Source organism: Panthera leo, chromosome C1 (genome assembly GCF_018350215.1).
Source record: "Panthera leo isolate Ple1 chromosome C1, P.leo_Ple1_pat1.1, whole genome shotgun sequence".
Taxonomy (NCBI): Eukaryota; Metazoa; Chordata; class Mammalia; order Carnivora; family Felidae; genus Panthera; species Panthera leo.
Window position 1 is genome coordinate 143,956,561 of NC_056686.1, and position 229,582 is coordinate 144,186,142.

The 229,582-nt window shown below is 36.1% G+C and overlaps 1 protein-coding gene across 2 annotated transcripts; it reads left to right on the forward strand.

The window, feature by feature from the left end:
• The first annotated feature begins 26,051 nt into the window (after positions 1–26,051).
• Positions 26,052–176,923, forward strand: KCNJ3 (potassium inwardly rectifying channel subfamily J member 3). 2 transcript variants are annotated; one of them, XM_042948814.1, is made up of 3 exons: positions 26,052–26,844; positions 37,281–37,497; positions 175,946–176,923. In XM_042948814.1, exons 1-3 carry the CDS (start codon positions 26,143–26,145, stop codon positions 176,530–176,532), a joined length of 1,506 nt encoding a protein of 501 aa, XP_042804748.1. In that variant the 5' UTR covers positions 26,052–26,142; the 3' UTR covers positions 176,533–176,923. The 2 variants fall into 2 exon arrangements, with proteins under 2 accessions (XP_042804748.1, XP_042804749.1); XM_042948815.1 differs by lacking the exon at positions 37,281–37,497 and having other exon boundaries at positions 175,946–176,016.
• The last annotated feature ends 52,659 nt before the right edge of the window (positions 176,924–229,582 follow it).

Here is a 229,582-nt window from a genome sequence, read left to right on the forward strand (position 1 = left end):
ACAAGTGTTGGCAAGGATTTAGAGAAAAAGGGAACCTCATGCACTGTTGGTGGAAATGCAAACTGTTGTAGCCATTGTGGAAGACAGTATAAAGATTCCTCAAAAAGTTAAGAATATACCTATCCTAGGATTGTACTACTGGATATTTACCCAAAGAATACAAAAACACTAATTCAAAGGGATATATTCACCTCTATGCTTATTAAAGCATTATGTACAATCCCAAACTATGGAAGCAGCCCAAGTGTCCATTGATTGATGAATGGATAAAGAAGATGCGATGTATACACACACACACATACACACACACACACACACATATATATATATATATATATATATATATATATTTAAAACTGTTGAATCACTATATTGTATACCTGAAACTAATATAATACTATGTTAACAATACTGGACTTAAAATGAAAAAAAACATAATGTATCTTCTTTTATTCCAATATCTTAGTAAACATTATTTTTATATTTGAGCCAATTATTTACATAAATATTTTCTTATTGTAGGTCATTGGGTTTGACCAGTTTGGTTATGTTGTAAGCAATGCCTCAATATCTTTGTGGATGAACCTTATTTCTGCATACAGAATTATTCCTTAGAATGCTATCTGAGTAATTGAATATCCAATCCAAAGTGTGTGAACATTTTTAAGTTACTTGAAATCTATTCACAAGGTTGATACTAACATATACTCCCATTAGAAATGTGTGTTCATTTCCCTTTAGATCTATGATATACTTATTTAAATCAATAAATTGAAAAAAATCCATCATTGCTCCCATTTTTTCATATTTTAACCCCTCCTCTCATTGTTTTGTGAATTTTTATAATATTTCAATTTACTATTATGACTATGGAAAATTTTATTTATCAAATATATACTTTCCTTTGAATTCGTATATGCATTATTCTTTCCTCGCCTCCTTTGCTGTTTATTCACATCTTACTAGAAAAGAATTAACCATTTTCTTATATACCAATTTTTTAGGATAATTATTGTGAATTAGCAAAAATGACAATTGGAACAATAATAAGTTTTTCCTTGGTAAATAGGAAGGAAGGGTAATGAACATCAGAAAACTAAAGGCACAGAGGAAGAGAATGGGATGCTACCTGGGATGGATGTTTTGCTGCATAGATTGGTGTCCTTGATTCAAAGTCTCTTCCTCCTTTACTCAGGATTAGAAATGATATTAAATTTAGAGATCATAGGATTGTGGGGAACAAGCCTCTTGTTAAATATACTAACAAGGAGCTAATGCATAAAAAATATGAATGTCAAGTGACTAATAATCAATGAGAGGAATAATTATATTCACTGCTGTAGGGAATGTTATGTGAGAAGTCACATTATTATTTAAAAAACGCTGAGTGACCATGAAGCTAGAAAGTGGGGAGTGAGTTGCAATATTCCTATGTCCAAGGTTATTGAGCCATGAATAGAATGAAATCTTCCCTACACTTGGACATATCTGTTATACAGAAACTGCGATCCTTTTTATAGAGTGCTGTTGGTACTTCAGCAATTGCTAATGGGGCTTATTTTTCCTCTATGTCACAGCAGAGAAACACCAAGAGACAAACAGCTCACATTGATCCTATGTACAAAAAGAAAAAAATGTTCACGGTATTATACAATTTATTTGATTATCAATATAAAATTTATATGATATGATATAACATGACATAATAAATTCCTCTTTTTTTGAATTATAGGAAGTCAAGAATCTATAGGTAAGACCATTTATTCCCTTGTCTATTTACAGAGTAAGGACAGCTCCTTTTTTAAAACCGTTTCATTACCAAAACCAATTGTTGATTTGCAAAGACTTTGAAATTTCTCAGATTCTGATGAATTTCAGAATTTAGTTGCTAACTCAATCGTAGTCTGCAACTGAAGCCACCCAAACTGCCTCTTCTATCACTGAACTTCCTCTTTCCATCTCTCTGGCTGCTGTGGCTAGAGTAGATTTTTCTTTCCATTGTGTCCTAAGTCCTAATTCTTGGTTGTTGCTGATGATGAGCCTGTCAATTGGTCCCACACATCTCTGCAGCTGAAAGCAGAGTGCCAAGGAAAGCCATTTATCCTGGCAGTTAAGTGTCAGCAAGCGCTTTTAGGAACAGCCTTACTACAGTTGTTCTAACTACAGGGCATGGCTAATGAAGAATCTCCAAGAATTTTCTTAGAGAAAGCAAGTTCCTAGTTATGGGGCTTGAATGAGCACAACACAATCTTTGAGCATGGTACTCTGTTTATTAATTTTTTTAATTACTTCTGTGCAAGGAATCCAGTAATATTGACAGCATTTTATCTGGTGGATTGGTTTTTGTACAACCCCTGGATCATAGATCAAAGAATCTGCTGTAGCAAAATTTGGAAGGAAAGGCTCATTACATATTTATATTTACCATCATATTTCAAAAAATGACAAAGTGTCATTTTCACTTTGGTAACTTTGTTGACTATTGACTTATTTTGCCTTTGGTTCTAACATACGTCAGAAAAGTAAAATATTATCTATTCATCAGTTGATGGACATTTAGGCTCTTTCCATAAACTGATGAATGGATAAAGAAATTGTGGTTTATATACACGATGGAATACTACTTGGCAGTGAGAAAGAATGAAATATGGCCTTTTGGAGTAACGTGGATGGAACTGGAGAGTGTTATGCTAAGTGAAATAAGTCATACAGATAAAGACAGATACCATATGTTTTCACTCTTATGTGGATCCTGAGAAACTTAACAGAAGACCATGGGGGAGGGGAAGGAAAAAAAAGGTTATAGAGGGAGGGAGCCAAACCATAAGAGACTCTTAAGAACTGAGAATAAACTGAGCGTTGATGGGGGGTGAAAGGGAGGAGAAGGTGGGTGATGGGCATTGAGGAGAGCACCTGTTGGGATGAGCACTGGGTGTTGTATGGAAACCAATTTGACAATAAATTTCATATTAAAAAAAAAGAAAAGTAAAATACTATTACTTATGTAATATAGCAAAAGAAACACCTATAAATGACATAAGACTCTTACTTTTGAATATTTCAAAATATTGACAAGTGATGGCATGCCAGTATGATTACAATTGCAAAACAAGTCTAATTCACTGCATTTGATTTGTTATTTTCATTCACTGCTAACACCATTTCTGGTTATCCTTCTACTAACCAAAATTTGTATACATTTCTATACTTGTTTGCACAAAACGATTCCATTTACTTCTGATTTCAGTACAGAGGCTTAGTCTATGGAACTTTAGAGGGTAAACATACCAATAATTGGTATACTTTGGCTTTCTCATAGGCTGCTCTCCTAGGATCAAGTGAACCTTAATTCATAATATAGAATTTCCTTTTACATCTATCTTCTTGTCATGTATTCTTGGAAAATATACGGCTCAACTGAATTAAAATGTAGCAGGCAATATAGATTGGTGTGTCTGTGTGTGTATGTGAATATGTGTGTTTATGCGAAGAGGGAAGTCAATGTGGGTATGTGTATATCAACTTGTGATAATCTGTGGTGAAATTTTGTTTTGTATTAATTGGCAGCATTTATGTTTTAACATAATTGACAGTTCCAAATCAGCCTAATTACCTGTTTGTTGAGTACTGCATTAATTAAGAGGCCTTACATTGCAAATAACAGAAAGCCCACTGTGGTTGACTAAACAAATACAGGAAACTTTTGGTTGAGTGCATGTACCGGTGAAAGAGGAAAAGCAGGGCTCAGACATGACTTTATCTATCATGAGGGATCCAGCTCTATATCTCTCAACCTTGTTCGTCTTCACATAGTGGTTTTTCCTGTATGGCTTTATTAAAAATGACTGCAGTAGGTGTAGGCCTCATATCTACCTAAGGAAAGGGAATCCATTTGCAACACTTCACCAATTGTGAGGTTTACCGTTATTGGGCCAGCTTAGCATGAATGTTTAGCTCTGAACTCCTTAACTCTGGTGAAGTGATTGGGATGTACTGAGTCATGGTCACATTCCCACACCTGAAGCTAGGAGGGGAGCCTAGCTCCTGGAATTGTCCTGGAAACACTGGGATCTCTAAGTGAAAACCAGGGATGGTTGAAAAGGGTAGGATGAAAGTAAAATGCATACTAAAGATATAATCAATGAATACAGTTATTTTTTTTTTTTAATCTGAATTGTCTGCTGCTCCAAAAAAAGTATGGTCTGGTACACAAACTCTCATTTCGCATTCTATAAAGACTGACATTATTCTAAAAGACATTTTAGCTATTCATTGTGGTGTCAGAGAGTGGGTGTCAAAGAAGGGTTCAGCAGGGAAGCAGAATGAAGAGAACACTGGACAATTTCCCAGCTCTCCTGAGTCAGGTCTTCACAGTATGGCTTCATTAATCTCTTTGAAGTAATTTCTCTGAACATCAGACACACATTCAAATGTTAGCACAAAAATACATTTCAAAGCTAAATATGAATGCTCTTCATGCCATGTATCATTTTGGATTAACCAAATCTCTTTGATAAGGTGTAACTATTCCTCCAGGTTTTAGCCAATAATAGCTTTAGGTAGGCCCAGGAGACATATTCAAAATATTTAACAACTCTGTGACAGAGTTTCTGCCAATCACAGTGCCCACAGCCAAGGAGATGGGTTGGCAGTTAATGTCCCTAACCTATGAGTCCTATTAAATGACAGGTTAGGTCTTTCCACAGGGAACCCTTGAGTAGTTATAGTGAACTCTTAAGATTTAAAAAGGATTTCTTATTTAAAAAATGCAACTTGAGTGGTAAAAATGGATGTCAAATGGCTTGATACATTTGTGAGCATGAGGTCACTTGGATCTTTTTCATTATTGCTCTGAATTTTTTTCTATTACAATGAATAAGTCTAGGTTGCTTTAAAAAAAAATAGATGGCTATCAACTTAAGTTTTTGACCTAGAAGAACAGGTAAATAAACCTCCAAATTACAAATTATTTCTTCAATAGTCATAACCAATTTTTTGTTTCATCTTGTTTTTCAACAGTTACTTCTGTGTCAATACTCTGTCAATATCTTTTATCTCTTTTAAGAATGTGTTTGCCAAAAGAAAGCCACCCTGTTTTTGACTGCCATCCACCATTGCTTGCATTCACAGTTCTGTCAACTTTAAGATTAGTGATTCCAGGGTCTATACCTGAGATCTTCCAAGCCATAAGAGAACTATCATTTTGTTGGGAAACTCAGTTTTTCCCAGAGAAGCACTGTTGATAATTTCTGAAAGACTTTTGATGACTACTGTTCTCTAGTCATCCATAACTTTCTGATGTCACAGTCACTGTTTTCATGAAAGTAAAACCTATTGTCAGGAAAACCCATGCCCTTGATAGGTCAGGTAACATTTGCACATATTTTTCTAACATTAAGAATAAATAATATTGACATATGTAGATATATTAATATCTTAACAAAAACCAGGGAAACATTTGTTGAAATGATTAGAGTTAGATTATTATTGATTTTCACTGCCACTAGGAACTGCTTATTCATTGTGACCTCCCTTCCATTCTTAAAAATAAAGAAGAAAAAAATGCTTTGAAGGATTATTTACAAACTATATTGATCTTTTCCCCCGCTTTTTCTTAGATCAGGCAGTGCAGTATCTTGAGCGAAGTTAAAAGAAACACATCTTGACCATACTTTAACTTAAAAAAAAAAAAAAAACCTGTACCAACTGAAACATTTCCTACTTTCTTCCCAATTCAGTCCCTTTCTCATCTCTATAATAATTGATACTCCCTGAAACGAGAGTGTTACTAGAGAAGAGAGAACACTGAGTTTGCCAGTGTGATAATCACTCTCAAATGTATATCTATCTGTATTTTAGACATACGTAGTCAACTTGAATTTCCAACTCAAATGCCCAAGATAGAATTCAAAACTTGCATTGTTTCATATTTAGTAAACGTCAGAATCTTGTTGCCATCATCTATTGCTTGTAGAAATCTAGAAGTCAGCTCTGATACCCTCACTTTTTCTAAAGCCCACACCCAGACAATCAATTGATATTTTTCTGTCAGTTTCATCTTTTAATATACCTTGAATACGTCAACTTTTCATTCTTCACTGATACTTCCCTCGCTCAAGTCTCTTAATCTTCTGTATCCACATGTGTCCCTCCTCACCAAATTCACACTCTCCCAGCTGCCAAAATGATCATATAAAAAAACCTCAAACCTGATAAGGACACTCTTTTATTTAAGAATTTTTAGTGGCTTCCCATGGCTCCTAGTAAACAAACCAATAGTCCTGATACGGTACCTAAGGTCCTGGATCAACGGTTTTCAATCCTGGCTTCAAATTATAAATACCTATGATCCTTTTCTTCGGTACCTCAAGGGAAGTTGATTTAACTTTCTCAGTTTTATTTCTGATGCTCCAGAACTAGAGTCTGTTTGATTTAACCAGACGTACATGCTGGAGTGGACAGGTAGAGGAATAAATAGAATGGGAATTCCCAGAAGATTATAGAGTGCTAACAAACCAATCAGTAGGGATTCCATATTCTAGCTTGAGAATGTTGGGACTAGAGTCACTGTACAATTACTGTCATGGTTTCCCCTACATATCAGTCAGAGTTCTCCTGAGAAATAGAACCAAGAAGATTGATTCATTTGCTCTAAGGAATTGGCTCCTTAGAGCCAATCCTCATTTTGATGGAGGAGGCTGACATGTTAAAGACTCAGGAGAGTTGTAGTTGCAGTCCAAAGGCAGCCTTCTGGCAAACCAGGAAGAACTCATGTTGCAGATGATGTATTCAGTCTGTTGGAGAATTTCCTCTTGCTTGGGTGGGACGTGGGGCAAGGGTGAGTTCAGCCTTTTGTTGTAACTCAAGTTTTCCACTAATTAGATAAGGTCCACCCACAGTATAGTAGGCAATCTGCTTTACTCAAAGTTCACTGATTAAATGTAAATCTCATCCAAAAACACCCTCATAGAAACATCCAGAAATATCTGGGCACCATGGCCCCGCCAAATTATAACATAAAGGTAACCATTATACTGTTTATTTACTTTCCCTTTTATAATCTTTTAATAGACTGCTACAATTAAAGTCAGGGTATGTAAGGTGTCATCTGTTAATTTATGAACCATTTGAATAAGAATTACAAGGAAAACTTGTTAAAGGACGAATTCCTGGGTCCCATACAGACTAATGGACTCAGAACTTGCCTTTTAATAGATGCAGGAAATCATTTTCTGACTAGTAAAATTTGAGAATGATTTAATTCCATGTCTTCTGAAATAATTGAATCATACAGTAGTTATTGTTTCCTTGAATTGTTTGCTTTACTACATACACAGTAATGATCAGTGTGCATGTTTTCCATTATTAGCACTGCCTTCAAGGAGTTCTCAAGGGCTTGAACCAAGAGTTTCACGAAGGATATGAATACAATCCTGGAAGAAAATTACATGATCCTTTTATTATTGTTGTGGTTGCATGGAATAGGACATTATCTATGATATTTGCTTGGAATGGCATTAGAAAATTAGCCTTGTCCTAAGATGCTTTCACCTGATTTCTAAATCAGAATTTCTAAATTTAGTTGTAAGAAAATTGTATCTTAAGTCATGTTATATATTCTCCTGAAGAATAAAAACATACATGAACAGAATCTGTCATTATTATCTTTTTACAGTGAATTAGTAAATATGTATATAGAAGTATTTCCAAGATCATTTCCTTAGGGCTGTACTCATTTTAAAATTTGGTTCACAAGTCAAAAAGCTCAGTGAATGTTTTATACTGCATTGATTTTTTAAGAGTCATGATAAGCATAAAGGACTATTAATGCTTCCAAGAAGTTCTCTAGTTTACAGAAATTGTTCCATTTGTTTTTGTAAAATGTCCCCACTGGCTTATATAAAAAACCATGTTTTTAGGGGCACCTGGGTGGCTCAGTTGGTTGGGCGTCCGACTTTACCTCAGGTCATGATCTCGCGGTTTGTGAGTTTGAGCTCCGCGTCGGGCTCTGTGTTGACAGCTTGGAGCCTGGAGCCTGCTTCAGATTCTGTGTCTCCTTCTCTCTCTGTCCTTCTTCCACTTGTGCTCTGTCTCTCTCTGTCTATCAAAAATAAATAAATGTAAAAAAAATTTTAAAAACATGTTTTTATATGACATTATTTAACATTTTTCTGGAGCATATTTTGGAAGATGCTAATTTAGCAATTTCTGTCTTTAATTATTCATTCAATAACAACCATTTTTGAGATCCTTCTCTGTTCTAGGCAGTGTATTAGGCTTTGGGACATACAAAAATGAAGAATATAGAGCTTCTGATATAAGGAAAGGCATGGTTTGGAATTTTCAGACACGTAAGTGGATAAATTGAAAAACTATGACCTAGATATTTAATAGAGACCCAAACTGAGTGTTACAAGGGGTCAAGGGATCTATTTTGTCTTCTTGGTAAACTTGAGGTAAAAAAACAAACAAACAAAAAAAAAAAAAACAGAAAAAAAACAAAAAAAAAACTATGGTTTTGAATAAGCACAATCCTTCTGTGAAAAGTGGGAACAAGAAGAGGTTTTAAAGCAAGATAGAGACATGATCAATTAAAAATACTTTCAGAAAGATCATTTGGTAGGACTATGGTGGAGGGGTTGTAGTACGAAGAGCCTGGTGAGAGAAAGAACAGATGGGAAGCTATGACAATATTTCAGCTGAGTGATCCTGAGTTTCTGAACTAAGGCAGTTGCACTGGAATTGAAGAATACAGGCCAGATTTGAGAGACATTCAGAGAATAACTGACAGGAGAAGCTGACATTTGAATATGGGGCCGGAAGGGAGATGGAAAGGTGACAAAGATTGCCTTAAGATTTGTACCTTAGGACATGGCATGGGTGGTAATTCTAATAACATCTCAGGACAGAGAGGAAGGAAAGGGGGTATTGATTTCAGACTTGAACCCACGAAGTTTGTTATGCCTGGAAGGGAGCAACATGCACATCCATTCTGGATGAAACTCAAAAAAGATCAGGGTTGACAAATGTACTTGCAAGTTATCAACCTACAGATAACTGAAGTTAGGACTGTGGGTGAGAACATTCAGAAAGCACATCGAATAAAGAGGAAACAGAAAGAAGACAGGAATCTGGCTAAGAGTGATGTGTATAATATGAACTAATGAGAGAGAGCCTTTGGTGAAGACCAAGAGAATGCAATTAGAAAACATTCAAGGAGAACAAGACGGAAGGAAGGAGTTTCAAGAAATGCATCCATGTATCCCTCAGTGCTGCACAGAGTTTTAATTTCCCTTATCATTTTCTTCTCCTTTGCAGTCTCCTCCACTGCTGGTGTGCTTAGAAGCTCTTCTCTAGATGTGCTAAATATGCACTGACATTGTTTTCTATTTGATAGTTTTATTTTCTATATTTGATTATTCAATCTAATGGAATTCATTTTACGATTAAATGTGGCATTTAGATTTAAGTTGATGCCCCTCCTCCACCCAGAAGATAATTTATCCATCTCATATGTTCACCACTTCAAAATGGTTCCATCTCAACTCCTCTGTGTCATCTGATTCACTTGCTCCAGGCCTGTGACTGTTGCCAGGACTAACTGGTGAATCTACTTCACCACACAGACCTCCTGGTCCCTGCCCTAACAGGCTTCCTTACAGATACAAAGGAGTGAAAGGCAACAGTTCCTGTTCAATGAGGAAATAGGTGTAAATACTGTGGTGTGTGTGTGTGTGTGTGTGTGTGTGTGTGTGTGTGTGTGTGTGTTGTAACTAGAACAAATGTCCTTGGGGCACATCCTTGACTAACCAATGACAGATGGGAGAGGGGAAATCTAAAGATCATTTTTTTTTTGCCTTTGACCTCAGATGATGTGTCATAAGAAGCAATAGTCTACACTGTCTCTTAGAAAATGGTCTCTTCAGTTGGAGTAGTCAGTCAATCAATACAATTCTTGCACTTTCTATTGGCTTTCTCCTTTTCTTACTTCATTCTCCTTTTCTTTATTCTTTCTGTCTGGGATTAGTCTCCCTTATAAAAGGGTATCCTATTAGCCTTTGCCTCAGGATCTACTTTCCATGGATCCAAAGCTAAGACATTACTCAACAATAACAACATTTATTAAGAGCCCATTCTTGCTTCTTGGGTTTGGAATTCTTTCACAATATAATAGGGTATTAAGAGGGACTCTGGGTATATCACACGTCCAGTTGATGTCTCTTTAGCTTACTTATTACGGTCACATACCACATTTTAATATGAGATTTGTCGATTCTCTCCACATTATTCTTTATTTTCAAACTGTTCTTATTTATTTCCATCAATGCATAATGTTATACATATACAATGTGATCATTGTGTAATGCAATCCATGTGTAATGTGATCAATGTTGTTGCATTGTTTCATCCATCACAGGCCTCAGAAGTTACGAACAACACAATAGTTGGCAAGTCCTTACCTTTCTAAAATAAAGTGCCAGAGCTCTTTGAGACATGCTCAAATATTATGAAAGAGGTTTATAGCTAATTCTATTCCACTAGCCATTTCCAGTTGGTTGTGAGAAAACAAAAAATTATTTGGGGTTTAAAAGGCTGTAATGAGAATTGCTTTGTAAAGAGTTGACAGATTACTATGTGTCCTCTTCACAATTGCCCACGAGGGAAAGAGGAAGATAAAACCAGATGGAAGGAATTTCAAGAGAATATTTTGGGAAGCTTGCCATGGATTCCCTGGGGTGAGGAACACTGGAACAAGAACACTGGAACTTTCACACCTAGAAAGTATAATGATGAGCTATGCCTGGGTGTACCAGCCAAGGCAGCCAGATAAGAGAGCTTTCACTGTGAGCAAGCTGTGCTTGGTGGGGCAAAGTGTCCGTGGAGATTGGAGCTGACTGAGCCATTTTGTAGAAACTCCCAAGGGTGCTTTTGCTAGAAAAGCAAAGAAGACAGGAGATGTACTCCCAAAGGTGGGAAGGTGAGGGAGGAGTTACGGGCAGCCAGCATGGTTGGGCCATCTACAATTGGAGGACACTAACAGGGAAATTCTGAGGGCTCTCAAAAAGAATATTCAAACCCTCTTGAAAAGAGACAATCTTCTGGGGCACCTGGGTGGCTCAGTTAGTTAAGCCTCTGACTTCAGCTCAGGTCATGATCTCATAGTTCAAGAGTTTGATCCCCACATTGGGCTCTGTGCTGACTGCTCAGAGGCTGGAGCCTGCTTCAGATTCTGTGTCTCCCTCTCTTTCTGCCCCACCCCTGCTTGTGCTCTGTCTCTCTCTCTCTCTCTCTCTCTCTTTCAAAAATAAATTAACATTAATTTTTTTTTTAAAAGAGAGAAAATCTTCAACCAAAGAGACTAATGCCCCTGAGGTTCAAGTCCTTTTACTTCTCTGTCACTTCATGAATATGAGATAGTGAGGTTTGGGCTATGGTGGATGGCAGCAGTGGGGACACATTGGATCTGAAGAGGGGAAAGATGTGGCTCAAGGAGAGGCACTGCCTTAACCAGAACCTGATAGTTGTATCTGGAACACAACTAAGAGACTGTTTTCTCTATCCAAAGCTCTAGATCTGGTGATGAGAATTTTCTTATCATATATATGGCTCTCTCTCCAGAAAGACAAATCTAGTCTCATGAGCACTGGGTCAGGGCAGACTCCCTGTCACTTCATGAACACAGAACACATGGCTACTATTGCTTTATCTGTCATCCACATGGGGCTACAGCCTTTACCAAATTAAGTCTATGGCTTCCTACTGTACTTAAAGAAAGCAACTCTCAGTGATTCTAAGATGGATTACTCTCCTAAGCAATGTTATCCTCAGTGATTCTATAGTAACTTCCTGTTTTAATTTGTCTTGTAATGTAGCACCAGCTTCTCACACTAAAGAAGAAACAGGGAGGGGACCCACACAGCCAATCTTTTGTAAGCCATCTAGGCTGGAAGGGTACCTACAACATGTGAGTTCCAGGGGGCCATAGATATCTACTTAGCACAATGTGAAATGATTGGAATATTCTAGAAAGGGCAAGGAATTTGACCAGCGATTTTCTTAAAACTTGAAAGAGTAAAGTGTATACAATCCCATTCTTGTGGTTATCCTCTTTTTCATTATCACTTGATCCTAGCATTTTCTTCTTCTTTTTTTAAATGTTTATTTATTTTTGAGAGGGAGAGAGAGACAGAGTGTGAGTGGGGCAGGGGGCAGAGAGGTGAGGAAGACACAGAATCCAAAGCAGGGTCCAGACTCTGAGCTGTCAGCACAGGGCCCAACGCAGGGCTCGAACTCGAGAACTGTGAGATTGTGACCTGGGCCGAAGTCAGACGCTTAACCAACTGAGCCACCCAAGTGTCCCCTCCTAGCATTTTCTTTTTCAATTAATGCAACTTCTACCATCCATCACAATTTTAGGGAAATCTTCTGATGGTCACTCATTACTGTTAATGTGACATCCCCACCTGTATTCTGAAACTGGGGTCAAATCCACTCCCTCCCAGTTAGGCCAGGCATTCTTTGGGTAACGTGATGCTTGGAAACCAAGCTTCTTCAAAACAACTCTCTCCTATAGTGTTAATATTTTTTCACAAGGGTGCCAAAATATGTTGCTTATACTTTATAGTTTTCCCCACATAATTCTTAATGAAACAGATTATTCTTTCTTTATTAAGAATTCCATTGACTATTTTTCACACCTGTACATTTGTAATATTCATGCATCATATTAGACTGCTTGTACCTGGATGAGAGACATTCTTTTTTTTTTTTAATGTTCATTTATTTATTTTGAGAAGGGGGAGAGAGAGAGAAAGAGTGCAGGGGAGGGGCAGAGAAAGAGGTAGAGAGAGAGCCCAAGCAGGCTCTGTGCTGACAGTGCAGACATGGAGTTCAACCTAACCAACCCTGAGATCAAGTCCTGAGCTGAAATCGAGAGTTGGATGCTTAACCGACTGAGTCACCAGGTGTCCTGAGAGACATTCTGTGTGACACGTAAACTATGGTAGAATTGATCATCCCTCTGTGACTAAGGCTTTGTTACCAGTTCTTCTCTTCAAAGGAATGAGTGTCTTTCATGAGGCTTTCAAGTCCCTCAAAGAATTCATATTCATCAGGTTGGCCTTATCATTCATCCAAATGTCAGAGAATCTCAGAAGTGGACACAGTTTGGGATGAAGTTGGCATCTCTCCCTTACTGCACCTCCCTTCTATTTCATCTATTAATTCCAGAGAGTCATGGAGGATAGACTATGCCCCTCAGAGCCGTTCAGTTTCTCAGCTTTCCTGGGGACCACCATGAGAAAGGAAGATCTAAGCTGGTAGGGTTCTGTGCCCCGACCCAGCTTCAACAGGGGGTAGGTCTGCTTTTATCTGTTTTATTTTTCCTCCTTCATAATTTTTCTTAAGATGTTTTAAGAATCTTATTTGCCCCTACCTTTAATCACAGTACTAGAAGGTGCTTAGGGTCATGAGTTACTTAGCCCTGGTAACTATCACCATAACTCTGGTATTAATGCGGCCAATCATATTTTCTTGCAAATAGATGGTGAATAATATGCAATTTTGGAAAACACACTTTCAATGCAAATTTTTCTTTCACACTCCCATAATGGTTGCACAAAATTAATTTATTACATAAAAGTCCTCTTGTTTTGAAAATGAAATCCTCTTGCTTTAGAATGTGTGCATTAAGATGTTTCTCAGAAAATAATATATATAAATTAGATATACAAAATTATACACATATAAATTATATATAAATTATACATATATAAGTGATAAATAAATATATATATATATATCATTGCTGCAATTTTTGCTTTTATTGGAACATCCCCTGAAGTTACCGCTTTTCATACTGTTTGAAAGGCACGCAAAATTGAAGTATCAGTGACACTTTCTTTAGTACAGCTATTTTGCCTTTAAATAGCACCAATTTAAATGTGCATTATTATGTTAGGTGGGTTTATTTTCTAAAGCCACCATTTGAAACACTATACTAGTGGTTCTAGATAGTTATTTACACAGTTACTTTAATGGCCTGGCCCACCCTTATCTCTGAATTTCAAACTGCTATTTTTTCAGTTGTATCATTTTGTAACCCACACAAAACACAAGCAATGTTTACTGGTGAAAAAGCTGATTGGACCATCTCTTTCTCTTTTTTTAAATGTTTATTCATTTATTCTGAGAGAGAGAGAGAGAGAGAGAGAGAGCAGGGGAGGGTCAGAGAGAGAGGGAAAGAGAGATTCCCAGGCAGGGTCCACACTGTCAGTGCAGAGCCAGAAGCAGGGCTTAATCCCCAGAGCTGTGACATCATGACCTGAGCTGAAGGCAAAGGTTGGATGTTTAACATACTGAGCTTCCCAGGCTGGACCATCTCTTTGACTTAGGAAAGTATTTTAAAATAAACCCCCAAAACAAAATCAAGAATAAGGCAAGGATCACCTTGAGCCCCACTGCCCCTCACAGAACTAGTCCAACTGAGTTGAACCTGATGGCCTTATCCAGTGCAAAGGCCTCCAAGAGATTTCTCCATTTTTAGGGGCTATTTCTTCCTGCCTATCTTGTCTCTCAGATCTCACACCTGTGAGAACCACTGTGGCTTTGCCTTGAATCAAGGTGAGTGTGGATTTCAGGCACTTCATTGGCCTGGAACACTTTATTATTCAAAAATAATCATCAGACTGATGAACTTTGCAAATGACTATCATGGGGATGGTTCACCTCCCGGAGTGTCAGACCTCCCATCCCAGCACTAATGCCACTTTGACTCTTCTCTTTCTTCCTCTTGTCTTTCTTCCTCCTTCCTAGTACTAACAAGGATTCTTGAGTTCTTATATTGAAATAGTCCCAACCACTCACAGAATCAGCTCAAACACTTTCACTTCATAAGAAGTGTTTTAGTGAATGTATCTTTCACTATTTTATTACAGAAAAAAATAAGAAAGGTTTTGTTTTGCTTTGTTCCTAGTAGTAGTTTTGTTGTTGCTGAGAATGGGTAGGGGCTATCTTTTTTGTCGGACTGCCAAGAAGACAATTTTTTTTTTCTTATATAACGGCAAGCACTTGGCGGGGGGGGGGGGGGGGGGTGTGGGATGGGTTGGAATGGTAAGTAGATTTCTTCTCTATTGATAGGCAAAGGTATCCTGAGAAACAGAAGGTACTAATTAAACCATGAATAGACCAGAACCAATGTTGGGTCACTTCAGACATAGCCAACATTAAGAGAGGAGCAAGACAATGGAGAGATGTAGGGAATAAAAGCAAGCATACTCAATTCGGTTGAGTTGAGTTAAAGAAACAGCGTATGTAACTTACGAACCTACAATGTAAAAAAAAGGTGGAAACATGAGAAATCCTTTAAATTATTTCTTTCATTTCATTACATGTCTGTAGTTATAAAAGCATTTGTGGGCTAATAGCAAATTAGAAGTTCTCCATGTAGATTTGTTCTTCATTTAAACATAATTTTTGAATTTATTTGTTTTTCACTGAACTTGAAAATATCTTGTGTGGGATATTAGGCTCTGTGATTTTTGTAGGTTCTCTCATCGAATTCTCACATCAAACTACATCAAACGGTAGAAGCTATTTCTATCTCATTTTAGCAGTGAAAAAAGCCAAGCCCAGGGAGGTTAGTAAATTACTTAAGATCACAAATCTAGAAACTTCGAAGCAAGGATTCATAAGCCAACAATTCTGTGCTGGCATCAGAGGTCTTAGCTAAGATCCTAAAAGTCATGGTGATCCAGATGACTTTGAATTGTGCTGTAAGCCTGGTATGTGTCAGTATGATTAACAGAGTGGTATGTTAGTAGAATGTTATCCCTAATAAAGTGGTATCTTTTAATTATTCTCTAATATTTAAAATGTGTGATAACAGATTTGTAATAACCTTATAATTTTACTGATTTATTTATGAAATATTTTCACAATATATGTTTTGGTCCCAATGACTGATGCCATGCCTTACTGAATACTCAACGTTGAAACTGGAGACAATATGGGATTCAGGAACAATCAAGGGCTTGAATATTTTACTCACCTTGTGTTTGTACTGCAAAGACTTTATCATTGTGTTATTTGGGTTTTCTCAGTTATCCAAACTCCATTAGTAATTGCAGCCTCCTCTAAAGATGTGGACTCCAAATTCAATTCCAGAAGAAGGAACATTTTGAAACCATGAGCAAATAAAGAAGAAAAAATAAATGACACTTCTCTTTCAGTATGACTATCTACTTGATAGCAAAGATTCAGAAAGACATGCTAATTACTAAATAATTTGCAGTTAGTTGTTAGTCAATATTTGTCTTTCAGGAGAAGTATAGTAGTATTTACTGTGTGGCTACTGATAACATACCTAATTTAATGGCACAGTTTCAATGAATTGTGATGTCTACATTGTCCTTCATCTACATTACTTTTTGCAATTGGTATGCAACCTTTCTCAGCCATAGAGGCAGCCTTGTCATTCATTGGTGTTGTGAAGAAGCATAAATAATCACTACGTGACATTCTGACACAAGGGTTTATTTAGTGATGTTTGCATTCTGACATTGACAGAATATGTGAGGACATTTCAACAACAGCAACTCCAGCCTCACAGAATGCAAAAAAAGAATATGCACGTTACTGAGAACTGGGACTGGGCTCTGACCGCCCCCCCCCCCTTTTACATCTTTCTTCTTTCTCTCCCCTTTTCTAATTGTTACATCTTTAGTCTTTGATTTTATTAAAAAGAACTCACTGAAAGAACTTTCCACAGGTATAGAAAATCATTACATGATTTGGTCATTTCACAGCATGTTTTTTTTTTTTTCTTTTTTAATCTCGATGCAAAATGAAACTTGATGCGAAACAAAAACAATACTGATATGTAAATGTTGAACAGCAAGCATCTTCTTTATGTTATGTGCAGAAGAGTGCTAACACCCATCCACTCTCTCGAACAGAGAAATTCGCTAATTTAAAAAAAAAAATGTCAATCATCTCAGTTCTGTTTGGAGAATAGGCTTTCCAATTAATAAAGTGAGGCAAGGAAAAAGAGTGGCTGTAGAGAATCATTACATTTAATTGTTACCCCAATTTCTAGAGCCGTGGTATTATTATCTGTGGGTTCATAATAAATAGGTCAAAGCTCCCTATAAATGAATTAGATATAATTTTTACTTTCTAAAGTTTTACATTCAGATCAGTTTCAAACAATTGCTACTTACTCAACTGAAAATTTGAATTGCTTTAAGCACCTACTTTGTAAGCTGCAGGAGGGAACCACATGACCAGGAAGTGGAGAGTTTAATGCCCTCCTACTCCACCCCTAAACTAATCCCCAGGGCCTCCTCCATTATCTCATGGGCAACAGGAAGCTTATCTGTGGGCTACTGGGTAATCACTAACGTGGGTGAGTTTACATTGTCATTTTACTGGGTGAACTCCAAGCAGTTATTTTTCCCGGAAGGTAAAGCTAAATAAAAAATTGTGAGAGTTTTCCCGGAGTAAACACTGGGAGGAAATCTAGAAATAAACATGTATAAAAATGATATCCTAGTTTCTAGTGCTTATCGTTTTTATTTCAGTAATTTCTTCACCCCACCCTCACCACATAATCGTATAATGGAAAGCAAATGGCCAGGTCTGCCCATCCTAGCTTGGCCATCTGCCAGTGTGGCCAGTTTTGCCAGTGCTCTTCCATTGGTTTATCGGTCATCTTTGTGAGAATTTTAATTTTTGTGCTCTTTCATCTTTTTCTTTCTTCTTCCCTTTCTTTCTTCCTCCCTCCCTTTCTTTTTACCTTTTTAAATTCAGGACAGAATGATATCTAGTAGTGAAGAGAGATGGTAGGAAGACAGACTTCCTACAACTCGTATCTGCATCCACAGGAAGCAATAGAAACATTATCCATAAAAAAAACTTAAAAAATTTCTGAGGCCCCATATTCTTCCATTTAGAAATCAGAGGCCCCATATTCTTCCATTCATGTTCATTATTTATGATTGTAATTGGAAGGATTGGATTAAACTGCAGTCAAGCCACCTTGTGTCCTGCTTTGCCCATGTGCTTTTCCAATGAGGGGAAGAGCCTCCCATACCTTGGATTTATATTCAGTGATGTGAGAGTCCAGGGGAGCATGGGTCATTAATCCCTAGTGTCTCTCTGTTGCCAAAGGATGAAGGCTCTCAGGAGTGGGGAGGGAAGGGAAGAGGATGTCCGTGTGTGACCTTTCCCAGGGAAGCTCCTCTACTAATAAGCAGGAGTTCACACAGATCAAGGTTTCTCAATCCTGTCATAATCACTAAGGGACCTTTTAAAAAAATACTGATGCCTGGGTTTTATACCCACAGAATCTGATATAATGATCTGGGTGGAGTCCCAAGGCAAATCTAATGCATAGCTAGAAACTATAAACAGGGCAATCTGATTTCAGAAAATTCTATTCATCCTTCTTCCTTCCTTTCTAGCCTGGGTTACATATTGTGAAATGTTTGAGTTCTCTTCACCATCCCTTTGTCATCATGGTTTTTGTGCCCTTTCCTTTATTTTCCTATCCTATCCTGTGGCCCAACTGCTCCATTACTCCTGACTCTCCCTCTCCTTCATGCAGTCTTAATACTGCCTCAGTACTGGAGGATTCTAAAAGGTATATATGTTTTTCTTTCAGGAGAACTATAGTAGTATTTACTGTTTTGGCTACTGATAACATATCTAATTGAATGGCACAATGTAAATGAAGTCTATTGTCTACAATTTCCTTCATCTGTGTTATCTCTCTCAACTGGAATGCAACGTTTCTGAGCCATAGAGGCAGCCTTGTCATTCATTGGTGTTGTCAAGAAGTATATATATGTATGTATATCCCTACCCTCTAGCAGACTATAATCAAAGTTAAGATCAACATGGCCATTAGCTATTATCTCTCCCACCCAAAATAAGAGACTTGTGAATCTGGTTCTACCAGATTCACGTAATTCAGACAAAACTGAAGGTTTATGCATACCTTCTCCATCAGTTGGTTAGACTATATCAGTATTTCTGGATATTTGTTTAACAAAACATTTAGAAAGACACTGATAAATTCCACCTTTCTACTCTGACTGGCAGCCACAGAGGTGTGCTGCTTGATCTCCCTTCAAGAAGAACTTGCCTTTCCGCTGGAAGCAGTGCCTGTAGCTGCTAGCCTCCAGCTACAGCACCTTTCCCAATCTGGTGTAGCACTCAGCAGGAATCCTCTCCTTTTGGGAGTAGCCTCCAGCCAATGCCAGCTCAGTGGGTCCATTAGGATAGGGCCAACCCTGCTCAATATGGTACTATTTCAACAGTGACTTTCTGGAGCTCCCCATTGGGTTGGCTAAGACTTTATCAAATTTGCATCATAGAGTATCTGTGTACCCAATTCTGTCTCCTCCCACCTTTCCTATCATTGGTATTAGATCAGCATCACAGTCTATGGGTTCTTTCGGCTTCATCTTGTTCCTTCTCTTTTGTCTTAAGTGCGTGTTACTTCCTAAGAAAACTTTTGCCCTCCTAGCTTTGTGTAAGTATCTGCTTCCAAGATAAACTGTATTGACACAATCTGTCAATCTTTGTTAACATTTAAAAATAAAATTAAAAAATTTGTATTTTTATTTTCCCGTCTTGGAAAACAATTCCAATCTTTTCTGTATACAGCAACTCAGGAAGTTAGGGTGAAAAATCTACTCTTCCAACCCCAAAATGCTACTGGTTGCATTTTTTTTTTCTTCCAGTATTTTAATCCATGTTTGTAAGGTTCTATGAAATGAGTGCAAATTATTTCTTCTCTTATTCCAATTACATTGAAATCTTTCCTCTTAGAAGTCTTGTCATTAACAAAAATCTGCAGATTTCTAAAATAAAGTCACTTGGACACAGGTAATTTAATGCTCAACAAAATGTAAGCGACTCCAGTTTAGTAGGTTTGGAAAATTCACATTAGTTGAAGCAGTATTTCCTTAAAAGAATTGTTTCTCTGAATGTTAAAGCAATCCCCTTCCTTCAGGCACTTACCATGCTGTATTCTTCATATTGTTGTTGTTGCTGTTAATATATTTTGTTGGAATCATATTGTCCTAATTTCTGGTCTGTACATCCCTTGGCATAGTGCAAGGCACACAGTTTGTGCATGTTCAATATTAAACTAAGCAACGTTCTTGTACATATTTTGATATCTGGGACTTCATTGATGTTCTTAGGGAAGAAATCCTTAGAAATAGCACCTCGACTGACATGGATAAGGACAGGAAATTGTTATTTTTCCTTAGTGCTCTGCCAACAAACACTTGGGTCTGAGAAAACAATTATTATTATTATTATTTTTAGTGAACGTTGAGTTCTGGAAGGATCGTTTAAAAGTCCTTATTCTTTCATAAACCAGAGTACTCCCATGTACAGCGCTGGAGTAAAAAGAGGATTTAAATCAGGAAAACCTTGTTAAACAAATGGCTTCCAAGTGACAATGGCGTTTTGCCTTTCTCTGAATCCTCAGGCAGAGGCCAGGGTTTGGAGCCAAGATTAAGGGCTAGATGAGTCATGCGCCATGGTATGGCAGTGCCTCTTTCCCAAGTCTGCGCAATCAAATCTCCAACTGATTTCTTCTTTTCATTTTTTTCTCCTCTTTTTGGCAAGAGAGAAAATAACTTCAGTATTCTTTTTTTAGGAGGGTTAAAAAAAAAAAAGTAACACCATTCTATTGCCAAAAATTGCATATAGAATTTCAAAGGGTGACCTCTTCCCAGATATAGCAGAACTTATGGTGGCAATGGAATGTGTCACCTTTTGAAGCATAAACACTTCAGATCCCCAGGCCTGCCCATGTCTTCATTGTACTTTGGAGAACGAGAGGATAGGAGTAAAGGAATATGAAATATAATGTCATTTTCACCTGAGTATAATTAATGTCTCTGGCCATGAGACTATCCCATGGTGGGAGTCACAGTGGCAATAAATGAATGGTGAGAAGACAGACGCCAGGTATACGGAGATGTTCAAAGCCTCCCTTTTTTCACAGTTGGCCGATTAAGTAATTTTTAGAATTTGGACTTCTCAGGGGCAGGTTTTTTTTTTTTTTTTCTTTTACATTAAATATACTCTTCCCTACACTGTTCAGTTACATAATAGGGTGAGTTGCATGTGCAAAGTCATGCCTTTTTAGTATTAAGACACAAAATCATATCCTTCATTTTTGAAGTTCTAGTTATTCATGATATTACCAATTTTGGACACAGAAAATAAGATATTGCCAGAGGTACTTTCTGGGAAGATTAAGTATCTAGCTTGTTTTTAATCCAGTTTGTTGTTAAATATAGCTTTGGCTCCTCTTCCCCCTTCCCCGCCCCCCCAAGAACTATATGGTAGTCTGTTTGTAATCTATCACTCTATCTTTAAATGTGAGACTCCAAATGATCGTGTATTCCATAGTCATATTTTCCAGATTTTTCTGGCTTTGTGGCCTTGGCTAAAATTGTGAGCCTCTCCTTCCTTTGACCCGTTCTGTTTACAGCATTTCTACTTCAGTTCATCAGACAGCACCTGATTAGGTGGCCTTCTGTCATCTATTCCCCACACATCCCGCCTGGCCTCAGCACAGTGGGGCTGGCTGCCCTCCAGAACGTCATCATGGAAGCAGCTGTCCTGACAGGGGAAGAAGAGTTTGGTTCATCTTTAAACATTTTCAAGGAGTTGGCCTCAATGTCACAAACAGGTTAAAGGCTCAGTCACATTTAAAGTGTGACATGATGGTCTCCTGAAAAATATGTAACTTATCAGGCAGTACTTACTGTTTCTCTAAGAGAGTAAGGACCTTGAAAATGGCAGAAATGGGCACGTTTTGGAATCCCTACTCTACCGTCGTTCTAGCTACATAAATACAAACTATGAAGTTCCAAGCACATTGACTGACACATTAAAGTGGGCTAAGCAAATTTTAGTTCTCTCTAAAATTTTATTAATTATTTACCATGAGCAAGGAAAAACTGGAGACCTGGAGTACTGGGTGTATCAAAATATTAAGAGGTGGACACTCTGTTTTTGCCATTTTATAGAGGAAATTTTGGTGAATTTGGAACTCAAATTCCAAATTTGAGACGAGATAGATTACTGTTACTGGCAGAATAAAATACAGCTTCATGGAGGAAGTGGCACTTGAAGTAAAAGCTGAAGAAATCCATCCATTCCCTACACACTAGTGATGCTGATTTGGACTCTACAGGGATAGAAAAATGGATACTTATGTGACAAGAATGTAGTTGAGCAAATGAAGTTAACATAGAGTATGTTTGGGGAACTGCTAAGAGTCGAGGTTGGCTGGAGCAGAGCCCACACCAAAGGGAAGGTAGGAGATAATTTTGAAAAGACAGAGTAGGCCATATTTTGGAGGACCTTTGATCTCAATCTATAGGAGAAGCATGACATAGTGGAAGAAGACCCTGGCTGTGAAGCAGGAATCCTACACTCCTTTCTAGGCATCTGGTAGGGGATAGCAAAGTACCCAGATTCTGGAGTGGAATCAACGATTCCACTCATGAACTCTGTGACATTGAGCAACTTATTTTCTCTTTATAGCTTCAATTTGCTTCTTTGTTAAAGGAGAGGATTAGACTAGACCATGTCTCTTGAAGTATAAAGTTATTTGTTTATAAATTTGGTTGTTGGAAAATGGCAAAGGTTTTTCATAGAGAAGTGTTTTTTGAAAAGTGAGAATGCATAAAAGTTTGGAAATGAAATAGTCAGAGAACTCTTTGGTTTCCATTCCACTGCTACGCTTATGGTTCTAAGGACATAGATCTGGTAACACTCTCTAGGACAGTTTGAAGGAGTAAAAGACTGAAGGCAAGAAAATCATTTGATTTGGGGCTTAAAATGAAATGGGGATTTGAAGAAAGTAGTGTTTCGTAAAGAGAGGGGAGATCATGAGAGTTATTGCAGCAGTAAAATCAAAGGGATTTGGCAGCTCATTGAATATCAGTTCCAAAGCTAACAAGCACAGAACCTATTACTTTTTAAAAATGGACACATTCTTTTAATTAAGTCATATAATTGATTTAGCGATGACTTTTAGTTCTGTATTACTCAGAGTTTCAATGTATGTGGAGTTTGTAGTGATGCAGATTGGTACATGTTGTTGATCCAACAAATATTTTGGTGGTCGTAGTATGCGACCGGTGGTGTCCTGGGTGTCGGGGACATAACAGTGAACAAGACAGGCAGAATTCTTGCTCCTATAGAGTTTACATGCCAGGACCGCGATGGAGCAGGGAGAGAAACAGACAACCGAAGAAGACAGTGGCTGGGAGAATACAAACAAGTAAAATGAAGATGAACCAAGCTGGTGTGATGGGGGTACCTGAGAGGTAGCCAAGATCTCCCTGAGGAGGATACATTCAGGCTGAAAGCTGAATGACTGAAGGATCCAGAAACATGGAACAGCAGGGCAAGAACACTCCAGGAGGAGGGAACAGACAGGGCAAAGGTGCAAGCATGGGGATTGTACCCTTGTGGGTTTCAGGAGTTGAAGGTGTCAGCCTGGCAAGGGCATAGAGTCTTAGGGAGAGAGTAGTCAGAAGTGAGAAAAGAATATATGTGTTAGTAACAGCATGGGGCCAACCCCCAAAACTCATTCCTAAACTCTTGGCCTTGTTGCAACTTTATAACCCAGTATCTAAGATCCTTCACAGCAAGCATAGTTTATTTTTTTCATACCAACATTGGGAAAATGTTAACACCCCCAGTTTTTCCAGAGCAGAAGATTGAGTCTCAGTGATGTTTAGCTACTTGCTCAAGGTCACACAGTTTGTAAATGGCAAGGCCAGGATTCAAATCAGGTCTTATGATTGCAGACCCACAGCAGTTTCCACGTCCCACAGTGTCACTGTCCCTTCTTATGTAATCCTAAAGAATAACAGAGTTACTGACCTCTTATCAGGGAGCCTGCAGGAGAACACTCTGTAACTCGGGATAGATGACAAATGACAGTGAAAGACCAAAGGACAATGAGAGTCCTCTACTTATGGCTGACGAGGTGCAAGGCTTACCAGCACTAGGGTTTAGGGCTAGAGGTAGAAGGGAATACCTATTGGCAGAGAACTGGTCGAATGGTTATGTACTAATTTTCATTTGCATGGGAGTCTTACAGCATCCCTTTGCTTTTATAAACCATGATTTGATGATTTTCCAACAAAATCAATTTTATGTATCTGGGCTGAATAGAATATGTCATAAGATGTAATGACATTTTAAAACAAACATGAAATGTGGTGAATAACATGGGCTCTATATTAACTATTTCTTCACTTTGCCTCTCCGTTAACTGCCAGGCCTGGCGCTTTACAATCCGGCTTTCTTCCCTCCATTACAGCCACACGTTAACTGTAGACATACTAAGCAAGCATTTCTAATAGAGCCATTTTCAGGGAGGACTGTGAGTCGTCCTACTAGTGTCTCCCTACCTTTCTGTTCCCGTCCTAAGGCCCCCTCTGCTACTTGCAACTCTGAGTTCTGAACATGCTTGTCGTGAAGCCAGTTGGGTTCTCTGTTTATGGTGCGTCTCCAAATCCACGCATCGGTTTAAATGAGCGTCCTAGTTACAGCGACTATTGTTACTTCTTCGAGAGTGCAGCATTTGCCGCTGGCTGGGGGCTTTTGGACTTGATGCGGGGTGGGGGTGGGGGCGAGGAAGGAGAGTTGGCTGGCGTTTGGGAGCGGATTTGGTTGCTCCTCATTGGAGGGGTTCGCTTTTTCCTGAGCTGTCAGACACTGCGGGCTCAACTGAGGCGCGGAGGTGCAATTCAGGCTGGTGGAACAGCGGGGGAAGGCAGGGACAGGCGGGGCTAGCGCGGCTCTGCAGCTGATCACACGCACCGGCGCATACACCGCTCTCCCGCCGCCCCTGCTCGCGCCTTGCATTTTCCACCCGGAGCCACCGAGGCGCGGACAGGGAGAGGGGGACCGAGGAGGGGAGAGGCAAAGGAAGGCACCGTGAAGCAGAAGAAAAGCCGAAGCGGCGCTCGTATTTAACCTGAAAGTCTGACCAGCAGCTCGAGGCTCGAACCCCTTACGGCAGCACCGCCGTCGCCTGCTAAGAGAGCACAGCGCCAAGGAACCCTCAAGTCCCGCGCCCAAGTCAGTCCGTGCGGGCGCTCCAGGATCCTGCTGGTGGGGGCAGCGTGGTGCCCTCAGGGAGGTGCGGAGCTTGGGGGACCTGCATCGGTGCCCACCGTGGTACACCAGGAAAAGTGGGGGCGAGGAAAACAGCCGTGAGCGCCGAGCGCGAGGCCAGGCTGCCGCTGCCGCCCGCTGCGCCGCCTCCTGCCCCCTCCCGGTGGGTGAGTGCTCGGGTTTCGCGCACCGCCGCGTCTCGGCTGTGCGCGGGGGCGGCCTGGGGGCCTTTGAGAGTCCGTCGGAGGGCCCTGGGGGCGCCCGCGGAAACTCTGCGGCCCGCGGACGCCAGGCGGGAGCGTCTCTGGAGTCCGGAGCGGGGGACTCAGAGCCCGGAGGGCGTGGGTGGGGGGTGTTGCACCAGTGCCCGGCAGACATGCCTCTGGGCGGGATTTTGGCCAAAAGATAGGAGGCGGGAGTGCCGGGCGGGGGGGAGCCAGGAGCTGTTCCGGGGGGCGGGCGATCGGGTAGCGGCGGGGAGGGGGGGAGGGTCTGGTCCGAGCAGGTAGCGCAGTTTCGGCAGCCTGGCGAGTTGGCAGGTGGGGTGGGACTCGCCGGTCAACTCATTAATTTTAAAAGTCAGTTTGGGAGTGCTGCCGCAGAGGAGGGCTGTGGCAAGGCAAGAGGTGGCCCGGGATGCCGATGGTGGGGGAAAAAAAGAGAAGCCTCGAAAACCTTGGAGGCAAAATTGCGCTTGGGTTCCTGGTCCCTGCATCCCTCCTGCCTTGAGTGCGCGAGAACACTTTTTTTGTTTTAAGACTCAGCTTGGAGAGAAAGCCTCTGTCCCAGGGGAGGAGAGGAGTCCGCAGGGGGCAGAGAGCGCAGCTCCCGGCCGGGTGCGCCCCCCACCCCTGGCGCGCTCGCTTTTGTCCCCCATTCTCCCCCGCCCCCACCTCCTCATTGGTGCTGGTTTGCAGCGCTCGGCCCCTGCGCCTTCGCTTCGCGTTTGAATCTGGCTCGCCCCTCCGTATTATGTCTGCACTCCGAAGGAAATTTGGGGACGATTACCAGGTAGTGACCACCTCGTCCAGCGGGTCGGGCTTGCAGCCCCAGGGGCCGGGCCAGGGCCCGCAGCAGCAGCTTGTGCCCAAGAAGAAGCGGCAGCGGTTCGTGGACAAGAACGGCCGGTGCAATGTGCAGCACGGCAACCTGGGCAGCGAGACGAGCCGCTACCTCTCGGACCTCTTCACCACCCTGGTGGACCTCAAGTGGCGCTGGAACCTCTTCATCTTCATCCTCACCTACACCGTGGCCTGGCTCTTCATGGCGTCCATGTGGTGGGTGATCGCCTACACTCGGGGCGACCTGAACAAAGCCCACGTCGGCAACTACACGCCCTGCGTGGCCAATGTCTACAACTTCCCCTCCGCCTTCCTCTTCTTCATCGAGACCGAGGCTACCATCGGCTATGGCTACCGCTACATCACCGACAAGTGCCCCGAGGGCATCATCCTCTTCCTCTTCCAGTCCATTCTGGGCTCCATCGTGGACGCCTTCCTCATCGGCTGCATGTTCATCAAGATGTCCCAGCCCAAGAAGCGCGCGGAGACCCTGATGTTTAGCGAGCACGCGGTGATCTCCATGAGGGACGGAAAACTCACGCTCATGTTCCGGGTGGGCAACCTGCGCAACAGCCACATGGTCTCCGCGCAGATCCGCTGTAAGCTGCTCAAAGTAAGTGTTACCCGCCCCTTCTCACCAGGCTCCCGCCAACCCTCAAAGGCGGAGATTGGCTCACCTGAGAACTATGCCCAGACTTTTAGTCTAACCTATCACACAGGTAAACCTCCTAGAGGGCGCGGGGTGGGGGAAAGGCAAGAGGTGGAGGGTTGGGCAATGAGAGCACAGCTGACTTCTGTTCCTTTGCCATTCACTCTCGTGCTCTTACTTATATTAATAATTCGGATGTGTCTTTATCACTTTCTGGATTAGTAGCACTTACGCAGTGGTGTTGGCTCCTGGAGCCTTGAGCTAGAGTGCCTTGTTCTCCCTACCCTTACCGCTGCGCTCTTTAAAGAGTTTTTGATTTGTTGTCAATAACACTACTCCACCAATCTTGAGGTACTAAAACCGAGCAGCTTTTATTTTGAAGAAATCGGTTTTGAACTTGCCTTAACTTTCACTTAAGGCTTTTCTTTACTTTTTCTTCTTTTTCCTCCTAAGAGTATTAGCAGGTGGATTATTTCTTTAGGCTAACATTAACTCTGTGGTCATCTTTTTAACAAGTGCAGTGACCTCAGAAGTAGTTAATAATGTGGAAGAAACAACACTTGGTCCTTTTATATTTTTATTTTTACTAAATATTTTCCTGGAGTAGTAGTATTCTGTGAAAACTTGAGTGCTTTTCCTGTAGAGCGTCTCCTTAATTTTATTCTTAATTGCCCGTTTCTGTGAAACCTTTGTCAATTACAGATTTCACTTGAAGCTTTTCAGCATCCATTAAAGAAGATTGCTTCTTACCATCAGTAGTGTAAATGCTAGAACAGATTGCACATGGAGTGTTTATTAAGGCAAAGTCCATCTAGTCCTTAGAGGGCACCAGTACAAACGAGAAGCCCACCCTAATCACTCACCCAGTTAGAGCCTGGGAATGAGGAATAAAAAGCTCAGTTCTCTCTCCATGTGTCATTTAATTCAACAATTTTTTTTTTTCCAATTCAACTTTTTGAGGTATTTGCCTTAGGTAGTTTTCAAATGTTCATAAATTGAAAAAGATGACTTCAAATAAAATCTTTAAAAAGTTGTCTAAGATTGCATAGAGAACCATAGCCAGATTCAGAACTTAGCATTAATAAAATGAAATCTGGTAAATCTTTAAGTTGAAATTTTGCCTTTGAAATTTCAATTCCACCCTGCAAGTGTATTGTTTTAAACAGCCTCAACTTACATTGTAGTTAAAAGTGCTTTTAAAAAGTTTGGCTCTTGTGTCATTTTCATTATTTATTTATAAGATCTTAACCCTAATTACTTTTCATCATGTTGCTCAGTAAAGTGTTAGAGTTAACATAGCTCAGTTGTCCAGTCAGTCCACATCATTACATGTATTTACTATGCCATGGACAGTAACAAATACTAACTTCTGCACAGATTAGTGGCAAACTTTCAACTTTGTTTTGATGTGTCTATTCATTAAGATAACTGAATCAATCATTTGAAATCATGTTCTTTGCATTAGCTCCAGTGAACTGCATACTTTTGTATAACTTAGCATGTTGTATTAAAGTGAGTTGTGTGGATTAGGCTCAGCAGTTGTGTTGCAGACGTGTTTATTGCAGTGATGTTATTTGCATGTGCCTGTTTGTATGAATAGATCAAGATGTATAATCTCTCTCTTTAGGTAAGCTACCTGGAAGACAGGAAAACCTCGTTCATATAGTGCAAACTTCTCTGTCAAGGAATTCATGTTTAGGTGACACTTTGAGAGTGTTACTGAAGAATAGTTTGCCATGTTGATTGGATATTAGAAATATAAAATTAGGCTTTAAAGGTCACTTATTGCTGTTCTCTAGTTTTTCAAATATATAAAATCATTTATTAAAACAAGTGTCTTTGGAGGCAACATATTTTAGATGTTTCTAGGCTTTATGAAATTTTAACAAAGCGAGAATAATTAGAATTAATCTACGTATCAGTTTTTTGTTGTTGTTTGTGTGTGTGTGTGTGTGTTTTGTTTTGTTTTGTTTTGTTTTTACAAAGGTACAATGAATCTGAAGTATCCAGTCTAATAGTGGTTCAGGACACTGGTAATTTTTACGCAAAGGTCATGTACCACATATACCTTAAGGAGTGTCCTGATTAAAAATAATAATAATAAAAAATGTATGGCATTGGCAAATTTGGATCAGGGTGCTATATTAACACAAGGTGATAAAACAACATCTGTTTAAATTAATATACCTAATATTCTTATAAAATTCTTATGATTTGCTAGAAGAGATCAGTGTTAGAAGTAAAAATAATTGACATGTGGTGTCAGTTTATACTTCAACAAAATTTTGGTGAAATGTCCTGCTTTCTGTGATGTGGGTTGGTCAGCTCTTTAGCCAGCCAATTAGTGTAGTTTGTTTGAGTTGATTTTTCCTGTAGCCATGGTAATTAAAATGAATTCTCATATTTCTTGTCAGTTCCTTAGACTTCATTAAAAAGGAGTCCTGTTTTATTAGGGAACTAATAACATTCAACAAAATTAGAGGGGAGATTTGCCCTTAATAAGTTACTCTCATTTTCTCTTAGGGACTGAGATGAAGTGACCTAAGACAGCCAACTATATTTTGAAAGAGGAGCTGTACCATAATCTTCAAGTAATAACTAAAATGCTTTGATATCAGTCTTATGCAGTCTTCTTGTTAAATATTATTACACATATTTAGCTTCCTCTTTTAACCCCTGTGTGACATTTTAAATATAAGATGTATTTTTTTGATACAGAGAAATTTGGAATCTTAAGGCAACAAAAAACATAATCATCAATGATAATTCTAGTCTGTGTTCTTTCTATTATCTAATTTAATTTATATTTTTCTATTGTTTCCTTATTTTTGAATAAAAACTTATTTTTCAGTATTAGTATTATTTAATGACTGTAAAGTAATTTCTGTTTTTGGGAAGACAGTAAGAACATGGATATGTCTTTCTTATCCTTGCTACTATGAATTTTACATGCATACTTTTTAATTTTCTAAGTTTTGATTAAAGTTCTTTTTTTTTTTTTTATAAAACTTCTCTGTCTTATATTAAAGCAAATTTTTTTTAAGTAATCTCTAACCCCAACATGGGGCTTGAGGTCAGGACCCTCAGATCAAGAGTCACATGCTCTATCTATTGAGCCAACCACACACCGCTATGGGAAAGCAAAATTTTATTTCAACTCTGTTCCTGTCTTTCCACCTTGCAAATACTGCAATTTATTTCGGTATTCAAATATGCATCTTCCAACTTCATGCCTGCAGTGGTTGGTTTTTTTCTCAGAAAAAAAAAGGACATATTAAATAAAAATTAAAGGATATAATTGAAAGTTATTCTTTAAAATGTATAATTTTTTAAATAAATGTAGCTACAGAAAGTTCTTTTAAAATGGATATTTTCTCTTTTCCTCTTCTTCTCTCCATATTAATGTTTTATTTGAATTTTCTTTTTTTTTTGAATTTTCAATTTATTTTAGGTACCTTTCTTTAAAAAAAAGAAAACTACACTATAGGAACTAATACATAGCCTGCTCATGTTAAATTAATGTATCTTCCAGTTGAAAGTTTTAATAAAAATTCCTAAACTTGAGGCTGATGGCTCTAACTCTGGACCCTGTAATTTAGTGTTGGATTTAAAGGATACAGAAATCTCACTCTTTTCTATAAATCTAACACTAATAGTTGACTGCCCTTGACGTACACCTTGTTAGGGAAGATTTAAATAATATTTCTTGATACATTATTCAATAATTCACTAACTTATTATTCAGAAGCCATCATGTGTTTATTATAGGCACCCAGTCAAACTATATTTACATAAAGTAAATTTAAAAGCAATTATTATTGGATACATATTTTGAAATGTAGAAATAAGAATACATTTTTCTCACAGAAGGGTAATTGTATTTCTTCATATTGTTATTCATTGCATATAGTTATCTTTCTTTTTTTAATTTTTTAACATTTATTTATCTTTGAGAGACAGAGAGAGACAGAGTGTGAGTGGGGGCGGGGGGGGGGGGGAAGCAGAGAGAGAGGGAGACACAGAATCTGAATCAGGCTCTAGGCTCTGAGCTGTCAGCCCAGAGCCTGATGCTGGGCTCAAACTCACAGACCGCGAGATCATGACCTGAGCCGAAGTCAGACACTTAACCAACTGAGCCACCCAGGCGCCCCTATAATTATCTCTCTTTCCTAGGAGAGCAGCTATGCAACCCTTAACTTTCACTAATTGAAAGGTACTGGTGTGCAATCACCTTCTGATGTATCATATATATTCTTTTTGTATTACCTTTATAAATAAAATTTTCTTTCTATGGATACTCAGTTTGGATGCTGTCTAGTTTCCCCCTATGAACGTGAGCAAGTTCAGATGCAATAAAAACAAAATTGTTGTTTTTAAACCAATAAGTTCTTCATCCTCTTCACATGTCCTAACCTTTTGTTAATCTTTTAACCACAATGATTTCTGGACCACATGATTGCTGATTTTTTTTCATATATTTATTATTATTTGTCTTCATTTCATACCTTGCACTGAAATGCAGTTATGTGTTTGCCTCTATGTGACTTTATTTTGTATGACTGACTTTTTCCATCAATTGGACTTGGCCAATTTTGTTTTGATCTTGAGATAATTAGTCACCTCCTTTTAAAAAATTAAATCCACAAATGAATATCTAATAAACACTGTTCTTCTGAATATTATACAAACTATCAGTAAAAATATTCAAAAAGCCTAAGACTGAGTTCCCCAGAATTCTAGGGGCTAGATCCTATAATCGTTGATTTTTTTTTTTTTTTTTAGGTGGATTCATTATGCCTTTAAAAAGAAAGCACAGTTCCTACTTGGCCTAGCTTTGCTTTCTTCAACACAAGTACAATAATTCTCCAATAGGTACAGGACTTGTTTTGTTTTTTTTGTTTTTTTTTTAAGCAGAATTCTCATTCTTTTAAAAAGTAGTAGTGATATGTTGTTTTGTTTGCTTTGTTTTGTTTTATTTTTAATATGGTTCCTGAAAAGTACAGAGTGGCTTGTACTCAGGGGAACAGTGTGAACAGAAATAAGGGACATAAAGACCCACAAATAAACAGCAGTAGGTAAGAACAAATGATAAAGAGAAGTAGGAAAAAGCATTTGGTTGATTTGAGGGTGTTTGGTGAGTAGGAGGGGAAATGTGCATGTAGGGTTACAAATTCTGTCCACAGTTATAAATTCCATAAAAGGCCCTCAAGGACTTATAAACCTGTTCCTTCCATTTGAATGGTATAAAAACCTCACACAATTTATTACAAGACAAATTCCATTCCATTCTATCAGGTACTTTCTTGTCATAAAAATAAACATATTTATGGATGATTATCTCAGCATTAAAAATTTTTATTTAAGGCTTGATGTTGGTCATATTTTTTCTACCCGAGTATTGATAGGAGTTCAAGCTTATGGAGCCAGAAGAAATGTGCAATGTAGTTATAGACAGTCCAGAAAAAATTCTAGGTCAGGTCCACACTCTCCTGTACCGGACTTGAATTTTGATCTGAGTCCCAAAACCATTGCCAGAACTGCTTCGAGTCACAGGACATTTTTGTTGCTTATTCTTGTACCTGCTTTTGGCTTATTTCCTAATTTTAGCTTGCAGATAGCACTCCGACCTCATTTTACGTTCTTTGTGTCTTCAGCATATATTCTACACACACACACAACACACACACACACAACACACACACACACACACACACACACACACACACTGCATGTTTTAAAGAGGAGAAATGAAATTACAGATAAAATGGCAGGAGGCTGGAGGCCAGAAGGGCTTGCTCTCTCCGTCTTAGCCTCTTTTTGTCTCTTTTCCTTTCCTAACCACTGGCCTTTTCCAGTGGGGACTTGTCGAAGGTAGTCGGGCACTGGACAAGCCTTGGAATATGATAGAGGAACATCTCATGAATCAGATGGTAGTGATTAAATGTTCTTTTCAAAATTCCCCTAGCCTCCCTCCGAGCTAGGAAAGAGTACAGTGGTTATAATTAGAACACTGTTATGGGTTGGAGAGATGGGAGAAAGGCTGCAAAGAGATTGATTGTATTGGTGCAGTGTGTTCCTGTTGAATGAATGTGGACAACTGGTCGCAAATCTCTCAGAGGAGGATGGCCAAATGTAGGTCTGCCAGGGCAGTTCTAAATGTGCATCTCAGAGCTCTGTGTATGTGTGTGTGTGTGTGTGTGTGTGTGTGTGCGCACGTGTGCATGCAGTGTGTCTTTGGACATGTACTCAACAGTCTTCATCTGTAATATGAAAACTATTTGTCTATAAAGTCCATGACATTGATAGTCCCTTTCAGGCATCTGTGACTTTTGAATCTCTTCCACTTTTAGTCAGAATTTGTAATTGATTATCTTGTAGGTCTCTTTTAGACTTTATGGGAGTTCAGAGTCATTTTATATATAATTAAAATGTATATCATAAAAATACTACTTTTAAATAGCAAAATTTTTATACTGAAGGATAACTTAGAAATTATTGCTACATGTTCTACTTACAATTTTTGTACAGTAAACTTAAACTTTAAGCCTTAGATTTCTTTAATTTTTTTCTTAACTCAGAATTTGTTATAATGCAGTCAACCAGAAAGGCTTTAAAATGGCAGAAAGGTGCCTATTTTCTTCCCAAAATTCCATGCAAATGAGAATAAAAGTTTTATGGAAGTCATTCTCAGGTCCTTGTGTTTTTAAACTGAGTTCTAAATTTTTGAGAATTTCAAATTTTCCATGAACTGTTTTTTTTTTTTTTTTTTTGGACCTCTTTCTCACTTTCTTATTGAATCATTTTATGATTCTAAATGATTATTTCATCAGAAAAAGTTAACCGTAGTTATCAGATTTTTAGAAATTTTAACAATTTACTAATATCAATCTTAGTCTCTAGCAATTATTTTTAATTATTATTGATCCTGACTGTATTTATTTATACATTTTTATCTAGGAAATGATCATGGTTCTGCATTCCCTTTAGGATTAGGAGGTTTGTAGAGCTAAAGGAAATAATGTGGACCATAAGCAAACTGCTCTATTAATGAAGGATTTCTTCTCAAAATTCTTAAGGTGACATAGTAAAGAAAGGTTAGCTTGATTTTTATCTACAATTTTTTTGCCTGTTACAAAAATTCCTGGGTGAAATATGGTAATTGATAGCTAAATAAGAAAACTTGAAACTGATGGAATATCAATGCTACTGATTTATCATATACTCAAGAGAGAGAGCACATTTTAATTTTATGAAGGCACATACCTAACTCTTTTCTGTATTTCCTTTTTCACTTACATGTGTATATCACAGTTCCTTGAACAAAAGTTCTCTCACTCCACTTATACAAGTTGAGAGACTTAGAACTAACATAGGGTTTTTCCCCTCTTTGTTCCAGAAAAATCTCTGGAATTGCACCAGAATTAGAAAAGCCTAGATTAGAATTCCTTGTAAGCCTATAGTAAAATGTGTGTGCTTCTGAAAATGTATTTGGTAAGTGTATGTAGGTTTCTGGAACATTGTAAGTATTTGGCTGAGCACTGATAAGATAACCTTGCTCTAGCCAGGAGCTCAGACTTCAATTGCAGTACTGTAAGCACCTGCCATACTCAAACCACACCCTTCACTCCTCTAAATAGAACATCTTTCTATTTACTTCACAGTGATTGATAGGCTTCCCAGTCTATCACAGGGTTAGAGAAGTGAACAAAAATCAGGGAGGTGAGCATATTCATAGTTGAAATATTTGTTGGCCTACCATGAAGGAAGAAGACCCAAAGGATAAAATTGTGGATACCTATGGTGTCTCAGAGCAATTTAAAGAAAGGTTAAATTATATGGCATTCACTGGAAAATAATTTTCAATGAGTATGCAGGGAATTTTATCTGAAAAATATGTAAGCATGGAAAACATCTTTCAAAGTAAGGAAAGTGTTACTTTCCACATAGTGTCACATAATAGGTACAGTTGTCAACTTTGTTTCTTCTATGACTTGGATAGCATATAAAGCATTTGGGGAGGGGGAACATAGGTATAATTATACATAGGTATAATTTTGAACAAATTTTTAAAATCAGAACATGTATGGAGTCTGAATGGAACAGACTCCTACGTATTTCACTCTAAATTACCTCTATGTGAATTAACTGATTTGCTAAAAATGGAATATTTCTTATTCTAGGTTGGCATTCTCCTGAAAGCTTGTTTTTAGGCCACATCCCTTTATGGTTTGTTGAATGATCAGAGAATATAAAAGTTAATAGATTACAGCCTTTTAGAATGGGGCACAGGTATAAAAAGGAAGGGATTAATTTTATATAATATATTAATTTTAGTTTTGATTCATATACATAAAAATTAGAAAAAACATCTTTTGGGGGAGAATTATTTTAAAATAAATGGAGAATTGAGTTCTTAACGAAGTATTTTTGGGAACGTTTTCATTTAGTACAGAAAAAGCAGAGCTTAGAATAGTTAGTGAAACGACCTAAATTCTGTTCACTAATTATAAACACCAGAATACCACCTTGTGTTTATATAGCACCTGTTTCTTACTAGGTGAGAGAACAATGACTTAGGGTTTTTGTATTTATTCGTTTTTGTTTTGTTTTTGGCTTTTATTTTGTAATATTAATGAATACTTGTTATGCATTTCTATAGTTGGAACAGTGCTAGTCTCATTCATGTTTTACTAATTTGAGAATGAATTTAGAAGCATAGGTAACTCTACTGGCTTAGAAATGTCTCGTTTTCTCCAACATTGGTTGTTAGAACTACTCTTTTTATTTTTGGACTATACGGTTTTTCCCTAGATTTTTTTCTTGTCAGAATCATTATTATTATTGTGGTGATTATGATTATTATTTCTCCTCCTCCTCCCATTCCCTTTTCTTCTCTTCTTCCTCCTCCCTCTCCTTCCCCAATACCTTCCCCTTCTTCCCTCCTCCTCCTCCCCTTACTCCTCTTCCTCCTCCTCCTCCTCCTCTTCTTCTTCTCCTCCTCAACTGCTCACAAGTCATAGCTCAGTATTTCATTGAATTTTGTCTACACAAACAAAATTCCTGAGTATCACTAAATACAAAGTAGCCTGCCTAATTGACTGATTTTGCCGTCGAGACTCGGCAGCAATCACTGCCCTAACAGTCTACCGCTCGCTTGGTTCCATTTTGCCACAGAGGACATCTTACTAAACCATATTTCTCAGTGTTTTCAGACTCATTTATTCCACATAAAAAGCCATTGTATTTCTTGGAACCCTGAAAGTAAGGATTTTGTCTTTAAATTGCCACTTCATTGGACAGACCAGTGTTACAGATTGTTTTGTTTGTTAAATTAGTTTGGCAGAGTCTGTTAAATATATTGGATTCTTCCAAGCCCCATTTCCCTCACATTTTTCTGTATGCAACTATTTAACCCTTTTTACTGGCATCATCATTTAAATTAAACAAATGTTTTATTATACATGATCCTTCTAAGGAACAGATATGGAAAATAAAGTGAGAATGAATAGAACAGAAAGAAGTTTACTTGCATGGTTTGCTAATTGTTAATAGTCAGTTTCAATTAATCTTTCAGACTGTTATCATGTAAGCAATTTAAGTTTTATGATGATTTCTACTTATACTGAATGCCACCAACTTATGAAAGTTTTGGTAAATTGTAAGTTTACCCAGTATAGATTTCTAATTGCATTTTGATTAAAAAACTTCAATTTGGCACAATTTTTACAGTGTGTTTTAAAATTCATAAAATAGAGAGCTAAAGACTTTAATACAGTATACTATTAGGAGTTTGAAAGCCATCAGCTAACAGCATGTGCCTTTTCTTTATATTATGTGAGCTGTCGGATACATAATATGATAACATTTTCACTTTAATATAAAAGTTTATATCGATTTGTTACCTTACAAAAGTCCTAGAAAAACAAAATTGTTGTTTTGCTTTGTAACGATGCAATAAATCTCTTCTTAAATTATGATCAACCTTTTCCAGCTTCAACAAACTTCCAAAGAATTGCTTACTTATTTGCTTTGTGAGGAAAACAAATCTGGCATGCAGTGAGTTATCCTGGAGTGATTTATGTCAGGCAGTAGCCATGTACACTCAGTTCCACAGTTTGTGCTAACAGCCATTGTTGGACCAGGCATTTCTCCAAAGCTCATGAGTTAGGGAATGGTAATTATAGTAAGTCGTATATTATAAATAATGCATGTATGTTCCCCATGAGCTATGTGGGATTTCGGCCCATTTGCTAGAACATAGCTGCATAATGATTTGTTTGGATTTTGTTGCAGATGATTGATAGTGCAGAATGTTGGCAATGATGTAAATTACTGTTGGGCTGCCTTGAAAATTTCAGTACAAGTGGTGATTTCTTCTCTTTTTCTGTGTGCTTGTCTAGTCTCGGCAGACACCTGAGGGTGAGTTCCTTCCCCTTGACCAACTTGAACTGGATGTAGGTTTTAGTACAGGGGCAGATCAACTTTTTCTTGTTTCCCCCCTCACAATTTGCCACGTGATCGATGCCAAAAGCCCCTTTTATGACCTATCCCAGCGAAGCATGCAAAGTGAACAGTTCGAGATTGTCGTCATCCTAGAAGGCATTGTGGAAACAACTGGTGAGTAAAAACATGGATATGTCACCAAATTTCTTTGTTCCATAATAACATTATATTACATGCACAATATCTGTCATGAATTGGTCGAAATGTCTCAGTTCACGATAATGAAAGTAATGACTTGTCTCTTATGTCTTCGTACTATTAAGTTGATACCACTTTGAAAGTGAAGATTACTGTTATGATGATTGCATATGTAATGATAAGTCAGGAATACTGCAAAAAAAAAAAAAAAGAAAGAAAGAAAGAAACTGAGATGACTCCTAGAAATGATTATGATATTCTAGTTTAATTGCAAACTTGGATTTCCTATAATCATAATTTTTCTTTAAAGATTTAAGGTTAAGATAAATTCGGGGTAATTAGTGAGCTGCCGAAATGCAGCATGCATATTCTTGCCTTGGGGATGGTGATTCGGGTGTCATTGGTAGAGCTTTGATATGCTACTATGTGCAACCTCAGTGGAAAATTCCCTGTGTGTGTCTGTGCTAAAACAGCATTTTAATTTCAAAGTGGGTCAGTAGATTTCCTCAGCTGAACCTTGACCAAAAAAATTTTTAAAAGAGGTTTTTCTTCTTTTTCTGCTTTGGTATAGCTATGTCCTGTATGTCATTCCTTAAGATGCACTTTAATATTGGTATGTCCCAAATAGTCACAGTTTGCTGCATTGTGAGGAGAGACAGGTTGCAAAGGAAATAAACAAGAAATCAGAGCGCATTATTTGGGGTCTGAGTATTGCCCAGTGATTTGGATCCTACTACATGCCTGAAACCAATATAATATCTAGATGAGCACGCATGCATGTGCACGCACACACACACACACACACACACACACACACACACTCACACTCACACTCACACACGTAATAAGTGCAGGTATACATGTATGTGTGTGTATCTTGAATTTTGCCCTTTCTACAAGTAATGAAAAAGCAAGAAATATTTTAGCTTTGAGTTTTTTCTACCAATGTCATTCTCCACCTTAAGGTGCTAATTATTATATATAAACTATAGGAATTTTGAAAGTAACATTGGCAGTAATATAGACATGTTCAAGCTTTATACTAAGATTGGAAGTGTTACATAAAGAAAAAATTCCCATCCTGGCATAAAGTTTTGTCCAAGGAGCAAGGGAAGGCAGGCTCTTATAATCGTTGAACATTTGTCACAGACTACTGTTTAAATTTTGGGCAAGATACTTAATCTCTATAAGCTTCTTTTCTTTCTCTATAAAGTAAGAATGATGTAATAACCATCCCAAAGCTACATGTTGTATTACTATTATTTTATTATTATTAGTGTTTCAGTTTAAAAATTAAAATTTTTAAGGACAGTGAGTAAAGATTTAACTTATCAATCTATGTCTGGAATTTGATGTCTGTGGACTGTTTTGTGGTTTAAATCCTCCAATTATGTTTTTAACTTATAATTGAAATGATGTCGTGGTATATTTTATTGAATAAATCTTTATATTTAGTTTTTACTTCAATAAATCTTTATATTTCAATTTCAATTTTTATAAGGTTTCATCTATTGAAATAATATATTGTTAGAACTTAAAACAGCAGATGTGATTTTTATTGATTTATGTCTTATAGCATATGGTTCTATCTTTGACACATCTGTTTACTAGTTACTTATTGTTATTCTAATCACTGACATGAGTGAAGTTTCTGTTTCGCTTGACAGTCTTTGAAATTTTTCATTAGGCCAGTCAATTGATAGATTGATCGATGGATCGATCCATCCATCCATCCATTTTTTCCTGTTTATCCCTAGTTGGTTTGTGTTCCTGAAGAATGAGAAAATTTTTCTAAAGAATCATGGTACAATTAAAAAAATAGGAAATTTAACAATGTTAGAATGCTGTCATTTAGCTCAGGGTCTATGTTCAAATTTCATCTGTTCTAGTAATTTCCTGCATAGCTATCTGGGCACCTCCCTTCAACATCAGTTTAAGGATTTTGCCCTTCATTTGTTTACTTGTCTTCTTAGTCTCAAGATGGAATACTTCTTCAACCGTACTATTGTGTTCTTGTCCTTGATGTACCGGAAGACTATAGTCCAGGTATTCTGTAGAACATCTCTCCATTTGGGTTCGTTAGAGGTTTCCTTGTTCATTAATCTTTTCAGTTTTGGCTTCTACATGGGCATGTTAAGAGAATAATAACATGTTTTGAAAATACTGTTTTGAATATATACCTGTGTATTAACTGATTTTTCTTCATCAGATTTCAGAAGAATTTGTTAATAAATAATGCCCTACATAAGGTCTTTAGGAGTTTTGTACATTAAATTATTCATTAAGAGTTCAGATTTTAACATTTCCTCCCCTGATTTTTGTTTGTTTATTTGTTTTGTTTTGCTTTTTTTTTTTTTTTTTTTTTGGTAACACTGAACTGGCAGAGAATACTTTCCATAGAGTGTGTGAAAACTTGACTAGAGACTGAATTTCTTATTTTGAGATTGCCTTTTATGGAGAAGAGATTAAGATCTGCTTCCTCTTAGCCTCTTAATTAAGTATGTTTCTAGATCTTATATAGCAAGACAAACAGTAAAAACATTACTCATAATTTGTAGAGTTATTTTGTGGAAAATTTGTCTGACATTTTGTTTATGTATATGCCCTAACTAATTAAATCCCACACTGTTCAAATTCTGTAAAATCTGCCTATATTTCCAGACCTCCCTGAGGTTAGTAAAAATAAGATAAACATTTTTGTGTCATTTTGATCATTTATATCTTCACTGAGATGTATTTAGATTCATCTTCAAGGGTGTTTCTTCCTTTGTCCTTCCATTCACGGTCAAACTTACTTTCTCATATATTTTATTGCTTAGAATAAGATAGATACGATATTTTGGGATGTTTTGAGAGAGAAGCAATATAATTTTTATCTCTCATGTTTTTTGGTACACAGTCTGATGAGTAAACCATATACTCAGTGTTACTTTCCATCATATTTAGCATTAAAATATAAGTGCCTATCATTCATTCATTCATCAAACAAATAATTAAATGTATATTGTGTGCTTGCTAGTATTTGAAATGCTGGTCATATGGTGGTGGCTAAGACAGGCAGAATCCCTTTCCTCACGGGGGTCATATTAAATGGGGGAGGTGGATGGCAAAACAAGAAAAATAAGATGTTATGAGGTAAAATGTGTCAGGAATAAAACAGGTGATGGAATACAAAACCAGGTGATGGGATAAAGGGTGCATCTCGGGGCACTGAAGGTTGACAGAAGAGTTCTCTCTGAGGTGACACTTAAACAGAGGCCTGACTGTCAAGAAGGCCCTCCTAGGCCTGTCTGGGGGAACAGCATAGCAATAAAGGGTCCTAAGTTGGGAATCAGCTTGAATTATTCCTAAAGGGAGGCAGAGGTAGTTGGAGCAGAGTGAACAGTGTGGGAGTAGAGTGAGAGGTCAGAAATGTGGAGGGGCCACCTCTGCCCTACAAACAACTGTATTGTACCAATGGGAAGTGTTGGGATTTGATTAAAAAGCAAGGCGTGTGCTTACCTGGTAGAGGAATGATTTAGGAACCTCAAACTTTGTGTAATAAACAAAATACATTTTTTTCTAGTAGGTTCTCTTGTAGTTTATTTAAAAGTGAGTGACCCTGGGGCACCTAAGTGGCTCAGTCAGTTGAGCGTCTGGATCTAGATTTTGCCTCAGGTCGTGATCTCATGGTTCCTGAGTTCGAGCCCCACATAGGGCTCTGCACTGACGCTGTGTAGAGCCTGTTTGGGATCCTCTGTCTCTCTCTCTCTGCCCCTGCTCTGATCACGCTCTCTCTCTCAAGATGAGTAAATAAGATTTAAAAAATGAAAAACAAAAATGAGTGACCCTAATGTCTTAGAAATGCGTAAAACTTTAGACAGTTACCACTTTTTTTGTATTAGTGGTAATGTCCAGCCCACCTTCCCCAGCATGCGCCCGCGCGTGCGCGCACACACACACGCACACACGCACACACATGCACACACAGTCACAAAGTTGCTCACTTTGTAGCAGTCCTCTGATAAGAGTCTTCTGGTCTCATTTAGGTTTTGCTTCTTCCCATTCCTGTAGTCTCCACAGGAGTGATGGTGGTGGTGGTGAGAAATGAGAATCTTTCTAATTTCCTTGAAAGTTTTAGCTTTTGGCTCAGAACTCACAATAATTACTTTCCCCACTTCCTTGGAAGTGCCCCTCAGTGATAAGACTCAAGCATTTTTGCCGTCCTTGCTACAAATGAGTTAGATTTTCACTCCCAATGAGGAGCATGAGATTTGCCTCTTCATTAATAACCTTTGCTTCTTTGCTAGTCCAGCAAATTCCTAAAACCTGTGTTACCTCTCCCTCTTGCTCCCTCTGCTGCTTTTCCCAGGAGAGAGAACGCTGCTAGAGGCAAACAGCATTGCAGATTTGGCTCATTAGAACTGGATGCTTTCAAACTTCAATCTGCTCTCTGCTGCTATTTGGCAGTCTTTTTAATTGTCTTTTCTGTACTCCCAGGCTCTCTCCCTGTGGGAGCTATTTTAGACCTTTTCTCTCTTACCATGCCCCCAGTCCCAGCTGTCGTATCCTTTCCTTGGCATATCATCTCCACCTATTCTATCAAAAAGAATGTGATGCTTCAATTTTTATACATTTTTTTTTTTACTCTCCTTATCCTTTTCTCACAATTATCTTCTCTTTCCGGGTGTCTGTGGGGAAAAGTGTCCCTATTCTTGTCTAAAACCATCTCCTTTACAGCTAGTTCTACACCCTACCACCCCGTGACTCAAGTTCCTATACTTAATATACCTAATATCTAATATCCCTTTGACTGTATTTGCTCTCAGACATTTCGAGATCTTTGAAAAAAATACAAAACTCATTATTTGTCCCTTTATACTCCTGGTTTGTCCCCGGATTCAATGGCATCACATTCTCCCTCTCTTTATTTTTCTGCTTCTTCTAATTTATACTTTCCAGTTGTTCCTTATATCCTGCATCACTGCTTCCTCCTTTTTCCTATAAATGTAAATCTCTGCCATTACCTTCTTTCTTTGGGAATCTACATATTCACCTTTTCTTTTCTTTTCTTTTCTTTTCTTTTCTTTTCTTTTCTTTCTTTTTTTTTTTTAACTTGAATTCACAAAATAATCACAAGTCCACTATTCCTTTTATCCTTAGCTATGAAACCTCACTAACTATGGTCCTATAGTTATCCTTAACTTCCAGGGCATTTTCCTTACTTGGATGCCACGGTTTTGTTTTATTTTTTTTTTTTTAATATTTGTTTATGTATTTATTTAGAGAGAGAGAGAGAGAGAGAGAGAGAGAGCAAGCTACAGAGAGAGTGAGTGAGCATGAGCAGTTTGGGGGTGGGGGGGGAGGTGTAGAGAAAGAGGGAGAGAAAAATCCCCAAATCCCAAGCAGGCTCTGAGCCCAGTGCAGGGCTTGAACTCATGAACCATGAAATCGTGACCTGAAATGAATTCAAGAGTTGGAGGCTTAACAGATTGAGCCACCCAGGTGCCCCTGGATGGCACTGTTTTAATTCAGAGTCAGCTTGTCCGAATACCAAGTCCTCATCTTATGTTAAAATTAAACATCCTCATTGGGAAAGTTTCTCACTATTAGTGTGTGCAGTTTTATCGCAGACTCTCTACCTCTTTCCCTTTTTATATGTAATTGTTCACTCCACAAGTTCCTATTGAACAACTGTTAGAGGCTAAACACTATTTTGATCCTAGAGGACACATTAGTTAACAACAACAAAAGTTCCTGCCCTTGAGGGAACATGTATATTCTTATGTAGGAAACAGAAAACAAAATGAAGTGCTTCATCTAGGATGTTGAAAGTGATCCATGCTATGGAAAAAAATAAGGCAAAAGGGATTGGGAGCATAGGGAAATCAGGGTGGTATAATGAGAAGATGACATTTGAGCCTACTGTGTCTTAAGTAGAGCTAGTACCTGGCAGAAGGGCATTCCAGGGAGAGGTATCAGAAAAGGCTCCAAAGGCGTAGGGTGCTTGGCTGCTCCTCTCTCCTACTGATGTCTCTCAATTCAGTTCTTCTTTAAGCCCATATAATAATACTTCTAAATTACAGCAGTTGTCTCAGGAGTGGACTTAAGATCTCTCTCTACATGCAGATTACCCACTATTGCCCCGTATATTTGCTTACAACACTACTTTCATGATATACCTGTGCTCAGAAATCTCCAATGACTACCATATTAAAATGCATGTATGTCTTCATGGAAAATGAGGCTGCTCTTTGTACTGTAATGTCCATATACTGATGCTCACTTTTGACACCTGTGTCTGTAGTAATACCATTTTCACTACCATATTTATTTAGTCTTCCCTGTATGTGTGTTTTGTTAGTCTATAGTTTTCTTTAATATTTCGCTTCAAAGAGCTGTTTTTACTATGAAAGGGCTATTAAATACATGCTCATTACAGAACAATTAAAAAACATAGATATGCAAAATAAAATCTTTACTCCTAATTTCAACCACTATACTGTTCTTGTTACCATATTGGTCATTAACCTTTCACATGTCTGCATTCAGACATATTGTTATTATGCTACATGTGATGTTTTATAACTTAATGTATTAACGCCTTTCAAATCAAATTATAATTCTACACCATTAGTTTTAATGGCTTTATTGGGGGCATCTGGGTGGCTCAGTCGGTTAGGCATCTGACTTTGGCTTAGCTCATGATCTCACAGCTCGTGAGTTCAAGCCCCGCGTCGGGCTGTGTGCTGACAGCTCAGAGCCTGGAGCCTGCTTCTCATTCTGTGTCTCCCTCTCTCTCTGCCCCTCCCCTGCCTGTGCTCTGTTTCTGTCTCTCAAAAATGAATAAATGTAAAAAAAATTAATTAATGGCTTTATTGTATACCAATCTTTGCTATCTTCTAGTCTGGGACATTTAGGCATCTCCTTTTAATAACATAAATATTTTATAGTCCATAGTTTTAATTAATTTACCACCAACGTTACATAAATTCCTAGAGATGGAATTCTTGGGTAAAGAGGCATATAAATCTGTTGGTTTTTAATGTGTGTCAAGATTGCTATCCAGAAGATTGTTAACAACTTACAGTTGTGTATGAAGATGCCCATTTCCTCATACCCTTGCCAAAAATGTATATTATAATTTTTCTGTCAATTTGACATTATTTTGTTCTGATTACTAGTGAGTTAGAAATTATTGTTATCTATGCACTACTAGTTTTATTTCATGAATTCTCAGTTAATATTGCTCATTTGCCTGCATTTCCTTTTATGCCCAAGTTACTTGCAAAATTAGCACGTTATTATGAGAAAGCATGTCCTGAATAGTCTGTACACTATTGCAAATGTATTTGCTTTATGTATATATACACGTATAATTATTCACATTTGTCACTCATGTACTTTATTACATCTCCAGATAAACTGTAAATTTCTAAGATTGATTGAGGACTTTGTTTTATGGCTGTTTATTTTGTACTTTGTAGATCCCAGTAAACATTTCTGATCTGTTTGTTATTTTTAACTGATTTTAATAGAGTTTCTCTCTTTTTGTAAGCTTGCTTTCTGAGTTACAAACTGTTTCTCATAGGAAATCAGTCAATATATGCCTGTTGATTATCCATGTTAAGTGTAAGACAGTATAGAAATGATTACAGAAGAAGCCCACATCCTCAGGGAGAAAGAAATTGAGTGACATTGAGTATTAACAGTATATGCTCAAAAAAGATATGTGTCAGGCTATAGTAGGAGCCTAGAATAGTGATCCCCGATGGATTTGTTCTTCAGGAGGTCTGAGAAGACACCCCCACTCCCACCCCACCAGACGACATAGCATGAGCTGAGACAGGAAGGGAAGCAAATGGTCATCAGAAGGGTAAAGAGAGCTCAGCACCCTGGCCAGAGGGATAGCAACTAAGGCTTCATTTTGTCAGAGGAATCAAATAATTTGGTGTGGTCGGAGTATAGAGTATGTGTAGTGAAACTGTCTGGAGATGAACCTATCACTGAGTCATAACTTGGATCTAATTCTGCAGGCAATAAATCCCTTGAAAGATATGAAGCAGTAGAATGCCATGGTCATATTTACATGATTGAAAGGTCCCTCTGGTTGCAGGGGGAGGATGGATTGAATGGGGCTGAGACCGGAGACAGACCAGTTATTAGGCTGTTACAGTAGTCCAGACCAGAGGTAATTAGGTCCTGCTTGAAATTGTTTGGCTCAGACAACTATGTGACTGTTGACAATAATGAAAAAGGCCTCTGGTTTCAAAGCTGTTAGTTGGGATTAAACAGGAATGGGGAAAAGGTCCCTAGGATCCTTCCCACTGAAGTTTTGCAGGCTACTGAGAAACTGAAGAACCCAAAGAAACAAAAAGATAAATGGAGGAAGGTAAATAAAACCACTAACTCTTCTCCTTAGTAGTGAAAACAGCTCGACATTTTCTAATGAATAAATCACAGAGCAGACGTTCAACTTTAAATAATTGAGATGTGCCTATAATGTTCCCCTATGAATGATCTACGCCCTTTAGCTTTATTAATTGTAATTAATCATTACTCCTCAGTGATCTGTCAGAAAACAGTGATCAGCAACTCCCCTAGCTGGAATTGTAAATGAGCTAGTGCTCTTCTGACCGTTGGAAATTTTATTTATCCATTCTCATTTCAGGCTCTAAATCATTAGCACTGAGCCCCTCATACCTATTTTAGCCAGGACCTCAATCAAGAGGTGACTTGTTTAACTCTTTGGTTTTCCTGTTCCTGCCCAGATTACTGTTACCTTTGAAAGTAATTGTTGGTGTTTCAGAAGGCTTTCTACCTTATCAGCTAAAAGTCCATAACATATGGATGTCTATATATTGGAAATCTCAATGTACACTCCCCCTAGTAATTTCTATGATTATATATTTGTTAAGTATTTATTGCTTCTTAATTGTGATTTTTGTTTTATTCTTTTTGAGACCCCTCTTGAATAATCCGTTGAGTGAAAAATAAAGCTCAAATTTTAGGGTGCCATGGTACCTTTTTTTTTTTTAATCCAAGGCCTTAATTTTCATGAGCAATTCTTAAATAAAATCCTACTTTAGCATTTTCTTTTGATAGGCTATTGTAGGCATTTTTTATGTCCCTTACGAATTTAAAGCCTAAATACTGAAGTATGAAATATGGTGACCAACCTATTGGTTGACCTATGACTGAAAGCTTTCTGAGGCATGGGGCTTTCAGTGCTAAAACTGAGTCGAGCAAAATGGAATATTTGGTCATGATAGTGGACTAGATCTTTTCAAACTCATGATTGGAGTTATTCCACCATTTTCCTTACTCCACCTTTTTCAGCATTGGAGTCCCCCAAATACTTATAAAGACTTTTCATATATGTCATTTTCTCTTATTTCCATTGTTATATTTTACAGGATATTTAATTAATATAATCCTAGCATGTTAGGATGGACTTTTTTCTGTTGCTGTTTAGGAGGTTGGTCTGGGTAAATTACTGGAAGAGAGGTAGTTTGGGGAGGGTGACACTATATTTGTCACAATCTTGCATATGGCTGATATGAATAAAATAAGTCAGCAAACTTTATAATCTAGCTAATTGTCAAATATAGGCATAGGAGAATTGTTACTGGTTTAAGCAGTTTTGGATAAGATGTGGCATAGTCCAGTGAGAGGGAACTTCACAGTTTAGACATTAACTCATTCTCAGAAATTTTCAGTGTGAGTTTTGGGACCAACTGTGTTGAAACCCCATGGTATACTTATTAAAATACAGACTTCTGGGCTTTTACCTAGATTTACAGTCTTACAGTGTCTGATGTTTGTGGCTCGGGAAATTTACATTTTTAATAAGCATCTAAGGTGATTCTTATTAAGAGCATTATATTTGAGACTGCCTCAATCCAGCAACTAGGAAAGCCACTTATATTTATTGAATTAACTACTCAGCTGCAATATCTTGACCTAATGTACCACATTGGCATGTTATAAAAATGAAAGAGTCCGTGGCTCTTTATATTTCTAAAGTCTTCAGAGATGAATGCCTTGTGTCAGTGCAGACTGTGCTGATCAATGTAGCCAAATGCAAATTAATATGGGTAGAAAAACAGTGAAAATCAGGAGTATGAATTAAAATGCTTTGCTATTCATCATCATAACCGAGAACAAGATGTGATAGCTATTGTGGAACATTGTGTGAAGATGTACTATAAATGCCAAGCAAGGATGTTAGTGCCACTCACTGATGGAGAGAATTCTGATCATTGAAACTGCAACACATGCATTAGACCAGAACACTGTGGTTATTTAGGTTTTCATAGGACAGAATGTCATTATGCTTCCTATAAAGTTCAAAAGAACAATTGCACAATTTTATACTAACACTGGCTATTAGTCTTTAATTTTTTCTTAATGTTTATTTATTTTTGAGAGAGAGAGAGAGAGAGCATGAGCAGGGGAGGGCTAGAGAGAGGGAGACATAGAATCTGCAGCAGGTTCCAGGCTCTGAGCTGTCAGCACAGAGCCCGACGCAGGGCTTGAACTCACAAGCCTTGAGATCATGACCTGAGCTGAAGTCTGACGCCCAACCCACTGAGCCACCCAGGCGCCCCTATACTGGCTTCAAATACTAAACTATTTGAAGAGTTTTCTGGGATAAATTCTTTGGAGATTGTAGAGATTAAGTATAAATATAAATATGCTTTTTAATAAAAACATGATAATGAGTAAGAGTTGAGGTCCGGATAGACTAAGTTTATTTTGACAAATAAGGACAGTAGGCCCAGTTTGACATTATTTCATTTTGATTAGTTATTACTTTGTTATTTGCATGCCCTGGGCTCTGTCTGAAAAAGAGCTAAGATCATTGGCCCATTCTGCTCAGGAGAGCTTAGAACTGAAATTCAAGTGCAAAGTCATTGCTGCTATTATTATTGTTATTGAAAATGAATGTTGAATGAGGTAAAAAAATATGAAGTTATTATATAAGCAGTGGTATTTTAATATCTATTAATGATGATAATAGAGTGCCATTACAAAATTGAGAAGGTCCTGTCATGGAGCAAAGGAGGAAGGAGGAAAATAATTTTTTTGTTGTCCAAGGGTGACTTACCCTTGGAATATAACCTAAATGTGTTGATTATGTATGGGGTGTATTTGTTGAACCTCCTGTGCCAAAAATATATTCATAAGCCTGAGAATAGCTCATGATCCATTCCTGCTGCCTAGTTCAGAGAAGAGTGATGTCTAGACCATTTCAGAGAGATAATTACATCTTAAAGGCTTTTGGAGAAGGAGCATCTTAGTCTCCCTTAAATTACTGTCAAGCATTTTTTTTCTATGTCTCTAAATTAATTTTTAATGTAACTTAAGCACTTTATTTTATTTTGGTTAATTTTATTTTTATTTTAGATTTCTTGTCATTTAAGATAGAAAATGCCCTGCCATTAGTTTTGAGAGCCGTCTTTAGTCACAGGCAGTACCAACTCTGTGCTGTACCTCAACATTTAGATCCAGGTAAAATCTGTTTCCTCAGGAGGACAGATTTCTTCCAAATACACATAATATAAGGAGATAAGTTTGGAGAGAGAAGAGTGCATGGTGCTTTGATGACTCCAGAAAGTTTGGACCTTATGAACTGAATGTATGTCTGTTTGTGTATGAGCTCTCAACATTTTTTTTTTTTTTAGTACTTTTTCTGTGCTAAGGGTTTACTTTCTGACTCATGCTCCTGATTCAGCAGTTTCCCAGAAATGGCTCCAATCCTTCCATATTTGGCAGCACTACTTAGAAAATGTAGAGAGAAAATGATGTAGCCTCTTTGTATATGTGTATTTATTCAGATTAGCATTATCGGTTCCAAAAATGTCTTAACATGTGTTATCTGTTTCTTCCTGGTTTTGCTTTGCTCTACATTTCTCCCAGTGGCCTTTTTTCAAATATGCTTCATTACTCTCCATTTTAATTTTTATACACGAAATGCACAGCTTCTCAAACTTCTATGGCTTATTCTTTTCATTTACTTAAGATTGTAATATGTTATAGCCTGTAGATTGTAGAATGGTAGTGCCCCGCAGTAGTCCTTTATAATAAGGTCTAGGTATCTTAAGTTTTTAAGGCTAACTGGCTAAAATTGGGGACAGACTCTGGTGCAGAACTTTTTATGTTCATTCTGTGCAGTATACTCATCGTCTTTTGTTTTTAATTCAGTTATTGAATAAATTCAATCTAGTCCAACTGAATTCTGCTTATCTTTAAATGTACTAAAGGAAGGCACCTAACTTTTATAGAGTGCCCTCCTATGTTCCAAGTTCTACTAGACCAGTAGTACAGATACCAGTTAAAATATTGTTTCTTATTTGAATTGGTCATTTAATGATATCTGCCCGATATTATGTCTTCTCTAGCTTGGAAACACTTGGTAAAATCTAATATGCTACTTTTAGCTTTGAAGAAGCATATTTCTTCCTTTACACTAGAAGTCATGATATCATCGGAACCAGAAAAAGTTGAGAGGCAGAAGAAAAGAGACACATTTATGATTTTTGAAACAACTGTCATATAATTGAATAGTAGAATTGGAATGATAGAACTATAAAAGATAAAATGCCTCTTAGTGATAATCTAGTTAAAACATTCCATTTTAGGGAAATGGAAAGCATGATTCAGTGAGGTAAAACAACTTGCTTATCTTTTCGGAAGCAGTTGGTGGAACAGTCTGGAATATGCTTTTGTGCTCTGACTCTTATTCTGGCATTCTCATTACCAACAATGATTCAGTTATTTAAATGCATTTCTTCTCTAATGTAACATAATTTATAATGATGGAGACTATGTGTTTTTTTTTTAGTATTTTTTTTAACATTTATTTATTTTTGAGACAGAGAGAGACAGAGCATGAATGGGGGAGGGTCAGAGAGAGAGAGGGAGACACAGAATCTGAAACAGGCTCCAGGCTCTGAGCTGTCAGCACAGAGCCCGACGCGGGGCTCGAACTCACGGACCGCGAGATCGTGACCTGAGCCGAAGTCGGACACTTAACCGACTGAGCCACCCAGGCGCCCCGAGACTATGTTTTTTAAGACATATCAAGGATTTTCTATTACTAGGGTCTAAGTTTTAGAGCAGATCTGCTCCTTGCCTCGCTGAGCAGAGGGGAAAGGCAATCAAGAGATTTATGCTTTATAAATAGGTCTGGTCTTGAACAACATTGCTAAGCCCTGTTATAGGCAAATACAATAAGAGAAAGAGAAAACTTGGTATGTTTCAGGTCCTGAATGATATCCGCATGGTTAAAGACACAGAGTATGTATGGAGTAAAGGGAAAAAGGAGTTTCTGGAAATGGTAGTAGAAAAGTAAAGACTAGAAAATGTAGCACTTAATTGTTATGAGTAACTGGGAGTCATACATGGCCTTTCAGCAGGAAAGCGTGACATGATCACAATTGTGTTTCAGGAAAAATAACCACTCTGGCTGACCACGGAGAAAGTAGTAAATGGGGCAAAATCAGAGGTTGGTAGATCATTTAGTGTGCTACAGCAGTAATTCAGATGAGAGGTGGTAATCTGTTGCTAATGGAAGTTTATAGAAGCATCCACTTTTGGCTAGATTATTGAGGAAGATTTGTTGAAAACATGAAGTATGTAAAATTTCATGTTGCTCTTGATGAAGCTTGATACCTGAAGATGAAGGAGAAGGTTTATGATAAAAGAGTACAAGCTTGGGGTGTGAATGTGCAGGGACTATATAGTAGAAAACCTTCTAAATTCATATTTGGACTAAAGAGTGTAATGTATGAAATCTGGGTAAAAGGTAAGGCCAGGGAGGTATTGAGAGAAGACTGTGAATGTGGCCAGAGTGCCAGAACTTAATGTTTATCAAACAGAAAAGAAGGGAGCCCAGATTTTTGAGCAGATGATCAAAAACTACAATGAGAATTATACTTAAGTTCTCCAGATTATAACGTATAAAATAAATAATACTGTAATATAAAATAGTCATTCTCATTTCATTTAGCTTTTGAAAAAAATACATCAATATGATAGTGCATTTCATATATCAGATGAGATCCGCTGAATTATTTTTTAACCAAAATTTGCTGCACAGATTTATTATTTTTTTTTGAAAAAAGTTTAGATACTTAAAATGAGTTTGTCTTTAACATGATCTCTTGATCCTCCACAGAGCAATATGAAAATAGTGTTAAATTAAAAGTGGAATTTAAAAAAAATTTTAGAAGAAATCTTTGATGATATTTGAATTCATTCAATTTGCATTTGTATTCTATAATTTAAAAATTAAATTCTAGACGGTTTTGAATCATGCCCCATTTGTCTTTCAGAGTTCTTTAAGAAACCGTGTTATGACTTTGTGAAGAAAAAAAAATCTCAGAAATTTGATCTATGTTAAAGTTAGATGAACACTTTGAAGATAAAATGACAAATTTTATAGTTATGGAGATTAGTGTATTAGTAGTAATATTCAATTAAAAGATACTATCAGTATCTGAAATTACAAAATGTCAGTGTATACACGTGTACATATATGTCTTCTGACAAGCACACTTACGGTTAATCAAGTGTTGCTATTATTACTGTTGTTATTTTTACTTGTACTCTTATAAGAGTGACAATTCAGTAAGTATTGAATATAGACAAATTCAGCACTACTTTTGAATAAAATGCATTTCAAATTGATTTAGGGGAAAAAGGTATAGATAAGTCCATTTCTCCAAGGGCTAACGGGTTTTCTTTTGATGTGTTACCAAGGTCAGTCTAAGTGGTTACAGGTTTCCTGCTCATGCAGTGGCTTTTACTCTGCAAGCAAATGTGAGAATAGAGCATAACCTGTTGAAAAATGCAGTCTCTGACACATTTCATTTCCTGGAATTATGCTAACAATTATGTACCATAGGAATGGGTTGATTGTTTTTGTACGTTTACTTTGCCATGACTCCCCGCCTCCCCATATAATATAGTTTCAAATTGGAAAATGAGGATCTTAACTGGTTGGGAGAATAAAATCTGATGTAATGGGTGAAAGTAAATTCTATATTATTGTTACATTACCCATGTAATATTTTACTTTACATTATTTATAAATTTAAGTAAAATGTTATTTTTTGAAACCTACAGGCATGGCAGGACTATGACATGAAGAAGTATTATCTGACTCCAAAGAGTTTTTAATGACTCATCTGGGCTGTTAACATTTCCCATAGGATATTCTTTTGCTGCTTAATGGTCCATGTTTCAGAAATAATTTTCTTACACTTAAAAATCTCCTTTGAGAAATGTAATTGCATTGGTAATAATATCTCCATAGCCTTTTTTTTTTAAATAAAATCCTTCAAATTGTTACTAGTTTGATCATATTCCTTCCCTGTCATTGACTAGTCATACAATAAATGTGTTTTTGTTTCTTTTGTCTCCAAAATTAATTGTTGGAGACTCATCTTCTACTACTTTTTACATTTTATATCTTGCATCCTCCAAATACCTGGATGTTTTCGGCAGATATTTTTTTCCTTTAAAAGTTTCCTTTTTGGGGGGGGGGCACCTGGGTGGCTCAGTCGGTTGAGCATCCGACTTCGGCTCAGGTCATGATCTCGCAGTCTGTGGGTTCGAGCCCCGCGTTGGGCTCTGTGCTGACAGCTCAGAGCCTGGAGCTTGCTTTGGATTCTGTGTCTCCCTCTCTTTCGGCCCCTCCCCTACTCATGCTCTGTCTCTCTCTCTGTCAAAAATAAGCATTAAAAAAATTAAAAGTTTATTTTTTTTTTGCTTTGAAAATGGTAATAATACATATCCTCTCTACTTACCTCTCGAAGTTATCCTAAGAATTCAAAAACCTGATGTATAGACCATGCCATGAAGAATTCAAGCCCCGTATAGGAAAACATCTTCAAACTCATTGTGTCTGCTATTTTTCACTCAACCTGTCCCACCCCTCCTCATGTCACCTCTTTAAAAACATGAACTTTCGTGGTTTTGCTTACAATATTTTCCTTTAGAAAGATTCAGTTAATTTTCTTGTGTCAAACTACTTCACTAGCTTTTGACAATACTCTTAACTTTCCCTTTTTATTAACTATTTGTTATAATCTATAAAGTTTCCAGTAACCTGAAAATTAATTTATGGAAAGAGCATAAACCACATTTACTCAAAAGCTGTATATCTTTCAGTGTTTAGAGAATATTGTAGGTCCTTTTATATGGTTTCCAACATTGAAAGTTTGATTCTGTTGAAAACTTCTAGAATGCAGGGGTTATACATGGTATTAACTCTTTAAAATAACATTTAGAATAGTCTTATACCTGCATGGCTGGCTACTGTGGTAGAAAGAACTTTGAGTTAGAAGCCAGTTCTGCCCCTAACTGGCCATTATGTTTGCCAACTCCAATAATATTCTTGAGTAAGTTCTTTTTTTTTTTTAAGTTTATTTATTTATATTGGAAAAGAGGGAGAGAGAGAATCCCAAGCAGGCTCCATGCTGTCTGTGCAGAGCCTGATGTGGGGCTCAATCCCCAGAACTGTGAGATTGTGACCTGAGCCAAGATCAAGAGTCAGACTCTTAACTGACTGAGCCACCCAAGTGCCCATTGAGTAAATTCTTGTATTTACAGCATATAAATTATATTCCTTGTCTGGTTTTTGCTAAGGCAAAGGGAAATTAATATTTTATGAAATTGTAGAGTTCTAGAATATGTAAAATATAATGATTTTGATTAATGAAAATGATTTTAATATTATTTTAAAGTCATTTTCAACTTATTAGTACTGTATTTCATTTATTTCATTATTTTTCAGGTATGTTTCTTTAACTCTTCTGGTTGTATCAAAGTTTCAATAGTGTATTGTGTCCTTGCGTATATGTTTAGTAAAAATATAATCTCGGTTATTCATTGTGACCTCATTTTTAACGGCAGTGTAGTTATAGTTATAACTTTAATTATAGTTTAATGACAGTGCAGTTATATAGTTATAGTGTAGTTATAGACAGTGTAGTTATGTAGTTAAAGTGTAGTTATATTCTTAAACCACAGATATTTTTGACATTGTTTATTCTTTATAGAAATAGCCTTATGGTTTACTTTTGTCTACCATGTTATATCCTCATCTTTATGTATTTTAAAATACTCTGATGCCGGGGTGCCTGGGTGGCTCGGTTGAGTGACCGACTTCAGCTCAGGTCATGATCTCGTGGTTTGTGAGTTTGAGCCCCACGCTGGGCTCTGTGCTGACTGCTCAGAGTCTGGAGCCTGCTTCTGATTCTGTGTCTCCCTCTCTCTCTGCCCCTCCCCCACTCATGCTCTGTCTCTGTCTGTCTCAGAAATAAATAAACATAAAAAAATAAATGAAAACAAAATTGAAAATACTCTGATGTTGGAGTAGCCATATAATTCCCTGGACCACTTTTTATTGATGTAATTTGGAAGAATATTAAGAAAATCATATATTTTAAAAACATTTGTAGGGGCGCCTGGGTGGCTCAGTCGGTTAAGCGTCCGACTTCGGCTCAGGTCACGATCTCGCGGTCCGCGAGTTCGAGCCCCGCGTCAGGCTCTGGGCTGATGGCTCAGAGCCTGGAGCTTGCTTCCGATTCTGTGTCTCCCTCTCTCTCTGCCCCTCCCCCGTTCGTGCTGTGTCTCTCTCTGTCTCAAAAATAAATAAACGTTAAAAAAATTTTTTTAAAAACATTTGTGATGTGAAGTAAACCTCTTCTCTATTAATTTCCTATGGGTTTAACCTCATTTTTTGGGAAATTGTGTTGTGGTTTGCTGAAACCAGTGGAACAAAATTGTCATGCTTAGTAAAAAGATTCAGTATTTTCAGAGTTGATTTCCTGGTAGAGGAAGATATTGCGTGATACTTCAACCTGCTGATTTTTTTTTTAAGGTTATTTATTTATTTTGAAAGAGAGAGAGAGAGAGCACTCACACATGGGGGGAGGGGCAGAGAAAGAGAGAGGGAGAGAGAGAATCCCAAGCAGGCTCTGCATTGATAGCCACAGGGCTCCATCTCATGAACCATGAGATCATGACCTGAGCCAAAATTAAGAATTGGGTACTTAATGGACTGAGCCACCCAGGTGCTCCAAAAACCTGCTGATTTAAAAATATGTCACATCGTTAGAGGAGACTGGACAGTTGAGTTTGAGACAATAAGTGTACACAGTGGTTACAGGTATAGACTTCAGTCAGGGTCAGATTGTTTGGTTTTAGAGTCTCTACAACATGCATTATTTACGTGATTCTGGGCAAGTTGATTCATTTCCCTTTCCTTGGTATCTGCATATATAAAAATGGAGGTAGAAATTAATTCTGTGTCTTTTCTGGGATGGGGATTAAACTAACTATATAAAAATAAGATACTGTAGTGAGTGTGCTTAGTATATTACCTAGCATTTAAGGGCCACTCAATAAAATTATTAAGTGTTATTGATAACATCAAAATCATTAGTAATAGTTCTTAGTTGAACACATTTTTGGAGAATAATAATGTATTATTATATTATATATACCAATTTCCTTAGACTAATTCTGTAAAACTATTGACCAAGAGTGGGCCCTAATATAAAATTACAATGCAATCTTATTAATAAGTACCGGAAATGAAGCCTTTCCCAGTTCCAGCAGGATTTTACCGGACAAGTGCAGGTTTAGCATGACTAGAATGAATGAAAATTATATTTATTTATGCCAGGATTGATTGCATCCAAAATGTATAGTTTTTATAATTATCTTCGCCAGCCAGACATAGAGGAATTTTACCTGTCCTTTAATTAAATGCTATGAAATGTCATAGAGTGCTCATGAGTGGAAGGGGCTTTCTCTTAACTAAGTCATGGTCATTTAATTAAATTCTTTAGAACTGGTCCATGAGCTTGAATATAGTACCCAACGTTCAGATCTCTCTTAGGTCTTATTTTATTATTAGCTGTGTACTTAACTCATAATTGAGTTAGGCCTTTTTTTTTATTCTGTTATACTGTGTTTTTGAAAATATTTTTCAGTACTTAATCCTTTTGTAAACCATTACCTATACAACATTATATTGGTCTATAATGACTGACAAAAAGGTTAATTATTGTGACTTCTTATCATCAATAAGAAGCAAGGACTGGGAACTAACACACTACATATCCAGAGCAACATGTGCTATATAAATCTGTTTTTAAAAACACAGTGAATAAGAAGAATTAATGTTTTATTATAAAGGAAATCCTAATGAAATTATTTTATTTCATTTTAATTTAATTTTTAATGTTTATGTATTTTTGAGAGAGACAGAGAGTGAGTGGGGTAGGGGCAGAGAGAGAGGGAGACACAGACTCTGAAGCAGGCTCCAGGCTCCGAGCTGTCAGCACAGAGCCTGACGCGGGGCTCGAACATACGAACCCTGAGAACATCACCTGAGCTGAAGTCAGATGCTTAACCGACTGAGCCACCCAGGCACCCCCTAATGAAATCATTTTAAATCAGAATAACTTTAAATCAGAAAGCTTGATTTATGTTTGCAGTATGTTTTCTCCTAAACAGTGTTGTATGAATTAGGCATGCATTTGGTTGCAAATAGAAAATAGAGCCAGCAGTAACTTCAGCAGCTAAAACTTCATTTTTCTCCTGTAACAATATGTTCACAGCAGTTAGTCAGGAGGGTTCAGCTGCTCCAGAATGTCATCTAAGACACTCCTGGGGTCATCAGACTCGTCTTTAACATCTGTGTTTGTATTTAAGGTTTCATTTCTGCCATCTTTAACATTTGTATTTCCTACCAGTGGCCATGAAGGCTGATGCACCTTTAGGTGTCATTTCAGAGATACAAGTGGAATAAGTAGGGGAACAGGAAAAGCCAACAGAGCTTTTTCCTAAGGAGGCTTTGATGTTGTATTCAGGAAAGGACATTTCCTAGGAAAACTTCTCTCCACTGCATTGGTCTGAACATCCTCAGACTCCCGTGCCCCAACCAGAAGAGTTTTGGAAATTGATTATTTTAGCTGTACGTAATTTCTTGAATTAAGTAAAGGTGGTTGTTTTGGTTTGGTTTGTTTCTTTTTTCTTTTCTTTTTTTTCTTTTTAGTACGAATGATGGGATAGGGGAATGGATAATCTCAGAAAAAAAGGAAATCCTTGCTTAACCATGTTTTAAAAGTTATGTCAGTAAGACAATGTAATAAAAAGTATTGTGGAGCTCCTGGGTGACTCAGTGGGTTGGGTGTCCGACCTCGGCCCGGGTCGTGATCTCGTGGTTCCTGAGTTCGAGCCCTGCATCAGGCTCTGTAATGACAGCTCAGAGCCTGCTTCAGATTCTGTGTCTCCCTCTCTCTCTCTGCCCCTGCCCCGCTCCCTCTCTCTCTCTCTCTCTCTCTCAAAAATAAGAATAAACATTAAAAAAGAAAGTATTGCTTTTAAATGATATTTCTCCTACTTAACTTAAAATGCAAATAACCAAATGCAAGAGTTTCATATTTTTCCTGTGAAATCTAACATAAAGTAAGAAAAGTTAGTGTATGAGGAGTTTTAAAAATTTTCAGTCTAGTGATTTGGTGTTAACCTACAATTTTTTTTTAATGTGGAATAAGGCTAAGGTCTAAGGAAAGAAAAGTAACATAACCTTTTATTTCCACTGTCTCATTTATTTTAAATTTAATTTTAAGTTATTTTTGTAATTTAATTAATTTTAATTTTAATTTTTTCCATCATTTAATTTTAAGCTTATATAAAATTTTCTAGAAATATCTAATTTTATGTCATCCTTAATTGTGCATTTATACAAGAAGCTTTTTTTCCCCTAAACATATTCTAGTTTGAATCTCATCACACATTAAAAATGTACTTCTAGTAGATGGTTCTTTATCTACAATGTATTGTTAAATCACATCTTTCAAGAAGCTGCAATTACTCCCTACTTGAGAAGTGTTGCAGTGGGTCTCCTAGAACTTTTAAATCGTATTTAAAAAGTACAGCGTATTTTTTTCTGTAAGGGGAAATGTGTAATTCATTTAAACTCTGTGGTATGATTCAAATATTAGAAGGACGTGGAATAAAGAAGTGCCCTGTAGAGCAAAGTATGATTAAATGCTCCTGAGAGTTCAAGGTCAGGACAGCCTATTCAGATGAAGTGTGACTTCACTAGGATTTTAAAAGATGAATAGAATTTTACCCAGCACCAACAGCAAAGGCTTGAAGGAGTGAGACAGTGTGGTATCATTTGGGTAGCAATGTGGCCTTCTGTAAGGGACACAGAATAGGAGATAGAGTTGCCAGATACTGAAAATACTCGATAGTTCCTTTGGCATTAGCAGAATTCTGCACCATTTTAAAAATTCAAATGTAGGGGGCCTGGGTGGCTCAGACAGTTGAATGTCTGACATAGGCTCCGGTCATGATCTCAAGGCTTCTGGGTTTGAACCTGGCATCGGGCTCACTGCTGTTGCACAAAGCCAGCTTCAGATCCTCTGTCCCTGCACCCCCTCTTTGTGCCCCTCCGCCCCCCAAATAAATAAAATATTTAAAAAACTTTAAACGTATATGGTAAAAAAATTTTATCGTAAAATTACTAGCTTCTATTGCCTATCTCCTTTGTATTTTTTGCCAAAGTATCTATGCTAGTTTAGCTGTTTTGTGAGTAAAAGAATTAACCTAGTTAATTAAAGGAAATTCTTTAAAATACTCATGTTATATACATACTTGACTTGTTCTGAATAAGCCAGATAACTTCTTTGGATATGTTTTTAATATATATAACTAGCACTTTTTGTTTATAAACTTAATGATCATATTTATGCATTTCTGTCTTGTATAGTTGTCAAGTTAAATTACCTTTTCAAATAGGAGGTAGGGTTCTTGCTCTGGGGAAAAAATATTTTTTTTGTCTGTCAGTACTTTTTCAAACAAAACAGTTCAATTCATTTTGTTTTTGTTGTTGTTTTTTTCTTTTTTAGTGCAGGGGATTCCTGGGTCAGCTCATGCATTCTCAGACTTTTTTTTTTTTTCCCTACTAAATGAGTAGTCAAGATGAAAATGCTAATTCATTTTAGGGTGTCTTTGCCAAAAGTTAGCATCATGCTCTATCAACATGTAGTGCGAGTACAGTTACAGTGTATTGGTTGTAATGTGCCAGGAAAGAGGCTACACACATTGAAACATGCCTTTTATGGGGTGCCTGCCTCACTTGGTTAAGCGTCCAACTTTTGCTCAGGTCATGACCTCGAGGTTCATGGGTTGGCCCCGCGTAGGACTCTGTGCAGACAGCTCAGAGCCTGGAGCCTGCCTCAGATTCTGTGTCTCCCACTCTCTCTGCCCCACCCCTGCTTGCACTCTGTCTCTCAAAAATGAATAAAAGTGAAAAAAAATTAAAAAAAAAAAAGTATGCGTTTTGCTTACTCAACAACCTTCATGTGAGTTAGGCATTATTTTTCTTATATTTGTAGATGAGGAAACAGTCTGAGAGTACTTGCCTTTTATATGTTAAAGTCTTAAACCTTGTGAGATAAGCCAAGATACCTACTTAATAGATTGAAAAGCCAAGATACCTACTTAATAGATTGAAACAACTAACATGTCTGGCATTTTATATGGGGAGGATGCCTTAGTTTGCCCTAATCATTTTTCTTGCCATTATGAAACTATAGAGGCACAGCTTATTAAGAAATGAATTTTGCACCTTGTCTGATTCTGCATATCTTTGTATTTTAAATTTCTAAATGTCCTAGATATCCCCGGACAATTTGTTGCTATGAAATTTGTCATTGTTTCCTAATTAGCATAGCATTTATGTTTTTTCTCCTCTCTTTTTCAATCCTCAACTTCCTTTTCTTCATGACAGTCCATACTTTTCTGACCCACTGGCGTTTAGCTAAATGAAAGACAATTCCAGACTTCAATGGGCTCTTTAGAAACATAAAAACATCTTACAGGGTCATATTTTGGAACAGGATTCAAAAGATTTATGGCTTTAATCATTTTTTTTCCTTTGTGTCACCACTTGGTTTGAAGTTTTTCCCGGAGAAAACGCCAGGCTGGCATCCCAAGTAGCTCATTAGCTGTTCATCTTTGCATTGTTTCACTAACCGCCCATCAAAATTCACTGTGTGGCTCCAGGCCTGCTAAAAACAATCGGGCAAGATATCATTCAGAAGCATTATGTGATCTCTGTTATTTACAGATGGCTTTAAAACACTACAGATTAATCAAGGATGGAAAGTACAAAACACATTTAGCTTTTATCAGTGATTTATTTTAAAAGTGGAAACTAAATCAGGTGCTTAGTATGTTTCCAAGAAAACAAGAGCCAAGACTGCCCAGCACAACACTGGAAAAGGCAAACAAAACTTTAGTATTGATTTTTGGTGTAACCTATTATTGGTATGCATGCATTTTGGTTTTCAGAAATCTACGTTCCTTTATAGAGACATAGAGATTAAACCAGCCAGTGTACCTTGAAACCCATTTTGAGTATTGAAACAGATTCTATTTTTAGCAATTCCATTTTACCTTTCCTTTTAGTTGTAGAATTAGTTGGATTTTTGTTTGTTTGTTTGTTTATTGTAACTTGTATTGAATTGGCTATTTTAAACCTAATTCTTAAGTGATTTTTTCTTAATTTTTTTCAAAATTAAGTGTTTTGCTTTCCATAGAAATATAATAAACATTTTGATGAACTGTCAGCTTTGTTTCCATTGTCCCTTGAAGAGAAAAAAAAAGTTTCTTCTCAGGAAAAAAAAAATATATATATCTCATACATATGTATATACATATATATATCATATCTCAGGAAAATAAAATTATATATATGTACATATATATATATGTGTGTGTGTATATATATATATATGTGTGTGTGTGTGTGTATATATATGTGTATATATATATATGTATATATATATAATCTCATCCTGAATATTTTTATTTTGAGTGGAGGCTCTTTTATATGGCCAAGGAAGCTTTAGCCAGTTATGGTATCCACCCGTGCTGTCTCAGGTGAATGCTTATGTAATAGGGAATTGCATGAACATTTTCTTATTGCCTTGCATCTTAAAGCAGAAGCTATAAAGCTGGAATTAGTAATTGTTATGTGCCATATATAAAGAAAGTATGGGGTACCTGTGTGGCTCAGTTAGTTGAGTGTCGGATTCTTGATTTTGGCTCAGGTCATGATCCTAGGGTCATGGGATTGAACCTTGCTTAAGATTCATATTCTCTCTCTCTCTCTGTCTCTCTCTCTCTGCCCCTTTCCCTCTGCATGTCTCCCCCATGCATGCACTCTCTCTCTCTCTATGCCCCTTTTCCTCTGCCTGTCTCCTCCATGCATTCACTCTCTCTCTCTCTCTCTCTCTCTCTAAAAAAAAAAAAAAGAAAAAAGAAAAAGAAGGTGATAGATACATTTATGAAATTTTTTTTAAAAAATAGCAAAACTGGTTCAGTGACTATTAATGCCCATTGCCAACTTCCATTTTGAAGGATATTGTTAAAATTTATTAATTTAGACTGTGTCAGCCTGCTGGGGAGTTTGTTATCCTGGGGCATTTGTTCACCCCTATCCTATAGAAGATTGACAAGTAGAAATCCTATTAAGAGTTCCTAGAGAAGTTATGTTTGTCCCTCTTGCAGTTCAGTGAGCATAAATGAATATGGAGAAGATCCAAGTTTTGTGGGACCTGAAGCTTGTACAGTATGCATTCTAATTATATTATTTTTTACAGTAGTTTTGCAAATTTTACAAACTGTTTGGCTGTAATGAACACATTGCTGAGGCCCCTTCCAGAGATTTGGATAGGACCCATGTAAGTGGGGGGGGGGGGTTGGACTGAGCTTAAACTTTCTTATCTTTATGATAAATCCACCCATAATATAAACTGATATTTTCTTCCCACTTAATGGAATTCATGTGAATTCTTGGAAATTTGCTTGAGACGCTTGAGGTGAATATAGGACTGGAAACAACTAACATGTCTGGCATTTTATATGGGGAGGATGCCTTAGTTTGCCCTAAGCAACTGCATTCAGAGGAAGTACCTGGGCTGCATCTATCCTGAGGGGATCCTGCCCAAGATGGCTATGTGCTAGAGAAGAGCCATAAGAAAACCTGGGATGATTCCCCATGTTAACCCACCTGACCAACCCCCCCCCCCAAAAAAAAAGAAAGTGAATTCGTGAAATACACATCATAAGAAACTGTCAGATACCTTAACCCATGCCCCCAACACACACGTACATGTGTCTTATAAAAGCACCAGCAACTAGTGATTGCTAGAATGGAGAGCAAGACAACTAGCTGCGTTGGACAAGCTCAAACTGGGGGTGCCACTTCTCTGCCTCTAAACCCTACTCCCACTGCCCTTTCCAGGTCTGCAGAAGTAGCAGATGCAGAGAGTGATGGAGGAGACAGAGAGAGAGGGTAGGAGGAGACCACATGCCTCTGTTCCTGTGGACTAAAAAAATTAAATATGAGATAAAACTTTGATTGTTTAGATAAGACTGAACCATTCCATAGTAAAAGTGAATTGTAATGATCAGTAAAGGACTGCTCTGTACCCAGAAGCTGAGATGTCATTCACTGAAGAATCGGGATCCCACAGAGTGAATTGAAAGGCAGAAAAATAGGAAAAAAGAAGGACATTCTTCCTGTCCACAGCAAGTTCAGGATGCTCAATAAACAAGTTCCATTTATGCTCAGTCAAGGAATGGTGACGGCTTTAGCTCGCTGGACTTTGCACCCCCATTGTATGCCGTCTCCAGGTCACTGGAATGAGTATCTTGGTCTGTGTTCCTGTTGACACAAACCACCTAAGGCTGCAAGACGATCAGCCTTCCAGGGGATGAATAGGTTAATTTGTGGCAGCTTTTCTTCCAACATGAAGGGAAACCCCGGAAATACACTTAGCAAAATCCAGTGTTGCACTTTTTTCATCTGGGATATAGTTAATTAAATTTGCTTGAATTATTGACGCTAGGACAAACTGGTATTGAATATTAAGTAGGCCAATTTAAAAGTGGAACTAGGCATATATAGAGATGTTACCAATTGTTCTGAAAATTTAATTTTTCCTTTATGTGTTATCAGAGATGACTTCATTTAATTACGATTTTAATATTTATTTCCTTCAGAATTGCCAAAATTTCTGAAGAAAGTCATCATTGGTGTATATTTCACTTTTTATCCTGCTTACTATCTTTGAGGAGAAGCAAAAGAGAACTGAGAGAATTTGATTTTGAGTGATAGGCTTTGGTCTGTTTCATGGAATGATATTATGGCCTGGCTTAAGCAATTTTAGCTCCAAGCTTCTAATTTGATACAATGAAATATGTAATAAGTTCTATTTTGAATTTTATATTATAATTCTTGACTGTAAGAAAAAGGCTGCTGTGTCTCTATTACTGTCCCAGAGCAGAGTGTACAATGTGTTATTACTACATTAGTCTTTGGAAATTTCCAGTGTCTTCTGAATCTTTCTGGGACTTTGTTCCTTTGCTCCCTCCTTTTTCTCTCATTGCTGTAAACTGTATATGGTTTTCCTGAACTTACCATACATTGGTTGGTATAATAAATCACAAATGTAATTATTTCAGGTCATTTTGATTCAGGTCATTTTAATGTCCAGAACCTGAGTCTATTTCAAAACAAAGAAATACTCAAACCCGTAAGAAGTCTCTTACCTTCTTGACGTTGTTTTTTGCCTTTTGAGAGTGGAAGAAAGTGGCAGGGAATCCCTAGTCCCAAGTATAAAGCAACAAAACAAAAAGACCTAATACTGAATTCTGCTTGTGGCCACCCTGGTTCAACTTATTCTAGTACCACTTACCCACCCTGAGGGTTTACAATGTGTATATTTAATGAAGTAACAGAAATTGTAAAGGGTAATGACTGTGGAGAGAAGAGAACAGATTCTTATAATTATATATACTTGAAAGAAAAAAATAAAAACTCCATGAAGTAAAGATGGAGTAATAGGGACAAGTAGACTGAAAAAATTAGTCCTGAAACATTTCTCACCTGAAATATCTAAAAAAGAACAAACTGTATTAAACAACAGGTTTCAGGACATTGGCTATCAGATGAGGAAGGGCAATGATCCCCGACACACAAGGAACAAATGAGGGGAGCCCTAAGACTGCCCCCTGCTCACTGCCTGAATGAACAGTTTTCAGAATGTGGTACAGGGAGGGGTCACCCAGGTGGAGTCTGGAGGGCTTCCCTGAGTTGAGGGCAAGAGTTTGGAGCCCAGAGATCAAAGTGGCTCTTGTTCACAAGACGGAATACCTGAGAGGAGAGAGTGACACAGAGAGAGAATTTTGGAGATCTACAATCTTCAACTCATGTGCGGGAAGAAGCTACCCAAGGCTAAGGAGTAAAGCAGTCAAAAGGATTAAAAGGAAACAGCAGCTGGAAATCACACAAAGCCAGGGAGAAGTTCTTGTTCATACCAGCCAGAGTGGAAACCTCATAATTCATGGGGTATTGGGTGGAATATTATTCAAGCCCAAAGTACTCAAGCTAATACTTCAAGACATAATCTGTCATATATGCTCTGATCAATGTGTTCTGTCTTTATTGTGATATTGAAGAAATAATGTAGTATCTTCAATTATGTTTGGTGACTAATACGGCGTTGTGTCATATAGGCATATATATGAATCTTTTGTAAATAGATACGAGAAGCAATGAGGTAGAGAAATGGAAAAGACTGGCTGATGGTAAGAAAATTTCTTTATCAATTTTCCTTAAGAATTGAAGTGAAATAAAAGTGGGTACTAAGGGTTTCTTGGAGTGAAATAGTAGTTGAAATTGATAAAATATTCACCTTTGGTAGTCCTTATGTTAATTTTTCCCTTTGGTGTATTTTTATTGGTGGTGTTTGTTTTTAGTCATATATTAAAAAGGAGAAAGGGGAATATATTTATTTGAGTCTCTTTCATTAGAGTTGTATTTAGTGGCTCATATATTCATAATTGCATTTTCCTCTGAAACACTGAATAAGTCAACAACCAAACTGGGTTACATTAGTGTTTCTCCTCACCAAAAACACAAATAGAAGTTTAGTATTATTCTCTTACCCTTTAGAAATAAAGCAAATAACAGCTAGTTTTCTCTCATTTTCTCTTGATTTCTTGCAAAATCTAGCATTACTTCTGATATTGGGGTACTGAATAAAGCTTTACAATTTAGTTTGTCTTAACCAGTTTAGATCTTTTGTATACATACATGCCAAAGAAACTGAACAGGGTTTGCAAATCAGGGGCTTTATCTTCATTTGAAAAGTCATGTGATGTTTTGGGGCACGTATGGTTAAATCATCATACTTCCCAAACAGAGAAAAACAAACAAACAGCTATATTTACCCTTATGAGCTTTAATTATAATGGAAACCCTCTGAGATTACCATCTGGTAACCTATGTGCTGGATTTAGTTTATTGCTGTAGTTGGCACTCATAGTTTTAAAATAATGCTTGATTCTTTCTTCCTTCCTTTACTTTCTTTTTCTTTCTTTGTTTGTTTGTTTCTTTCTTTCTTTCTTTCTTTCTTTCTTTCTTTCTTTCTTTCTTTCTTTCTCACTAACACTTACATAACTTGGTGATTCAAATAGAAGTGTGGATTTTAAAACTTTCTCTTGAAAAATGAGATTTGACAATACCAGGCTTGCTTTCTAGCACGAAGCTAAATAGCATCCATCCCCTGTACCTGGGGCATCCTCTGTCCAGTTTCCCACAGTTCTTCCACAGTGGGCTTTACTCACTCATGGTACCTGTTCGGCACATGCTTTGAATTTGCAACCTCTGCTTTAGAAATGAAAGCCACATGTACGCTTTCAGATTCAGCCTGGCTGTAAAACAGCTGAAGACTCTAAAATCTTGAAAGCCCAATTTCTTCTCTGATAGAAATGAAACTCTAATGGGAGTAAAGATCCAAATTCCGTCATTCCTAAATGAGCATGAAATATGTTTTACTGAAGGGTATCTGTGTTTCTGGACCATAAATTCCCCATGTAATGTTATTAATTATAGATTGTTTCCATTTTTAGTGCTGAATGCAATCTTTGAGTTATCAATTTTCATTATCAGGTCTTTGTTAGCATTTTGTTAAAACAGCGGGAGAGATTTCCTTATTGTTTATCTTCAACTCTGCACTGTCGTTGGAAATTATTTTTGGTTAGGGCTTCTGTTATTATTTTCCTTATTGATCATATGTTCCCTGTTGTTGCCAATAATTAAAGAAAATGCCTCCTGGTCTCTTGGAAACTAGCTCAATACAGATTTTATCTCCCATCCCACAAACCAGTATGTTCATTTTGGTTAATAGAATTTTAGTAGTATAACTATTTAATGGAAGCCATTCTTCATTAAGGAGGGTGGTTTTGTTTTCTCCTTAATACTTTGTTGCTGTGTTGGTGACTGATGCTTTTTTAGAGAGAAATTATAGAACTCTGATGTCACGCCCTAGATGAGACTTTCCAATTTTAGCATCTGTCCCCTTGGCACATTTCCTGGTGTTGACAGTTGGGTAAGAAGACACCCCTGGGTTTTATGAAGTCCTCTTGCTGCAGATGGTGGGTTTTTGCTTTTAAAGAGTCTGCCTTAGCACTGACTCGTTTTAATCTTCTTCCTGTATTTCTTGGTGAAAATTTTATATAACAAAAAATGACAAGTTTCTCATATAAAATCATTTTGCTGTGGCACATGATATCAAATCAAAACCACACATTGTGTATTGGCAGAATCCTCAAATTCTGGCTCTGCGTTCTGCCAGACAGAAAAGAATACAAATTGTAAATAAGACCAATAAAATGCTTCAGTCATTTTCCTTAAGCTTTTGGACTAAGTACCACATAGCTGAATGTTTTACTCACGACAACATTGCTTTCTAGAGAATCTTGTGATTGGAAATAATGTTGTAGTACTGTTTCTAGGCACGACTACATCCATACTTTCTGAGAAAAACAGCTTTAATAATCTTGGGAAATCTTAGGAAATACTTACTGAGCACTTAAGTGCTAGGCCTTGTTTTAAGCATTTTCATATATTATTTAAGGTTCTCATCACCTTGTGAGGTAGACACTGTTACCATATTTTGCAGATGATAAAACCGATTGTCAGAGAAGTTAAATACTTCCTTCAAGCCACATAACTAGCTAATGGTGCTGCTGAGTCCTTGCTGTCTGAGTCTAGGCCATGTGCTGGTAAGCAGTATGCTGTGCCGCGTGAGTATTTCCAGGGTATTGTGCAAGCCCATCTTGTGCCACATTTGCCTGATAAATTTAATCCAAATTATCCTACAGAGAGATAAAGCTGTATTTTGTTTAGCTTTGCTCTATCATTTTCCGGTTTTGTATTTTAATGGAAGTTTTGCTTTCTCCCCCACTCAGGCTTTTTATTTGTTTCTTGATCTTTAAATGGATGACAAGGAATTGATTGTGTTAAACATTGTCAGAATTCAGTTGTTCTATTGATACTGGGACGTTGTCATTTCTTCATTAAAATCTTCTGTAGCTACCATTGGATGAAATTAAAGCAAAGACATTTTATTTTCCAATACCTATGTTGCAAATCATAGCTGAAAATATAATTTATAGTATTGACTTCAGGTTCAAAATGGCGGTTAAGCATATGAGTTTAAGCTCCCATCCTTCCTCAAATTTCATTGAGATGACAGAAAATTGTATGTGCAAAGAAATGAGGCTGTAAGAATCCTGGTAAGCGGGAGAGGATACAATCAGTAAATAAGACATTTTGATGAATTTCTAAAATATGTTAAACAAATGGGGTGAAGGAGAAATCAGAGCGGGAGAATTTAAAACACAAAAATTGAAGCTGAATTTGCTTCAGAGCAAAGAGACATTCCTCACTATAGAACTCCGTATCTTCCTCTTAGAGAGAAGTCTGCTAAGCATGGGTCTATGTGGGCCCCTATGCACCTTGGTGGCTTCGCTGTTTGTAACCTTAGTAAACCGGAAAAAGAGTTGTCAAGGTTAATAGAGAAATTCCTTGTTTGAGGTTGAGGGAAAGATGATGTTAGTAAGGACTGAAAGAAGAACAAAAAAAGCCCACAGAAACTTAACTTCTTCACACCTGATGAATCAGAGGTATATTTTCTGTGAAGGGGGTTCTTAGATTAGTTCATAACCCAGTTCTATGATGCTTAACATGAGAAAGAAAGGTCGGTTAGGAAGATGAAAATATTATAGCAAATGGGTACACAAGGATATACCAGGTGAAAGGAACTCAATGATTAGAAAATAACAGATAGTATATTGAGACTAATACATTCAACAGAAAAACAATTGTTCAAAGTTACAGTGTATGAGAAGATAGTGCTGTAACCCTTTAGGTGATAAATAGATGAGACTCAAAAACAAATATAAAAGAATTAAAATAGAGAAATACAAGGGCGATTTGACAAATCTACAATGATACATTATTTCTGTCCAAAGTAATACACTAAACAACAACAACAAAATGTAAGTGGGATACAGAGGATACTATTCACAAAGATTAGAAAAATTTAGTTTATTAGATATATTGTAAAATGACTGTTGTACCCTACTGAGAATAACTTTTTGTAGGATATTTGAAGACATCACTCGTCCATTAGGTTATGGGGAAATCCCAATATGTTTCGACAATTGATGCTTGCCACATTTCTTGCTAACATAAAATAAAAATCAAAAATTCAGAGCAAAAATATACACTCTACCTTCCTAACCCTGAATCTATATCTCAGAAAGGAAGTACTGAACTCCAAGATTGGTTTGTTCAAATGGGTAAGAAAATTGACAAATTATTGGCAAAGCTAAGAAAGAGAGATGGAGGTAGGGAGAGGAAGAGATGGAAGGGAGAGAACACTGTGCAAAGTGCTCTTTGTGAAGAAATGTGAACAACAATCTTAACATCAGCAACAAATCAAATAAAGATGAAGAATGCCCAATACCATTGTGGAATCAAGGTTTACTACTCACAAGACATGGTTACATGTCACCTGTTGGTTCTATTTAACTTATTGTAAAGTCTCTTAAAATTGAAATCGTGAGGAGTTTACTCGGTTACTGATTTCAGATTCTGAAGCTTCCTAAGGAAAAAGAAAGACATTTACGTAGCACAGCATAGAAACTTCAGATGACTTTGTTTTGTTAAATAACATTGCTTTAATGAAAAATACTTGAGTATATTCACATTACAGATTGGGATCTTTTATTTGTGGTGTTTTAGTCGTGAGACAAATTTTTTGTGTGCAATAAATTATTTATAACTATATTTGATAGTTATTATAATTATAGCTCTCTAGAATAGTTTTCTTTTTGCTATAGCGACACATAAAAAAGTATATATCTACAAATATAGGCTTATGTATATGACAGTAAAAGTGTCGTGATTTTTATAGCAATGAACTTAAGTACCATAAATAGATATATAATAATAGTGTGAATATGCCTATGAAAGGGCTTAGAAATTAACATGAATAGCTCTTTGGTTCTTTATAACATTGAGCTTAGAGTTAAGAAATCAGACTCAGTGAACTGTTTTACAATCATGATGATTCCTCAGAAGGACTGTTTTCTCCTTAAATTTCTTATTCAAATCTGTAGTGGAATTATATTTGATATTTCTATTTGGAAGTGCAATATATATTTTAGGTTCAGTTTGGCTGAGTCTAAAAGATCCGGGTCTGGGCAAACTCATGAATTTCATAGGCATTAATTAGATCACTTATTAAAAAAGTGTATTTACACTTTTCAAAAAGCACAAATTATATTTTAGGGTGAAAACATGATGAATGTAGTTTATTTTTTTAAGATTGTAAGTAAGGCAATTTAAATTATAGAATACAAAAGAAGCTTTAGTCAATATCTTATAACTTGATTATCTTTTTATCTCTTGGGGACAAGACATCAGTTTAGACTTGATTTTTATTTCCTTTTTTTTTATAAGCAGTCAATATCTGTGACCTCATTTGATCTTTATAACAACACTGTATATTTAAAATATTCTAGTTTTATCAATGAAGAAGCTGAGAATCTCAAAGAAGTTCAGAAACTTGTGCAAAAGTACATAGCTAGTAAATGGTGGACCAAGTCATTGTGCTCTACTGCTGACCTGTTTACTCTTGAACTTAATGTTCATAATGGTATTATTTATAGTTAACTTTCTTTTGTAATTCTTTCCTTACTACATTTTTAAATCCTTCTGGTCAGATTTTATGCAGTGCTTTTCCCAAGAACTAAATATTTCTGATGGGTCATCCAGAAATATTCATCCGATGATTTCTGATCCAAGGCTGGTCCTTGGAGGGAGAAGGGTAGCTTTGTTAATATGCGAGTTAACCTCTGAACCAGGGAAAACGGAGAAGTAAGTGCCATCAGGACTAAGGTAGCCAAGTATTTGAAACTCCCAGGCAATTTTCTCTTCCCTGTTGCCTGCTTTTTGGCTTCTGGTAGTTGAGGCAGAAACCTTAAAATACTGGTTTGACCCTTTGATGAAGACCTATTGTTGACATTGTTTTAAGACTTGGCTTTTGCTCAAGATTGATCTGCCTATTTAAAAATTTTTTTTCACGTTTATTTATTTTTGAGAGACTAAGAAAGACAGAGCACAAGCAAGGGAGGGGCAGAGAGAGAGGGAGACACAGAATCTGAAGCAGGCTCCAGGCTCTGAGCTGTCAGCACAGAGCCTGACATGAGGCTCGAACCCATGAACCATGAGATCATGACCTGAGCCGAATTTGGAGGCTTAACCTGCTGAGCCACCCAGGGACCCCAATCTGCCTATTTTGGAACCGGTCAGCCATTGCTTTTCTGATTACTTCTTTCATTTCAAGCATTTGTTTTGATTCTAACTCTGATTAACTCAGGCAGAGTGACTCAGAAGAAGGGACGTGGGCATATTTCTTAACGGATTTCAGGGCCAGTTAGTTAACATTTTTGAGTTTTGATTTTTTTAATTAAACTTTTTATTTTGAGACAATTATTGATTCATATACTCTTGTTAAGAAATAATAGAGATCCCATGTACCCTTTGCCCCGTTTCCCCTCATGGTAACCTCTTATAAAACCACAGCACACTATCACAACATAGTGACAACCGGAGCAATCAAGATATGGAACGTTTCCATCGCTACGTGGATTGCTCTTTTGCCCTTTTATAGGCACACCTGCTTCCCTCCCACTTTCACCTTTCCCTTAACGCCTGTTGGCCACTGATCTGTTCTTTAATCCTCTAATTCTGTCATTTCAAGAATGCCATGTAAATGGAAGCATATGATATGTAACCCATTTTGTGATTTTTTTTTTTTTCCACTTAGCATAGTTCTCTGGAGACTCATCCTGATTATTTTGTGTATCAATCGTGTGTTTTTTGTATTGTGTAGTATTGATGTGGCACACTTTGTTTAACCATTCACCCTTTGTCCACAGTCATCATAGGAGCTTATGGTTGGAATGACTATATGTTCCTATTTTCTCAGGGCAGCCCTGGTTTGTTCATGGTATCCCAGCATAACTATTAATAGTACTCCAGTTTGGGTAGTAAATTAAATGATTACCTTAGATATGGCTCCTTTACTGGGTATGGTCAAAGTAGGGGCTGAAATTGAATAGCCAATGGCACTTGAATGGCCCCCTGGGCCTTAGGTTTCTAGCATACATCCATGCTCAGTCCAGGTCTCAGAGAGATGATTATAGCTGTGTGTGTATGGCAAAATTTTTATCATCATTAAATCATGATTCAAATGAATTTATGACCACTTGAAGAAAACGTATAATAAAATTAGAATTCAAGGTATTTCTCAATAAAAATAAATGAAATGAAATGTTTATTTGAGAGAGAGCATGTAAGCATGTGCTCAGGTACACACAAGAGAGGCAGAGAGAGAGAGAGGGAGAGAGAGAATCCCAGGCAGGCTTCGTGCCATCAGAATGGAGCACGAACACGAAGCCCAACGTAAGGCTCAATCCCACTAACCGCGAGATCATGACCTGAGCTGAAACCAAGATTTGGAGGCTTAACCGACTGAGCCACCCAGGCATCCTGACATAAAAAACCTCTTAAGTGAAATAAAAAAAAAATTATTATATTTGACAGAAAAAAAAACCCAAAATATTCACCCTTTGGATGATATCTGAGTTGTTTCTATTGGCTGTTACGAATAAAGCTGCTAATAAGTATTCACATGTAAGTTTATGTATGAATGTAAGTTTTTATTTCTCTGGATGACCAAGATTGCAATCGCTGGGATATATTTTTTTATTAAAAAAACAAAAAAAAAAAAACCCAAAAAACTACCAGCCTCTTTTTCCAATATATCTTTTACATCCCTGCATTTTTGTTGGTATTGGTGTTAACAAAATTTTTTATTTTAGCCATTCTTATAGGTGTCTCGTGATTTTCATTTACATCATGGTTAACTATATTGGACTTCTTTGCCATGTGTATATCTGTATATCATTTTCAGTGAAATATCTTAATTTTCTTTCCCCATGTTCCAATTGTATTTTTTTTTAATTCTTGAATTTTAAAAGTCTTTATCTATTCCAGACACTAGTCTTTTGTTGGCTATGTGGTCTGCAGTTATTCTCACCCAGTCTATAGCTGGTCTTTTTATCCTCTTTATAGGGTCTTTCAAAGAACAAAAGTTTTAATTTTGATGAGGTCCAATTTATCAACTTTGCCCCATACAAATTGCATTTTTGTTGTTGAGTATAAGAACTGTTTTCCTAGTCCTGGATCCCAAAGAGTGTCTTCTATTTTTTTCTAACAGTTTTTTATATTCATGTTTTTACCTATAAGTCTGTGATCAATTTTGAATGAATTTTTGTATGAGGTGTGGAATTTAGGTCAAGGTTCATTATTTTTGTGTGCAACAGTGGATGTTGAATTGCTCCAGCACCATTTGTTGAAAGGGCCACCTTTCCTCCATTGAATTGCCTTGGCACCCTTTTTAACATTGGGCATATACCTGCGCATCTATTTCTGAATTCTGTATGTGTTTCCTTTAACAGTACCAAATAGTTTACTTTCTATAGCTATATAATACTTCTTATAGTCAGGTAGACAGATTCTTCCCACCTTATTCTTCTTTTCAAAGTTGTTTTGAATATTTCAGTTTTGGTTTGTTTGTTTGTTTGACTTTTCATATAAATTTTCGTGTAATCTTATCATGTGTATAAAACGTCATGCTGGGATTTTGATTTAAATTCCTTTAAACATATAGTTCAGTTTTGTGGATAATTGACATCTTAACTATTTTTAGTCTTCCAATTCAGAATGAAGTCTCCCCATTTATGTAGATCTTCTTTGATTTATTCCATCAGCATTTGTAGTTTTGCAGCATACAAATCTTGTATATATTTTGTTAGATTTACTCCTAAGTATTTTTTAATCGATTGTAAATGGTTTGTATTTTGTATTGGGTGGTGGGGGGAGGTTATGTGTTCATTGCTATATATAGAAATAGAATAGGTATATTTATATTTTACCTTGATATAGACTGAATGTTTGTTTGTTACCCGCCCCCACCCCAGCCCATATTGAAACCTAATCCCCAATGTGATGGTATTTGGAGGGGGCTCTTTGGGAGGTGATTTAGGTCAAGAAAGTGGAGACTTCATGAACAGGAACCCAGAATGTTCTGTTGCCCCTTTTGCCGTGTGAGGACGTAACAAAGGGATGGCCATGTGTGAACTATGAAGTGAGTCTTCACCAGACAACAAATTTGCTAGGACTTCTCAGTTTCTAGTATCATGAGAAATACATTTCTTACTGTTTGTTTATAAGCCACACAGTCTATAATAGTTGTTAGTTGCCTGAACAGACTACAGTATATATGTAACCTTGCTAGAACCTTACTGGTTCTAGGAGGTTTTTAATTTTTTTTATTCGTTGAAATTTTCTACGTAGAAAATCATGTCATCTATGAAAAAGCACAGTTTTATTTATAAATTCCTTTTTGATGTGAATTTATTTTATTAATTTTTTTAATGCTTATTCATTTTTGAGAGACAGAGCATGAGCAGGGTAGGGGCAGAGAGAGGGAGACACAGAATCTGAAGCAAGCTCCAGGCTCCAAGCTGTCAGTATAGAACCCAGTGTGGGGCTCGAACTCAGGAACCATGAGATCATGACCTGAGCTGAAGTTGGAGGCTTAACCAACTGAGCCACCCAGGCATTCCTGTTTTGTTTTATTTCCTTGCATAATTCTACAGGCTTAAACTTAAGCACTTTGTTGATTACAGCTTATTAGTGTGGACATTTTTGCCTTATTCTCCTTTTTAGATCAGCATTTAGTTGTTTTAACATTAACTAGAGTATTACTTATAGTTTTTGTAGAAATTCTTTATAAAGTTGAGGAAGTTCCTCCTCCTTTCCTATTTTTCTGAGTGTTTTTATCTTGGATGGGTATTTTATCAAATACTTTTTCTGTATCAATTGGTTTTTCCTTTTTAGTAGATTAATATGGTAGATTATATTGATTGATTTTTAAATATTGAATGAGACTTGCATTCCTGGAATAAACCTCACTTGATCATGGTTTATAATTCTTTTCGTATGTCGCTGAATTCTGTTTGCTTATATTTGTTAGAGATTTTGTCATCTGTATTCCTGAGGATTACTGATCTCTAGATTTCTTTTGTTCATGCTGTTTTTGTTTTTGTTTTGTCTTTTGTTTGGTATCGCCCTGATACCAACTTCATAAAATTATTTTTTCCCTTCTATTTTGGGAAAGGATTATTTGGGATTGGTATTAATTCTCTTTTAAATATTTGGTAGAATTTTGCAGTGAAACCAGCCTGAAGATGTCTATTTTAGGAGTTTTTAATTAGGAATTCAACTTCTTTACAGCTATAAGTCTATTCAAATTTTCTATTTTCTATTTTTTTATTGCATTTTTTTAAGGAATTAGTAATTTTATCTAAGTTTTCAAACTTTTGTGTTTGTAATGTTTGTAGTATTAACCTTCTAATGTCTACAGTAGTGGCATCCCTTGTTTCATTACTGATATAGGCCGTTTCTTATCTTCTTATTAGACTTTTGATAAAGACTTTTCAATTTTTTTTAAAGCTTATGTATTTATTTTTGAGAGAGACAGAGACAGAGTGAGTGCAGGAGGAGCAGAGAGAGAGGGAGAGAGAGAATCCCAAGGAGGCTCTGTGCTCACTGCCCCCTGATGTGGGGCTCGAACTCGGGAAACCATGAGATCAGGACCTGAGCTGAAACCAAGAGTCGGACGCTTAACTGACTGAGTAATCCAGGTGCCCTTAAGGATTTTTCAATCTCATGTGATGCTTTGGGCTTTTTTTTTTTTTTTTTTTTTTTTTTTCCCTAGGTCCTTGAGGTAGGGTGTTTGATATTCATTTGAGAACTTTACTCGTTTCTAATGTATTCATTTAGTACTGTAAACTTACCTATAGCATTGCTTTATCTGTCTGGCACTAAATGAGATACATTGTATTTTTATTTTCTTGAGGTCAGTGTACTTTTTAGATTTTCCTAGAGACTTCCACTTGACCCATGAATTACTTAGAAGTGTGTTGTTTCATTTCCAAGTGTTTGGAAATTTTCCTGTTATCTTTCTGTCACTGATTTCTGGTTGTGGTCAGTGTACACATGCTGTGTGATTTTATATCTCTCAGAGTTGCTGAGGTTTGTTTCATGGCCCAGTATATGGTCTATCTTGGTATAGGTTCTGTGGGTACTGGAAAGGAATGTATATTTTCATGTTGATTAGTAGAATATTTTATAAATGTTGATTAGGTCCTCTTGGTTAATGATGGTTCTAGTTGTTCTAGATCTTTCCTACCCTTCTGTGTAGTTGTTCTGTCAATTGTGGAAAGAGGGATTTTGGAGTCTCCAACTACAGTTGTTCATTTGTATATTTCTCTTTTCATTTCTATCAGATTTTGTTTCATGTATTTTTCATCTATGCTGTTTGGTACATACACATTTAGGGTTGTTATGTCTTATTGGTGAATCGGCTATTTTATCATTATTTAATATCCTTCTTTATCCCTGGTAGTTTTTATTTCAGTTATTGTATTTTTCACTTCTAAAATTTCATTTTGTTTATCTTTATATTTTCTATATATTTGCGGGGAATTTTTTTCATTTTTCAAGCGGGTTTACAATTGGTCATTAAAGCATTTTTAGGATGTCTGCTTTAAATTCTTTCTCAAATAATTCTAATACATTGTTTCTTAGTTCCGGTATCTATCGGTTGTCTTTTACCATTTGGTTTGAGACCTTCCTATTTGTTGGAATGACCAGTGGACATTTTATACGACTTTGGTCCTTATTTAAGCCTTCTGGTTTAGTGCATTTCCTCTGACATGCTCTGGGTAGGGTAAGGTGAGGTGGGAATTAGAAACCTATGTTCTCACTCAGCCTCCATTGACATTGGGGTGCACTCCTTACTGGTAGGCATAGGTGGCAATTCTGACCCCCACTAGGCCTCCATTAGTACCTATCTGGCTGAGAAGTGTAGGAGTGCCACTTTACTCCTCCCCAGGTGGCCTCTCCTGATTCTAAGAGCAGGAGGGGTTTTCATGGTTACGGATGAATATCCTTTCTCTTGAGTTGGCCTCCCCCAACACTATCAGACACTGTTGCAACAGGAGGAGGGAGGGCACCTTGTTTCTACCAATTGGGGGTAAAAGTCCAGGCTCCTCATGTGATCTCTACTGACACAGCAGGGGTGATGGTGGGAAGAATCAATTCAGTCTTCTCTGAGACTTCTCCAGCAAGAGAGCTAGGGCACCTTGTTACAGCCAAGTGAGGATGGAAATCTAGGTTCCCCATTTAATATTTGCGGGTGTGAATGGACAGGGCAAATGTTTTTCTGAGGTGTTTGACTTGAGTGGAGTGATTTTTACCTAAGAACTTTCTATGTTGCTGGACTGCCCTTCTCCTTGTCCTTTGGCTAGAGAGAGCAGGTTTTTGTTGGGGCTTTTATATCTGTGCCCATTAGAGCTTCTTAGTTGCCAGTTCTTTTGTGTCAAGGCTGGAATATATGAAGCAAACAGAAAACCCACTAAATTAATTGCCATATCTTGCTTTGGTCCCTGAGATCCACACTGCCACTTTGCCTTTTTCAGTTTCTCCAGCTTTTGGTTTTTGTTTGCTTCATATGCAGTGTTGAGGATTTTCAGTTTTACTCAACCAGAGGAACAAGGATAAGTATATCTGGTATGTCTTCCCAGAAGTGGAAGTCCCTCTGAACTTTTTTGTTTTTATTATTTATAAAATGTATTTAGTATAGTCCTTTAGCAGGTTGCCTCCCAAGGAAGTTTATGAAATTTTAGATTCTTAGACAAACATACACTCAAATGATAAAGGTATGTACTAACATGACTTCCATTATCATTACTGGTGGTAAGGATATACATACATACATTATATATATTTCTTTCTGAAATTTATTAATTTTGAAAATGATTGCAGTGGACACACCAATGTTCATAAAGGCTTCTGATGCAATATCGGAAATTCATCAGCCCTAATCTCTTCCCTTGGATGTACTGTTGCTATAACTTCCTGGAAAAGCATTGTGAAATAAATCTCCTAAGCTATTACACTGTAATTTTTATGGGCAAGTTTTTATCTAAATGAGCAATAATGACACATTGCTCAGATCACAGCAATAAAATCTAGTCTGCCTGTTGTAAAATGACAGTAAGAGCTTCTAACAGGCAAGCTACTTCCTGCTGTTGCTATTCAAAGAACAGGGAAGCCCCAGAACATTATTTTTGTACAATAACTGGCATGTACCAGACTCATAGTAGTTTTTCTTTTCTACTTTCATTGCTACCACTTTACAATCGTACTATATAGTCTATGAAGTAATAAGTGAACTGAAAATAATGTTGCTTTTGATAAGTCAGTATTGTACTTGTAAAACATATACCTTTCGAGCTATTAACAATTATTCCTTTTTGCTCATTTATCAGTGTGATGAGGACAGTATCCTCTAGTTCTTACAGAAGTATTTGCAAAACAGAAAAAGTAAGAGATAAGACTGAAGAATTCTTGAGGGGGAAATCGAGAAAAGTTAATTAGTATTCTTCACTTTTTTATCTTTTGCTTATTTTTTTTAAGTAAGGCTTACGTAACAAGATGTATGTTTTAAGAAAAAAAATAGTGTACAGGAGTTTTTGTTGCCGTGGACCCATTAAGCAAAAATTAATCTAATCTGTTTTCTACTTCTATTCTGGAAAGTGGAAGTACAGTGGGGTGGTAAGACACAACATTAGTTTTTGTGAATGTTTGAGCTTTCCTTATACTACTCTTCATCAGCCCTCCTATGCATTAAATGCTTTACAATTTCATTTTTTATCTTATTTCATATTTTATCATTTCAGAGAAGAGAAGGAAGAAGTTATTGTAATTTGAAAGGACAAGTAGCCCACTATGGAGTGATTTCTCAACAGAAATGGGCTTAGAGCTGTAGGTCTTAGAAAGGGCGCATCCTTGAGCCCAGAACCCTACAGGGCCCCAGAGGAAGGTCAGCTACTTGATGGAGTGATGTGTAGCTACTGAAAGCTGAACACCAAGGCTCATGGCTTTAGCCAATAAGGTGAAACATTCTACTGCTCAAGGCAGAAGGCAGTTCATCTTCAAATGAACTACATGAATGTGGTCAGAGAACATCCTCACAGTGACCAGTTCTCACTAAACTCAAAGTTCTTCAAGTTTTCTGGACAAAATATGCCTCCTTGGGACTTTAGTAAAACCTTAGAGATCATTGAGGGTCCTTACCCTACCACCTCCCATCCTAGAATGCAATACGTGATTAAGTTAGAATTTCCTGCCATCCCTGTGTGACAAGAATAAACCATATTAGATAATTTTGATCTTTAAAAAAAATTATGAAAGAGGGGAGCCTGGGTGGCTCAATTGGTTAAGTATCCAACTTCACCTCAGGTCATGATCTCGCAGTCTGTGAGTTTGAGCCCCGCGTCGGCCTCTGTGCTGACAGGTCAGAGCCTGGAGCCTGCTTCAGATTCTGTGTCCCCCTGTCACTCTGTTCCTACTCAGCTCGCGCTCAGTCTCTCTCTCTCTCAAAAATAAACATTAAAAAAATTATATTAAAAACTTATGAAAGAGGACTTTTCTTCCAGTTGAGTGTCATTCATAAACCTAATCATGTTGCATTCATGCCTATTAAACAATATTCTTTAAATGTAATGTGCCTCCTGTTTGTTTGTGTGTTTGTTTTAATGTTTATTTATTTTGAGAGAGAGTGAGAGAGCATGAGCAGGGGAGGGGCAGGAGAGAGGGAGTGAGAATCCCAAGCAAACTCCATGCTGTCAGGGCTTTACCTGAAGCGGGGCTCCATCCTGTGAACTGCAAGATCACCAAGATAGTGACCTGAGCTGAAATCAATAGTCAGATGCTTAACTGACTGAGCCACCCAGGCACCCCGTGCTTCCTGTTTTTAAGCCACTTTAAAATAGTTTGATTCCCTGTTTTTTTTTTTTTTTTTCCCTTTTTCTCTTTTATGTGCTAGGGATATAGTAACCTTTCAGCTAAAACTTCTGTAAGAAATAAAAATATGTTGGTATCTTAAAAGTATGATAGCTCACATTGATTGTCCCCTCTAGGAACTCAAAAGTAGAAATTTCTATGTGGGTTCTCTGTTAGAGGCTGGTGTTTCCCTTCAAATCGTTAATGGAGTATGATATGATCCAGTAAGAGCAAGTGAGGAAGCAATTCTCTGTGACATTTCTATGATGCCTGGTACCCTTTGTCCTATGCCTTGGAAACAGACTCATTCAATTGTAAGATCGAGTTTAGGAAAAAACATGAGTGAGTTGAAAACTATCAGTTATACAATGATGGACAAATTGCTTAGAAACCTACACTTTAGTCAGATGTCTTAGGAAAATAGAGTAAGAAGAAACTTAGATGCTGGAGAAGCAGTGATAAAATCCAAATTTTTCTTTTTTTTCTTTAAACCAAACTGTCAGTGGAACAGTATGATTGACATACTAAGAAAACACAAATTGGGGCGCCTGGGTGGCTCAGTCGGTTAAGCGTCCGACTTCGGCTCAGGTCATGATCTCACGGTCCGTGGGTTCGAGCCCCGCGTTGGGCTCTGTGCTGACAGCTCAGAGCCTGGAGCCTGTTTCGGATTCTGTGTCTCCTTCTCTCTGTGACCCTCCCCCATTCATGCTCTGTCTCTGTCTGAAAAATAAATAAACGTTAAAAAAAAAATTAAAAAAAAAGAAAACACAAATTGCTTCGTATGATCTTATAAGATTAGACATCTGGTAAATATGCAACAGATATGGATGTATGAAAAATTATCTGTTAGCTACTTAACTCTTTCTTAGCTTGATGGCGAACAATGATAGTGAAAAGTGAAGAAAAATGAAGCACCTTACAAGTTTCAGCTGACCAGAGTCTGCAGTGGACAACGATTAACATTATCATTATTCAACATTAGCAGAGATTATTCCCATTTCCTTTTTTTTTTTTTAATTTTTTAACGTTTAATTTTCTTTCTTTTTTTTTTTTTTTTTTTTTTTTGAGAGAGAGTGAGAGAGTACGTGTGCGCATGAGCAGGGAGAGGGGCAGACAGAGGAGGGTAGAGGATCCAAAGCAAGTTCCATGCTGACAGCAGTGAGCCTGATGTAGGACTGGAACTCTGGAACTGTGAGATCATGATCTGAACTGAAGTTGGACACTCGATTGAGCCACCCAGGCACCCCCTCCCCCAATTTCACTTTCCAAGTTACCAGATGCACTATGTAGTGGGAATCACTGATTTTATTTTGTATTGGAATGGGCAGTGGTGGGGTGAATTGTGTCAACGAAGAAGTCAAACTGTTCTTATAGAAGCTATTAATTTTGTGCAAATTATCATTTAGGAATTTAGTCCCTGAACAGTAACTACTAAATTCACTGATGAGTAAGAAACCTTTCAAGTGCATTTAGTTGGTACCAAGTGACCTCAAAATATTAAGGTTTTCTCAGATATCTACTTTTATAGCAGGCCCATCTATATGTCCGTGGAAAAGTTGGATTTGTTCAAAAGTTTCAGGATATCTGCCTCATCATCGTTCATGAAGATAATAAGCTTTGCAAGTCCCTGGGATGTAAGCCAGTTCTCTGTCAATCTCAGTGTTCTACAGGAATGCTGGGGACAAATAATCAATGCAATTTTTGGTTGTATCCGATTGTCATAATATTGCATAAACGTGACTCAAAATTGTTGAACTATGTGAGAATGTAACTCATTTCAGGGGGTTATAACTCAAGATATTTTGTTTTTTTGCATTTCTGCATTTTAAATTGTGTTGAATACTTGTTTTATCACTTAGTTTTATTACCTTGGCAAAGAAATGTGACTTTTCTGATACTTATTTCTCTCATCTATAAAATGGGAAAAGATTATTTCTGAGAGAGTGGTGATGAGTGTGTATTAACCCCTAAATAAATATTCACTCAGCTACCTTCTTATAGACTCAAAACTGGAAATTATGCCCTCCAGTTAAGATGCTACATTTCCAGAGTTATCTTTTTCTCATATTTCTCCCATCAAACAATATTAAACAAAACAAAGCAAAAAAAAAAAAAAAAAGACAGTATTAAACAATAGACCTATATAAACATTATGTGCAACATATAAATGAAATAAGTCTATGTAAAGAGCTTTTTTATATTTTATTTGAACACATTTATATTATGGTGCAATTAGGTGATTAATTAACAGAAGCTTTATTTTAGCTTCAGTACCTATAGGGTTTGGGCATAAGCTTTGCTAATTCATAATAATATTGTATTACTATTGATAACATGTTTAAAATATCTATACTGAAAAAAGTTTTACATGAAACAAATATATGTAAACCATGGAACTTAAAAATTGATATTTTGTTATTTAATACAATGGAGACTTATTGCAAAACTGATTAGAATTCTTTATTTATGGCTATGAATTCTTATTTTGAAATTATACCATTTATTGGAATAGTTTCTGAACTGTGGCATGATTCCATTATTTCATGTCAGTCATAAACAAATAGAGCAACACCAAAAACACTACATTATTAATGTATCCTCAGTCTTATAGCTGCTTGTGCTTCCTGTACATCAGTATTACAAGGTAGAACTAACAATGAAAGATATGGCTTTGATTTACCCTTGTGGATTTTTTGTTAATCAGCTAGACTTTTGCTACTTCCCTCTTCATTGAAACTCTTTTCTTCATAGATCATGAATAGAATGGAAAAAGGTGTAAATTGTGTAGCTAGAATGGCAACAAAAATCTTAATTGCCTATATTTTCTGGTAAGAAATGAGTATTTTTAACTTTTGCCTTCAGTGATAAGGAATTATTTTCCTTCAAATAAACTTTGAAAATTTGTATTTGGGATTTGGCAAAGTGAGCTTTGTATATGATCATTATAAAGCCAAAAGACTTTATTATCCACATCATTTCAAAATTATAACAGTGGGATGAATTTTTATTTTTCTAATTTCTTGAGATAGTTTAGCCTGTTAACTTTCAGCCTTTTTTCTGTTCAGATATATTATAAATCCCCCCTAAGATTTGCCTTAAGGAAAGCTTTAGCTCTATATCACAGGATAGTATAATTTTTCATTAAATATAAAAATGTCTTCTAATTACTATTTCAATCTAGGATATTTAGAACTTTATTTCATAATTTCCCCCAAATTGTGACAGTTTAAACTTTATTACTAAAACGTCCCTTAATTCATTTCCAAAGAATATGCCCTATATGATTGGTATCCATTGAATTGTAATATACATCTTTACCATGTAATCTTTTTTGTGCATTAATTATATTTCACTGTAAAAGGTTAAAAGACTAAAATGGTCTCTCATAATATGTTACAGAATCATAGAATTATATCTTCCAGAAAAAAATAATGGACTTCATTGTTTGCTTCTGTTATTATTAGTTTGCTAGGGTTACCTTAACAAAGGTCAACAGACTGGGTGGCTGACAACAGAAATGTATTTCCTCACAATTCTAGAAGCTAGAAGACCAAAACTAAGGTGTCAGCTACATTGGTGTCTTCTGACTCCTTGGCTTGTAGATTGATGTCTTTTCTCTGTATCTTCACATGGACTTTCTTCTGTGTCTATCTGTTCTATCTCCTTGTTTTATTTTATTTTATTTTATTTTATTATTTTTGTTTTTTATGACAGTAATCGTATTGGACCATGGCCCACCTGATGATCTCATTTTAACTTAATTCCCTCTTTGAAGGCCCTATCTCCAAATACAGTCACATTCTGAGGTGTTGGGCCTTAGCTAGGACTTCAACATATGAATTTTCAGGAAGCATAATTCAGCTCATAACATCTATTAAAATGGTTTTTGACTCACTTAAATAAATGTTGCTTCTTTTATTTTCATTTCATTTAATTCATTCTTACAATTATCCAGTTAAGTGAAGTGACTTGGTGTTATCTTTAGTGCAGAACAAAAAATATTCCTGAATGCAGGAAGAACATTCTATCGTACTCAAAGTATTGGTTTTTTTTAACTGTACTATTGTGATTATAAAAGTAATACGGCAAAAAATCAGTAATTTTCCTTTGCAGTAGCAATAACCAGTTAGGAAATGTGATGGGAAAAATCAAACCCATTCATAATAGCAACATACAAAACAATACAGACTACAAAATACATATGAATAAATATAAGAAGGAATGTAGAAAATATGCAAAAAGTATGAAGCTTTATAGAAGGATATAAAAACTTGAAGAAATGGAGAGAGACATTTTTCTAGTTAAAACAAAATTCTGTGATGTAAAATAGTAGTTTACTAAAAATAGTCTATTTGGTGCATCCTTAAGTATACAAGTAGGATATGTTATAAACTTTATGCTGATAATATGATGATTACAGTGATAGCTAACTACTAGTCTTTCCTTAAATATTTACTACTTGTAAGTTTCTAGAGTTTCTCAAATATGTATTATTTGTTGGGTGAAACATTTCTCAAATACTTACTCTTTGTAAGATTTTATATCCGCTTCTGTACTTCTCTATACCTTGGTCTTCTCAGCTGTAAAATTGAGATAATATTTGTTCCAGTAAGACATAAGGAGTTAGGAATTCTATTAAACTCTTGGACATAAAGATACAAAACTCTAAGTAAGTAAAGGAAGCTATTGATAATATGAATTAAATCTTTTGTAACCTCAAAATATCATGTAAAGATTTAAAAGGTGAATGGTAGGCAAAAATCAAGCATACATGAAATATAACAGATTATCATGTCTAAAACATTTAATAGATGTAACCAATCACTGTATGAGACAGTCTAATAGAAATAATATTAACCAATTTTTATGGTTCAGATGAAGACCCTAATCCTCTCTTACTGGAGACCAATTTTGTCTAGTGAATTATAATGTAACAACAATTGTTATTAGAGTAAGCCTTTTGAGCTATTGAAATATTTCTTTGTAATGGATTGGTAAAACTGCAATTGAGATCAAAGGCCAATAATGTCACAACTCCCTGTTACTTTCAATACAGGTTATACCAATTACACCCTCCCCGTGAAGTACTGTAATATTCATTAATGGCAACATTTCTGATTGGTTTAAAACTCGAAATAACTTGCCATGTAGAAAAAGCATGGCATGTTGGTTTTTAAGATTGAATTGATACTAACATTAGGAGAATTTTCTCCTTTATTTTATTTATTGTTTATTTATTGTTGTCTTTACCTAGATTTAAGATGGTAAAAGATTATCTTAACTGTAGAACTTGTTCTGAGTCTTAGCACTGAAGCATAAATGCTTTGTCCTTCACCCAAGTTTTAATTTCCAGTGCAAAGTGCATTCATTCCACAGTGTAAATGGTATTTTGGTTTGTTTTAACCATGTGAATGGCTTTTACTCTCAGTTTTTAAACCGCATTTTGAAAATAGAGTGTATCTGAAACTGAAAAAATGCAGGTGGAAAATGTTTCCAGGAGCTATGATGGGAGTGAGGGAGAAGGACTTTTTGGCATTAATATATGACAGATTTTAAATATTCAGATGATATTTATATATTTACTTCATATATACATAGATGTTCTTTTACTCATAAAATGTGCCTTTAAAAAATCTTATTATTTAGGGCTCCTGGGTGACTCAGTTGCTTAAGCGTCCAACTTCATCTCAGGTCATGATCTCATGGTTCATGAGTTTGAGTCTTTCATTGGGATTCTCTTGCTGGGATTCTCTTGCTCCCTTTCTCTCTGCCTATTGCCCACTTGCTTTCTCTTTCTCTCAAAATAAAACCTTATTATTTTGAAATAGTTTCATATTTGCAGAAAAATTACATAAATAATACAAAGAACTTCCACTGCACCTAACTTCTGATGTTATCCTTCATAGCTATGGTATAATTGTCAGAACCAGCAAATTTAACTCAACAATTCTTTACTACATGCCTAATGTGAACTTTCCAAGTTTTCCCATTAGTATCTTTTTTTTTAAATAAACTTTTAATTTTAGAATAGTGTTGGACTTATAGAAAAATTGCAAAGATTAACAAAGTTTCCTCCTATTTTTAGTTTGGGTTTCATAAATAGTTGTTGACCTATATCAAGTATTATTTTTGCATCTATTCAATAGTCATTTTTGTTCTTATTCCATTGGTGTACCAAGTTACATTGATTTGGGGGTATTTAATCAACCTAGCATTCTTCAGCTAAATACTTATATATGTGGTATGTTATCCTTTTTTATATAATAGTGAATTTGATTTGGAATTAACTTAGGAGTTTTCATCTATTTATATAAGATATATTAGTCTACAACTTGTTCTGTTTGCATAACAAATACATTCATTATAAATATATATATATATATATATATATATATATATATATATATATATATATATTGCACTTGTCAAATTTAAGATGTTTTTTCTCCTTGAAAACATTTAAGATTGATATTATTTCTGCTTTCAATATTTGATAAAATTCACTAGTGAAGTTATCTGGCTCTGGGGTTTTTATTGTAGCAGGGTTTTTTTGTTTGTTTGTGTGTTTGTTTTTTAACTTTTTGAGGCATACAGTTGACCCTTAAACAATGTGGAGTTAAGGGCGTTGACTCCTCTCACAGTTGAAAATCCATGTGTAACTTTTGACTCTCCCAGAACTTAACTGCTTACAGCCTACTGTGGCCTAGAGCCTTACCAATAACATAAACAGTTGGTAACACATATTTTGTATGTTATATGTATTATATACTATATTCTTACAATAAAGCCAGCAAGAGAAAAGGCTGTTAAGAAAATCATAAGGAAGAGAAAGTACATTTATAGTACTGTGCTATATTTATCGAACAAAATCCATGTATAAGTGGACCCCTGAAGTTCAAACCCATGTTATTTAAGGGTCAACTGTAATGGACACATACAATTGTACATATTTAAGTTGTATAATGTGATGATTTGATAAACATTGCAGAACAGTTATACCAAGAGCAAGATAATTAACATATCCATCACCTCACACAGTTAACATAGTTACCTTTTTTTCTTTTCTTTTTGGGGTGTGAGGGCTTAAGATCTACTCTAAGCAACATTAAAATACACAGTAACATATTATTAAGAACAGTCACCACGCTGTATATCATATCCTCAGAACTTCTTCCTGTAGCTGAAATTGGTGCCCTTTGACTTACATCATCACATTTCCCCCTCTCACCTGCCCCTGGTGACCACCATTCTATTCCCTATCTCTATGAAATATGCTTATTTCATTTAGCATCAGTACCCTCCAGTTTCATCCATGTTGTTGCAAATGGCAGGATTTCCTTTGTTTTTTTATGGCTGAATAATATTCTTGCGTGTGTGTGTGTGTGTCTGTATGTGTGTGCGTGCGTGTGCACTTGCTTACATTCTCTTTATCCATTAATTCATTGTAGGACATTTAGGTTGTACCAGGTTTTGATTGCAAATATAATTTCTGTAACAGATACAGCACTATTCAGATACTCTGTTTTTTCTTTTATCAGTTTTAGTGAGTTGCATTTCCAAGGAATTTGTTGATTTTTTCCAAGCTGTCAAATTTATTGATGCAAACTTGTTTGTAGTATTTTTGTATTATCTTTGTAATATCTGTAAGATCTATAAGGATGCTTCTCTTTTCATTCCTATAATTAGTAATGAGTCTCTTCTCTACTTTTTCTTCATCAGTCTTGCTTGAGGTTTTTCAACATTTTTAAAGCTTTTCAGAGAATAAACTTTTGGCTTTATTGAGGTTCTCTTCTGTATGTCTGCCATCTTTATCACTGATTTGTTCTATTAATGTTCCTTTTTTCTTGTAATTTTTCTTGAGGTTGATTTGTCATATTTTCTTGGCTTCTTTAACTGAAAGCTTAGATTACCGATTCTTTCCCTTTCACTAAATTCAAAATATTACCTTGTTTTTATTCTGACAAGTTCTGTCACATAGGTATTTTTTTAAAAATTTGTTGCTAAATTCCTGATTAGTTGAATATTTTACTTAATCTGATATTTTATGCATTTACAAACATTATTCTACCTAAGAAATTCGTACCCAAAAGATTAAGGAGCCTGTAAATATATATGGCCACAGAAAGTAGTCAAATTCAAATAATTTTGATTTTTATTACAGTATACTGGATTCTTTCTCACCATGGTCAGAACTTTCATAAAGCTTATGAGGGCAGACATAGACATTTATTTTATCCAAAGGTTCTCATTCACATTTTTCTCACAACTTGCTTTTCTTTATTGTTTGATATTAAATCTAGACTGACATGTTCTTTATTGCTTCTTAAGTTTACATAGAAATGAACGTACACAAAAAGAATGCAAAAAATATAATATTCCATCTAAAGGTTAATGCGTTAGATTGGACGTTGGGTTTGGAGTTTGGTTCTGGCTTTTACTAGGTTGTTGATATTAGGTAAGTTAAGTAAACTTTCCTGCACTTTATTTATTAATTGGGGATAATTAATAGATATCTGGAAGATTCTATCACTAGTTCCGTTTGTTTTAAGTATGCTGGTGTTCTCCCATACCATCTTCCCTTGAAGATGCCACTTGGAGGACATTCTCTTTTTTCTTTTATTTTGATGATCTTCGTCATTTTACATTATGGTTCTTGGATTTCCAGTTTATTTCTTTATGTAAACGGCATATGTGACACATTCTTTCTTATTATCAGCATTTGACCAATCCTAGAATCTAATCTCTGTCTTCCTTACCTTGAGTCAATGGGAATTTTATGTTTAGATAGGGATGCTGCTTCCAATCTGTAAGTGTCTAATATTCTTCATTTCATACACATGCAATACAACTTGATACCACTACCAAAGGAAGTTAGTGATTATCCATGAATATATATAATAATGGTGGTTATTGTAGTAATTGCCGTATATATTAATCACCTCCTATTTGGACAGTTCTTTTTTTTAATGTTTTATTTATTTTTGAGAAAGAGAGAAAAAGGAAGAGCACGAGTGGGAGAGGGGCAGAGAGAGAAGGTGATAGAACACCTGAAGCAGGCTGTGCGCTGACAGCAGCGAATCTGCTGCAGGTCTCGAACTCACAGACCACGAGATAATGACATGAGCCACTTACACCTCTGGAAAGTTCTATGTTAAGAACTTCATGCACATTATTTCATTTTTCAAAACAACACTGTATATGTACTCAAACACTGATATCCTCTAATTTTGCCTAATTGTGACTCATGTTTGACAATTCAATGAATATCAAATAAAAATTTATATTTTTATATATTGGGAATATCTATTAGACTTCTTTAAAACTTGTGCTATAAGTAGCTATGTTTTCATCGTGTCATTTTCATTAAATGTGACATGTGGTATAAGAGAACAAAGCCCTTTCTTTTTGGTATAATTTAATATTTAGTACAAAAGTAAATTTGTGAGTTTTAACATGTAAGAAATTAATAAGAGAAAAAGTTCAAGACTATATGTGAAGAATTTTAACTCAGATCTCCTTTGTAGAACTATATGATCTTGGAAAAATTACAGAATTTAATATCTCTAGTCTTCTGTGTCCTTCCAAGTGACATCAGTAAAAAGAAAAATGATAGATAACTTCATAGGCCATTACAAAGACATCAATAATGAATTTAAGAGGTACTTTCCAATGTCAAATCATTATATAAATATTTTCGCAGCAAGTATGGGTTTTCCAGAGTGAAATACAACATATTAATAGATAAAATAGTATAAATCAAAAGGATAAATCAATATATATATATTTAAATGCAACAGAATGTTCTTTCAGTTCCTCTTTCTTTCTTTCTTTCATTTATTTATTTATTTATTTATTTATTTATTTATTTATTTATTTATTTATTTTTGGCTCTTTCTAGATGAGCAACTAAGGAAAGCTGCTGATTTTGTATTTGTGAGCAGTGGAGCAGTATTATAAGTGAAGTGAATATTTTTGGGAGGAAGGTTTATATTGCGACAGCTGGTTCAGGCTGTTCCCTTATCAGAAATAGTGCTTCTAGACTATCAAAAGTAGAATACGAGCTTAAAATACAATTTTCACCCAACCAAGTAAACTCTTTGCCCCCTTTCCCTCTTTAAATTCTTCTCTGTATTTCCTAACTACGTATGCTCACATTTTGGCTTTTTCTCTCCCTGTGAGGTATCATTATGTAGTATGAAGGAGGGAGAGAGAGAAAAAAAAAAAAAAAGATTTGGATACTTTGCTCAATTTGATAACCTTAGTTTTAATCTTTGATTTTGATGACATCTTTAAACATTCTGTGCTTAAGTTGTAGAGAGATTCAGCATTTCAAGCTTATTGAACATAATCTCAACTAAGTGAGGTTCCTATAAATCTGTTGACAATAGAAAAATCTCTTGACAATCATTCATTTTTTATTTTATTTTTTTTTATGTTTAAGCTGGGTGCATTTACAGGGCTTTGTGTGGAGAACCAGGATTCTGGAACAAGGATTGTTTTTAGTGTGCTGAGGATGGCACTTGGTCAGTACGTTGTTCAGAATTTATGCCCAGTGTTGACTTCCAAAGAAGTGGTAGATTGGAAGCAGTTGAACAAAAGCAGAAAGTACACAGGGTAGTAATTAAGAGCCGTGCCTAACCAAGCACATGTGCCTACTGATGTTGGAGGTCCCTGGAGGAATTGCCATCTTGGACAATAGGTAAAATGTGTGAAGGGAAAAAGCTGCTTCTTTGGTGTGAAACAAATTCTTATTCCTTCACTGGATTAAATAATAAGGTGGGTATACAGGAGAACGGTATACTTGGGAGTCCAGTTTAAAGAAAAGGGTGCTTTAGAAGTATTTGTCATGACAGCTCTTTTTTTAGCTTTTTCTTTGGGGCATTATGCTTAGCGATTTCAATTTTGCGGTTTACACTGTTGATTGGACTCTTGAGTTTGCCCCAGAGGCCTCTGACAACAGTAAAACAAGTTTCATAAATAAAGAATTAAAATGCTTGATGGAGATTCTCTTTTTTTCGCTGACTCATGAACAGATGGTGCTCCTAATCCTTCCATTAAATTCCCTTTTATAATGTTTGTATTCATGCCCAACCCAGGATGAGTGTCAGGGCCGTAAAGTACAGGTTTGTGTGGAATTGGATTGAACCTTGGAACAAACCCACAACACTGGGTCATTATTATCAGTTCTTAGTCCTCTGTGGAGTCGAACAGACACCTCAGTCCAGTATTGGGACTGAGGATGACTTTGAGCTATACCAGAAAGATGTTGTATCAATGTGGGTCTAGAAGTCTGCTTATTTGCCTTTTGAGCCGATCCTTTTTGCAATATAACTAAAAGGGCCTTCTTCATATCGGTTTTAGGTCAATTTAATTTTATTTATAAAGTATTTCAAACACGTGGTTTAGAAGAAACATTTGGGGGGCGCCTGGGGGCGCAGTCGGTTAAGCGTCCGACTTCAGCCAGGTCACGATCTCACGGCCTGTGAGTTCGAGCCCCGCGTCAGGCTCTGGGCTGATGGCTCGGAGCCTGGAGCCTGTTTCCGATTCTGTGTCTCCCTCTCTCTCTGCCCCTCCCCCGTTCATGCTCTGTCTCTCTCTGTCCCAAAAATAAATAAAAAACGTTGAAAAAAAAAAAATTAGAAGAAACATTTGGGTATCTACTATTCCAAATCTAGCAGTTGTTTACATTAGGAAATATTTATTTCAGATTTTCTTTTAAACACACAAATCACTAATGGGGTGCCTGGGTGGCTTAGTTGGTTGGTTAAGCATCAGACTCTTGATTTCTGCTCAAGTCCTCGACTCACAAACCATGAGATGGAGCCCCATGTCAGACTCTGTCCTAACAGCACAGAGCCTGCTTAGGATTCTCTCTCTCTCTCTCTCTCTCTCTCTCTCTCTCTCTCTCTGCCCCTCCCCTGGTCATGCTCACTCACTCTCTCTCTCCTTCTCTCTCTCTCTCAAAATAAGTAAAAATAAACCAAGAAAATTCAAATCATTACAACCTAACTATAATTTTCTTTCCATTTCTTCCTTCCCCCAAGGAAATGACAATTCTGAAATGACATATATGAATACCATAAACAGTTTTTTTTTAATTTTCATCATATTTATATGCATCCTTACAAATAGCGATTTTTCTGTTTTAAAATATAGGCAAATTATATCATTCACAAGTTGCTTTAAAAAAAAAGAAACCATTGCGTGCTTTGAAAACTTAGATTTTGTTCATGCATTTAACAGCTCTGTAGTCTTCCATGGTATGAATAAAGTGTTCATTCATCAGTGTTTTATTGATGGATTGTTTGTTGCCAGTTTCATGTACTACAAGCCATGCTGAACCAAATACCATTTTGGAACTACAGAAACGTTGAAGGAGATAATGGGGTTGTAGGGAATGTACCTCAACAGATTTCTAAGTTCTGTAACACAGTGCCAAAATTGCTTATTATTTTTTATTTGTAGGCATACTTTGATTATCTTGAATATAACCTTTTATGCAATATGTGTTTTATAACTATTTTTTTCCAGGTTTTGGATTTAAACATTTATGGAGGAGTTTTTGTTGTGCAGTATATTTCAGTTTGTTGTTAAATTTGGTCTTTTTCTTTGAAATTAGTTTGCTTTTATTTTTGGAATCCGTTCTCAATCTAATAGTCTAAGGGCATTCTCTTTTATTTTTCTAAATATTACAAGTCTTTGTTTTTCATTTGGCCTTTAATCCCTTTGAATTCATTTCTCTCTATTATATGAGGTAATGATTTAACTTCATCTTTTTTTCCATGTGGATGGTTGACTTTAATAGAAGAAATATCACATATTTTCTCCACCAAATTGAAATGCCACTTCGAGCTTCACAAGTGTCTGTTGATACTTGTATTGGTTTTTAGTCTTTTAGCTTATTTCAGAGTTCTGCCTATCTCTGTACCAATTCCCCACTATTTTAATTACTAGAGTTTTAAAGGAAGTCATGAGACCTGACAGGGCATGTGTCCCTGTGTTATTTTTGGTTGTTTGGTCTTCTATATAATTCAGGATCAGCTTGTCAAGTTATAGGGAATAAACCTTATTGGGATGGTGATCGGAATTTCATTGAATTTTTAGATTCATTTGGGGAGATTGCAATCTTCATAATATTTATTTTGGAAAACTTGCAGCTTCATAATCTTTGCATCCTTATATGGTTTACATTTTTTCTTGTTTTATTATGCTTTCTAGGACACCCATGCATATTGAATAAAATAGATGACATTCATTGACATTGACAAAATTATTCCTATTCTGTACTTTAAAGGGAATACTTTTAGTTTTTATCATTAAATATGAATTAGATTAGTTTTCTTAACTTTGTAAAGTGACTGCATCAGAGACTGTGAGAATTATGTAAAATGTTGCTATTTTGATACTTGCTTTTTAAAGTTTACCTTTTGTGGTAGACAGAAAAATGACCTCTCAAAGATGTCTGTGTCATAATCCCCAGAACCTGTGAATCTATACGTTACATGACGAAAGGGACTTTGCAGACATATAAGTTAAGGATCTTGAGAGGGGGAGGTTATCATAGCTTATCCAAGTGGACCCAGTTTCATCACAAGGTTCTTACAAGTGAAAGAGGGAGGCAGGAAGCAGAGAAAGGGTTGGAACTGATGCAAGTAGGGGCTAGACTGATGTGGCCACAAGCCAGCCAATGTGGGTAGTAGCTTCTAGAGGCTGGAAAAGGCAAGTAATGGCATCTCCCCAAGAGCCTCTAGGAGAAATTCAGTTCTACCAATACATTGGTTTTATGCTTTTGACCTCTAGAGCGTATAAGGTAATAAATTTCTGCAGATTTTAACCACTAAGTTTCTGGTTATTTGTTATAGTAGCTGTAGGAACCAAATATGCCTTCTGATGAAATTGCTTTGCAAGACTCTGATCTAATTCAGTGTGAGGAAGAAAGTGCCTTTAATATTATGTATTAAATAACAAATGTTGAACCTATTTTAAAAAGTTGGTTATTGTAGTGGAGTTGAGCTAGGAATTGAGGCATATAGACATGGGTCATCATTACCAGTTTTTCATCTGTGATGGATCCACAGGCCCCTGGATAGTGGACCAGGACTCAAGCCTGGTTGAAAATAGGAGAGGCAGTCATTTGTAATAAGTGGTATCTGGAGTAGGAATTTGAAGACCTGATAGTTACTTATTTACAGAATTGCTCCCAGCCAGTTCGTCTTTTGGGAACTTGTGCGTGTGTGTGCATGCATGCGCGGACACACAATAGGATTTATAATGTTTCCTATCTCCGGGAATTGTTGGGAAAAACAAATAAGTTCTTATATATAATGTCAACTGATATACAGAGGGATTTGGTAAGAAGGATTCCATTTCCCAAGGCCTACACAAAGGAAAATAGTAAGAAAGAGGAAACAAATTGGTAATCAAAAGAGATGAGATCCTTTCTAACCATAGCCAGTATATTACCTTGAGTATTGACTTGAAAATATTGTAAGTAACCTCCACGGCTTATTGAGAGGACTGGGAAGCTTTAAGCTATTTGGCCTAGAGAAAGAAAGTGGTGGGAGATTGGGTGGGGAGGAGTGAGGGGTAGGGATTGGGGAACAGTACCCCACAGGTGGTTTGCTGGAAAGTGGAGAGAATTGTCCATTCTACTGTTCAGGCCAATTACTTAATTTCTCCAAGACTTAGTCTCTTTCTATGTAACATTAGGACAATTCTGAAGCTCTGCAGAGCTCTTGTGATGATGAAATTAAGTAATATAATGAAAATACTCAGTCCAGTATGTTTGTATTTGTAACTTTGGGATTTAAGTTTCTGACAACCAATTTTATGAGAATTTCACCTAGTTATTGAAAGCTTAAATACATTAGAGCATACCTTTTTAATAATTTTTAATGTTTTTATTTACTTTTGAGAGAGAAACAGAGAGAGCACAAGCAGGGAACAGGCAGAGAGAGAGGGAGACACAGAATATGAAGCAGGCTCCAGGATCTGAGCTGTCAGCACAGAGCCCGACGCGGGGCCAGAACTCATGAACCACGAGATCATGACCTGAGCGGAAGTTGGACACTTAAGAAACTGAGCCACCCAGGTGCCCCAAGAGTATACCTTTTTAATTTGTTTTCTATGCTGCTACTCGAATGAATGTAGTCCTTTGCCTGTGGCTACCTACTAAGGCTTAGAAGCTTGTGCTGTGTGGAGAGAAAATAAATGGAGTCTTTGACTCCCCCTTTGGATTTTTTCTATGTAGCCTTCTGTTTTTGTCTTTTTCAGGTGGTTCTGCACAGGTGCTGCTGCTGGAAGCACCAGTATTTCTTACCAACATGATATGATTATATATTCCTTCCAGCCATTTTTTTTTTTTTTACTTCAGAATTATCCAAAGTTATTCAAATAAGGAGCTGTTCTCCCTGTCCTCAGTTGTGGTATCGACATTTGTTGTCAGTTTACTGTATCATTGACGTAAGTGTTAAAAATGCTGTAACTACCTTAATTATATTCTGGGCTAGAAGAGATGTCAACGTCAAAAGTAATAGAAGTTATTTATAATGGAAGCGAAGGAGTGAAAACATCTCTGATTATAAAATGCCCTTCTCTCTTTGCCCCTTCCGGGTTTTTTTGGCTGGATCAAGTTATGCTTGATCAACCTGCAGAACCTCACAGCTGTTCAGTGACTGGCACAAGCCATGATAACGCCATTTAATGACTATGTAGACCTTTGTGTAGATGACTTTGCCTGCTGTGTCACAACTTACAACAGGAAGAATAGTCAAATACTGTATACAGGCATTTGCTTAAATAATTAAAATAACAGCCACTACTCTTTGTCCATTTACCCTAAGGATTATAAGGCACCTTCTCTTTGTTGATTACATTTTCTTCTAACTTTCCTGAGTTAGCTTTGGGAATTATTTCAATTATTTACAGTAGCCTCCATGTACACTAACTTCCTGTTGATTCATTAAATGTACTATACTCTTACCGTTTAAGATTCTTTGCATATGTGGTTCCCTTTTCTTGGAATACCCACTGATGCCCTCCGCCTCCAAACATACACTCACATATGTACCTCTGCCTATTCAAATTCTCCTCAGCATTCTTGATGATTTGGGTCAGATAATTCTTTGCTGGAGGTGGTGGTGCATGGGGACTGTCCTTTGCGTTGTAGAATGTTTGCAGCATCCTTGGCCTCTACCATGCGTACCTGTAGCATCCCTCCCATTCATGACAACCAAAATGTCTCCAAGCTCTTCCAGATGTCCCATGGGGAGCAAACTCACTTTGATTGAGAAGCACCACTTTAGAGTTTACTGCAAGTGCTATTTCTTTATGAAGGAAGACTTAAGTCCTAGATAACTTGGTTCCTTACACACATTATTCTCCAATCAGCCTATCCTGATTGTCTCTTGATTTCCTTTGTAAAATTTATCTCAAATAAAATTATGGACGGATACTTCCTTGCTTAGTTTGCATTACTTGTTTTTGCTATAATGTAAATTCCAGGAAGGAAGTAACTTTTTGCTGCCTGGTTCTGCCCTATATTCCTAGTGCCCAGCAAACTGCCTCACATAGATCTTGCACTCATTACGCATTTTTATACTTGATGAACTTTGATTTTGGTTCTGTTTCCTATTATATAAAATGAATTTTTTTTTGAAATCAGTTATTCTTTGCAATCATTAGAGCCTCAAAGTTAAGTTTTGTTATTGTCATTGTGATAATGTGATTTCCAGACCATGTGCAATGGTAGCTTAGGGAACTCACAGGAGCCGTGGAATATTTCAATTTTTTTTTTCAAGGAAAATATGGTAACATTTGCCACGGACATATACACCACGGGCTATTAGCTCAAGGTAGTTCAATTTCAACATTAGGTTGTAATACATTACTATTGCTGATGCCATCTCTTTAGGAAGCCAGGTCTTTGACAGTTGCTGTGATACAAAGCAACTACCGTAAGAAAAATCAATATGGAACAGATTATGGGGGCCGTGATGTTTGAACTGATTCTAGGATTTGAGAAATGGTCTGGTGCCACATAGGTGCACACGTGCCATTAGCAAGTAACTGTGGTTATTTAAGAATGAAATAAAATACCATTTCTCTTTCGATTCATGTTACTAGTTTTTAAAATAACGGTCAAGTTGTTAAGGACATAAATAATTAGTAAGTTGTTTGCACCTAACTTCTTAATGAATAGACAAGTAGATATTTCTTTTGGACAAAGGACTAATGAAAAAAATGACAGAGGCAGTAAAGGAGTGACAAAGAGAGACAGTTTGGAGGTCTCAGCATTACCCAATTTAACCATTTCCATTCTAAACGCTTTCTTTTTATAGACACTCGTTTCTAGTTCCTTATGTAAGCAGTAACATATTTTAAGAGGTCTGACTGTTATATATTTATGATGTGATGCATCATTATAATTTGGAAAAGAAAATATGATGAGAAACTTAAAATAGATAAGGGCTGCAGGTTTTCTTCTGCCATTATGTTGAAGTGCAATCCTCAGGGAAAACAGGATTGATTTTAGAGGATTTTGAGGTTACTCAAAACAGGAAGAAGAAATTTTCATTAAAAAAATTCCATTGTTATTTATAGTTTTCATTTTCATAGTGTCTGTCTGTCTGTTAAAGGCTGAAACTAAGCTGTTATCTACAGTATATGTAAGACCTCATCACCGTATGATGAGGAACCAGAGGGTTCCTGAGATGCTCTTAAGTTGTTAAGAACTTGGCTATATGAGATAAGGCTCTCATAGGAATTTGCTTGGAATAGACCTTAACCATCACTTTTCATTAAACTCTAATTTCATTAAACTCCAATTATTTAATTGCTGGGATATTCTTTACATTTATAATGGACTCTATAGACCAATCCCAACATTCTGTGGTGATATGAATTACTGCAGAGATGGGTGAAAGGGAAGCTTTATGAATCTTGAAACCATTAATACAATTTGGTTATTGATATCATTTCTCCATTGATAGTTTTAATGCAGAAATTTTCAGTAACAAATTCAGGCCTTTTAAAGGACTTCTTCAATAAAGTGATTGTATCTTCAGACATATTATTACTAGTTCTGTAAAAGTACTAAATGAAGGATTAAATTTCAGAATGAGTTCCACACCTTAACTGTGTCATTTAGAGGAAATTCGGCAATCTGCAATGCTCAGTATTAAACATATTTACAGAAAATACAGATAATAATGAGTTTTCTTTTGCTTTCTCAGTGCCCTCTCCTTAGTTTGTATCTTTGCATTGCACTGCTCTCCTCAACAATTCTCTTTAAAATTCCAGATATTGCACACCAAACTAACTAGTTAGGAATCTGTATCACCGAGACTTCTTGGAAAGATGAATAGAAGTCATGTGGGTAGAAGTTGTTCTAGTCCTAAATTCTGTTCCAGCACAGCTCTTGGAAATGGGAAACAGCATATTTGGCAGATTGAAGAAACTGAGAAATAGGATTTTTTGCCTCTAGTTTTTTTTTCTTCTTTTTTTCTCTTTCTTTCTTGCCTGCAGTGTTTTGCAAATGTATTATTGTGTAGTATCTTGATCATTTCATGCCATTGCTAATGAGATGGTTTTCTGATGTAAGGGAGTGGTCTTCTGTCTGCTTCAGTTATTCTACTGCGGATTATTTTTAAAGTAGTTTTTTGTTACTATTGTTTTGGAATACTGGGGAGGTAATGGATTGGGGGTGGGTTTAGAATCATAAGAATCAATAAAAATCCTGTAATTTCCATTAACTAGTTCATCAGAAGTGGTTTTGTTACGCTTTACTCTAGTCTCTGGATGAGCTATCTTAGAGCAAATACTGAGATCACTATTTTGAAAGTGCCAACAGAATTTTATGTGTGTGATTTTTTCGTGATGGTTAAAATATTTCCTTTCATGAACAGTAAATTTCAAAAAGATGATTTTTCATAGTTATTTGTTAAAAAAATTTGTTCTGAAGATGAAAAAAAAAAAAAAAGGAAAATATTAGTGACTCTATCCCCCACAAAAAAAACCAGGGCTTTTTGATAAATGATGTTGAAATAAGTAAATAGTCATCTGGAAAGGAAAATAAGTTTGGATCCATACCTCACATACATGAGGTGAATTGCAAACATATCAAATATTCAAATGTAAACATTGAAAACATGAAAGTTCTAGATAAAAATGTTGGGGAATTGCTTTGTAAATATAGAATGGTACCATGAAAAACTAATTTGATGGTAGTGAGAAAGAACGTACCGGGAATTTTGGAACTACTGGGCCAGGATAGCTGAAATGATAAAGGTGAGGAGGCAAAATAGCACAGACCCAACCACACAGTTGAAAGTTTCTGTCTCTTATTTTTTTTTAATATTTATTTATTTATTTTGAGAGAGAAAGCCTTTGTGAGTAGGGAGAGGGGCAGAGAGAGTGGGAGAGACAGAATCCCAAACAGGCTCCGTGCAATCAACACAGAGCCCAATGTGGGGCTTGAACTCACAAACTGTGAGATCATGACCTGAGCCAAAATCGAGAATTGACAGCATAGCTGACTGAGCCACCCAGGCACCCTGAAAAGTTCTGTATTTTAAAAAGTTGAACCTGGGGCGCCTGGGTGGCTCAGTCGGTTGGACGTCCGACTTCGGCTCAGGTCATGATCTCGCGGTCTGTGAGTTCGAGCCCCGCGTCAGGCTCTGTGCGGACAGCTCAGAGCCTGGAGCCTGTTTCGGATTCTGTGTCTCCCTCTCTCTCTGACCCTCCCCCGTTCATGCTCTGTCTCTCTCTGTCTCAAAAATGAGTAAATGTTAAAAAAAAAAAAAATTAAAAAAAAAAATAAAAAATAAAAAGTTGAACCCATGATAGCTTGGGACAGCTGTTGAGAAGTTATTCATGACAGGTGATATCAGCTGTTTCCAACATGGTTAGAATATTCTGAGAGTCCACTGGAAAAGGAATGAACACTGTTCAAGAAGGATGTAGATTCTAGGTTGTTAATAGGTGGCAGGACCATAGCCTTAGATTGAGGTCAGGGGCTAGACTCTAAATCCTTAGAGGAGGGACTGATAAATAGGGAGGTGAGCCAAACATGTTACTAGATAAGGAACTTGGAATACAACGTTAGTGGCAGCTGCACACAAAGGGTGACGGTTACCAAGTGTTTGAGTAATATAGTGGCTTGAATTCCTCTTGCTTATACTTGGGATTAATTAGAGAAACCACCTGGTGTTGTAGACACATAGCCCCACGTGTGCTGGAAAACAGATGCAGAGATGGAAATGAAGGATGTGGTGTCAAGCTGCTAAAAATACACAAATCAGTCTTGGGAGAGGTAACTGGTTTGAGTGAGGCCTTAAGCCAGCTCTGGCAACCAATCATCTGTAAGGAAAGTTTGAATTTGGGGTGAAATCTGAACACTGAGAAATGTTTTTCTAATTGCTTCCAGAGATGCGGGATATTTTTGTATTTTACATAATCCACTTAGGGGATCAGTCTCATCCTCGTATCTTTATTGCATTACGTTAGGGATAGTACGTTGGAATAAAGAGAGAGAGCGAGAGAAAAACTGAGAATGAGTATGGCTAACAGTTTATCTCAGTTCATTGTTTAAATTTGTTGCCTACTGCTGGAATAAAGAAAATCCTAATGTGCAATTCATGGGCACTAAAAATGCATCATGGAGTTTGGAATGGTTGAAACACAAGTAATACAAAATCTCCATTAACAGTTGATTTTGTTCTCAACATGGGATTTTTGACCATATGATGTTGCATGGTTAACTTAATCTAAAATATTTGATTGATTTTGAACACTAACCCAGAAAATCAGAGCAATTTGAAAGCTGAGGATCAGTCTGAATTATTATCCTTAAACTTCCGCATTTAGAGGCCATTTCTTGTAAGCCGGCTCAGAAAAGGCAGTGGAAATCTTTTCAAGCCTTCTTGCCTTTACCAATCTCGGTGTGACATGGGTGGAGCTAGAGAATATTATGCTAAGCAAAATAAGTCAGTCAGAGAAAGCCAAATCCCATATGCTTTCGCTCATATGTGGAGTTTAAGAAACAAAACAAATGAGCAAAGGGGGAAAAAGTGAGAGAGAGAGGCAAACCAAGAAACACACTCTTTACTATAGAGAACAAACTGATGATTACCAGAGGGGACGAGGGCAGGGGTATGGGCAAATAAATAGGTGACGGGGATTAAGACGCGGACTTGTGACGAGTCCTGGGTGATGTGTGGAAGTGTTGTATCACTAAATAGTACATGTGAAACTAATATTCCACTGTATGTTAACCAACTGGAATTTAAGTAAAAACTTAGAAAAAAAGCTCAGAAAGTTTTAATCATTCAAGCTGTGCAGTTAACCAAATATGGTGAATTTTTGTTTTTTCGCGGAAGTATTTTTACTATCTCGGTATTGCACTAAAATAATAGTTCCAAGTTTAAATTTGCCTTATTATTAGTAGTATTTACCGTTTTGTGATATATAATCCATCAGCTCTTGGGAAGTGGGTGGCAAAGTCCAGCAAACCGATTGGGACAGGACAGTTAAATTTAATAAGCATGGGACCTACGAAGAGACCCTGCATTAAGAGTTAACACATTTAATATGGGGGAAATTGCATATTTTAACTACTGAAATTAACTTTTACTTTACTTTGTTTTTCATTATTTTAATACACTTCATCTTTGTTTTTAATCTATAAACACCTCCTTGAATGGCTTACTGTATTTTCTCCAAGCATGACACGATGGGATTGCTTTCTTCTTCATAACTGCTGAGATTAGCACCAAAATATGATTTTTAAGACTGTGTGTGTGAAGGGTGGTGTTAAATCTGGGATATCTTTGGACCATGGGCTGTTTCACTAAGTGGTTGGCTTAAGTGTTATTCTGAAAATAGGAACTTGAGGGTAGCTTAAGGACAGCCTTAGGATATGAGGTACCTAGAATTTGGGGAGAGATTTTATCATCCAGAGATGATTTTCGCCTTTGCAATATTTTTCAGTTTTGAACAGATACATGGTGCTGCCAGTTGACTTTTCTCCCACATGTCAAGAACCGTAGAGCTAGAATCATGTGAAATTGTGTTTCAATTAATGCCTTTTTATTCTGGCTTGAATATTGCTAGTATTCTGTATTTTAATGTTATTTTAATAATTCAGACCTCTTTTTTGGTTGCACATTTTTTCCCTTATGTGCTTTTAGAAGTTTTAAAGAGTTATTGAAGTGATTGAATATCTAATATTCATACTTGAAAGGATGTCTTAATATGTAAATTACATCTGCTAAAAACATTCGTGTAATCACTGTATTACATGATTTCTTAATACCTTGTCAGAGAATGAATTTTTAGATTCAAAGTCATTAGTCTTCAGCCATTTTTAAACTTACGATGCAACTATTAATACTACCAATGCATAATTGCTAGAATGCTTTTCTTTAATTCTGTCCTCATGAGTTTGTATTTCTATTTATGACATCCCAGTGAGCCGCAGAAAAGGTCATCAGATACAGTTTTGATAAATTAGGTTGACCAAGGATGAATGTTGGTCTCCTGTTTTAATTAAATTAAAAAGAAATTAGTCAGTAATGCTTTAATATTTAATTACCTTCAAGTAGACCAGCTTTCATTTGCCAGTCATAATTTGTTTCCAGCACATAAGGTTTAAAATGTTACATATCTCCCAAATGGAAACAAAACAAAACAAAACAAAACAAAACAAAACAAAACAAAAAAACAACTCACTAGTCCAGGATAAATGCTTTAAGAGGAAGTTTTATACAGTAGAACTAGTTCCCTCAAATAGAAACTAATTTCCATGCCTGGAAACTCTGCCTCCTTTCATCTCCAAGAATGTCTTAACAGCACTTAGGTAAAAGAAGGCTGCATTCAGGTACTAACTCTTGACTACTTGCATCGCTTCAGTATTTTAATTTAATGCAGTAATTTGTGGTCAGATGAGTAAATGTCATATTTTACACCCAATATTTTTGCATGTAACAATATTTATTCTACCCCAATAACATAAGTATCCAAAGTAAGATATTTGATTGGCTTATTCAGGGCTGACTGATGCTATAATTTCTTGCAACATCTTTAACTTATTTTAGGATTTAATTATTTAAGTTAATCATTATAGTGAAAAAAATTATTTTTTTTAGAGAAAAATATGTTTTCATTGGTTCAGAGACTAACTGTAGTAATAAAAGAGTAAGTATTTTGATGCAATGGTTAAACCTGTAATGAACAGTTAATGGCAATCAAGCACTCCACTTAAAATTACCCATTTTAGAGGAGCCTGGTTGGCTCAGTTGGTAAAGCATCTGACCCTTGATTGCAACTCAGATCATGATCTTATGGTTGTGGATTGAGCCTGCATGGTCAGTGTGGAACCTGCTAGGGATTCTCTCCCTCTCTCTCTGCCCCCTCCCTCTGCTTGCTCCCTCTCTCAAAATAAATAAATAAACTTAAAAAAATTACTTGTTTTATAAGTAATGTGTGAAAGCAATTATATAATACAGGGAAGAAACAGAGTTATGAACTTGTTAGAAAAGGGGAAAACAGGTTTTTTTTTTTAAATTAAAATCATGATTAGCTTTTCTGAATGCCACTGTATTATTTTAACTTTTATAATGACAGTTTAAAAACAGAATATTTTTTTATTTATTAAACTCAGATGAACAACCACATGTGGTTATTCCTCTATTTTTTAACCTCTTCCATTGAATTTATTTTTGCTTTTATTTTTTTTCAAGGTAGAAGAATGGCCTTCTTAATAGTATTTATGGACTATCACAGGAAATTGTATATCTTTCTAATTGGGTAAAATTAAAAAAAATTGAAGAAACTTGGCCAATTTATTTTTGCTATTCCCAAACCAGCATTTTCCAGAAGAGTTTTTGCTAAACCACTCATATATGTTTTTTGTATTATATTTCTATATTACAGTGCTGTTTGCTTCACAGAACTGGGTACCTGTCTTTTTCTATGGAGAATGTTTCCCTAATGCATAATTTCTTTTGTTTTCCCCTTTTCTAAATGTGACAGACCGCTAAAGCATACAAAATTGAGTTTACACCACATTTTATAAGTCAACATCAAAAACCATAAAATAATGCTGTTTAATTATATATATTAATTGAATTTAGGACACATTTTTATGAATGTCTTATGTAACAGCATTCATTTTAGAATTAAGGGAATTCAGTATACTTTTGCTTTTCAAAAGTTTGCTTTATACCACTTCACTTGTGTGAAAAACCTACGTTATTACCTGTATTCACTAACTGAAACCCAAAGATTTTCTCTTTTATTAAAAAAGATGAAAAGGGAGGGGGAAACAAAACAAAACAAAACCCAAAACATTAAGTGTGTTTTTTAGGAAGCCTTTATACAGTGCTCACTCTGACCAGGAAGAATGGCGCCACCCAGCTCCTTCCAGGGGAACTACATTCAGCATCTGAGCATCAAGCCACCATAGTTTTGAAGTATGTTATTGACCGTCTGTACTTTATCTCAATTTATTTTGTGCATCATTAGCAAGATGTGTCCTAAGGCATCAGAAAAGCCCAAGAGAGGTTATTTTTTGGGTCTGAGAATGCTCAAAATTTTTTCCATGTAAATTAATAAAGCAAATGCTTCTTTGCTTTATACCATTTGGGCTTATGAAAGGTTTCATAAGAATGCTCTACTTTCAGATAGCCAGGGACACCTGCCTATCCCTTTGGGATTTTACAGAATTTCACTAGTAAATGATTTGGGAATAAGCAATTTCATCAAACATTGAAAAAATAAAACCTTGGACTAGGGCAACCTTGGAAGATGGAAGAAGTAGCAGAAAGGAGGGAGAGAACAGAGTAGAGAAACCCAGTTTGTCTATGAGGAAGACAAAATTCTTTCCAAAATGTTTCTTTCTTTCTTATTTTATTTTGTGTTCACAATAGCATCTTTGTCAGACCATTAAAATTTAAAAAAAAAAAATTAAATGTTTATTTCTGAGACAGAGAGAGACAGAGCATGAGTGGGGGGGGGGGAGGGGCAGAGAGAGAGGGAGACATGGAATCAGAAGCCTGGGAGGCTCCAGGCTCCTAGCTGTCAGCACAGAGCTTGACGTGGAGCTCGAACTCACAAACCATGAGATCATGACCTGAGCCAAAGTCGGTCGCTCAACCGACCGAGCCATCTAGGCACCCCAGACCATGAACATTTTAAAAAGGAATTCAGGGCGTGCCTGGGTGGCTCAGTAGATTAAATGTCCAACTCTTGATTTTGGCTCAGGTCACGTTCTCACGGTTGGTGAGTCTGAGCCCCGTGTTGTGTTCCATGCTGACAGTGCAGAGCCTACTTGGGATTCTCTCTCTCTGTCTCCTTTTGCCCCTGCCCCACTCACTATCTCTCTCACAATAAATAAAAAAATAAAATAGTGTAATATAAAATAAAAAGGAATTCAGGAGAAGGGATACTGAGTGCTCTTCCTTTTTCACCTTCTCTGTCTGCCTGAAATTCTGGCAAATAAGTGGGGAAGGACCTTAACAAGAACAGTGGTCACTATTGGTTATGATAAAGACCTAGAAGTACAATGGGAGAAGAAACGTTTTTCTCTACCCTTCAGGATTTTTCTAACTGAATTGAGAGTCAAATTGGCATGAAAGATTAATAGGAGAAAACCAAATTTAGTTTTGTATGTATGGAGAATCCTCACAGACATTCCAAAGACAATCTGGCAAAATCAGCTATATATGTCATCATAAACTAAGGAAAAGAGGGATAGTGGTCTGGGACTTTAAAGGGAAGCACTGAAATTCATAGGAAGATGAAAAAGAGTAAATGTTTGGTAAACAAATGTTTGTTGTGCCATAAAGAAGCAATGGAACACAAAGAGGACTTTGATCAAACAGGCCTTGCTAGGTTCCTCCCTGTCTACCATACCTAGTTCCTATTATAATGTTATCTACAGTAATAGCTTTCTTCCTCGAGCAGGTTCTCCATCTAAATTCTTTTAGGCATTTGGCGTGGGGAGGGGAGCAGTATCAGGACCTCTGAGTCTTGATTGTTTTTAGCTCAGCCTAATGTACACGCCAAGAGTGGTACATTTGGGAGTGGCCTGCCTTGGCCTCTGCGGTCTGCATAATATATTGATATACATATTAATGAATTAATTCATAAACTATTTAATTACATTCAGTGCATTTGAAGCTGAAGATTTCAGACATTTCATGCTAATTTTCAAATCACAATATTTTGTAAAACAGGCCCTTGTTGAAATTGTCACAAACCTAATATAGGAAACATTTTTTTAATGGCATGGTCATATCTGTACAATATGATCCAGTAAGGACAGATAACTTTTTTAAAAAAAACTTATCCCTGACTGTATTGAATTACTATCTTAGTTCCACTGAAGAAAATATTTATTTCTATAATGTCAATTTAAAAATTTTTTATAGTTAAGTGATGATAACCCCGGAAAAAGTGGACAGTACAAAACATTTAGCAGTGTTCCAGAGGTTGTTGATATTTTATTATCTTTTTGTCTTGTATTTTCACATTTATTGCCAATCCTTTGGTAGTAAGTAGGGGGGAAAAGAAAAGCCTCTATGTTAAATAAAAATTCCAGAACAGTGGAATTATATTCTAGTATTCTATTTTAAAATGGCATCACACATACCAATCACTCAGTTTCTAAATGTTCTAAAGAAATTTTTTCAAGAAATCTCTCACCCTGTTCCACACCCTCCACCAATATACACACATACACAGGTCATCAAATTGGAAAGATGAGGTTGGGACATGAGCTAAATTTTTCTGATGGAACAAAATAGTAAATCCACTCTGAAAACATCTCTTCATACAAAATGTGCATAAATAAACATGATTTGTATAAGTAGGGTCTTTATAAATAGTTTTCATTGAGAATGTGTGGATTGAATTGCAATAGGCCTTGTTATTTCCCTGTGACTACATCATATTCCTGGGCTTTTTCTTCTTTTCTTTTCTTTTCTTTTTTTTATGAATATGGACGTGTGCATAGTGGGTGTGTGTGTGCATGTGTGTATGTCAAACTTATTAGTTGAATTAGCAACCATCCTTCTTCTCAACCCTACTGTTTGGTATATTCCAAAATATGTGGGACTTTGGGAGTATTTTAACTTCTATTTTTATCTTATTTTTCCTTTGAAATGCATTCTCCAGTGATGCTTTTATTCAAAGCCTTATAAGTTGTTTTTTTTGTTTTTGTTTTTGTTTTTGTTTGTTTGTTTGTTAGTTTGTTTTGTATAAACCTGCTGATTTTTTTCAATTTTAGCTACTTGGAGTGAGTTGAACCAGTTTAATTTACAGACTAAATTTACAAAAGAAAACTGAAGGAAAGGGGGTGACTGACTTTATTCCTTTCGTAGTACCACTAGGAAATAAAATATCAACATAAATATGGAGCTTTAATGGCAAAGAGCCAAAAAAAAACTAACTCAATGAACCACTTCATGCACTAATTCTGTGCCAAGTTGTGGATATTCCCTAGTGTGTTCATTGCTTTATTCCCTCTTAATTGTTCTTCACAAAGAAGAGGGATAACCAGAAATCATAAAGGGAAGATACTAGGCACAATACCTGTAAAGTCGTGTTGTCTTCTGAATCTTTAGTGAAGAACCTTTATGTCTACACAATATGATTACTTACCATATTGAGACACTAGTCTTCTTCACAATTTTTACAGAGAGGCTTATTTTGTATTTTCATTGAAAGAACTGTATTTTGAAAAAAAGTAAATTTCAAAAGATAAATATAAATAAATGATTCATTTTTTAAAAATTAAAACAGAGCTAAAGATCTATCCAAGCTTTTTGTTAGTATGCTATTACCAAGATTACTATTTTGAACTGAGATACTTAAAGGCCAAAGAAAAATGACAAATCAAGTTATTCCTTTGAGACTCTTTCGAGAATATGTGACAGATTTCTATCTGGTAGTTTTTGCCTGGTAGATTGAAATCTCTAGAAGAGGATATGTTTTCTGTAGTATCACTCAGAGAGTATTGTTTTGGACCATTTAAAATGTTAAACTTCCTTCAAACTTTTAGCCTATAATGAGATTTTTATAGAGTTAAGCATGGATAGTTTTTCCTTAAGACAGTTAAGTATGTAAACATGTAAGTGATATAACAGTTTTAGGAACTGAGATCATTTTATTTAATTATTATTATTGATATATTTAATCATCATAGTGTGTATACATAGGCCTCTTTTAGAAGTAATCTGAATATATATTTGAAATTAGGTATATTCTCCCTTCTCTTCCTTTCTTGTGGTCAGAGAGAGGTTTATCTCTTATTTTTTTCCCCCCTCAGATTCATGGGAGGTAGAAAAGCTTACAGTGTAAGGGCATGGGCTTAATCATTGGAGGGGGCTAAAGCTTTGTGAACTTAGCAACAAAAGGCTAGTGTAACACCCTAAACTTTAGTTTTTTGGGCTTTTTTTCCCTATGAAATAGGGATACTGGTATGCCTGTAAGGTGCCATAAGGATTAAATGTGTGTAAATCCCATAGGAACATAATAGATATATCAAGGAAAACATAGCATTACTTCTTCAAAAATGAAAGAAAATTTATTACTAATTTATTAATGGCCTATTCTCTTTTAGGTGGTAGAGAGGAAACTACAATATGTTGGCCATTCATCACATTGTATAATTTGGAGATTGAATGCAGAATGATTTGAGAAGTTTAAGTATGTCAGTTTGAAGTTATTTCTCTCTATCCTGTTGGTGTCTGTGGCCCTTGTGCAAAGGAATTGATAAGAAGAGAGCGTACTGGATGGTGCCTAGGAACCTGAAGTTTCAGATACTTGCTTCTCTGACATGGGAGCTCCCACCAGCAACCCAATGGGCTTAAAGACTTTGTTACTCATCAGGTCACTTCTTAGTGTGACAGATGACTAATGCACATTAGGAAATCTCCCAAATTAGCTCCCAAAGTCAGACTCCCAAAGAGCTTACCTCTTTGTGTGTTCTTCTAGTTAGGATTATAGAAAAGTGTTGGAATTTTATTTTCTGTGGGTTTCAAAATATGCCTCAGCACTATTGTCTTGTGAGGAAAAGTCCATTTTCTTATGATAGAATAACTAAATACTAGTGATAACAGTATGATAATTATATATATATATATATATGTATATAGAATATACATATATAACATTATATAATAATATATGATATAATAATCAAAGAATAGCTTTTATTTCACAAGTATTTCAGTGCTACCAATAAGCTTGTTACATGCTGAACAGATTGAAAGATGGCAGTTGTGTAGCCCTTGTTCTTGAAGGGATCATATCCCAGTCAGAGAGGAAGAGAAAGGAAAGAGGAGAGACAAGGAGAGAGGAGAGGTGAGGAGAAGTTTGTGTGTGTGTGTGTGTGTGTGTGTGTGTGTGTGAGAGAGAGAGAGAGAGAGAGAGAGAGAGAGAGAGAGATGTGAGAACATATATTCAAGAGTAATGTGATAAACTGGCTAATAGAGTACTAAACATAATCATTTTTATTTAAGACAATACAGAGGAAGAAGTATCCAACCTTGGAAAGGCAAGGGAAGAATTTGCTTATGAAGAAATGCTTGAGCTGGATTACAGAGAGGAATTTCTCTTAGGAAGTTTGTGGTTCTGACATCCTTGTTTTATGCATATGTTACGTAGTATGCATATGTCGTATAAGAATATAATACACATAAATTTAAAAACTATCAGTCTTCCCTCTTTTTTTGGAAAGAAAGATTAATGGGCATGATTTCTAAATATCAAAGAAAGAATGGCCTCTTGTGATAGTCTGAGTAATGGCCCCCCAAAAGAGGTTCCCATATGACTCCCAGAACATCTAATTATGTTACACCACATGGCAAAGGGGAATTAAAATGGTGAATTGGATTAAGGTTGTTAAACTGACCTTAAATTAGGGAGAGTATCCTGAGTTATCTGGGTAGACCCAGTGTGATCACAGAAATCCTTAAATGTGGAAGAGAAAAGCAGAAGGGTCCATGTCAAAGTGATGAGATGTGAGAAAAGCTCAAGTGGCCATTGCTAGCTTTGAAGATGGAGGACGGGGCCATGAGCCTAAGAATTAAGGCACTCATTAAAAGGTGAAATAAGCAAGAACATGGAGCCTGCCCTAGAGGCTCCAATATGAACTGCAACCCAGCCAACATACTGATTTTACCTCAGAGGCACCCATTTTGGATTTCTGATTTACAGAACTGTGAGATAAGAAATTTGTTTGAAACACTAAATTTGTGGTACTTTGTTAAAGTAGCACTAAGAAATTAATTCACCTCTGGAACTTAGATGAGCCTTAAGACTCTCCTTTTTCTGCTATCCTGTACTCAATTATTTATAGTAAATTACAAGTAATAAATTAGTATAAACATCATACACAACCTTTCCAAAGGAGTTTTAGCTCCGAATTTTAGTATGCTGCTGGTAGAAAAAATAGTTTAGAAAGGAAAGAAAGAAGCAGCACCCAATGAAACAAAAGTACAGATGTGAGAATTAGCCATGAGGATCTGTTTAGAAATTTGTACTTAAGTAATGTGCATTTTAATTACTGAAATGACAGTAGAATTCAATAACATGCAGGATTTTGGATTCAAATTGGCTTGTCTCTTGGCTACTGATGATATATTAAGATAAAAATATATCTTAAAGGGAAAAATCAATATTTGGTTAATTCTTACTTGCCTGAACTGTTTAATAATTTATACTATCGTTATACCTAATTCATACAGAGATTAATGATGTAAATGTTGAGCACATCTGTGACTTATTTTTCCCATTATGCCTACCTGATACTTAGAAGGAGCTCAGTAGAGACATAATGAATTCAATTGCTTTTGTTCAGTGTTTTAATAAGATCAGGCGAACTGGTGGATGGTAAACTGGTACATACTGCTGGGCACGATGTTCAGTGGGTTTGAGTGCTGAGATATGTTCTTGGCCCCTTTTCAGCTGATCTTGTAATTCTTCGGCCTGTCAGTGAAATTGAAATATTGTTTCATTTGTGGTTGTTTAGGAGCTCCATTTTCCTCATGCATATCATGGTTATTAGGAAGTTATTTGATGAGGTCATTGAAAGAAACCCCGGGGGGGAAAAAAAAGAAAGAAAGAAACCCCAGTAGTGCTTGAGAAGAACTGTAGAATCAACATACATGGTCCAGCCCGGTTCTTCCACTGGCTCACCACGCAGTTCTGGGCAGTTTCCTTATCCTTGCTATGCTTCAGGTTCCCTATGTGTAGAATGGGGATAGCAATTCTGCTTATCTCATTAGCATGGCGGAAGGATGAAATGAGTTAATATAATGAAGGTATTCAGACCAGGGACTGGCTGATAGTAGGTGCTAAATAAATTTAGCTATTATTATTTATTGTGTATGTGCTTGAAAATGAGTGAAACATACATTTTAAACTTTTATGGAACATACATACACACATATTCACGTTCTTCAAAAGTACATGCGTTGCACACACACACATGCACACACTTTTACCTCCAGCATACAATTTCTAAATCAGAAAATGAAGGCAAAATGACATGTTAAAATATCTACTAATAAAACGATGTCTCTAGCTGGCTGGCTGGTGCCATGCACGGGAACTAAGAAGGCGTTCTCTTTCAGTGTGCCTCAGAGAAAAGGCGTGAATGAGAGAGCTTCTGTGTAGTGTTTTACTCAGACCAAAGTGCAGAGAATTCCATTCCTGTTTTGTTTTCTTTCTCTATTGGTCAGGATGTCTAGATACAAAAGGAGAATAAGGGTTAAAATTACATTACTGAAGACAAAATTTCCTATTCCCTTTGAATGAAGAGCTCCACATTTAAATCACAAGAGTACTTTTAGTATATTTTTCATGAAGAAACATCCAAAGGTGACATTGGAGCAACAGAAAATGGCTTGGATTTTAGGTGTTGGAATAGTCAAGGATGTTTAAAGATTTTCATTTGCATCCCCCAGTGCATTTTTCATGATTCGGGTTTTGTTTTTGTTTTTATTTTTTTATCAAGTTTTAGGAATATTCACAGATACATTCCTTGTTTGTTGGATTCTTTGTTTTGCTTGGAATGATACAGAGACAAGGAAACGTGGTTTCTCCTTAGTAGGTGTATTTGGGCCACCACTAATGTCCTGGTCTAACTACAAAATTATAATATTTCCATGTCTTTAAAAAACAGATGTAGAAGATAGTATGCCCAAATCACAGTTAATGTGATTAATATTAACTTGTTAAATCCTCATAAAAACTCTGAGGTACACATTTTGATTATACACACAGAGAAGAGAAGACTGAGGCACAAAGAGGTTGAATAACTGGCCCAAGATCTCACAGCTACAAATGGGAGAGTCAAACTTGAACTCAGGTAACATTTACTCTACATTTCTTTCTCTTTCTTTCTTTCTTTCTTTCTTTCTTTCTTTCCTTTTTTTTTTTATTTTCATGTTTTTATTTATTTTTGAAAGAGAGAGAGCAGGGGAAGGGCAGAGAGAGAGAGGGAGACACAGAATCCGAAGCAGGCTCCAGGCTCTGAGCTGGCAGCACAGAGCCCAGCAGGGGGCTTGAACTCACAAACTGTGAGATCATGACCTGAGCCGAAGTTAGATGCTCAACTGACTGAGCCACCAAGGCACTTCTACATTTCTGAACTACAAGAGACGGTGTTTCTTTTCCATACTAGAAACTCAGTGATAACTATTTCCATTACTCTATCTTTTTTCAAATGCCCATTTTAAATGCTCTGTGTGCTGCAACCTTAGAATGTATTTGGATTACTGCTATTTGATTGGATTAGGTGCAGAAAACCATTTCTCAAGCACATATCATAATGAAATTTATCATTGATTTATGAGTGAATGACGGGAGAGTTTGGAACTATTCTTATCTAATAAGCTTTAAAGAAAAATCTATTTTTTTTTTTTTTGCTGTTGGGAGAAAAAAATTGAGGTTTATAATATTCCTGGTTTAGATTTTAAGGTATTGCTTTAATGATATATCAATAATTGTGGCAATGGTACATTTGGTTTTCCAATTGGTAAATTTATCAAGGATTTTCAGTGTTTAATACTTAAAAGTTATCATGTATCACAAAAATATTATCTATGACCATTTCTAAATGGCACAAATTTAGCTTTAGCTTATTTATCTATTTCAGCCAGGCATTATATAAAAGAGAAACATCTTTGGGTAAAAAATAGACATGACTTTTGTAATAAAGGTTTAGGTTTTCCAAGGAGAATAACTGAGCCAAAATGGAAGACACTTTCACTCTCTGAAACTCAGAGAGGTGTTTTTAAACCCTGACAAATAATAAAGAATGGTCTCTGATTAGGTTGCTTGGATTTTTATTCTAGCTCTGTGTCTTGGGCCAAGTTGCCTACCTCTCTGGGTCTGTTTCTCAGTTAATAAAATGAGCGCAGTAATTGTAGAATCATGAGAATTAGATGATTTAATAGATAAGGCATTTAGTGTAGTGCCTACAACATACGAGTTAGACTTCGTTGTTGTTGAGGTGGTGGTGGTGATAGACGGAGGAAAGAGAAGAGGAGGAGAGTTTTACTGGACTGTGATCTAAATATGCTAAATAAATAGCAGGTAAGACAGGGCAACATTGTATAAGTGAAATATTATTCCACATGTTGCAGCAGTCAACCTTTCTCTCAGAGAGAACATATGGTGACTAAAGAAAATGTGCTATTTCATGTAAATGGTACTGATGGGTGGTAATCATTGTATTAGTTTGCTAGGGCCTCATTTTAACTTACCTGTTCGGAGTCCCTACAGTCATTTTCTGAGTTACTGGGGATTAGGGCTTCAATGTAACAGGAGAACACAGGTTAGCCCATAACAGTTGTATTTGGAGCAAATGAATTTAAGACCAGTGACTAAATAGCCAACCGTGAAATGTCATCATCTTTTTTTAATGTCCCAATCTTGAAACTGATGGGTATGTGTCTTTCAGGATTGCCTGTTGTGTTATGAAGGAAATGGACTGATTATAATATAATCAGATCAAAGCTGTTTTAAAGAGTTCCAAATCTGATAGAAACTTCTGAAATAAACTTTTGACTCCATATATTTACACCTGAAAAAACCACCAATTAAAAATTCAATGTTCCATTCAGTATTCAGTTAATTTCTGGTGAAATTTTTATCCTGCCACTTTGAGAACTGAAGGGAGAAAGTTATAAAAGCTTCCCTCCATAGACCCTCCCCCCCCCCCCCCGCCGGGACTTAAGGGACATTGAAAACCAAGCATTTCCTGAAAAAAAAAAAATACTCAAATTTATAAATATTTCACTAATTTCTGGGCATTAGAAAATGGGTCTTAAAAATGTTCTTCAGGATCAATGGTGATGGTGTTATGGACCAAAGCCATATGATTAACAATTGGTTATTGGACACAGTTTGTGTGAGGAATTAATGTTATCCCCCATGTTGCTTTCAGGCAAATTGTTTCTTATTACTTGATGCTACTGTATTTTGTACCATTGAGGTGTGTATATTTATGCATATACACATATATATGAAGAAAGAGGGAGAAGAGTCAATATGAATAATAAATACAGAGAAATATATATTCATATACCACACTTGCAAGATTTCCTTATTATTTATTACTTTCCTCTGGGCAAAACTAAACAAATCAAAATATTTTTGGATAACATCAGGATTGTTGTAATAAAGGTATTATCATAAAAATAATGTCATTTTAGTCAACAAAAAGAAAAAATAAAATGTATATACTCCTTTGTTTAATATAGCATTTGCCGGAAGCTGAATTATGAACTTTATTGTTTTTAATTGAAGAACAAACCCATTCTTCATTGAAGAATGAAGTAGCCAGAGTATATCAAGGGATAATGTCCATGATAGAAGGGAAGAAGATTTAACAGTTTGCAAATACACACCAGAGAATATTATTTTGTTATTTTCAAATTTAGTTTACTGTACAGTTTAGAGGAATCTTGAGTTATCAAGTGAGAACATGCTCTTAATGAATGGTAGTGGTTGTTTGTTTTTGTTTTTGTTTTGCCACTAGAAAGAATGTGTGCCAGTTTTAAAAAAGGTAAAAAGTAAATTGAGGTGAAAAAGCTTTCTTTTTGTAATTGGAAAACAAAAGAAAACAATGTTTTGTATTCTGTTTTGGAATTAAGGTTCTGTTTCATTTTCTTTGGGTTTCTATAATATTAGGTGTTACTGACATTACCTTGTGCTTTCCAACTACATGAGATTCACAATTTTTGATGATAATTTTATCCTTTGTAATATAATCCAACATACACTTGTGTTAATTGATCAAAAACAACTTGAGTGGAGGGAAGAGTGTTCAGGATGATACCTAGATTTGTGCACACCCATTTCTTCAGTTTGGAACTTTAAGAATTGGAGTGGCTAACATTGCTATAAAACGCATGAAAAGTTAGATGACAGGAGCTTTGAAGATAACCAATATTTAAGATACAGAAAAGGAGACCAATCAGAGAGACTGGGAAGAAACACACACATATCATGTATCTATAGTCTTTACTGTATATAAGATAAATATAATCTACCTAAATATAGTTCATCCAAAATGTGTACCTGGCAAAGTGGAAATATTGAGAAGATGTAATAAAATGGAAAAAAAAAAGTATTTCAAATAATTGTATACAGCTGCCGTTTGATAGTAAGGGGCTGCTTAAATATTAAGCTTAGGAGCTGAGTAAGTGGTGCCTCATATCTACCACAGGTTGCTGGTGTTCTCAGATTTGAGGTCAGGGGTTGTACTGCTACAATGGAGAAATATGGCAGCCTTTTCTCATGTTGCAGAAGAAACAACTTACTCGCTAGCATTTTCTTGTGCCTAGGTGGATGTTTGGTCATTTTCTCTATTTCTTCTGGACTTTACAGTTACTTGTCTGCTAGCAAAACTAATCTTTTAAATAAATGTTGATGGAGGAATTAAGACAGCTAGTAATATTTGTTGTAGACACATGTTTTGCCTGGTCACCTGTTCTTCTTATTTTTAAAAACTTGACTTCAAATATATTTTATGTTTCCTGCGATTAATATTTCTATAATTTTTAAGATGGGTGAAAAAATATCACTGTGTGAGTTTGAAATGTTTTTCAACTCAAGTGCGAGAACTACTAGTCAGAAATATTTGACAGGCTGATTTTCAAGAAGTGAGGTAGCATCTACATGAAAAATAAGGATATACTGGGGAAAAAAAATTACCCTAAATTTGCCTTGGTGTGGGTGTGAGGTTTCTAAACAAAACTATGTTATCTGCTCTTGATTCAGAGTTGTTTGTGATCTGCATTCTGAAGTTCAGTTTTAGGGTTTGAGAAACCTTTACCAGGTGGTCAATAACTTTTTGATATGAATGTTAACTTTTGATATTGTTGGTTATCTTGTGTTATGTTGATTCCATAATTCTTGATATGGCGAGGGCTCAAAGTTTTGGTGACTGATATTTTTCTTAGCTGTATAATATTGCAACAGTAAGAAAATGCACAAAGATCTTTAAATATTAGATTTCTTTCTAACCAACAAGCCCAGAAGTTACCGTGTATTTAGGGCCTCCTAGTAATCAGGTTAGGCTTAAAATGAAGACATTGTCCCTAGGGGAAGTTATACCCACTATCTCTTTGAATTTACATTGTTTTGTGGGTTTTTTTGGAATATCATAGGGCTTTTATGTGAATTAAAGAGTAAGGAATCTGAATTAATGTGAGTTTGCTTTATGGGGGGCTTTGTTAGGAACTAGCAGGGCAAAGGGAGCTCAGAAACCATGGTTACTTTCTTGGGAAAATACTAACTCTACATGTTATGCTTCTGATTACTGAGATAACACAACCAAAAGTACCTTGAAATATACCAAGCACCATTCAAATGTTAGATATTGTTAGTTCATTAAAGCATAAACCCTTCCTGGCAAGACAAAGAGAGATCCACAAAAGATAAATAGAGAAATTAATTTCCTTTATCCTCTGTCCTCAACATTATAGATGTGTATTTTCACCCAGGTATTTTGGATTGCCATCTAGAATCCAAAATCTTTGTTGACATTCTGTGGGTAAACATGTAATATGATGTTAAAGTGCCCAAATAATAAAGGCTTTGGGTATTCAAAGATAAGTAGATAGATAGAAGTTTTGAAGAAGTTGTGAAGAAGAAAATAAAGCAACAGAGAGCATTTGGAGCAAAATAAAGGAATACAAAATGAATTCTAATGTGATCAGCGTTCTCTAATAAGAATATTATTAATACTCCTTAATAATGTTTGAGAAATCATAGAAATCGGGTTCCATCAAGCCTGATCAGTAACAAGCAGCTGTTTTAATACATGTAGGAAGAGGGGAAGACAACTGATCTGATACGTATTGTAAATACTACTCTCATTTGGGGGGCATGATCTTGGCTCCCTTTCATGACATCAGGTTACAGATACCGTTGCAACAGAAGTCCAGAAATAGCACAACTTTTAAGACATGTCGACCAAATTGTTCAAAGTAATACAGAGAACTAAAAAGATGCCCTAGAATATGTATTTTGCCATTACAGGTAAGACAGTCATGTGTAGAACAAACCGTGAACTTCAGCAAATCTTACTCTGACAACCAAATTGCTAGGGAAATAGAGCAGCAGACACCAAACATAAGTTGTACCCTCTCCTGACACTTTTAATGATTCCCTAATTATATTGTTGCATGAACTTCAATTATCTCCTCCACTTGCTTTCATTACTCCTCTTACATACTTGTCCTGAATCTGACACTCTCGAATTATTCTGAGGCTTCCCAAATGAATGACTAGTAAGTATGATGATAGATCTATTAATGTTTAACTATTTTGCTTGTCTTTCATTTCTTTTTTTTTTTTTAAGTTTATTTTATTTTTTTAAGAGAAGGAGAGAGAGAGGAGAGAGACAGAATCAGAGCAGGGGAGGTACAGAGAGAGACACACACAGAATCCGAAGCAGGCTCCAGGCTCCAAGCTCCAAGCTGTCAGCACAGAGCCCGACTTAGGGCTCGAACTCACGAACTGAGAGGTCATGACCTGGGCTGATGTCAGACGCTTAACCGACTGAGCCACCCAGGCACCCCCTTGTCTTTCATTTCTCACTGTAGTTTTGTTGTGAGGTTGAAACGCTTTGAACAAAGTTTCTCCTCCCTTCAAAGAAATCAAACAGTTTTGTAAAGGCTATCATAAGATGTAACTGTTTCTTTCTTGTTAATGATTAAGATCTGGGGGGTTTTTTGGATGACTTCTCAATCTGTGCACCGACAATGGGTGAGGGGATCCTAGCAGAAAGGAGCTGTATGGAATATACAGCAGGAGTTGAATGAAAGTCTTGAGGAGTCCTACTCTCAAGGGTTTTGCCCCTTCTGCTGAGGAGTGGGTATTGAGAAGACCCCCTGAGAAAAGAGGGTAGTCTTTGAATAACTCAGAGAAGTATGCCGAAAGAGATTCCTAGTATTTAGATTTCAACAACCTTACTTACAGAAGACTTTGATTTTTTCTTCATGTCTGCTTTCCTACAATCTGGAGAATCAGGAGATATTGAGAGATAGAAGCTAAGACAGGGAGGTGGGGCTTAGAGGAGAAGAATACTCAGAACAAAACAAAACAAAAACATAAATCCTGCCCCTGCTGTGGGCTTTTGGAATTTGTTTGTTGTACCCAAGCTAGAGTAGCATTTCAGTTTTAACTGGTTAAGATTAAAGTTTTAGTAGCTTAAAATACATAGTATAAGAATTATTTGTTAATTAATGTCTCAAAGTGGTTACAGATCTCAAGGTATGAGATCCCATAACTTCCCAAATTTTGTCCAGGGAAGAGAAGAAATGGTGCTCTGAAGTGATTTTTAGAAAGCTATAATGTTAAAAAAAAAAAAGTGTTTTATTCTTTGTTGAATCCTTTCGAGTCCAGCCCGTTCTGCAGACTGGGTACACATGCTTAATTCTCATGCAGTGGATCCTATTATCATTACCATTTTAAAGATTCTGAGTCCGCGAGAGATTGCAGAGCATGACATACTCTTGCAGCTAGCAGGTGGCTAAGTCAGGTTTTGAAACTTGATTTTGACCAAGAAATCTGCCTTTTTCAGCAGTACGGACAGGTGTTCGAACCAGTAGACTAGGAGACAAGATGCACGACTCTGGAGAGCAGACAGGCAGGTGATATAAAAGCTCTGGGGTAGATAAAACACCAGAGAGTTAGAGCAAGGATCGTGGAACCAGGGTGTCAAAGCAGAGAGTAGAAAGTCTTTGGTGCTAGTTTAGAGGAGCAAGCCACACTTTTTTATAGCAAAGGATAGTGGCATAAGGAGAAAATATACCAGATCCAAGTGACCAATCAGCAGGGTGTCTAACAGAATGGGACAAGTACGTTAGCAAACAGAATTCATTCATTCATTCATTCATTCATTCATTCATTCATTCAAGAAAAACATGTGAATCCCCTGTTATGGGCCAAGTTCCGTATTGGGCCCTGAGACTACTTCGGTCCAAAAAGCAAATAAAGGCCCCTGTCCTTATGCAGCTTCTTCAGAAGGCAAAGCGGAAGTAGAGTAGATGGTTTGTATTTAACTTCTTCTGGGTTTCTAGCAAGAAGCACAGGACTTCCCATCTTTGGGCACATCCAGACTCTTTTTCAGATCTGTTGCAAGACAGTCCACCATGGTCCACTTGAGCTTTTATATGTCTCGCAGAGGATGCCAGGTCATTCCTGTACCTCTGCACCTCTCAGGATTGTTTACACAGCGAGTGAGCTTGAAAAGTGAGGAAATGCATCTCAAGAATTCATCCTTCAGTATTGGTCTCCTTATGAACAGAACAGAGGCTGCCTTACTGCTTGCTGTCAAAGTAGCAGATTCCTGAGCTCAAAGTTTCTCTCTGGTGGAACAGCCCTGCTTCACTGGTATGCTCCACATAGACCTCTGGGTTATCCTGTGGGATCTGGGGCTCAGTGATGCTGATAACGTCTGTTTCTGATTTTGCTCTGAGTAATAAGGCTCAATGTCCCCGATCCAGGAGTCTCGTGTTTGCTGTGATAATCCATGGAGCTGTGACAGGCTAATTTATTAGTTCATAGACTTATTTCTGTGCGGATTCTCCTGCTTCTAGCTTTCCTTCCATCATCACACTTCTTAAAGTAGTGTAACATCCCAACAAAATTCTATTTGGAGCAATGCAGGCTTTGTTTAAATCAGGGAATCACTCGTTAAGTGATTGTATTGCCCTGGAGAATCATTCTGTATTTTGATCACAGCCAAAGCCAAAGGCAGAGAGGCCTGGGTCTTCACAGAATGATTGTCCTTGTTTATTTATTTTTCTTTTATGTGTTCATGTGTTTTTTAGAGACATGACTGTCCTACCTAAAAATATTAACTTAGTTCATCATGCTGTCAAACATGCTTCAGCCCACTCGAATGAAAACATGTCTCCTGAACAAAGTAATCTTTTATGATTATAAATAAAGATCATAGAGGTAGGGAAAAGATAAAGGAAATCTTTACCCTAAACACCTAACATAAATCTTCATAAGGGAAATATTTTATTTGAGATGAAAACCTGAAGGTGTGCTAAATATAAATAGAGCATTGGGAAATGCATCTTAAAATGGTCAGTTTTAAGGGAACAGAATAGATTTAGGCAACAGGCTTATTCAAGGTGTTTTTTTCCCCCTCAGAATAGAGTGTAGTTGCTAAGGGGTTATGTCACGGCACTTGAAAGGACAGCACTTCAAGTTCTTGGGAAGATCAGTGAGTTAATGAAAACTGCACTTCAGTCTCATAAGCCTTATATTGATGAGTTTGCACTGTATTTTCTTTCTCTTTGAGGAAGTGTGGTACTTGCAAACTCCTTCTTGCTCATTAGAAGATATCCACTGATGACACCGAATCGTTTTGAGTAATCACAGGCAATGATAGAAACACTATTAGGATTGTGCCTTGTAGGTGTCTGCTTATCAATTTATGGTGAATGCTGGAAACTGCAGGCATGTATGTGACCAGATGTAAACAAGGAACACTGAAGTGCTGGAGAGTCCTGCCTTTTTTTTTTTTTTTTTTTTTTTTTAGAGAAAGAGAGAGCATGAGCCGGGGGAAAGGGAGAGAATCTTAAGCAGGCTCCATGCTCAGTACAGAGCCCGACACCTGGCTGGATCCCACAACCCTGGGATCATGACCTGAGCTGAAATTAAGCGTCGGATGCCCAGCTGGCTGAGCGACTCGGGCACCCCCTTTTTGTGTGTGTGTTCTGCCTTGTATTGTCTTCTTTAAAAATATGATTTCCAGAACTATAATATACCACAAAAATTCAGAAACATTGATTGAATCACTGTATCATGACTACATGGTCCTTAACCCTGTTTTATATTTCTTACACATATGAATTTTTCTAAAGTGATTTTATAAAGCGGTATCTGTGGGTTATAAACAGACATGTCCTGGATGAGAGCATTACATAATACATTTCACATCTTAAGCTTCTCAAATTTTATGTTTGTCATGTATTGGCTACCAGATCTTTTAAACACACACATGCACTCAGACGCACACACACGGGCACACAGGCACACACACACACACACATACACACACACACACACACACACGGGGCTGGGATGGAGATTTTCAGAGACTGGTAACCAACCTTCAATATATGTTTGGGAAGTCAGCAACCAGTACAAGGTGCCTGGCACTTACCAAATATTTGTTGGTTGAATGAGTAAATGAGTGAAAAGTACCACAAGAAATGGCTATGGATTGAATATAGATGCTTGGATTTAATGCCTCTAGACACTCATCTTGCTGATTCTGAGCCCAAAAATTATGGTAATTCCTTTTCCCCCCCTGAAGCAAATGCCTTGCTATATTCAGGGCTTAGTGCATTCAGTTTCAGCGGCGTAAGGTGGAGGTGTCTAGAAATCCTCACAGCCAATGTATGAGGAAAGTTAGGTTTTACTGAATTAAAAGCTGACATTTCAAATGTAACTGGAAGACTTGGATGAATATGTTCTATAATTTTATATCTTAAGCTATTGACTAAGACTTTCTGTTGCTTTATTGGTAGGAAGCTTTTGTTCGGATAGTGTCGTTTTTGTCAGATAGGAAATAATATATATTTTGTTGTCATTTCTCCTTGATGTTTTTATTTCCTTTAAGGGAACTGATTTCACTTTAGAAACTTTTGTTCTTATTCAGTATTTTCTTTCAATGTTCTTTAAAACATATCTGCCAAGAAAAATAATTCACCTTCTTGCAAAATGTTAACATTTTCAATTTTAAGTAAAAGCCACCTTGCCAACAGTGTTATTTCAAAACGTTTGATTTGTCATGATATGTTCAGTCTATTTTTAAGGTTTTCCAAATTGAATTTTGAAGTTGGTGCTTGTTCCAAGTTAAAGCAGTGTGCAATATGTTGCGGTATGACTGAGTGGAGGAGAGAAAGAGATCCAGGAATAAATATATCTAGAAGAGCACTAACAGCTAAATTCTCTCTTTTCGTTTCCCCAGCAAAGGGGATTAACCTGCCAAATGGCACCTTGCCCTCAAAGTCATAATGAATCTCATTTATGAACAAGTGTGATCATTACTTTTGATGAATACTTCTGTTTTTGTGAAGCACTGTATGTTGTTGAATAATAAATGAGTCATCTGACTCCTCATTCTTCTCAATCAGAGGTAATTTCGCTCCTAGTTCAGCCCACATAAGTATGTGCACAATGCTCAGCACATAGTAGGTTTTCAGTAGGTATTAGTAAATGATGACATATTGAAAATCCATAAAATTTTGCCTAGTACTTTCCTTATCAAAGAACAATTACAATGTATTGCTTTCTTTCCTTCTATCCAAACTATATGCCAGCCACTGTGTAATGAGATCTACCAATGAGTACAAAACGATGTTGTGGCCATCAGGAAACTCAGTGAGGAACACAGATCTGTGATCCTAAGAGAGAAATGCTATGTAGGACACTAAGGAAGCTTCATCAAGAAAGGCTATCTGCTTAGTGTCATTTGCAAGTTTCTTGGAATAATCTGATTAAAGCTGCCGCTTTGAAAATTCTACTTTTTGAACCATTATAATTTCCTTTTATCCTCTCTGTGAAGCTTACATTTTACATTTAGCAAGTGAGTATGCATTATTGCACAGCAACACCCCTGTCCCTTGTCACAAACCAGTGTTCCTCAATAAATAACTTTGGTTGACATTGTGAACCTTTAGTAGATTACATTCAGACTTACAGCATTAAAAGTATACATGTTGGTCTCATCTATCAGAGCCTCTTTCAGCTTTGCTATTTTTTTTTAATGTTCTAGGCCTAAGGAAGCCTGTTATGCTAACTTTCTTGTTTCTCCTTTAGATGGGCTTAGTGTACAATTATGTATTTTCCACAGTTTTATAGGAAATGAGTTTTATAAAGTTGGCGATCACTAATCTATAGCTTGTCACCTGGAGAAAAAAGAATCAAGTACAACTGCATCTTTAAAAGCTGAAGTTATATTTTACTGCCTATAGTATGCATGTGTATTATATATGTATTTGTGTACGTATACACGTGTGTGTGTGTATACAGTGCTCCACATTTAGGGGATAGTCTATCGTTAAAATGAATTCCCTATGGTTATTTCACTATTGTAATGTAATAATATTATTTATTATACTTTTTATAAATGTCTCAAAAATTTAAATTGCTAAAACCCATTTTTTTGTTACTATCTTCATGTATCACTTTTTTCCTATTTAAAATATTTCAAGTCTTTTAGCTTATTAAGAATATTGAATGGGCTAAAAGTCTTTCTTTTTAACGTTTCACTTGATTTGCTACCTGTCTAGATGAAATAAATTACAAACGGTACTTCTGTCTCATATACACTTGAAAAGCAGGCCTTTTGGGACTCATAAAAGAATTTTTTGCATTTCTTTGTGAGGTGTTTTCCTTTTTATTCTCCCTATTAAATTGGTGTGGAGCCCAAGGCACCATTACAGAGTAGGAAAAGACTTAGAGAATTGGATTTCTACCTGAGAAATTGGATTTGGAGGAATTGGATTTCTGCATTGGAGTATGAATGACAGCTCAACTCTTAAGAGAAGGGTATCCTTTGGACTATCCTTGCAGACCAATTCACAGAACCCTGGATCATTGTTATTCCTTACTAAATTGCACATTTCTTTTATTGGCCTTTCTCCTACTATCACTTGCATAACATGGGTGATGGATTAAGCAGCAACTAGGTTGTGTGTCTAAACAAATGTTGTGATGGAATGCCAAATGACATAATTGTATGAGGTTATCCAAAGAAATCAAAGCCTGTCTTTACAGGATCTGCAGCAGAGGGACTCATTCTAGACATGCCACTCAAGGGATACATTCAGAAAAGAAGAGATGCCGGGTCAAGTAGGCACTGAGTAGAACTTCTGTGGATTTCTGTGGATATAAAAAATCGCACAGAGGGGCTTCTGGGTGGCTCAGTTGGTTGAGCGCCGACTTCGGCTCAGGTCATGATCTCACAGTTCATGGGTTCAGGCCTGCATTCGGCTCTGTGCTAACATCTAAGAGCCTGGAGCCTGCTTCAGATTCTGTGTCTCCCTCTCTCTCTGCCCCCCTCCCCTGCTCATGATTTGTTTCTCTCTGTCTTTCAAATTATAAATGTTATTTTTTTTAAATCCCACAGAATATCTTCTTACAAATGTTAAAAATGCAGTTTTTTCTTGGGGCGTCCAGGTGGCTCAGTTGGCTGAAGCGTCCGACTTCCACTCAGGTCATGATCTCTTGGTTTGTGAGTTCGAGCCCTGCATCGGGCTCTGTGCTGACAGCTCAGAGCCTGGAGCCTGCTTTGAATTCTGTGTGTCCCTCTCTCTCTGCCCTTCCCTACCTCGTGCTCTGTCTCTGTCTCTCCAAAATAAATCAACACTAAAAGAATGCAGTTTTCCCAATTATGTTGTCTAGACAATGTTTAAGTATTCCAATTACCTGCCTTTATCATTTTCTCTTAGAGATTTCGCTGATATATTGACATAATTATTTTTGTGTCTTTTGAATAGTAACTATCTTGTTCAATGAAGTGATGCCTTTTGGCCTTTAACTCAGTTGAGGATCCTGGGTTATGTTTTTCTATCAAATTCAGGCACAGCATTCAACATTTGAAAAGCTAATGGAGGGGTGCCTGGGTGGCTCAGTCTCTTAAGCATCTGACTGTTGATTTCATCTCAGGTCATGATCTCACAGTTTGTGAGATAGAGACCTGTGAGCCCAGCGCAGAACACTGCCCTGAGCCTATGAGTCCTGCTTGGGATTCTCTCTCTCCCTCTCCCTCTGCCCGCCCCTCCCCCACTCATGTGTGTGCACATGCTTTCTCTTTCTCTCTCAAAGTAAACATTAAAGAAAAAAAAGCTAATACAGAAGTCTGTGTTGCCCATTAATTTTTTAGTCACTGAATTCAAATCATGTTTTAAAGTTTGACTTGTGATACTAGTTATGAAAAAACATACTATATAACAGAGCCGAATGGTTTTATGCAGAGACCATTTAAAGTAGGTTATATAGGTTACCAAATGATTATCTTACTAGTTTTACTGCTGTTTATCACTTTAAATTTGAAAGCGTACTTAAGAGTTGTAGAATATATTTATTAGGAGGAGCCATAAATCCAACTGTGTAAAGTATTCTTTTAAAAGTAGGAAAATCTTTTTTAAAATTTTTGCTTCAGAATCTGTGACTGCAGCTGACTAAGTCCGTTTAATTTTAGACCCATTTTTGATCCCATTCTATTGTAGTACTGCTGACTGTAAGGCGATGGCCCATTGCTGCTCAGTAGTATCTGGCAAAGGGCTTACCTTTTTAGGGAGTGGGAGAAGGAAGAGTCTCAAACTTGGTATTTATCTTCCTGGCTTTTAGAAACAATCTATCTCTTATTCATGCCCCTGAGCATTTATTAAGACATATAATACATCACTTAATGTTCGAGTTGCCTGGCATATAAAGGGGGCTGTCACTTTTCCAGTGTGTAAGCATTCCAGTTACATTCTGTGGAGAATTATTTATTTATTTATTTTTTATTTCTTTTCTCATTTGTCAAATTGAATGTTAATGTGTGACCGTGTTTCACAAAGTTGATGTAAAACCTAAATTAGATAGTGGATTTTTCTTAAAGCCTGAAATTTGATACCCTGATACATGCACAAATGTACATTGAATTACAAAAGTAAAACCTAAAATATGTGCCTTGTTTAAAATTTCCAGTAACACAAATAGGAAAGAGAAACTCTAAAATAGAAAGTGAAGATGTGCCCAGGGGGCTCAGTTGGCTGTGTCTGACTTCGGCTCAGGTCATGATCTTGTGGTTCGTGAATTCGAGCCCCACGTCGGGCTCTGTGCTGACAGCTCAGGGCCTGGAGCCTGCTTTGGATTCTGTGTCTCCCTCTCTCTCTGCTCCTGCCCTATTAATGCTCTGTCTTTCTTTCTCTCTCAAAAATAAACATTAAAATAATAAATAAATAAATAAATAAATAAATAAATAAGATAGAAAGTGAAAAATCCCTTCTATCCAAACCTCACTGTTTAGTTTTAGTGTGCTGATAATGCATTTCCATGCATACATGAAAACATATTTTGTTTTGTTATTATTACTATTTTTAGTGTTATTTTATAAAAATGGAAGCATATTTTATGTGTATATATACATACACACACATACTGTGTCTTTCTCTTTTTTTCTGAAAGTTATATTGCTGGAATTCTTCCCTGTATACCATATTTTGTGGAATATATGATTAATTTAGCCATTCTTAAGTTGAACATTTAGGTTGCCTCTCTTGTTTTTAACACTAAATGAAGTTGCACCAAATTTCATGTAGTTCATTTATCCTAACTCTCAGGTTTTAATATTCACAGACTTTATTCTTTGTCATTGTTACATTCCCGCACCAAAAGCATGGCTGTTCTTGCACAGTTTTTCTTCCAGATGGACTTTAGAGTCAACTTGACAAGTTCTTCCAAGAAAAAAACAACAACATAAAACTTGAGATTTTTTTTTTCTTAAGATTGCACTGAATTTCAGATATATCTGGGAAGAGTTGACATATTTAAAGTACTAAACCTTTGTCTGGAAACCTTGGAAGTTTAACCATATACCTTACATTTGGTGTGTGGTGAGTTTGCTGTGACTAACAGACTGTGTGTGTGTGTGTGTGTGTGTGTGTGTGTGCGCGCATGTATGTGTTAGATTAGGAGAGAAACAGCGCTGAGATGGTGAGTATTTGAGGATTGTATATACAATTCTATGAATTTGTGTTAGGCGGGCAGGAAAAGTGGGGAGGGATGGAGAAGCCAGTGGTCTACTCAAGTCCCAGGTGTTTCTAAATCTTTGCCCATTGGATTCAAACATCAGTTCTTATTTTACCTAGGACAGCTCAAAATCTAAATCCTATTATCTGTAGAACTGTCTCCAAACTTCTTAGAATAAAACGCTCTTCTCCAGGGGCACCTGGGTGTCTCAGTCCATATACTGTCCGGTTTCAGCTCAGGTCGTGATCTCGCGGTTTGTGGGTTCAAGCCCCACATTGGACTCTGTTCTGACAGCTCAGAGCCTGCAGCCTGCTTCAGATTCTGTGTGTCCCTCTCTCTCTGCCCCTCCCCTGCTTGTGCTCTGTCTCTAAAAAAATAAATAAACATTAGAAAAAAATTTAAAACAAAACAAAACATGCCCTTCTCCATCATTTGATCCCATTCTGCCATTCCAACTACATTTCTGGCTTTTCCTCAAGTATAGGTACATGAGGCCTGATATGTCTTCTGTGTATATACTCTGCCCTCTGTCCCCTTCCTGGGCACTTCACTCCTTAATAAAACTAACGGTTAATATCTAGTATGTGTCAGGAACTACTCTCTATTCTTGGGACTTATCAATGAATAGCACAAAAATGTTCAATCCGTCAATGAGTTTATGTTCTAGACATAGCATATGAGAAATTTTCTGGCATATTAGCATGTGCTAAGTGCTAGGAATTAATAGAAACAGAGCAGAGTGGGATTAAGTCGGTGTGGATTGTAATTTTAAATAGGATGGTCAGGACAGGGTCAGTGAAAAGGTAACATTTGTGTCCAGTCTTGAAAGAGGCCAGTGAATTAGCAGTGCATATAGCTGAGGTCTACAAAGAAAAGTTTGTTTTTATTGCCCTTGCAACTCCAACAAAAATGTCAAGAAAATATGTACATGTTGGCTCATTTGTTTTACATTTGTCTGGTCTTCAGCGGTTTGTTTTGATCTGTAGCTTTAGGTGGTCTCTGCTCCCAGCTCTGGAAAATTTACTCTTAATATCTTTGAATATAGCTTATTTTTTTCTAGTTTTTTTTTTTTTTTCCAAAAGAACTCTTGCAATTCCATTTTAGTTCACCCAAAATGAGGGCAAGAGGTCACCTTCTCTCCATTTATGAATTCTATAAAATTATGGGCATGATTTTAGAGGCAAGAGGTTTTGGGTTTTGAGTAGTCCTAGAAAAAAAATAAGTATTTGTTGCATGAAGGAATGGGAATGAATGTAGAGGTTGGCTCTCTATTCTATTCCCTCGCATCTGTCCTATTTTTTGTAGCTTTTATTTCAGTGATTTTCTTTTTTTTTCTTTTTATTTTCAGAGTATGTCTTATTTTTTTCTTCTACATCATTTTCTGTTTTTAATTCTGCTTTTTACTGCTTTCAAAATGGCTTTTAATTGAGCATCAGTATTTAGGATATTTTGCATTTTTTCTCTTATTTCTGCCAACTTCTTTATTATGTCTTGTTCATTCTAGCTTGGCTTCTCCTTATGGCCCATTGTCTTGTTTCATAGAGCTTGACACTCTCTGATGATACCAAATAGTTATTTTCAAAAATGTGTTTTGAAATCCTATTTTCAAAATAATTTTACTGTCGTGCTTTTCCCTAGTGCCTTTAGAGGAAACTTTTGTTCAATGTATAGATTATGTTGTAAGTTAAAAATACAAAAGCCCAATTGGAACGTGGGTGTGTAAGAGCAGGACTCTTGGTATCACTCCTCTCAGAGAAGCAAAGCTCACAACGTTCCTGTCTCTAACAGTTTCCCGCCTATCTGGTGCCCACCCCCCCGCCCAACCCAAGTTGGAGGACATACCCACTAAGTGTCTTAGAATCTGTCTTAGGCATCCCCACTTTTTTTTTTTTTTAAGCCTCACATATAGAAGACAAAGGGAGTATTAAGCCTGTGTTCTCTGGAGCCAGATACCTGAGTTAAATTTCATTTTTACTCACTTAGGTCTGCTGCATGACCCTGGGCAAATCACTTACCTTAATTTGGTACATGACTTGGCTTCATTTTTATGATCTAAAAAATGGAAATAAAGTGCCACTGGCTATAGAGGGTTATTGTTAGGATTAGATGAGAGAGAAATGTTAAATATTTAAAAGAATGTTTGGCAAGGGCACCTGGGTGGCTCAGTTGGTTAAGCAGCCTTGATCTTGCAGTTCGCGAGTTTGAGCCCCGTGTCAGGTCTGTGCTGACAGCTCAGAGCCTGGAACCTGCTTCAGATTCTGTGTCTCCCTCTCTCTCTGCTCCCACCCCGCTCGTGCTCTCTCTCTCTCTCTCTCTCTCTCTCTCAAAAATAAATAAACATTAAAAAATAAAAATAAGTAAATAAAAGAAATAGTAAGAACTATATGTGTCAGCAAATTTATTCTTACTTTTATTTATAATTATTTATAGATCCCATAGTTTGTATTTATTTTTTTCTGTGTAGTCAACTTTAAAAGAGAACACATCCATCAGTTGTTCGCTTTGGGTACAGGGAAGGAATTGTGTTTACCTCCCTCAGTTTTTCTAGCCCCCCCCCCCCCATTTTGTATTACACCTAGAATCACAATAGAACCAAAACAAAAAGCCTTTAGCCCCATTTTCTCCTTCTTCTTTTTTAATCCCCATTTTCTTCGTATGTATTCCTGTAGTTTAGATCTATATGCTGCTCCTTTGGGATCATCTCCTGTTCTGACTATTTGACTGTAATGGTTGTTCAGTCAGGAATAATGGATAGCTGTTTATATGTGTCTTTGATAAAAGAACCTACTACCCATTTACCCATCATCTGATGTTTCCAGGGTTTTAAAGATTCGTTTCTTTGTTTTTTGACAACTGCTCCTCTGTTGTGCTGTGTTTCTAGTCTTCTTGTCTCCCAGTTGTCTACAATGATATAGAAAGTGCTGCTGGAGACAAAAGAGGAATCATCACATGGGGTGGCATGATTCAGTGTGGCTTGGGTGAGGGACCTTCAGCAGAGTGGTGGCTTCTGCGACTTGGTTCTGGTGTCTCCAATGTTGTTCCAGGTAATATTGCCAGTTTTTGCGGTTGTGTATCTACGTGGCGTTTTTGAGCAAATAGCTTCAAAGAAGGACGAAGAAAGTCTAGATTGCATGTTCCTAATCATTATTTTATCCTTCAGCTTGAGCTAAATTATGTATCTCTCTAATCCTAATTCCAAAAAATCTAGGATTTAAATTCTGGCTATTAAAATACATACTTATACGTGGGGTTAGCTGACATTGTTTTCTTTGTCAAAGATTTGAAATCAGAATGAAACAGTTCATTAAAACATCTCATTAACAAGCTATCTATAAAAATAAAGATATGTTGTGACATGGAAATGAAATGTAGTCAAGATTAATACTGAATTTGAGCTGGAGTGTAATAAAAAGTGAGTAAATAATGTTGATTACATTGTAGGTGAATAATAATGGTGTTCCTGCTACAGAAAATTGCTACTTTATTATTTTTGAACACAAGAAAAAATTTAAAAAGAGTGCAGGAAAGGTTATGAAATCTAAGAGTTGTGATAGTATGTAATTAGTATTAAAATGCATTCTATATTAAGGTATTCAAGCTTATTTTTTAAAAGCCTTTATGTTTCTAAGAAATATTTCAGGGTTTGGAGGGGCTATTTCAAAACCCGGAAGCCTAGAATTTTAGTAGCTATGATTTTTCTCAAGATAGTTTAATTTTTTTAAGCATTGGTTTTATTTATAAAATAGTAAAAATAAAACCTACTCTAAAGGGTAGTTTTTCAGACGCCATGAAAGATAACACATGAAAAATAGCACAGCACAGCATGGGGCACAAAAGATTAGCAAAGACTGCATCCAGGGGTATAGGCTTGTGAAATATCTCTAAAGAAACAGTTATGAGGGTTTCAACTTAACTGAAAAGGCCAGATTTAGTTAAAATCTAATCAAGTGAATTTACTGTAGAGCTATTTCTGATACTGTGTCACTTGCTTTGCTTGTGAGTCACACAGAGTTTTCTTAATTTTTTTCCATTGTCCACATTTGCAGAAATGTTGTTTCCCAATTGTCTAGCAGATATTTCACATTATGGTAATGTTACGAAGTAGTCAGATGAGTAAGAATGAAGGAGAAACCATATTCTCCCATATTCTCATGATTAATTTTCTTCTGAATCTCTCATCAGATAATAATAGCTAGGATTCACCTCACCCCATGTGGCAAGTGCCAGGTATGATGCCATCTACATAGCATTCAATCCTGTAAACAAGGTGTTAGCCCCATTTTATTGATGAATAACCCAAAACAAAGGGGGTTAAGGAATTTATTCATGTCCACCTACTAAAAAGTAATAGCATTGAAGTTGAAATCTGGGTCACTTTGACTTGAAGCCATAGTCCCAACTTGAGAAATATTTACCAATGTTTGACATGTTCCTCACCTCATTAAACATTGGACATAATAGTCTATAATATAAAGGATTTACACATTATCAATTTTCCATTGTTACATCGTTGGAGTTTTTCTATATTTTAATGTAAAATTCTAGGAAACCCCCAAGTTACAAATGGATTATGTCCCAAAAGCTCATTGCCAAATCAGTTTTTAAAGATGAGGATAAGAATTAAAATCTAAAATTGTCTTTAATAGGTGAATGATTTTAAAAATTGAGGTGAATGTGCAGTATTCTGTAAAAATCCTGTCCTACCAGACCAAGGAGGGGCTAAAGGGAAGTGATGGGAATTCGGGGCAGGATATCCTTCTTGTGTTTGGTGCCCTGAGCCTGAGGTGGCTCCATTGCTGGAATGGTGTAAGTGGCTGGATCAGAGCAGACATTTGAGGAGCAGAACAGCCTTGGGCTAAGATGAAGTAGAGATCTGGTGAACGTGACTTTTCTGTACTCACACATAGAGTGTCTGTGAGTCTTTTTCTTCTTTTCTGTTTCAGAAAACATTTGAGTAACATGTTGAAATGATTTAAAATCTGTCTTTTTCTTTTCTTGGTTAATTTGTAAATAGTAGTACGGGGATCATTTCAAAGTGGGCACATCCCATGAATTACAAATTGGAACAAGGTAACTAAGATTATATTTTTACTTTGTAAATTCTTGGCATCTAGATTTCTGGAATTTTTCAACTAAAGGGCCATGATGTAACTAGGTTTAAATTATGTTTTAATTGATATTCAATCAACCTTTTAACTGCTTATTATATTCAAATGATAGTGATGGTGTGAAACATGGGCATGTTACAATCAATTTATTTTGAAAATGTTTATGTATCATACACAAATTAAAGAAAATTAAAGATTTGTCACGTTTAAAGTGATTACCAATTTAGAGACTAGGGCTTTGAAAAATTTGTTGGTTAATGTGTTACAAACAGAATCACGTAAAAGAGACATGGGAATTTACTAAATAAAATGCAAATGTTCCAATGCTTTTAAACCACATCAGCATATAGAGAAGTATAGGAGAATAAAAACATGTTCTGCATCCATATTGCCTAGTTCAAATCCTACTCCAGCTGTTTTCTAGGTAATGTGCCTTTTATTAATTGAAAGAATATATTAAAAAAAAATTGGAAGGTGATTAAGAGATGCTTAAATAGAAAACAGTTCTGTCCCATTCCGAATTCATGTTATTTCTCTCAGGAACTTTAGAGATCCTAAGATTTGATTTTCCCCTACTTGCGAGCCAACAAGTGAGCCAGCCACCATCACATGAGTTCTGGCAGAAGACTCAAGACGCCTGGGTCAGAGACAAAGAACTTTATTATTCTTGGCACAGCAAGAAGCATGAACATCAACATATTTGCCTGTCCCCCTTGCCTCCCAAGTCCCACTGAGGCCATGCAGTGGGCCCATATGCAGTGGGTTTGTTTCACAACTGAAGGACCCAGGGCCAAATCATGTTTTGAGCAAGCAGCAAACATTATAGCAAATGGCAAAAAACAGATTCCCCTTACACAGAAAAGCATGCAGTTACATGGCTGTCACACTCTAGTGGACTTGGCCTACTCAATTGCTTATGTGACAAGCTAGAAAAACTGCTCAGTATCAGGAGACGGGTAAGCTTTCCAGTTTGGCTCACTCAGCAAGAATATGCAGGGATGCTCAGAGCCCTGGCAGACTGCCTCTCCCCAAAACCACCTCTTAGCCCTACACAGCCTTAGCCGAGATCAAATTTTCACATGAGAGTGCCACTCGGTGGGCCATTCTGATTAGTTGTATCAAGAGAGAGTAGACCTGTATTTGTTCAGTTTGTCTCATGCAACATTTAATTAAAGCTTCTGTCAACAATTCTGTAAGTGGCAGGATGGAGCCAGCCTGCAGTATTGACCTCAATCCTGACCCCCAGAGTCCCAGACTAAGCAGGCTGAAGAAACCCCCAAAACATAAAGGCATGTACTTTAGAGGGACACATGACTTCCTCTTTAAGCGTCTGTGCTGATCTTTGCACTTTTTCAGAGGCATTAATCCAGGTATAGCAACGTCGAAGTGACTGCACAGGTTTCACTTTGGTCTTGAGAGAGGGGTATGTAGGACAGTACTGTCTTCCATAGCAGTTCTGGCCAGTGAGTTGAAACTGACCTGAATGCCTTCTGTGTCCAAAATGGTATCGTTGATCATTTCAGCTGAGGTCCAGAGACACATTCTTTTACTACCTGTTCTGACTGGATGGCTCCCATTGTTGGGATAACCACCCAATGAATGCACACACAGGGATTTATCCCTTCTGGGAACTCCCAAAGTAGCTTAGAGTACCCTATTCCAGAGAGATCTTCACAGTCACCTGGGAGCCACAGGATCTGCTGGTGGTATTTTCTTAAACATTTGAAGAGCTCTTTTGATCACTCCTTAGGTGCACATTAGGGCAAGTTCATGCAAGTTAATATGTAGCTTCCCCAGAAGTAGTTCAGTCCCAGGGGCACACAGGTGCCCCTGGAAGGAGAGTATTGTAGTTGTTGTTCGCTACAGATATGACCTACATCAGTCAGGGGACACAGGTTAACAGTCTCCAAAGTGCCCTCCTGGCCAGCTGGTAAATATTAGTTTTCCCAAATCTGGTTCAGCTGTGTCTTTGGAGAGATTACATGACGGCAGTCACACTGACATATAGTATTTGTCACCCTGCTGGGTGGCATTCTTCTATCCCCCGTCATGACCCAGTGGTGAAGATGGGAATAGAGGTGGAAAGACATTTAGAGGTGTTGACAGGCATTTTGTGTGGGAGCTGCAGCATCTGGGATCACTCGCTAATGTTTCTGATCGACTTCTCAGTCAAGTTGTAGAGGCTAAATATCAAGTCATGGTCACCACCATTTGGTGGGGCATGGCAGGTCTAGGAGTCATTTAATAAGCAGCTTGTTGTCTTTTGTGAAAGATGCACTGGGATGTTTTTCTTTGTGAAAAAGCTTCCAGGTCGGTTCTAAAAGACAAAAGATCATTAATTAGTCTCTGCCTGCTCTGTACTCACCCCGTCCCCAATCCTACGGTGTTCCCTCCCACATGTCAGAATTGTTGCTCTCCCTGGGCTCCCCAAAATTAGCATTTCCCATTCTAGTAGCTGTAAATTTACCTGTTCTTCAGTCATCATCTCCTTGTACCCAGACCTTTCAGCTGGAGTGTTAGATGCAAGAGGGATAAGAGCATCTTAGTAAAATTTATTGAGATGCATTATTGCCCTCCCTCCTACCTTGCCTCACATGGGTCTCTGTCATGGACTAGAGAGGACTAGTATATGCAGCTAGTAATTATTATCTTCATGACTGTAACAACACAGCAAGAGGATTCGGGTGGCTGAACCAGAATTAAGTTTGAATTCTGTAGGCCACCATTTGGCCAGGTTGCCACCCAGAATATGTACCAGGCTGACCTGAGGCTGTTGTTGGGGCATAAAAAAGAAGCAATGTGGCCAGGAAAGATAGAATGCAATCCCAGATTTTCAAAATAGGTCAGTACAACTCCTCAACCCCGTGATCCTGGTCACTGCTCAGGAGATGACCAGGAAAAGAGCCACTTTGGAGAACTGCCACATTGGGTGACCAAACTGCCTTAAGTAAGGTATGTGGATCAGGAAAAGTGAGGGAGGTAGAGTCAGAAATCTTTTCAATGCATTTAAAAAAAAATGCCCCTTCTTCATGACACTGGCATTTCAGGATGAAAGAAGTGTGAAATGTCCATCAAATACCTTGAATGGTTGAATCGATGCTGGGTGGCCTTTGTGACAAAAGGTGCACCATCGTCAGACAGCAAATGCGTAAATCTTGAAGGCTGAAAATACGACATAATTTAGTTTCACAGGACACAGTGATGCGGCGAGAAGGTGGTTGATCAGACAGGAATAGTAATAGCTTCCCGCTGCCCTCCCTCCAGCGTATTTAAGCACCCCTGCAGGCTGCAGGTAGGTGCACGCAGGAGTGGACATCTTAGCAAGGAACAGAAAGGCAGCAGAGAAAGAAAATCTCTAACTGCTGATAAATGTACCCAGTTCTTTCTCCTGATGCCACCACTCAGGTAAGTAAGAATGGCAAGAGGCATTTTCCCAATACCTCTGAGAAATTAGAACTTCATTTCTGTAGGCAGAAACCTGGGGAAAGGGGGCAGTGACCTCACCTACAGCAGTGCTGTGAAAATGACGAGGCTAGAGGTAGCTAATTAATGTAAGATAATTAGGTTAATTACCAAACTGAGGGGCAAAGTGAATTTCTACAAAGCAATGATCAGAAACACTCATACAGGGCTGAGAAAAAGTAGCATTGGATTGACAGAAAGTAGTCAGGTTTTTGTTTAACCTCCTTATACTACAAAAAGCCTTAGCTTGGGATTTTTCCTTTATTCGCTGGTTTTCCATCAGAAGCAGAGGGGTCAGTTGTCTCTTTTATGAACTGTGAGCCAAAACCCAAAGTCATCTTGGTTTATATATTCATATAGAGCAATAACATACTTTGTAGAATAGTGTCTTATCCACCATAATATTTTTTTGTCCAATATTCAAAGAGCTGGCATTGCATGCTTACTTCATACAAGATATGAAGTAAGTAGTTCATATTCATAGTTCATTCTTTATACATAGTTCATACTTCATAGTTCTTACTTTATACCTTTGTATGAATTTTTATAAAGAAATAACTATTTCCCATAATGCATATATTACACATCATTAAAAACTACAGATATACACACATACATACATACATACACATTTATTTTGTTTACATTTTTCCAAAATTTAGTTCAGTACCACATAAATGAAACATTTATATGTTTAGGGCACTAAATATGGTTTTTAAAATTATTAAGACGTGTTCTCTACTTTAAGGTCAGGGAGTAAGAAAAACAAGCAAGACAATGGCACATTAAAAAACATATCCTAGGGGCACCTGGGTGGCTCAGTCGGTTAAGCATCCGACTTCGGCTCAGGTCATGATCTCACGGTCCGTGAGTTTGAGCCCCGCATCGGGCTCTGTGCTGACAGCTCAGAGCCTGAAGCCTGTTTCGGATTCTGTGTCTCCCTCTCTCTGACCCTCCCCTGTTCATGCTCTGTCTCTCTCTGTCTCAAAAATAAATAAACATTAAAAAAAAAATTAAAAAAAAATAAAAAACATATCCTATTAGGGACACCTAGGTGGCTCAGTCAGTTAAGTGTCTGACTCTTGATTTCAGCTCAGGTTGTGATTGAGCCCCACATCAGGTTCTATGCTGATAGTGTGGAGCCTGCTTGGGATTCTGTCTTTCTCCCTCTCTCTCTTTTCCTCCCCCACTTGTGCAATAAATAAATAAATAAACAAACAAACAAACTTAAAAAAAAAAACATATCCTATTAGATAGGATATCAGAAATGCAATTATTGAAGCAATTAATGAGGTAAGATGTTATATACTTAAAAAATACAATCATAAGACTAAACAAGACAGTTAATCAAAGCAGAAGACCAGTGGATTCAGCATGTCTTAAACCTGGCTTTCCAAATAAATTTATATTAACATAATCATTAAATGGTACTACCACAGTTGGTTTACTCTTTGAAAAATATCCAAAAATATACTAAAGTACAGATGAATTAAGAAAATAGAAACTAAACCAAAATTAACGAGATGGGCATCTAATTTCAATATTTTTTGAGCTCATTGCAGCTAAGTCATTTATTAGACCAGTAAAAAGAAACTATAATAGATACAGGCTGAGATCTAAATACATAAAATTTTCTTTCCTGGGGCTCCTGGGTGGCTCAGTCCATTAAGCATTGGACTTCGGCTCAGGTTGTGATCTCAAGCTTCATTGAGTTCAAGCTCTGCGTCAGGCTCTGCTGACAGCTCAGAGCCTGGAGTCTGCTTCAGATTCTGTGTCTTCCTCTCTTCCCCTCTCCCACTCACACTCTGTCTCTGTCTCTCTGTCTCTCTCTCAAAAATAAATAAACATTAAAAAAATAAAAATAAGATAAAACTTTCTTTCCTGGCAAGTGCTTTGATTTCATAGCCTTATAAAACTTCGTCACAAGGAAGACCTTTTATTTGCTATTGTTCACGTATAGCCCTTTCCTTCTCCAAGTTAAATGTTATTTTAGAACATTTTGTTGTGTTACTTTCTGCATTATGTTGCCCAGAGTGGAAGTAGGATGACTAGGTTTGTTCCTTTGTGGGATAAAGCCTGGACAATTTTCTTCACTTTTATATTTATTATATTTATTGCATATTTAATAAGTGTGAATGAAACACTAAATACAGATAAATAATAACCCATTTAAACCCAGCTATAGTCCAGTTGAACTGAAGGACCCCAATGGGGAAAGGCCACGGTGTACTCCTTCAGAGCCTTGTGGAGAAGAAGTGTGTTTGGGGGCATCTCCTTCCCCACCCCTTTTAGATCTTCTGGAGTGCTTGGTCAAAAGAGAGATAGGAGATACAGTAGGTGTTAAATAACAGGTAATGTTAAATGTGATACGGATGAGAGGGTGGGTTTTATTTTTTTTTATTTTTTATTTTTTATTTATTTTTATTTATTTATTTTTTCAATATATGAAGTTTATTGTCAAATTGGTTTCCATACAACACCCAGTGCTCATCCCAAAAGGTGCCCTCCTCAATACCCATCACCCACCCTCCCCTCCCTCCCACCCCCCATCAACCGAGAGGGTGGGTTTTAAATTGGATCCATATGTGTTTGGAGTCTTTGCCAATGAAGTAGCTTTCTCAGGAAAGATAAGAGTGTTTGGGGGACAGTTTTCAACTGTATTTCAAGCCTCTCCGTCACTTCTTGGAGAGTAGCAGCTTTGTCTCCCTTTGGCCCCTGTCAGCTAATGTGAGATCCCACCCCCCACAGCATCCATTGTCCCTTGTCATCCTACCAGCATAAGTTGCTCCGGCAAGACTGTCTTCTTGGGGAATGTCCAGGTAAGAAGCAATTGTTAGTGTGCTTTACAGCCATCTTAGAGAAACGGGATACTAGAGGGGGAACTGTGGGCTTGAAGTACAGGCTGGTGGTATTTATCCAGTTTTGCCACACTTAACTAGCTTGGTAGAAGGATCTAGCCCCTGTTGCTTGCAGCCCCTGTCAACAGAAGCTAGCCCCTGTTGCTTCTCTTTTAAAAAAAATACAGCCCCCTTTGGGTTTTCATAAAAGTTGTTCCCCTGGTGTCAATTGTTGGGCAAAGGAAAAAGTTCCATTCAGCAGCCTTTACTACTAGATAGTGACAATTAAATAGAAAATTCTCTAAGAGGAAAAACATTTAATTTACCAAATTAAAAACACAAAATGCTTTGAAATAACCTTTAAATGTTGACCTTTTTTTAAGGACATTGCAAAAAATAATTGGGTGGCATTTATTTATTCCTTTCATAAATGCTTATTGACTGTGTATAATACAAAATTTGAATGCCATTGTCCCGGACTAGAAGAATCAATATTAAAAAGGGAAAACTTTGTTCAAATTGATGTAAAAAATTAATTCCATTCTAATCAAAAGCCCAGTAGACCTGAACAGGAGCATATTCATATAATCAATGAAATTTTGACAGACAACCTTGTCGCAGTGTGTAGGACACAGAATGTATTCTATTTGTTAGTTGAAAAAAGAAGAGTAAGGACAAAAATTGTAACAAATAGGTGTACATGTATATATGTAGTATATAATTTTATACTTTAGTTTGTATATTTGTACTTTTAATTTTAAAACAATTGGGGCGCCTGAGTGGCTTAAGCGGTTAGCATTCTGCTTTGGCTCAGGTCATGATCTCGCGGTTTGTGGGTTCAGAGGCTGGAGCCTGCTTCAGATTCTGTGTCTCCCTCTCTCTCTGTCCCTCCCCACTCACATTCTATCTCTTTCTCTCTCTCTCAAAAATAAACATTAAAAAAAAAAAAAAACCTTTAAAGCAACCTTTAAAAAAAAAACCTCTAAGCTTTCCTAGTGTATCATGACTGTTTACATTGTGAAAACTACAGAATCTTTTGAATTCTATTGAGAAGACAAGTTAGAAATTTTCTAGAGTTGTTTTATATTTCTTATAGAACATTGATTTCACAGTAAGACAGTGGATCTCCAGGGCAATGGTGAGTCTCCACGTTAACCCCCTGTTTCAGACTGAAGAGTCTTTTTTAATAACACATCTGGGATCTTTCTGTTTTCTCATTCCTATAGGCATGGTACAATATTGGAAGCTGATATGCACTATACAGAATTTTGTTTCAATTTATTATGGTTCTCCATAACCTGGTGAAGAGATATTAAAATAGTTTGTCTATAATTTTCTTTGCCAGGTCACATGCCAGATTGTCTGTCATAGGATACAGTGAAACTAGAAAAAATGAAAACTTCTTCATTATAGATAATATGGATATTAGTAATCTGAACCAATATTTATTGAGCACTTCCTGTGAGTCTTAATACATATTACTGCTTTACTTAAAAAAATTTTAATGTTTATTTTTGAGAGAGAGAGAGACAGAACAAGAACAGGGGAGGGGCAGAACAAGAGGGAGACATAAAATCTGAAGCAGGCTCCAGGCTCCGAGCTGTTAGCACACAGCCCATGACGGGGCTTGAACTCACGGACGAGATCATGACCTAAGCCGAAGATGGATGCTTGACCAACTGAGCCCCCCAGGCGTCCTATATTAGTGCTTTACATTCAGTGTCTTCACTAATCTAGGTAGTATCCACAAAATAAGTATTATTATTATCATTCTTGTTTTTCAGAGGCAGGAATTGATGTTAGTAAGGGCTTGGTGTTAACTTACGACTTCAGGTTGCATAGCTAGTAAGTAGGTGAAACTCACACTCGTAAGTGCTGTGTTGGATAGCTAAGGAGTATCTTTTTTTGTTTTAATTTTTTTTAATGTTTATTTTTGACACAGATAGAGAGACAGAGCATGAGTGGGGGAGGGGCAGAGAGAGAGGGAGACACAGAATCTGAGGCACACTCCAGGCTCCCAGTTGTCAGCACAGAGCCCGACGCAGGGCTCAAACTCACAGACCGTGAGATCATGACCGGAGCCCAAGTCGGACGCTCAACCCACTGAGCCACCCAGGCACCCCAGGAATATCTTTAATATATGTACTAGTCAACAGGGCAGACCACCCCCTCTTTTTAAGCCTATTTGCCCACATTAGAAACCAGCCTGCAGCTGTCCCCATCTTTTCTGCTTGACACAGTCTTTTCCAAGTGCTAACGACGCGAAGCCCTCTGAATCCTCTACCTGAAGAACAGCTGCTGAGAACCCACTGCCCATGACCTCTGTAAGATAGCAAATGGTATCCGTGGTCCTCTGAGATGTGCTCCACTTATTTCCCAAACGGGCTTTTTCATCATACCTGGAATCATGGACCAAAGTCACCCTTCTGTCATCTGATACCTCCTACACTCTATTTGGCACAGTTTGCTTCTTTTAGGATCCAAAGTTGCATTCACCCTTTCCCCTTTGCTCTTACATGGTCTTGCCCACTTCAGTGAATTCTGGTAGAGTGTAGGTTTAGAAAGATCTCCTAATGAGCCGCTGCTCAAGACAAATCTGTTATTATTTAGAGCCAGTTTTATACATTTTATAAAGTTTGCTCAGCAGAATATGAACTAACATGGGTGTGATGTTAACATCATCCAGGGAGCTGAATCAGACTTCACATTAGAGATTGAAATATGTAACTCTTCTTATTCATCTTGTAAGCTCAACCTTTTTGCCCTAAGGACAAAATGTTAAGACTGGGGAAGGGCTTGAGTTATAGACTCCGATGGTGGCAGCTGGAATCTTCCTCATATGGAAATAATATAAACGCATTGTACCTCCAATATTATACTCCAAAATGGAGCTTACTTGCCCCAGATAAATAGTCGCAACTTGTAGCTTTTAAAAATGTGTAATTAACGGGTAATGCTGTCTGCATTTGCCATTCCCTGGGCAATGACTGCGTGTCGCGTTAGCTAAACTCTGTCACCAGTTCTGGTCTCATCACATTCTCTCATGGCCTGTCATTAATGCATCAACACTTTTGTCAGGATTATCACCCGGTACACTTTTTTTTTTTTTTTTTTTTAAGACACAGCTTGACTTTTTAAATTAAATTTAATGATTTCTCTTGTTAGGGGTGCCTGGGTGGCTTAGTTAAGCGTCCGACTTTGGCTCAGGTTATGATCTCATGGTCCATGAGTTCGAGCCCCACATCGGTCTCTCTGCTGACAGCTCAGAGTCTGGAACCTGCATCAGATTCTGTGTCTCCCTTTTTCTCTGCCCCTCCTCTGCTCGTGCTCTATCTCTCTCTCTGTCTCTCAAAAATAAATAAACAATAAATAAATAAATAAGCAAACAAATGTAATGATTTCTTTTGTTTAATACTTAAGTATATGACTTTTTACATAGGATGACATAGCTCTACTCCCAGGGGACAAATGTAATTCCATGAATTACTAGCAAAGTTTTCAAATATACAGTGCCTGGTATAATAGTGCTATAAGTCACAGTGAATTTGTAGAATATGAAAGTAATGTATAATAAGGGAGGAAATCCTTCAATATATTAAGTTGATGAAAATTGTTTTTGCTTACTTTTTAGTCTTTTCCTTTTACAATTATCTGAGTAGCAGTGCCTTCCAAGGCCTTCAGATGAAAATTTATAATCAATGATGGTATGTGCATCATTTCGGAAGGTGGCCACCCAGGAACGTTTTAGAATCTTTGTTAAACCCTCAGAATAAAGTGAAAACAAGAGGAGTTGTTGTAAGATAGACTGTTTAACAAAATAGTTTCAGAGCCAGAAAGCCATTCTGGAAAAGATCACAGCCATAAATAGGTAAGACAGTTAAAGCAGGCGCCGTGACTTACCCAGAAGCAAGGCGTGTGTATTTATGGCATGTTGAATGTGCAGGAGTAGCTTCTCTGCCCCCCAAGAGTCAGGCACATACGAGAAGAGAGTAGCCTAATTTGACTTCTGTTCGACAGAAACATTTCCTTTAAAGCCATATTTCTGTATAAGTTATTTTTCTGTATCTTTTTTTTTCTCCTTAAGGAAGAGGCTCTTCTTAGCTTGTTCACCATATGTTTTGAATGTAACTCAGTCCTAAGAAGGTGAATGTATGCAGTTCTTAATTCTGCTAGAGAGAATACTCAGAAATTAAAAAAAAAAAGTCTCGACAGCTAACCATGTTCAACAGTCAGTGTTAGTAACTGGTAAAAGGAAAACAGGTTCTGCATATTTTATGCAGGTCTTTATTTTTACCTCCCCTTTTTTTCTTTTTAAAATTGCATTAGATATTAATATTGATTGTACAGTCAGATTTCAACAGTGTTCTCCTTTGTAATTTATTTATAGGTTTATGGTAAATGCCTATGTTCACCAGAAAGAATCAGCTGGATAGATGGAAAATGTCTCAGTGAACCCGGTGTTGATTTTATGCGTACTTATGCATAGGCACATATGAAGTGCTCATGCATTTTGACAAGGGAGAGATCCCCTTCTTGTATTCCTTATACCCTGCACCTCTTTCTTTCAGTCTATAAGGCCTAAGAGACTCCCTGATTCAGTTCTTAATATTCATTGCCTCACTCCTTGCCCTTTAGTCAAAGTGATGTTCCTACTTTTACTCATACTTGCTAAGTTTGCATCTACCTCAGGACCTTTGCATTTACTGTCCTTTTGCTGAAACCATTTTGCCAGGTATTTTCACAGCTTCCTTTGCTCGTTTTAGCTACACATCTACAGAGAGGTGTTTGTTGATGCCCAATATGTGAGTGCATTCTCGATCACACTGCTTAATCATTCTTCAGAGAGGATATCAACGCCTGGCATGATGTTATTCGATTGTTTACTTTTTTTCTCTTTTCCTATTAGAGTGTCAATTTCATGAGGATGTTCTTTTTCCTGGCATATAGTAGCTTCTCAAAATTATAATTGAAATGATGAATGAATTCTTTATGAGAAATTCAGGATATTTTTAAATAAAAAGGAGTAAAATTAGTTAACAGAACCAGACAAAAGAATCTCTTATAAAGAAGCTGAAAAAAAAAGCTGCAGTAAGTGAGTAAAAATTGCTGCATATAATACTATATGAAAGGGAATATTGATTACTGGGACATGATCAATATTTTTCAAAAGCTGTGGATTTTTTAAAATAATTTGCACACTACAGTATGGCTGTCACTGATGAAAACAAAAAAAAAAATCATAGTTTGTTTTTGGTTTTGAATTGTTGTTAATTTTTTCCCTTCATACAACACCTGTTTTGTAGTGCCTGCAGTATATATATCACACAATGTAATATTTGGATGAAAGATCCCTAAGCTGAAGGAGGTCATTTTCTTTCTGGAGAGGAAAGCACATCTATTAACGTTATTAAGGACATGCTAACTGTTGAAAACGTAAAATGAATCATAAATGAAACTAACGATGAACTATAATACATTATACACATGCTTTTTAATAAATGTAAATAATTATGTATTGGCAGACTTGGTCCATAGCATCCTTTACAACTCTGGGTTATAAAGTATTAGAGAATTCTAGATCATCAGCAGATGTTCTAGTAAATAACATTTACCATTAAACGTTCAGTTTATGTAAGTCTTGGAAAGAAACCAGTTTCTCAGGGATGATATTTTCATGTTAAGTGTGAATAATGATTACATAGGAATATTCAGAAATGTGGATTAAAGGGGCAGTTCAGAGTCAGCCCTCTTATTCTTACAGCAATTTCTCATTGCCCTTTACTCGCTCATAATAGTTTCACATCTAAAAGATGAAAGCCTGTGAGAGATTCTAGACAGCTCAGGACTTTGTGTTTGTTCTGCTGGCTGGTCATTCAGTCCTGAGGCATCGTGTCATACCCGTGGCAGTCCTCGGTTATAAACGTGATCCGTGGGAGGAAACAGGAGAATCCCACAACCATTTTAGTGCAGTAATTGTATTCAAGACACAATCTTTTTTTTCTTTCCCCTGGTAATAAGAACCTATGTTTGGTTTTCCTCCCATTAATTTCATATTCCTTGTGCACCCTAATAATAACCTATAATCTTCAGGCTTAATCATGATAAGCAGTCTCAAATCACTTTATCTATCACTGTGTTGGATAAACACTTCTGATTTAAATTTCAATAATTCTACATTAACAGTGCTGGTGTGAGCCTTAGATGTCTGATGGAAATTCTGCACAGGGATTACTTAGTAATTATTGGTTTCATTGAGGTTGATGTTAGAGCTGTAGTCAGTTCTGTGCCAGAAATCCAAGCCCCAGAGAGCAAGCCAGGCCAAGCTTGAATGATCACTGCTGTTCACCTATTTGATATGTCATAAAAAATGAAATTAAAATCTCTCTACTGGGTGATCAAACTGTCTAAAAATCTCATAGAATTTTAGACTCAAGGAAATTTAAAGATGAGACAGCTCTATTAGATTATCTAATCAACCTCCTACCCCCGTCTTTCTCTTGAGGGACTCCTCTCTTAATGCCATTTTTGATTATTTTGTCTAGTCTATTTGAAATGACTTGGTCCATAAGACCTCGATACTTCCCCCAGGAGGACTTTTTCTGCTCTAATAGATTTCATTGTTGGGAAGTGCTTCCTAATTGCCACATCTTCCCCCCTTTAATTTCATGCTATTCTCTTATTTTAACCTTTGTTTTACTGTCCATTTGTTTCTGTGCCTTGTATTCAGCCCACATCTCAAATAAGATTTACATTTAACCAATTGAGATTCAAAATGTGGCCATAAGAAGACTTATGAATGGCAAAAACTTGTTCAACCAAGGTCATATTTATTCATCAACTAAGAAATGTCCTCATTTCGTGTCTATTAGAAACTGAGATAATCATTTTTATATAATTGCCTCCATGTCCTTATATGGAAATGCTGAGCCACTCTTGATCATACAGAGATGTTTGCACCCCCCACCTCTTTGTGGTAAAGGGAGAGTTAACACAAAAATTCCATGACATGTGCTGTGCACTGACTTACTCTGCCTTGTTCCAAATTCATATGTTGAACGCCTAATCCCCAATGTGAATATCTTTGGATAGAGGGCCTTTGGGAGGTAATTAAGGTTGAATGATGTCATAAAGGTAGCACCCTAATCCAGTAAGATTATGGCTTCATAAGAAGAGGAAGTGAGGCAGATCTTTTTCTCTCCCCATGTGCACTTAGAGGAAAGCCATGTGAGGCCTTATCAAGAAGGTGGCTGTCAGGGCACCTCAGTGACTCAGTTAGTTAAACATCTGACAGACTCAGGTCATGATCTCACAGCTCGTGAGTTTGAGCCCTGTATTGGGCTCTGTGCTGACAGCTCAGAACCTGAGCCTGCTTCAGATTCTGCCTCCCTCTCTCTCTGCCCCCTCCCCCCCTCAAAAATAAGCAAACCTTAAAAGTTAAAAAAAAAAAAAAAAGAAGGTAGCTGTCTACAAGCTAGGAAGAGAGCTCTCCCCAGGAAATGAATCAGCTGATACCTTGAATCTAGGACTTCCAGGTTCCAAAACAGTAGAAAATAAATTTCTGTTCTTTAGGCCACTCCGTCTGTGGTGTTTTGTTATGGCAACCCAAGCAGACTAAGACAGCAGATGTCAGGAAATAAAGTGCTTTTATCATACCATGTGACTTTGAGCTCCTCTAGGTTATGAGGGACTATCTTTCTCCAGTCTCTGCAAAGCCCCTGAACCACGGGTCTTGGATTAGAGTTAACTTTGAAAATATTTTCTCACAGAGGTGGCTAGTGAGTGAAATGACATACTTTTTTTTTAAAGTGGGCATAATTTAGCTACCTGTATCCTATCATATGGCCAGCGTTATTCCAACAGGAACATCTACTTTTCTGTCTTGAGAACAAAATTGATATAGCATCATTATTACTTGTTATTACTTGTGTTACTTAGCAATCATTTTGCATCAGACATTTTGCTAAATCTTGTACATGTGATATCTTGGTTATTTCCTACAATTCCAAATGCTGTCATTATCTTCATTTATCAGATGCAGAACCTGAAGCTTAGAGAAGCTAATGAAAGCCATGTAACTAGTAAACGTCTCACCCTAAAATCCTGATTTTAACCACATTGCTGTACTGCTATCCTACACTTACACCTGGGCTGGTTTTTTCTTTTCTTTTTTTTTTAATGTTTAATTATTTTTGAGACAGAGAGACAGAGCATGAGTGGGTGAGGGGCAGAGAGAGAGGGAGACACAGAATCCGAGGCAGGCTCCAGGCTCTGAGCTGTCAGCACAGAACCCAGTGCGAGGCTTGAACCCACGAACTGCAAGATCATGACCTGAGCCGAAGTCAGACGCTTAACCGACTGAGCCACCCAGGGACCCCATGTTTTTTTGTTTTATTTTTTAAATAATAATTACTAGGTGTGTACATGTTTAAGAAACTGTACTTCTTTAATTAGTCTGTGATTCCAGGCGTGGGATGTTCAGACTTCTGAAAATCATAATTGTGGACAAAGCACGACAGATGCATTTAACATTTTGTTTGTCTTGTTAGAATTCGGTAGCGTGCTAAATGTAATAGAAATCCATAGCACTTGAGCTTTTAGTTGCAAAACCTTTCTTTGTCCTGTGAAATCCTCCTGCAGGCACGAGAGCTGGCACAGAGAATCCTAGGCAGCTGTCACAAGAGCAAGCACTCAGAATGATCATTGCGCTCAGCAACATAGAGCAATGAGCTCTGTGGGTAGACACTGAGAATACGCCTGGAACTCTCTTGTAGTTAGATAGCTGAGCAAAAGTTAGGGAATACACACTTTTTAGTAGCTTTTTATTGTTTGCAAACAAGCACAAATGTCAAAAGGATGTTATAATGAACTCCCAATATACCTTCCCCAGATTTAACCATACCAGTGAAAAATAGTCAATGTTTCATTTTCTTTTTTTCCTTCCCATAAAATTTTAAAGTTGAATTCTTGGTATCATGGTATTTATCACTAAATACTTCTGAGTTTTGTTGTTGTTGTTGTTGTTTCAAAATAAGGAGGTGTTCTATAACTGTAGCACCCTTTTCATGCCTACAAAATACAGTGGATCTAATACTAAATTCATGTTAGAATTTCCTAGATTGTCTTAAAAAAAGTTCCCTTATCAAGTGATGTGTTCAAATGAGGAAAAAGATATGCTGTATGCTTTTGCATTTCTCTCTTTTTTATACTTTTAAACTTGAAATAATTTCAGTTACGGAAACAGTGCCAAAGTCATACAGAGAGTTGCAGAAAAGCTTTCACTGACTTTCTCTTAAGGTTAACATCTTGTATAACCATGATCAAAATGAAGAAATTAGTATTGGTACAATCTTATTAACTGAACTATATACTTTAATTTTACCCATTTTTTTTGTTTCTTTTTTTTTTTACTGGTGTCCTTTTTATTTCAGCATTCAAAGGACCCCTTGTTTAATTTACAGTCCACATTGCTCACCATCATAAAGTTACAAAAACAAAACCAAACAATTGATAGGTAGAATGTCCTGCAATCTGAACTTGTCTGACTGCTTCCTCGTTCTGTTTATTGAATGTGTACCAGGATCCAGTATTTTTCCTGAGAACTGAGAAGTCATATCAAAAGGCTTGATTCAACTTAGGTGTATCTGTTTGACAAAAATACTTCAAAGCCTGTGCCGTGTACTTAATGTTGTATCACATGAGGACACACTTGTCCCATTTTAATGATGGAGAGAGGTCAGGGGGTGCAGGTGGTCACAGTGCGGTTATGTTGTTAAGTTTCCTGTCAATTTTTCATGTTATGATTTTAATATCCATTGATAATCATTGCCTAAACCATGTATTGCATTTGGGATTTCAAAATGGTGATCTTGTAACTTTAGCGTTTCTTTTATCATTTATTATCTATGATCACACCGTAAAGGAAAATTTGTGCTTAACAGCTAGAATTACTTAATTATCCTGTGTATTAGTTGGACTGGGCTGTCCTAACAAATTACTACAGACTGGGTGACTTAAAGACAGCAATTTGTCTCCGTTCTAGAGGCTGGTACCCAGAGATCAAGATGTCAACAGGTTTGGTTTCTCCTGAGGTCTCTCTCCTTGACTTGAAAATGGCAGTTTTCTCACTGTGTCCTCATGTGACCTTTTCTCTCTGCTTGTGAATGTTTGGATTTTCTTCCTCTTCTAATAACACCAGTCATATTGTCTTAGGGTTTCAGCCTTATGATCTCATTTAACCTTAATTACCTCTTTGAAAGACCTGTCACCAAATATAGTCACCTTCTAAGGTACTGAGGGTTAAGGCTTCAACATATGAATTTTAAGGGAACCCAATTCAGTCTATAACATCCCTGAAATTTAATTTTCTCCCTTTAGTTACTAATTTTTAAAATAAAGGGTTGGTGCTCCAGCTACCTCCAACAGAAACCAGAGATTTTATTTTTCTCTCTTGTTTGTTTGAGTACTTTTTCTTTCTTAATGTCTATATCTATACATCTATAGATAAGTTTTTAAGTATCACTATAGGTTATCGGATTTGTATACATTCAGTGTTTTAGTCATTGGACTCATTGTTCTTTTCCATGCTTAAATTCCCCATCTCTTATCAGTCCTAGCTCATTACCTAGTTATTTCCTCACAACCCCATTAGACTTTGACAGTTTTCTTGTTTTTCAGCATAACAGGATGTCAGAATCTCATCTTGTGCATTGCTTATCTGAGACTCAAAGGAGCCAATTCTTCAAAAAGCCCAGGATCCTTTGTACGTGTGTGTGAAATTGGTATTGAGAATTCATAGCCTGGGCACTGAGAGTCAAAAACATGAACACTGTTTCCTTGAAGTGCATGATTTTCTTGGGCAGAACGCTAGGCAATTAACTTTTAGAAGATAATTTACTTCAAAGGTTTAGAGGCTGGAAATTTTATTAAAAAATATATTTTCCCCTGTAGTGATATATCCCCTTACGTATGGCAGAATAGCTTTCATCAAAAAGACAACATATACGTGTTCATGAGGATGTGGATAAAAGGGAACCCTTGTGTCCCGGTAAGGATATAAATTTTTGCATCCATTATGAAAAATAGCATGAAGATCCTCAAAAAATTAAAAATAGAACTACTTATGATCCAGCAACTTATCAGAAGAAAATGAACATACTAATTCGAAAGGATATATGCACCTCTATGGTCCTTGCAGCATTGTTCACAGTAACCAAGATATGGAAACAACCTAGGTGTCTGTATATACACACATACTCACAATGTAACACCACCAAGCCAGAGAAAAGAATGAAATCTTGTCATTTGCAACAACATGGATAGACCCTGAGGATATTATACTAAGTGAAAGAAGTCAAAGACAAACACCACATGATTTCACTAACATATGGATTCTAGAAAGAAAACGAAGCAAACAGAACAAAACCCAGAATCATAGATACAGAGAGCAGATTGGTGGTTGCCAGAGGGGAGGGAGGCCGGAGGAGAATGAGTACAGGGGATTAAGAAGTACACACTCCTTCCAGGCACCTGGGTGAGTCCGTCAGTTGAGTGTCCAACTCTTGATTTTGGCTCAGGTCATGGGATTGAGCCTGCACTGGGAGTGGAGCCTGCTTAGGATCTTCTCTCTTTCCCTCTGCTCCTCTCCCCCACTCACACACACTCTCTCTCTCTAAAAAAAAAAAAAAAATATATATATATATATATATATATATATATATATATATATATATAATAAGTCATGAGAATGTAATGTGCAGCATGGAGAACATATTCAATAATAGCGATAACTTTATATCATGACAGATGGTAATTGCACCTGTTGTGGTTACCATTTCACAATGTATACAAATATGAAATCACTATGTTATATACTTGAAACTAATCCAATACTCTATGTCAAGTATACCTCAGTAAAAAAGCATTGGGGAAATTTATATATATGATGTCAGATTAAATGAATAAAAAAATTTCTCCAGCCCTTCGATATCATGTTGTCTGCAGATTATTTTCTGCACAGTAACTTTAGCAAGATTTTATGAGTTGTAGCTTGCACCTTTCTTGGGATGGCTTTCCAGTTTCAGGAAAGCAAAACCTACCTCAGAAGCCTACAGTGACTAAATGGGAATGCTAGCGCCAGAATCTTTCCAAAAAAGAAAAGAGAATATGCTAATTCTTTCAAACAAATGTGCATCTGTCTGACAGCAGATGTGTCCCAAAGACTGCAGTCATGCTACTTTCTTATTTGGGGACTTATTTTTACAGAGTCCCTCAGCATGCCACTGTTACTGTTTACTACCTAGAGTACTTGTCATGCCTTCATGGTGATGTTCTGCACAAAAATATTAAAAACAAGTAGCACTGTAATATTTTTCCAACTCAAGTATTTAGGTTTGAAATACGGTATCTACAGATGTTTGCAAATGAGACTGAGCAGGTTTTCAAATATATGAGGTGTAAAAAGTCATATATCACTTGTTAGTGTTTTTTTTTTTTTTTTATTATTATGTGAGTTTTAAGCTACAGTACGACCAGAGCTATTCATAATGTCTTCATCTCCAATCTGTGTGCCTCATCCTTATCTTGAACCATTGGGACATCTCAGTAGCTCTAGCTGAACTAGGATAACATTTAAATATGTTTATTTTTTTTCAGTTTCTGTCATGGCAAAATGAAGTAGTGAGTATGGCATATACTAGAGAAGTTGGACCCATGACAACCTGCTCATTCATTATTATGCAGAAAAATAGATCTCTTTAAGTTTGCCTTTGCTTCAAGAAAGCTATGATCAGTTTAGCCTGTATAGTTCATAATTCCTGTAGCATGGGTTCTGAACTTTTTGGTGTGATAATGGACACTGTGTTTGAATGGGAACAGGCCATCTCTAGTAGATTACAAGAGTAAGGTTCTAATTGTTTCAAGTAAATGAATCTTTATTTTTATTAATATGCTAACAAAATATTGTTAACAATTTAAATTACTCAAATTATTAAAATGAAGTAGGTTAGGGTTAGGGTTATATTTTCTAAAATTATCAGCATCTGAGTGTGCAGCGTACCAATAAAGAATAGGATAAAGTAATCTGATGTAGGAGTAGCTAGAATGATCGTTTGTAGTACTATAATTACGCATCTTTTTAGCTGGAATAAGCTGTAGTTGAGGCTTTAAGTTAAATTTGGCATTGGATATTTTGTAGAAATGTTGAAGTTTGGAATTCTTTTCTAACATGAATTATATTATTTTACTGGAGTAAAAGATAGCATTATATCTGTTTTTAGGCAGCTTGGAGTTTTAAAAGATATATCTAATACTAACATTGCAAAATAATATTGATACAACTCTAACAAAAAGTATGGTGTATCAATCATGCATATGCAACATTAAGTTGAATTTTACCCATTGACTACTGTATATTAATGTAATCGTATGAATAGTAATTGAAAGGTGAAAAGATAGTGATCACAAAGATGAAAGGATAGTGATCCTTTACAACAAGGAGTGGTTAATGCTAAAACAGAAGTAGACCATAGAAGAAAAACAAAAGGCCAAGCTAAATAAAGACAGCTGACATACCATAGAAGTTTCTCACATTTTCTCTTCCCACATCTACTCCATGACCAAAGTCCAGTGATAATGTATGGTTTTATTTATATAATCTTAAATATTTTTAAAGCACAAAGCATATGGTAATCTCGTAGATCCTAATATCTACATCTCTCACATGTAGTCTCCTGTCCAATCTTACTGCTGTCATTAGTCTTTATATCTATTCCTTGACTTCTCTTGCTCTTAGCAATCATGTAAGTTGATTTATATCAGCTCATATAGTACCTAACTCTTGAGTAGCGTCCCTGATCTCACCTGTAATGCCCAATATTAACTGGTTCTTTTTCTGTTACTCAATATTTGTATGTACATTTTTTGTCTTATATTGCTGTTTGTGAGGAATTTGTTTATAATTTTGCCTTTTATACAAGGCTGTGATCTTTATGGAATTAGAAGTTTTGTGTCATTTATTCATGTCTGATCTCATTACCTTTTAGTGTTTGGCATAAAGGAAGTGCTCATAGTGGAATTCTTGAATGTATGAGTGGATTATTGAAGAGCTGCCACTTTCTTGAAGTAAAATCTGTTATTAGGCAGTATTTGTCTTCTTTGCTTTTTTAAAAAAATTTAATTCCAGTATAGTTAACGTGCAGTGTTATATTAGTTTCAGGTGTACAATATAGTGATTCTATAATTCTATACATTCCTCACTGTTTTGTTATGATAAATATGTTTGCTTTGCTTTGGTTTTAAAGGGATGTGAATGTAAGAAAAGTCTATCTGGCTTTAAATTGTCCTACACTTGTTACTATGTTACTGTAGTATTCACATTAATGTCCTACTGTACCAAATTTGATTCCTTTCGAAGTAATTTAAACTTTAGTGTTCATTGAGGGTCTACTGCTGAAATAAAACGGTGAACAATGTGTAAGAAGCTTAAGCCATACCTCTTAACTTGCAGTGGTGTTCTTTCTGTTGAGAAAAATGCAAATGCGTTTGCAAAATAGGAAATCTGTGTGTATTTTTAAATCATATGACATAAAAATAAATACACAGTTTCGTGTATGGAAACCAAGAAGCAGAATCTAGCCACAAGGAAAGAATAAGCCACAACAACAATAACAGATAAGCTACAAACTGGCTTATATCAAGAGCACATTTCTAGCTAACCTTTCAGGGGATGCAGGCCAAAGCAATTATTAGAAACTAATGACCGCAATGGGTTCTTCTCAAAAGGGTTGTAGTGAAACACGTGTAAAACTTCTCTATGGGAAGATAGTCATGTAATGGAATTGATACTGACAGTGCTACGTGGTCTGTATTAGGGAGACTTTTGAAAGGGAAAACAACACAAATCTGAAAGGGCAGTGATCACTTGCTAGAGATGTGATACATTTAAAATCCTTTGATGCTTGATGTATTTCTCTTAAAGTTGGGTCTGGTTACTGTGGCTTCATGGTTCCCTGTGACCTGGTTACTGTCTACTTAGTTGATGTCTTTTCCTTCCCTTCTTTTTTAGCGGTCTGTGCTTTCTTTGTCCATAACTTGTTTCCTGGTGCTTTCTGGGTTCTCCTCAGGGCATTCTGGTATGCAGATCTCTTGGCCTGCAACAGTCTTCCTCCAACTTACCTTTTTTTTTTTTTTGGTAATCATCCTTCCATGTGATATCTACCTTGGGAAGGTTCCTCACTTTCCCTGACCTCTAAATAATCAGGGTGAATGCATCAGCTTTGTGTTCCCAAAGGGCCTGGGATGGAATTTATCACACTTCAGTGAAATGTTGTGTTTAAAACCTATTTTTTGTCAGGCTCATATATCCACTAGAGTGGAGAATGAACCTGTTTTGCTAACCAATACCTAAAGATGTGAATGAATGTATTGATGACATACCTGAAATATTTGGAGAAATGTTAAGTGACAAGTAGCAATTTTGAGAAGTTAATCTCAGGAATGAAGGCTCAGGGCCCTAAGGACCCATGCATTTTTTTTTTTTTTTATTGTAATTACCTGTTGTAAACAGGCTTAATTGTATATTTACACTTCACCAACAACACAGGGCTGGGATAGAAGTGATAGTCAAAGGTTAGTGGTAAAATTAACTAACCTAAACTCATCATTTGTTTTGTTGAAAAATCTTCAGTAATACTTACCTCCTATTTATTAATCTTACAGGGTAGATATAGTACATATTTGACTTCGAAGGTACAATGCTGGAGAAAAAGAGACCATTTGAGGCTCTGTCTCCCTTTGTTATCCTGGGTCACTTGGTAGCTTGCTACTCAGGATTCATGAATTGTTTATTGAGAGCCATGTATGTATTAGTCTTAACTAATCATTAGAAGGAGCATGGATGAACAGGAAAGAGTCTTTGTCCAATGGGATATATCCAAATGTCCAGAAAGAAACAGTTTAGACGACATAGCATTTGGGCCAGCAACAAGCTTTTCCTCTGAAATCTTAACCTTTGTATTTGAAAATTTTCAGAAATTTATAGGTATTTAAGGGCTTTTTCGCCCTTATTTTCTTTTAACTTCTATGAAAGGGAATTTAGCGAAGTTATCGGTATTTGTAGTGTCCGTTCACGGAGTTTCTCTAATTTAATGTGGGAAAACCTTTACCATTTCCACACAGATAATTTGTTACGAATTGTCACTAAAATTTGCTTTCCAGACATAATGTTAAAGCTAATTTTATATCAAACTAGAAATGAATACACGTGGGTACTTTTGAATAGTTTTTTCTCTTTCTTCACAAGAGATTATGACAAGGATATTACGAGCTCGGTCCCAAATGCTGCAAAATGCTGTACAGTGAATCCAGAGGGCACCAGTTCTGTTCTGCGTATTTTGACCACAAACATTTTATTTTTTGAATAAAGCTACCTATATATTTGTGTGTGTGTGTGTGTGTGTGCGTGTGTGTGTGTGTGTGTGTGTGTAGGGGGATATTTTCTGCAATTTTGCTTTCATTTAAAGCATATACACTGCATTTAACAGAATTTTAAACTTAATAAATTTGCATATATTTGGAGTTACTGTTTAAAACCAGCATACATGGCTTTGGGGCCTCCAGGCATCTTATACAGTTTCATGTTCAAAAGCAGGTTAGAGTGTGTATATCTCCATTTCCTTTCTGTGGCTATTTATCTGAGCCTTCAAGATCCCCATTTCCCTTTCTTATTGGTGCTGTCTGTTCTCTAAGATGACAATCAAAGTCTTCATTCTTCCAGCTAAATAAATCTGCCTTCACTTTCCCATTCTGCTGGTATGACAGAAGCATATCTTTTATCTAATTTATATTCTCTCTGATTTGTTGAGAAAATCTAACTTTTGGAGGCAAAATGTTCTAGGCTTAGGCTTGCAATAATTTGAGGGGGGCGGTTTGCAAATTTTTTAAAAATATTTCAATCAAGAAGCTCTCAAAAGGTGCCCATTTCTTTTGATGTGTGTTGATAAAAGCCATCACCAATTCTGTGGCTTAGTGCTATTACCTAGAAATTCCCACTGATTCTTCTAAAAAGTATTTTGACTAAATCAGCTTAACAAGTGTTTTACTGAACAGGCTCCCTCATGTTAATGAGACTGTCTCTGCTTAGCAGGTATAGAGAGACTGTTACCCCTTTCCAATGATGACCCTGCTTGTGACACAATGTACAGCAGGTTCTAAATCTCTAGGAATCTCACAAGTTAGTGAGATTTGAAGAATACAGGATGGATGGAGAGAGGTAAACAAATCAAAGACAGACTTATAAACGTTCTTTCTATAAATGTTCAGAAAATTATCAATTTTAGTTAAACACGTGCCTTTAAAATATTTTATTCTTAACTAGGATTTTATTATATTAGCTATATCTGATGTAATATATTCACTAGTGTGTATATACACTAGTGTTTTATGTTACATCTATAAGAATATGTATATACATATATACACATACTAACATGTTGTATGTTAGTATAGTCTAATAATACTTTAGATCCAAGAATATGATTTTAATGCATTTACATACTGTATCAATTTCATATTAAATAGGTGATACAAGTTTGACATCTAGTTATGCTCAAATTAAATTTTAGAAGACTAAATAAACAGCCAGAATACGATGAGTCACTACTTGAAGTCATTACTATTTATCCATTAAAAATTTATCCATTTAAAAATTATATACCACAGGGGCGCCTGGGTGGCTTGGTTGGTTAAGTGTCCGACTTCAGCTCAGGTCATGATCTCACAGTCCGTGAGTTCGAGCCCCGCGTCGGGCTCTGTGCTGACAGCTCAGAGCCTGGAGCCTGTTTCAGATTCTGTGTCTCCCTCTCTCTCTGCCCCTCCCCTGTTCATGCTCTGTCTCTCTCTGTCTCAAAAATAAATAAATGTTAAAAAAAATTAAAAATAAATAAATAAATAAATAGATAAATAAATAAAAATTATATACCACAGCTTTCACAAGATCACTGGATGTGTAGATTTCTTTGATAAGAGCCATCATATGAAAACCTTATGTGCCTGAAATTTGGACAACTGGACAGTCTACCCAAATATTTAGAATAGATAATTAAAAGCTTTAGATACCTTACTGGGACCCTCAGTGATCTCAAGCTTGATCACCTCCCAAATGCAAGGACGGCCAAGGCAGGGAAGAGTGGATTCCCAAATGCTGGGAGAGAGGAAGGTTGAGTTAGAAGTTTCCAGTATGTTAAAGATTATCAGTTTGTCAGATGAGTGAGGAGTGTTGGCATTTCTATGTGATAACTTGTCAAGACTGGTCAGGGAATTTGAAGTTATCAGTTGATTTAGTACCATTAGGGTTGAGAGATGTCAACATGAAATGGGAATAAGAACAATAGTTAAAACTTGAATGCTTAGCTCAGGTAAAACCAAGTTATTCTGTTCCAATGTAGAAGATACAAGAGTGGGGGTGCCTGGGTGCCTCAGTTGATTAAGCGTCAGACTTCAGCTCAGGTCATGATTTCACGGTTTGTAGGTTCGAGTCCCGCATTGGGCTCTGTGCTGACAGCTCAGAGCCTGGAACCTACTTCAGATTCTTTGTCTCCCTCTCTCTCTGCCCCTCCCCTGCTCCCACTCTGTCTCTGTCTGTCTCAAAAAGAAATAAAAAATTTTAAAAAAAAGAAAGAAAAAAAAAAACCACAAGAGTTGGGCATAGGCTTTGTACCTGAGCTGTTCTCTTGAGTGGCGATTCTTCTGGCACAGGTCGAAAATTTCTTACTACTCTCTTCTTATCCATACCTTTGGACATGTGGAATCTCATATATATATATATATATATATATATATATATATATATATATATATACACATACACACATACATATATATATATATATTTTTTTTTTTTTTTTTTCAAAATCAAGGAAGTTTGCTCTGTATTGCTAGGTAGATAGATTTAGGGGTAGAATATTTTGTTTGAGTTTTTCAGACCAAAGACAGTGGAAATAGATTTTTTAAACCAAATCACTATATCAAAAAAATATTATTCCAGGTATTATATCTTATATACAGATGTATATAATACTTAGGTCTAAAGTAATAAACTTAAAAAAAAAATACCTCTATTCAATAGTGTATTTTCATCCACCACACCATCTTGGTTCTTTATTTGCCTCCTTGCCCTAATTGACTAGGAGTTAAAAGGATCTGATAGGACCTCAGAATAGGTATACCAAGAACCAAAACACCAATATTATTTGAAAATGACAGTAGAGAAAGAGACAGATGGTTGCTCCCTTCATATGTTCTAATAGCAACTAGAGCTGTTAATTAAAATAAGGAGCACCTCAAGAATGTGACTGAACCTATACACAGAATTAATCTGGGTAATTTAGGCAAAATAACAAGTTGGTTTTTTTTGTTTTTTTTGTTTTTTTTTTATTTTAAAGGAAGGATTTAGATTGTGTTGAAATTATTTGGTCATTGAGTCCATGTTCTCATTTCCCTTTCTAGTGTTGACATCTTCAAGCCAAATTGTGCTATAATAAATGAAAATAGGTAAAGGTGGCTACTCTTTTGTACCTCACTTTCTTTCTTTGATACAAGTTAGTGTTTTAGATTATGTTTCCCAAGGCCTCTCTAATTCAAATTACTATGTGTTTCTTTAATTGCACTATTCAGGCAATAAGGTTATTCAATTTACAACAGACATAATTCTTTATTTCATCAAAGCTGTTAATAAAGTACATTTTCTTTGCCTATTTTGCTCTTATATTCCTGGAAAAGAAGTAGTGAGTTATGGCTCTACTCCGACAGATTTCTGTTGATTATAAGAAAGTTAAAGGCTTCCGTTAAAAACATTTTTTTTAACATCACCAAATCACTGTAAGATTATAGATACCTATCTATTTAGAAAGGAGCCTAGGAAAAACCATTTCATTAAGATGCACATCGTGTATTTCAAACACAATGTATTTAATCTGATTAGTTGGCTGAGACCCAGCCAGTGCTCTGTCAGCAGATCAGGAGTAAAACAATGAAGCTGTAATTAATGAAATTAATGCCAGATATAGAAACTGGAGATCTGAGGTGACATTTCGGTCATAACATATCCTTTGAGCCTAGCAGAATGGAGAGACAGTTTAGTTGGAAGTAATTGTTCTTAGTTTAATGGCACATGATTAGACAAAAATGGTTATTTTTCTCATGCTACTGGCTGCTAGGACTATAAGTTGGCAGGCATGACGGTACAAAACTGTCAGACAAATTTAATCAGAAAGTTCAGAAAATAAAAGGGTATGATTTGATTTACTATTTTTAGCTTCTCTTTCTTATGTGTCCGAGTAGAGTTTCATGGCATGTCCATTTTCATCATGCTAACAATATGAAGTTGTTGGTCACCAGTCTTTGTAACCTCCTACATCCAATCAGTTGTCAAGTCTTGTTCGATTTGCCTCTGAAGTATCTTTTAGATCTTTCTCCACAGTCATTTGTTTGGCCATCGTCCCTTACCAGGGCTTCCCAACTGGTCTGGCTGCTTCAGTCTTGCCCTGATCAGATATTTTCTCCATAGAGCAGTCGAGATGATTTCTGCCAAACACTAGCAGGCTGTGCCACAGCCTTTGATAAAACACATCAATTACCCCTCAGCGAGTGGACTGATGCATTATTTTCAGGTGATAAGTACAATTTCCCCTCAGTATACGACACCAAATACTCCTTACCCAATAGAGGTTTGTCAGCATGCCAAGGAAATAGAAAAGTTTAACCTTTCACTGTAAAAATAGTGTTGCATAATAAGATCTTGGTCTCGGAAAGTAGATATTAAAATATTAATAATAGTAATAGTAATCCTAGTCAACATTTATTAAGTCCACCACAAAAGACAGGAATGGAAATTATGAGGAAGAGTCCATAGTCAGGATGTCTGCCAGATGCTGTAGAAGGCTGGTTCTTGCACAGCTGTGGGGTTGGGGAGCATGAAGTCAGGTTAAGAACAGCGTTCAGTGAACAATTTGTATGGATGAGATGTGAGGACACACTTGAGGTGAAATAGGGAATCCTATAAAAGGTATGCAGAATGTGTACTTTCCTTCCAAAGTTAACAAATATTAAGGACAGATGAATTATAAAACAATATCACCAAGATTGGCAAATCTTTCTAAGGATGCATGCAGTCTAAGTCATCGAGCCTCACTTTGATTACATGTTACAGCACTTTGCAGGTGCAAATCTATCTAATGGTGGGTGCTTCCATAATTTGGGGGGTTCTCTTTAAGATAAAAAGAATACAAAACTCTGACATCAAATTTATGAAAATGGAAAGGACCTGTGCTAGTGAAAGTGCCTGAAATGTAAGCTTTGTAAGTATCATGTTAAGCCCACCTCTAGCCATTTGAACTTTTGAATGTTTAATGTGTTTCTCTTGAAATGTAGTCTGTGTACTTTTCCCTTTCTTTTATGGTGATAGTAACATTTCCCCATTAAGATCCTACCATATTTTACCAACAGTGCTAGACTTGGATCTTACATGATAGTCCTTTAGAGTGAGTTCTACTTCTTCCACAATTTATTAGATCTTATATGCACTTAAAAGAATTGATGTCTCAAGAAAGATTAAGCAAACCGTATACATTACTTGAGGCAAGAAGTGGATTTAAGACAGCGTGGTAACAGCCTAAAAAATAACTTGGAGCTGTCAGCATCAGACAGAATGGAGCCCTCATAGACCATATAAGCAGTAATGATGGTTTCAAATTACAATGGGAAATCTTTATATTTTGAAAGAATAATTACGTAATTTTATCTTTCTGGAAACGTTTACTTTAAAGGTGTTTATGTTTGTTTGCTTGGAGAGAAGGAGGGAGAGAGAGTGGGAGCACTCGAGCATCAGAGGGACAGAGAGAGGGAGAGAGAATCCCAAGCAGGCTCCACACTGTCAGGACAGAGCCAAACTTGGGGCTCCATCTCAAGAATCATAAGATCACGACCTGAGCCATGACACTAACCAGCTGAGCCACTCAGGCACCCCTGGAAACTTTGACATTAGGTGTGGGTTTTGGAAATTAGCTTAGACTTCGTACAAAACAGACCTATTTCTTGCCTCCATTCATTTTGTGGAGATAAAATATAGGTACAGCAAAATAGATGCGCCTGCTTATATGTATATGAATAGGTTAGATACTTTCTAATGCAGTGAGCAGGGTGTTTGGAATATGGAAATTTGCAAACAACAAAACAGGATGTTTGTGTGACTTCTCATTTCAACCACAAAAGCAATTTTTTTAAGTAAATTTTAAACGTTGTTAAAACCTCTTTATTTATGACTTCATAAATTATAATAATCAAAATTTAGAACCTGTTGGAGAAAAAGATTTGGTGGCAAATTTATACATTAGTAGTCTTTCTTTTTTTTTCCCACCATATGCATCATGGTATAGAGATCCACCTTTATGGCATAGCGAAATGGTTGAAATGTAGCATGAGTGTAGATGAGGGCTCTTGAGATGCAGAATAGTTAACTCCAAGAACAGAAGGAACCTGGCTCCATTTCTTACAAGCCAGGAGGCCATGAGCAAGTTACTTAACCTCTTAGGTACTGGCTTTTTTGTTTTAATTTACTTATTATCAGTAGACTTGATGTTTTAGAAAAGTTTTAGGCTCACAGTAACATCCTGCAGCAAGTACAGAGTTCCCATACATCCCCCAGCCCTGCAGCCCAGCCGCTGCCAGCCTCACTCACCATTAACATGGTGCCCCAGTGTGGTACGTTTGTTAGAATCAATGATCAGACATCGACACATCATTATCAATCTAAGTCCATGGTTTACATCGGGGTTCACACTTTGTGTTGTACGTTCTAAGTTTTGACAAATGCATAATGACATGTATCTACTATTACAGTTATCATATAGAGTATTTTCACTGCCTTAAAAATCCTCAATCTGGCACCTGTTCATCCCCAAATCCTGGTAATCACTGATCTTTTTACTGTCTGCATAGTTGGATTTTCCAGAATGTTATGTAATTGGAATCATACAGTATGTAGTGTTTCAGATTGTCTTCTTTTACTTAGTAGTATGCATTTATGGTTACTTGTGTTTTTCATGGCTTAATAGCCCACTTTTTAGAATCATTGAATAATATTCCATTTATACATATATAGCAGTTTGTTTATTCATTCACCAATTAAAGGACATTTTGGTTGCTTCCACTTTTGGCAAATATGAATAAAGTTGCATAAACATTTGTGTGCAGATTTTTGTGTGGACATAAATTTTCAGCTCATTTGGGTAAATACCAAAGAGCCCAATTGCTGAATCGTATGGTAAGAATATATTTAGTTTTGTAAGAAACGGCCAAACCGTCTTCCAGAGTGGCTGTATTATTTTGCATTCCCAGCAGCAATGAGTGAGCAGTCCTGTTTTTCTGCACCCTCACCAGCATTTGCTGGTTTTGGTGTTCCCTGTTTTGGCCATTTTTAATAGATATTTAGTGGTATCTCATTATTATTTGAATTTTCAAATATATAATGACATGTAATATGGAGCATCTTTTCATGTGATCAGTCACCACCTGTATATCTTCTTTGATGAAGGGTCTGTTCATACCTTTTCCCCATTTTTTAGGGACAGGTTAATCATCTGAAAAAGAAGATGGTAACTATTCCATAGGGATTTTGAGAATAAACTAATTCACTTAGATATTTTAACATAGACCCTAGAATATAGGTCCATTAAGTATTAGATGATATTCTTATGAATTATCTACATTGCTTCATAATAACATGTCTGAAACAACATTCTCCCCACTCCACCCCACCAATCAGCTTCCTTTTTTCATAAAAAAAATCAGTTTCTCAATTTTTTTCCTTTTCATTTGGTTTTAAATATTTCTTTCTTGACTCATCCCTTAAGTGCAGACAATTTTTTTCTTCCATTTTTTTCCTATGGAATTTTTTAATTAATAAATGAAACAATCTCAGAAGTAAGTTGGGTACTTCTCTGTCTCATATCTGAAATTAAATCATATATATATATATATACACATATATATGATTAAATATATATATACATATATGATTAAATATATATTTAATCATATGATTAATATATATAATATAATATAATATAATATAATATAATATAATATAATATATATTTAATCGTAGCACAGTTCATGTATTTTTCAGGTCAATCACTGAAGTTATTACCTTGTTAACTTCTGAAATGTTTATTAGGCAGAGAATGCAACTGCACGATTAAGATTATTTCTTAATTCTTTTTATTTGTTGTGAAAAAGTGATATGTCTGAGAATAAACATCACTAATTCAAAGTCTATTAAAATTGTTATTAAAAATGATAGGAATACAGTTTCTGATTATGAATACCATGAAAACTGATACCTTTGGGTATGTATGGCCACAAATGAAAGCGTCTTCTTTACCAATTATTAACTCTATCTCATGATTCCTATGTGTGCATCTGGCCAGAGAGCTTGATTTTCAGTATTCCAAGTGGATTAACTTGCCTTTTCTTCTTTCTCTCTTTCTTTCTTGTTTAGATCTTGGCCATAGTGTTTGTAATATCAATAAGCCTTTGAATATTAGACATTACTATATATTTTTTTCTTAGCATTATTTATATGATGTAAATAATTATATTTATAAATGAGATATATATGTATATGTATGTATATGTATATATGTATATGTATGTATATGTATATATGTGTATACATATACATATATATATATATGATAAAATCTCCCCCAAAGATCACCAGGTCAAATAAGAATTTTGTCTGTATACCCTGACTCTATCTTAACAGATTGCTTATAGACAGATTGTTTTTCACTTTAACACCTGGGAGAAAATCTAAGCTGTCTTGGGAGTTGAGATACATTTTAAGATAAACTTTAGAGAGTTCAGTTATCATTTCCTTTTTGAAAATGTCAATCATTAGGAAGTTTCTGTTTACATCTCTTACCCTATTTGCCTCAGGATTTTTATATTGTAGCTTTTTTTTTAAGCGGTTTTCTTTTTTTTAATTAAAGCAAATTAAAATACTGTCTAAAGGTGAGAAACCGCGTGGTCTAGGGAAACTTTTTTTTTAATTCCAAGTGGATTAAAAATTAATTCCAGTATAATTAATGTGCAGTGTTATGTTAGTTTCAGGTATACATTACCATGATTCAGGAATTATATACATTGCTCTGTGCTCATCCAATAGATGTACTCTTGATCCCCTTCATTTTTTTTAGCCATCCCCCGTCCATCTCCCCTCTTATAACCACCAGTTTGTTCTCTGTATGTAAGAGTCTGGGTTTCGTTTGTCTTCTTTTTTCTTTGTTCATTTGTTTTGTTTCTTAAATTCTACAGGAGTGAAATCATATGGTATTTGTCTTTATCTGACTGGCTTATTTCACTTAGGATTGTACCCTGTAGATCCACCCACACTGTTGGAGATGGCAAGATTTCATTATTTTTTATGACTGAGTAATATTCCATTTGATAATATATATGCCACTTTTTTATTCATCCATCTATCAGTGGGCACTTGTATTGCTTCCATACTTTGGCTATTGTAAATAATGCTGCAATAAACATAGGAGTGCGTATTTCTTTCCAAATTATTATTATTTTTTTTGTATTCTCTGGGTAAATACCCAGCAGTGCAATTACTGGATTATATGGTAATTCTATTTTTGATTTTTTGAAGAACCTCCTTACTATTTTCTATAGTGGCTCTACCAGTTTGCAACCATGCACTAGAGTTCCTTTATGTCTACATCCTTGCCAACACTTGTTGTTTCTGGTGGTTTTGATTTTAGCTGTTCTGACACGTATGGGGTAGTACTACTCATATAATGAAAATTATACTTTTAATTTGCATTTCCTTGATTATTAGTGATGTTGATAGGGAAACGTTAGTATTTTCATGGTTAAACACCTGTTTTGTCATGTCAGAAATTTAAATTATTTATTAAGACTTGTATGTACATGCCCAAACCAATCATTCATTTTTCTCTTAAAATACATGAGCTAAAATATCATATATTTGTAATGATTACTGTGAAGTGGCATTTTCACATCTAGAATGGAAAACAATAATAATTTCCATAAAATTACAGATATTTTATTTTTAATTTAGGTTCTATAAATAACTTAAGAACAAAAATTGGAAGGGAAATTCTCTGATTTTTCACTGCAAAGCATGGAACCATAATAACTGCTGAATTGCAAATGTTTATCCAGGCTCTGTTCTAAGCCTGCAGGCAAACAAAAAGAATTTGAATTTCTGCCAAAGAAGATGTTAAAAAATAGCTATAGTTTGATATTGAAAAAGAAGTAATAGCCTATACAAAAAGTAAGCCTCATGACTCAGGGAGAAAACAAGTTTTAGATTGTCAGGTATAAATGGATAATGCTGCATTTTATACAGTGATCAGTTATAGTTACATGAGGGATAGAAATTTCACCAAAAGCTTAGATTTAACTAGAGGTCAAATACTCAAGTATATCAAAATACCAGTTAATTTAATGTGGCTTAATGGTTAAATGCAAATAAAATATAACCTCTCTAGAAAATGTATCTAGACCTACATCTATTAGTGTATATTTTCACAAAAGCATAAGGAAAAACCTAACTGGATAACCAGATCATTGAATTTGATTTATGAGCAAGTGTATCTTCTTTGTGCAAGAATCATTCATACCTTGGTTTGTGAGCATAATTCGTTCCAGAAACATGGTTGTAATCCAAAGCACTTGTATATCAAAGCAAATTTTGGAACCATTGGCTCAGTTGTGATGTGACATTTGTGTCAGGTACTGCTCGTATTGTAAGACATTGCTCGCTTATCAAGTTAAAATTAGAAATGTTTGTTTGTCTTTCTTATGGAACACCCGCAGAACAAAGTTACTCGCCATCCAAGATTTTGATGTATTTTATATGGTGATTATATATAATTTATTTTTATATTCTCTCCTGTCCCACCTTACTAACCAAAGTAAAAAGGTCTTAGTATAATTATATCCCTTGCATTTTTGCTGCTGACCCCTTCTAGTAGATCGGGCAATCTAGTAGATTACTGACCAGTGTGGGAATGCTGTATCATAAAAAAATTGACTTCCTGGAGCACCTGAGTGGCTCAGGCAGTTAAGTGTCTGACTCTTGATCTCGGCTCAGGTCATGATATCATGATTCATGGGATGGAGCCCCACATAGGCTCTGTGCTGACAGCACGGAGCCTGCTTGGGATCCTCTCTCTCTGCCCCTCCCCAGTTTGTGCTCTCTCTCCCTCAGAATAAATAAAATTTTAAAAACAAAACAAAGTTGTCTTCTCTAGCACTGACATTTTTGACCTTCCTATTCTTCTTGTTCCTCCACTCCTCCTACTACCTCTCCCAAAGAATGCGTTGAGCATCTAATATCTGGCACAGTGTTGGATACTAGAGATGCCAAGGTGGATAAGAGCTCCCTTAAGAAGCTTATTCTAATTGGGGCGTCTGAGTAGCTCAGTCGGTTGAGCATCCAACTTCGGCTCAAGTCATGATCAAGTTCATGGGTTTGAGCTTTGTGTCAGGTTCTGTGCTGACAGCTCAGAGCCTGGAGTGTGCTTCGGATTCTGTGACTCCCTCTCTCTCTGCCCCTCCCCCACTCATGATCTCTCTCTCTCTCTCTCTCTCTCTCTCTCAAAAATAAATGAAGAACATTAAATATTTTTTTAATTAAAAAAGAAGCTGATTCTAATCTAATCCATATCTGTAACTTCATTAATGGACAAAAAGGAACTGTGTCTTAAATTCAGGTGCAACTGGTTGTGTCTTTGCATCTGCTCTTTACTCACCCCAGAATTTGTCTTTCTTATGTGATAGACAGGGACTGTGTAGCAAACTACTACTCATTTTTAAAGACTAGGTTTAAACATAGAGGTTGAGTGAGTTTATCCTTCATTCCATTGCCATAACACCTTGTAATTCAGCATCTTGAAGAGTACCTGGCAGAAAGGAAATGTTTGATCAATTAATAAATGTTAAGTATTATTACTGGTTGAAGTTGATTATGTATGTCATTGAGATATTTATAGTACCTGGTGGTTGAGAAACGTGGGTGTATGTGCCTGTGCACGTGCGCTTGTGTGTATATTTCAAAGACAATACATTAGAAGAGAAAAATTAGGAAAGATTTCATACAGTTAGTGGCATTTAATTCAAGCCTTGAATATGAGGAATTATGTGAAGAGGTAGAGAGATGAAAGAGGATATTTCAAGCAGTTGAAACAGCCATGGACCAAGTAATATGCGTGGAAAACAGTAATTATTAATGAGAAAGTCATCCATTCAAAAAAATTGGAGCAGAATGGCATAGAGGTTAAAAAGGCTGACTGTGGAATTGGAGGGCTTGACATTATATCTCCACTACAACCATATCCTGTCATGTGACATTGGACAAGCTACTTCCCCTCCCGATACCTCAGTATTGTTATCTGTCCTATGAGAAAAAGAATAGTATGGTGAAGAGAATTATAATACTCAGAAAACTTGGGATCCAGCATATATTGTCTACTATGTGTTGTAGTTATTGTTGAGAGTTTTTAAAGAGTTAAAACTAAAATGGACATTGAGGGCTAGATTTTGAAGGAACTAGGAAGACATGCTGGTAAGTTTGGGGTTTATTCTTTATTTTTCTTTAAATTGTATTTATTTATTTTGTTTACATATCACATAATTTAAAAGCTACTAGGCCTTGCCTCCTAATACTATCACGTTAAAGGTGAGAATTTCAGCCTATATTTTAAGATGACACAAACATTCAGCCCATAACACCATATAAAGTGGTTATAAATGCCATTTTAAAGCAAAATTCTAGGAATATCTTTTAAAAACAGGAAATAATCTAAACATTTAATTGTTGTAATTCATGTGCAACATTTTTAAAAAGCTGATCTGTTTGTTGCTTCAGACAATATTTTAAAAAGTTTTCTTGCCTATGATTAGAGATAATGTTCTTCAAAATAATCAAATTCCAGCATTATCTGAAAAATGTTCTGTTTAAGCAAGAAAATATTACATTTTCCCTTTGAAAAACATCTTTTCTGATGTCAGTCTTATGGAGTATTTTCCAACAATAATTTGGTTCCATTTTATTTAGGTCTTGAAGGTGTTTTAGAAGCTAAAATCATATTTTAACAAGAGAAAACTATAGAATGGATAGGTTTGGTTCTGATCCTATAATTGTCAGGGCAAAGAAACATGTTTTAATAGGTACCATAAAGAGAAAGAGATGCTGTAAGAACGGAACATTTCCTCTCTTAGGTTAAGGGAATGATAATCAGTTGAAAGCGTACTGGTCAAATTCTGTAATGCTTCTGTGTGAAGTGATAGTGGAAAGCAGAAGGTAGTCCCCTGTCAACACAGCAGAGAAGTTACTTGTATTTCTACAAGGGAAGTATTTGCTACCATAAAGTTAGGCATATTTGTGCAGAGTAGACCACATTGACAGACACAGACTTGACTCCATTTATATTGTGTGTACTAACAGGTCTTTCTTCTTATTGCAGATAAGTATAGACAACATGGTCTACAACAAATTAATAGAAACTAACAAGGCAAAAATTATTTCATTTGCTTTGAGTTGATTCTGAGAAATGGGTGATCACTAAAGAATTGAAATATATCTAAAGTGACGTTTTAACTAATTAAAACCCCAATAATAATGATGATTGATAATAGCTAATGATTATTACCAGGTAATATGGGAGACCCATTAAATTGATTATATCATTTTCAATTATAATAACCTAATAAATTATATATTTTTATCCCTTATAACTATCCATATTTTATAGCAATTAAGGTTTAGATAATTTCAATAATATGCCTAAGATCTTACTAATACTGTGTGGTTAAAACACAGCAACCTCAAATTCAAAGCCCGTGTTCTTAGGCTATTAATATTACCCCAATCCTCTTAAATATGTTTTTAACAGTATGACCATGAATTATCTGTCATAGTTTCTATGTGTCATTGACCCTTTACACCTGCACTTGCATTCCTGTTTGCAAATCTACCCATCTTTGTTGTTGGTTAAAAATCTATCTTCCTTTCTTTTGTTCTTCTGGAAAGTAAGAAACCTAAACTATTAAATTCGAAACTACTAAATTTCTTATTGACACTTTATTTTCTAACAAATGTACTTGGGTTTTTCTTCTTGTTTTTGTCTTTTAATCTTCTTAAGATTTTTTGACCTAGCTCAAGCGATAATAGCAAAGTGATGTCTGAGAACACATTGTAAGGCCAAGTGCTTGTAAATAATAGAGGATAATATTGGGTTGAATGCATGCCAGAAACTTCTACTCTTCTCTAAAGTGTCTGAGCAGAATATGTTGAGCTTTAAAGGGATTCCATCTATTTGAAAACTGCAGTTTCTGGAAGCAATTTATATATTCTTAATAACTTTGCAACCTATATCCCAGAGGAGCCTGATGCCATAACCTTAGTGTTATTGAACAGTGGTGGACAGAGTGTCTTTGTTTTATAAACAAGATAAAAAAAAAAAAAAACAAAAAAACCAAATAATAAAACCCTAACATCATATACTGCCTCAGAAAGTTTAGAGTGTAAACTTGGGTTCAGCTCAGTACAACACAACAGAGAACAGGCAGAGAATGACAAGTGTGCCTTATAGTTATTGTATCTTGGAGGATGGGTGAAATTTGGGGAGTACTTAAGGGAAGCAACAGCTACAGACTATTCAGTAATATTCAGAGCAATAATATAGGGCAGTCTAGGAAATTACATGTGATACAGCACATGCTATACATGCTAAGTTGTAAAAACCACTGCCAATTTGGGGGGAAAAAACCAAAAATGACAAATTTAATGAATAAAAACAATATATTATTTGGCTAAAATTTTCAGTTGTGGATGTATGTATATAAATGAGACTTGTAGAGTAGTCAGATGTCCTGTATTTAGGGACTCTTCTAGAAGAAAATGAGCAATATTTATTGTACATGCAACTTATATATACATTACATAATTTCATTTAATCCTCTCAGTTTATCCTATGTAAAATCAAGAGAGCGGGCCTTAATTTACAGATGAGGAGACTGAGGAGTAAAGAGATTTAATGGTTGTTTTCAAGTTCACACATTAATTAGTAATGGATCAGGGATTCAAGTACATCATGAGAGCTGAGAAGAGTCAAGATAGCATGTACAATGTGCTTAGAGAGATGGTTGGCACACATAAGTTCTTAGAGCAATCTTACTATTATTACCTATTATTATTACATAGCTTAATTAAAGGAGATTTTTCTCCAGTTTTCCCTTTTGTATAGTGCACACATAAAAGATAGCCACTATTATAAGAGAATTCTCTCTCTCTCTCTCTCTCTCTGTCTCTCAGCAGATTCCATATTAAGGTTTAGATAAAGCCTCTGCTGTGCACAAGTTATTGATTATTTGACATTTTCCATGTCACAACATCCAGACATTCCCCTTGGCCTGGTTATATTGTGTTTAACCATCTCACACACACCTTATGTAGGGGACCATTTCTAACCAGCAGAAACAACAAAGAATCGCTGAGTTAGAGGTATTCTGAAAGTTTAATTAAGGACTTATCAAATAGCAACTCCCTTGCCAATTTTCACTTTAAAAAGCTCTCAGACTTGTTATTTGAATAAGTGTTCAATTCACTTAAAGAGGAACTTAAAGGTAGAATCAGGAAGGGGACAAGTCAAAAGTAAAAAGGTTAGACTGCATCGCCTCAATCATTTTAGATCAACACAGTGCTGGAATAAATTAAAAAGCAATCTATAGCTTTTTCATCTAAGAATTAGTGCAGGAAATAAATCCCCTTTTCACAAAATGTTTTTCATCTAAGGATCAAAAGTCCCAGCTATTTCCAGTAGCAGCATCTGTTGCTTTACCAGTTTCCACAGAGATGAGCTCGTGTTGATTTTCATCACATTTGTTCAAGCTTGGAATCTGGTTAAAATACGCAAACTGTCGCAATGCCAGTTAAGAGTTGCAATCATATAGTACCCTGTGAATAATGCCATTCACCTGCATTTATTTTGATTCAAACAGCATTTCCAATTATGAATCTAAGCATGGGTTATTTTTAAATGACTTGAAAAAATGACCTAGAGTAAGAAACATAAGATAAAGTATTCTACAAGGAAGAATACTATGATACACACATGTTCTTAGGAAACATATTATCTTTACTTTAAATCTTTTCAGCTGAAATCTGTGTTTTGCTTTTTCTTTTTTTTTTTTTTTTTTAAACGTTTATTTATTTTTGAGACAGAGAGAGACAGAGCATGAACGGGGGAGGGGCAGAGAGAGAGGGAGACACAGAATCGGAAGCAGGCTCCAGGCTCCGAGCCATCAACCCAGAGCCCGACGCGGGGCTCGAACTCACGGACCGCGAGATCGTGACCTGAGCCGAAGTCGGATGCTTAACCGACTGAGCCACCCAGGCGCCCCTGTGTTTTGCTTTTTCAACACCATTTTGGGTTAACGTGTAAAAAGAAGTCTGTCAGTTGCGTTACCTTAGAACATTGTCTAAACTGCAGATTGACCATCATAGACATTTTTCTGTTTTCCACCTTCTAATACTTTAATATCATTATTCATATGTTGACTGGATATTAATATTGTAAGTTTAAACCAGATTAAAAAACTGATGTTAGATACAAAAATACTGATTGAAAGAGATACATGCACCTTGATGTTTATAGCAGCACTATCAACAATAGCCAAATTATGGAAAGAGCCCAAATGTTTATCAATTGAGGAATGGATAAAGAAGATGTGCTATATATATATACAATGGGATATTACTCAGCCATCAAAAAGAATGAAATCGTTCCATTTGCAATGATGTGGATGGAACCCGAGTATATTGTGCTAAGCGAAATAAATCAGCTGGAGAAAGACACCATATGATTTCACTCATATCTGAAATTTAAGAAACGAAACCAATAAACATGAGAAAAAGAGACAGGCAAACCCAAAAACAGACTCTTCACTGTAGAGAAAAAACCGAGAGTTACTGGAGGGGACATGGGTGGGGATAGGTTAAATGGGTGATAGACATTAAGGAGGGCATCTGCGTTGAGCACTGGGTGTTGTATGTAAGCGATGAATCACAAAATTCTACTGAATCCAATATTATACTCTATGTTAACTAACTAGAATTTAAATAAAAAACTAAAAAAGAAAAAAAAATTAAACAATGTAATGCTGTTGAATTGGAAATGTATGCATCTGTGTACCTACATCTAATGAAACTGTAAAAGAAGGAGCAGAGGAACAAACATGAGTCAAATGCAAATGTCGTTGGTATAATTACCAAAGTATTGTCATGGTTTTAGTCACCTTGCTGCAGGCCTTTTTAATAATCCACCCCAAGCTTCTACACTCAGTGTCCTAAGCTATTGGAGATACACGGATGGAAACTAAGAAACTCTAATATTTGGAAATATGTGCAGTGTATCTTTTTCTAGATTTTAGAACATTTTGAATGTTTAATGGATCATTTTTCCAAAAAGAGAATTGCTATCTGATATCTAGCTATCTGTAAATTTAATTTCCCATACTGCTGATGTGGGGCAAATTAGTGATATGTCAAAATTCCCCACTTACGTTAATGCATTAACACTAATTTTCAGGAAGAACGGGAAATGGAAATGATTATTACTATAGAGCAGTAAACCCAGCAGTCATTATTAAGCTTTGCCTTAAATAGCAAGCGCTGTTCTGTGCACTTGTCCAAAGCTCTCAATAGCTTTATGAGATGATGCTTCTTCTCTGCTTTGTAGAAGGGAGAACTGAATCTCAGAGAGTTTCAGGTATTTTTCACATGCTACTTAGTGGCATGAGGTAGATGATATCCAAGTAACATTGAATTGACAGCCAAATTCATAATTCATATCCAACAACAATGAGTTCACTCTGAAAAGAAATTAGTTTAATTTCACATAGTAGAAATAAATCTCCCCACCCTACTTTTCTGTCAAAATCCTCCACTGACATTTGAGTAACAATGCTTACAGGTATCTTTATGTGAACAGATGCTTGAAATACCTGTTTACATTGTAGATGTCACTGTACCTTCAGCACCTTATTAGTATTCAATATCCTGTTTCCCCAAAGTGAAAATTCCATAAGATTTTATTTCTTCCATGTTTCCCCACCATTTAATTTTTTTTTTTTTTTTTTTTTTTTTTTTTACGTTTTTTCATTGACTGCTGATAACTACCCAGGAAACAGCTCAGGATAAGTAAGCATTGCAGATCAGCAATGTGGTATATTATAAAGATAAATAATGGGACAGAATGTTGATTTTTTTGTTTCATTTCCTTTCCTTTCCTAATGTAAAAAATGTCACTAAAATGGAATGAACTAAGATGGTGATAGTAACTGGATTTTGTTTCAGTGTTTACTCTTTTGTTGTTACAAGTAACTGAACAAAGTTTATGTCTGAATTTACTTCAACTCTTAATATATACATCCATTTGTAATGACCAGAGGACAAACCTACAAACCTATGTTACACTGAGTTATATTTACTATATGCCCTTACTTCAGATAATTCTACCCACCATCAATTTTCAGTGGCATAATTTTTAAAAGTTAAAATGGGGCTGTGAAGGAAGTACTGTCACTTAACAGTAAATATATATTTATGATTTTTTTCTTTTATTTTCTTTTGAGAGAGAGAGAGCACATGAGCAGGGAAAAGGGGCAGAGGGTGAGAGAGAATCTTAAGCTCCACACTCAGCATGGATCCTGACATGGGAGTCAATCCCATGACCCTGGGATCATGATCTGAGCCAAAACCAAGAGTCAGATGCTCAACTGACTGAGCCACCAAGAGCCCTCTGATTTTTTTTCTTAAATTTATATTAATATCCTGGGCTGGAAAGATACATAAATTATGAGAGTGACTGCTTTGGGAGAGAAACTTAAAGGTACTTTTTTAAAACAAATACAGGGTACTTATTTATTTTATTTTTCATATCTTAATGGATAGGAACATGGATAGTTGTTGTATATTATAATTTTTCATGATCTTTAAACTATTCAAAATAAAGTCAAGTAAATATATCAGGAAATACATTTTTTAATCTTTTCTGAATGATCATCTGTAAGTTTTTTTCATGAAATACAGGCTAGAAATTGAAGATACAGAATGCTACTGTGTGTATGTCTATAGTACTTACAAATTACTCTTTAAACTGATTTTGTTATCTCCATGTATAAATGTTTCTGAGGGCTATTCCTGATAAAATGTTGATTATGAAGACTGGTATTTGGCCAGTTTGATTTTCACCATGACAGTTTGATAGATTGTTTAGAGTCGGTTTCCTAACTAAAATATTAGTGACACGATGGCAGAGTAAAAAGAACAATATCAACCCCCCCAGAAATTAGAATAATACTGTGCTTTCTCTATAGCTTCCTAGATCTGTGCCCAAGGAAGGTCAAGATCTATTTCTGAGTGCTATATTTCTTATCTTTAAAATGGACATAAGAATATTTTCTTTTTTAAAAAAATGTTTATTTGGGGAGAGAGAGAGAGAGAGCATGGCCTGAGCAGGAGAGGAGCAGAGGTTGTGGGGGGGGGGGCGGGGCGGGGACAGAGGATCTAGAGCGGGCTTTGTGCTGACAGCAGTGAGCCTGATGCAGGGCTTGAACTCATGAACCATGAGATCATGACCTGAGCCGAAGTCAGATGCTTAACCAACTGAGCCACCCCAGTGCCCCAAGAATATTTCTTATTAGGATGATCTTAAAGATTAGAAATAATAAACAGAGTGCACCTAACACAGTGCCTGAGATATGATAGGTATTTATTTTCTGCATTTGTTTCTTTAAGAAGCATCTGGAAAAGGATGGTATATAAGTGTAACAGCTGCTTCTTTGGTCATGCATAGCTGACCATAGTTATAAGGCAAGATTTTGTAAAGATTCCAGGAAGAAATTATCTTCAATATGGCTTTTCAATTATGTACTTATCCTTTTTCTCAGTATTGTATGTATGATCGCTAATCAAGAGAAAAGACAGAATATCCCTTTATCCAAATTACTCCAGGCTTAACCCCAATAGAAATTATTTATAAAGTGACAGAGAGAGAAGAAAAATGTAAGCAGAAAGGCTGTCATTATTTGTTTAAATTATTCTTAATTATTACAGAAATGCATTTTTTAAATTTTACACTTTACTAGCCTCAAATAGAAGTCTGATAGTAAAGGTGAAAGAAGGTAGTGAATTTTGCAAGTTACAAAAAGTTCTGTCTTCTGACTGAAATAAGACTGAAGTTTGATAACATGTTTTAAATGTATTCATGGACTTCTCAGTCTTCACACTTCCAATGAATATCTGAGGTTGACTGATTTAATAGTAACCCGCTCTAAATATCTGATTTACGAAGACAACACAGTTGAGTAAATAAGAGTGGCATGATGTCAATGACATCCAAGTTAACATAATATGTAAGTAGCAACATTTTATACCTGATATTCTGCATCTGGTTTTAGAGATTCCTATAGCAGGGATAAAATTTGAAACATCACATTGACACAGATTACTGATGTTAGCATGTGGATTTCTAAGACCTGAGCAAAAGTTTATGCTGGCCTGAAAGGTCCAGAAGAATAGGACCACCATGATGACTTTTTATTACCCAAGATAAAAATATTTTCAACTTTTATTAACTTGGCAAATACTTGGGATAGTTCTCTTTGCTCTCATTTATTAAGACATTATATGACACCTTTTACATTTTTGTACATGTTGCTTTATTTACCGTGCTCACAACAGTACTGTGATGCAGGGATTTCGTCCTTTACAGAAGAGGGAAGTGATACTCTGTGAAGTATCTTAATAAGTTTACACAGTGGTAAAGTTTGGATGCAAAGTTGGGTTTGTTTCATATATCACATGGCTTCTTGAGCGATAGAAATGATTTTGTGGTTTCTCCCCTTCTATCAATACGTATGTTCACATATTGATGCCATTATTACTTTTGGTTCATGGATAAAAAGCAATGAATTGTGCCTTGATATGTTGCCTCTCAAACATGTACAGTAAAAGTGCCCTGTGGTTTTCATTGGAAGAAAGCGTATGTATCAAAGCTATTAATGTATTGAAACTTCTCACGTGTTCCATTAGTCGGTTTATTTAGATAAGAGTTCAAACGTAAACAGGAAAGCAAAATGAATTCCTTCGGTCAAACTGGCGTTGCATGTCCACGCACTGTGCAGAACTTATCACAGGTTTTCTTTGTGCCCCATAGGGATGACTTGTCAAGCTCGAACATCTTACACTGAAGATGAAGTTCTTTGGGGCCATCGTTTTTTTCCCGTGATTTCCTTAGAAGAAGGGTTCTTTAAAGTTGATTACTCCCAGTTTCACGCAACATTTGAAGTCCCCACGCCACCTTATAGCGTGAAAGAACAGGAGGAAATGCTGCTTATGTCGTCCCCTTTGATAGCACCAGCCATTACTAACAGCAAAGAAAGACACAATTCTGTGGAATGCTTAGATGGACTCGACGACATGACTACAAAGCTTCCGTCTAAGCTGCAGAAAATTACTGGAAGAGAAGACTTTCCCAAAAAACTCTTGAGGATGAGTTCTACAACTTCAGAAAAAGCCTACAGCTTGGGAGATTTGCCCATGAAACTTCAACGAATAAGTTCAGTCCCTGGCAACTCAGAAGAAAAACTGGTATCTAAAACCACCAAGATGTTGTCTGATCCCATGAGCCAGTCAGTGGCTGATTTGCCACCAAAGCTTCAAAAAATGGCGGGAGGAGCAGCCAGGATGGAAGGGAATCTCCCAGCCAAATTAAGAAAAATGAACTCTGATAGATTCACATAACAAAACACCCCCGTAGGCATTATTTATTGTTTGATTTAGTAATAGTCCAATATTTGGCTGATGAGGTAATCCTCGAAGGAATCTGAAAGGTACATTTTCCCCAGTCATATATGCATATTTGAGAACCCTTTCTTCCCAAGTATTGCCACTGTGCAGAAAGCAAAAGTTGTGTAAAGGGAGGACACCATAAGAAAGTTCTTATTAACGGGCATGTATTATCACATCAAGCATGCAATAATGTGCAAATTTTGCATTTAGTTTTATGGCATGATTTATATATGGTATATTTATATTGTATATTCTGGAAAAATATATATATATATATTTAAAGAGGTGGTACTCTTCACGACATTTCTAACATATGTATTAAACCAAACATGAGTGGATAGCTTTCAGGGCGATAAAACTATATATATGTGTGTGTGTATATATATCTATATATATACACGTGTGTGTGTGTGTGTGTGTATATATATACCTATACACACACACACACACACACACACACACACACACATACATACGTACATATATATCTGATAAAATTGTGATGTTTTGTTCAAAGTTGTAGTTCTTGTGCATGTTTACTTTATTAGGCTAGGAAGGCTTCTGGCATTAATTATTAATACCAAATATTTTAGCCTTAAATTATTTGTCATTTTAAAATCTGATTTAATGTTTTCTGCTGTTTAAGGTCCTGGGAGGTTATCAATTGTACTTTATATGAGGGAGTCACACAAGTCTATGCTATTTATGGCCCTGCATAAATATAACCATTATATTTAACTTATAAATTTTAGAGCATACCATCAATATGCTAAAAATTTCTTAGGATTTTTAAAAGTTGCTAGCACTAGGGGAAAATTGCTTAATTTGAGAATTGGTCCTTTTCTGGACTACTTCAAGTCTGGAAATCTGTTTTGTATATGATCTAACACAAATATGAGCTCTGAACAAATGCTGAATCATTGTAATCATTAGTAGCCAACTTATACTGAATATATCAGAATCTGCTTGAAATTACATAATTAATGGTCCCTGTTTCAAACTGAGGCAATTGGTAACATTTTCACTCCTTTTCTGGAAGTTCTGTCATTTTAAAAACCAATAATTTATTCTTGAAGAGATACGACAATACAATGAAACAGATGATAAATATCTATGCTTAAAATATGTATGTCTAAATGAGTCTCTTTTTTAATGCTGTTCTCTTGTTTGTGGCATTTATTGTATCAGGACAGACCTTTTTTCCTCACCTGGGGAACCTATCCCACCCCATGCCTGTCACTGGGTTCAGGGAGAATGTTATGTATATACCTGAGAGAATTTTTAATTAGATGAATTGAAGATATTTTACCCATATGGGCTTTTTTGTTTATTTGTTTGTTTGGTAAACAATGATTTTATTGGTGTCTTGGATGCCTGGCCTACCAAAGTAATTTTAACAGTACTATTTTTCTAACCCCAAGGTCTGATATTTATTACTCATCAGTGGAAATAAAAACTATTGCTCAGAAGAACACCTACAAAATAAAGATTTGGAATGCAGAGATTTTTATGAAAATTTATAAGTGCTCCTTATCAAAATGTCATAGATTTTCCTATAGTTTTTTTTTTTTTTTTTTTTTTTTTTTTTTGGTGGGGGGTGGGGGCATTGCAGTGTAAGTCTGTCCAGAATTTAGCTATTTCTCCTTATTAATATCTAAATCCTTAATGCCTGGTTTGGGCTCCCATTATTTCCTGGTTTTTTTTTAGCAATCCTGTGATGATTTTCTCACTGGAAAATTATTACATCAACAATTTTATCATTAACTACAATAATACCTTCTGGCTACCTCTGTATCAACCAAATTCTGTAGGTGCAAACAAATCCCAGGGAACTATTACTGGCAAAATGATCAACTTTGAGCATTCATCCACTGTGCATAGAGCTAGTTGTTCTACCCCTTGATCCCATTCTCTAGGTATAGGAAATGAACTAGCAGAGAGAGAAGGGGGTCTAGGGGGCATGAGATATTCATTATCAGTGGAAGAAACTCCATAGATCATTTAGTCCAAACACTTAAAACTAAATAGAGCCATAATTTAATTTGGAGAGTCATTCTAATTTGTCTTTGGTACCAAGGAAAACATGGACCAAAAAATGAACTCTCTGAATGTATTTCACACATTCATTCAAGAAAATTTTTGCATGTCTTTTATGTCCTAGGCCATTTTAACTCCTGGACATTTGGCTCTAAGGGGAGGTTGCTGCCCATTTAAACACTGACTATTGGTAGGAGAGTGGGGGGAGGGCGGCTGTGGAGACAGAGGGAGCACAGATAAGATGATTTCAGATACTCAAAACAACAGTGTAAGGTAAGGAAAACAGAATAACAAGATGGAAAATGGGTGTCATAAGAATTGATTATCTTAGAAGAGGTGAGCGGCTTAGGGAGGGAGTGATATATTTCAACAGAAATCCAATTGATGAGAAAAAAACCATGGTTGCCAGAATTAATTTTTCTTAGTGATGCTATTTCTTTATCTTTTCCACATATGTATGGGAAAGGTATGATTTCTGCATGTAATTGCAGTTTAGCCCCTATTGCGAAGTTGATCCGAGGTCCCAGTTTACCAGGGAGAGTTCCAGTTTATACCTGTTGTATCTGTGTAAGTAATAATAGCACTCCCTTTCACTCTTCGAGTGTCCTGATTTGGATGATACATTATATGGTGACTCTCCATTTTTGTTGAAACTAACTAAATTACGAAGTCTGATATATTTGGATAAAAATAAAAAATTGCTTTTTCTTCTCCTTTTGCTGATTTTTTTTTTATGCTGATCATTCCAAAAAAGATCATCTCCGTTTCTTCTATTTCATCCTGGAGAACTTATTATCCAAGTGATTTCATGTAACATTTGTTCAATCTGTATATGACATGTTTTCTCAGCAGTGAAAAGTTCTGCATTTTATTGACTGAATAAAAAATAAATCTCTGGTATTTCCATTTCAGGAAGTTATAAGAGCTCAAATCAAAGAGAATAAAAGTCAACTGAAGCCAGGATAATTGTCAGCCCACCAATGTAGTGACTATTGGAAAACAAAATGTAATGTATTCATTGAACTGAATAACTCTACTTAACAACTGGAAATTAGTCCCTTTTGTGGGATTTTCATGGTATAGCTCCTGTCATGGTAAAATATTTCATTCTATTTATCAAAATGATGTGAATAAAAGAAATATAATTATTTTGATAATGCTTATCCTCATTTGAAATATTCATCCTTCTCAGCAATATGTGAATACAGTTTTGTAAATATATACAAATTAAAAATAAGGATATTTTATCATTAGTTATTTTTGAAAAATTCTTATGTGCTTTTAAATTCATCCGTATATGGCTTTAAATACTAAGAAATGTATTTAGTTGTCTCAGTACTAAAAAGCCCATTTGTCTAGACAGGATGGGGGCAAAAATGGATTATTTCTGTTGGAGGAAGAGTGAGATTATGGGGAAGGTGGCCTATCCTCTGTCCGATTTATGAAAAATTCCTACAATTCCATAGTATGCAGAGAGTTCAGCTTGACTGCACAGCACATCTGTGGGCTCTACTTCAGAATTTGTGCTTAAATTACATTGTACATCATCTTCAAGTTAGAATCCAACTAATTGCATTTTCTGGCATGCAATTAATAATTACTTAAATGTGCAAGGTCATTTAGGTTACAAAAATATAAATTCATGTATTCAATGCTGCAAGTTCAGTTTTATAAAAATTATATTAAACTTTCAAAACATGATTGGGTTTAATTTTTACAGTGTGTTCATCATTTTTTCCACTTTCCAACAGTGAATTACTCATATTCCTTGACTTGGGTTGTTTATCATAAGCCTCTTACCTCTTAAAAGACAATGATTCAATCCATCACAACTCATTCCTTGAGGGTTACTTTTATTTTTGCTCTTTATTTGTGAGATGCTTCAGTAATATGGAACTTGCACAAAATAATGCAGACTGTTTCAGACGTGCATTTCTTGTAAGGAATCTTCATGACCCTCCTGTCCTTCGCTGAGCCAGTGCTTCCAAAGCCGTAGTAAGTAAAGCAATCAAATACATCGTTTTCCTAATTTTGTTTAAATATCAAATCCCCCTTTTTAAAAAGTGTTGAGCTACTTTTTCTGAAAATGTTTCTGTAAAAAAACATGCTCCTAATTTTGAATCAGACAAGTTCTGTGATATGTAATGTGTCCAATTCCCTGGCACCTCATAGAATTAAGTTAAAAAACCACGTTCCTGAAGCTTCTGGCGTAGTGAGGTTCAAAGAATATACTCCTCATCATTCAGTAAGTAGAATTTTTTTTCTCTAAATTCTGCCTTTTTTACCTGAGAAGTTGCCTTGAAATCATGGCTGTTTCAGAATATTTGGGCTGTGTCTGATCAATGGATGCTACAAAGGGCAAATACGGGAAGGCCAATTAGCTCCCAATTGCTGACTAAAAACGGCACCTCTAGCCCCTGCTTGTCTTTTCCCAGCTCCCCGTGTCCATCACTTGCACAGTGACTTGCACACATTATGTGAGTCTTTACAATAATTCTACATGGTAAAGATTATCTTCATTTTATACTTGAAGAAACGGATTATCAGAAAGGCTCTTTAGCCAGTTTTTAGTTAAATGAAATCTACAAACAAGAGTAGTCCCTGCTCTCTGGGTGATACTGTTGTTACTTACATGCAAATCTCTAACCATTCTTCTAATGCTTCTTCCTGATTTTCCATTGGGGAGTATTAATCAATTTGCTTTTTATACTCTAGTAGACAAAGATCTAGTTCTATTTCAACTCCTGCTACCCACCACATCCACCCTCTGCTAAATTTCCAATATTGTAGTACCATATTTTTAATTAGATTAATTAGTGTTTTCGTTAGTGCTATCACAATTGAGCCCATGTGTTTGGATAATTTTTCTCACCCTTCATACCATATTCCCCCATAGGTTTAATAATTGTCTTGTTTTTTTCTTTGTGCGTGTCTGTGTGTGTGTGTGTGTGTATACACATATATATATAATTCAGCCACAGAGTCTTTTCCAGTTACAAATACTTTCCCATTAATTCCTCAAACACATTGCTATTTGAACAATTTTACCTTCTTAAGGAAATCTCTCCTGAAGCATTCTGACCTGCTCAATTAGGTAAATTTCTTTAAGTCTCCTGTATAGCTTTTGTTTTTGGATCTCCTTTATCAGCATCCAGCAGGATTCTGTTTGCCACATTCCCTGTTTCATGGAACACATGCTTTCATCTTTCTTGGTTGACTCTTTTTTTTTTAATGTAACACATTTTCTAGGAGTTTCTGAGAAAGAAAATGTGGCAGTAAACTTTTTGATATCTTGATATCTTGCAATAAATTAATATTTTCCTCATAATTAATAGTGATAGTTTGGCCTAATGTAGAGATTACTTTCCTTCTGAATTTCAGTGATGTTTGCTTTTTTTTTCCTAGTTCACAATGTTGCTATTAAGATGTCTCATGCCATTCTGACTTTCAATCCCTTGCATGAGACAAAGGATTAAAGGTTTTAGAACATTCTCGTCTTCCACAGTATTCTAAAATTCCAAGATTATCTGCCTAAGCATGAGCCCATTTTAGTCCATTTTGCAGTGCCCTTTCGATCTGGAAATTCATATTTTACGGACATTTTCTTAACTTCTATCTTTATTCCTCTCCATTTTCCTCTGTCTTTCTAGCATTTTCCTTATTTGGATGCTAGAATTCTTGGGATGATTTTTTGATAGTCTCATATTCCCTCCTTTGTTATCTCTTTGCATTTTTTCTCTACTCTCTTGTACATTTTCTTATCATCTATGACTTTCATTTGTGTCCATTTATTTGATTTCACTTATCTTCCAAGATTTTAAATTATTATATAATAATTTTAATTTTCAAGATTTTAAAAATTTTTTGGTTCTCTACATTTTTTTTAGTTTTTTTTTTCTTTGTATCCTGGATAAAGGATCTTAGGTCTTTCAAATTATTAATGATAGTGTATTTTAAATGTTTCTTCTTTCTCCATTCCTGTTGTAGTATTTTCTAATATATGTGTTTTTTGGTCTGTTTTCTAGTGGGCCAATTACAAAGATGACTGAGGCTCCATGCAAATATATAGAGTAAGTCTAACTGAGGCTCTGTGCAAATGTATGGAGTAAGTCCAACCATGGTCTTCACTGTTCAGTGATACGGTTTAATATTTACCTGAAGTCAAGGGGTCCCTGGGTGGTTCCATCCATTGTCCAACTATTGATTTCTGCCTGGGTCATGATCTCACAGTTCGTGGATCCAGCCTTGCCTGGAGTTCTACACCGACAGCCTGGAACCTGCTGGGGAGTTTCTCTCCCCCTTCTCTCTGCCCCTCCCCTGCTTACGCGCCTGGCTCTCTCTCTCTCTCTCTCTCTCTCAAGAATAAATGAACATTTTTAAAAAGTTGATTTTAATGGAGGAAAGTGTGCCTTTTCCTGACATCTTTGCACTGCTATGCTTTTAAAATCCCTCTGAAATCCTTCTTTTTTATTTATTTTTATTTAGTTTTTAGAAAGAGACAGAGCACCAGCAGAGGAGAGGAGCAGAGGGAGAGAGACAGAGAGTGAAAGAGAAAGTCTTAAGCAGCCTCCCTGCTCAGCACAGACCCTGGTGCAGGGCTCGATGCCATGACTCCTGGGATCATGACCTGAGCTAGAATCAAGAGTTGAGGCTCAACCGACTGAGCCACATAGGCGATCCTAAAATCCTTCTGTTTCCGTGTTTCAGGAAGCATCAGAGATTAATGCTTATATTTGATCTGCCCCTTTGAGAAAAACCCTAGTTAACTGTATTAGTTTTTTGTCACTGTTATAATAAATTACCACAAATTTAGCAACATAAATAATACAAATTTATTACTTTACAGACTGTAGCCAGAAGTCAGACATGGGTCTCACTGGGCTAAGATTAGTATGTCCCTAGGGCGGTGTTTGCTTTTAATAGCTCTAGAAGAGAATTCATTTCCTTCATCTGTTCAGTTTCCAGAGGCCACCCACAATCTTGGGGGGGTTCCCCCTCCTTCCATCGTTACAATCAGAAAAACTGAATCTCTTTGTGCCTTTCTTTTATAGACACATCTTGTTCTGACTTATCTGCCTTGCTCTTCTAATTTTAAATACCATTGTGATTATATTGGGCCCACCTACATAATGCAAAATAAGCTTCTCATCTCGTGGCCCTTAATTTAATCTTATGTGTCCATCCCTTTTGCCAAATAAGTTAACATATTCATGCGTTACAGAGATTAGGATGTGGACTTGAGGGGCCATTATTCTGACCAGTTCACAAACCTTTCTTATTTATCCCCTTTTATATAAACAGAATATAATCCGAACAAAAGTATTTTCCTCCTGAAATCTAAATATATTTTCATGTAGATTTAAAAATAAGGGCAGGCATTTATTTTCATTAATGATATCCTTCCATGCAAGGAAACATATTTAAGCAGACATTATTTAATTATTCCCTTAGGAATCTATTTTTGTCATAGTCTGTAAGCAAATGTCTGACCAGGTTTTATTTTACAACTCTTCATAGAGGAGAAAATAAAACAAACATAACAAAATAAAACAAAGCAAAACAATGCTTAATGAAACTGATTGAAAGTAACATCCATGACTTCAATGTCCTGAATCTAAACTTGTATGTCAGGTCTACTTTTTCTTGGCTGGCCAACCCCACCCTTTGGTCTTCCAACAATGTCAAGGGTGGATTTAAGTTTCAGTAGATCAACCTAAAAGCTGGTGTTGGTATTTGTTGACAGATAAATACTATTGTGCCATGTAGACCCTTAAAATGTATGTAAGCTTGTAACCTAGAAAATAATGTTAGAGATAAATCTCATTGTCTTTTAACCAAATCATCAGTGAACTACAGGCAGAGACTTGGGGAGCCCATGGGAGTTGGCACTTTGATCAAGGTTTAAGTTTCAGTGGCTAACTGACGGAGAAGGGCAGAATGGAAAATGTCACTTAGATGCAGGTTTAGTTTTGTAAATGAAAGCCAGTAGTGTGCCCTCTACCCAGTATTCCATTGTGAAGTCTAATGAGATTTATGGCTTCCTTTCTCATTGAGTTCATTAATAGATGATTGTTTGGTTTTTTTTTATTACCCCTTCATCTCCTCACCCTCTTCACTGCCAAAGTGACTTCTCAATTTTATAAAACAAGCTATATTGAAGGGAAATTGTGCACAGAATGAGACAATTAATTAGATTATGGACTCATATTTTGGTAACCCTGTATAAGTGTGATTTCACTGGCTGTCAATTTCCCTATGCATAAAATTTGTATTATGATATTATGTTACATTTTATATTCATATTTCACATTATTCATGTCTTTACTTTTATTAAAATACCTAGATTTGGATATGTGAATGAACTCTGTCATCCAACCATAGTTTTTTAACTCCTATACAATTCATGTTTAACACCAGACATTTTCCATTCTGCATGACTTACAGAGTTGATATTCAGCTATAAAGAAGACATTAAGTGTCAAATATTTGGTAAATTGAGATCTGTACCATGATAGGGATATACAAAAAGTAAAGATTAATTATAAACCCTAGGCTTGTTACTATCTGGATAAAGTAATTATGGATGACCAAGTTGGAGGGAAAAAATTGCTTCAGGAAATATGCATTGTATTTGGTCTTGAAGAGGGCAGTTTCCCCATACGTGAGAATCAAAATGTTGGTTACAGTTGAAATGGAGCACAAATTGCGAATGACCAGTATTCATATCAATAATCTGTTCTAAACCAGGAAGTTATTTTTTAGTCACTGGTTATTTGATTTATTTGGTTTCTTTCCCCAAAAACTACTAAATCCTTCCAAGCTGTCCAACAGGTTTTTTTTATATGGGGGGAGCTCTTACTTTAGAATTATAGACTCCTAATTAAAATATAGTGTCCTAAATGTTTTGAAACATAACTGCACATAATACTGGGGGATTCAAGAAGGAAGGTGACCAATTCATATCTGTGTGGGGTTGGTCAAGGTTAAAGAAGGTGAGAAGATCTTCCAAAGTATTTTGCGGTAAGGGATACTAAGAACTGTGTTAGCAGAAATTTGAAAAGATAACATAGATAATTAAAAGGAAGAGAAGTAAAAGAATCAATGTGTACAGATTCATGGGGTTTGGAAGCCATATTTTGTTTTACAAATATAAGTACTTCAGAAAGGCTAGAATATGGGATGTGGGAAGTGAACTAATATGGAAGATGATTATAAAGGTAAGTAATGGCCCATTCCAAAAGAATATTATAATCCACAGAATACAGGTTTTTTTTTTTTTTTTATGTTGAAGACAAACTGTAAAGTTTCTAAAAGGATAATGGGATCAGATATGTATTTTAGAAAGTTTGCTCTTCCAACATATAATCGGGAAAAAATGAACCCCACAATTTCCGTTTCATTGGAACCAACATATTTTTCACTAAACTCTATTTATAGCTTATAGCCCTCAGAAAAAAAGAATGTATCAGGCTTACAAAATGTTGTAGGAAAATATACATAAAATGAATATACAAGAGAGACGAGAAAAAAACAAAAAAATATATTCAAACTTCAAAAATTAATATAGATGCTGTAACTGAATATATTTCACTCCTCGCAGGTAAGGGGGAAAAAAAAGGAAACCATGTTATGTGGTTTTCCTTATCTGAAAGGAGAAAACGAACAATTCCCCAAAGAAATGATAATTTCAGATCTTTTCAGATCTCATTAGACTTTCACACAATGTCTCTTTCCTTAGCCATTGTAATCAAGCATTCCAAATCACCTTAACCAGTCCCCAAAGGAAAGTATTATTTGGAGGTTTATTTCCTCTCTTTCCTTCTTTTCTTACATTTAAGAACATTAAGTTGATTTAAATAAAGATGGAAAAATGCAAATTTTAAAGAAGCAAAGATTGAAAAACAGAACAATTTTGATATTGGACCGCTTGCTAATCAGGAGGTGATTTGTATCAGGTACATGTTTCAGGGAAATAACTCCTGTTCTTCTCTAGTACAAGATGGAATAAAAAAAATGCAATACCCAGTCTGGGCAAATCAATTGGAGTTATCTGACATAATATCATAGGTTTTCCATTATTTAAAGTTTAATAATTAATGATTCACTGGTTAAAATTCTAGAGTTTAAAATGTATTCAACAAAATATCTTTTTCCAATAATTTATTGAATGGAAATAAAAACTTGATTGTTATCAGACATCTCAGTAAGAAATAAATGTTTACACATTGACCCTTTCCCTCAAACTAGGGGTTCAGCATAGTGACCGATCAATGTAGACCACTTGTGGACTAATATTCATATTTAAGCCATATGTATTTTCATCCCTGAACTGTGCCAACTGTGATAAGATACAAATTCGACTTGCCCCTTTACAAGTTTAACTTATAGCTAATCTCACGTCTATGGAAAGAAAAGTGAAGGCACAGCCAATCAGTGGTGTATATCTTGGTGTCCCCCAAATCATATAGATCACTTGGAATGTCAATAGAAATGGAATTGAATTGACCACCCTAATAATATCTGTAATAATGGGCACAGTTACAGTGCATTCTCTGAATTAATTGGTTAGCTCAGACATGTACCAACCTCTTTTCAGCCTCTCCATATAACTCAAGTTTACTGTGTATTTAGTAAAAAATTAAACATGCAGACACTTTCTGGTCTTATTAACAGGTTTGCTTTCAGTTTTCTCTCAGAAAAAAATCCTCAGTGTAGAGGCTTTCATGGAAGAAATTTGTTTCTGGACTTACCCGAGTACGCAAAATGCTTACTGGCAGGTGACTTGGCAAAACCCAAAAAGGACACAGTACCGAAGAGGCAAGTAAGCCATAACTCCATCTCCAAACAATTTTAGAAATAGCCAAGCTGGCAAATCACTAAGCCATGTGTCTGTTTTAATTAGTGTCAAAATTCATGTCTATTCAATACATAAAGAATAACTAGAGTAAAGTTTCAAAATAATAAATGACCCACTGTGTTTCAGTGTCCATTTATACACATTTCCAGAAAGTTGAAAATGTGAAAATTATGCCCTTTGAGAGAGAAGAAAGAGACAATTATTATTTTAGATGTGTGCACTCACATATATGTGATTTCAAAATAAATATGCAAGTGGAAAAGGATATGAAAAATAGATAAAATTCTCTGATACTTTTTTTTTTTAACACATTTAAGAGGACTACTTTTGTACTTATCTACAAATGAGATGCTCAGGTCATAGAATAATTTCAGTTCAGTCTAGAGGAGGAAACTAATATCATAATGGAGAAAAGTCAGCAACTCCCAGTCTGCATCAGGCCCCTGTGTAAACACTCTGGATGGTTCAAATCATTTGCTTCATGCTGTGACTTGATTGTTAATAATTCTTTTCAGTAAACAGATGACATTTGCCAAACTGTAGAGCCATTTTCTTTTCCATAATCCTCTTCCAAATAGAAGTTAGCATCATGCCAATGAGGATATATCAGATTCTCTTCCAGAACTGTGGTACAAGGAAACATTCCTCAGGTAATAATGGGTGTGCAGTTACGATTCCAACCATCCTGCAGAAGGTTTTCAATAGGAGCCCACTGAACTCTTCCTTAATCTGCTTTCCTTTCCTTATCAATAAAATGGTCGCTTCTGACATAAAATATGCAGTAATAGTCACTGAGTGCTTTTTTTCTTATAAAATCTAATTAAAATGAGAGATCTTTTGATCTCCCATTCTTGGGTGAGACATATATGGACCTGCTTGTCTTTGAATAATAATTATGTCTTATAAAAACTTTCCTACTTAGAAGTAATATGGTCAAGACAGGTAAGAAATATTACTTCACTTGGGGCTGTAGGATTCATGGCAGCTTGCTTCTTCAGAGCCAAGAACGGAAAGAGACATAGGTGCTACACTTTTTATATATTTGTTTATTTTTAAGGTTTTTAAATTTATTTTGAGAAAAAGAGGGCATGCACACAAGCAGGGAAGGAGCAGAGAGAGAGAGAGAGAGAGAGAGAGAGCATCCCAAGCAGGCTCAGCGCTGCCAGTGCAGAGCCTGACTGGGACTCGAACACATGGACCATGAGATCATGACCTGAGCAGACACCAAGAACACTTAACCAACTGGGCAACCCAGGCACCCCTTATGTGTCGTGTATGTATAATTCCAAATCCCATCACCTTTGCCACACTCATTCTGTTTAAACCAGCCACAGGTCTTGCTGATACTCACATGTGGGGTTTACATGGAAGAGAGAGGGGTCATCTGAGGAATTGTTTTTCTGTCTGCCTTGGAAACTATGACAATTCTGAAAAGAATTTCACAGTCTGAAAAGATAAATTCCCCAAATTGCCAGAATATGTTTTCTGCTGTTGTCTCTATCTTTAAAAAATATCCAGGAAATCACCAGAATATGTCCTCTGCTGTTCTCTCCATCGTTAAAAAACATCAAATGTCAAATGGGTAGCACTCCACACAAACCTTCAGGTAGCTCAACAATTACATTTTTATTTAGTCCTACAAATGTTTAGAGACTTATAAAATGACTTGAAGAAAAGATGTGTATCTCTCAGTCAGACCTCACAATGTTCAGTGAGACTTTTACTGGAATACATACACATATTACATATACATATATGTATAACACACACATGCACACATACAATAAAACCTTAGTTTGTGAGCATAATTCATTCCAGAAACATGCTTGTAATCCAAAGCACTTGTATATCAAAGCGAATTTCAAAGAACCACTGGCTCAGTTGTGATAATGGGACATTTGGCAACATGTACTACTCATATTGCAAGACATCACTCATTGATCAAGTTAAAAATTATTAGAAATGTTTGTTTGGCTGCAGAACACTCACAGAACAAGTTATTTTCAATGCAAGGTATTACTGTGTGTGTGTGTGTGTGTGTGTGTGTATGTGTATAGACACATATATATTCTCCTAATCACTGCTATATACATATACATATATGTTATATATACATATATGTAATTTTCTCTTTATTCTTAAATTAAAATGTTCTGTTCCTAATAGCCATTATAAATATGTGCCTCTTCTGTTTACTTGTGTATTTATTAATTTTTTAATTTTATCCTTTTTCCTGCTTTTTAGATTCTCAACCACAAAGCCTCTGAAGTAGCCTTTTAAATACAATAAAGTTGCAAATTTAAATAAAAGGATTTAAAAAAATCAAACATAAGCGTGACCAAACTAAAAAGACAGAAAAATTAAACAGAAATATGTGACTTAAAAGGTCTTACATTGTGTTTTAACTGGACTGAGAATTTGGGCTGACTTTACAGGCAAAATGACAGAAGGAACAATTATTTCATTTTTTTTTTGTACAGAAAAACTCATAGGAAAATGACGTCTTACGTATTAAGATTAAAGCTATCTCCATCTACGGTAAGTGTTTTCACTCCTCCATATATACACTAGAGACACTCAGGCACATTCATGCCAGGATACATGAAAAAATATTCACAATAGCATTGTCTATACTGTTGAAAACAAACAAACAAGCAAACAAACAAAAACTACATGTCCTGCAACAGTAGAAAGGAAAAATAAATTGTAAGTCTATGATATTGAATTGTATAAAGCAATGAAAATAAAGGAACTAGACCATGGATAATAATGTGGATTAATTTTGCAAGCATAACATTGTATAAAAAAGAAAAAAAAAATGAAAATTAACTTCCCACATGCATTTTTGCAAAGGACAACTTGACAGATACCATAGACTATGTTGTCAATCATATTCTGTCTGCAACTGGTTATCAGAATAACCGAGCTCCTGTAGGTTTATCCTACAGCCTACCTCTGTAAGTCATAAAACATAAAACCTCACCACAAAACCGCACAAGACGAAATGTGAACATTTTAACACTTATTTGGATAACAAGGTATAAAAGTTCAGCAAGAAATGTGACACTGTTTTTCCCATAAAAATACCCAATAAGAAGATGACAATTTTTGCACACATTCACAGACTAAACATTATCCGGTTTCCAAAAGCAAAATGACATTTATATTCTATGTTTTGAATTTGTTTTTTTGTATCTTCTATGTAAGTTCATAGATTAACCTGATGTTTTGTATTAAAAGAGAATAATGTTTCAATAATTTCAAAAGAAAATACTTGTCTTTGATAACTTAAGCTTTTCATTTCCCTTTAAAATCATATCTTATAGAAGTAACTCTAGCATCAGTACAAGCCTGTGCATACAAATCCATTCTGTCACTGAATTCAAGAATTACTTTCAAACAGCAAGCACTTTTATTTTATTTATTTATTTATTTTAAACAGCAAGCGCTTTTAAAACTTATTTACAAACATATCTCTTTGTAGTAAGATCAAAGCACAATTAAATTTTGAAAATGCAAATAAGAGCAATGTTTCATTCACTAGTTTTGTAATGTTATGTATTTTACTTTTAATATTTTGAAGAAAAATTGATACGCAATATTATATTAGTTTCAGGTTACTGGATAGTGACTTGACAATTACATACATTACAAAATGCTTACCATGAAAAGTGTAGTTACCGTCTATCATCCTATAAAGTTATTGTAACATTATTGACTATGTTTCCTATACGTGCTTTTTATCCGTGGGACTTACTTTATAACCAGAAGTTTGTATCTTCTTAAAAATTGGTTCTTAAAATATTTCTTTTGAGGAGAGAGAGAGAACACAAGTGGGGAAGGGGCAGAGAGAAGGAGACAAAGGGTCTGAAGTAGGCTCTGATAACACAGAGCCTGACGTGGGGCTCAAACTCGCGTGAGATCATGACCTGAGCTGAAGTCCGGCGCTTAAATGACTGAGCCACCCAGGTGCCCCTGTGCCTTTTTTTTTTTTTTAAAGATTATTTTTAATGTTTTTTTAAATTTATTTTGAGAGAGAGAGAGAGAGAGAGAATGAGAACGTGAGTGGGGGAGGGGCAGAGATAGGGAAAGAGAATCCTGAGCAAGCTTCACACTGAGCTCAGAGCCAGACACAAGGCTCAGTCTCACAAAACGGTGAGATCATGACCTGAGTGGAATCAAGGAGTCCGACACTTAGCCAATTGAGCCACCCAGGTGCCTCTTAATCCCCTTCACCTATTTGACCCATCCCCCAAGCCCCATCCTCCTCTGGCAACCATTAGTTTATTATGTATATTTATGAATCTATTTCTGTTTTTGTTCTTTTCTTTGAGTTTTTTTTTTTTTTAAGCAAAACAATCTATGATTGTGGCCTTAAAAGTCCTCATTTTTCTGGGTAAAAACAAGGTAACTTTTTTTTGGTGTTTATATTCAAAGTGTGTTGCATAAAACTGTTGAAAAAATAAGCCATATACATATTTCAGCTGAGATCAGTTTTCGAATCTATGTGGAAAATTTAATTTGTAAAATTCAATCAAAAATTTGTGTAGAACGTACTTAAGACAATATCTTTTAGAGTATATTTCAAAGTCAGTGTGATGTTTAGATAAAAGCTGGTTGCAGAATCATAATGCATAATAATCTTGAAATTTGGGTTCTTAAATGTTTTGATGAATTTAGTATCACTAAATTGCTGGTAAAATAGTATCTAGTTCTCTAGAGAATGGCACTATAGTCAGTGTGGCAAAACAGTAAAAGCACACAGTTAAAGATAACAGGAAAAAGAGGTACATATAAGTAACATTCTAATAATGTGGAAGGAAGAGGGGTTATTTAGGAGAAATGGAAAACATTGATATAGTAGTTACATTAAAAAGTGAAATGATTTGGGATGAATGAATTGGAGGCTGTAATTCCCTCAGAATTAAAGCCCTGGGGAGATGAAATGTTTTCCCGTATGTTTTGGACTGCACAGCTGGAATGACAAAACCAGTGAAAAGAGAATTCTTTGTTTCAAAAGATGACTTTTGGTTGGACCGTCTATATAGGGAGAAAAATTGTAATAAAGTGAATAGGCAAGAAAGAAAAGGAAATGAAATTATAGATTTGATGTGTAGTGTCCTGGCGAAGGTAGAATAATACTAATAATAATACTACTAATACTAATAATACTAATAATAATACTAATAAACTTCTGAGAACATGAGTCTTCTCTGGCCAACCAGCCTTTGGTTGGCCAAGTTCTTTAAGGAATAGGCAGTAGAGTTTTTGTTTTGTTTTTTTTTATGTCTTAAGAAACCAAACCCAACCAAGTGTTCCCTGAATATTAGCAAATTATTATCATTCACCATAATTATTAACAGTTAGTATTAATGGAGCCTTACTATGTGGCATAATAATAACTCTTTTACATACATTTTCTTCTTTTTAACCTTCACACAAATCCAATGGGATAAATGTAATTATTACTCTTATATTGACAATGAAGATGTTGGGGCCCCTGTCTGGCTCAGTTGGTAGAGCGTGTGACTCTTGATGTCCTGAGTTCAAGTTCCACATTGGGTGTAGAGCTTACTTTAAAAAAAAAAAAATGTATAAAATGAAGATATTGACACACAGAGGCAAGTACATGCTCAGGGAATGAAATGAATGTGTTTTCTAAACAAACATATGTCACAGAAGACAAAACACTCAAAACAAAAAAACATTTTCTCATGGATCCTATGTTGTAGGGTTGCAAATATAAACAATAAAGAAAACAAATAGGTAAAATATGTGTTATGCAGAGAGTGATATATACTATCCAGAAAAATGTTCAGAAGGGTTAGAAGTGCCAGAGTGGGGATACAGGGAGGCCTGAAGTAGTGGGATTTGAATAAAGATCCGAAGGAGGTTCCAGGCACTCTCTTGGTGGGTCTGTTTTCAAGGATGAACATGTGTAGTGATTTGATTTCAAGAAACAGCAAGGATAATTTAGGGAGAACAGAGAAGGGTGAGATGAAGTAAGTGATGTAATGGGAGGCGGTGGTGAGTGGAAATGTGTAAAGATGTGTAGAAGATGTTAATGTTTTTTACTCACATGGAAGGAGAAGTTGTTGGGAGGATTTTGAGCAAAAGACTGACATTGATCTCATTTATGTTTTACCACAGTCACACCAGCTTGCTATCTTGAAAAGAGATTGATAAAGGGCACGAGCAACCCAGTGAGATAATTTAGGAGGTTCTGCAATAATCCACATGGGAGATGCTAACAAAAGAACCAGGGAGACAGCTGTGGATGTAGTGAGAAAGTGGTTGCAGTCTGAATATTTTTGAAGATAGCTGACAGGATCTGCTGGCATGGTAGAATACAATGGCCTTTATAATTTTAGCACAACATGACAAATCAAACTGTCCATACATACTTTGTAACCCTGTCTCTCCCAACAAAGCACCATCTAAATGATAACGGTCAAATAAGACACAGATAGAAAAAAAAGAGAAAAGAAAAAAAGTTTCTTGCAAAGAAGTGTGTAAAAGAGGTGTTGGCTCATCAAATTAAAATATCTCATGTATTTAAAGGAAAAAAAATCCAGGTGCCTAGGTGGCTCAGTTGGTTGAGCATCCGACTCAATTTCAGCTCAGGTCATGATTCCAGGGTTGCAGAATCTATCCCCCATAGGGATCTGCATTGAACATGGGAGCCTGCTTAGGATTTTCTCTCTCCCTCTGCCCCCCCCCCCCCGCAACTCACTCTCTCTCTCTTTAAAATTAAAAAAGAAATCCACAAATATAGCAAGATTATTGACAGAAACCACTTGTTGATGAAAAGCTATTTTTCCATGTGATTAACATATTTGCAAGGCTTGTCATAGAATTTCAGACATTACTCCTCTAAAATCAGGAAAATTGGTGTCTCCTGGGGGAAGGTTCAGGAAAAGTTCAAGGGATCATTTATTTAGAAAACTGGAACTAAGTGGAGATGGGGTGGCTCTGTTTGGAGAAGTGGGTTTGTCTGTTATTTTGCTTTATCTGAGAGAACAATGTTCTTTTTTTTCTCTGCCTTGAATCCTAGTGCACAGCTCTCTCTAAGTGGAGGCAGGGAAGGATATCAGTTTTCTTTGTCATAACTTATGAGTTGTATTAAGTAGACAAATAGTTCCGAACTGCACCTAGCATTTGTCTCCATCCTCAGGCTTGGCAAGACAGCTCTGCCCATGGTGTTGGGTAGTTTGTGCTTTGGCTGGGGGTTATCATCCAGCCTCTGCATGGTCAACTAAGCTGCACACTGTGCTTTTTTTTTTTTTTTTTACCAGATGGGCATCCTTTTTGTCTAATTGCTCAGTCTGGAGGGGAAATTTTTCTCTAATGCGTCTTTACAGAAAGAGCTCCTTTACCTAATTTTCATAAAAGTGCTGTAATACTGAGATTTTGAAAGCAGTGTCATATACTGCAGTGTGACTGATCTAGGTAAAAGTATTCTTGTCTTCAAGTACGTGCCAACATTTGATGAAAGAAAAAAAGATTTTACCTGTGATACTCTATAAAATAATTAAGAGAAACAGAAATACTAGCTTTCCTAATACATATTTCGTGTTTCAGAGTTATATGTAGTTAATGAATTTAACCCAAGACAGTTATGTAACGAGTGAATGTTCGGAGGACTCCTGAAGGGCAAACTCAGATAACTAAAAGACATAAGACTGGAGAAAATTTTCAGTTAATGGAGGCTACAGTTTTCTTATGAAGTAGACACAAATCGGATTTTTAAAAAAATTGTTTTTCAGTGTTTACTTATTTTTGAGAGAGACAGAAACAGAATGCGAGTGGGTTGGGGCAGAGAGAGAGGGAGGCCCAGAATCTGAAGCAGGCTGCAGGCTCCGAGCTGTCAGCACAGAGCCTGACGCCGGGCTCCAACCCACGAGCTGGGAGATCATGACATGAGCTGAAGTCGGAGGCTCAACCTACTGAGCCACCCAGGTGCCCTGACACAAATTGGATTTTTTAATAAAGTAATGACCATCTTTATTACTCAATTTCTGTTTAGAAGAGAAAAACTTATGGACAGAATTTTTAAAAAATGGTAAAGGATGTCATGGTTGTTAGCAGAGACCATTATTTTTAATTTATAATTATTACAAGGAACTCTAGAATGGTTCAAAGAAATTCCAGAAATCTGAGCACTCAAACATTTCATATTTGATTTGAAGGAAAACTAATTGTTCTCTCCAGCTGATGACCTGAAGGTAATTATGATGGCACACTGGATACAACTTTGAGTCTCAATATTTTTGGCTAATATAATTTTCCAAGTAGTAAATGCAATTTCACAGTATAAAATTCAGAATTCACAATCAGCTATACAGTGAATAGTGGGTCTTCTATACTTTTCTCCCTGAACTGTTTTTGTTCCCATTCCCAGAGACAAAGACTATGGCCAGTTCACTTTTTATGTACCCAGAAATATTCTGTATATGTATACACATATTAATCATTGAATATTCTGGAGACATTTTATACACTTCTAAACCTAGAGTTTGTAGAAAATTATATGCATATATACTTTCACACATATTTGTGTTTCCATGATTATTTATGACTATATAGTATATAGTTGTATTTTTTTTTGTTGTATTTTTAAAGTTCATTTCCTCCCACACATGGTAGCATACTACAAACATACATTCAGTCACCCAAACCTTTCTTCTTTACATGTAACATGTCTTGGAATACACCTGTGAAATAAAGGTTGACAGTGAGTTTGCTGGGTCAAGCGTAGCATGTAAATATTATATTTTGATAAATGTCGCCCTTTTGAGCTGTGTACAGTTGGCACCCACTTTATTCTCACCTTCTATGTGATCAAGTGGCCCATTGCCCATCCATCCTCACTTGTACCGTTTGTTATCAACTTTACATTTTTCAAACCGGTAGATGAAACCTAAGTGCTGTGTGGTTGTAGGTTGAATTTCTTTCATTCTGAGAGGGATTAGGCATGTGTTCACATTCTAAAGTCCTGCACATGTCCCGTTTATAACCTTTGCCCATTCTCTTGGTGAGTTGGCTTTTTCTTATGTCTCAACTTCTACATCCTTGTGTGGCAACAAGTCTGATTGTGTGGGTGGTAAATTCCTCTACTTTTCCCAGGGTTCTTCTGTAGAGCTTTGATTTGAGCTTTTTTCTATTTTGCACAAACACACTTACATTTATTCTCCGGTGTCACAGATTAGATTCTTTGGAGATCGTTTAGTGTGAGATGCCGATTAAGGAGAGCCTTGATTACCAAAATCTGTGGAAGCAGCAGAAGGAAAAGTTCAGCTGTGATGCAGGTCCCATGACAGTTCTGCTGACTCACAGAGAGCTCGGGGAATACAATTCCCCTGTGATGCCAGGCCCGGAGGTATCTTCACTGATCAAACACTGGATGTTAGTCGCCTTCCAAAGAAAATGTCCTTGATACTTTGGAACAGAGGCGACCTTTGATTAGGCTGATGACTGAAGGCATGTGCCCACAAAGTCCCCAAAGCAAGGGTTAACTAGTCCTTCACTAAAGGGGCATTGGATGAGTGCACATCATAGCATCCACAACCGATGAGGACAGAGACCTGACGATACCTTAATACAGATTGTCTCTGTCACTAATTCTCTTGAGGTGCGTATACTTGGTTCTTGGCACCGAATGACATTTGAATCACATGCACACATTGTTTTTAGGCATTTCATGGGCTTACTTCTTCTTTTTTCTAAATATATTAGCAATATTGTTAAGAAGGTGGAAATCTTCATAGTTTTTATGAGATTAAGTTGCTCCATTTCTTTGTACATACTGCAGATATAAACTACCTTGAGGACAGGCTTCATTCAGAAGATTTTGATCAGCAGTTATCTCACACCTATAGAGAGGTGTTTTTTGTTTTGTTTTCACCTAAAAATATTTGAGTGTGCCAAAATATTAAAATTATTTCACTACTTTGAATAATAATGTGTAAAATTTAAAACAAATTAAAAATATAAAGCCATATTAGAAACATTTGAGAGGGAAACCAATGACACAATATTAGAGACAGATATGAACGAGAATCAGATTAAAATATGTGATTATATACCCAAAATTATGAATCTGCTTATAATATTTTAGAATTATGAACTAATCAAAATAAAGACATCTGGGTTTTTTTTGCTTTATATATATGGGAATGTATAATTTTGTATTTTATTTTTCAGTAGTTTACCATTTTCTTAAGTTTGCCAAAATAATATATCCTATTTAGTGTCTACTATATGAACATTTTTAAATGATGTAATTTTAATGATTTCAATGATGACCTTTACTAGTAAAAAGTCCAAGACTGGTTAATAACGTTAGTGTCTACAAGAATCTGAATTCAGATGCCACTTGAACCTGTGTCATATCCCAGCTAAAGGTAAGAACTTCCTAATCTTGTGAGGGCTATTCAGGCTTTCAGTTTGTTAACAATATTGTGAATATATTCAGGAAAAAAAAAACTAGACAATCCACTTTTGCACAAAATGATTAGATATCTGACTATATTTTTTTTTTAATTTTTTTAACGTTTATTTATTTTTGAGACAGAGAGAGACAGAGCATGAATGGGGGAGGGTCAGAGAGAGAGGGAGACACAGAATCAGAAGCAGGCTCCAGGCTCTGAGCCATCAGCCCAGAGCCCGACGCGGGGCTCGAACTCACGGGCCACGAGATCGTGACCTGAGCTGAAGTCGGAGGCTTAACCGACTGAGCCACCCAGGCGCCCCGATATCTGACTATATTTTAAAGAATTTATTTGTGTATATGTTGCAATACGGTATATTGGAATGGAACTTAGCAAAAAATTGTCTGTAAATTGGATGAGCATAAACTAACTAAATGGAAGGAAAGACTAGCAATTTCCAAAAATGTGATTAGGATACAGAACTAGAACAAGAGTAGTACAGAAAAAGATACATGATTTGTTAGAAAATGGAAAAAAATGAAACAATTTCAAGTCTTTCTACACATTCTTCTTTTTCCCCCTTAGTTGATTAAATAAAAATCTATTTTCCTTGCCCATCAATATTTCACAGAGTGCAAATAAAAATGCAAGGGACTATCACACCTAAAGGGAAATAAGGTTGTAAAATTGATCAGTGAAATTCTGAAAATAGGCCTTAAAAATGTGTTGCATTTGTAATTACACTGTATTACATTTTGTTACTAAGGGCAATTTAAGAACATTTTGGCATAATTAATACTTCCGTAGCTCAGAAATTTCTTGGCAGGTATCCTAATTCCACTGTGATTAAAACTGAAAACTCTAATAGAAATGGAACTCATCAACCAATTCTATTTTATGACTGAGTAGTAAACAAAATTAAACTCTGAATTTTTTCTGAGCCTTAAGTCAAGAATGCAAATAGACATAGAATGAGAAAATGCTGTCCAAAATAAACCTGGGGTAGGTATATTAATAATAGTCAAAACACTTCACCAAAGATGATGAAAGGCATAAATCACAAGAAAATATAACACATTACAGTCAAAACAATCTAAAAACATAAACACAAGATATATAAAGAAAAATTAGTAAACTAAAAGAAAATATCAACAAATTCACAATGGGATATTTTCACACACTTCTTTCAGTAATGGATTAAAAAATCAGACAAAAATTATTAAGGATATGGGAAAAAATAAAAAATCATAAAAATTTAATAACTTCATAACATTACACTGAAAAAATAAAGCATAATATTCATGCTGCTAAGCACACCTGGACCATTCACAAAAACAGATCATAGTGAGTCATGAAGCAAGTGTCAACAAATTTCAAATTACTGGGGTACCTGAGTAGCTCAGTCAGTTAAGCATCTGACTCCAGCTCAGTTCATGATCTGGTGGTTTGTGAGTTCAAGCTCCGCATGGGTCTCTACACTGGTGGTGGAAAGCCTGCTTGGGATTCTGTCTCTCCCTCTCCATCTCTCTGTTTCTTCCCCACTCGTGCTTTCTCTCTGTCAAAATAAATAAATACACTTAAAAAATTTCAAATTACTAAAATTTAAAAATTGCTATCTGATGATAGCACAGTTTGACTATTAATCAATACTACAAAGATCACTAGAAAAATCCATATATTTAAAAAGAAAACATTTTACATTTTCCATGGCTCAAAGAAATTATAATGAGGATAATATATGAATGACATGGTAACAGAAATACTACTTATAAAAATTCGTAGATGCAGTTAAGCAAAGAGAATTTTATACCTTAAATTCATGCAAATATTAGAAAAGAAAAATAATTAAAATTAATCAGTAAAGAATATTTCTCAAGAAGTTAAAGAGCAAAATAAATTTAAAAAAAGAAGATGAATGAAATAATAGAGATGATAGCAAGAATAATGAATCATAAAGGAAATTAAAAAGAGCAATGATTAACAGATGTGAAGATTTGACAATCCTCTGACTAGATTGATCATGAAGAAAAAGAAGTTACCAAAACATCAGGAATAAAAAAGTGAGTATCACTAATATGCTGTGGTTAATACAATGATTTTTAAAAAAGATATTATGAACCATTCTGTGTTGATGCGTTTGAAAATGGAATTTTTTCCTAGAAAATATTTCAGTTATCAAACAGGCAAAGGAATGCATAGAAATTGTAATAGTTCTATAATCTTTATAGAAAATGAATCAGCAAATAAATATCTCATGACAGAAAACTCTATGGAAATGGTTTTTCTACTAAATTCTATAATCGGTCATAAAGTAAATTATTTAAATATTAAGCAATTTCAGAGAATTGAGAATGAGTGCACTCCCCAAACTGTTTTGTGAGACTAACATAATCCTAGTATGATATTTAAAAGAACATTTTGGGAGCACCTGTGTGGCTCAGTCGGTTAAGTTTCGGACTTCAGTCCAGCTCCTGATCTCGGGGTTCCTGAGCTTGAGCCCCACCTTGGGCTCTGTGTTGACAGCTCAGAGCCTTGAGCCTGCTTCTGATTCTGTGTCTCCGTCTCTCTCTACCCCTCCCCCACTCACACTCTGTCTCCGTCTCTCTCAAAAATAAGAATAAACATTTAAAAAATTAAAAGAATATTTTCAACTTTGCCACTATTTTAACAAAAGAAAATTTCCCTCTTCCCTTAGAAATGAAGACAAAAATCTTATGTTTGTTTTTTAATTGACCTTCTTTCCATTGACCCAAACTACAACCTTTACAATCTTTGTTGTAACTTACATTACACTCATAAATGTATCTCAATTCCAGACACCTCATAAAGAATTGGGGGGAGGGGTCTACCAAACCATGGTCAATCTGAGCTGGTGTTATTCTTTAAGTTTACTGCCTCTCTGTATCTTTGACTATGAGGACCCCTGATAAATAAATATATTACCTAGTGGTAAACAGTGGTTAGTCGCCTAAGACCAAATGCTTTATTTAACATATTTCACTTTTTGCCGAATATTTTTGTCAACACCAAGCTCTTAATCCAAAGCAATGACAATAATAAAGTAAACACAAGTATACGTGGGTAGACCACTTGGTGGTACTCCAAAAAGCACAGTACACACACACACACACACACACACACACACACACACGTATACATACACATACAAATATATATGCATATATGTATACATCTAGAGTTATGACATATATGGCAGTGAGACAAACTTAAAAGAATTCCTTTTAAGTTCTCAGAGAATGTACAAAATATCCAGGCACAAGATTACCATGTATAAGAGATTCATTTCTTTTTTAAAACCCCTTAAACAAAAGGTAGTCTTTCCTAGTGGCCAAATGAGCTAAGGAGTGGATTTATACCACTGCCAGAAAATGCATTGGTAGCTAAAACCTTCCATTTCAACAAGCAACTTCACCAGGGCTCAAATATTTTAGGACTTTGGTAATTCAAAAATGAATAAAATATGATTCCTGTCTCTGAGGGGTATAAAAGCTAACTACCATGTATATGTAATAGACTAAATTGGAAAGCTATTACCTGGAAGAATAGACATCCAAGACCCCTCTCCTCCCCGCCCCCCAAAACCCCCAGAAAATTTAAAAAAATGCTACCATAATGGGCCATTCTCTGTATTTTTTGATAACTCTTTATTTATTTCCAGTGTATTTCATTAGATCTTTATCTGATTATTTGACGCCAAAGTCTAAATCACCATAGGTAGCAATAAATTTATTGAGAAAGTGCATTACTCTAAATGTACTAAAGGGTGAGGGGCAGCTAGGTGGCTCAGTTGGTTAATTGTCTGACTCTCAGTTTTGGCTCAGGTCCTGATCTCACAGTTCACAAGTTCGAGCCCCGTAACCGGCTCTGCACCGACCGTGCAGAGCCTGCTTGGGATTCTCTCTCCCTTTCTCTGCCCCTCTCCCACACACATGTGAGCACACTCACTCTTTCTCTCAAAATAAATAAACTTCATAAATAAATAAATAAATAAATAAATGTACTAAAGGGCGCTAGGATAAGCGCTATCCAATTTGTTCCAGAAATACAAATAGATTTTTTGTGGTATTTCCAAATATACAAGCAGATCTTTCTTGGCAACTTCCAGGAATTATAATTTCCTTTCTACATCCTTTTAGAGTATTACTTTAGAGATAGATTTAGGGAAAAAGATACATAAAACTGGTATCCAATGAAAAGGTAGTTCTGGGAATTAAAATTCTTGATAGACAAATTAATAGATTCATTTAAATTCCTTCCTGTGCTAACACTGTCCTCAGTGAATCGACTCTGCCCTATCTCACCATTTTCAACTTCTCCTATTTTTTCATCCCATGTAGCAGGCAAAATATATTTCTTGAAAGGAAAAAGAAAAGTCTCAAGATAGTATCAGTAAACATAGGTTTAATCGATATGGATTTTCAAAGAGTTTAAGTACGAAACTCTAAAAAGTACAAAGCTATCGTGCATAATTCATTTATTTAAATCGTGCCCGATCTTGATTATGCATCAGTCACAAACTCATGACCCCACACAAACACTTTGTGTTTCCATGCTGAATTCAATGATAATGCTTTCAGTTGCACAAGGAATTTGGTTTTTAACCATTTGCTGAAGTAAAACTTACACACATAAAATTTATTCATTTTAAACATTAAACTCAATGAGGTTTAGTAAATACACAAAGTTCTGCAACAGTCACTTAATCCAATTTTAGAACATTTCCATTAACCCCCAAATTTTCCTACTTTGCAATCAATCACTACTTTTTCCTACCCCTACCTGTAGGCAATCACTAGTCTCCTTTGTGTGTCTACATTTGCCATTTTTCTGAACATTTCATATGTATAGAATCATAAAATATGTGATCTTTTTTGTCTGAATTAATTCACTTACCAAAATAATTTTGTGGGTCATCCATGTTGCAACATGATGCATTATTATTTTTTTCTTTTCTATTGCTGATTTATATTCCATTATATGGATATATCACATTGTTTTGGGGTGTTTTCAGTTTTTGTCTATTATGAATAATGCTGTTATAAACATTATCACACAAATCTTTTTGTGGTCCTGTGTTTTTATTTCTTTTGGGCAGAATCCCAAAAGTGAATTCTGTATGCAAACTGTGTGTAAATTTATGGTTAACATCTTGAGAATTACCAATTTTTCAAACTGGTTTCACCATTTCCCACCAGCATGGTGGGAGGGTTCCCATTTCTCCTTATTCTTACCACAGTTACTACTGTCTGTTTCATTTTGAAGTGATATCTTACTGTGTTTTTTTTTTTTTAAATTTTTTTTTCAACGTTTTTTATTTATTTTTGGGACAGAGAGAGACAGAGCATGAACGGGGGAGGGGCAGAGAGAGAGGGAGACACAGAATCAGAAACAGGCTCCAGGCTCCGAGCCATCAGCCCAGAGCCCGACGCGGGGCTCGAACTCACAGACCGCGAGATTGTGACCTGGCTGAAGTCGGACGCTTAACGACTGCGCCACCCAGGCGCCCCTCTTATTGTGGTTTAATGTACATTTCCCTAATAACTGATGACAATGAGTATCTTTCTATGTATTTAGTGTCCAAGTGTATATTTTCATTGATGAGTTATCAATTCTAGGATTTTTTTATCATTTTACTGGGCTGAGATTATTTTTATATATTTAAAATATAAATATTTTTATCATATCTGAACTGTATATGGCTTGCTTTTCATCTTCTTCATGTCCCTCAGTATATGACTTGTTTTTCATTTTCTTAATGATCTCCTTAAAAACAAATGTTTTAAAATCTTATGAAATTTAACTTACCATTTGTGTTTTTTATGGATCATGCCTTTAGTGTCATGTCTTTGAAATCTTTGACTAATTCAAAGTCATGAAAATGTTCTCATATTTTTTTCTATCATTTTTATAGTTTTAGCTCTTGCATTTAAGTCTGTCATTTATTTTAAGCTAATTTTTGTGTTTGGTGTGAGATAAGGATAAAGATCTCCATACATATCTGATTGTCTCCGGACTCTCTGTTGAAAAGTCCATCTTTTCCCTATCAAACTGCTTTGATGCCTTTGTGAAAAATCAATGTACCACAAATGTAAGGGTTTATTTTTGGATTGTCAAGTCTGTTCTATCGATCGACTTGTCTATCCTTATATGACCAGACTGTCTAGATTATTGTTGATTTAAAGTTAGCAAGTCCTCAAAGTGGATAAATAATTTAACACAAGGCAAACAGATCATAAGTCATCACAAGAACACAGATAATCTTTTTACCATTAAAAGGAATTTGAGTTTGAGACTCAAACATAAACTTAGGCTTTGTAATTTCGTGTTTGAGTCTACACTCTGGGAATATATTTGAAGAAAAAAAGTATTTTTTTTAGCAAGGAGCACAATATAGTATACTGCACAAGAGTTAAAAAGAAATACTCTCCCAAAGGAGAGGATAAATTTTAATGAATATCACAATGTTAATACAATGTGTACTCTGTTCTAAATGGAAATACAGTATTAGAACTGTATTAAATTGTGTAAACAGAAGTGAAAAAACAGCAATAGTGATTAGAGCTTTTTACCATATTACTTTGGATAGATAACAAAGATCAGATATGAATTCGGTATGATGTAATAGCTTTATTAACCTCATGTATATCTTTATAAATTTGTGCAATTTTTATGGATCTATTTGCTCTGCAAAAGTATCTAAGGTCGTAATCATCACACAGCATAAATATTTTAAAATAGTAATATAGGGGCACATGGGTGGCTCAGTTGGTTAAGTGTCCAACTCTTGATTTCAGTGCAGGTCACAATTTCACGATTTGTACGTTTAAACTGGCGTTGGGCTCTGGGCTGACAGCACAGAGCCTACGTGAGATTCTCTCTCTGTCTCTCTCTCTCTCAAAATAAATAAATAAACTTTTGAAAAATAAAGAAATAATAAATATATTATTAAAAATCAAAATAAAATAGGAATATAACTTTTTGAAAAATTCTCCTCATGTGTGTGTTTTGCGGGGTAGGGGGACCAACAATATATGCGTGATGGAAACTACAAAGAGAATACTTGGTAATCTTATTGGGTAATTGACTTACAGACCTCAGGATTTCTGGGGACAGGACTACAGATTTCCAGTGATCGCTCAGATTTATTGAGTCAAGAAAACAAACCAACAGTCTCAAGATCCTGAAGAACATTTCCTTAGCACCAGCCCTTACATTTTTAACTGTTTCATTACTTGTTAATCTTCCATTTCCTGCACTTTGTGTGACTCCATTTCTTACCTCTCAATTTACTCTCACTTATACCTCATTTCCACCATACCTATTCTCCTACATTTCTCCTTCCCTCATCTTTCTGGTAGTCTCCAGAATATTATTGTTCGAGTCTGGTTGTTTTTGAAGTAAAAGATGTTATCATAGATCAGAGTCTCAGCACCACAGAGCATCTATTGGTAAGAGACACAAGAAATAAATAACAAATAAAGGGTGTGTTCTATCTGTTCTGTGAAGCAAAGATAGCATTGTTAGCATTTTTTCCTACGGTGAAAAGAAAGACTAAGGGCCAGGCTGGGACCCAGAACAAGAGATTCTAGATAAAAAGACCTCTGTAGCAAAGCAGTTTACTCTCCAGCATGCCAACACACAGCACGTTCTGACATGCCCTGTGTGAAAATCCAGCAATCTGATATAAAGAGTTTCCAGAAATAGGCGGTAAGATATGAAAACAGATAGTCTTTTACTGACCAGGGTGAATATCTGTGTTGCTCTCTTAATAATGAACTACTGCTGCAAAGAGCAAGCGGAAACATTTATTTACTGCTCACAAGATGGCCATTATTTAAACAGTCTTACACAAATAGGTGTGCTAATTGTTGTTTGATTCTGGAGATTATGATGTGTTATCCATTTTTTTTTTCCCTCTTGTAATTACCCTATGGCCTGACGTTTTAGCGTGGTCTTCTGCTTTGTTCTAACATTTAAATGTTACCTATGTTCCTTTTTCATTTAGGTCATGCAGGTTAATTGGTATTTTCCCTACTGAGCTATGAATGCTAGCTAGCATGCAGAAGATTCTTTGTATGAAACCACTTATGAGGTTCATTAGTAGTTTGTAATGAAGTTATCAATGTAGGAAAAAGTACTTAAGATCTTTGTTTGGCAAAATTTAAAAAAAAAAAATACTGCCTAATGTCCTTATGTCAATAAAAAAGCATAATGAGTCTTCCAAATGCAGGCTTCACAATATACCAGAAACAATTGTGTCTTTAAATCAATGACTCTGTCCAAGAGTAAACATAATTGCCTTCTACTAGTAAATTTAACAATAACCAACAAAACTTTTATTTTTGGTTGTTACAATGCAAAGTATGGTGAGATCCCTCAGGGCACAATTTTGTAGTTGTCTAGGTGATTTGGATATTTGCTTTTATAAAATAACTTAAAGTTTATTAAAGGTATGGTTTTATTGATTGCTCTTGCTGATTACTTGGGGATAAACTTGTTGCTTTAGAAGAAAAGTTATTGACAGACATACTTTTCTACTCATCTGTAAATTTTAATAAGTCAAACAGAGTCATTAGAAGATTTAATTATAGCTACATGAGTTTACATAGAGGCACTCCCTGGCTGTATGTTTTTGTTTGTTTATTTATTTTGAGAGAGAGAGATAGTGAGCAAGCGAGGGGCTGAGAGAGGGCAAGCACGCAGAGCACAGAGAATAGCGCGGGGCTAGAGCTTACAAACCACAAGATCATGACCTGAGCCGAAATCTAGACTCATTTGCTAAAGGGACTGAGCCACCCAGGTGCCCCTCCCTGGATGCATTTTTGAGTGAGAAAATGAACATTCTCCCTTCTGCATAAGTACACATGCACATGCATCTGTGTGCCTATGTGCATGATAGACATATGGCTGTATTTATGTTTCTATTAGTACAATGAATACGGGAAGACATTTACTTATTTTTTTAACAAGTATGATGGGAATAAGGGCTCAAATATAGAGTGGAGAAGGAGAAGAATAGGGAGGAACCAGACAAAAAAGAAAAAAATACTGTTCTAAACTGAAAATATTTTGAGATATGCTTACATTTATTCATTCACATAAATTTAAATATACATGAGAATATATGTGAAAATAAAATAAGTGTATTTTTTATTTAAATTGCTAAGATCAATTAAAGAAAACACAAATTAATTAAACTGTGATTTTAAAACTTGGTGAGACAATTTGTATGTAAATAATTAGTGAGAGCCTGTGAAATTTTTTGCAAACCTTAATGATACACATAGGATTTTACTACCCATTCTTTGAGAATCAATAAAGAATACACATTTGTAGGTGGTAGGATGAAAAAGTTGTCTTAATTTCTACCACCAGGGACTCTGTAAAGAAGGGATTTTAAAAAATTACCTTATTATTTCTAGTTTAGGGAGGCTACTTTGAAAGACCTGGGAGAAGAGGTCTGGGCCTTTGATGGCTTGTTCTATGCAAAACAAAGGACAACTGGCCTTTGAACAATGTGGGGGTTAGAGGTGCTGACCCCTATGCAATCAATATCCACATATAACTTCTGACTCTCCCAAAACTTAACTGCTAATAGCCTAGCGTTGACCAGAAGCCTTACCAATAATATAGTCTATTAGCACATATTGTGTATGTTATATGTATTTTATGCTGTTCTTACAATAAAGTAAGCCAGAGAAGAGAAAAGTTTATTAAGGAATCATTTACAACATTTACAGTGCTGTACCGTATTTACCAACAAAAATCCACGTGTAAGTGGACCCATGCAGTTCAAACTAAAGTTGTTCAAGGGTCAACTGTACCAGCCATACTGTTATTCATAAAATAATAATAAGGAATTGGCAATTTGCTACAAGCAGGAGAATCAGAGTGTGAGAAGGTAAGTCGTCATGTAATAGGACGCATAATGCTGGGTTTTGTGGGGAAAGTTGGCAAGAGAAAAATGCCCAGAGGAGAGGAGGCCAAAGAACTTTCACAAAAAAATGGTAGATGGATGCTTTTCAGATATATGAAAACCCTTCACCGCCCAAAAGCATCACTGAAATTTGCTGTGCATTAAAAAACTTTGAATGCAATGTTTTGGAAGGAAAATTGGAAAAAGTGCTTCAAGTGTCCATCTGGGTCAGATTGTAAGTGGAAAACGAATGTCCACAGAAGGAGGGGCTCAAGAGAGTTTGCTTATGTGTTAAGAAGGACTTCCCACTGCTGCTAAATAACACAGGGCATCTTGATCACCTCAAAGCTTCAATCAGACAATTTTGTGTTTGCATGTTGCCTCACCTATTCTCTTGCAAATAGTCTTCCCCCAGTTTGGTGGTAGTGGTGGTGGTGGTGGTGGTGGTGGTTGCTGTTTGTATAGTTTCCTTGTTGGGGGCCACAGCCCACAAAACTGCCAAAGAGAACTCCATCATTATTGCCGCTAGGAGGTCCAATCTTCATGCTTCTTGACCAGGGTTTTCAAAGGACAGACCTTAAAAGGAAAGTTCCTCAATCTTCCTTGGAGCCTTCCCCTTCTGAGTGCAATCTCTCACCCAGCTGCATTAACATTGCCTGGAGCTTGTTAGAAATAAAGAATCTCAGGCCCACCCTAGACCTACCGAATCAGAATGCATGTTAACAATCCCACAGGGGGTTCCTATGTACATTAAAGTTTTAGAAACACTGCCCTAAAGTGCTGAGAGGGCAGATCCATGCTGTGCACTATGCTGAAGTGAGATAAATGTTAATCTCCAGAGAGTTGTCATCTGGAGTTTTGAGAGCTGTTTGTGCCTTGTGCCTCTTGTGAAAACAGTTTCTTGTTTCTGGTTTAGAGTTCTCCTTAAGCCTCAAGCACAAATTCATTGCCCTTGCTGGGGAACAATTTCCCAAACAGGTACCATGCAATCTTCCATAGTCTTTTCCAATTCCCCTTGGCACCTGCACAGAAATCTTTTCCCTAACTTTTTTTTCCCCTCAGGTTAAAAATAACCCCTTTTGCAAATAACTCAGGGTGTACTTACCAACTATACATCAGACAAGTCTAGAAATAGACCGACTCAAAAGTTTTTGACACTATAGTCAATTATAAGGTTATTATATACTGCAATGGTTGGGAACACAGACCACTAAAGCTACACTGCCTGTGTTTAAATCGCTGCTCCTTCACCTACCTTTTGTAAGATCTTGGGTAAGCTACAAAACATGTCTCTCTCAATTCTCTCATCTATAAAATCAAAATAATTATAGCACCTTTATGTTAATTGAGTTAACCCATGTACAATCCTTAGATCTTTCTAAGGATACAGAGCATTAGATAATATTAAATATTAGGAATATTATGTATTAGAGAATATTAAGTGATAAACACTAGATAATACTCATGTTTCTCTAGCATAGGAATATGATTTAGTCACTAACAGTGACCATGTTTCCCCTTTCCACTTTAACTCTCTGTGGGTACTTCATACTAATAGAATAGGAACTGGGTGGTATCTACTTGCAGGAAAACCAGGTGATATGTATTTAGCTTTTCCCCCCAGATCCATGAATGTTGAAAACAATCACATGGGTTGATCAAGCAATGAACTAGTCATTAATATACTCAATTAGGATGTGAGCGGTAGCCCAGGGCCTTCTTGAACTCAGACTCAACAAATATTTATTGAGTTCCTAATATGTGCCATGACTATGTTGCTGCTCAGGAACACAGTGATGACAATAATTGTTCTCCATCCTCAAAAAGTGTGTGGTTTAGTAGGAAGATGATCATGCAAATTAAAAATTATAAAAACACTACTAATAATGAATATCATTTATAAGATGAAGTGGAAAAATAGCTGAAGATTTTAGACTGATTTGTAAAACCATGTAGAGTATCACAAAACAGGCAACATTAATCTAAGAATTGAAAGAAGGGTAGGATTTTTCTGGTACCAAGTCAGATTGAGTATTTCAGAGAGAAGAACAGCAAATGCAGAGCTGGTGCTCTGGTTGTGCATTGTGCTCTGGAGACTGCAAACGATTCAACATTTCTGTAGCATAGACTTTAGGGATAGAGGTGGGAAGGTGGACCAAACAACAAAGACCCTGCATGTTGCGTAATAAACATGAACATTTATCCTTCAGGTGATGAGAACCATTGAAGAGTTTTGAACAAGGTTGTGACATGATGGGATTTGCATGATGAGTCTCCTTGGCAGAAATGATGACTAGAAGGTCTCAGGTACTAGGATCCAGCAAGATAGCTATTGGGTGTGCAGGCAAGGGATGATGAGTTCCTTAGCTAAAAGGAAGCTAGTGGGGTAGAGGAAGTGGGGAGGGGATGTGTAAAAAGGAGACTGTCTCAACCCCGTGATTGCCTGGGCGCTGTGCCCACGGATACATGAGGAAAGAACCACTTCTCTCCTTCTAGATAGCTGATGTTGACCCGATGGTGGAACTGACAGAAAGGTAACTTCACTTGTCTTCTAGCCTGAATCATTCAGCACAGTGGATGGACTTTCCTCTAAAAGGTCACTTCAAAAATGCACAGAAATGACCTATACGGAGGTGATCGTTACCTGCCCTTTCTCTATAGGAACACATTATTATGGCTTATCACGTTAACCATCACACTGGAATGTACCGTGACAGCAGGATGTTGCAAGTGGAAATCATACGGGTACATCTGGGTTTGGAAAGCAGAGTGTGAGAACCCTGCTTCAGGAAAAGCAGCCAGCTCTACTGGAGGTTCCGGCGGGAGTGGAGGGGGACAGATAAGACAAGTAACTGCGGGAAGAGACACACACGCTGTGAAAAGTTAGGAATAAAATGATAGCAGAAGTGATGAGTAAATTAAAACTCATAAGAAGGAAAACTAAGGTCAAAAAGATCTAAAAATATCCCTACTTTGTGGGTCCATGCTCAGTATTCAGGGAAGAGAATAATAGGCAATGTATAATGGTAATCAGAAATAACATATACTTGATAAACATTATATAAGACATTTTAATATTACCTGATATGAATACAAAAATATATGTTTATGATATAACATATACTATATGTAATGTGATATACTATAAATAATAGTAGGCAATGAGACTCCTAGAATGTAGATATGTTAATAAGAGGTAGGTACAGTTGGCATCAGAAGTTCATTAAGCAATAGTATTTGCATGTGTACTAGTTCATCACCAAAGAGAAACACAAGGAGTTCAAGGCTGACTTCTCTCCGGTGAGTCTCCATATTTACCTATTTTTCTCTATTCTCTTGGAGCATATGAAGTTTTAAATATTCTCTTTTATTTATTTTTATTTATTTAAAAAAAATTTTTTTAACTTTATTTATTTTTGAAACAGAGACAGACAGAGCATGAACGGGGGTGGGTCAGAGAGAGAGGGAGACACAGAATCGGAAGCAGGCTCCAGGCTCTGAGCTGTTAGCACAGAGCCCGCCGCGTGGCTCGAACTCATGGACCGCGAGATCGTGACCTGAGCTGAAGTCGGACGCTTAACCGACTGAGCCACCCAGGCGCCCCTCTTTTTATTTTTAATATGCAGTTTGTCTTTTTCCTGATACATGACAAACTACTTCAGAAAATTACTGAAAGTTTTGAATAAATTTGACTGTACCTATAGAGTTCATTTCAGAAACATTTGGCTATATGTATAGAAAACATTTCAGGTTTTACCAACCCTGGCTTGTGAAGCTTCAGGATATTAATAACTACCTAATAAGGAATAAACTATAAGTTTTTAGATACACTGATTAGCTTTAAAAATATTATACTCAGTAGTTGTCTAAATTGCATAAAATCCATGTGGGTTACTTTAATTATTCACATAAACATTCTATTCATACCCTTAAAATTGATTATGGTAATCCCTGTATCTGGCATGAAATGGTTTCAGGAACTTGAGGCATTTTTAGTTGATCCCAGCAAACATTTATGTTGCAACAACCATGTGTTGGGTAATAGGGCACAGAGATAAGACATAATCCCTATGCTCAGAGAACTCACAGTTTAGTTGGCCAATATAGATATGCAGTATATAAGTATAATTCACTGTGTTAGGTGAAATCTCCTGTGAGGCACCAGCTTTATGATAGTCACCATAAATAATAGTTATTGATTAGCTTTTCTGTGTCAGGCACTATATGTATGAGGCATTACCTCTAGTTATCACAAAAACCTTATCGGGCAGGTTTTCTTTTGCCCTTTACAGATAAAGAAAAAGGAAGATTAAAGAGGTAATAGCTTATTAATGTCATATGCTGGGAAAGGATGGGTCGAGTCAGGATTGCATCGCAGGGCTGGCTGACTGTGTTTACAACTTCATAATCTACACGAAACTCTATTTCATGCATCTATTTTTATAAGCACAATGATGTAAAGACAACTTATGAATTTTGAATTTATTTTTTAGGATTATCTAAATGTTTTCTGTATAATCACTTCATTAAAATAGTTCTATCCATACAAAATAAAGAATCAACTCTAGATAGTTTATCCATAAATTGTCTACCACATTTGAGGGATCAAAAGCTGTGTTTTGATGACACTTTTATGACATTTTTTGAAGCTGGAGAGCTCATTTTGGTGTCTTTCTGTCCTTCACTGGGAGTTGATGATCTACAGTTAAGTCTGTCCCTTTTAAAATATCTTGGCTTTAAGAAAATGCCATCTCTGCAATTTGGAGCAAAGCAAGACATAAACCCTACAACCGTGTGTAGACGGCTTTAGGAGGAATAGAGAGGGACCCTGGCCAGTGTCAATGGGCATCTGAATCATTTGGCACTAAAATTATATTCATCAGAATATGTTCCTGAAATGCTAGGGTGAAAATGCACAATTCATAATTTGAAACAGTAATACACAGATTGTTTTTTTTTTGTTGTTGTTATAATGATCATTTGTTGTCATCAGAAAGCAACTGTATCATGAAAAACATTGATTTTACCTCATTTTGGCTTGAATTCTCTCTTAGGTGTTTGAACAATGTAAATCTTCTCTTTCCATCTTTTTGCCTCATTCTGTATTATTCAACCTTGGACAGAAGATTTCACTACTTGAATACCCCCTTGCCTCTATCATAATAATAGCTAGTAATTTTGCTCTGGGATTGTCAAAGTGAGAGTTTCCTGGCTAATATCCATTCCTTGAGGTCAACTAATATTGGATAAATGGAACATTTACACACCTTTGATGGAAAGGTTTTATGGCACAGCCTTTCTGGAGGGTAGTTTTGCATTATACTTCAAAAATCAAAGCATATTTATCTCCTGAGAAATTTTCTTTGTGGAAATACAGCTAACAAAAATTCTGGAAGAAAGCATGAATAAATATGGAGAGATATTCATCAAATAAATATTGATATTTGCAATAGTAGTTGGAGAAAAATAATGTTTTCTAAAAATTGAATGGTTTTCATTAATATAAATGACACTATTAATAATATTAACGACGTCATATAGAAACTAGCAGTATAAACATGATATATCTTCTAGGCCTTACAACGATATCATAAAGGATCCATGAGGCAAATATTTTTGCAGTGTAATAAAAGTTATAGCTGTTTAATTTATACTTGAAATACATGTATTTTTCAATAAACAAATGTTACCAGTACATTTCCAAGGGCATAAGTTAGATTTCATTCAGACATTTCTATTGAGATGCAGAGCGTGTCTGTCACCTTAGGGATCCCTCATGTTGTCCATTCAGAGCCACGTCCACAGCCCTTTTTGCCTGCCCTGTCCCTGATCCCTGGTAATTACTAATCTGTTCTCCATTTCCATAATTTTGCCATCACAAAAATGTTACATAAATGAAGATATAGAGAATGTAAACTTTGAGGATTAGCTATTTTCACCCAGCTTTTCTGGAAATGTAATTGCTGTTTGTCAGCAATTTGTCCATTTTAATTGCTAAGTGGTATTCCATGTATGGATGTAACACAGTTTAATGTTTTTTTCCTTGAAACACTTCTGAATTATTTCTGCTTTTGAGCTATTGTAGATCAACTTGCTATGAACATTTGTGTGAAGATTTTGTTTTAAGTGTATTTATTTTGAGAGAGAGGGGATGGACACAGAGAAAGAGGGGGAGAGAGAGAATCCCAAGCAGCCTCCATGCTGTCAGCACAGAGCCCAATGTGGGGCTCAAACTCGTGAACAGTGAGATCATGACCTGAGCTGAAATCAAGAGTTAGATGCTTAACCGACTAAGCCATTCGGGTGCCCCTGTCCCTGTGTGAACATAAGCTTTTTTTTTTTTTTTTTTTTTTTTTTTTTTAATCTCTGGGGTAGTTCCCCAGGAGTACATTTTTCAGGTCATATGGTAGTTTCATGTTTATTTTTTTTTTAAGAAACTGTTAAACTGTGTTCCAGAGTCATATTATTTTACATTCCCATCAGCAATGTGTAAGTTACCTAGGATTTCCTCCCAGAATTTGTTTTTGTCACTATTTATCCTTGCCAAAAAAAATTTTTTGGTTGCTATATTTTATTTGTGTGATCCTGATATGTATCATATCTCACTGAAGTTTTAACTTGCATTCTCCCAAAGGCTAATGATGTCAAATGTCTTTGTATGTACTTATGTGCCTTCTGTCTTCCTCAGTAAAATGTCTGTTCAAGTCTCCGTCTACTACTTTCATATTGAATAATGTTTTTTTTTAATGTTTCAAGTTTTTATTTAAATTCTAGTTAGTTAACATATAGTATAATATTAACTTCAGGAGTAGCCTTTAGTGATTTATCACTTATACATAGTACCCAGTACTCATCACAAATGCCCACCATTCACGATCTCACGGTCTGTGAGTTCGAGCCCCGCGTCAGGCTCTGGGCTGATGGCTCAGAGCCTGGAGCCTGTTTCCGATTCTGTGTCTCCCTCTCTCTCTGTCCCTCCCCCGTTCATGCTCTGTCTCTCTCTGTCCCACAAATAAATAAAAAAATGTTGAAAAAAAAAATTAAAAAAAAAAAAAAACAAATGCCCACCATAATGGCCATCACCCATTTAGCCCATCCCCCCACCTGCCCTGCACCAACCCTCAGTTGTTCTCTATAGCTAAGAGTCTCTGTTATGGTTTCTTTGACAATACTTTGAGACTACTTTATATGTACTAGATAGTAATCCTTTGTCAAAATATAAATTTTGCAAATATTTTCTCTCAGTTTGTATGTTGTCCTTTCATTCTCTTTACATGGACCTTGGCAGAACAAAAAAATCTTAATTTCAATAATGTCCAATTTATTGATATTTATTTTATGGTTCCTATTTTCAGTATCAGGTCTAACCGCACTTTGCCTTGCATTAAGATCCTAAAGATTTTGTGTTAGGCTTTTATCTAGAAGTTTTATACATTTATTTATAACCCATTTTGAGTCAGTTTGGTATAGGTTTGTACAAGAAATGAGATGTAGGTTGAGATTTTCTTTTTTTTGCATATGGATATTCCTTGCCCTAACTTTACTTACTAACAATGCTGTAATTTTGTTTACTGTAACTATATACTTCTTGAAATGAGGTGGACTAAGTTTTACTTTTTGGGAATTCACCAAGCTTCCAGAATCTGGAGAATTCTCTCTTTTGTCAACTTTGGAATATTTTTAGCCATTATTTCTTTCAGTACTTTTCTATTTTTATTGTGCTTTATTTCTTTAGTTATCATATTTTTAAGTTCTAAAATACCCAGTTGTCCTTTTACTGACATCTTCTATTTCTTTGTTGAGACTTTTTATTTATTTGCTAAGATTCTACTTTTTATTTTGTTCAAAAAAGTTCATAATTTGTTACTGAACATTTTTATGATGGCTGTCTTAAAATCTTTATCAGATAATTCAAACATCTCTGTCATTTGGGTATCAGCATTGAATGTCTTTTATCATTCAGTTTGGGGTCTTCTTGCTTCTTGGAAGCCTGATTGGTTTTCGATTGAAACTTGACACTTTGGGTATTGTAGTAGGAGACTCTGGATCTTGTTTAAAACTTGCATTCTAGCTGGATTTCTCAGACATTGCTTTAGCAGGGAAATGGGGATTGCTTACTAGGAATAGAAGTCCAGATCCCAAGCTGATCTCAATTGATACCAGGCAGAAGTGATAGTTCTGGCTCACCAATAGGTCTCCACTGATCCATCTCTGGCTAAGTAAGAAGTAGAGAAATGGCTCATTACTACTCCTCATGTGCCCTCCCTACCAAACAGTGGGAGGTGCCCTCATTACCATTATGTTGAGGTGAAAGTCCTGACTTTCCCTAGGATTCCTCTAACACCACTGTCAGAAGTGTGGTGTCTCATTACTGCCCGCTGGGGCTTGAAGCCCAGGTTCCCCATGTGGTTTCCACTGATGCTGAAGGTCATCATTCCCACCCAGTATGGTTGAGAGTCCCACCTCTGTACAATTCTCCTCTGACATCATCCTCCCCCAATCCCCTCTTTCTACCAGCTGGAGGATAGTGTTGCTTCCTAACAGCCTTCTCAGGACAGAAGTCTAGGTTCCCCACTCAGCTTCTATAGTCATGAATGGGGATGGGCCACATTTTTTCTTTGTTGTTTGGTTGAAGTAGAGCGGTTATTCAGTATTATCTAACACTGGTTTACAAAGATACTCTTTTTCTGGTCCTTTGGCTAGAGGAAGCAGGCTATTTGTCGGTCTTTGATTTTTTTTTCCTTACTTTTTGACATTTCTTGTTGCTAGCTTTTTCATTTCCATGTCTGATACACATGAGCTAAAAAAGTAAATCCACATTGTGTCATTTTTTAGATCCCAAGGTCCCTTTCCCATACACTTTTTTCTGTATACCTTTGAGAGTCTCCTGAAGTCTACGTCACATATAACATCCATATTTTTAAATTATACTTAGTGGGAGGAGTAGGCAAAATTCAGCCCATCTTCTATGAGGCTGAAGTCCTATGAAGGTATTTTATTATAGGTTCCAAATGGAATTAGTGAGTTAAAATATTAACATCCCCTTTCATCATTAAGTATTGTTCTTTGGCTTTTATTATGGAGATTTTCCAACATCTGCAGAAGTAGAGGGAAATCTATAACATTCCCCATCACCAAGTATTTGTTTACAATGATGTTTAGTTAACACAAGAAAGCTAGAATAAGTACTTGAATTCTTCCTCGTATTTATAAAGTTTCAATGTGATGCACTGGTCATCTAGTATCTTCCAGAAGAAAAAATAAGAGTTTAAGGGGTGTTTTTGTTTTTGTTTTGTTTTTTGGTATTGTTATTATATGGATTTAAATATATTTGCAGTGATTTGACCTATGCGGTTATATTTTTCTTATTGCAGTTCGAATTATCCTATCTGTGGATAATGGAAGCCAAGTTCAATTGATTCATTATTCCTTTTGACCTATTATATTGCCTATTACTATATTACTAACTGCTTTAATCACGTGCTTTAATCACGAATTCAGGAACAGCTCTCCTGGGTAGTTCTGGATTGACATCTCCTATGAAATTTCAGTCAAGATATTTGTCTGAAATGCAATCATATGAAGACTTGAATGATAATGGAGGATCCATTTTTGAGATGACCCACTCACATAATTGGCAAGTTTGTGTTGCTTGTTGGCAGAAGGCCTCAATTCCTTGCCACATGGATCTCTCCACAGGCCATTGTAGTGCTTTTATGATATGGTATGGTGGCTTTCCCCAGAGCAATTCATGTCAGAAAGAGCAAGATACAAGTACCTGTGTCTTTTCTGACTTAGCCTCAGGATACACACACGGTTATTTCTCAATATCCTATTGATTACATTGGTCGGCTCTCCTCACTATTGAGGGAGCTATTTAAGCACATGACTAACAAGATATGCGGGTCACTGGCAGCCTTTTTGGAGGCACGTTACCATATATATCTTCACTAGTTTTGAAGGTATCCTTACTTCCTACTATACTAAGAACTTTCAGGGTCACTTTCTTTGTTTCTTTCCCCAGGCACAGAATCATTGATTTTTCCATGGTATCTTGATTTATTTTAATAGAAAAAAATATATATGGTGTAAGTTGGGTTCTAGGGATGTTCATTATATGGGATTGGTCTATGTTTTTAAAATAAAAATTTTTTATTGCTTTTAGCAAATATTGACATGAATTGTTAATGAAAGACAAATTAAAAATTTTTATGGATTAAATTTTTGGAGAATTTTGGTGAGATATCCCTTCATAATTTTATCCTTCTATTTCTTTTATGACAGTTACATTTACAATTTAGATTCTCCTTTCCTCAATTGAAACAAAATATAAATGCAAACATCATCATATTTAGTTTTGAGAATAGTGTATATCATTTTCCCATTTACTTTAAAATAATCTGAAATCATAAAAATGGCAGAGGGTAATATGGGGAGAAAATAATATTTTAAAGCCCCCAGACCTAGAAAATTTAAGACAGTTAAATGTTTGCATTTACATAGACCAAAAATTTACATGTTGAAGGACCAAATCTATAATTATTGTTACTAATATATGGTAAGATATTTCTATATAACTCAACTCCTCTTTTATGATAGTTTTTATCATTGTTGAATGATGGTTTGTTCAATTTAACTTTATTTCACACCTAAATTGATCAGAATTTTATTTCAAAGTACTGATACTTTGTTGCATAAATTATACACTATTTTTATTTTCCAGGTGCTTCTTTATAAATTTCTTAATATGGAAGCTATTTCTTCAAAAACATATTATCCATTAAAAGGCCAGAATACAAATATGATATTACTTATACAGGAAAATTATTTGAATTACTTGGCAGTAACCTAATATTTGAATGAGGGGTAAAGTAGGACTTTTTTGTTTGTTTGTTCAATAACCTACTACTGCTGACCTTTTTTTTTTTACCTCTTTCTACAGAATAACTAAGACCAGCCTGTAAACCTGGAAGATACATAATATCTTCCATATTTAGTTCATTATAGGATTTATGAAAGATTATAGCTGCTATTATAAGCTTGCCTTTTATTCAGCTTTAATAAATAAATTCTTGGGGTGCCTGGGTGGCTCAGTCAGTTGAGCATCTGACTTTGGCTCGGGTCATGATCTTGCAGTTCACGGGTTTAAACCCCACTTCAGGCTCCGTGCTGACAGCTTGGAACTGCTTCAGATTCTGTGTCTCCTTTTCTCTCTGCCCCTTCTTCTGCTCGCAGTCTGTCTCTCTCTCTCTCTTAAAAATAAACATGTTAAATAAATAAATAAATAAATAAATAAATTCTTTATGATCTTAACTAAAACGCCTCATATTGTGCATTAACCTCCATCCCCCACCTACTCAGAGACATCATACTTGGACAGAAAGACGACTTTTGTTTGAAAATTACATTGAGACATTGGGAATTGAAATTTAACAATATCTTTTATAATAATGTCAAAAAGATAAAATATTTAAGAATTTCTGTACTAAAAACTGTAAAATGTTGTGGAGATAAGGAAGACCTAAGTGAAAGGAAACATGTATGAAGTTTGGGAATTGGAAGAAAAGATATGTTCAAATATCAAATTAGTTCAAAAATGACTTATGAAACCAATGCAATCTCAATAAAAATTTCTGATTTTTTTATATTGCTGCTCAATTATAAAATTTATATGTAGAAGCACCAGAGCAGCCAAAATAATTTTTCAAGTGAAGGCATAAATTGGGAGGCACAGACTATTGGATTTTCAGACTTATTATAAATGAACATATTCAGAAAATCAATAGCTGAGAAAATTCAAGACTGTCATTTTGGAAAACAAAGAGATAAGCATCAATGAAACAAAATACAGAGTACAGAAATAAGCTCACATATAGAAATTTATTGATTTTTAACAATAAGGCCAAAATAATTCAAAGGGAAAAAGAGTAGCCCTTTGAATAAAGGGTGCGATAATAATTAGACTTTCACATGGAAAAATGAAATTAACCTTTACCCTTATTTTACACTATAAATTAGCTTGAAGAAATAGACGTAAATGTAAGACATAAAACTATAACAATTTCAGTTAGACTTTCATATGGAAAAATGAAATTAACCTTTACCCTTATTTTACACTATAAATTAACTTGAAGAAATAGACATAAATGTAAGACATAAAACTATAACAATTTCAGTTGAAAGATAAGAAAAAGTGTTGTACCTTGAGTTAGGCAAAGATTTCTTAGAACAAAAATAACATGAACCGTAAAGAAAAAAATGATAATTTAAACATCAAAATTAAAGATGCCTGCTCTTCAGAAGACACCATATAAAGAATAAAAATATAAGCCATGGATTGGCATAAAATACTTACAAAACATATATCTGATAAAGTAATTGTATTTAAACTATGTGAAAGCTACTCCAATCAACAATAAAAATAAAAAACAGTGAATTATATGGCTAAAGATGTGAACAAAAACACATATAGACAGCGAATACATTCATGAAAAGGTGCCCAGTATCGTTAGTCATGAAGGAAATGCAAATTACACTCATCACGAGCTACTTCTACTTACCCGCTATAATCTTTAAATGTATAAATACTGGCAATTCCAAATCGTGGTGAGGACGCAGTGCCAATGGAACTGTCCTACTCTGTTGTGGGAAGGCAGTACGGTACAACACTTTAGAAAACAGTCTGGCAGTTATCTCATAAAGTTAACTATGCACAGAATATCTGACCCCAGTTCCACTTCTATGTATTTCCCCAAGAACAATGAAAACATATGTCTACATAAAGACGTGTACATAAATAGCTATGGTAGTTTTATTCATAATTGCCCACAAAGTGGCAAGAATCCAAATGACCATGAACATGCGAATGGGTGAAGACATGTGGTGTATCTACAGAGTGGAATACTTCTCAGTAATCAGGAGGAATGAGCTACTGCTGTGTGCAACATTATAAATGAATCACTAAAGCATTATGTTAGGTGAAAGAAACCAGACTGATAAGGTTATGTATTTTATAATGGTGTTTATATGACATTACGGAAAAGACAAAACTGTAGAACCAGAAATTAGATCAGTGATTTCCAGGGACTCTGGATGGATGGAAGGGATTGATTACAAAGAGCTAGGAAATTTTGAAATGAAATATATTTTGACTACAGTATGGTTTCATTACTGTATTCATTTGTCAAAATTTGTTGAGCTTTTAACAAGGTGATTTTTTATCAAATATGAATTATATTTCACAACATATGACTAAAATGCATTAAATTAAAATAATCATAGTTCTTATAAAATTGGGAATGGTGTTTCTAAGCAGTGGATTCGATATAGCCTTGTGGCTTATTTATGATGATTGGACAATCACCAAGGGTACTTCAGACAGCAGAGAAATTCTAAAAGTAAATAGTATATTTTCTATCCTTTAGAAATGCACCATATAACACATATCATTGTAAATGAAGACACTTGATTATTGTCAGGCTTAATATAATGTCACAAACAATCAGTGGCATAATAAATGCTTTGGAGGTGGTAGTGTTATATATATTTTTGATATTTAGATTCCTAAGTCAGTATTTGCATTTCATTATTAGGATTCTTTTTTTTTTTAATTTTTTTTTAACGTTTATTTATTTTTGAGACAGAGAGAGACAGAGCATGAATGGGGGAGGGGCAGAGAAAGAGGGAGACACAGAATCGGAAACAGGCTCCAGGCTCTGAGCCATCAGCCCAGAGCCCGTCGTGGGGCTCAAACCCACAGACCGCGAGATCGTGACCTGAGCTGAAGTCGGACGCTTAACCGACTGAGCCACCCAGGCGCCCCAGGATTCTTAAAATTAATTGTATAATGGTTTCTAATTTTAGACTCCCTTTTCATCCGTGCAATACAAGACATAGCTTTACAACATGTCTTAGTCTAAAATTTAAATAAAGAACAAAATGCTTATTTAAGACATGGATAAGCATTGGTTCTGAAACTAAATTTAATTTAAAGTTATTTTTCCATTTGCACTAATCTACAAGATACAGGCTTACTATATATTAAAACTCAGGTCATGTTGGGTAAATAGATAAGAATGACCTGTTTTTATTAGAAGGGGAAGGTAAAATGAGACTCTCCTTTGAACTGTCACTTATTAACTCTACTATGTATACTAAAATTTAAAACAAAATAAAAATATGTCTCTCTGTAAATACCTCTAGAAAGTGCTAAGGTGATGTTAAAGTGAAGAAAATATCCAAGTGTGTAATCAAAAGAAATATCAATATTTTTTTTGAAATCTGCAATGCATTTTATCAAAATTAAACACATAAGGGCCATTAGGAGTTAGAAATATTTCTAAACCTTTAAACATTAAGGAGGCAATCTGTTCACTTAGGAATAACCAGGTACATGTATAAGATCACCTTTCCATTGACTCTTCTGTATGTAACAATTTACAATCAGACATTGCAGATTCTGTTGATTCTCTGTAGTTTGAATAGGTTTACCATAGACATTTCCCCCTTTCTGTTTTTCTATGTTGGAAAAATTTCCCTTTTTTGGGTTTTCTAATATGAACTTGAATGATTAAGTAGTCTCAATGCTTTGTTATTCATGACTATAATAACAAAATACTTTCTATAAAATTACTGCTTTTTGTGTCATTAACTACAGTGAGATATCAAAGTAAAATATCAAGCTATACATATAGTTTTTTTATTGTTTATTTTTGAGTGAGAGAGAGAGAGGGGTGGGGAGGGGTAGAGAGTGAGGGAGACACAGAATCTGAAGAAGGCTCCAGGCTCTGAGCTGTCAGCACAGAGCCTGACATGGGGCTCAAACTCATGAACTGTGAGATCATGACCTGAGTCAAAGTTGGATGCTTAACCAACGGAGCCAGGTGCCTCTTTACTTATAGTTTTAAATAAGAATAATGAATTTATCAACTAGTTTAAATGGTGAGAGAATGACTCACCAATTGTTCAGGATTGGACTTATTTTTTGAGGTAGCTGGACTGCTCTTTGATTTTTACCCGTTTTTAGCCCAGCTTGGAGTTTTCATTAGCAAAGATTGAGAGAGAGCATGTATATTCCTGGAACATTTATTTTCACTACTATTTCTTTAGATGAATAAGCTATATGAAGGATTAAAGGCTATCGACTCAATTCTTCCAAATGTTAAGGAGAAGGAATTTGGTGCTTTAACTAAGTATAGGAAGGCAACTATCTTCCTTTAGCTTATTAGACCAAGTACATAATTTAGAATGTTTGTTTCAAGTGACAAGAAGCACAACTCAAACTAGAAAAATATGAAACATGTAATCAGACATGGTCTCAGTTTTGACTGTGGCATACTAAAATAACTACCAGTAACTTTCATTTGGCATTTTCACAACTCCTATCAGTAAAAAGAAAAGAACACCTGCCTCATTTCTAGCACCTGTCCCTGCCCTTCCCCTACCCCTACCCTGAAATTTCCTTCCCTCGCATTGCCCTTAACTGAACCATATTCCCATCCCCCCACTGTTCAAATGGCTAGAGGAATGTGTTGCTCTAATCCAGCAGTCTTCAGTCCGGGGCCAATTGTAGATAACGGAGTGGGAATCTACCCCTCTAGAAACGCAGAAACTACTGGTGCTCCCTCAAGGATGTCAGTGGGAGGTTACCAGGAAAAATGCAAAATAAATATCAGATAGTAAAACAGCAAACAATTAACGATTCTGATTCCTAGTCTGGGCCGGGCACTATTACAGTGCTTACCATGTATTGATTTACTTAATATTCAGAAAAATCGTATTCAGCGATACATCTTTACTATATTGAGGAAATAGAGAATCTAAGAAAGTAAAAACTTGCCTGAGGTTATATGGATATTAACAGAACTCATATTCCAACCCAGGCAGTCTGGTTTCAGAGAAAACGTATAACTTTTTTTGGAAGATATAGAGTCAAAGTTATAGGAAAAGAAAAAAAAAAAATATTTCTAATGTAAACCAGAGAGAAGAAGGTGGGTAGTGAGGGAATTAGGGGAGATGGTGGGAGAACTTCTGACGGCCTAGAGAGTGTCCAAATCAGATATAAACTCAGAAAGACCCAAGAAAAAGGAAAAATCCAGAAATCAAGCACGCTGCGGCTTCACTTTCCCGAGTCAATCAGACACTACTGTTTTGGAATAATCTCCAGGAAATTATTAAACCTTCCACTGAGATATAGACTGTATCTCTTACGGGGAGATGTTTGGGAAGTAGAAAGTTAGGCAAGCTTTATATCTTTAAAGGGTAGAAGAATCATTTGCAAATTTGCAGCATCCCCAGTTTATATCTGGGGATGAAGCAGCTGAAGGCCAGTAAGTTAATACCAGGATTAATCCTCCCTAGGAGATAACTAGACATACTCATTGTTGAACCAACCAAATACACTCTAATTACAAAGATTGAATTTGTTCATGTAGGAAATATGTACATATCAACTGCTAATGTCTCTGACATTTCAAGCAGTTTCAAGGCCCATCATAATGTAATACCATCTTCTAAATCCCTAACTATACTATCACTTCGCCCCAGAATGTAAAATCTGCTCCATTTAGATTAGGTTCCTGGGGCGCCTGAGTGGCTCAGTCAGTTGAGCGTCCGACTTCAGCTCAGGTCATGATCTCGCGGTTTGTGGGTTCGAGCCCCGCATCGGGCTCTCTGCTGAAAGCTCAGAGCCTGGAGCCTGCTTTGGATTCTGTCTCCTTCTCTCTCTGCCCCTCCCCCACTTGTGCTCTATCTCTCTCTGTCTCCCAAAAATGAATAAATGTTAAAAAAAAAAAAAAAAAAAGATTAGGTTCCTTATTCACCCTTCAACATACCCTAGTAATAGCCACTGTGCTGACTTGTTTCTTTTTCTTGTACTGCACTGGCTTGCTCTTTCCAAATCCTATGATTTTTGAGGTCCATTTGAGATTACGCATTCTTTTACATTTACATTGTCTTCCTATGTGTCTATACCTTTTGTCCTATTATATTTATATTTCATGCCATGACATCTATATATGTCATGGTATTGCTTGAGAGAGGTAATTTTTGTATGTAATTTCTACTCCTTTCAAATAAATTTTCACAGAATAGATCCATTTCATGTAGTTGTTGATGGAAACTATAAAATTTATAGGTAAAGGGACATTCCGCATGAAATGCAGTGTGTCTTTCAAAGTAATTTTATTTTGATACTTTGGAAATTAATAATAGCAATAATAATAAAATACAGAATAAAATATAAGTGAATCCATATATGCCTCACTAAGATTTATCAAAGTTAACTTATAATTTTGCTTCAAAGTTTTCAGGAAAGTAGAACGTTTTGCATGCATTTAAAATCTATTCTTTTTCTCTCCTCATTTCTGTTGCCCTTTTATTATGTATTTAGTAAGTATCTTTGTAGGTCATGAGTATCACAAAATTCAGATTACTTAATTCATATAATATTCTGCTTTATGGCTTTTCAAGAAATATACATAAATGAATATACATGTATATGTGTGTATGAGCATATGTATATGCATACATATATGTGTGTGTTTATCCTATATGTGCTTCAACTGAGAGAATACACACACATATATACATATATGTATATATATGAGAGCAAGGAAGATATTGAGCATATGGTCTAGGAAGCTGAGAAGTATAAAGATGAAGATGAAAAGTAGTGAGGCAAGGTGTTTTCCAAGAATTTGCTTGAATACTAGGCATTTAAGATGAAAGCTGCTGCTGAAGTTAAGATCAATAATGAGGACAAACAGAAGATCCTTGACAAAAGTAATGAAATCATCAACTGGCTTGATAAGAATCAGACTTCAGATAAGGAAGACTGAACATCAACAGCAAGAGCTGGGAAGGCCGCAGCCACACCCTTAGCAAGCTCCAGAGTGCAAGAGGCATGCTGGGAGGAATGCCTGGGGGGCTTCCCTGGTGGTGGAGCTCCTCCTTCTGGTGGAGCACCATTAAATGGGCCCACCATTAAAAAGCTTGATTAAGTCAGCCTTAGCCTAGACTTAGCCTTATTCTACACCAAAAGACATTGAAGGACCCAAATTTGCAGCAAATTCCATGGCAGTTTTAAAGTTGAGATGCCATAGTAAATATCTAGCCATTCTTGATTCTTGAAACTGAGTATGTGCACAGGGAAAAGACATAACACTGCACTTATTGGAAGGGAAAATACAATGTCTTAATATAAAATGTTTGCATATATTGTACACACGTAAACATACTTATAGTAGATATATATAGATATATATAGATATATATATATCTACTATAAGTATACTATAGATATATATATATCTACTATAAGTATACTATAGATATATATATATATCTACTATAAGTATACTATAGATATATATATCTATATATACTATATATGTAAGGATACTTATGTATATGTGCGTATAACTCCAAATTTCACTTTTTTTCATTCTTTCAAACAATACTTCACCTGTTTCTTTGTAGCTATCCATGTGCACATGTTGTGTTTCCAGAAGAATGATCACCAAAATTGAATTGGTTATGCGCATTGCAAATCCTTTCCTCAGTCTGTGGATTTCCTTTTAACCTTAGAGAGAGTGCTGTTTGCCTTGTTTTTGTGGTTATTGGTGGTGTCGCTGTTTTCACTCTCTCTGCAGTGATGTCATAAAGATGCATTCACATATTTTCTTACAAACGTTGCAGGTTTTTTTTACACAGAGGTATTTAATTTATCTGGAATTTATTTCTGAGTGTGTATGAGGTAGGCATTTAGTTTCTCATTCTCCATGCAGAGAGCCAGTTGTCTTCGCATAATCTGTAGGAACAGTGCATCCTTTATTGCCGATTCATAACACTGCTGCTAAGACCACCTTCTAATCTATTCAGAGGTCTGTTTACGCTACATTCCCATGATTTTTGTGTCTTTTACTAGTCTCTATTTTGTGTCATAAATATATTTGGCTAGTACTACTTTGAAACCACCTGGTTTTAATTAGTCACTAAATTTGGAAATCTGATGGACAGGTACCTATTACTTGTTACTTTTCAAAATATTATGACGACTCTTGTTTTCCTTTATATGCCTTTTAGATATCTTGATAAATTTCATGAAAAATTATGTTACTATTCTTTCTGGAGATATGCTAACATGTATTAGTCAGTTTGGGGAGAATTGTTACCTCTAAAATGTTGAATTTTTCATTCAACACGGTATTTCTCATTCTTTTTTTTAAATTTTATTTATTATTTTTTAAAATTTACATCCAAATTATTTAGCATATGGTGCAACAGTGATGTCAGGAGTAGATTCCTTAGTGCCCCTTACCTATTTATCCCATCCCCCCTCCCACATCCCCTCCAGTACCCCTCAGTTTGTTCTCCTTATTTATGAGTCTCTTCTGTTTTGTCCCCCTCCCTGTTTTTATATTATTTTTGTTTCCCTTCCCTTATGTTCATCTGTTTTGTCTCTTAAAGTCCTCATATAAGTGAAGTCATATGATTTTTGTCTTTCTCTGACTGACTAATTTCACTTAGCATAATACCCTGCAGTTCCATCCATGTAGTTGCAAGTGGCAAGATTTCATTCTTTTTGATTGCCAAGTAATACTCCATTGTGTGTGTGTGTGTGTGTGTGTGTGTGTGCATAATATATATATATATATATATATATATATATATATATATATCTCACCTCTTCTTTATTCATTCATCCATCGATGGACATTTGGGCTCTTTCTATACTTTGACTATTGTTGATAGTGCTGCAATAAACATGGGGGTGCATGTGTCCCTTTGAACCAGCACACCTGTATCCCGTGGATAAATGCCTAGTAGTGCAATTGCTGGGTCATACGGCAGTTCTATTTTTAGTTTTTTGAGGAACCTCCATACTGTTTCCAGAGTGGCTGCACCAGCTTGCATTCCCAGGTATTTCTCATTCTTTATCAAATCTTCTTTCATGCCCTTTAATAATGTTTCTTAATTTATCTTTTAAGATGTTGGAAAATATTTGATATCCTTACTTCTTGGTTTGTTATAGCAATTTAGATATTTAGCATAGAATTTTATTTTTGTCTTATTTTATTTTAGGATAGAGCTTTATAAAAATATAGTTTTAAAAGTTATATTATCTAATTAGTTCCTGGTATATGAAATTGTATACATTTTTGCATGTAGATTTTAGAGTTGACAATATTGCTGAAACATCTAATAAATTTTCAAGATATTTTATAATTGTTTTTGGATTTTGTATGCTTAAAACTGTATCATTTATGGGACACCTGGGTGGCTTAGTTGGTTAAGTGTCCAACTCTTGACTTTGGCTCAGGTCATGATCTCACACAGTTCGTGGGTTTGAACCCCACATTGGCCTCTGTGCTGAGAGCACAGAGTCTGTCTTGTCTGCTTGGGATTCTCTGTCTCCTTCTATTTCTGCCTGTCCTGCTCTCTTTCTCTTTCTCTCTCTCTCTCTGTGTCTCAAAAATAAACAAAATAAAAAACTAAAAATGTATCATTTATGAATAATCTGTGTTTTACCAATCATTAAATCTCATTTCTTTCACTAATTACTTGAATTGACAAAAATATCTTGATTCAGTCTTTAAAAAGTATAATTCTTTGGATTAATTAAAGAGATTTTTTTTTTCAAATTTATTTTCATAATGTAGTTCATAGTGCTTCTTAGAACTACTGTCTACTGTTATGTTTTTCCTTTTTCTACATTACTTTTTAACTTTTTATTGAAGAAATACATATACACTAATCATAAATGTATGACTTGATAAATTTTTACATATACATATACCCAATTTTCCAAACAGTTGAATCAATTTAAACTCCTGCTGGAACTGCATGAGAGTTCTAGAAGTCCATATCCTTGATACATACTCAATATCACTAATCATTTTAATTATAACCATTTTGATGAGGTGTAATTGTCTACTGGTTTTTCCTGATGTCTAATGATGTTGCACATGTTTTCCTATGCATACTAGAGAATTTATGGGTATATTTTATTCAAGTATATTTATTGCATGCCTGTGACTTTCCTTTTCACTCTTTTACTTTTGTCATTTAATGAACAGAGGTTATTTTTTACTTTTATTTTATGGATAGTACTTTATGCATCTTCTTTAAAAAAATATATTACTGTCCCAAGGTTGTGAATTTATTGCTCTGGATTTTTTTCTCTAGCAGCCACTTGTTTTATCTCTAACATTTAGGCCTTGGATCCATCTCAAATTAATTTTTATGCATGCTTTGAGATAATGGTTAAAGTTTTATCTGTTTTTTATATGAACATTTAATTGACTGAGTACCATTTTTGGTTGAAGACTATTTTGTCTTCAATGAATTGTAATGTTTTTTTTTTGGTTATAAATCAAGTCATTGTGTATATGTAAGTCTATTTATAGACTCCATTCTATTCCAATGATTTGTTTTTCTAAACTTATGCCCAAATTACCATGTCTTAAATATCACAGTGTGGAATAAATCTAGATATCCGTAGTGTAAGTCTTTAGCATTGTTATTCTTATCTTTCTAAAATCATCTAGGTTTCTTATTTTCCTTGCTGTAATGCTGTAATGTTTTTCTCTTTCATGAGTGCTTTCAAAGAGCCTCATTTTCCTATTTTTTGTCATTTCTTATTTTTTTAGTCCTTCTCTATTGTAATTATTATTGAAGTTATCATTATTTCTCTTCTTCTTGCTTTATATATTGCATTTGTTTGCTATTGCTGCTTTAAAA

Bases quoted from the DNA above. Each gene is read 5' to 3' on its own strand.
- KCNJ3 (XM_042948814.1), top strand. From the start codon at position 26,143: ATGTCTGCACTCCGAAGGAAATTTGGGGACGATTACCAGGTAGTGACC. The intron at 26,845-37,280 runs GTAAGTGTTACC...GTGCTTGTCTAG, and splicing joins TCCGCTGTAAGCTGCTCAAA to TCTCGGCAGACACCTGAGGG. The intron at 37,498-175,945 runs GTGAGTAAAAAC...TGTGCCCCATAG, and splicing joins AGGCATTGTGGAAACAACTG to GGATGACTTGTCAAGCTCGA.